The sequence below is a fragment of the Mesocricetus auratus genome, unplaced genomic scaffold (genome assembly GCF_017639785.1).
Source record: "Mesocricetus auratus isolate SY011 unplaced genomic scaffold, BCM_Maur_2.0 Super-Scaffold_4256, whole genome shotgun sequence".
NCBI classification, from domain to species: domain Eukaryota; kingdom Metazoa; phylum Chordata; class Mammalia; order Rodentia; family Cricetidae; genus Mesocricetus; species Mesocricetus auratus.
The window spans coordinates 61,101,653-61,390,010 of record NW_024429182.1 but is presented as its reverse complement, the minus strand read 5'-3'; the positions used below and the strand labels follow the sequence as shown (position 1 = coordinate 61,390,010).

Genomic DNA, 288,358 nt, shown 5'->3' with positions numbered 1-288,358 from the left:
CAGTGGCTTTTGCGAGTTTGTTTGGGTTCTTTTGGCTTGTATACCTGGGTGTCAGAGCCAGGAGATGATGGGTCTCTGATACTGGTCCAACCTCTACCCAGTGGCAGGTGGGCTGGATCAGCAGCTTCACAGGAAGGAGGCTGATTGTATTTTGTCATTTATAGGACACCAGGAGAAAGCATGATCCATACTGGTGCCGAATCAGGCAGGATAAAGCAATCAATTTGTCATCTCAGTCCTTTCTGCTCTGTGGTTTCAACTGTCTTCAGGTCTACCATTGTCTTCCTATGACAGGATATCTGCAAAATGAAGCCTTTCCTTTCTTTCCTCTGGTAAATGGTTGGCAGAGCAGAGCCTAGGGGATGTTGAGTGTATAGCAAAGGCACTCCCAAGTCACTATTGCTTTTAAGTTCCTGCCTGATGCTCACTGCCTAGGAAAGTCTGTTACAGAGGCTCAGGCATAGGCACTGTCTCGCCTGGCTGGGTGAGGGTAGGATGAGTCAGGCCCCTCTCCTCTGGAGTCAAGATCATCAGCCTGTATCTTCTTCCTGCCTGGACTATAAAAAAGAGAAAAATGAGTCTCTGTGTGGTCACTGGAACCCATGATTTAAGCAGGGAGTCCCCATGAATTTCTCAGAACAGGATGGACCAAAGCCTTCACACCCAGAATAAGGATGCCTTTCCCCTTCTGGGATTATCTATGCCAACACACCTAAGGGCCTCTCCCTATTCTGAGAAATGTCTTTCTCATAAGCTACAAAGCACCCTCCCCACCTCTGTGGTGGGCTTGGCTGATCAGCAGAGGGCTGAATGATGCCTTTGTGCATTAGGTGGAATACTTTTTTCTTCAATATTTTTACCTCTAGATAAATGATCAGAAGCCCTGATCTTAGGACTGCTGAAGTGGGGCAGATGCTGGGATTCAGCCTGCAGAGACCACATGTAAGAGAGGTGGAGGGGTGGGAGCGGTGAATGGGTCTGCATAAATCCACACCCCAGCAGCCTCCCCTGTCCCAGGACTGGTCCCTGATACCCTACATTGAATAAGGATGGGGTAGAGTTGACATCTGTGTCCTGTGACCTCTGGGCAACAAGACCTTGTCAAAACAGGACAATACAGGACACAAGCCAGCCTAAGGGATTTCTATGGCTCACTAGCCTAAAGCAACCTCTACATATCCAGGCAACAGATACAGGTCCAGTACACATTACATGACTTTTGGGAGAACATGCAAGGGAAAGCTTCTAAACACTCTTCAGAGGTGCGGTGTGTAGGCACAGCACACCCCTACTCTGTGTGTGTGTGTGTGTGTGTGTGTGTGTGTGTGTGTGTGTGTGTGTGTACAGAATATTACCTACTTTGGGGAAGGTTTATCTTACTGAATAATCTTTATTTTGTATTTCCCTGGCACCTGGCATTTACCTAACATATTTGGAATATTCTTTGAAATCAGAAAATAAATGTCTCACCTGACCCCAACGTAAGATAATAATGGTGAAACCAAGACCCTACCTTCGGTTCTCCAGTCATCCATAGGTCTACAGCCATAGTCATGTACATTGTCTACTCCCAAATGAAAGAATATGGTAGAGAGGGCTACACTGCAAATCATATCCATACCATGCCTAAACTATGCTACTGAGATCTGGCACCAAAGGTTAACAGAGGAATGTTCCAGTATTGGGATAGATGTGACCCTATAGCCCAAGATGATTCACAGACAAGGTGTCCAAGCTGCTTCCTCAGTGTTATATCCAATGATTCATTTGAGACAGGTAAGGAGGCATGAGGGGACTCCTGTCTTGTGAAGTTCCTGCAGAGGGCAGGAGAACATAGCCACGAATCCATGCCATGGCAGCCCAGCACATGCCTGTTTTGCTGTTTTTTTTTTATTTGTTTGTTTTGTTTTGTTTTTTCAGATGCTCTTGACCTGGATCTCCCATCATCTTCATGGTTCTTTTTTCTCTCTTTGAGGCCAGAGAGTGGACCACACTTTAGTATGAACTTAAGTTGAGTCTCCTTGGAAAACCGTCCACTACAGCCATCAGCTTCATCTGAAACACACAGGCATTGCTTCCGTCACCCACTGACTACCCTGGTCTAGAGTCCAGAGCTGAAGAATCCTGGGCAGTCAAGGATCATTAGGCTGGCAGTTAGGGCACACAGTATTCAGCTTATCCACAGATGTGGTCAAGCCAAGAATTGAACTTGATGTCTCTATCAAGACCATGCTCATGGGGCTCTGGAGTGCCCTGATATGCATACAACTTCTGCGTCTAGAGTTTCCTCCCAGGCTGGGATCAGGACCAAACAAAACCAGAGCAAGCTGTTGAGCAGACAGGCAAGCTGCTTGCAGTCACTGTGGCTCCCTCAGTGGACTGGAGAACCATTGGCTTCAAGGTTTTAGACTTGGATGGAACACCAGCTGCCAACTTTCCAGCCAGTGCTAACTGCATCTGCCTGAGCATCGGGAAATGACAGTTTAGAGGCTCCAAGAGATCAGCTCAGACTGGGTCTTCCCACATGCCTGTTACCCTTCTCTGACTCCCCCTTTCTCATTTTCCTTCTCCCCACTCTACCCAGGACAGAACTGATCAACATGTCCCTGGTCCTATGAGACATGTGCAGAAGATTTTCACACGTGGCAAGCTGTTTATCCAAACATCCGAGTCCCAGGGTCTCTCAGCTTTAATTAAAAACATTTGTAAACAACCTGATGTTTGCCACAAATGTCCCATCGACTGAACAATAAGAACAAAGAACAGTCAGCTGAACACATAACTGGGAAATTGTTTTCCTTTGAACTTTCCAGATGGGATTCGAATCCACAGTTTAATAGACAATTACAGACTGTGTTAACAGTTGAACATGAGAATATCTACCTCCTAGATTCTGAAGGCACGATAGGGAGTCATAGTTCAATGCCTCTCATCAGGATCCGGCTCCAGCCAATAGATAAGCTGATTAATGCTGGACACATTTGAAAAGCAAATGCCAGCCAGCCACCTGCTTCCTGGTGACAGCTTTATGCCATCTCTCTGGTTTGTAAGCAGGCCAGCAGAGTGTCCCCATGTCTCTGCACAGGTGGCCTTAAGTACAAGGCCAGCACATTATCCTATTGTCCAGGAGAATTCCCATACCAGCTGCTCATGCACGTCTATTGAGACTCAGCAAGGGCTATCCTGAAACTTCGGCCATTCAGAGAAACTTCCAGAATTGCTCCTGCTGAGTGAGCAGAGAGAGATTTGCAGAAAACAAAAGCAGACTCAAAAGATCCTTAATGTGAAAAAGAAACCCAATATGCCCTGTGGCACCTGCAGTAGAAGCCAGAGTGATGATGAAATTCAAGTCTTTAGAAAAGGCAGGTGATTAATGTATCCCCACTCAGGATGACTCTTGAAGCTTACTGTTCTTTTCAACACTTACCCTAAAGGGTAAAGATTTCTGTCATCTAGATAGAGATGAATACTTGAAACATCGATAGCAGTTGCTACTAAGTCGATTACACATGCCAGAGAAAAAGGGGTGACTTTTACCACAGCCTAGCATGGCCAGGAGAGTCCATCAATGCATGGCTGGGAAAATCTGAGTCTGGACAACAGTAATGTTTCCATCCATGTAAACACAGGGGGGAGTCCAAATCCCAGGATTACCTAGTTCTTAACCATGGGTCTCTCTAAAAGATTATAAGTAAGGATGTGGCAATGCTTTCTCTTCTCTCACATACCTGTTGCTAAATATGGTAAGAGATCAAACTCCAATAGGCTACTTTCTCACATGCAACCTGCCTGAATGTTGCATACAGACCTGGTGCTTTCTCTGTGAAAGACATTCACCAACGTTTCAGTGTGAATTTTGTATGGGGCAATTCCTCTCCATTGTATAATCGGACAAAACATTGTGGTTTCTTGTATGATATTAATGCTTCTTTGGACGCAGAAAGAGTACCATGGTAGATCCAAAGTACCCTGGCATGGAACCTCGGAGCATGACAAAGCCACAGTTGTTACTGCCATCAAAAGAACCCCCAAAAGATGGGACCTGTTGACAGTTTTTCATAGAATGAGGGGGTGGTTGAGGGTTTAGCCACTCTGTCCTACATGTCCTTAGTCATATACAAATGGATCCTCACTACTTGTGATCTTGGAATGTGCTAGAGTACATACATAGCAAGTGGAAAATTAACTGAAGAGGGGACTCTATGCACTTAAGGGAAAGTCCTCACCCATGCTTCGGTAGAACTTTTCAATGGCACATCTTTTGAGGGATAGGAGTCATCCACAGTCCTGTATGATGCCCCCATCTATGCACATGTAAGATCATTGGTTCCCCAAGCTAAACTTAGGTAGAATCATTTCTTCTGTCTCCCATTTGATGGGTAATGTCCTTCTGTATGCTGTATGGACAGGCAGGATATAGCCAGGCAGGAAGTATAGGCAGGGCTACCAGCCTAGGATAATTTGGGGAAGAGGAACACAGAAAGAGAGTCAGAGAGATGCCAGGTAGCTACCAAGAAGGCATGATACCCCAGTCATTCTCCAGTAAGCCAAGACTATGTAGAGAACACAGATTAATAGAAATGGGTTAATAATTAAGACAGAAATAGCCAATAAGAAGCCTGAGCCATCAGCCAAACAGTGTATAATTAATATAAGTCTCTGTGTGTTTATTTGGGAGTAAATGGCAGCTAGAACCAAGTGAGACAGAAACTTCTGTCCACAAATGGCATCCAATTCATTAAACACTCTGTCAGACACTATGGCCTGTGGGCTGAAGATAGATGCCCCAACATTACAGAGAAAATTTGGGTGACTTTCCAGCAGAAAGATGTCTCTGTTAGTTGTAAAATTTATATATTATCCTTCTGGGATCTTTGATGAGTTGAAAACAGATAGCTATGCTTACGGCTTTCCTTAGTTACAATAAAAAATAAGATACACATAAAACTTTAGACTCACAAAGATAGGAGAGATGATAGAATATTTTCTTTAAATTTTGTCAAATGTTAATGGGCTAAATATAGTTAAATAGCATTCTTCCTTTATAACTGTTTTGTTATACATAACTTTGCTATGTTAAAGTTAAGACTTTCTAACCCAGTCACAAAAAGGCAAACATGGTATGTACCCACTCATATATGGATTTTAGACATAGAGCAAAAGATTAACAACCTACAATCCACACTGCCAGAGAAGCTAGGAAACAAGGAGAACCCTAAAAGAGACATACATGGTCCCCCAGAGAAGGGGAAAGGGACAAGATCTCCTGAGCTAATTGGGAGCATGGGGGGAGGGGAAAGGGAGTTAGGAAAAAGAGAAGGGGAGAAGAGGAGAGAGGAGTACATGAAAGAACAGGAAGATCTAGTCAGGGGAAGGATAGAAGGGGGAATAGAGGAGAGCAAGAAAAGAGATACCATAATAGAGGGAGTCATAGGTTTAAAGAGAAATCTGGCACTAGGGAAATGTTCAGAGACCTACAAGGTCGACTTCAACTAACAAACTAAGCAATAGTGGAGAGGCTACCTTAAATGCCCTTCTCTGATAATTATTGATGACTACCTTATATGCCATCCTAGAGCCTTCATTCAGTACCTGATGGAAGCAGAAGCAGACACCCACAGTTAAACACTGAACTGAACTCTGGAATCCAGTTGCAGAGAGGGAGGAGTTATGAATAAAGGAGTCAAGACCATGCTGAGGAAATCCACAGAAACAGCTGATCTGAACAAGGGGGAGCTCATGGACCCCAAACTGATAGCTGGCAAACCAGCATAGGACTGTTCCAGACCCCTTGAATGAGGATGTCAGTTTGGAGGTCTGGTTAATATATGGGGCCTCTGGTAGTATTTATACTAGTATATGAATGGATTTTGGGATCCCTCTTACTCTCTTAACCTAGACACATGGGGGAGGGTCTAGGCCTTGCTCCAAATGATATGACAGACTTTGAAGATCCCTATGGAAGACCTCACCCTCCCTGGGGAGCAGAAAGGGGATGGGATAGGGGGTTTTGGAATCAGGGGTGAAGGAGAGGGAGAGGGAACTGGGATTGACATGTAAAACAAGCTTGCTTCTAATTTAAATTTATAAAAAGAAAAAAAGTTAAGACCTTCATTTTTATTTAGGCAGAAAAGAGGAGATAATGGGGGATATCCTTCTGTATGCTCTGAATATGTTTTTCTTATCAGCTGTGGCTCCCTTGTGGTCACAGCATTCTCTGTGAGAGCTAGTAGGGTTGCCTCAGTTCCAGAAAGTTCCCCTCTCCGCAGTTCTCTCACTCCTAAAGCATGCTATACCATGTGAGTGCAAACAGCCATGGGGTACTCTCACCTCCCACAGCACAGACAGTCATGGGGTGCTGTCATCTCCTAGGAGAGAAGACGCCACATATGGCTGGGCTATGTCTCTGAGATGATTGCCCTTTCTGGAACACTGCTTAGTTTTTGTCATTTCGACCCAAATTTAGACATACTTAGAAAGAGGAACCTCAACTGAGAAAGTATCTTTGGCTGTAGGCAAGTCTGTAATTTGTTTGCTTGTTTAATAATTGATGGGGGAAGGCCCAATGATTGGAGGGTGGTGCCAGCCCTGTGTAGGTGGCCCTGCGTTGTATAAGAAAGCTAGCTGGGCAAGCCACAGGGACAAGGCAATAAAGAGCACTCTTCCACGACCTCTGCTCCAGTTTCTGTCTTAGGTTCCTGCTTGAGGTCGTACCCTGACATCCTTTGATGATGAACTGTGATGTGGAAGTGTGAAAAAAATGAACCCTTCCTTTCCCAAGTTGCTGTTGGTCATGGTGTTTTGTTACAAGAATAGGAACAGTAAAACATCTGGATTCCAACACAGTATCTCAGCAGCCACTGATGATGGACACAGGACATCTACTGCTTATGGTATCCTTGGATTCTCTCTCCTGGTTATCCATGATACATAGCATCTCTGTTCCCCTAAAGCACGGATTTCTACCTCTTCAGAAACAGAATGCTGGAGAAAATTTCAAGCCATGGCATAGCTTTCATACTTTGCATTCTATTGTGCTTTCATACTGGATTAGTAGATCTACAGACACAACTGAAGGATAGTCAAATTACTTTTGGGCTAGAAGACCTGGGTGAGCCTGTAGGATGGAAATGCCTCCAAAAGATAAACATGCAGCCTCAACAACACCAAGCAGGTTAACACTCAGTCAAGACCAACCTCCTGGCCAGAATGCCCTGCCCAATCCTAGGTATGAAGAGCAACCTGGGTATCACAGCTCTTGTGGGTACATAGCAACTGCAATGCCATCCCAGATGGGATGGTGAAGCTGAAGCTTCTGCTTTTAAGACATAGACCAGGCTGCAACTATTAGGGGGCTCCTGTGGCTATCATCAAAGAACACCACCAGCTTGGGAAAACAACAGGCATTCAACATGCAACTTTGGAAGCCAAAAGCTCAAAGCAAGCAGTGTGTGGTGTGTGCTTCCTGATCTGTTCCCTGTCTCTCTCCACCTTTTGGTGGCTCTGGCAATTCTTGGCTGGTAGGCCCATCACTTTAATTCTCTGTCTCTAGAAACCTGTATTCCTGTGTCTGCCTTGAATCTCCCAATCCTATTTCATAAAGATTCTAGCCCTCAGATTTTAGGGTTACTCTGAAATCAGGATGCTTTTGTCTCAAGATCCTCAAATTAATGGCATCTACAGAGAGTTTTTCTCCAAATAATTTAGCTAACCCAAGGTGTGGGTTAGCATTGTGGACACATGGTGTTGGTGGAAACTGTTCTGTGTACATTGGTGCCCATAACTCTAATTCCTGAAATTTTGGGGTGCAATGCAGAGTATCACACTGTGTCCCTAGCCAGGAAAGAGGCATCATTGGCTATGTAGAGATCTCAAAGACCAGAAGAGAGGAGCAATTTTAAGTCACAAGAAACCAGAGTACATGCATAGGTCACCAGGCAAGGTATGGGTGAGGATATAGGAAGTGAGCTCTCCTTGATCACTGATATCTTCCTGACTGCTGGGTGGATGTTACCAGAAATAGGTGAGTTTCCTGTGTCCAGCACCACTGCTGCTGTGGCACTGTGTATTGAAATCCGGGTGTTTTAGGGTTTCTAATGTGATAAAACATCATGACCAACAGCAACTAGGAAAGGAAAGAAAAGGAAGCCCTACTCCCAATGAGGACATTGAGGACATCCTGCATTGAGTCTCACCCTCCTGTCCAACCTTAGATACCACAGCACATTGCCCCAAGGAATGAATGAGGCGAACAACAATGGAACCAAGTGAATAATTTAGATTCTTAGGATTTCAATATTCCTCTCACTATTCTATTGTTCAATTTTAAAATGAGAACAAAACACCAGAAATGAGCCGATTTCCTGATTCAAACCACACATCTGCATTCCTCTGTGTGGCTCCCTATTAATGCAAAATATGCTATTATATTGAAAAATCAAATAATATAGTTCAGGTTACAGGGCTCAGAGTGAAGCATCCAGGGAGGAGAATAAATCCAGAATATTAAAGTCAAGTGTAGAGAGTGTTGGGATTTGGGACTGCATGGAGATTCCCAGGCACTGATTTTCCACAGGCAGACTAAGAGACTTGGGGTAGACACATCTGTCCACAAAGTCTGAACAGTACTGAATCTGCATTCTGTCCCAGTGGGAGCACATGAGGGTTGCAGGGCACTTGCTGGAAACACTTCTCCTATGAGGTGAGAGAGAAGACATAGAAAAAGAATGATGGAGGGCTCCTCGTATAAAGGCATGGATATCTCCTTGGGGATGCTAGTCCATAGCATCACTTCCGTTTGTGGTCTAGCCAACTGCATGCTATGCTGTCTGCTTCTCCCTTTCATTCTTCAGATTTCTGAAGTTGTTTCCTCTTTCCCTTCCTCTCTCTCTCTTTTCTCCTCTCTCGATCTTCTCCCTCCCTCATTCTCTTCCCCTCTCTTACACACACACACACACACACACACACACACACAGTTCTGCTCCCATGTGTGTTCATCTTTTTAACTGTTCTTTTTCCTTTCAGCTGTACTACTTTTTGTGCTAAGGTCTTCTTTGCATGGAGTTAAGTGCAGAATGGTTTTGCTGTGTTGGAACACCTGTGTGCTCTCTTGGTCTTCATGTCATACACATTACTGTCACAGGCATTCACAGTTCACAACACTGTGCTGACTTTTCTTTGCTTGGGTTATATTTATAACAGGTGACTACAGTGTCTGATGCTCTTCAACCTGCTCACTGTTGTAGCAGGAGGCTGACAAACCCTCTTATTGTTTTATTTACATAAAAAGAATGTACTCATCTTCATTTTCAGAAGGACAATTCTCTGAAGGTGAAATCTGCTTCTGACATTTCCCCCTTCTGTCCTGCAAAGGTGCCACTTGACTGCCTTCTGACCATGGTGTTCTTCTCAAGGGGAGCCTGCCTCACATTTGTATATCTGTCCTTATAGTGGATGTGATGCATTTCTCTGGGTGTTTTAGCTTTTCATGTTGTCTTTGGAGGACAGGTGGATTGCAATGTGCCTGTTCCGCTGTCTTTGTATTCACCCTGTGTGTCCTTTGGTGAGCTCTTCGGATCTGTTCAATGTCCTCCCCCACTTTGGAATGTGTGGGCTAGTGTTTCTTCGCCTGTTCTTTCTGGCTCGCTCTTGTTTGACTTCTGTAATTCTAGCAATATAGAAGTGTGCCTGCTTGTTTTTTCCAACATGTTTTACATTTTTAACTTCTTCTTTTCTATTTTTTTTATTGCTCAAACTGGATCACTTCTATTGATCTACCTTCAAGAACTCTGACTCTTCTGTCTCAAGTCTTTTATTAAACTCACCTAGTGAATTTTTCACTTAATTTGTATTTCTCTGACTTTCAAATATTCACCAGCTCATGATAGTACAGTCTACATTTGTGTGGTGAAACCCATTTGTTTAGATGTTGTGTTTATGCTTTCCTTCAAGCTACCACTACTAGAAGGCACTGTGTGGCATCTGCAACACAGTTGTTATATCAGTCTTAATATCTGCCAGCTGAATTCTTTCTTGACTTTGGGTCAGTTTCCTATCTTTATTGTTTTATTTATTTTTTTTTTTTGGTTTTTACGAGACAGGGTTTCTCTGTACTATTTCGGAGGCTATCGGTCCAGCCCGGCCTTGAACTCACAGAGATCCGCCTGCCTCTGCCTCCCGAGTGCTGGGATTAAAGGCGTGCGCCACCAACAACCGGCTGTATTCTTTATTGTTAATTAATTTTAGGGATTCTTTCTGAGACAGGGTCTCATTGTGTAGCCCTGGCTGGTCAAGAACTTGCCTTGGAGCCCAAGCTATCCTTGTACTCACAGAGCTCTTCCTGCCTATGCTTGACAAGTACTTGGACTGAAGGTGCATGCCGCCACACCTGGGTAATTAATTTTTTTTAATCATGAAAAATAAATATTTTAATTTGAGTAAAAGTTTAATTATTTAAGCTTTGTCTATATAGTTTTTTCCAGTTTTCTCTTTATAGTTGTGATGAACCTCAGCAGGCAGGAGGGAAGGGAGGAAGAAGAGAGAAAAAGGAGAAAGGGAGGGGAGGAGAGAAGAGGAGGAGGCTTGCATGTGTGGCTGTGTGCAGCTCACCCTGCAGATCTCCTGGCCTTCCCTATGTTCTACTTTTTATAAGTGATTTCCCTGTAATCAAGCAACAGCCAGTTTCTACCATCAAGAGGAAGATAAAATATCATCCCAGTGATTTCTATTTTCAGTCTGTCTTTTCTCCAGCTCTTATGTGTTGTGATATGGATCAAAATACCACCTACAATCTGAGTTGTAGTCTGGGAAGTGTCCCAAGGTGGGTACTTGGGGAAAAAATGGATCATGAGGGATCTGACCATATTAAAGGGTTAATGTATTGATAGAACTCTAGCTTGGTGGATTATTGGGAGGTTATGGAAATGTTGACAAGTGTGGAGTATGTGGAGGAAGTGAGGCATTGAGGTGTCTGTGGCTGGAACCCCCCTTTTCTCTCTTCATCTTTCAATCCCCCTTCCTTTCCTTTTACCCTTTTTCTGTCTCTTTCTTCCTCTGTCTTTCTCTATTCTCTCAGTCTTTCTTCCCTTTCTCTCCTTTCCATCACCCATAAATCAAGCAACTTGTATGCATCACAAGTTCTCACCATGACCCCTTTTCACATCATAGGCTCAAGAAGAACAGAGCCAACTGACAGAAACGTGAGCCAAATCAAAATTTTCCTTCTTTAAAATGTTGGTCTTAGGCATTTTGTCATCATCAAAAATGGTAACATACTGTTCTTCCCCATGTATGACAGTTCATTGACTAACCTGGGATTTTCCAGATCTTAATGTGGAGTTTGGGCTCACACTATCAGTGACTCCCGCCACCACAGCTCCCATCAGTCCCTTACTTAATCACAAAAGCAAAGCCCTTTCCTCTTCCTGAGGTCACTGCTCTACTGGCTGGAGGTTTACTGCCTTCCACCTGCAGCAGGAGCCCTCAGTTACCTCGGGTGAAAGTCTTAAGCTTTCATTCCTCAGGGTCCTCCTTGCTTTGGATCTTCCTCCAGCAAGAGCCACATTTAAAAACAATTAAATCCATCTTAGAATTTTGACCCATGAGAGTTCATTAGATAAGGCACTCTGTTGATATCCTCAAGCACATTTTTGCCAAGGATCTGAGTAAGCAATGCTGATTCTGGATTCTCTTTTTTTTTAATTATTGTTTTATGGGTATGTATGTGTACCTGGGTGTATTTATGTATAACATGAGAATGGTGACTGTGGAGGTCAAAAAGAGACATTGGATCCTCTTGACCTGGAGTTACAGGTGCTTCTGAATTGATATGTGGGTGCTATGAATTGAACCTGGGTCTCTTTCACAAGTTCAGGCACCCTTAACTGCTGAACCATCTCTCCAACCAGTGGTTCTGGATTTTTAATAAAGAACCTTGAGAGATCATAGCACAGCTATTCAAAGGTTAACAATTCAATGCCATGGTGGCAATAGCCTCCATCATTTACACCACTTGTCACCTTAAACATCATTTTGTGACTAAATTATGAGGTACTAAGATCAGGGTATAATTATTGACTCCACAAAAGATTGCTGTGAGGTTTCTGTACAGTTCCCCGGGGATTTCAATCGAATGGTGTCAGGCACCATCCTGTCAATTACTATGATATTCACACTCCTTAATATCTGTTACCTAATGAGCTGGTAGACGGCTCCTAGGGCCTGCATACTGCCTGACACTCACGAAGCACAGAGCAGTGATAAATTTTGGGGGCCTGTGGCTCCCTCTTGGGAGGGTGCCAGTTTTGACTAAGCAGATAGACAGGTGAATACCAGCCTTTGAGTAGGTATGTGGGCTGCAGTGTGAGACCCTTCCACCATCATCCCACTTTAGCCTGGAGGCCTGGGTGTGCCTTCCCAGAATGATGCTCATGTCCAACTGGGAATGCATCTGCAGTATGAGTGTGGAGAGAACTGGGCTGCTAGCTTCCCCTTTACCTCAAACCCCAGTCCTGCATACCTGAGCATGACAGGCAGGTCCAACCTAATTACCACCCTTTTTTCTCTGTTACTGGTCCTACTCTTGCTCTGTTAGTCACATAGCACTCCTCTGGGACTCCAGAAATCTGAATGTGCCCCTTTCCTGATACTGAGATGTTTTGACTGCCACCCACCACTCAGTGGAGTTGAGATGTCTCTGTCAGTATCCTCAAGTATTGGAGGCATCCATCTACATTCTAGCAAGGCACCACAGTCAGACTCTAGAGATAGACTCCCCAGCTGCCATTCAGTGGTAAATGCAGGTGTATCACAGAGTAAGAGACCTGTGGCACAGGGCAGAGGTCATCCACATGCTCAATGACTTCATACCCAATGGCCTCACAAGACCTTTCTTCACTTCCTAGGAGAAGCCATGCATCACTTAGATCATGACACATCATGAACCAGTTTGATCTGCAAACCAAGGCCTTGCTGAGCATTCAGGCTTTTCCAGAAACATGGGAAACCCAGAGTCCCAGCAGGTGAGACTCACTTATCTGAAGATGCTCTGAAATAGAAGTTGCCAGGTGATTTTATCACGTACTTTATCAAGTTTGACCAACTAAAAACAAAAACAAAAACCACAACAAAAAAGCTGCAACTCCTTTTTCCAGAACATGACCCACTAGAGGATTAACTGGAGTGTGAGGCTGCTCCCATCCCTCCTAATCTAAGAAGTTGGAGCCTGAGCCAATGAGCATGCTATGTGGACCTTACATTAGGATTTGGACCCCGGGGTGGTTTTCCCTACCCCTCTCATGTCTTTCCTTTTGTGCAAAGTAGTCAGTCCCCAGAGCAGAAGTAAAGGTGGAGGACTGGGAAAGGACACTGTGTCTGGAAGATGATGCTGAAAACTCACAGTACTTGGGTGAGGAACAGGGAGTGTCCTGTAAGACTGACTGTACACCGTCTTACGAGGGAAGCTCTGCAAGAACAGGGCCAGGAATCCAGATCCAGGCACAGAGGGACAGCCATGCAACTGTCCTAGGTGAGAATCTGGGAAAACAGGAACTGGGCCTGGCTGAATCAGGCTTCCATGTTACCACCCAGATACCACCTGAAAGAGAAACCGATCTGAGATCCATGGAGCCGAAGGGAAGCAAGATCTCCTTTACTTCTCTCTCCTTTCACACAAATAAAAAAAGTTAAAAAACAAGCAGGAATAGTGAAAGACACAGAGAAAACTTTCCAAAACAGCAAGTGGACTTAACCCAAAGAAACCTGGCTGCCATTTGACCTTATGTTGATGACTGGAAGCAAAGGGAAGAGCTTAAAACCATCTGGTAGCCCCTCCCCCCCACTGCCCCATGAACTTCAGAGAAGCAAGAAGAAATATGAAAAGGGAAATGCAGATCTTTGGAAGGGGGATTTGAAAGAAGAAAAGAAACTGCTTCTAGTGGGAAGAGAGAGGAAGAGAATCTGGATGCATCTGAAAATACAGTGGCACTTTGTAATGTAATGGGATGAAATAGAGGACAGTGTGACACAGCTAAAGAGGAAACCAAGGGGGCCCAGGTCAGATGTAGACAGCTATTTTAGAACACAGAATGAGGCCAGGGGCCTAGCAGACTAAGGTGCAGGGTATCTGTGGGAGCATGTCCCCTCCTGATCCAGGTGTTTGGATGTGGGGTGTCCCCATGAGCATGCTTCATGGTTATCTGACTAGGGCTCCAGGTCTTTAGGTGTGAGGTGTCTGAGTGAGCATGCTCCCATTACCTGATCCATAGGAGATGTGGCAGAGAGCAAGGGGGGGGTCACAGCAAGTGGTCTGTTATAGAGCTGGGTGTGAGACTGGGGGACTGGATATAGAAGAAGATTTTCAATTATTTTAATTCCGTAAAAATGATGTAACTTGTTCGTGCTGCCACTACTGGGCCATACACGGACTGTTTTTTATTTCTGTGAAACATTTGTTTGCAGTGTGCTTGTGCCAGAGTTTATTAATCTGTTCTACTTCTGGTAGACACACAGCTTCCTTCTATTACTGCACATGGTGTTGGAAAGGATGGATATGGGCCTCTGATGCTCACTAGAGAGAATTCCCTTTAGGTATTTATCTGAGAGTAAGATGTTTGTGGAGTGGAACATATGTGTATTTGACTTCAGGAACTGATGTCAAACTGTTTTCCAAGGTGATTATACTAATTACTCCCATGCTAGTAGTGGATTAAGATTCTGTGGAAGAACATTCTTACTAGCACCTGTCCCTATACCCCTTCACCTGTTCACCGTGGGGAGTTTTGCCAGTTAACAAATGAGGAAATACGTGTTCCTGAAGGGAAAATCTGCAGCATGGCTCTGATAGTCTTCAGGACACATGGTAGGACACAAGAACACGGTCTGGGCAGCTCATAAAGTGGATATGTATATAGGATTTTTGGATCAAGCCTGGTGTTGGACCTAGCATTCAGAAATAAACAAAATAGCTCATGTTCCTTGGGGAATCACAATCTAGCTCAGATGCTCATGGTCTGTGTGAGCCATGAAGTCATTTCCAGGATTTGACAAAACTCTACAGGGATTTCTCAAACCATTAACGGAGATGCAGTTTTTGAGAAAGTCTTAGGTCCACCACTGAAACCTTGAGCAGCTCTCTCAACAGTCTCAGCCTCAGTTTCTCTTCTGTGTCTGGACCTGCTCTTCCTGGAGAGCCAGGTGAGATCACAGACAGCAATGCACTTGTGAGACAGCTCTAGAAACAGTCTTCTTGCCTTTGATATCACCTGTGTCAGTGAAGGTTAGGGTAAGTTGCTTCCATCTTCCTGTGAACAAGTCTGATCACTTCCTGCAGGTGTGCATTTCCAAAGACAGTGATGCCTTTGAAGGCAGGGCTCCCGTAACCTCCTTCCCCTGTGCCTGTGCATCTCGATGCACTGAGTACAGAGGTGACTTCATCTAGGCCTCCATGGGGCTCAGCTTCTTTCCTCTGGAACATAAATCTGACCTACCCTTTGGTAACTTGCAGACTCACAATGTTCATAAATATCAAATTAATTTTCCTTTATCCATTTATCACAAAACTTCCGATTTAGAGGTATCACTCCCCGAAGTCTGGTACTTCATTTCACTCCATGTTTTTGTACCTCAAGGTCGACGCACATATAATTTAACATCACAACACAGTGATTAACACAGAGAAAATAATCTTTCTTATTTCACCCTCTTCCAGATGCACAGGCTGTCAGGGAATGGGTTGAGCAGGAACCACACTGTATTAACAGATAACCTTTGACTCACATAATTCACAGGTAGCCACCCTGTCATTCAGGAGCAATGGCAGAAGCTCAGGATCTGGTCAGTGATCTCAGTGACCCAGGCATGCTGGGAACCCTAGAACATCCATTAGAACAGAGGTCCATGGTGTTCCTGATGGCTCTCAGAATCAGGGTGGAACAGATGCAATGAGGACTTTTTAGGATCAAAGATTTTTATACAAATTCCACATTGGCATAAAACTACAATTCTCATCCTTCATTGCTCTGCAATCAAATGAAATGAACAAGATGGGGGAGTTAAGGGTGTTCCTGGACATGCTCTGAATGCTCCCTCTCTTCATTCAGAGTCCTCCCTGGCTCCAGAGTAGCAGCAGGCAGGCCCTGCAAACATCCAGAGCTGGCTTGTGGTACAGGTAGCAGTGGAGGATTACAGACCACTACGGGATTCTTGTGCCTCTTCAGTGATGCCCTAGACAGGTCCACATCTGCTCTTCTGCTCAGTCAGAGAGATTTGCTGAGAATATTTGCAATTCAATACTCTTGCTTGAATCTTCACTGTGACACCAGATTCTATTTGTGCTCAGTCAGGACACAAAGGGCCAGCTGGAGGGCTTCCAAAGGCATTTGGTTGGAAAGCAGAAAAAGTCATTGTTATAAATTCCTTAGACTCCAACAGCTCAACAGGTGGAATCCATGTTTCTTCCAAGTTCTTTCCCAAAATTCACTCCCTGTCAGTATCAATCTGGTGTCTTATAAATAAGAACAAGAATGTGTTTCATGTGCTTTTTTTCCAACAGACCTGATAAAGATAACATTTTATATTCTGTAGCTGAATAATGGCTTCAGGCTAGATACAGGATCCTCCCAGGACAACCCAAAAGATTAGGGCTTCCTCCTACTTTGGGCAGAGTGACTTGCTGTGGACATGAAGAAGGAGGCTGTCTTCAACCCCCTTCCTCCCGCACCAGTGTCCCCAGCTTGTTCTGAGTTGATGGCTCCAGAACTTGCTTCAGGCATCAGATATCACAGACTTGGAGGATGGATGGGTTCATTAAATCACTCTCTGCCCCTGGCCCTACAGGCAAGAAGCTCATCCTGGGGCAGAACACTGTGTGATTGTTTGGGAAATAGGAGTTTCTAAGAAGGGGTCTCTCAACATGTGAAGTGGTACAGATGGACTCTGATCCCTAATCCCTAAAGGCAAAGGATGTGTTAGTGTTGGCAAAGGCACTAACACGGTCCCTTTGATGTTGTTCTGGGAGCTTAGACTAAATTGAGGTTTGCCTGCATCTTTGAACTAGGATTGGAGTCAGGTGAAGGGGGTAGATGACAGATAGCACCTCTGCTAAATTTGGAGTCACCTAGCTGCAGGCCAAACTGATTGCTTCAGAAACTTCGGGGTGGATCCCAGGCAATGATGCTTCTAAGTTCCTAGGTAACTTCTGCCCTCAGGCATTCTGACAGCCACTAGAGCAGGGCTTGGATTTATGTGTCAGACAGTTGGGAATGGGGCCACCTGAATTATGGGTGAGACACCAAAAAAAGCAGATGTCTGAGGTTGAGAGTGAAATGGAAGCAAAGTAGGACTCCCTGGATAGGATGGTGATTTGGTGTCATTTTGGTTTAAGTGATGCTTAGTATTTTAGCTCATGTTGTGTTACTATAGCAATGTATCAGAGACTGGGTGAGAGGTCCTTGCTGTATTACAACATGTTAGAAAGACAGAGGGAAATGACCATGCACACAAGTAGAACCATTTGCAGGTAGCCTTGCTTCCTAGTGATCTGTGCCCACGAGATTACAATCATTCCTGAGACCCAACCTTCTCTGAGAGACTAGCCTTCACTTACGCAGGAGGATCAGGGCTCCATGATGTCATGACTTCTCTCTAGGCCAATGATTTTCAACCTGTGGGTCATGACCCCTTTGGGAGTCAACCAACCCTTTCACAGGGGTCCCCTAAGACCATCATAAATTACATTCTGATTCGTAACAGTAGCAAATTGCTGTTATAAAGTAGCAATGAAAACTTTATGATTGGGGTTCACCATAAGATGAAGAACTGTATCAAAGGGTCACAATATTAGGAAGGTTGAGAACCAGTGCTCTAGGCTAACCTGTAATGGTTTCTACTCCTTAAACCCCACCCCAGTCTTCAGGACATATTCACCCCCACAGAGTTCAGATATCTGATCAGCCATGATTTCCAGGTGTGTCCGCAAGGAACTCTAGAAGTCACTTTAGTTTAATCGCATGGCTGAGTGAAAAGGATTGCCTTTGCCAGTGTGGACAACAGTGTCCCAACCACAGAGGACTTAACAGAGCAAGAAGGAGGAGGGTGACTTCTCCATCTCTCTGCTTGAACTGGGACATCCACCTTCTCCACAGAGGACTTAACAGAGCAAGAAGGAGGAAGGTGACTTCTCCATCTCTCTGCTTGAACTGGGACACCACCTTCTCCACTTTCTCCCATATGCAGACATAGAATTTCTACTCAAAGCTGAGAAAACTCAAAGTGGAACGAATACTCATGCTTCCCTGGTTCTCACATTCCACTACAGTGCCAGTGAATAGCTTGCAGATAGCAAGTATAATGTGGGACTTCTTAGCCTCAGGCCACCACAATTGCATGCAGTGGTTCTCATAATCAATCAACCAGTCTCCTCTTGCATTTTACATACACCTCTGTACTCCTGCTCCCACAGAGAACCTGACTGGCATGCTGATGGTGGAAGGCCAACCAGCCCTGTCACATGTGACTCAAGTGATTTCCAGGGCTGAGAGCAGGCATCCCTGCCTGCCTTCTGGCTCTTTTGTCTGGCGAGGTTCCCAGGGTTTGCTCTTTATGTTTGACTCAATTTCCCTGAGGTGCATCTTTCTTTGGCCATCTGTGATACTGAGAACACTCAGGTAACTTGTACCAGCAGAGCATTTGGAGCAATCTTCTCCAAGCTCACTTTTACATGCATACAAAATACTTTACACAGAAGTTGAGGTTCGGGAACTCAGTGTCTTTTCTTTCTAGATTTGGTGAAAAGTCTGGATTTGTTTCAAGCATAAAATTGAAGTCTGCAGTCTGCTTGTGGCTTGTTCATGAAATAAATATTTCAATTCCTGTCTACTGATTTGGGAAGCTTGCTTTCTCCTTCCTTTCTTCCTTTCCTTCTTTCTGACTTAAAAATTTACCAGAGCATTTTTCTATGTCAAAGTCACTTTTCATGAATCTTCCTTCTACCGTGAAAATTCATCACAAAAACCAGTCTTTCTGCACTATGTTTCTCTCTTACAATATGACAATTTCTTTGGGTTATTGATAACAACAAAATAATAGGAACCAATAAACACTATTCCTTGATAACTAAATATCAATGGTCTCTATTCTCCAATAAAAAGACACAGACTAACAGAATGAATGTAAAAACAGGATCCATCCTTCTGTTGCATCCAAGCAACACATTTTAACATCAAGACAGATATCACCTCAAGGTAAAAGAACAGAAAAGGAGAGTTCAAGAAAATGAACCTAAGAATCACAGTGGTATAGGCCTTGTTTTATCTTATACTGTACCTTATTGTATTGTTATTCCTTAGAAGCCTGCGTTTTCTAATGAGAGATTGGATGAGAGGGTAGGTGGGGAAGAACTGTGAGGAGTAGAGAGGAAAAAAACCATAATCAGGATATATATTATGTGAGAAAAATAACTACCTTCAATAAAAGGGGGAAAATAAAAGTATTTCAATCATTTAGTATTTTAGAAATACTAAAATAGAACATTTTTAGGGAAAATAAATAGTAAAACACAAGCATGGTGAGTTTGGTTAAGCTTTGCATCACCTTGGAAGCAGGACTGAGTCAAGGAGTGTGTGGGCCGTCCACAGAGAGAAATTGATGTTTTGATCAAGCTTCTGACTTTTGTTTTGAATGGCTGATCTCGGGTTGCTAAGAAAGCTTTCTCAGACCATGGTCTAAGGAGTCCGAAGTGTCTCATGATTACAAGGTGAGAACAGAACCTCTGATCAATTGAAACTTCTCTCGGTTCTGAGTCAGCAGGCTGACATGGCACTGACACAGTTCTCAATTCACAGTGCTCCACGCCTCTTCCCAAACCAACTCACAGCCTCTCCAGGTTCCAAGTTACTTGTATTGACAGCTTGATAGATGAAGAAATACATAACATTTCTAGGGAGAAAATTAATTTTGAAAGTAATTAAAGATGATTAGCTTCTGGTTGAATACAAACGAGGCTCACTTTCTGCAGGATGTCATCCTTGGGGTTTGAAACTTTACTTCAAGGTCCAGAAAACTGAAGATGTCTAATTTTAATTATTATTACAGCATGTGCACATCCTTTTTAAAGTCTCTATTGACGATATGTGAGAGATTTTTATTATGTCAACTCTCTTCCTTCCTTTGGCACTGACAACTCTAATAGAGAAGAAAACAAAACGATTTGTCCTTGAAGTTCACCAAGTTTTAGAACACAGAACACCCTCTATTGTCCTAAAGATTAACAAGCGACAGAATTGGAGTGGGAGTTCAGCTTGAGCTCACACTGCAGTGTGAGCAGAAATGAATTCAAAGCACTTTTTTTGTCTAACATCTCGGAGATGCCTGTGGCCTGAAGGATAATCTGTGACCACTGCTGCCACATTTGCAAAGGAAGAGCAGCTGTGTTCTTCAAGTGAAGCAAGGAACTGGGAGAGACACATAGAGGGAATCTAGCTAGAAGTCTCCTGGGCTAGCCTCTGGTCACCTCCTGTGCATATGCCACAGGCCTCTCAACATCAGCAGTGGCTTGTAGGCAAGGCCATTCAAGCATACATACCTCCTCCTTACAGTTCCAATCATCCCGCGCCCGTGCCACCCCCACCCCACCCACCATCCCTATCCTAACCCCCACCCCCCAACCGGCCTCCTGCCACTCTGCCTGCCCCTTTCCCTCCCCTAGATCCCCTGACAACACTATGTAGTTATTCTGGAAATTTCAGCTTGATTCTGAACAATCTTAAGCAAAGAAATGCTTTACTTTCTGCCAGAGACACAGAGTCCTCTGAAAATTCAGGGTACTCACACTTCCCTGGTCCATATTCAAGTTTGAATTCTCTGGCCACCAGAAAGCTTGCACACCTGCTATGGTCTCCTGGTCTACTTCATTTAATTCTAACCATATCTATAACTTTTGTGGCTCAGGTGGTGGCACCATAGCTCTTCTCCGGAGTCTGGCTTCCCACGGTGCACAGTGCAGCCCTTCCCCTAGAATCCCCTCCATGACCCACCCTGGTTCTGTCACTCTATGACCATGCTTTGCTTTAATGTGGCTCTTAGATGCAGTAAAGAGACTCTATTCCATTTTGAGCTAGGTGTTCTTCACTCTTAGTGCTGGGGATACAGTTCTCCACCCCAGGCATCTTCTGGAGTCCGTTTCTAGTACCTTGAATCGTAGCCTGATCTTCTCTTGGCCCCTCCTTCGTACTCAGGTCCCATGGCCACTGTCCTTTTGGCCTGACATGCCATGACTTAGCAGAGCTGTGGCTCAATGGGATCTTTGTTCATTTTATCCTGTTTTAAAAATACTCCCCCAAACTCCTGCTCTCTTAATAATTAGTTATGCTAACCAAACACTTTTCAGAGGATCCAGAGGCATTCCTCAAATTGTACAAAGGGCCTGGTGATTCCTCCTGGCAGATCAGCAACCAGCCAGCCACTGTGCTCTGAGTCTTAGGTCGGACTCAGCCCAACGCCTTAGGGTACAGTGTACAGAGGCCCAGGCAAGTTCATAAGGACAAAACTGACATGATGGCCACTTTTCTCAGCCTCCCTGGTAATGACAGTCACCTAGCATCTAAGGCACTTTCCTGGCAGGACTACCTGGACCACAGGGTTTCAAAGACTACTGGTCTCAGTGAAAGCAGCAGCCAGGTTGGAGAGCCAGGAAGAAAAGAATGAGCAGTCTCAGGGCTGCAGGGTGATCTTCAAGGCTGCAGGTGTTGAGCTAAAAGCCCCCAATTAATAGATGAACTTTGAATTCAATTTCAAGTGAATGTTATAAAAGAAATCACAGACTTAAAGATGGCCCTGGATCCCTCCATAGCACACTTTGTGGTCCTCTTCCAAGAGCATGATGGCACTGATGTCTTTGCTCCTAGCTCATAGAGTCAGACAAAAGGAAAATTGTGGATAGCCCTGTGCTGGCAATTTGGCCCACTCCAAGGCCCTCTCCAGTGTTAGTTATGAAGAAACAAGCTCTTGTACTGAGATGCTTAGTGGAGAGGTCATGCAGTCAGGAGCAAGGACCTCTAGTCCTCATTCAACAAGAAACCCAGATTCCTGTCTGCTCATCATGGAGCCAAAGAGGTCTCTGGGATTCTGCATGCCTGCCACAGATGCTCAGGCCTCTTACGTAGGAGGAGCAGAGGTCAAATGAAATCACCCCCAAACAACACCAGGGAAAGCCATTCAGGAGTGGCTGGAAACCTACTAAGCATATTGGACGTTATGAAATAAAAGCAGCCTGGTGGTTCAAGTGTGGCCTGAGCCACAGCCCTATGTTGCATGCCCAGCGCCATGGTCTCCAGCTCCTTCAGAGATGGACTCTCCATGAAAGAAGCCACTACAGACACAACAGATCCAAAGCCTTCTGCATTAAATGTTTGCCCAGCACCACTTGCTGCAAATTGCTTACATTGTCTAAGTTCTGTGGAATCTCCCTTAAGCCAGTTCACAGTTGATAAATGGATTGTTTTTTCCAATAGAAGAAGAAGAATATGAGAGGGCTTTGAAAATGAATCACAGGACCCTCGGGCAGTTGTCAATAGCTCCATCTGTGTTTCTCCTGCATTCTGCCACCTCTTTGGATCTCAGAGCCTCAGCCCTGGCCCAGTTCACCCTGGCTCAGCTCGCCCTGGCGTGAGGCCCTGGCTGATTCCTGCTCACACTTTCAGTCCCTCCTTCACTGTTTTACTGCCTGGCTTTAACTTCAGCTTTGTCTGAGAGTGCCTTCCCTCTGTGGTGACACTGAAGCACCAGGACCTCCCAGCCCAGCATCGGGCTGGTTGGTGCTAGCACCCCTCCAGGTATTTAGCAATTCCAGGAAGGAGATGGATGGTGAGGACAACACTCACCCAGCCAGGCTGTTTCCTCCCCTCTCTGTGCTGTGAGCTGCACTCCAATGAGGGTTTCAGGCACCTGGTTCGGCACTCCATTATTTCTCAGTGACGGTTCCACCCTGCTTGCTCCACTCACTAAAAGGGCTCCAAAATGTTGCTTTGCCGCTTTTCAAACCGCAGCAGCTTCCCACTTACCATACAGGGGATAATTCACTCTCACCACATCTTCCCTTCCCGGAGCATTGGTGAAAGACTGGGAATTGAGGCTCAGGGGGGAATATTTGGTTTTTATTTAAAGTGACATTGAAGAAGCCAGCCACCTTTCCTTTGTGACAGCAGCCGACACCATCCAGAGAGGCACTGAGGTGATGGGGTTCACATGAAGATAGGTCTAAGATGCTCCCCAGATGTCCACACTGCTCAGAACACAGACCTGTGCCTGGTTACATACACTGAGGGGAGCCTCTTCAGTCAGATCCAAAGCCCAGATATGCAGCTGTTCCCCCATCATCTCCTGTAGTCTCAGACAGGGACACTAGGGCATAAGGAGTGCAGGTCAGCTGCTTTTGTGTGGACTGACACTGTGGATCTCAGATGGTGACCTTGGGACAGACAACCAGGAGAGATGGGAAGAGGCATCTCCATCTCCCTTCTGTCAAGGAATAGTCCAGAGCCAGGAGCCAAGCTGCTTAATGTGTGATTGGCCACTTCCTAAGAGTGGTCCTGGGGAGAGCCAGTTCTCCAGGTAGGTCTGGATCCTTCTTTTTTATGTTGGGAGAATATCCTGCCACCGAACTCAGGCCCATATCTAAGGTGCCTCTGATGCTCACATTGCATTGGATAGGTTCCCTGGTGTGTTAGGCATCTTAACAATAGTGTGGCAAATATCTGAGACAATCAACCTCAAAGAGCAGAGTCTCAGTCCAGGGTTAGTTGGCTTTGGAGAGAATCATCTATGTGTCTTTCTGTTATTCTTATCTGTCTGTCTATCTACCTGTCTACCTGTCTATCTGTCCAGCTACCCATCTATTTAATCTATCTATCTATCTATCCATCCATCCATCCATCCAACCATCCATCCATCCATCCATCCATCCATCCATCCATCCATCCATCCATCCATCCATCCATCCATCCATCTATCTATCTATCTATCTATCTATCTATCTATCTATCTATCTATCTATCTACCTATCTATCTATCTATTCATCCATCTAATCTATCTATCTATCCATCTATCTATATTTCTATCTGTCTAATATATGCTCTAGCTGTTTACTTATTTTTTCAGTTCTAGAGATAGAACCAAGGCCCTCGCACACACTCAGCAACTACTCTGGTGCTGAGCCCCTTCCCCAGCCTGTTGCTTTGGGCCCAAGGCAGGCAGCATGACATGAGTCGTTGTAGAAAAACATTTCCTCTCAGAGTCACCTCTTCTCAACAGTGCCACACTGGGACCAAGTCTTTCCATGTGGACTTGGGAGAGGGGCACTGCAGTTCCAAATTTCATCACTTGCCAGGGTCTGGGTTGAAGCCAGGGGCCTGGCACAGTCTCCAGGGTGAAAAAGAGTAGAACCATAAAGTGTCACCTAAGCCTTAAGAGGTAAATTTGATTAGTTTGGGTCCTTGGTTGAGTTTGGGGAACTACAGAATACCTCACATTCGCTACCATTTGTACATTCCAAGACAACCTCTGACTGATGGCTCCAGTGCCTATGAGCATTGCATTATAAAAAATAGTTTACACATTACAAAACAGTGACTTTTAAAAAGTATCATGACAATCACTTTTGCTCACATGGGGCAGGGAGCAGGGCTTCCCTCCCTGTCCTACCACTGGTACTCTGTTGGCTATAGTGACCACTAGATAAGTTTTCTAGTAGTGGGTTCCCTCCTACCCATTGTGCTATCTTTGTGCCAACCTTCAGTGCTCCTCTGTGATCTGCCCTTTGCTTTGTTGGCCACCACCTAAGGCCACACTTCAGCCCAATGTTCCTTGCTTAGTTCTCACACATCTTAAGGTGAATCTCCGAGTTCTCTTGGTCTCTCAGTTCAGCTCACCTCTCTGATCCTGGAGCCCATGATTTCTGGCTACCTGGCAATGAGACTGTAGTTGGAGTGTGTTCCTAAGGGCTCCTGTGTCAGAGGCTACATGTCAGACTGTAGTTAAGCATGCTACCAAGGGCTCCTGTGTCAGTCTACCTGTCACTTAGACTGTAGTTAGAGTGTGATCCTAAGGGCTCCTGTGTCAGAGGCTACTTGGCAGTTAGACTGTGCTCCTAAGGGCTCCTGTGTCAGAAGCTACCTGTCAGTTAGAATGTAGTTAGAGTGTGTTCCTAAGTGCTCCTGTGTCAGAGGCTTGGCTCTCAACAACAGTGGACCCTTTCAGAGTTGGACAAACTTCCAGAGAAATGAAAATAGTTTTGCTGGCACTTAGTTCTCATGAGATGCAAACAGAAGAAGCCTAGCCCTTGCCTGGTCTCTACCATTTTTGGCCTTATCCAGAGCCAAGCCAAGGCTGGTGCCATGCCTTTTACTGGTCAAGGCTGTCATCTAGAAAAACCCTCTTTTATTTATGAAGTCACTCAGTCTCTGGTATTTCATTATAATTATAGAAAAAATGAACCAATACTTAATACTTCCAGATTTTTTTCTATTATCATCTACTTAGAAACTTTTTAGAAATAAAAATTGCTCTCCATGACATACAATTACAGACAATGCATGTCTTTTATGTACTGAATGTGTCTCTGCTATGTATACAGTGAGTAAGAACTTCAGCCCTCCAAAAGCTTGCCAATTCCTCACCTCCATCAAGATGTACATCTGTAATTGGCCAACACTCTATGGAAGAGTGTGGACAAGACAAACCCGAGAGAAGTCCCAAATGGAGCAGTGGTGTCAGTGTTCTATGAGTTTGCAAAAAGATGATTGGCAGCCCACTGCCTGGATGACTGGCAACTGTGGGGATTGTAGACCAGCAGGATAGCGTAATGACAGTAGTGAGTCCCTGGGTCTCACCTTTCTCTATGGTTCCTTTGGGACCTCTCCCTGGATGAGCTCAGAAAAAGGCAATTGTGTCAGGTGACAATCATCATCTTTCAGGGGTGCAAGGCAGAATGTCACAGCTTTCTCCCAGGGCACAGTGTCAGACAGAGGACAAAAAAATGAATGACAGTGAGATGCAGTGGGTGGTTAACAGGAGTGGCCAGTGGCTGGGACGTCTCGTTGGCCTCCCTTCCTCTGTTGTTCTCTTTATCCTATCTATCCTATCAGTATTATCTGAGTAAGTCCTGAGAGCTTCTCCCTGCCTCCTCATCCCACAGGAAAGTGAGGTTCTTCGTCTCTCAAGACATCCCTGGGCCTTTCTGTTTAGTCATACCACTGTCCCTTGAGACCTGAGTCTCTCACTTCATCACAGCCTACTCTACAAGAAGGAGATGGAGCTCCCCATCATGGTTCTGCTGCCAGGTTCATACACCCCTCTTTAGGAACAGAGGTAATTTCCTACAGAGAATAGCGTGATCCCCCATTCACCCCAGGTACACCAGTGACACCCTGCTCAGGTCTGGGCCTCTGGAAGGTTCTCCTGAGATCTCTGCCCATGCAAGGATGTGAGCTTCTGGGACAGGGAGATGCTTTTCCTCTGCTCACCTATGGTGGGTAGTACTGGGAAGACATAAGGAGGAGAGGCTCTTCAGCATGCTCAGAATAAAGTGTTCCTCCAGGAATCTGGCCACAGGACACATCATACCTAAACATGGCAGAGCATTTCTCCAGGGCTCACCAGTAAGGATGGCCTCTCGCAAACCAGGTGAGTGCTAGGTGCTAGATTGACCTCTACTTGGTGGAAAATACGATGAGTGATGAGTTGTAATTAGTCATCTGTTTTCCTCTGCTGGGTGCCGTTAGATAACTTGTTGGGTGGGTTAGAAAGAGAAAGAACTCATTTCTCATAGTCTGGAGGTAAGATGATTCATTAACAAGGAGCCAGCATCTGGTAGGGACATTTCTTTTGTTTCTTTCCAAGGAGGAAGAAGAGAAAAATGGAGGATGGAGGATCAAATACTATCAATCTTGTGAAAATGAACACACTGGCTAGATAATGGCCTTAATCCTTTCCCAAGTGCAGAGCCCTCGTGAACTGTTCCAGACAGCCACAACTGTCAATTTGGCACAGCTTAGAGTTATGTGAGAAGAGAGTCTCCATTGCCCAGATTAGACTAGCTTGTAGACATGTCTACAGGGGATTGTCTTGATTGTTAACGGATGTGGGAGGGCATAGCCCATTGTGGAGAGCACCATTCCCTAAACAGATGTTATTGGATTGTATAAATAAGCTATCTACATATGAGCCTGTGGCAAGCCAGCAAGCAGCAGTAATCTATGGTTTCTCTTTTAAGTTTCTGCATCAGTTCCTGCCCTGACTTCCTTCAATAATGGACTGTAACCTATACGTTAAACCCTTTTGTGTCCTAAATTGGTTTTGATCAGAGTGTTTTATAACAGCCGCAGAGATCAAAATAAAGCAGCAGCCTCTTACCCAGACTCCACCTTTCCAGACTGTCCCATCAGAGATGAACTTCAGGGGCAATAGCCTTGACCAAAATCACACAAAACAACCACACTTGAATGCTCTCCTGGAGAGACATGTCCTATAAACTGGTTGAGTTGAGTGTGTTAAAATTGGGAATCTCTGTAGGTAAATAGAGAAAATTGTAGCTGTCAATGTTTTTCCTTTTTCACTTTAAAGGCAGTAAACTGTTCAGAAAGTGTTCCCAGGGTAACTGGCCAATTACAGCCCTATATCCATCAGGCCTTAAGGCTGAGACCACCCCTACACACCCAGTGTTATCCACCCTGGGGAGACATGTGAGGTCACCACTAGGTTGACAACAGATTTGTAGGCTGTCTTAGCCACTGTAGAGAGTGATTTTCCTCACAGGCATCTCCAGCAGCTATTTTCTCTCCCAAGGGCCTGACCTGAAAGCCTGAGCTTGGATATCTGGGTTCCACTTTTTCAAGGCATTGGGTCAGGAACAGATGAACACTGTTCATTATGGAGGACCACACCCCAGAGGAGGGGCCTGCTTCCACTGAAGACCACCCCCCACCTGCTCATCTCCCCCTGCTTCCACTGAAGACCACCCCCCACCTGCTCATCTCCCCCTGCTTCCACTGAAGACCACCCCCCACCTGCTCATCTCCCCCTGCTTCCACTGAAGACCACCCCCCACCTGCTCATCTCCCCCTGCTTTGCCATACCTGGCCATGAGATAACTCAGATCAAGTTGAGGACAGAGGCTAAAGTCCCTTCACTATGGTGGTACCCAGAGAGATTTCTTTTGTACCTAGAAAGTCAAACAGATGCCAGACTGGAGGAAGGGAAGCAGTACAGGATGGGAAGACCATCCCAAAAGCAGAGACCTGCTCTGAAGGAGAGGAAGCTTGAGGTTTTACATGGAACCTGTGTTCACCCAACTACACATGAGACCTGGGCACCGAGTCATAAGGGGAGCTTGGGGTGTCAGCAAGAAGCTGTAGCTCAGGGCCAATGGCAGTGTCCAAAGCACTAGGAGTGACTCTGAGTTTGAGACTGAGTTTGGAAGCAGCAGGTCTCTGGAACCAGACACTCACCAGCAGTGCTCCCCTCTTCTCCTATGAGGCACTCGCTCTCCCTGAGTGCAGACAAAGTTCAAGTGATTTAAATCCTAGAGGAAGATAATCTGAATGAATTTCATTAAAGAGAAATATGTACTTTGAAGCCTGTTGAAAGCACAAGTAATAAAATCATGTGTGCTGCAGAAAGGGGATCATTAAAATAAAGGGAAATCTAAGAGTGGGTGGCAAGGACATCTGAGCAGAGACACTGTCCCCAGGTCTTGTGATCTTCAGAGATATGAGGATCAGGAATGACAAAGGAACAGGCTCTCCTGCTGCTGCAGGGGAGATGTTTCTTCAGGAGGATTCATACTGTCAAAGACAACTGTTCTTCCATCATGGGTTGCTAAGAGATGTTTACAAGCATGTGGTTAAGCCATTCACCCAAGTATAACTCCTGAAATATACACACAAGCACACACAACACATGGACTTGTGCACACATAACAACTATCTCCAAATTGACCAAGAAGCAAATACCATCTAGTCATCTGACTGTTTAGGCCACCATGGGAACTCACGATTTGAATTCAGATGAGTCAAGGCTGGCTGGGAGACCCTTCAATGAGTCAGACCATGCCAAGACCTTTGGGTTTTTATGATATTAGTTCTAGTTTGTCACATCTAACATGATAATGGTAAAATAGCAGAAACAACATTTACATAACCCTCTTAGCTACAGATGAGTGAGACCTTGAGACCTAAGTATAATGTAAATTGTCTTCACTCTGCAGAAAACTGCAGTGAGCCTTTGGAGTCATTGCCCTTACTGTGGGAGTCTAGATACTTCTCTGTGTTCTTTGAGCCATAGAGAGCCACTCTGTCTGGACCTGTTTTCAAGTCCATGGCTCACACAGTGAGTAACCAAATGGGCCATCTGAGCACTCCAGAAAAGGTGGACCCGGGATAAACTTCAGGGAAAAGAAGGGATGACACGGAAGGGAAGCATCTGGTCCCAGCTCCTAAGTCTTACTCATAGCTCAAATCTGTTGAACTCAGCAAAAGTGCAGAGAGACGGCCCTTGGGATGTGCTGGGTCAGGCTATAATCAGAACAGGCACCTGGCTGTGGATACATTTCCACATACCTGGTGAGGACTGCCTTTGCCCCTTAAACTCCAATGTCCCCTGATGCCTCTACATCTATTAGAAAACTATGACAGTTCAAGATTGTTTCAATTTTTTGAGCCAGTGAGATGTTTCATCAAGTAAAGGTGCTTGCTGAGCAAATCTGGTAACTTGAACCCACATAAAGGTTCCCATGAATGAATGCCATGTGTTCTCTGACTTCTACCTGCACACTGTGGTACACATGCGCCTGTACACACACACACACACACACACACACACACACACACACACACACATCATGGACATCCACAGAAATAATGAACATAAAATTTAATTTTTCAGCAGGCAAAAGCATATGTTGTTGTCAGTTTCTGTTCCTCTCATCCATTCCCTTACAATTCTCGGGCCTTCTGCTTCCACCCCAAACAGACATCATAACACAGATGGAGTCAGGGAACAGTTCAAGTGGCAAGAGTGAGATGACGTGTGAGAAAACAGGACCTCGGGAACCTGTCCCTGACACTGCTACAGCTCAAGAACAATTTATTTCATGCTCATCTGTCTTCACTGGAACAGCCACAATCAGAAAGCCATCCAAGCCCTGGCCTCACAGGTAGCAACTGCTCTCCACAGGGCAGTGATTTCTCCTCTAAGGTCCCCCAGGATGTGGTCACCGACTACTCTTACACCATCAAGTGGGAAGGAAGAAAATGTTCTAGACTCCACGGTAAGGGCCTTGTCTGTCAGAGTACCTCAGAGGGAGATCCTTCCTCCCTCCCCAAGGGCATGGTGACTTTCTAAGGACACAGCCGGTATATCCAGCTTCAGGTACTGAGCTCGTTCTGTGGAATGACAGACCCATGCCAGTTCCTTTTCTGGGATACAGTTTGGTGGCTTCACCTGATAAGATGTCCCCCACTGAAGCCCAAGGGCATGGATCTGCAGAGATGGAGGCTACTCAGTGGGTGTCCCATTGCTGCCACCAGAGAGGCACCCTGGCCCTGACAAGCCTAAAGAAAAAACCATGGGCTGTCCCATGGACCCTGTGTCTGTGCCTTGGTGTAATGACAGTTCAGGTCAAGCTACTGCGTGGTCAAAGAAAAGGGACAGAGTCTGCTAAAAGATGTCAAGAGGTCATTGGGGAGGCTGAACTAGACAGTAAGAGCTTCATGTGTGCGAAAAGGAAGCCAAAATATATGTGCTAAAACTTCCTAAATCTGAGCAATCACCTGGTCCTGTTGGAAGAGGAAGTCAGTCACATGATCCCACTGAAGAGGGAAGTCATACCATCTCACTGATGACTGGGTGTCCTCACGTATTTTCCTGGGAGTACATGCTCCACATTTATACTTGGTGAGTGTGAGCAGTAAGTGATGGCCTCTGCATGCAGGACATAGGATGGGCTATGGACAGAGAGAACTGGATCTAACGGTCCGGTAGCGGGGGAGGAGTAGAGGCAGAGTCAGGAGCTCTAGCAATGATGGCTAGGGAACTTTCCCCACATTACGAAGGGTTTCATGCACAGAATGGTATGGGGAGGCTGGGCCAGTTTCAAGCAGCAAGCGCCTCTCTGCTTCTAAGGGAGGCAGTCAGGACAACAGTGACAGTGACTCTCACACTACACAACAGGTGTCACTCACTAAGAAGGGGCACAGGCAAGGGGTAGCAGTGATCGTACATGGCCCAAGACACCTGCCCTTCACAATCTCTAGACAAAAGCCCAGTCTAAAGGGAGATGAAGCTCATTGCAGAGGCCTGGTTAGATCCACTCCCTGCAGGAAGAGCCAGTACCCAAGGGAACCTGCGATTGTGCCAAGAGACAGCTGAGAAAGGTGGAAAGAGAATGGGCAGGCACAGTGGGAGACTGGTCTCCAGGGAGATGCTCCCTACTGCTACAGTGGTACTCATGTTTAAAGGTTTATATTGTTGCTACACAATATTTTTAAACACAGAGGCCCAAAAATATCTAACGAAAGCACAGGAACCCATTTGGCAACTTCAACAAAAACTCGACTCTGCTACATTCCTTTCCAATCTTTTTTCCTGAGAAGATGTTACCGTTATTCTTGATAACTGCCTCCATTGTTCTCCAAACCCTAACACAACTTGATGGACACTTTAGGAAAACAACAGGACCTAGAAAGCATAGCATGAAGCTAAAATTCACCAGCTAATTTTCCCGTTTTTTACTTCCTTGACCATTTCATGTAAGTATGTAATGCTTTTCAGTCTTTTTCATTCCCCTATTCCTGCCTCTCATCCCACTCCTTCTCACAGTGAAATCTCCCTTCCAATCTTTAAAGTATGTGACCCTGGGCTTCTCTGCCTCCCTCCTACCCTCTTGAACATGCCTTCTTGTGTTCTGCATAGCCTGGGTGCATGCTGACTCAGGGCTCTGAAGCGGTGTCCCTAAGGAGGAAACCTCAACCTCCTGAACAGGGATCCTACACCAAGGAACTCAGCAGCTAATCCTGTGGGGCCAGAGCAGCTGTCATCCAGGGTATCCCCTCAAGGATCATCCTATCCGTACAGGGTCACTCCACATGCTGGGGATGGTTGTGAGTTACATGAATGTCCATACACAGTGTGTAACTTTGGGCATTTGTATAAGCATCAATCTGCATTCTGTGACTTGCTGTTTTGTGGACACTTGCCCGTGTTGACTTTCTGCCACATATCCATGAGTCCTGTAAGTATGACATGATTTATCTACCCATTTTCTCACCCGCAGGAATTCAGTGACCCTGTTTTCCAGCATCATGGATGGTGCAACAACACATGTTTGAATCCATGTCTTGACACACATTTGGAGACTTCCTTAGAAGTACAGTTTGAGGGTATCTTCACCTTCTCTGGCTTATCCTCAGGAGTGTCTAACCCACACTACAGGGTCTACACGCATGCTAGGATAGCTCTGGCACATGTCAGACTATAATGCTACGGTGCAATGTCAGAAGTTTGGAGGCCCCTGAATACATCAACTTTTGTGTCAACATGAATGCTCTGTTTTCTGGCGAGTGTCCGGAAGGAAGCACAGAGCATACCCACAGTGCATGGCTGTGTGTGGCTTCTCATCCGCTACAATTCACTTTCCTATTGATTGGGTGACCATCACCCACCTCTGGCATTGATTGCACTGTAATATTCCCCCATCTGCACCTTCTGTATTATATTATTTACTGTATTGTCTATTGCTGGAAACACAAAACTCAATGCAACCACATTTGTTGTTTCTTCTGTGATTTTTTTTTTAATTTAAGAAATCTTTCTCTACCCTCAGAGTCAAAGAAATTCTTGTAAAATGTATTTTTAAAACCTTTAAAAGTCTGTTTCTTTTACTCCTTTTTAAAAGTCTATTTTTGGCTTGCAGCAATTTTTTGAGGTTATACTGGAGCCATACTGTCCCCTTGGCTTCCTGGCTCTGTATATTATGCCATTGATTTGCATGGAAAGTGAGAGAGTGGGAGGCCTTGAATTATACCTGGCAGCCACTCTGCTCAGTAGCAGCTCTGATGCTCAGGAACTTGGGGCACAGAGGTAGAGGACTGTCCTTGGCCTCAGGCAGGCTATCACAATGACAAATGTGTACTTCCTGATTTCTGTCCCCATTTCTGCTATCCACAGAGACAGGTAGACTTGCCAAATAGGTCACTTCTCTCCTGTGTGCAAGGGTGCTATCATGAAATGGCCTTTGAGGTCTCTTTCTGGAGAATGGAAGCTCTATCAGGAGACAGAATGCACTGAGATGGTGCCTCTCACTTCTCTGCAGTCAATCTTCAAAAGGAAGTCCAGAGTTCAAATGTAGGTGGGAGACATCCCTGGTGGGGGATAAGGAGATCTCACCCATGTTTGTCCTAATGTCATGTTTACAACCTGAAGTGCTTTCTGGTTTTGATTTGCTGCCTTAAGCACTGGTACCATCAATTACAGAGGAACACCTAAATATAAGCTGAAGACCCCTTTGGGTTTGCACCAGCAGTGGCCTTGATCTGGCTCTGTGCTGTCTCCAGAGATAACCCAAGAACCATATAAGGCTGGTTTACAGGGCACTAGGAATGCTTTGCCCAACATGACACATTTTCTCAAAGCACATCTGCCTCAAATGCATGTGTTCATAAGCCCTGCTTTGTCTCATACAGAAGCTCAAATGACAATGGAGAACAACAGGCAACTTATCTTTGGGCTCCATGGTAGCCTTGTCTCCCTTTGCTAAATTAGAGGCTTCCAAGGCCCCATGCTCTGTACAACTCTGATTATCATCCAACGCAGGCAAGTGTTCCACCTTCTATTTAGAATCCAGAAGCTTCTGTACTGTCATGAGAACACTGCTCTAGTAGCTCTTCCTCCCCTGTGGGCACCCCATTCTTCTTTCTCATAGGCAATCTTTGCCCAGACATGACCATCCCTCCCATCTTCCAACACTTCTGTTCCCATGAAATTCTCTATCTTTTATCTTCATTTCTTCTTGACAATGATTCTTTGTCATACATACATGGTGGTCTTATGCCTTCTTGTGAGCTGTCTGCATACAGGAAGGAAGGCTCTGGAAAGTAGGTCTGGATCCTCATTCCTCTACTCTGCTCACACTTTATCTTCAGTTCTTGTAACTCCACTTGCACTGCTGCTCATAGGAGGCCAGGTACTATTAATGTGGAACACGTGTCAGAGTGTGGTCCAGTTGGCATTGACACGACACTAACTGGCCCCTTCAGAGTTCTTTCTGGAAGATGGAGGGGATAATGCTCAATTTATAAGAATACAGGTATTGACTGCCAGCCATTGTCTTATCTGTGTCATGAGAACTCAGGAGCATCCCAGGAAGAGGTCAACGGCATCATTTCAGCACCTAGATCATGCTTGTCCTGAAGCTGCCACAGATGACAAGGTTTATGAATCAATCAGTTTGCTTCTTGGCTGGAAATTCCATCAGTTACCTCCCTTATTGTACTCAGTAGTATAGAAATCCTTGCTGCGGGCCACTCCTGAAAAGCCAGCAGTGTCTAACCCTTAGCTAGCATTCAACTGTTTTACATTCAAGAAGCACAGGTCTTTTCATGAGGTCTCCACACTGTGCAAAGCACTCCTATGTCTTACTAAAGGGGACCTCTATGTTTCTCAATAACCAGATGGTTAATCACCAGCTTTCCCTTGAAGTCACTGGTGTGTAGATGGGGTATGGCCCTGTCATGAATGTATGTTAAGCCTGTGGCTTCTTGCCACATCCCTTCCTTGATCTTTTTTTCTTGTTAACACACCTGCTGGGTTTAAACAGCAACATGAGCAGCCCCAGAGGAAGGATTAGAATCAACACCAATGACTCACTCTGCTTTCACTGCACCCAATAGATGTCTGAGATGCATGTTGCTCAGGTTTAGCAAATAAGTAGAGAAATCACCTGGGTGCTATTTTATGCTTGAATAGCATATCTTACTATATTATAGTATATATTTACATTACGTATTAATGTGGAAATATTAGTATACTTGCAAATAACTTGAGTCACCACTTTATATCGTGAGTCACCAACTTCCAGCCCCTACAATAGTATCTTATATAGTGAGACAGCAAGTAAGATAGAGGGAACAGAAGAAGGGGATCATCAGGCCAAGTACATCTCTTGTTGAGTAATAACAGATGTTCTCTGTCCTAGTAAACATTGATGGTCAACTTGGCACAACCTAAGTGAAAGGAATTGCCTAGATCAGATTAGACTATGGGTATGTCTTTCAGGGACTGTTGTGATTGTAGGTGTGAGAGATCCCAACTCAAAATTTTTAGACCTCTAGTGACTAGCCCATCACAGAGTGACTTGCCCTTCTGCCCCCTCCTGAGAAACCAGAGACCTCAAGATAAACCTAAAAGATAACACTCCCTTATCCAGGAACTAGCTCAACACATTCCTGCTCAATGTTTAACTGTACAATGCCTAAAGAATGCTTGCTTAAGATAACCTTCCTGTTAAGACATAAGCTATCATTAAACTTTTCATCTTTTATGATGTTTGCTTAACTCCCCGATTTGGTTTCTCCCTTTTAAAAACCCCCAACTGCAGCTACTAGGGGTCAAACTCCTCTGCCCCTGCGAGGGTCATGAGCTCGGCCCCAGTGCACTGGTTCCCCGAATAAACCTCGTGTGCTTGCAGCAAGAACGGTCTCTCTTGAATTATTGGGGTGTCGGCTTATCTCGAGACTTGAGTAAGGTTCTCCCAATCTGGGGGTCTTTCAGGTGGGCCAAGCCCACTGTGGGCAGCACCATTTCCTAGGCATTGGTCCTTGGACTGTATAAAAAAGCTAGATAAGCATGAACCTTTGGGCAATCCAGCAAGCAGCCTTCATCCATGGTTTCTACTTCAAGTTCTTGCTTGAGTTCCTGTTCTGACTTCCCTCTGTGATGGACTATAAATTGTAAGCTGAAATAGAAGATGATTTTGGTAAGACTGTTTAATCAGAGCACCCACTATTGGAGGTTAGCAGCTCCTCCTTTCTATGGCTGAAGTTAGTGAATACTGATGGGTGTCCATCATGGTCAGTGCTTGCTTAGAACATGTCCATCTGAGAATCCACGTTTATAAAAACACATTGGCAAGAGCAAAATGCTCATATTTTTTGCTACAATTTGTGAAGACGCAGCCAGTCCCAGCCACAAGGAAGGAAGAAAATATCCACAGGTCATCAATGGTCACACTCCCACTCTCAGGAGCTCTTCTATGTTCTAGAATGAGGGCATCTGATGCTTAAGGTCAATGCTTAGGGTGGAGTGTGACCACAGAAAAAAAGATGTTAAGAATGGCCTGCTATTACAGAGCAGTGGACTCCACCCAGTATGAGCTTTCCCTGCAAATCAGTCCACAAACCCAAGAGATGTAGATCTTGGCTCCCTGTATGGCAAACTGCAGCTAACAGGTGGGCAGATGCCAATGCTTATGCAAATAGTGAAATCATTGGGGGAATGTGCCCAGGAGGACTTCAGCTTGCCTGGCAATCATCCAAAGACTGTAGGGCCTGTGGTCATGGTACAGTTAAATCTGAAGGGGATAAATTTCTAATATTAATGCTAATAGTGTCAAAGGGTCTCAGTCAGACTCTACACTCCTAATTTAAACCCAGTTGTGTGTCTGAGAGAAGCAGCTTGGGAGAGTCACACAAACCATCTTGGCAGGAGGCTAATGGCTCAGTTATTTATGTCTCCTACATTCAATTATTGTACATTGAAATGGGATTACCTCAGAGGTGTAAGGCACATATAATAAACCCACAAATATGCAGAGCTTCATAGAAACAGGCCTGTGTCCAGTTGTCTTGAAGCAGAGCTGCAAAAATTAAATGTCCATATCCCATTGGTGCATGATGGGGGTCTGTCCATGGAAGGACCAAAGCCAGGAGCAGGCTTGCAATGGAGACTGTATGCTAAGACTGGCTTCATCATAGACCTCTTCAAGGCCAACCACACTAGACCTCAGGCAGCATGCCTGTCTAGCCCTGCATGGCCCATGTCTCCTAGAGTGAGTCCACCAGGCACAGCCAGTGCTCTTAGGAGCGCTAGTGAAGAAGCACAGCTTCTGAGGTTGTGGCTGGCTCTGGACGAGTCCCTCTTCCATCAGCTACTCTAGACAATTCCTCCTTGACTGATACTTTTCCCAGCCTACATGACTTATCTGGTGGGGTCTCCAACTCCATCCATAAGCACCCTCAGACTGGGGTTTCCACATTTCCCATGACACAGACTCTGAGTCTCTCTGTCAGTATGATGTTATAGTAGGGTAGCATTGCCCTGGGGGTTTATCCAGATGCCCTGCTTTCTTCTTGGTTCCTCTGCAGGATCTACATATGCGCCAGGATAAGCAGAACCACTCTCTGCTCAAGGGGATGGGTGGTGCTGCTGTTGTTCCAAGAGCATTGCGGAGGAGGGAGAGGAAACTTGCTTTCAGGGTGGAGGACAAGGGGGTTGCATGTCAAAGAAATCTAGGCACCATCTCCTGACTTTAAATGAAGAGATGAATAGAGACTCAGAGATAGTGTTATATGGGACCTTGGAGGGGCACTGATGGTTCCTATCACAGAAGACATTGGCTCTGAAGAATCCACCATCCTCACTCATGCTGGGCAAACCTCTTTAAAGTCAGTAATCTATTGAGCCTTGGGTAGTATATCAGTATTTATCCCGGGTATACAAATGGACTTTGGGCTCCCATCCAACAATGAGAGGTGCACTCTCACCCTGGACACTTGGGGGAGGGTCTAGGCCCTGCCCTGGATGAAATGAAAGACTATGAACACCCCCATGGAGGGCTTCACCCTCCCTGGAGAAACGAGGGGATATTGGAGGGGTTGGTGGGAGGGCACGGGAGGAGGGGAGGGAAAGGGAGAGGGACCTGGGATTGACATGTGAAGCAACCTTCTTTCTAATTTAAATTTAAAAATAAAAAATTTTTAAAAAGAAAGGAGATGCCTAGATAGAGGGAGCCAGTATAGGGTGGAGAGAGGTCTGACACTGGGGAAAATTGGAACTGGGGAAATGTTTGGGGATCCACAGACATGATCCCAACTAAGAATCTAGGCAGTGGTGGAGAGGCTGCCTTTGATGTTCTTCCCCTATAATGAGACTGAGGACTACGTTGGTTGAAGCAGAAGCAGGCACTCGCAGCTAAATACTGAGCCATACTCCTGAAATCCAGCTGTGGAAAGGGAGGAGGGATGTGCATAGGAGCCAAGACCATGCTGGAGAAACCCACAGAAACAGCTGACCTGACCTAGTGAATGCACAGAGATCCTAGTTACAAAGCTGGGGAACCAGCATTGGACCAAACCGAGCCCTCTGAATGCAGCTGTCAGATAGGAGGCCTGGGCAGTCTATGGGACCTCTAACAGTGCAGCCAGTGTTTATCCCTATTGCACAAATGGACTTTGGGAGCCCATTCCCTATGGAGGGATGCTATTGCAGCCCAGATACAGGAAAGAGGGCATAGGCCCTCCCCCAAATGATGTGATGGACTTTGATGATCCCCCATGGAAAGCCTCACTCTCCTTGGGGAGTGTGAGTAGAGGGTGGGTTGGGGTGATCTGTGGGAGGCATGGGAATGGGGGATTGATATGTAAAATAAGATTGTTTCTAAAATAAAGAGAAAAAAGAAAAAAAATAAAGTCAGAGAATCGTTCAAGGGAGCTTGGTTTCCATTCCTGTCACTCATCTCTGATCTGCATTCAGATGTACTGACATGAGCTGCAGATGGACACGGGGCGGTGGACACAGGGACAGATGGAAGCAGAAGAAACATGAGCCTCAGACTCAATGACAGCACTACCTTATCCATGTGGGGGTCTGGCGGGAACATGGACACCCCAAGTCCAGGCACAGGCACAGACGTAGGCTCATGTCCTAGTGGGTGGGCCCTTCTAGTGTGTAATTACACACCCTCTACAGAGCATCTTTATTATCCTGAGTCCACAGCTTGTTTCCCATCCACAGTCACACTCCAAGAGCTTTCTGGGAAAGCAATGCTGCTACTCTGTTGGACAGGTGGATTAGAGATCATTACCCTGGACTAATCTGGATTCTGCTGCAAAGGGTTGGTAAAGGAGCAGTTGGGGTGATCCTGGAGCTGGCTGAGCAGGCTGAATAAAGAGGAGGGGTAGAAGCAGTATAGCACCTGAGGGATTGATATCAGTCAGTGGTTCTGATGCCTATGAGCACAGCAGAGGAAGTAGGGATGAGCACGGGGGAGAGGACTGCACCTCAGGTTCTTGCCTTTGATGAGCACTGTCAGGTATTTAAATTACAGTTGTCTCTGCCTCGGAAGCAAAGCACCAAGATGTTGAAGCCGAGTGAGATTTCTGGGAGACAAAGCAACTAATGGAAGACAGTCTCCCAAACCACTTCGCCCCTCTTCCTTGACAGTTACGAGATAGATATATAAAAGGGGTTGTGGGGTGTGGGTATCTCTCCCACTGTGATAGAAATGGATGGCATGGGTCTCCATGAAGTCTGGGCTCCATCATAAATCAGACTGTTACCCAGGAAGGAAGGAACTCACTCTGCTATCTTGGCTGGGACTGGTGAAGCTGTGTGAGCAGAGGGAATGGTCTCTTTCTTCCTTAGGAAGTGTGGTGGGTAGGAGGAGTCACCTCAGGTTGCAGGTGGGAGTGAGGTTCACTCTTACCCCACATGCTCAGGGGTCCAATGGGGGTCTGAGTCACAGTTGCTTATCAACTCCCATCCCCAAATCCCAGGTCACCAGCTGAGCAGAATTTGTAGGAAGCATCAGAACAGCACCTCTGGGGATTTTCCACAGCTCCCCTATGTCTCCCTCATACACCTGGCCCCTGTGGTGTTCAGAAAGCTCTGGTAAGGATCTCTGGTGTTCATCTTCTGGAACGAGGACATCTCAAATGGCAAGAAGGGAACTCTGGTGAGGCAATGACTCAGCCTGCTCTGGGTCTTCCATCCTGCAGGCTTCCAAGATTTCCCAAGCCTAGGTGAGAGCCCATGTGGTCTTACACCTGCCCCATCTCTGCATGCCTGGGAGGCACCTACACACCCAGGTTATATGAGACACCAGTGAGGTACATCATGACTCTCTCCTAGCTCTGGCTCTTGGAACCATGACAAAGGACATGCCACTGTCCATCCTTCATTCTGTCAGAGTACCATGTAGGTAAGACTGAACCCTGAGCATCACCAAGCCAGAACATTGTATGAACAGAAGCATAGGAGAAAGGTTCAAAGTCAGAGGAGGACAGCTAGCATCTGTGGGACCCACGATGAACCAGGTCACTGCCAGGACAATGCAGGAGAGCTCACCTGGTGGTGAGGACAAGGGAGAGCTGGTGGACTGACCAACTTTGCAACTACCTAGGCTCAGAAACAGCATTATGTGTTAGCCCACCCCAACATCCAACCCATCCATGATCTGTTGGAGCACTTGAGGGACCAGTCCTGCAGACCAAAAGCTGCAGGATTTCTACAACACAGGGCAACAGCAGGATACCAGTGAAAGTCCAACATCAATAGTACAGCAGAAACCAGAGGCCTAGAACCAGACCACTGACTCTCTGCAATGAGCACTCACAAGTAAAGATGTAATAATAAAGGGCTTACTGCAAGACTCACTGTGTCACACTGCAACTTCCACGGCAAGATTGATTTTTTCTTTTTTCCCTTAAAGTTTATTTTATTTTGTGGGGGAGGTTGCAAGGGCAGAGGGTGGATACAAAGGGACAGAGAAATGAATGGGATGGAGATGAGTGATGTAAAAGACACAAAGAATAAATAAACAGAAGGAAAAAAAGAGCAGGCAGGAGGCCATGTGGTGTGTGGGGGGGCTGAGGAATGAATGAGAGAGAGGGGAGGACATAACATATAGAGGAATAATGGGGGACTTGTTGGAGGGAGGCAGGAGGAAGCAGAGAAAGGATGAATGGAGAGAGAAAGAGTCAGGGTATGGAGAGAGAAGGAGGGAGGCAGAGGAGAGAAGAGAGAGGTGTTTTGCTAGACTTTTTCCTTTGGCTCCCACTTGGGCATTCTGGAGGCATACCTCAGAGATGAAACTTTTCTCTACTAGGAAAATTCTCCAAAGCAACTGGCAAATCAAGAAAAGGGGATAACTCATAATTTCACATTGACCAAGAAACAAAGTGAATTTTTCCCCATCAGACATGCACTAGGTTTGTTCCACCTGGTACATGAACTATAGAGGCAAGAGCTCCACTGAGTTCTACTCACAGCAGGGATTTATCTATCTTCAAGAGACTATCTAATATCAAGCAGAAAAGACAGAACGGGGACATTAGATGCATGGTAAATTGATTAGTAACCTCATGACAATATGCAAATCAAAGCCTCTCTTTTTTCTTTCTTCTTCACTCAGCTTTTTTTCCTTTTAAATACCAGAATCAACCATAGATCAGTCCCAAGTTATTAGGAAGCCCAAATGAACCTTTATGGGTTTTCTACTTTCTTTAAGGCACACTTAAGCCTAGTTACACAGCCAAGAAAAGTAAATTTGACTCCAGAATCCTTCCACTGTAAGATGAATGCTCCTTGATGTCTTTCTTAGGACCTGTGAGACCACCTCCTGTGACACACAAGGAAATTTCCCTAAATTCCCTTTATCATAAATTTGCTGTATCCTCCAAACACAGGCAACTTCCCTGAAGTCCTGTTCACAAAAGTATAGTGAAGCAATTTAAAAAATGCCTCTAGATAATGACCCTCTCCCTGGTTTCTTTTTCATTGTACTAAACCTGTCTGCAGCCACAGAAAACATAGAAGGCAGAATAATTCCCTAGAATGCCTTGAAGAATCTAGGGAAGTACCGCGCCTGTTGCTGCAGTGTCACTGTCAGGGATACAAATCAACAGTAGCCAGGGGAAGAGTGAAAGCAAAGGGGGAGTGTGAAGGTCCTACATCCTCCCCTTACAGAATCAGACTGGGGCACCAGGAAGTGAGCCTCAGTATGCAGAGTTTTCACTGAGATCTGAATACAGGGAAGTGACCAATCAAACCATTCATCAATCAGTAGCCTTGATTGATTGAACTGAATCACCAGTCTCTTTCTCTTTCCAGTCAAGTCGACACCATGAAGCACAGGGCTTATAATCTCACAGTTGGTCCTTTCTGCATTGCCAGCCCTATCCTGAGGATGACTATGGGCTCCCAAAGAATTACTCATTAGCATGATTTTAGAGAGTAAACTCAAAGTCACCCTCAAAACAATGGTGTGGGACTCTACTAAGAATCCAAAAGATTTACATACTCCTTGTAGGAGGTCAGGATAAGGAGCAAGCTATTTACTCATTATGTGACAGTTAATTATTCAGCCCACATAGAGGACTGACTTCATATTCACTGTCATCTCTAGTACATCAAGAATTATTAAGTCTTTGGTTCTCTCTAAAATTAGGAAATAAATGTTGTGTATAAGCATACACAATTTCTTGGTTATCATTAGCAGTGATTTTCCCAAAGTCACTCTGGGAGAATACTGTCCCCTAAGGTCACAGAAGAAAGTGATATCATACCTCTTTATTCAGGGAAGAGTAAGTAAAGAGCTGGGATTTGTTTTTATCTATGTTATGAGCAGAAACCGATCTAATCCAGAGAGATCTGCTAACGGACATAGTTTTGATCCTAAAGACAATAGATCCCAGTTATTTAAGTCAACATCTGGAGAGTGACCACCCCAACCTCACCCGTCCCTGTCACTGCCTCATTTCTCTGTGTCCACGTTACAATGAAGTAAAGAGGACGAGGGTTAGATCTTGAAAAACTTCCACAACTTTCCTTCAAGATTCGTCTTCCTATTAGGTGGAAAGTCTAATAAAAACAAACAAACCCAACTTCTGTAGCTTTCCTTCAAGATCCTTCTTACTGTTAGAGTGTGGAGTCTAATAAAAACAAACAAACAACACTCTGTGAGAGTGTTCTGTCAGGGCGAGCAGCTTCCAACATTCCGACCCTGGATTGCTTAGTCAAGGTTGTTCCAAGTTCCTTCCAAGTGCCTCCAACTCCAGCTTCTTAACACCAGCTTCAAAATGTGTGCCTTTCTCATATGTGTACAACTTCTGCTATCGGAAGAGAGAAAAGAATTCATTTATTGTCTCTATTTTGCTGTTTAGTGTTCTTATCTCTTCTGTATATGTAAACATATACGGGCAAGTGTGCAAACACTGTGTAGGATTTAAGTTCATATCAAGTGTCTTCCTCCGTTGCTTTGTACCCTATTTTTCTCCTCTGATCCTAGACCTCACAGATTTGGATAGACTGATCGTCATTGAGTACCCTAAATCTACTCGTCTCTGTCCCCAGCCATGGAGTTACAGGCACATGCCATCAGGCTCAGTGTGTTTACACAGGCATTGAATATTGGAGGCTCCTCATGCTTGGGTGTCAGGTTGGTCCATTTCCATAGCCACCTATGTTCTATATTAAAGGGTTTTCTTTCACCATGACTATTATTGAAAACCAAGAAGCACAGAACTTCCTTGTGTCTTCTGCATGCATCACAGCACTTGGAATTTATTCATGATGTGAGTTCACATGAGTCATGGACCTTGGAATCATTTCTATGTATGGGATGCTACTGAGTGAACTGTTTCCTGTGCTATTGTCCTGTGGACTCTAGTATCTCCCATGATGAGCAGAGGCAATGAAAGAAAACCACTCTGCCATTGTTGCTGCTTTACACTGGCATTTCTTTTATTATAATTGAGCAAAGGGAAGCCCTTATCCCTCTCCCTGAGTACAGTGGGTGGCCACAGGGCAGCTTGCTTTTCTGTGAAGGTTGCTAGTAACTCCCAGGAAGTATAGCAATTTCCTTCTGTACATCCACAAAAGTACACAGGAGAAAAAAAAAAAACTCAACTTGGCCTCAAGGCAAAAATCTTGTTTTGACAATCCCTGGAAGGCTGTTCATTCCTATTAGTCAAAGAAGCCATGTGAAAGGCAAAGTAGCCCAAAAACAGAGGTCCTAGGAGGATGCTGTGGGGGTGGGGTGCGGGCTTGGGGGGATGGGAGTGTGGCTTGGAGCAGAGAGGGTTAGGGAACAGTCCTGCCAAATGCTGCAGCCTTTCTCAGAGACGCTGGCATTTCCTGTGATATTTTCAGGCAGGTTCGTGCAGTCATGTGACAGATGAGCAGAGCAGTGTCACTTCATGCCACCAGCACCTGGTGCTCATGATGTCAGCATCCCCACCGCAGCAGCCTGTGCTTTCTGCCCTCCTCCTGCTCATGTCCCAAGCTTCAAAGGTTACATGGAGCTTTAATCTGGCAAGTTTCATTTCCAACAGTGTCTGTAACAATGAGCAAACAAAACTTAGTATTCGCTACACAAAAAGAGAGGCTTCTTCCATCTGCTTGGGTGCCTGGCTGTAAAAGGAGTTTGTGAAACCAGCGCCTGGAGGAGTCTTGATCTGGCCCCTGGTTATGCCCGAAGCCTGCTGATAACTTGGAACATGCCTCATCTGCGACTGTGGATCTCATCAAATTCACAAGAGACCTTCTTGAATTACTGCTTTTTCAAAAGATTTTTGTCAAGAAATGGAAGCAGAATGTTGGGTTTTCTCCACAGAAATCCTTTTGCTTCCTAGAGAATAAGTTCTTAAGCTCTTGCTTGCACTTCAAATGTATACTTTGCCTCGGGGAAAGAGGAGGAGAAGGCCCTTGGGAGCAATCTGACAGGGAAGATGTAATTCCTGGCTATGCTCACCTGCAAACTTTGTTGATGCAGGGCAGAGTGGGGAGAGGGGCAGAAGCAGAGAGAGTGAGGCCAGGGGCAGAGACAGAGCTTGCTTTCTGCAGGTGTCAAAGGTGTTCCCTGTGCAGCATGCATCATATGGCAGCAGCTGCACAGAGAACATCTTTCCCTGTTGTTAAAAAGAAATTTGGAGGTTGGAGGCTTGGTTTCTTCCAGGAAGGCATCACAGGGCCACACTTCCCTACTTATCACATCTCATCCTACAGAAAAATCAACAACAGAAAATAGATAGATGATAGATAGATAGATGGATGGATAGATAGATAGATAGATAGACAGACAGACAGACAGAAAGCTAGATGCACTGTGGTGTACAGAATCCAAGGAAGCAACACAAGTGATTCCTTGAGGTTGCTTTAAGGCCCCCTATGTCTTCGACTTGGAACTGAAGAAGAATGGCCCTTGAGAAGCAGGAGTAAAAACTAAACCTGACATGAAAGCCAGCTCCATCTCTTGTACAGACCAAGCAAAAGGCAGCCTCACCATGCACAGAAAGTGCTCAGACCTACCTGGCTTCTCCTGGGCTTCCTCACTAGCACACCATGAATGTCTTTCTTCCTTCACGGGAGGTCTCTGTCAGTTGTTTTCCATGAACTGGGAGTCACTCGATTGCAGGAGAAAATGAGAATTGTGAGGTATTGCATATTAGTCAGCTGTCTTTGCTGAACGCATGCATTGATACTGCAGTTTCAGCCTTGCTTCTTTAAAAAACAGTATTCATTGTTTGAGAACTTCATGCATGGATATAATGTGTTTTAATCAAGCCCTACTCCATTCCCTCCACTGTTCTTTCTATTCCCATCACATTCCTCTCCAAAGTTTGTGTACTCCTTTTAAAAAACAATTGAATCTACTTAATGCCATTAGTATATGTGGGTTTAGGCGGGCATATGAAGAAACTGACTCATCCCCCCCAGTGTTTACCAATTGTCAATAGCTCACCAGCTTGGGGTGACTTCTTGAGCCTCTCCCCAATCCATGCTGTAATGCTGGGTGGTTGATCTTGTGCAGGTCTTGAGCATACTGTCACAGCCACTGTGGGTCCATGTGTGCACCTGTCATTCTGGAAAACACAGTTTCACAGCAATCCTCCTATAACTCTGGCCCTTACAATATTTCTGTCTCCCCTTTCAAAATAATCCCTGAGCCTTGAGAGGCAGACTTTTGATAGAGCAGTCCTATATAGGACTGAGCATTCTGTAGCCTCTTATCCACTGCACTTGGAGGGGTTATGAATCTCTTCATTAATCACCATATCCTTCATAAAGAAGCTTCTCCAATGAAAGAGTTACATTAACCCTTTGGTACAAAGACAAGCATTTGAAGAAGTTTAATACTATGTATACGTAACAGAATAAGAGTAGTAGGTTCTCCCCTAGAGCTTATGATCCATCCAACCGCAGGTTCTTGGTCCAATAAAAAGTATCAAGTATGAGATTCATCTTACAGAACAGGGCTTAAATCTAATCAGAAAACAGCTGGTTACTCTCAAAATCTTCTTGCTACTCTTTTACCAATGGTCATCTCTTGCCAGGTAAGTTATTATTACAGTTCATAAGGCTAACAACTAGGTAAGACTGATGACATTCCTTCCCTGGTAGCATGCATAGCACCACCCAGCACGATAAAAGCTAACAGTAGGGATGGAACTTTCTGGTCAGTAGATGTTTGAGTTCTTCATGTTCTATGATCAAGTATATGGAATCTTAAGCAAGAGAGTCTTACCTTAACATTCTGAAGAGAAACCAAGAGCAATGGCAATAATTCTTATTATTTTGTGTATTTGTAGGACCTCAGAGACTGACAGTTCAAAGGAAGATAACCCACACCAGGTTCTAGGATTCTTGTTCTAACAGCTATGGCTTCTGCAGTGACTCTGTCCCTGGTAGAAAGGTAACTTCATTTAAACAACGTTTTTTTACAACAGTGTGTTTCTAAGTGGCATTCTCATACATATATAGGGTTAGTTAGCACTCTGGCTTCCTGGCTTCTTAAATTGTGGTTCATGATCTCACATAGAATCATACAACTGAATGTGTGTTGTCAAGTTTGGCAGTAATACTGAAAGGGCTCTAACTGCATAATGATCAAAAATAAATTCATAATCAAATAGGCCATGTTTCTCTGTGATATGTCACACAACCTCACTGCAGCCTTGGTTCTACTGAGCACATAGTACGTGCACTTTGCTCTGGGCATGCTGTCACACCACACAACACCAAGAAAAACTGCCCAAAACATCTTGACTCTGATTCAGGACTATTCCCTATTATCAGTTGTGGTGCTTTCCTTTTCAGTACATAAGAATACAATTTTCCTGCTCCTTAAAACATACAATTGTTTAATTATAGAAAGTAAGACAATGTTTTTATATTACCCTTCCTCAGCATGCATCAAATTACCCTATCATCTTTAGATTGCATCAAGTTAGATTTTTTAAAATACTGCTAGAGCCACTGACTGGAATTTATGAGAAATCACTAAATGATTTTTGGCTTGGGATTCAGACAGAATTTCCAACAGTTTCTGAAATGGCCCTAGACATATTTCTGCCATTTGTACTACATATTTATGCTAAGCAGGTTTCTCAGTACTGACAATTATAAAATCAAAATATTGATCAACTCTGAAGAACACTGAAGAAGTTCTGTTTTCTATACCAGATATTCAGCCAGGACTGAATTTTTATGTCAAAATAAACAAACACATTCATCTAGTTAATATATAAATTTACTTTCCTCTTTGATAAATAGTAAAATTGTATGTGTAAAAACTGTTTTAAAATAATTTTATTATTTTAATCAGTGATTATTTAATTTTATCCCCAAAGTCCCATAAAAATTTCTTAGGTAGGAAGCAACTATGAATGGAAAAGGTTTAAAGACAGCCTCAGGGAAGCATAGCCTTACATGGGTGCTGGAAAATGGCCATGTAGATGAAGCCTTTCTCAGAACCTCAGAAGATACTTGTCTTGGTTAGGGTTACTAACTCTGATGAAACACCATGACCAAAAACAAGTTGGGGAGGAAAAGGTTTATTTGGCTTGCTCTTGCACATCTTCTTTGAAGGAAGTCAGGACGGAAACTCAAGTAGGACAGAAACCTGGAGGCAGGAGCTGATACAGAGGCCATAGTGAGTGCTGCTTACTGGCTTGCTCCTTATAGGTTGCTCAGCCAACTCTCTTATAAAACCCAGGACCACCAACCCAAGGATGGCACCACTCACAGTGGGCTGGTCCCTCCCACATCAATCACTAATTAAGAAAATGCCTTACAGTTTTGCCTACAGCCTGATCTTATGGAGGTGTTTTCTCAAATTGAGCTTCTCTTCCTCATAAAACTGAGCAGCACAGAAATGGTTAAAGGGAAGGTGAGGAGCCACTGCAGTTCTAAACTTCAGCATGTTTTTAACTTTTATAGGTGAATTTTCAGAAAGTATTTAGTCAAAGAGCATTTTTACACCATCCAAACATCATGTGCTTATAAAGAAAATGACGACACAGTTGCTGTTATCCTCGGAGGGGAGTCCTTTGTTGGGTTTGTAGCGTGCACCCTCCCAGGGACTAAGTGACCCAGAACCTGTGCTGTTCTCCCCCCAACACACTTCCCAGGAGCACACACAAATGGACAGCGCAAAACTGTCTCTGGCTTCCGAGGGCTGGGCGTCAGCAGGCAGCGTGGGCACTGAGAACTTAGAGCGTGAGAACCAGAGTCCAGAATGCAAAAGCAGAGATCCCAGTTTCCATGTGCTAATGATGCCACCAGCTTACCAACTAGTCATGGTCCACTTGTATGGTCCTGGGGATGAGTTTCAGGGTTCCTCCACACAGAAGCCCATTCTGACCTCACGCCTCAGAATGAGATGAGACTCCCTCATGGCCAGGCCTTGCCTTAAAAAGCTCTTGTCTCAGCCCCCATCTACAAACTACAGAGAACTTAGACAATGCAGGGCTGGGATATAGGGGCCATACAGCAGGAAAACAAACATTACCTAAGACAGGAAAAGAGCCAGAATGTAGGAGTAAAAGCCATAGAGCTCTCGCCCTGCTCCCCATAATGAACCTAGGGCACAGGTGACCTCTCCTCCTTCCATGACCTCTGTCTGACCCCAAGCTAGCCTCTTGTGGCTTTACGAGAGCCTATCGTTTTGTAGGGATGCAACTGGTTTAGTGGTAAAATCTGAGCCTTCGAGTCCTGGCGCCCAGAGTCTTCCCCCGATAGGAGCCCTTCTTGAGTAAGAGGTCCACTCTCCTATGAGGGCAGGGCAGGGTTTCAGAACTGTGCACCACTACCCTCTTGTGGCAGGTGTGACCTGGATGGGAGAGATGCAGTCTCTTTTGGCAGATTCTCTGTGTTAGACACTGTTATCACAAAGCCATCTCCGCTGGTCCAGTGGAAACATCTCCAAGGTTCTCAGAGACTAATCATGCATTAAAGTAATATGCATTACATTCTGCCCATTTTACAGACTATGAGTTGAGATTGCTGAGGGCTGCTGGCCCCAGTGCATCCTCGTCACCTGTAGCCTTCTGCTTCCTTCTGCCCATTTCTGCATCCACAGCGTTCTGGTAAGCCTGCAAGAGGAGGTCTGCTCAGAACAGCCATGGCCACCCTCTTCCTGGTGCTCCCAGGTACTCCCAGGATCTGAAGAACATAGCCCAGACCAGGGGAAGGTCAGGGGGCACATCCTGATTGGAACATAGATACATTCCTTTTCTCTAGAGCCAACAATCAGGCATTTGAAGCCATGGTAGATATACTTCAATTCTAAGAGGAAAAAGAAAATGAAGTTGTGACTCAATGAAAAGAATAAAATAAGTAAAATAAAATAACCATAAAACAAGCAGCAAAAAAAAAGAGCGACTGAAGAATCAAGTTCTAAAACTGTGAGTTTGAGGCCGGGCTGGACCAACAGCCTCCAAAACAATGCAGAGAAACCCTGTCTCGTAAAACCAAAAAAAAAAAAATCTAAAACTGTGTAATAATGTACAATGAGCTGCTTCTTTCATGGATGGAGAGTGGAATTGAAACACTTGATTTTGTAGAAGCTGGTGGAGGCTGGGCCTTTGGCAGGGATAATCCACAGTGTAATGTCAGAATTTTAGAACAGCTCACAAGCCAGCTTGCACCTAGCTCCTTTAGCTATTCATCTTCAAGTACTCCCATTGGTTTCCCTTCTCATTACTATTAGTTTTGGAAGTGATGCACACTCGTGTGAAAGTATAAAGACGAGACATCTTTTAAAGACCACAGTGCCGTAACCCAGGGGTAAGCACTGTGAAATCCATCTGCATTTTCTTCTAGTCTATGCACATATATTTACATAATTGAGATTATACTGAATGTGCGATTTTATAACCTGACTTTTTTTCCCACTTAATACTGCATTGCAAAACTTTCTACAAGTCATTGACGATTTTAGAGAAGCATTTTAATAGCTATGTAATTATCTCTGATGGGATACAACACAATTTAATTATTCCCCTATTGTTGGACATAAGATTTTTGCATTTCTTGTTTCATTACTACGGATAATATTGTTATGAATAGCTTTGCAATAGAATTCTTTGATTGTCAATATGACTGTTTCTTAAGAAAGATACAAATAGAAGACATTTAAATCAAATTATGAATGTCAAAAACATATGAGCAAATTAATAGTCTTTCAGTAGCTGGAACTACTTGCTTCATTGTTCCTTGGTGGAATATGCTTAGTACTATTTAGAAACTTTCTAATTAATAAAAGGATATATAACTTTGCTGTGTATCCTCTCTTTAAATAGAAAATTTGAGTCATTTAATACTAAATTACCAATAAAATCTTAGTAAATCATGTGTTTCCTTTCTGTTTAGGAAAACAAAATACTCTTCATTTATCATTTTCTCTTGAGTATTTTTACCCTTATGAATCACTTCCATAGCCGGGCGTTGGTGGCGCACGCCTTTAATCCCAGCACTCGGGAGGCAGAGGCAGGCGGATCTCTGTGAGTTCGAGACCAGCCTGGACTACCAAGTGAGTTCCAGGACAGCCTCCAAAGCCACAGAGAAACCCTGTCTCGAAAAACCAAAAAAAAAAAGAATCACTTCCATTTGTGCCCAATAATGTGTTTCCTTAAGTATAAGTCCTTCCTAGTGCCTGAGGTGCCAGGGTCACAAGTCAGTTAAACGCTTTGAAAACAGTGTTAAATATACATTAGTTACATCTAGATTGGAATGTGCCTGTTGTTGCTGTTATTGCTGTTGTTATCTTGCTGTATACTTTGAACAAATGCACAACAACCAAAGTACTTCTCCCAGCTAGCTATCAAGCAGCAGGAGTCTGGATCCCTTCATTGTTTTACCTTCTCTCTTCTGTGCTTTGGTAAGTGGCCTCACCAAGCTTCTGGTTTGATTTAATGGTGTGATGTGAGGACCCCAAAGCCTAACCATCTTTTCAAATTAATAAATGTTCCCATTGGTTGGGTTGGCTTCTGCACCTTCCTAGCAGGCTTGCAGTTCCCTGATGGAGTGGTGAGCCCCTGCACGGAGTATGGTTATTTCTAGACTTTCTTTTCTGCTCCACTGATCTTCCATTCTTTCAGTAGTATTATAAGGCTCTGAGTATTATAGGATTATAACATCTTGAGATTTTCTTCATACTGCCTGAGCTGTTCTGACCTCTTCATTATTCAAATGCATATTCTCCGAGTATCCTAGCTCAAGCAATCTGCTTGGAGACCCCAAGAATGAACTGAGCATCACACATGAGTGCACACGCGCGCGCACACGCACGCACACACACACACACACACACACACACACACACCCAGACTCTTTGCTGCAATTGCTGCTTTGCAGTGGACTTCACAACAACATGGAAATATGGAAGTGGAACACAGGCCACAGATGGACTTTCAAGGCTCTCCAGGCTAACTTTTAAATCTCCCCCAATACAGGTCAAATCCCATTTCTAAGTGTACCACAGTCCTCTCCAAGCCCTAGGGGTCGGCTCTGTCATAACAGCTCTCACTATGATGAATCTTCTCTGCTCCCAGCTTTTCCAGCTCCTTACACTGTGCCTTCTGGAGCTATAGGGAGTAGACACCATCTCCATAGGAAAATGTCTATGATCATAGAACCAAATTTGAAAAGCAGCACTTGCAGGACAAGACCCATGCAGATGCGAGAACTGTGTGTGCCAGGGACATCTCTCACTTCCTGGATCACTTTGTAAGTGGGTTAGTGGTACTAGAATCACAGTGACAGCATTTTTCTTCATGAAGAAAGTGTATCATTGTACCAAGAAAAACAACTAGCATGCATGCTATTCCTGATATCAGAAAGTACCAAGTAAACACAGTTCGAATTGAAAGCAACAAAAGTTAACCACAGAGGAAAAATAAAGTAGTTGTTTAAGAAATAAAGAATTGAAGTTTGGGTCTATAGGGAATCAGGGTAGCCATGAATACTATTTGGTAAGGCAAATGCAGAATTTTTGGAATCCATTGATTGAATAGACAGAAATCCAAAGTTATAAATCTTTGCTAAATGATTGTTTAATGAGTTAGGCTATTTCTGCTTTAGAGATATTGAAGACCAGAGTAATGGTTAATATTGGCTGTTTAGTGGACAGCACTGAAAGTTGTTTAATGACATGCCTAAGAAGATGCTTCTCATCGTTATGTGGGGACAGCTGAGTGTAAATACCTGACCTCAACACGGGTGGCACAATCCAATGGCTGGGGGTGAAGTTAGAATAAAAAGTCAAAAAGGATGCTCACACACATGAGAACATGGCTCATCTCGAGTGGCTGCACCCATTGCTGCTGCCATCACCCTAGGAATGAGAACCAGATTCTTTTGCCTTTCAGTGGGAATGCTCTAGGGCCTGTATCTAGCATTCAGCTATTGACTGGGACCGAGTTATTTATCCTTCTTGTTCTGAGGCTTTTGAAGTCTTGAACTCAGTAGTTATTGACTTTCCAGGATGTCTAGCATACACATAGTGGGCCCATCCAGCCTCAAGTCCAGTAATCCTCATCAAATTATGCAAGTATCACTCTGAGTCTGCCCTCTGGAGAATCTCAACTCACACAGTCTGGATGCTGACATCAGGGGTCCATCCATCTGAGTCTGTCCCTGGATTGACCTTCAGCAGGTCCACATGCATCCTACAGCCAGCCTCTCCATGCCAGCCTCTCCTCCCTCAAGAGGCCTTTGCCTTTATCACTTACTCTTCTAAGGAAATGACCTGAGAGGCCTCCAAGCCCTGTTGCTCTCTGAGAAACTTGGGGTACTTCTTTAAGAAGTCACAGCAGAACACATAGTTGATCTGTGTACTGTCTTCTCAATATTAATACAATAGAAATCAGTGACTGATGGAAATGGAAGAAAACGCTTATTTGCAAAGACAACAGTTGGGAGACTACACAGCATGTACAGCTTTAGTTTAGTACAAGAAAGGAAAGCTCAGGACTGATGAAACACCAAGCAATATATTTTGTCAAGAATTTCAAATGCAAACAACCTTAGGAAGGCCCAGAAACAAGGGTGTGATTGCCCCACTTCAGATGTAAGCACAAATCAAAGAAGGCCTGATTTTGCACTTCATCAGGCCAGAACTATGACTGTAATTCAGCTTATAACCCCTGAATCCTGAAGTTCGTGTCTGAAAAATGCTCTGTGGGTGAATGATAAACAGCATTCTTCCTGTAGTGGAGCTTTGCTATCCACAAGTGGTATAGTCACTGCTATGAATACACTTGTGAAAGACCATGTTGCTCACGCACAAATCACACTCTAAGGAAGTCCTGTCACTGGACTCCCATTGGAGTCTGACCAGCAGTCAGGTATAAAGTACTGGCCTCAAAGAAGTGGGGACTAGCAGTCAGAATCAGTAATGATCTTGACACAGAAACACTTCTCAGTTCCAAACATAAAACTTGGTTGTGGAGAAAGCAGGTGAGATGAGGCCACCCCTTGTCTCTATAGCTAGGGGTCAACTATAGACATCGGCCAGGAAAGAAAACTAAAGACAGAGAGAAGGGAAGGGAAGTTCTTTTGGCTGCAGAAGGTAAGAGAATCCTGGAAAAAAAAGCCAGAGGGAAAAACAAGAAGAAAATAAAATGTTAAACCAAAGCTGCCTATATTAGTTACTTTTCTGTTACTGAGCTAAGACACATGTCCAGAGAAAATGTATATAATGAAGGGTTTATTTTGGCTTATAATTGCAGAGGGATAAGAGTCCACTGCAGTGGGGAGGCATGTCAACAAGGAGCAGGCATGGTTGTGGGAACTGAATCCTAAGGGCTCACATCTTCAAATATAAGTATGAAACACACACAGAAAAAAACCAGAAGTGGAGTAAGGTTATAAACCCTCAAATCCTGCCACCAATGCCTACTTCTGTTGCTATAGGTTTTCTCCTGCCAGCCTGGTCCTCTAGCCACCTCAACCCCAAATAAATACAAGGATGCTATATTAATTATAAAACTCTTGGCTGATGATTAGGGCTTCATATTGGCTAGCTCTGTCTTAATTAGTAACCCATTTATATTAGTCTGTGTATTTCCTCATAGTCTTGACAACTGTGTGGTGGGCTCTGTCTGCCTTCATTTCCCAGAACTCTCCTTGTCTCGTAGTCCTGCCTATCTTCCTTCCTTATTGGCCAACAGTGTTTTATTCATTGACCAATAAGAGAAATATATATACAGAAGGACATCCTCATCATACTTCTCCCTGCAAGGATCCACCTCCTAAAAGTTCCACAGCCTTCCCAAACAGCATCACCAGCTAGGGACCACTAAGTGTTCAATATGTGAGCTTGTGGTGCTACTTTCATTCAAACTGCCACACACACTCTGAGTAAGTATGCATGAGCAAAACAAGGAATCCAGACAGGAGCAAGATGCGAGACTAGGATGATAATGAATGCCTACAGCCATACCACCTGAACGCTTCCCATCTCCGAAGCTAAGCAGGGTCTGACCTAGCTAATATTAGTACTTGACGCAAGAGGATAACAGACTGTCTTTATGTGTGCTTAATTATGAGTAAAGCTTGACACCACACATAGTAAGACACCATCAAAATAAAAAAAAATATGGACAAGAAAATTAAAGTACATGAGGAAAACATGTATATCTGTTTGGATTCCTTATTTTCTTTTGTTTCTGCAGTGTTGGTGATGAATTCAGGGCCTAGATTTATCTCAGGGCCTCACGTACCCTAAGCAAGTGCCCTGCCCAGCAAAAATGCAAATGCTCCTTAAAAATATGGTATTTGCCAGGATTAGAGCCAGATCTCCTGTTCCTGGACAGGTCTATTTAAAACTATACATTAGCCTAATGTATAAGTTTCATGGAATATCAATAAAAATGCTAATAAGTTCTTTTTCAGAGTTCAAATAAGTATTTTCTAGATTTTATATTAAAAATAATGGAAATATCTTTAAAATATAAAGAGGGAACAATGAATGGAGACTTACTAGATATTAAGAATATCTAGTAAAAAAATTAAGAATATGATAAAGTCTCTGATTAAAACATTGTATTGTTGGAACATAATTCAGCAAACCAATAGAAGAAATGGAATTCTATAAATAAGCCGAAACACAGGTGGAAACAGAGCATAAAGACAATATCCTTTGGTTCTCAGAGGGAAATAGTAGGAAACACAAAGATTTTGGGGGACCTGAAAGCTCTAGGGTCCCTGAAACTTACAACAGAAGCTCACTGTGTTCACAGATTGGGGTTAAGTAGATCTGAGACCTAAGTGTAAAAAGAGGACAAGTACAAACATCAAGGAAAGGAGTGGGTGAATTTCTCCACAACTTGGATACAGAAAGACAAGATGATGCAGAGGCTCCTCCATCTTGTATTCTTGTTGAAGCCATGTTAGGTTAGGTTTAACTAGAATTCGATCTTGATGAGAAGCCCCATGGAAAATTACCCAACTCTATCCTAAGAACTGAGGTCAAGATAACTCAGCTAACTTAGCTTCTTTACAAAACCTCTCCCTCCAACTAACTGCTTATCTTAGCTTCTGTTAAACTCCTTGCTTGTGTAAAGTCTCCCCTGCAGCCACCAAATGGGATAACAGGATAGGGCTTTTGACCCACAGTTCATTGGGAGGATGTATTTGAGAGGAACAAGGAGACTTCATGGTTCACGTGAGGACAACACTCTTCAGTCACACACTCCTGACCTAGCTATCAGAAAATCCTTTCTGCCCCTGGCTGTGGCTTGTCCACAACCTTATTAGAGGTTCTTCATAATTTTCCAAACCTGAAAGAATTCTTCAATAATATGTTTCCATATTGTTCACACAGCTGTAAACTGCTCATGCCACAGAATAATGTCCACATCACTCAATACTCCTTCCAGTGAATACGGCTCATACAGCTGCACAGTCTCGAGGTTCTGCTTACTATAACATCCCTGAAATGTCTTCTGTTTATGTGCTCATTTAAAAAAGTCTTTATAATAAAATAAGATTAATATTCTTAAAGGGTATTGCATAGTTCAAGTTTCTGAAACCCTGATTATCAAACACCTGCATTTTTCAGAATGGGAAAAAATTTTAGGAAGTTTTCACACTGGGAAGTAGCTGTTACTTGGGAGCCAGTCCTGAACTCAGCTATGGGCAGGTCATCTACTAGACAAACTTGCTCCATCCACTCTAGTGCACACACATGGGAGCACACATGTCTTGCTTGCTAGTTTATGTGCAATGTGTTAACTCATGTCACTCACACACACAACCCTTCCCTGTAGCACACATACTTTGAAATCAGAAGTGCTCCAAGTGCCATGGCATAGGCCCATGCTTCCCCTGGGACAAGACCCTATAGGCCAGAGGCCACACTTGCCTCTCTGCACCAACTCTCTGATCCTACCCAATGCCCTGTATTGTCCAGACTCAGGTTTCCCCCTATGTCCAGGTATCTCTGGTTAGCACTTCCAGATTACAGTTTAAAGCAGAGTCAAGCCCTGGGTTGGCCCCCACAGCAAGGAGCAGATGAGAAGAGTCACTGAGGGGGAGTGTCAAGGCTATCTGACCAGGTCAGACTGTGATGTCTCCCACAGGTGATGCTGAAAAGGCATCAGGTGTTACGAATCTCCTATGGAAGTCCTAGAATGGCATTTTCAGCCTAGTGCTGTAAGCAGAAGACACACTAAGTTGTCACCATCAAAGTAGAAGATGACTTAGAAGTGACATATTCTAAGCCCCCAAACCCAGAGGAAGGATTTGGCTCAGGCTGCCTAAGCTGATGCTGCCTACAAAGGAGCCAGAGCCAAGCACACCAGGAAAGGGAACGGGTCAAGGTCTGGTAGGATGTCGCCTCCCCTCCAGCTCAAGGATGCCTTCCTTGCTCCACAGCCCCTAGACCCCTGCATAGTTCAAGACACTTTAAGGAACTTGCCCTAAACCCAGTCTCCTTACTCAACATGTAACCAAAAAGAGATTTAAATCTTCAGGAGGCTTCCCTGTAAATCTGCCTTTAGACGCATATTAAAAACACAAGCAGGCCTAGAGGTGAACATGGAGCTAAGAGGCTGATGTTTTTTCAGAAGATATTTTCATTATTTGATAAAGATTTAAATGGAGCTTAACTACCTCCCTAGATAGCCCTTTTTAAATGTTTTAATTTTAAGGCCTTGCTGGCTTAATACATTATATGGTGCATAATCAGGTTATATATTCTACATCCTATCTCAGCCTGAAAAATAAGAAGATGGGATTATAGTAATATCTCTGCAGGGGCGATTAAGCTCAGCAATCGCAGAGCAGAGCTGAGATCACCCCAGGTCCCAGCTCATGTTGGTGGATACTAGTCCCCTAGTCTGACTTAGCCTACCTCTAGCTCCATACCCAGAGACTCCTTCCCTGGGTGCAGTTAGCAATGAGGACCTAGGAGGACACTCTCCCTGTGTGATGCCAGTAGCATTAGATGGGATTGAAGCACAATTCTGGTCTGCAGGCTTCATACCTGTAGCCTACCCTACCCTGTAGCCTTTACTGCATGAGAATGTCTACATATTAAGAGAAGAAACCTGGGTCTCCAGTGTTTCATGAGCTTGTCCATATAGCCCTGTACTCTCCAACCCATTGGACCCTGGAGGATGTACAGGTTGGTCCTTACAAGTTGTTTCTTCTGAGCCTCAAAAGAGCATGCACAAAAGGGGGGCTCCCAGGTGCTGAAGACACTGGAAAGCTGATGTCTGTGGATGGGTGGGTGTCCCTCACCACTGTCACACAAAGCTCCCTGGCGGGTCTTCTCTCCCACCAGCAGACCCAGGATGGTGAAGCTGTGCTGGACACACAAGTCTTCAAGCCATCCTGTCGATACTCCAGGACCATCCTAAGGGCTCACTGCATTTCTTTGACTCGATTATAAAATGGGGCTCTCTTTTGGTGCTTCTGTGTCTACGTGAAGTTTATGTGAGCAGCCTTCTTAATACTAAGGGGACAGGAAATACCCGGCATGGACAGAGCTGTTCTTCAGGAACACAGTTCCCACTGGTACATAGCTATGTCCGCAGATAAGACATCTGGTTAGGGTGATTGATGCCCGCTTCTCTTTCCTACCCTGGGAGCTCTCAGAGGGCAGAGAGATACTTGGTCACTTTGCTACCTACAGCTGGAAACAAAGGTGGAAATGTGGAGCTCATACAGCCTCAAAGACCGGCACTCTTCAGATGTCAACCCTAGATTTGCTGTCTTGGCTTTCCAAATAGTTGCCAGATTTCAGCCTGGCCAAGGAGTTCAGACCAAGTGAATCAGCACAAGAAACAATTTACTGCTGATGCCAAGGCTGGTGAGCAAGGGCAAGAGAATTCTATTTGCTTCCATGGGCTCGGTCAGGACATGCAGAACAGAGAAGCAAGGGTTTGTACAAGCCATTTCCACTCTAAAATAGGGGGTAGGCTGCAGGGAGGGTGCAGACCGCAAGAGCTATTTATTATGTGTAGGATGACAATAAATATTTCTTTTATATCCTAAATAAAATCTAAAAATTCAGAGTGTTTCGTGGGTCTCTTTTATGTTTTCCCATTATGGTTGTGGGCCTGTGATTTAGCCAAAATTTAGTAGAGTGAAAATGAGCTACAAAGAGCCCTCTCTGACCCTGAGCTGAGCTGTTTGGGACAACTGTCCCTCCACAGTTCGCAGGACTTGTCCTGAAAGGAGTCACACCTGAGCAGGCAGGAGCCAGATGCCATGGAGAGGAGCATGGCTGGGAGTCCAGCCAGAAGGCTGGTCACACACTGTGCTTATTTCTCACCTGGGTAGTGAGTTACCAAGTTTCTTCCTTTTAGGCACAGGCCTGCCTGCTGGTCGATAAAAGCATGCAGTATTCTTGCAAGTGTATTTGAATCAAGAAAGCATTTCAATGCTGTTAGTCCAAGTGGAGGGGAGGGGAGACAAGGGAAGGGGGTGCAGAGCCCTGACTTTGTTATTAAACGTGAGCACTGGAGAAGTGGAAGACGTCAGAGCGGCAGTAAAAGTGATTCATTCCTCAGCACACTTTGCCAGAGGTGATTTATCGTGAAGAGCATATGGGACGCCCACATTTTGCGACTTCACGACAGAATTAGAGGACTAAAATGGAGAGATTCGTCTCCAATGGACGTGGAGATGAATCAAGAGAAATCCCCACTGGAGCCCACACCACCTCTCAGAAGGTACCAAGGAGTGATCTGTCCTCTCACAGGAGCTATCATCCTATTTCTTTTCATTTGCTTGACTTCCACATACTCCAGTAGACAGTATCTCTCTGAAGGGTAACCACAGGGGGCCAGGTCACTTCCCAAAGGAGTCCTGCACTGAGCAGAGTTAGTTTAAGGACAGAAAAGTCTGGCCCAGGCCTCTTTATAGGACATTTACACGCCACAACTCTCCCATGCTTATATGTCACAGACCTTTCCTGAGTGTTCTGTTTGTTGCTGCCCAGAGAGTAAGGGCTTCCAGTCTTTCTCTGTCCATTCGGTTTCTTTAATGACCCCTCTCTTTTCCCCCCTATTCTCCTGCCACATTGATTTATTAAGGTGAACAGGGAGCAGATAGACAGATGGATGGCAAAGAGACAGGATGTGGCAGCAGGTGGAAGGGACTGTTTAGGGTGACCTTTGAACCTGTGTCCAGTGAACTTCTGAACCTGGGAGGTGCACACACACGTACATGCATGCATGCCCATCTGGCCCTCGTGAAGTTGCCCACAGATGGTACCTGCCCTAGGATGCTGTATGTAGACAGCTCTAGGAGTTCAGGGATTTGAAACTGAGGGTCTGGTTCCATGAAAGCAGATGAAGTAGGTGTAAGGTGCTTGGCAGATGCTAGAAAACTCTGGCTGCATATGCCTGTCTATTTCCTTCCCTCCCCATTCCAACTATGCCAAAAGCAGCAAAAGGCAAGGTTTCCTGTCCCAAGGTCATCTTGCCACCTGTCCCCCAGATGGGCTGGTTTCTGCCAAGTGACTTGCTAAACTCTGTAATTAAGATCCCCCCCTCTAGGTGGGCCACCTCAGTGTGTGAGGACTCTACAAGAACTTCAAGTATTCCCAAGGCAGAGTCCTTTGGGGAGACTACTTGGGTGGAATGACTAACCCTGACAAACTCTAACTTGCCTGTGTGGAAGGCATGTGGGCTGTGTGAGCACAGAACTTCCGACAGGAAGCCTCTGGGGCTCCAGGCTCCAGGAAAAGAGGCTTAGGCTGAAGGGAGGAGCTTAGAATACCGGGTAGTGAGAACTGGAGGCCATTGGGTGGGAAGGAAGGAAACACTGTACTCCACTGGGGGGCAGCAGTGAGGGAGCTGGGCACCAAGGCCTGACCTGGACGCATTTTCCATAATTGCAACCAATTTCCTAAGTCACACAGGCTTCGGGACACAATGAAACCTATAAGAGCTGTGCAGAATATAATATTTTTATTGTTATCCCCAACACACTGATGCAGAAATTCTGGCCCCCTTTCTAACTCACCCAAACCTCCCAGTGTTTCAGTTGGCCTTCAGAGAGTGGTGGCTGGGAGAGTCAGGATGAAGTGCCATGGGTGCCTTGTGGCAGTGTGCCTGAGCAGGTGGCCTGAGGGCTCGGCAGAAGGCAGATGAAGCCGTTATTCGGCTGCTCACTTAGGAGAGCGTTCCATTTCAACACAATCTCTGTCTGTGGGTTATCCCACCAGCGTCTAGAGAAAATTGTCTGCTTGAGGCTTTGACAGCAATGAGTTGGCAAAGCCATTTGATTACAAACTTTTATGTGTAGAGGACCAAAGCCTCTGTAGCAGGACAGCAGCTGTTTTTATTTGTGGCTTGCAAAGAGCGGGGTCATAGCAGGGTGAGAACATTGGACTAGGTGACCAGGCTGGAAGTAATTCATCATTTTAGGAAAGTATCAACAGCATTGTAAATTCACATACAGCCTGAACATGGTGTCTCAGAAAACAAGCTCCCAAGTGCCAAATGAATGGTGGAGTTGGTACCCCACAAACATCTGCACATCTGAGGCATGTCAGAGCAGAAATGGACTTGTGTGCCTATTTCTGGCTTGTGTTTCATGATTTCAGAGGATCCACTCATTCAGTCATTGATATCTCCACACTGGGAAGCTGGTCCTGCAGGATGGAAAGCCAAGTAGAAGCCAGATGTGAAGGTACCACAGGACTGCTCCCCTAATTAGATGTAAAATAAACTTGCAGGTCATGGATCAGGGTTTCAAGGTCACTACTGCTAAGAGTGACTGTCATCCTGCATGATTAAACTGCAATTGGATAGGTATTCACGCTTCCAAAGAGAATGGGCTGGTTGGGCTTGGGAAAATGGGGGAGAAAGGGGTGAATGTCAGCAGAGTGATTCCACTGATGTCTAAATGATGGCAGTAGGTCACAGGGTATGCCAGACCTTAGCTTCTGTCAGCACATCTATAGGATATGTCCTCAGTTCTACTCTACCCTGATTGAGAGACTCTGGGCATCACTTTCTCAGGTGGGCCTTTCACTCCCCTAGCAGGAGAAGAGTGTGTATTCATTGTAAGCTTTCTGGCCCTGGGATGCTTATTCTTCAGAAAGAGAGCTGGAAGGAAGATATGAAGGAAGGAAGAGATGGAAGGAGGGAGGGAGGGGAAGAATGGAGGAGGGAAGGAGGTTGGAGAGAAGAAAGAGAGGCAAGGAGGAAGGGAGCAAGAAATATACATGGTTGTACATCAAGTCTAAGAATGTTGAGCTTATAGAGAGCACAGATCCTGAGAACCAGGAGCAGCAGAGAGTTCAGCATGCCTGTCTGGTTGGCGACCAGACCTTTAGTGGAATGGCTGGTAGTCCTCCAGTGTATACATAGCAGAGGTGACCAGAGGTCTTCCGGGGGCTCACCTCTGCAGGGCAATGAGGAAAATCTCCTTGTAGCTGTTCCTCTCTGTGTGCCTGGAGGATGATTAGCGCTGTAAATGACTGGTGTGGCAGCCAAGTTAGCATTCAGTGCTCACGGTTAGCCCAGGAGCCAAGGCCGGGACACCCACAGACTGAGAGACAGAGGCTTGGACAAGCAGAATCCCTGACCCAGGGGTCCTCATCAGGGAGCAGAAACCTTTGGTTCTTTGCTAGAACTGAAAGACACCCTGGCTAGACAAGAGTCACCTTGGGTCATCTATAAGAGAACTTGACCAAAACACTGTCTGGTTTGAGCCCTGTGGCCTTGGGGGCTGGGAAAGTCCATCTAGCAGTCTGCCTGAGATGCTAGGGTTAACACAGAGATTGTCATAGGGCAGCCACATTGGGCAGTTCAATGTTACTGTCCTCACAAGAAATACTAGGAAAGGACTGTCCTGGGAAAGGGCTATGTTCTCAGCTCTCTGGGTCCAGATTTTCTCCTTGCCTGTGTCCCTGGTGAGCTGTCTCTGTCTTTGTGTTTGTACATACCACGCATGTCTCAACTCCTGTATTCCACCCAGCAAAGTCCTGTGACTCCTGTCACATAGCACAACCTTTTGTGCTACACCCACCTTGGTCTCTCTAGTATACTCAGTGTGAATCAATAATACCATTTGCTTTGGCCTGAATGTCTGCCTCCCCCATAGTTAATACGTGAAATCCAGCCCCAAGGTGATGGGATTGAGGACCCTTGGGAAGGTAGAGCCCTCAGTAGCAGGCTGGTGCCCTGTTCAGAGTGGCCCTAAGAGCTCCTGGGTCCCTTCCACCAGATGAGTTTGCAATAAGGGAGTTTGTTCACAAAAATGGGCTGTGGGGGCTAATCTCCATTAACAATTTGACTGAATTTGGAATCACCATGGAAACACACCTATAAGTGTGTCTATTAGGGTTTTCCAGAAACATTTAAACTGTAACTGAGAAGCCCACCCTGCATGTTATTCTCCATAGGCTGGGGTACCAGACTAAACAAAGAGAAGGTAAGCTGGGCTCCAGTGTTCATCCCTCTCTGCTTCCTGACTGCATATGTAATGTGAGCCCCTGCCAACCATCATGCCTTACCTGCCTGATAAGCTGTACCTTCAAACTGTGAACCCAAGCAACCCCTTCCTCTCTTAGGGAGCTTTCTTGAGGCATTTGATCACAGCATTGAAAATATGCTCCCAGGAATCCCTTCACATGCCCAGCAGCAGCTGCTTGCCCCTGGGACCGACCCTCCCGATAGCCTCTAAGTTACATAGAACTCACAAGGTCATTTCCCTGGTGCCTGTCCAACTGCTGCAGAGAGCTCTAATGGGATAGGTAAAGAACTGAAGGAAAGAAGGGACAGCCAGGAGTCCACAGACACTCAAGGCCCTTGGAGACTCTGGTCCCTTAAAACCTAGGGGTGGGGAAGGTGGTAACATGAAGACTAGTAGTCAAATAGTTTTGTGAAAAAGTGATGTAGGGAGGGCTCTGATTCCCAAGTCTTAGAATCCCATGAGGGGAGCATGGCGTGGAATTCACCATGATGACTTTGGACAGGACTGAGTGAGGCCAGGGGCAGGAGCATTGAGTATGACACCTGCTTGAGGGACAATATGCCAGTCAACTGTCGACTGATATGTGGGTTATTTTTGGATCCAGAGTTACATCATCTGAAGCAGGAAGAGCCAGCCATAGGAATGCCAGTCAAGCACTCCAGAGACATAGCAGCTTACAATAACTGTAGCTTTTGCTCATCTCCAGGGTCTGATCTGGGTAGGCTGAAGTTTACTAACTTGGTATCCTCTATCCCTCTCATAGGCCGGAGAACTGGACCATCTGAAAGTTTGCCTGTCTCTCATCTACTGATGTTGCTCATCTGGGACATGATCCATAAGTAGTCTTCCTTTAGGCTGGAGCTGCCTCTTCACAGACAGTTTTTCAAAGAGCCTAAGAGAGAGATGTCCTCAAGCCAAGAAGACCTGGCCTAGTGGGATCACCCCCAAGTTCTACCGATGGAAGAGGTCAAGACCTGGCCATTCCAGGACAGAAGGATTAGTAACAGGGGACACACCTATCTTTGTATGTATGTATGTTAACCTGGGTGAGAGAAAGGGAGGGGAATTGGCCTAGCTTTCTCGTCGGAAAAGTCCCAGAGCCTCAGGAAGACTGCAGCCCCTTGTCTTTCCTGTATCTTCAGTGAACTCAGATTTCTTCATGATCACAAAGTTATGTCTTACATGTAACCTCAATGCAAAATTTAAATGTTGTGTCTTAGAAAAGAAAATAGCAGCAGCTCAAAGGTAACAGCTTTTGGCATCAATCCTGAGAGCTTGAGTTCATTCCCTGAACCCACATGGTGGAAGGAGAGAATGGACCCCACAAGTTTTCCTTGACAGTCACACATGTGCTGGATTAAATAAGTAAACAGATAAATGACCCACATATCAACCAGCAGTTGACTGGAAAATGTCCTTCACACAGATGCCATGCTCCATGCTCCTGCCTCATGCCTCACACGTTTGGGCCACAGTCCTCAGTGGTGAGTTCCAGGCCATGCTCCCCTCATAGGACTCAAAGGCTTGGTAACCAGAGCCATGGGCATTAATTGCTCATAAATCAATTTGACTGTTACTCTTCAATAAGTTTAAAAAAATAAAATGGAAGTGGAAGAGGCAGTGAAAGGTCTTATCATGTGACACAAACCTATACAATTTCAGCAAGATATTTACCTCCAATTCTGTTCTCCCAAACAGCTTGAACACTCCTCCTTTGACCCCATCCTGACTATTGTCCCCTCCCACATCACCCAGCTCACTCTTACCAGGACGGTTTGTCCCAGATTACCATCTGCAGAGAGGGCCACCAAGGCAGCCCAGCAAGGTATTTGTTCATTTTCCTGGGACATTCTGTGAGCTATCTGGAGTCTCTGACCCAACTCACAGTTTAATGCATGGTAGAAAAAAAATAGAGGCAAAGAAAAGCTTAAAGATTTTGAAATAACACAAATGAGCAATGTTCTCCTCTTAATGCATTTATTAATGGCAGAGCATTTGAGTGAAACAGCAGCATATGCTGAGCGAGGCCAGAGCTCTCGGCAGACTAGTCTTAAGGAATGAGTCATTCCTGCCCACACAGAGGCTGCTCGGACAACAGTCCACCCAGGTTAGTCTGTCCTAGTTATGTCTGCTAATGGCTCCTAAGCTCCCCTTCTGGTTACCGTTACCCAAGGATAGGGAGTTCCCAGGTCCCTCTTCCTAGGTGGTCACATTCAGAATGAGCAGAGAGAGTCAAGGGTTGAGTTCCCTGAGGAACACCTGCTCTAGACAGGATATTCTAGAGTGACAGGGATGAGCTGAGAACTGCTGGATGGGGAAACAGAAAGGGCACTTTGGGTTGGGAACTCATCAGCCTGGGCCAGATCAGTGAGGTGAGGAGTAGGTGCAAATTCCTTGGGAATGCTGCAGGGGGATGGTCAGGGTGCTCAAAGGCACACCCACATGGAGACCAGGGTAGCAGACGTGACACGGACCACAGTTGCTTTCTGAAATTGCACTAGCTGCATCTGGAAGAGAAGGTTTACATGCAGCGTTCAGAAACAGGAGACTGGCCTTCAGACACACGTGTCCTCCGGGAACATCCGGTGTCAGCTGGTGAACTGACTCAGGCAGAGAATGTAATATTTATGATTATTTATTATTTAACAGATAGAGGTGACTGTGGAGCTCACCCCTTGTCACGTTAGTGGCATTTAGAATTATCACGACACCTGGGGAACGTATGTGGGAGTTTGCTATGTTTCTAGAATGCTTTAAATGGACACAGATTACAAAGAGTTAACCACATCTACATCCGGGAAAGGGGCAAGAGGATTTGAGTATCACTGATGTGCATATTCCCATGGATTTATAGAGTGCACCCTTCTCTCCCTGGGTGCACATATGATTACAGCTGAGCTTACCTCCATCATATGCATGCTGAACGACCCACAGATGGGCATGAATACAGAGGAGCTGTTTGGGGAACCTCTCTATAACTTAAAGAGTTTCTTAGGTGCACAGTCATGTTTATGTTCACAAAACTGTTAGCTCCCACACGTTTATAAAAAGAGCACAGGACCCAGTTGCTTTCTCACGGGTCAAGGGTGCCTGTGAGTCATTGCCTTTGGATTGTTCCCTCACTGAGGCTGTGAACACATGATCCTCCCTGTGTCCCTTTGACACTAATTCAAATGCAGCCATGTAGTCGCAAGTGTGTGATGCCCACTACTGTGTGTGACAATAGCAATAGTGGGTGCTGGTGCCAGTGGTGATGGCACATGTCTGGCCTGACAGCAAGCAGACAGTTTCTGAACAAGCACCCTTTAGAAAGCTCAATGGAGCATTGATGACACCAGAAACAGACCTAGACCTGAAAGACAGGGATGGCAAAGTCCTCAGAGGATGAGGTTCTCAACTGGCAGAAATGGTAGGTTTCACCTGGCAGGGTTCTACTCTGTGACAGTTTCCCAAAGAGATTTGAACTTGGACCTTCAAGATGACCAGGGAGAGCGATGTGACCAACCCCAAAGCTTTCTTCTCCTCTCCTTCCACACCCATTCTGCTCCCACAATTGCTAAACCCAGAGGCATTGCGGAGTGAAGGGGCCATAGCTGACTACATGAAAACTCCTCAGCCATGGGCATCAGAGAAGAGGCTAAGAGACTAATCTTTAGGGCAGATCACATGATATGTCTGGCCTACTGCCTTGGGAATTCTCTGTCATTGATGATCACAAATCTGTGGCCCCAGCTCTGGTGAAAAAAATCCAACCAGAGACTGAGTCTCACAGTAAGGCAAGGTCTACTCAGTCACCCACTAAAGTCAGATGGTCAACCTCCATATGATAATAGGAGAAATGGGGGAGAGACGGTTAAGGCAAAGCATCTCACAGGACCCTCTCCTAAAGACAGATGTGAGAACTGCAAAGGTAATCAACACTGTCATCTCAGGCACCTCCGATCTTTGCCATGACTGAGTTTTCAGTGTTAGTTGACTTCCTGCTAGCCATTCAGTGCTGAACACCAAGCACGGTGCTAGTGAATGATCCTGGGACAATCCCATAGGTCTAGACATGTTTTGTCTTCAGTATGCACTAATTGGGATGCACATGTCCCAGAAATTAATGTGGTTCATGCTGCCCCAAAGCCACTACCTTCTCTACATTCTGCCTCAGTTCTAAGAGCTGCTGAGGGGGCCAGGAAACCCCAAGACCATTGTGGCTTCTTCTACTCTGACACAGTATTCTCTTCAAACCCTCCATGTCTAGCAGTGACATTAGAATTCAATAGGCAGGTCAAGGGGTGGTGATGAATGAAGGACCACTTCACTCCAGGCATGGTGGCTGGATCAGCCATTCATAGTGACTCCATCGAAGGCAACTCTGAGTGTGGGCAGCTTGTATGAGCCATGAACCTGTAGGACAACAATGACCTCAGTGTGACCAGTACTCCTGAAGTCCCTTTCAGGCACAGCAGAGCTGCACATGTGGTGGACAGGGCACACAGGAATGTCAGTTAGTTGGGGGACCAGGAGCCATTGAGGTGACTACTTTTCTGTTCAATAAATTCTCCAGGAAACAGGACACTGAGTAGGATGGAGATGTTGTTCCTTCTCCATGGACAGAAGTATATACATAAGGATAATGGTGATGGTGGAGGTGTTCATTATGTGGGAAAAAGTCTGCATTTGAATAAAGTAGAGCTGAAAAGAGAAATTATCTTCGGTAATGTAGGGAAATCCCACTCATAGACTGCTGATTGTACCATCCAACGATGATGGACCATGTGGCCTATGCATGTGACTCCATGGTCAAAGCCTGGCTGTCACAGGACCCTTCACTGTGTGCCCCTGGCATTTGGACCCCTCAAGTTCATAACACAAGCATCTCCACATTGTGTCCCATGCCAATTGAGGTTTGGATGAGTGTGAGTGTGTCCCCCAGGGTTTATGTGTTGAAGCTTGTTTCTTCCATGTGGCAGTGTAGAGGTGCCATGGCTCCTTTAAGAGGAGATTACACCTAATGGGAAGCCATTAGTTAGTCAGAGCCAGGCTTTTGGAATAAATATAGTTAGTTCTTGCTGGAAGATGACTGTTAAACAGTATGGCTGACCTTGGTCCATTCTCTGAACTTTTTGTCTTTCAGTTTAATTCTCTCACTATGCTGACATTGTACTGTTGTCTACACTAAAGCCTACAGAAGGAAGTGTCATTGAACTGTGAGCTAAGTAAACTTCTTTGCTTTACAAATTATTCAGCCTCAGGCATTCTGTGATAGCAATGGAACTCGTGACTGATATATGAACTTTCCCTTGATCTCTTCATCCCTGATCTCCAATCTCATGCTTCTCAAATATTTATTCAGCCTCAATAATCACAGTTCATATTCCAGAGCTCTCTTTCACAGAATAGATTGCACTGTGTGCAAAGTTGACACCTTCAGAAGCCTTAAGGTTCATCCACAGTGGGACTTTCCCTTTACCTCGGCCTCCAAGGCCTCCCCTGGAGAGCTATGATGGAGCCTGCACTATAAGAGGTTTCCCCATCAATCTCAGCTAGTACTTTTCCTGCTGTCAGAAGATGACAAAGAGTCCAACTGAAGTGGAGCTGTGGGTGCAGAGAGAGCGATCCTCTTAAGAAGGGCAAGTCCAGAGGTGGGAGTGGGTGCTTCCAGAGGTGCTCAGACCAGCCCTGTCAAATCTGTTTCCATTTTATACAACCTATTCATGAATTAAGCAAATGCCACACTATGGTGGGTGGATAAGACACAATTAGGAACTCCCTTCTTGCTGTAGATTTGGTGTTCTGTGCTGAGGCTACCAGCCTCAGTAAGCAAATGAGCTCTCAGTGGCTTTTAAGTGAATACCATCACGTGTGGAAAAGAGTGATGCTTTTCCAAAGACAGGGGTCCTGGAAGCTCCCCTGCCTTGAAATGAGTCCCTGAAACATCAACTGCTTCTCCACCCCCTGTCCAAAAATCATAGAAGACAGTATCCCCTGGAAGTTGCAACATCCCCATTGGGATAGTCTACCCAATGAGACAGAGACACGTGAGTGGCTCGCCCTGGTCCTGTGGTAAAATTCCAGCAAGTTCTTACCAGCACGACCACACATGGCTTATCTGCTTGTCACTAAGCCAGGGCGTATACTCTCTCCAGACAGGAAGTACCACAGCCATGGTTGATTGGGAATGGTTGTTCCAGTCACCTGTCAGTCTAACGTTATTCATTATTACCTGGACATAGACCCCATGATGCTATTCACCTGTGCTATTAGCAATTCTTTCTTTCAAAAAGTCCTGTTAAGTCACAGCATGGCTTTAAGTCCTGAATGTTCACTGGTGTGCTGACTTGGCACCAACACCTCCAAAGCCTGCCTTCAGTTAGAGATACCCCACTCCCCTGAACCTCAGGAAGGTCCATGGGTCACACATCAGGGAGGGTTGGATGGTTGAATGGCAAAGGTGTTAAAACCAGAGTTCATCACGTGAGTGTGGTGTGGATGTCGCCACAGTCAAGTACAGTCTAGCATTTGTGAGAACTACAAAGGGAGGTGAGGAGGCTGCCAGTATTCAGTAGGCAACAAAGAATCCTCTTTGAAGAAGGACTCCATAGCCTTGAGATTAATAAGTTGGCATTCAATAATTGAAAGAACTAGTCTGCTGGAGATTTTACCAGAACTTGTCCCAGTCCATAGCAGTACATAGGTGTAGGGAGTCAGTCTGTCCAGGCAGGTGTAGGGAGTCAGTCTTTCCTGGCAGGTGTAAGGGGTCAATCTATCCAGGCTGGCGGAGGGAGTCAGTCTGTTCAGGCAGGTGTGTGGGGTCAGTCTGTCCAGGCAGGTGTGGAGAGTCAGTCTGTCCAGGCAGGTTAAGGGAATCAGTGTGTCCAGGCAGGTGTAGGGAGTCAGTCTGTCCAGGAAGGCATAGGGGTCAGAGTCTGTTCCAGTATCCTGACACAGCCCTACATACACTAACCTCCTTCTGGAATATTTTGACATATTTCTGCCATCTAAGATGATGATGGGAGCCTCAGCCAGAAAGCATGCTGGTTTAAAATATTTATTGGTTAAAAAAAATTTTAAGTTTTATACAAAGATGATGAGAAAAATCTCATGCAAACTCTGGGCATACAATAAAAATAACTCAAATAGTAATATGATGATTTTGTACAAAATAATTCTCTTTAAGAAGGACCTCTGACAGCTGGCATGGTTCCCTTCTTCCGACCTGAACACACTTTCAGAGAAGCCAGCCATCACTCTTAGCCACCTGCAGATGATCACGATCCACAAGGGTGTCACATGTCTGGTTGTCACTGTGATGAATAATGGAACCCATTTCTACTACTCAGGAAACAAGGGGCCTTGATCTAGGAACACCACGGGAGGCCTGCACAAAGGGGATGACTCACGAAAATCTCGGGGAAATTCTAGACAGTCCTTCTGAGTGGAGGCAACACCTCAAGATGACTACGAACATTTCCTGCTTCTGCTTTGCCACAAACCTGTAGTGGGTTTATAATTTGTGTATATTACAAGTAATTTGCATAATTAAAACACTTAAGGACTCAACATCTCATGGCAATTAGAAATGCATCAAACTGGGAACAATGTACAAAAGAGGGAGCTTCAATATGAAACAGTAATTCTCTGAGACCAGCCAGCCCTGGCCACCTGGGCTGTGCAGAGCAGCTGGCCACCGCCATCTCCTGTCCCCTCCTGCGCGCACTCAGCTGCCTGTCGTATTGCGTTGTGCACAGACTCATCTCATTTTCCGGAGCCTGAGTCTGTTTTCCTTGTCCCGTTTCTTTAGGATAAGTATGAACTGGTTGAAAAAGTGCTCCTGATCCTTTCGCTTCTGAACAAGCCGAAACCTCTGATCCCGGCCGTGCTTCTCAGCAAACTCTTTAAATGTGGTCCTGGAAGACAAAGACATTTCTCAGACATCTTCCAGAGAAGGAATCCCGTGATTCCTCAACAAGACAAGCAAGTTTCCGGGGACAGGACTCCTGCAGGCCAACAGGCTGAGAGGTGCTTGGTCCTGCAGGGCTGTAACCTGATTTCACACACACATCTCCGGCCTCAGGAGCGATTTCTCTGATGCTGCTGCAGCCACACATAAAACCACTGCTCTGTCTGCTCTCACTTCACAATACGGGTACTAGGTAGCAAAGCCTCCCTGCTCTTCTGCTCCTAGATGGTACCCACTCTTCCTTGGGAGCCTGTGGATTATTCCTTTACACTGTGTGAATAAGCGTCACAGTGATTGGGTTGGTAAAGAAGCTACACAGATAGAGGTTAGGTGGGACTTGTGGAAAAAAAGATTGCAAAGAGGAGGATGACTCGGAATGTGTGGAGAGAAGGAGATGAGCATGCCCTACTGAAGGTACCAAGCAACATGGCAAAGCACAGATAAGAAATAAGGGTTAAGCTGGGCGGTGGTGGCGCACGCCTTTAATCCCAGCACTGGGGAGGCAGAGGCAGGCGGTTCTCTGTGAGTTCGAGGCCGGGCTGGTCCGACAGCCTCCAAAACAATACAGAGAAACCCTGTCTTGTAAAAACCAAAAAATAAAAAATAAAAAAGAAAGAAATATGGGTTAGTTCAAAATGTAAGAGTTAGCTAGTAACAAGCCTGAGCTATTGACTGAGAATTTATAATTAATAATAAGTCTCTGGGTGGTAATTTGGGAGTGGCTGCTGGGACAGAAAAGAAACAGTTCTGCCTACAGGAACCATGGTCTTCTTTGGGAAGCTATTGTCTGCTAGAGATATAGAGAGTGGTAAAGCACTCTTTTGTGTCCCTTAGCACAGAATTTAACTGAACCTTTTTGCACTGGGATAGAGATACTGTTATCTGCTTGGTTCTCTACTCTGTGCTGATACCACGTGTCTAACCATGGCCAACAGGTAGGGAGTTAATGGTTCTCTGTGTAGCAAACATTCTGCTCCAGATCAGGGATCCTCTGAGGAAACCACAGAGGCCAGCACTACCTGAGCAGTGAAGACAGGCCTACCAACTGTGGAAACTTAAGGAGCAATAGTAGTGCCAGAACTTTGGAGCAACACCAGAACCTGGAAAGGCTGTGGTCCCACCTGCCCAGTTCCAATATGGAGCTCCCAGAAGTGGCAGCTGCAGAGTGACCAAGAGCTCTGGATCTGGCATTAGCCAACCAGACCTCCTCTCAGTCACAGCTCTGTCTGGCACCCAGAGTCCCCACCATGGAGGATGGTTGGCTGTGAGCACCCAATGTGCATAGAAAATCACTCTTTGTTTAGGAAGCTATTGCTGTCTTGCTCAATTATATTTACAGAAAAGTTTACATTTTCTCTGCAAATGTATTTGTGTTAAATTATTGCAGCTTTTATTACAAATCACAAAAGTATAGTGGCATCAATGTTAAAAGGATGGTCTAGGGTTTGGTTCCTAGTTGTCCCTTTTCTTTCATCATCCAGGTGCCAGCTTCCTGCTTTGACTGCAGGGAGCACTTGCTTAATAGGTTCTCTGAAAGGAAAGAGTCTTTCTCTGGTTTCCCTATTCTTCACTTCCTTCTTTTCCTCTCCATTTCCTCATTCCTGAGTCTTCCTCTAGTCATGTAACCGCTGTGATAGCATTATACTTTTGTTACAACCTCTCCAAGGTTGACAGCACTTGCTGCTCCCTTCCAGACCACCCTCGGGGCATCTTTGCAGAGAAGCATCATGGAAGAGGAGGGAAAATGACAGCCCAGTGTGCCTCAGCTCTGTGGAGGGGTGGTTCCGGCTTTCTGCTGGCTCTTGGGCGTTCAGAAAGTCATCGGAGTGACTGCTATGCACCTGTGACCACCCAGGTGGCATAAGCATTCACTGTGCAAATCAGGGAGGAATGTATACTAAGCTGTCCAAGAGCGTGAGATTGGTCCCTTACTATTCTGTTCCACAAGGTTCTCAGGAGAGACTTAAGACAGACCACCAGAGTCAGCTTGGACAGTAGCCAAGACTACTAGAGGCCGTAGCAGCTATTGAGGAAAACACCCAAAGGATCCTGGGCTAAGGCCACCCCAAGACTGAGCTGTCCCCATCTTAGGAGAACAAGGTGACAGTGAAGGAAGAGAAAAGTAGATCCGGCTTCTTTAAAAGTTATAAACAGCTTTCTAACTATGGAAGTAGTATATGCCAAGTGTGTATTAAAACATTTTAATATGTTCTACAGTAGTGAGCATTTTACTGTCTGTGTGTTTCCCACACGTCACTATGTATTCCTTAAACACACAGTAACATTTACCTACAGCACAGTTGAAGAGGAAATCGAGTAATAAATGTGAATTTAAGCCTATTTGATTTCTCTTACTCATGTTCCATGTGTGCATCTGTATGATGTATTGGGGATGTATATGTAATGTGTGTGTAATGGCTTACATGGTGTGTGTGTGTGTGTGTGTGTGTGTGTGTGTGATGAGGAGAAGGTGATGAAATGTATGATGTGTGTATATATTTGTTGTGGGTTGTGTGGGTATGTGATATGTATGGTAGGGTATATGTGACAGGTATACATATGTGTGGTGAGTTGTATGGGTGGTTTGTATAATATGTAAGGCATATGATGAGTGTGGTATGTGTATATATGTATGTTATGTACATTGTGGGGTATGGTGTGTATATGACATGTGAGGTTGTGTGTGTAATGTGTGCAATGGGGGTATATTTGTGAGTTGTGAGATTTTTCTCAAGTAAGTATATCCTATGCCCCCCCCATCTTCATGACACATGTGAAACTTCAGGTGTGTCACTAGCATCTTACCAATGAGGAGCAGGGAATATCAGCTAAAGCCTTCAATAGCAAAGCACTGTTTAGTGCCCTGTGCTGCTCAGGGAGTAAGGATCACACAGCAAGACTTCACGCTATCCCCTCTGTTACTTTTTGAGGTCTGTATAGTTACCTACATTCAGATGAGATCATGAAAACACACAAATGCCCATCATCTTATCCCTGGGTCAGGTCAGGGCAGAACTTAAACAAGGTTCCAGGATGAGCTTCCGAAACCCTCCCTCTGTGTCTGCCTCCCTCTCAGGACCACTCTTGGGTAAACAAGCCAGGCCAGAGTCACCCTTACAGATGACCATGCACACATTCGGTTTTTCCTTGGCATCCCCTGAGATCCAAGCTGCACTCAATTTTTTTTCATTCAGAAGGTCCTGTGAGTAGGCAGAATGATTTTGGGAGCAACATGCAGCCAGTATTAACTATGCACTCAATTACAGATCATACTATAGAAGCCTACGTCTTCACAGAAAGGAACAAGTAATGTGCACTCCAAATATAACATTGCTAGTTACCATTTAAATAAAAATACATAGGCTGGAGAGATGCCTCCACAGTTAGGAGTGCTTCTTAACCAAGCATAAGGACTGGAGTTTGGGTCTCATGTTGTAAGTCAGGAGTGGTCCTGCTCACTCCTATAACCCCATCACTGAGAAGACAGAGACAGAAGGAGCATTAGATAACAAAGTCAAGGCTGCTGACCCTTTGAAGTCTGTACAGAAATTCAGTGACTACGGGGAATTTCCTCAAGCAAATTACACTGTCTGCCAGACTGAGCAGCACCAGGTTCCCAAGGCTCTGTTGCTAACAGGCCTTTCTGGGATGTTTCAATGTCTTTGAAATGTTAGACATAATGAAGCAAACTCTGCAGTGATGATGCATTTCTGGCCCCCAAAAACACTTGGTGCATATCTCTCTCCATACCTGGGTGATACTTTAGATTCTTCTAGAAGTTTCTTGAATTCTTCTTTGGCTAGCAGCAATTTACTTTTCCTTTCCTTGTATTCTTCTTTTATTCTTGTCTTGACAAACTGTTCGAATATCTTAAAACACAAGCATGGAAGAAAATCACCACAAAATTGAATGTAAGAAATTAAATCCTGTATCCCAAAGTCAGCGTAAAAGTCCAGCATCTGAGGAAAGAAGTTCTTTGTCATAGCTACAGGATCTGTAAGCACAGCTCCAGTATTATGCTACTGTCCACAAGACTGAGGCTTCTGAGGAACAAGGTCCGGTTTGCTCCATCCTCAGAGGCAGCACTTCTGGGCCAACTACAAATTGGCAGAGCTCAGGAGTCCTGGAGCAGATTTGGAAAGCTCTGTTGAGCACCAGAAGCTAGGAGCCTCTCCATCTGCACTTCCCTCCTCTTTTTGTGCTCTGAATGATGTTTGCAGGACATATAACCTACCAGCACTCACATCATTGTCAAACTGTCCATAGGTGCTTCATCTACTCTATCACTTCCTGTGAGTCTATAATTGGGCATGGAATATTTGAAAAAGATATGAACTTGTAAGCATAAAGTGAAAGGTTCAGGCATTAAACTGGCCTGCCCTGTTACCTGGCAGAATGCACTCAGGCAGCACTCTGGCCAGCGCAGGGTTCCATGAGTACAGCCTGCACGCAGGTGCAAAGGACCCCTTTAAGGGATGGACCCCCATCCCTCTTACGCTCTCTTACCTCTTGTCACCCTCTACTCTCTTCTCTTACTCCTTCTTCTCTACCCCCCTCTTCTAGTTTCTCATGTCTGTCTCCCCCCTCTTGCTCTCCTGACGCTGAAATAAACAATGGCTTGTGCTCTCTATGGCTCGTGTTCCATCACTCTGGTCCCGGTTCCATCTCGGCCTTTTTTCCTTTTCCTTTTTTTTCTAATTTTTAAACTTTTACAAAAGGACAACATAAAGAACTCCGGTATCTCTGATTCCCACACTTTAGTTTCCAGGAAACCTCACTTCTAGCATGAAGAAGGCTCAGGGTGTACCAGGGTCCTCTCTCAAGGATGTCGAGAAATGTCTAGACAGTGCCAACCATCAGTGTAGAAATTTCCGAGGAGGGAACATGACCAAAAGTGTATTTTGAATAGCCAAACAGGAAGCCCTTTTCCAAGTCTAGGGCATGAGAGTACTGTCTGGTATGCAAACCCTCCAGACTGGTATTCAACACTCCAGACTAGTGTTAGAATAACAGTGTTACACTGTTTTCTGTTGGAAATCAGATGCTTCATAAGACCATGAAACTTCTCTTTGCTACTTCCCATGGATTGTTCTTTCACTGTTGTTGCTTGTCTGCTTCCCTTATTTGACACAGGGTCTCAGTGTATTCTAGGCTGGCTTTGAACTTGCTATGAGTTTCTGTTGTCTCCACCTCCAGAATGCTAGGGTTGCAGGAGTATGCCCCGGCATCTGGCTGAGGCTCTGCTGGGAATGTTACTCAGGACTTCATGCATGCAGGGCCAGCATTCCATCAACTGAGTTACAGGCACTGTCTGATCCCTTTTTCTTTTGTCAGAGGGAGACTATGCATTGCTCTGCCATTAGAAAAATTGCCACTTGCAGACAATAAAGTCAAGGGACAGGAAGGACAAAGCTGTGCTAATCAAAATGCTACGCAAGCATCCAGAACACTAAAAAAGAAACTGAAGATCGTTTAAATATTTATGTAAACACAAATAAAAATACCAATAAAACCCACATGTAATTTCACCATTCCATATCAATCCATGCATGTCTGAGTCATCGACTAGTCCCCAGCCGCCCTGCCAGATAGTGGACGGGGAAGGGAAATGATGGAACACTTAAGCCCATCACTGTCTCTATTCTGATGCTATCTTACTGCTTCATATCTTTCTGTTCTGTCTCTAACATTTTAAAGGCAGAAACATGGTCTTACTGAATAGCCCAGGGTGGCCTGGAACTCTTGGTACCCCTGCCTTAGCTTCTTGATGCCGCAATCATGCCCCTGCCTCAGATCCCTTCTTTACTAATGGTATACAGGAAATACTGCTTGCTTCCCGAGGACTCAGCAGCTCTGGAGTGAAATAATCGCGAATGCAGCTTAAATTTTGAACGTGTGCACACACATTTAAGTAAGACTCTGACTGGCTTATTTTACCTTCAAGGCAAATAGTGAAGTGTGCTCTCCAGCAGTCCTCTAATTTAAACAGATAGAAGAAGCAAATGTGGGACTGTTATCCAAATAAGAGCGTGGGGCTCCATCATCAGCCAAGTTTTGCTCTATTCATTTTAAATGCGGGCAGAAAGGCTGGCTGGCTGTGAGGTCAGAGCATATGAGAAATGCCCATATACCTCCCTGCCTAGAACCGTTTATCCACCTAATCAAATTATTCCCCTTTCCCTCTCCTTTTCCTCTGCTGCTTTATTTAAGCTGCCATAACTCAACAGAGCAGGTATATTTCCCCTCTAACAAATTACACCAGTTTTACCCAAATTGGAGCATGACTTTTTAAAAGAGAGCACTGGCCATTATCTCGTTTTCTGTAGGCCCTGGTGTAATAAAATGAAACACTTCTCGTTACCATGGAAACCCGACTGATTAGCACTCCCCTGGCCTGGTTCTCTGTTTAGGCTCACTCCATCTCCTTTGCAGCCCTGCTAACTTCACACCATGAGCCGCAGCTTTCCCCTGTGAAAACACTGCAATGGGAGGGCTGTGTGTATTCTATTTGCTGCTTGTTCTCCAATCCATTTGTAATCTGGACTGTGCTTTCTGAGAGAGGCCCACACAATGCTCCTTCTCTACATGCAGTGGCTGTGCCACTGATACAACCGCAGAAGGGACATGAGCATTGGACCAGGATGTTCTCTGGAGGGTCCCATCCATGAAGACCGTGAGGCTGGCTTCCTTCCTATTGTAGCACATTAAGACAGTACTGACATCTCCCTTGGTAATGTCACAGGCACTTACAAAATCTTTGGATAAACAATAGATTCTTGGTGTAAGATGATTCAAGGTGCTGAAAACATGCCTAGGCAAGGGTTGACTCCCCAAGCAGGGACAAACACCACAGCCCTTTCAGGCTGGCATCTGTCCCTCTCTCACCAGGTCTATGGAAGCCCAGCGTCTCTGACTTCCTGGGATAATCTGATACAGAAGGTTCTGCCCTTAGACACAGGAAGTGGATGACGGTATTGATGCCCTGTCCACAAACCAACTCCTTCCTGCCTGGGCTCTTACTCTCCTAGACCTCCTAAGGAATGTCACGTAAGCACCAAGCTGAAGTTACTCGAGGGCCTCACACCAAACAGGGCTTTTCTTATAGCTTCTTCTAAAATGATGCTAGCCTCTAAAAAGTACAAATGACACATGGAAAACAACTGGCCACACACCAAAAAGAAAGCAAAGCCACCCCTGCCCCAAACAAAAAGGACTACTTGTAAAAGTACAGCCTATGTATTTATAGGTTGGCTTGACACATTAGCTGTTCACATTGGCTCTTCACACACAAGGCATGCCTGCCTTGGAAGCTCACAGCTTCTTATGGTGCAGATGAGTTTTCTTTCCTACAAAGAGCAATTGAGCTTTTTGCTTTTAAATAATGCAACAAAATGGTGAGATAGTATCAATTATTAAAATCTACAGTTTTCTTTAGCTATAGAAGAAAAACACATGTAGCCAAAACTCAGCTCACTGGATTGTAGACTTAGTGTCCTCACATACTTTAAAGTTTTTTTTGGAAAAACAAAACTCTGTGAGAAGAATCCATTCCATATTTATGAGTGGTGAAAGGTGGAGATGCTAAGTGGCCAGTTCAGGGCCCTCCTGAGCTTCCCAGCCCCACCCAGCCTGTTAGAGGAAGAGTTTTCATTTGTGGGTTAGAAGGGACACAGGATCCCAGGCTGGCTGAGACCACCCAGAAGCGTCAATCACACCATCTCAATGTCTGCTTATAGCTAATATAAACTTGCACTCTCTATGACTTGTCCTGGTCTTGATAGGAATCTGCCAACTCACACATCATTGGACTTCTGGAGATTCTTGGCAATGTCCCCTCCTCTCTGCTAACTCTGGAGCTCCTCCTTTATCTGCAGTTTATTTGAGTCTGGCAATGTACCAGGTTGGTGGTCTCAAGAGGAGTCTAGCTGGATCTGTGTCTTACATCTCTTGTCTCCATCTGCCCCACAGCTTCAGCTATGGTGCGGTGCCCTCAGCCCCTCCCTGGCTATATCATATTCTCCTGTCTCCCATCATTCCCCTGTCTATATAACCTGGAAAGGCAGAGTTGGTCCCTTGAAGTTCTTCCCAAAAAAGCATGATGAGACTTCTGGCAAGTTATTCTCTAAAGAGCCTGGTAATGCCACTCCAGGCCAGCCTTGACCCTTTCTGGAACCTGTTCTCTAGAACAATATCTTTTATTTTCACTGACTCTGCTTCCTGGCCTCTCCTGCTTTCCCTCTAACAGTATTACACCTTGGGTATGTGGTGGTGCCGTCAACAAACTGTGTGCAGTCATTTGGAATGGGGTTGATGCTCCAAGTTTTGCTCCAGGCTTTGCACTTTCATTTTAGACTCTGAGTCATTCCCTGCAGGGGTCACGACCAGACATAGTACAGAATAGTTCCAGGCAAGAGCCTTCCCTGTCCCTCCAGTGTCACTCCCAAGATCCCAGACTGGTTGGGGACCTAGCAACCTTTCAGCCCTGTTTCTAGTTCCCATGCCACCTTGCTCCAGCATTACCTGTTTCCGTTCCTCAGAGTTTAGCAGGAGATATCGTGGGTCAAACACAATTTTATGCAATTCTTTCTCCCAAGTAGAAAATGCTGACACCTGGAGAAAGATATTCAATAGAGCTGCTGTTAGTATCCAATGCTGAGCCTGGAGTGTGCTGTAATGATCAATGGTTTTAAAAAAAAGCAGCATTAAGGTACAATGGATTCAGAGAGGGTGCATTGTACAGAGTGTGGGATACATCAAGCACACCATGAAAATCAATATGAAAAACATTAGAAAATTTAATTTCCAGATGTATGACACAACTACTTCTGTTGTCTTCCAGGACCCTGCCCTGATCCATGAACCTGACTTCCTGCACGATGAGCAGGGGGCATTTCAATGTCATATCTTGAATGATAAGAGGAGGCTCCTGGGAGTTCTAGAAACAACTACAGGCCGTGGCAGCATAGAAAAACTCAAAAACAGGCTGGTCTTAGTGGATGCTCATCTGATCTTTTAAAGTTAACATTTAGCAGTTCTCTTTCTATTCTTTAAGTAGGTTAATTTTTTAACAGCAGTTTTCATATTTATAGAAAATATGGAAGAATTTTACAGGCAGTTCTCCTACCTCCCTCCAGATATCTTTTATCATTGAAATCTTATATCAAGGAGCTAGGTGTGGCACCATAAAAATTAGACCACCATTTTGAACAAAAGCCCGCAGATCATCTGGACTTCTTTAGCAACCTTGATTTTTTTTCTGTCCTAAAATTTCACAGCATAAGGCACCTCATATCTGTTAAGGTTCCCCCACACTGGGCTATGTTCCCAGACTCTCCTGGTTTCTGATGGCCTTGGTCCTCGGCAGCTGTGCTACTCTGGTCTTATCCAGAACTCCTTCAGTCTGGAGGATAACCACAGAGCCAGCATGCTACTTCAGAGTCTACTCCATCCCTGTGACTCACTAATGATAGGACCTAGGCTCCAGGTTGCGGGGTGCGCTCAGTGTCCCCTGGACAGGTAGGTCACTTTTTGGCACTTTGTGTACTACACTTTGGCAGGAGCAAGCAGCATGCAGCTCCCATGTAGCTGGTCATACTCTGCCTTCTGTGAGTGATTTGGAATCCTTCTGATAGGATATCCCTCTATCTCTCTGGTGACGTATTTATTCAACCTTTCTTTATAGCTGTAAGGACACATGGGTGGTGGCTCATTCCCTCAGTCACTGCCATGTCCTGTCTTATTTTTGCTGCTGTTCACCTCCTTCAACACCAGCTGTCTAGAGTTCCATGGCTGTGCCATACTCTCTAGTCTCTGCTGTGATCATATCCCACCTTGAAGGCATTACTTCATTTTCTGGCTTTCCCCAGAGCTCCAGGCCCCTCAGTGCACTGTGTATTTTACTGTTCCAATCAGCCAACTTCTCTAAAGCCCTGGTTTTCTTAATCAGAGAACAGAAATAGAAGCCAACACCTGGATACTGGTACATTGCCACTGAGAGGCTCTTGCCTCCAAACTCTCAGCTGATAAACAAGGGAATGTTTAAGTCATTTAAAAATAATTTGTTCATTTAAAAGCATCGACTTAATATTGACTCTGCCTTGGCGCCTTACTGCGTACTGAGGATGTGGAGAAAATAAATCAAGACCCTGGTATCAGAAAGGCCCTGGTCTTGGGTAACACAGATGAGGGAAATAAGAGGCTCCCAAGGATCATTCTGAAATACAGATACTCATCCAGACCTAGGGAGGGACCTAAGAGGATGACGGTAAGGAGTTACAATGAGTTTACCAAACCAAGATGAATGATAACTAGGTGTTTATTTGGGAATGGACTTACACAGGTAACAGTGAATGACTGTCAGCGTCCCTGCTTAAGGATACAGACACTGCCTCTCTCATGCTCTCCACCACCCAAGAGGATCTCATCCCCCTGAACCTCCCCTGTAATGGGTCAAGTCCTCACCTGTAACCATGCCCAAATTGAGTGGCCACTGTTACAGGTTCTTAGGCAAGATATTGCCACAGGAGGCTGCTCTAGGATGGGTGGCATTCATGAGCTGTAGAGAAGGTGGGAATTCAATGGGCTAGACAGGGTTGGGGGAAAAAGAACTGGGGACAAGTAGATGCACAGAGATTCATGCAGGGACCTCCAAGATGGTTACAGCCTCAATGCTATCCTGGAGACAATGTGGTTAGAAAGATAAGGTCTAAATCACATTTGGAAAAGCCATAGTGATCCGGTAGAGGGTAGGATCCTGGTTAGGAAAGGGATATAAACACCAAAATTAACAAAACGAAATGCATCCATGTTGTTTCAGTTTGAGTCCTGTGATTTGAGCATGTGTTACTCAGTTCACAGAACCATTTGGGGAGGTTGTGGAAGCTTCCAGAGATAGTAGCTAACTGGAAGAAGTAGGTCACCATGGGAGTCCTTTGACTGGCATACCTAGTTCCTACTTCATTTGCTGCTCCACGGTCATTTGAAGAGACACAAAATCCTTTCACTGGATTGAACTGCTCTGTCATGGGTTCCCCACCAGGATGTACTAAAGCCCTCCAAAACCACAAACCAAGAGAAACTGTTCTCCTATAACAACTGCAGTTACAGTGACGCAAAGGTAACTGACTAATTCACATGCTTGAAATATTCCTGGGTGAGGAACCACTTCAACCAACACACACACACACACACACACACACACCACACCACACCACACCACACCAGAGAGGTTTTCTTAATGAATAATTCTATCTTTAGTAATCAAAGTTCTTTCTGTGTATCCCACAAACTCTTTAATTGGTGAGGTGATCCAACTCACTGAGCATTTGGTATAAGATTGATGTCATGGGGAGCAGGGACAGAGTGAGTTGGGGAGTGACTCCCACAAAAAGAACTGGAACAGAGATTTAGCTGTGGCCAGACTCACCCACCTCAGCCAGATGGGCTCATGTTACTGTGGTGACCACCTGGGAAGGGTCCCTCAGAGAGGGCTGAGGATGGCTATCAAGTAGGTCACATACCCAACTGTGACAGGGTGTCTAGCTTTTGGAAAATCTAGAGGTATAAGAAGGGAGTATAAAACGCATGTATAAAGTTTTTCATGGGAGCTTGTCATCCACGAGAAAGGCAAAAAGAGATAAACCAACCCAGTCATCTCACTCATGGCCATGCTGACAGGTCCCATGAAATCAGGGATGTAGGAGCGGGTAGTTGAATGGAGTATGTGAGAGAGGATCATGGAGGAGGACAGAGGCCACAGATAAAAGGAAGGGTGGACAGCTCTGTGTGACTCATTTCTCTACACCATCCTAGTAGACTCAGCCCTCCTATAAGACAGAACTACACCCAAGGAGTCCCAGCAATGTCAATAAGGATGAATCCTGTAATCACCTCTAAAAAAGAGCCCAAATACTGTGGGCACACACACACACCATAATTGGAAACATGCACACATATGTTATTCTTCACACACTAGAGGCATATGAAAAGAAACCCTCATATACATATAACATCACATATGAACACATGTGGACAGGCACACATGAATGTTATGTATCTACAAGCAAGAAAATAGACATGTGTACAAATGTGCATGGGTCCATACAAGAATACATGACAAACAAAACCATACACACATACAAAAACATGCATTCTTACACACAGAAGTGTACACATAGTCCCCCTCTCACCATGCCACTGTGCAAAACATAGATCTACATTCAGAATAATTAGAAGGGCAACTGTCACTCAGGTTGGTACCAAGACTGGTGTCTGTCTTCCTTTTACAAGAAGTAAGACATGGCGGATCTCTAGGAAACTTTGGGGCAGTTCGATTCCTCCATTCTACATTTAGAATAAATTTGTAAGATCAGAGAGTGAGATTATAGCATGCCAAGATGGAGTGTCCAACACAACAGGCTTTGTCTTGGTCCTCACCCCATAAGCAGGATGCCCTTGAAAGCTTTAGTTCAGTATGTTTTAAGTTCAAGACAGAAAGCCCAGGATGAATTCCTTCCTGGGGTCCCTCAGTCACACTGCAAGGAGGCACATACAGATTGGTTCCTTGGAGCAGGTTGTACTGATCTCAGGTTTACACAACCCTAGCTGCCTCTCTGTATGTCATACACCTGTTTCATGGAATGTGTATCATAGGTGCTCTGTCTTACCAGGCTCAGGCAAGCTGGTAACCAGGGTTAGCTTTGCCTCAAAGCTCACAACCTCAGCCAGGAGGTCAAAGTGATAACTATCTATTATCTCAATGCTGACTGGGGCTAAGCTCAGGTCTCAGCTCCAGAGCTCAGATTTGACAGCATGGATGACCCTCCACACACCCCACCTAGAGAGGCGGCTCAGCTGCAGGGCCACATTGGCATGCTGCCCACTCTGTAGGTCCAGAGACCCACACCACTGCTTCTGTTTTTCCTGGCAGGGTCACCAACCTCACCCTGCTACCTTATGCTTTTTTGGTTATCTAACATTTTAGTTGATTTGGTCTCAAATGGTTGAATTCTTCAGTTACATTTGGGCTACCACTGTGGTGTTCCCCTGTGTCTGACTGTGACATGTGTCCTCTCTGCGGCCCTTCTCTATGACCCCTTCTGATATCCTGAGGACCTGAGCATGTCCATCCACTATCTAGATGACCTGCTAGTGCTCATGTCAGTGGGAAAGTCTTAGTGCTTCTAGATCTCCTCATTCTTCAGTTAATCCAATGTTCATTGTCATCTGCTGTCATCAGGAGCCTGAGAACGTAGACAGTGTTCCTCATGAACCAGATGAGTGGTCCTTTCTCTACTTCCAGCATCCATCCCTCCCTAGAGATGGCAGTTGGGTCCCCTGTGCTTTTTCTCTGCTATCTGAGTCACCAGCTGTCTTATCACTTCCATATGGGAGGAAACTAGAGTTATTTGTCATGAAGTCAGGCTCTGAGAGGCAGCCACAGACTAGAGGTGACTGGGAGGGAGTGTCCTTCCCTGACAGTTACTATCATCATGCTGGAACCTGCATTGATGAGTAATCTCCCCAGCAATGACTGGTTAGTATGAAGGTCCTGAGGCTGCAGACTCTGTGTGGCACTGTGTCTTGAGGAGCTAGTACTGAACAGGACATGGGTATAAGGAATTTCCCCTTTCAGGAGAACAGATGGCTTGTTTGCAGGTCCAGGAGCCTAGGTTTTCCTATTATTGAGATCGCTATTTGTTCAGCCTGTAAAACCAGCCTTGCTAGAAAAATTCAGGAGTATTTCCCAGATGAAGTGACAAGATAGCAACCTCAGGTTTCAGCTTCTGGTGATGTTCACCTGGTGTCTGGATGGAGAATGTCATCTCCAAGTAGTTCCCCTCACACAATATCAATTGTTCCACCCATGGCCTAAGCCTTCACCAACAGCTCGATCCTCAGTTCATCACCTCCTCATCTGGGCACCTGACAGCCTCCTGGTCTGATCCTACACCTCTTTAATGTGGCTGCTTCCTAGACAGCCTGGAGGTGACCTGATTCTTTTGTGAGCCTCGTGTACCCCTAAGCGGAATCCACTCTACAGAGTCTACAGAGGACAAGACCCACTCAAAGTATGCCAAATCCTAGCAGCTGCCTAGCTCTCCATTCTGTGGAAGAGTAGGGGAGGCCCCATCAGACCTGCTAGGGAGTGATCAAGGACTTGTGCATGGAAAGACCTACCATCTGGGTGGGGAGCATTTACAAAGCGCAGCCACTCCATCTCCATCCCAGCACTAGCCAAGCTTCTCCAGAAACTGAAGAAATCAGATCTTGTGCTACTCCTGGGAATGATTAAGCTCTGAGACAAACGGATTTCATTTAAACAAAGTGGTCAGGCATGTTCAGAGATGACCAAAAGTGCAAGGATGCAGGTCCTGTCAGACACTGACCGCCTCTGGCCATCTGGGGTTGTTATTGTGGGTCAGACCTGAGCAGGAGCGTGGGAGTGACCAGGGCTGTCATTAACCACTCTGTCATAGCAAGCAGAATATTCCCTTCCTCTTTCCAGCTAAAAAGTCCTGTATTTTCCAATCTTTGAACCACAAAGAATCTGGGGATCCCAGATGCTCATGGAAAAAGTGTTGGCATCAAGGCAGTAGCTGTATAATTCCATGTTCATAAGAGGATCTCGACAGGGTAGAGAATCCAGACACTGGTAGTCATATTGGGGCTCAACTGATGCCTGCCCTGGGGTGCCAATCATTCCTGCAGGAGTGTGTGACCTACAGTGTCTATTCACGTATCTGCACTGCCCCTCTGCCATAGACAGGGCTCAAGCCTGCAATCTTTGGACATTGCTGACAGCTGGCCTGGCCTTCAGGGGCTAGAGCCTCTTCATATAGCTTATTTCCATCTCAGACACAAACCCAGTTACTTTAGACACTAACGTTCACCGCAAAACTTGATTACCAAGCACTGTGTTGTCTCTCTTGACCCCCTGGTACACTGAGATGCCCCCCTTAAACCTGGACTTCAACTATTTAGACAATTACAAAGGGCTTCTCTGCCATTAACTACAAACTGCCCTTCAAGGAAGTGTTCTGACTCCAGGACACTCAACTCCTGACAGCACCATGGACCTCCAAAGCAAGGCCTGCCTCTGTCACAGTCTCCCCAGAGAACTCACCCCTTCCTTCAGTCCCAGGTTCACGAGAAGAGGTAAAAACAAAACAGGATTGGTGATCCAAGCCCCTTCCTAGACTCTAATACAATGAATAAAAAAAGCTTCTATTCACTGTAACAATATGGTCATTGTTTTATGTTGGTTAAAAAAAACAGGAAAAACAGACAGGTATGCGGAATGGCCTGTGGTTTCAGCTGCTGAGAGACTACTGGATCTCTTGGCCATGGATGTGTCACCCAATCCTCAAAGTCTCTTCTCAGTGCACGTGAGCACACTCTGCCCTGCCCATCCTCTCTCTTTCACCCCTGCTGACTCTCAGGCAAAGGTTCAGAAGTTCTCCCTCCCTGAGTGCAGGGGTTAGAGGGGCTCTAAAGTGACATAGAGACCACTGGAAATGGCCACGCCCAAAAAGACCCACAGTCTCTCCCTTTAGCTGTGTTGGAATTTGAATGTGAAATGCAGGCTCATGTGGTTGTGATCCCCAGCTGATAGTGCTATATTGGAAATTTGTGGAGCATGGGTGGGGGGCGGTAGAGCTTTGCTGGGGGCAGTGGGTCATGGGGATAGGGCATGAGGTTTTATAACCCAACTGCTCCTCCCAGTCTACTCTCCACTTCCTGACTGAGAAGACAGTGCAACCAGCTGCCTCAGGCTCCTGCCTCTGTGCCTTCCTGTCATGACAGACTTTCTCCTCAAACTATTTGCTCAAATAAACCTTTTCATCCTTAAGTTGTTTTGCTCAGTATTTTGTTACAGCAATGAGAAAGGCAGTTAATATAAGTCCCAAATGGTCAAATTTCACATAGTGGGCTTCAGTTTTGAGGAGCATTTGCTGTGTACCCTGTGCCTTCCCAGTGTCCTCTCCTGAGGCCTCTCAGGTTCTGTAGGGACAGAGTCTTGCTTCTTTTGAACGTGCTCTCTTTAATGGAGTCCCCTGAGCATGTTTCAAGAACTTCTGTTTCTGGTTCTGATGTCCCTGATAAACACAGGTAGTTGTCAATAGAACCAAGGAATCAAACCTGCTGTGGGAGGCCAGCTTCTCCACCACTGAAGGCGAAGTCATGGTCACTGGTTGAGGTCTCCTAGGCACAGCTCTGGCACAAAGGCTTGGCATAGGTTCTGTGTCTGAGAAGTTAGTACCCAAAGTACAGGTGACACAGAGTGAGGGGGACTCCTGCAGGACCTGTTCAGGTTTTCACAAGATTCCTCTAAGTTTAGGGAATTGGCTTTCTTCTTGGGGGAAGTGGGCCTCAGAGAGTAGAAGCGGGAATGGTCAGATAAGCCCAGGTGAACTTTATTAAAGGTAGAGAAGACCTGGAGCACAGGACAGAGATGTCAGTAGCATTGTCTTCACACTGGAACACGCCACTCAGCCTTGCCTCTGGTGTTCACAGTATTGTATATTATTACTTCTACCTTTATAAATAAGATTTTGCATGGTCATCCTACATGCAGCTGACGTGATTTGATCTGAGGACTGTTTTCATATTAGAGATTGTTATCCTATCTGAAAGTCAGAAGAGGTGGCCACAGCTCCCAGGGATAGAACTTGATGCAATCTCCAGAGAGAAAGCCTTGGTCACACCTGAGGCACTACATAGCCAAATCCCAGGGCAGCCAACCCAGGGAATAGGACTGAGAGCATAGAGGCCAAGAAGAACAAATGGACCAAGAGGGTTTAAAAAAATAGTAAGGAAAAATATTTAACCTTCTTGCTATTCAGTGCTGGTTGAGTGCGATGAAAAACAAACTGTAAGGAGTTCTCATTGCTGGTGGGAGACTATACTGAATCAGAACAGCATCTTCAAAAGCAATGTGGTAACAGAAGACAAATGTTTATATTTGGAAGGAAATCAGTCATGGACACATGCACAGACAGGTACACACATACATATACACACATTTATACATGTGTGGATTAATGAATATTTAAACAGCAACATTGGAAAATACACCAAATGGGTCTAGGCTTTCTAAATTGATAATAAGTGGTATTTCATCAAATATTCCATTATTCATCAAAAGGCTTGGGTATGCAGCTCAAAGGTAGACTGTTTGCTTAGATTCTGTGAAGTTCTAGGACTGATCTCCAACACTCTTCCCCCAACACACACACACACACACACACACACACACACACACACACACACACACATACACACAGGCCATACACAGAGATTTCATAAGTGTTCATGCTAATTTAAATGTGGGCTACTTATGAGAAAATATAATATGTTTATACATTTGTAAGTTAAGTTGAATATTATGGGATTAACCGAGAAAAAGAATTTGTTCAACCGTGTCCAATCACAACTCAATATCAGATGCACTATAAAAGTCTTTAGTCTTGATTTTTTAAAAGTCTCTTGAAATTTAATTTTGTAATTTCATGGTGCTGGGGATGGAACCCAGAGTCATGCACATTCTACACACGTGTCCCATTACTGAGCCTATAAAAACTATTTCTAGGGGGGAAAGCCTGAAATTAGGTATACACTACTTGTGAAGAATTGTTTTTAGGGCAGTATTTGTGCTGCTTTTCTCTTGGTACTTCTTAATAAATTGATTAATTTACTAACAAAGAATTTGGTATATTTACCTCTTATTTTTTGATATGCATGAATTATGTCATTTCATTTTATTAGAAAAATGCTCCATGCCCATGACATTTAAGACCTGCCTCAAGGACACAGAGCAGATATTTCCCCCAAAATTCAAGGACCAGCAACTAGCTCAAGCACCTGCCCACAGGACCAACTATGCTTAACCACTTCTCCTGTGACCATGGCAATAAGCAAATGCTTTCAGCATCATTCTGGTGCTTCCAAATCTCTACAAGGATGATAGTCATGTGCTTATGTACCTTGGAAAGGAAGGGGGAATCAGACATACAATAGGCTGCAGGGTGATCCCAATATTCAGACATTTGGGACAGGGGTCGTGTGTGTTCCCTGCTGTAAGCTGAAGGACTGACCAAGGAGCCTCTGTCTGTTCCATACTGTCCATACTGGCTTCACAAAGACTCCATAGTGATCCTGCTGTTCAATTTGATCAATGACCACTATTTGATGAGTTTCTTGTCAATTGATCCTTTTTTTTTACATAATTTTGAGCTCAAATTCAGGGTCTCTCCTGGAGCTGGCTATGGTGTCAGCCAGTGTTCATGAGGCCCCGCTTCTTCAGACAAATTCTGGTAACAGCCAGAGTCAGCTCTGATCCCTGTATTACTTGGGCCCAGCACACTGAAAAGGATTTCCCTTTGCAGCCCTGGATAGGCAACATTGAGCATCAAGGATGCTATAGAAAGAGACACTCCCAACACCCTGTCTCCCATGGACTCAGCTAAACAGGAAGGGGAAAGCTGGCAAGCTGCTACTCAATTAAGTAGAGCTTTAAAAAAAAGTTCCCTTGTGATTTGAGCTTGTACAAGAACTAAATAAATAAAACAGAAACCTTTATTGAGCCATCTCCTGCCAGCTACAAAAGCATGTAACTAGAGCCCCTCCCTAGCCCATAATCCCCTGGGAAAACCCACGTCCTGTCTTTTGAAGATATTAGAAATCCTCCATGCCTGGCTTCATCACTCCATAAGCACACAGGTTTCTGAACTAAGTACTCAGCAAATGCAATATAAAAAATCTTGTTAATCACTCAGTCCATAAAGCGTGACCTTTCTATGGCTCATTCTTTAAGCAGCTCGAAATCTCCTGAGCTCAACTATCAAATTCTCATGAGCATGAGTGACTTATGAAATTGGATGGCATATTTTATAAAGTCTGAGTATTGCAGGTGGTAGCATTGCTTTATGACAGGGTAGTAAACTTAGATTGGCGTGTTCTATTCCAAAACTGAAGGGACTCTTTTGAAGTCAGCACAGCACTGGTCCATTGCTTCTCATACACCTATTGTTCTAGCTGGCTTTCATATAAGCATGTCAAAATCGAAGTCCAAACTGAATCGTCCACCCTGGTGAGTTAAGCATACACCAAAGTATCATTAGTAAAACCCTCCCAGCAAAGTCCTTTGGAGATATTTAGGGCTCTGTGAGCTTAACCCCACCCACTCTTTTGCTCAGGAAGGCAAGGCCCCTATTCTATCCCTGCAAGTTACCAGAAGACTGCATTAATACATTGAACTCAATGGTTTCCAAAATTCAAAGATAAAAGTTAGTCAAAATGATGGAGTGAAGTTTTTCCCTTGTATATCTCAAAAGTTCATTATCAGAGAGATAGCTTAGTAGATAAGGGTCCTTGCTAAGGTATCACAAGACCTGAGTTTGATCCCTAGGACCCACAAGGCAGAAGGAGAGAACAGACATCCTCACATTGTCCTCTAACTTCAACATGTTTACTATGCCCTGTGTGTGTGTGTGTGTGTGTGTGTGTGTGTGTTACATATACACAAATACACACTATGTAAATAAATGTAAAAGTTTTAGATAATTCATGATGACATATTGGACCAGATGCCTAGAACCCTGCAGAAATGATCCTGTAGTCTTCTCGGCTGGAAGCTGTTCACAGTAAGAGAGGGAGTTGAGATGGTCTAATTGCATGAAAGTATCTTAAGGAGTCTTGGAGACAAACACAGGAACTTAACCCTGGGGGAAATGGATGTGGTATGCCACTCTCCTGATGACCCCCATCCCATCCTACAAGAGTGTAGAGTCAGAAAACAAACCTCAGCCCTTTTAGGGAACACTCCTTCCTCACACACTCCGTGGTCCCCTCTGATGCTTTCATAAGTCAGTTAGGTACACATGAGTAAGATGCCCATCACTGCCTAAACAGTCTCCACAGGACACCCAGGAAATCCCAGGGAAATGCCCCAAAGCATCCTGGGTAGCCTAGGATCCAGTATGGCAAGAGCGGTTGCACCATGGCGGGAACAGGAGCCCACACAGACTGTCCCAGGGCAGACTGAGGAAGAAGTGTGCATGAAGGAACCTGACTGAAGACTTGCACATCAAGTTACCACTCGGCTCCACTCTTAGGCTAGACATGAGTGAGTGACCCGAATCAACTCACTTTTGGCCCTTCCAGTTTCTGAGAAGGTGAACTGAAGTTTGCTTTTAAATGACAGTACATGAATAGGTGTACACATTCACATTCATAAGGCCTAGAAAGAGAATACTGCCAGATAGTCAGGCGGGAGTGGATGCTTTGTGGCCGGAGTCCTGAGGAGCTGTCCCTGCCTCCATTCCTCCTTTCCTTGGCCAGCACCCAGAGTTCAGCTGGGCCTGGCCTGCTGTGAGAGGGATGACCCAGCCCTAGCCCTCCCCCCACATCTCCTGCTCTGCAGCCTGTCTGCATCTGCAGCAGAGAAGGGAAAGGTGTTTCTAGGAAACAACCTGGCAGGGAGAAGCATGCCACTGCAGAGTTTGGGAATTTGCTTTGGATTCACAAGGCCATTACTGCATTCATTACAATTACCCTCACACTGTCTTCATTACCCCCTCCTGTGTTCCACTGCGCTCTGTGAAGAAATCCAACTGGGCTACAATATTGTACTGGCTCATTTTTGTGCCCAAAAGCCAAAGTAAGAAATAGAAGTCCTTGGAAGGAGGTTCACATACAGCTCTCTCCACTCAAAATGAGATTCGGGAATCACTTTATTTAAAAACAATCTAATTAATCCAGAAAAGGGATATTCCCTTTGGGGTTAAGATACCCGTAGGGGCTTATCCCTAAGGTTTGGGCCCTGAAGCCAGGCCTGAGGATGGCAGGAATCTTTCCCACACTGGGTGGTTCATGCTTTGCAGACCCCCCTTTAAGAAAGGAAGCAGAGGCAGCTTCTCCTGCAGTTTGCTCAGGTCTCAAATCCTTGAACTTCTACGTCTGTCAGCCTAAACACAGGTGTGGTGGTGGGCGGGAAGACCAGTCCATTCCCAGGGGCCCCAGGAGCCCACCTCCTCCCTATCTCCTCATGCTTGTTCAGGGCTCTTACCCCTCTCTCCAGCAGCATGTCTCGGAAATGAGTCACACGCTCCTCCAGGGGCAGGAGAATCTGTGGCGGCGGTGTCTGTGGCCCCTTGTCCACTTGCCGGGTCTCCTCTGGTCCAGGGCTTCCACAGCTTTCAGTCCTTTAGGACATAAGATGAAGAGTTAACCATGCCCAAGGAGATCCAACTGGTTCCCACTGAAACCTTAAATCCCCCTGAGAGTACTCTTTACAGACCAAAGAGTCTTGAGTCACATCCAATGGCTTATGCTTATAATCTAGCTTGTGAAAGCCTAGAGCAGCAGGACCTCCGTGGGTTGGAGGCCTAGACTGTAGAGTAAGTCCTTGTCTCAAACAAGTAAACAAAACAAGAAAAGAGAAACAGAGTCTTGAAAAGCTCCTTGGGCTAAGTTGGCAAAAGAGAATTTCCTTGCCTTGAAAGGCAAGTGACTTTGCTGTGTTCTGTGGGGAGACTGAGATTAAAGCCCTGGCCTATAGCCCCAGTCCCAAGACGATGATGGCTGGGGCAGAACCATAGGGCTGTCTCTAAAATGACCATACCCTGGAGAATAGACAGAAGAGGGAAAGGGAGTCCCACCCTTCTGAAGCACACCTGAGCTGTGCTTGTCAAGGTGGCAGGTCTTTTCATAGCTCTGCCTTATTCTATAAGCACCTGGAAGTCTCCTGCATCTGGAAGAAAATAGTTGACCAAAGTTGGTACTGTTATTCCTCATTCTGGCGTCCCCTCTCTAACAGACTGCTGTGACATCCCTGCCATTGAGGATGCAGCTGGCCTTTGCCCTTTCCTGCATTCCAGAGCTCAGACTTACCCTGACCACTCTGATGTCTTCTAGGGTCTGTTGCCCAGCCCAAGTCCCACATCTGTCTATGATCAGGCCCATGACAGTTTCTGTTCAAAATGACAGGCAGAATAGGTACTGCTGGGACTTAGTCACCCCTCTGTAGCACCCTTATCTTTGCTGCTCTCAGTGATGATAAGGTCACATAGATTGCCCATACCAGCAGAAGTCTAGCCATGTGTTGAGAGCATTCAGTATTCTGTGCCTAATAAGGGTTTTTGTTCATAGCACTATAGTACAGACTATTCCAGACCAATGGGGACTATACAAAGGAACAACAAAAGGGTACTGATCCTACAAGGGGATTTTATTTATAGACCAGATATTTCAGGAAAATGTACCATCTTTGCTTCTCCTACAATGAGGAGGAATTTTGAAAATGGAAATTTACCAGTGATCTGTGATCTGTGAGCCAGACTGCAAAGTTATAATTAGGACTTCTTTGTAGTAAGTTAGCTCAGAATAGAAGCACAGAAACAAGGCTTGTATTGTTGTACCTAGAGCACATCATGCCCTCCTGTTACTGCTTATCCAACAAAATATTTCGTTCAGAACCATTGGGTGCCTTCCAGAGTGTGGGGCTCCCTGGCTTGCCTGGATCAGTCAGAGGCAAATGCAAAGATCTTGTCATATTTCTGGGTTCTTGTGTTGAGGTAGGCTTTGTACCTTTAATAAAAGATGAAACTGAGTGTTCCTGTGGGTGTCAAAGCTTGCTCACTCTGCATTGTGCCCAGAGGGAAGGGCATCTGAACACTGGCTTGTCATCATGATGGCATGTCCCTCTGATGTCAGGTATTTGCAGAACCCTCAGTCGTCCCCCACAAAAAACCTCAGTTGCCCCCCTGATTTTGTAAACATCTTAGGTCAAATTGAAGTTTGGAGGGGTTGCTTTTGTCCAACCTGCCACCCACAGAAGATGTTCTCCAACTCTAGGTACCAGCATCTCAGAGTCTCCCAACTCCAGTGGAGAACATGCTGTTTGCCTCCTGTTTCCTCTGCTACTTAGAAAGATGCTGATGTGACCATCTCCATCCCCACAGAGAGGCTCTGATCTCCCGTGAGTGCTCCTCAGCCCAGCTCTCTGTGTATAACAAGATCACCACAGCCTTTCAGATGCCCTCTTTCACCTGGGTCCTCCCTGTGGAGCCATCCTGAGGCTAAACTAGTTGGTCAGGCAACTAAATGGCAATCCTCAAACAGATGTCTGTGGTAATCTAGCAGTCTTAGTCCACTCTGCAAGCCTGAGTCACTAGGCCATCTCATCAATGTCAACTGTCATACTCTCCATGTAGAAGATGTACACCCCTGAGCAAATGCATGGGGCCTATGTTCAAATATGGGGCAACAACAGTACCCCTTTATGAGCTGCTGAAGGGTAGAAGTCATCCCCTCAGAGCTATCTAACCCTGACACCTCTCACATCACATGTTCACAATGGGACCTACATTGTATCAGAAACAGAGAGCTTTAGACCAGCCAGATATTTCACCCACCCAGGCCATGTCATCTGGTGGGCATGGATTGAAGAGTGGCACACACACACACACACATACACACACACACACACACACACACACACACACACACACACACAACCTAGGACAGGTGCTCTTGGGCTGGGCCTCTGGATAGCATTCCTATCATGCCAGCATCTTCTCAGATATAGAACTTTGAGTTGAACATGGGAGAAGAGAAACGAGCGTTACCTCAGGCCACTGCAGCCATGAGGCCACCACCTTTGCAGAGAGAGCTGATGGCTGGGAAGATGCTAGCTCTAGGGGAGAGTCCCATTGATGTGATGGGCTCAAGGGACAAAGCACCAATGTGAACAGGCCATGTGTTCAGTGTCCTCTGCACCCCATGATGAGGCTGCCTTGTGTACACAGCCAAGCTGTGGAAATCTCTGGATCTTAATTTAAGTGAGATATGATGTTTCAACAAGATGCTCTTGGCATGGCTGCAGCACAAGTCTGTGATGTGATGGGTCCTGTTGACTCCACACTACTGAAACAGTGGACATCAGGCCCGCCACTGTCTTGGCAGCACTGCCTCCCCTAGACAAGCAGCTTCTCTCTATATAGGGTGGTAGCCCTTGGCTGTAGTAGCCCAAGGCAACAGCAGTTTCTCTTCTCTAGTGTTCTGTCTTGGACAATGGCCAACCCAAAGGCCTCCTATTCCTGCAAAGCAGCTGGAAGGATGCCGTGAAGGGGAGTGGAAGTCAGAGGCCTAGCTCAAGAACACATCACTACATCCTGTTACACTGGGGTTTCATCTCTGACCCCTCACTGTGGCTGGGACTTGGTCTGTCTGCAGCACTCTTTTGCTGCAGCTCCTACAGATCTGGTAAACAAGACTCTTCTGTTGTCACCCAACTGGTTATCAGTAGGTAATGTCAAAGGCAGTTGTGCCCGCCTCTAGAAGTTCTGAGGGCAAGTTCCTGCAAATGGACAGTGAGCTAGCTTATGTCTGTCAGTGCTGGGCATCGAGGCCAGGCTTGTAGTCTTAGTAGTAGAGATGTCTCCAGCCTGGTAAGTCTTCCATCTGTCTGTCTCAGTTTTCAAGTAGGAAGGCCCTGCTAGAATCATCCTAGAGGCCTTACCAGATACCGGCTGGAGCTCTCAGAGGCTCCTAGTACTTTGATGTACTTTTGTCTTATGGCACATTCACATGGCTCATCAGCTCTTGCAACTGTGACTGTACTGTTTACCTCCTGGGGTCAGTGTACATGGTGGTGATGGGCAGAGCAGGAGGTAGCCTGGACCCTCATGACTTGGGCCTGTGACAGTACTTTTCAGGTCTTTGACAGGATTCCTGACACAGAAGTGAATGTCCTGACAGACCAGAGGGTCTGTATTGTCCACAAGTAGAACCTTTCCAGATCCCAGACAGGACCACACTTGAGGGGCCACCAATGAGGTGATCCAGGCTGTCCTGTGAGATCCATCAGTCATGTGGTTAGTGGTTCAGGACTCAGCCCCAGGCACCACCCTAGTCAGGGAATGGGTAGGGACTTCCCATGGTATCCAGCCTTTCCACTAGTGAATTAGCCAATCACAATGAATGAAACCAAAATAAAGCTCTTGTATAGTGTGTTTTGGTCACTTTCTAGATAGGATCACACCAGCTCCCTGTACAGGCAGTGTACGCCTGCTCTTCAGCGACAAAGCTCCCGCCCTTGGGACCTGTATAGATTTTACCAGTCTCTTACACTGACTGTTGCTGGGTTGTTCCCTTTTGAGGAAACTGAAATCACAAGTATATCATTTTTGGTGAGTCCTGTAAAGTTTTGACAACTTGGCCAACTTAACCTAAAGGAAGGTTAGGGATCCCCCCACCATGTGGGGCCATATGTTGATATGCGGACTGCCTCACCACACTGCTGTGGAAATGTAAACAAACAATAGAACAGGTAGGTCTCTCAGGGTTAGATGAGATCAGGGCAATGGTATTTGTGGCTTCATTACAAAGACTCCTGAGGTAGCAAGTATGCTCTGTGTCCCCCTTTTGATGTTCCCTGACACCACAGGACTCAGTTTTTCAGATCTTGAACCTCAACACGGTAACATAAATTAGCCTCAATTACTTGTAAATGGCCTAGTTTCTGATACTCTCAGTTATAACATCAGATGTGGATGAAGACATCAGAGACCACTAACAATTGGTGTCTGCAGTGGGAACCACTGTACTGGGACAGAATCCCTGACCTGGGGTCTTGTGAAAGTTGGCATGGATATTGGAAAGACACGTAGGACACCCACCCAGTTGGGGTAAGAAAGGTATGGTCATAATTAGGCCCAGTGAGCCCTCTTCTACATGGTAGGCATTTGGGAGGCCTCTCCAGTCCAGGTGGTGTGTGGAGGTTCTCTGAGTGGCAGGATCCAGACACCACCAAGTCTTCTGACACTGTACAGCCATTATGAGGCAGGACTAGAATTGCTTCCTAAAGACAATAGATTTTGCTGTCTTTGGCTTTCCTTCTTGTGGCACCTATAAGACCCAAGTCCTCACAGCCCAACCCGATTCCAGCTGCTGTCTTAGCACTGTAGGCTGGTGACTGCAGGAGCCGTCCAGTGTGCAATCACTCCCACATTGTGTAAAGCTTCTGAATGTGTGGCCATGGGGTTCTACTATCACTGAGGAAAGTAATCAAAAGAATTTATGACAAGAAATTGTCTTTACAAATGTACCCTAGTTCAGATTTTTCATTCTTGCATACAAGTCAGGAGCCGGGAGAGAAACGAAAGGACTCAAATAAGACTGGATGCCCCAGCAGTCCATGAGTTAGCTCTGCATGTGTGCACTAATTTCTCCATTCCTGCTGGCTTTATGCCCACTAGCAATAACATAGGATTCACCTTGTGGGGTGGAGGAAGAATGTTGGGAACTAATTAAGTTTGCTCTCTATGGTCTCACACACCTTAGACCTCACCCTAAAATGTACTGTGATCTGAGGCAACTCTCCTTGAACTCTGTTTCTTTTCTGTACTCTTTCTATCCATAAAGTTTAAAAACTGATAGTATCTGTCATTTGATTTTCTTTTCTTTTTTTGTTGTTGTTTTTTTTTCCAGACACGGTTTCTCTGTATTGTTTTGGAGACTGTCCTGGAACTCGCTCTGTAGACCCAAGCTGGCCTCAAACTCACAGAGATCTGCCTGCCTCTGCCTCCTGAGTGCTGGGATTCAAGGCGTGTGCCACCAATGCCCAGCATCCATTTGATATTTTAAAAAATTAAGTGAGATAAGAATGTCTGGTGTCTGCTTACAATTCTGTGTGTAATATCCCCCTTTAAATTGATATCATGTACTTAAATGGCTTAGTACAGTCAATAATATTGACTTGGGATTTGCTAACAATGGTGATGATGTTAATAATGAGGGTGATGCCATTGGGATTGTGGTAATGATGGTGATGATGGTAGTGATAATAAAGATTGTGATGCTGTTAGTAATGGCGGCAATGATGGTGACCATGATGGGAATGATGACATGAATGATGGTGATGATGACAGTTGAGAAGATGGTGATTATGATGGTAGCACTGGTGATAATTCTTAACCCTCATTGGCTATGGTGGCTTGGACCATCCATAATACTCCTCTCCAACCAGGTTACAGCTTCTGTCTAGCTGGGGATGTATCCGTATCCCCTTTTATTTGATTTAATGGATGAGGAGAACAATTCTGTCTTCCAGCAAAAATGACTGGGAATTTATCATCAAAATATCACCAGCCTGTAACTCTAGTGTTAGACACAATATAAAATTCTGCAGGAATCAAAGTTTCTGTGAATCTTTTTGCCTTATGGGGCCTCCGACATCTTATCGTGCAGTGTTACAAATGATCTTCAGATGTAGCATACTTTGAGCGATCTCTGTGTCTGGCATTTAGCCTACACACTGTGCCGTGCAGGGGTATGCTTCTGGCAGCTGTAAAGCAGGTTGGTTCATCAATCTGGGGCTCTGGGGCTCTGGAAAAGACCAGAGCAAGGGAGCCTGAGCTCAGCCCACACTGTTCAGGTAGAAACTAAGGCTCATGCTGTCATCAGGACAGATGCCTCTCTAAGTTGGATCATGGCCATAGGCAAAATTTGAGCTATGGGGCCTGGGCACAGTTCTAAGCCAGAAACATGCAAGGAGCTGAGCAGAGCTATTGTTCCTCTGCTTGTCTCTTGATGATTTACAAAGAAGGCTCCCAGGTTCACCAAAACCCTTATCTTCTATGCCCCAGGCCAGGAAGGCCTCCAATGGCTGAGTAGCTATCCTGTGTGTCCTCAGTGTAGTCACAGTTATTTGTCTCTCCCAGCATCTGCTGACCTTGTAGTTACGACTGTTAGTATACATCAGGAACCACGCTAGATGTAGAGGACAGAATGAAGAATAATTGGAGTATGAAGTCAGAACACAGCTATTATGGGTCCTACAGCATACTGGTGACCCTGTGGGCAATGAGTCCCTTGATTATATATTATCTGCTGAAAAGTATTTTGCTTACAATTCTCTGTGTATTGAGTCCTCTAAGTTGAGATAATGCATCCAAATAGCTTATTACGATGGCCGATATGCAAAGGTTCTGATTTGATTAATGGTGTTGGTGGCCTCTGCTGACTTGTGGCAGCATCTCAGTGTGCCTTGAGCTCCAACTCCTGGGACCACCAGAAGCAAGACATGCTATAGCTGACCAGGCAGCAGGCACTGTCTGGTATACCTGTTTCACTGGTGGCTCCGTTGAATACTATGTCCCTCTTACATTGCTCCAATGCTTGGATTATCTAAACCTGGAAGGTTCTCTAGCAGTTATAGGTTCTTATTCACTAGCATATATGTGTTTCTGCAATGTGACCCTGCAGCATGTCACTGGGAACACAAGAAGGGGGTGTCTGGGAAGCTGACATTTATTGTGGCCTACACACAGCACATGCTTGTTAAGGGAACTTGTACCCATCTCTAAGGACGACCCCAACCAGATTAGATGTTGGCCAAGGGATAGCAGTGGGTGCTTAGAGCATGACTGACAATGACTGATCAGCCACTTACAGAGCAAACTGTAACAAGAAAAACCCACTTCCCTCCCTCTGCCTACTGCCTCCAGGCAGAATAATAGCAATGGTCATGATGGCAATGATGGTGATAATAATGATGATAATGGTGATGGTGGTCATTTTTGGTGTATACCTTTTGGGGACTCTTGGAGAAAAGAAACAGATCATGGGCCCATGCATCTCAGAACACAGGGCTCTTTGGAAACCTGACTTAAAATGAAAAGAAGCCTCAAGTGCTCAATACAGGAAAGGCAGGGGACACTTTTTAAAACCTTCTTAGATCCATAGCCCAAAGCAGACAGAGTTGCAAGACAAACAAAACAAAAAGCCACAGACTTCTTGACACACTGAATTATGAATGGGTACTGCCTGGTCACAGCCCCACAGATCTTCAGCATCTGAGAAGGCAAATGGAGGCCCCACAGCCTGAGGCCCTGAGCACTAGCAAGTCTAAGACCCCACAGTGAGCAAAGTCCTAGGGTTAGAGATAGCCTGACCTCAGCCTAAGCATCTTTCAAAACTGTAGCTGACATAGCAGTGTCTGAACTGCAGGCAAGTCCATGGGGAGGCTAGAGTAGTGGGGCTGTGAAAAACCCTTTCCTGGGTAAAACCTCCGCTGAAGAAAAATTAGGGCAGACAGAAGCACCAGGGACAACATAGGGATGGCTAGGCAAAGGAAGCCTTGGGGGAGAAGAACAGAGTCCAAACACAGGGCCTCTGTGCTGGAGAGGGTGCTGGGCAGAGCTCAGGAGCACAGCTCCAGTCCTACCCATCACAACATGTCAACATGGACATCCAAACCGAAGCCTAGCCCCACTCAGTACACCGATGAGGACATGGACAAAATAGTGTCTGTCCCCAATGGAGCAAGGTTGGCATACCCAAGAGCCTGAGGAGAGCATTACCTCAGAAACTGAGCTAAAACTTTTAGAAAGGGTATGATAGATGCTACTAAATAACAGCACAAGGACGATCAGGAAACAAGAGGAAGCAGACAATTGGGAAATAAAGGTTTGGAAAAGGAATAAAAGAAAATCCAGGAAATGTTTGAAAACCAAAGGAAAACATTAGAGAGGAAAAACACAGTATCCAGAACACATGTGTGAGCAAGGGTGATGATGTCTTAACAGAAATAGAAAGTGAGGGGCCAGTGAGATAGCCCAGTGGGCAAAGATGCATACTCCCTAATGGTGGAAGCCTCAGTTCAGCATCTAAAGCCCACAGAGAGGTGAAGGAGAGAACCCTCTACAAAGTTATCTCTTTCTGTCTCTCTCCCTCTACACACACACACCACCGCCACCACCACCACCACCACCACCATGCACACACATATGTTCCACAGTAATAAATAAACAGTTGAAAAGAGTTCAAAGTCAAGAAGGGAGAGTACCAGGATGCTAAGAATGTGGTATCAGAAAGGGTGGAGAAGAGCCACAGAGCAGACTTGGGGTTGATGGGGAAGTCCTGTGTATATGTCAATAAAGCACTGTTGACCAATAGGGAAGCAAGATAGGTGGGACTAGGAGTCGAGGAGTATTCTGGGAAGGAGAAACACAGGGAGTCACGATGTAGCCACCATAGGGATAAGAAGTCCGGACCCTTTTCTCCAGTAAGAGAAATAATTAGATTAACAATTATGGAGTAAATATTTAAGTCAGAGATAGCCAGTAAGAAACAAGCATGGCCAGCAGCTTCATAATTAATACAGTGTCTTGCGTGTTATTTGGGGACTATAACGTGGCAGAGCCCAGGCGACTAGTGGGGAGAAACCAAAGCGGTTGGCAAAGAAAAGGCTTGACTCAACATGGGATATCCAGTAAGATGAACAATGGTGCAAGAGAACACAGCAAAACGCAGGCAGAAAATTGTCCAGACGTGGAAAGACACCTCCATATTTTGGTAGCATACACCTCCGACCTGTGACCATTAACCAATAATTAGTAAAGAGCATTTCTTATCATCATTTAAAACACAACACCTATGTCAAAACCTAGTAGTTTGTAATAAGCAGATCATCTGTGAAGGACACCAGGGAACACACAAGCTGTTTTGGAAACTGACTTTGAAAGCAGGACATCAGGCACTTAGTCTGTGAAGCACCTAGAATCGCCTGCGTAGAGAGTCTCAATAAAGGGTTCTCTACATTGAAGTAGCCTGTGTGTGTATCTATAGGGATGGTCTTAATTCATTTAATTGATGCGAGGTAACCCATCCCACTGTGGGTGGCACCATTGCCTAGGCAGAGGACCCTGAAACTGTATGAATGAAGAAATGGAACCCAACACAATAAGCAAGCAGCAGGGCATGCATGTGTTCATCCTTCCTCTGCTCTTACCTTCTCAATAATTATGGGCTGACCCCTGGAATTGTGAGCCAAAGTCAATCCTTTCTCCCCTCAGAGGTTTGTTGTTGGGTGCTTCATTACAGCCACAGAAACCAGGGTGGTGTGTAAAGGCACCTATCCCACAAGTCTGATGATCTGAGATTGATCCATGAAACCAATGGAAAGGCAAAGGAAAGAACTGACTCTACAAAGCTGCCCTTGACATCACATATATGTCATGACATGCATGTGCCCTGCCCCCACATTGCAAGCACATAAAAGAATAGAGAAAATTAAAACAATATTAATGGCAGCAATATTCAAACTATTTAGTGCAAGCAAAATGACAAAATTCAGACACAAGAATTTAACAATCTTGAAGAAAAGAATGAATGTATCAATCACCTGTTACATCCCAGAAAGTTATGGCCAGGTATGGTGCCCTCCTGGTGGATCTCCTCAGTACTACTAGGAGACACCCCTGCCTACCATAAACTAAACCTGAACCTGGACCTGGTATCTGTGTGACTCTAGGTACACAGTATCATGGGCCAAGACTACACAGCACCCATCTCTGTAAAGAAATTTCAATGTCTTCAGTGACAAATGGTGAGTGCATGGGACAAGTCTATACACTAAAAGAAATGTAGAGGAAATTAACAACAGCATGAAGCATCTGAACTTGACTGAGATGTGTTTAAGACGTAAAATTGTGCCTTTAATCCCAGCACTCAGAAGGCAGAGACATGTGAACTTCAGTGAGTTCAAGGCCAGCTTGATCCACAGAGCAAATTCCAGGGCAGGCTCCAAAGCTACACAGAGAAACTCTGTCTCGAATCTCTTCCCCCAAAAGACATAAAATTGCAAAAGAAAACAAATCAAGTAAACACGAACCCTTTAAGCCTGGAGACCATCTAATAATATCAAAAGATGATTAATGGTTTGCTTTTAATGCTTATATTAAGTCATTATCCTAAAATATTTACAAATGAAATGTACACATTACTTGGGGTTTGTTTCAGATTAACTGTGGAGCCATGATCTAGAGCTTCCTCACACCCACACAAGCCTACAGGCCAACCTAATGTAGAGACCCTTGCTGAGATCCCTGGATGATTGGAGGTTGTGGGAGCAGGAAAATCAAAATGTGATGGTGAGGTGTATTTTGTTTATTGTGTTGAATTCTTCTGTACTTAAAGTTAAGATAACCAATGCTTCAAGATGGGAAATGCTCGTTTGTCATCCTCACTAAGGGATCTGCTCCAGCAGTGTTAGTGGGAGAGTGGCTTGTCTTCTCTCTCCCATCAGCTCCAGGGCTGTTTGCTTTGATACAATGACTTTGTCTAACCTGGGTATAACAAATGCACCAGCACACTGCCCCTTCATTGGTGCTATCCTGCCTCCAGGCAAGACCCTCAGGCAGCTTCCCTCTTGAGGAGCACACCCTGGCTTCCTTGTCTTGCTGGCCTTTGATCACCCAGAATTGTTACCACCTTTCTTCCCCAAATTTAGTAGTCTCTATAATAGAGAAGAACCACAAAGATCAGAATTAACCTGTTGTTTATCACATGGAAAACAAGGTGTCTTTCAAAGAAGATGAGATGAAAGGGGCTTACATAGCTATACAGTGCCTCTGCAGGGCTTGAGATGTTCAAAGCTGTTGACAATCTGTTTTATAAAAAAAATTAATGCGGAGATCCTTCCCCCCTTGATAGTGTCCTTCTGTATTCCTGTAGTGACGTGTGTGGAACCTCTGGCAGACAGGTATCACACAATAAACTCTGGCTAGTTGACTTCTGCAAGATTACTGAAGGCAGATGGGCCCCTGGAAAGAAAACATGCCACCTCACAAGCTACCTATTCATGTATGATACTGTCTAACAACTTCAAAAGTTGCAGCTATTTCAAAAATCCTTTTTGGTTTTTTTTTTTTTTTGGTTTTACGAGACAGGGTTTCTCTGTATTGTTTTGGAGGCTGTCGGTAGAGCCTGGCCTCGAGCTCACAGAGATCTGCCTGCCTCTGCCTCCCGAGTGCTGGGATTAAAGGCGTGCGCCACCACCGCCCGGCTTATTTCAGAAATCCTAATTGTCCTTTGGGTCCTGGAGGAGGTTGAGAAATAGCTAGAATTTCTGTCTCAGTGTGGACAGCTACACTGGGCATTGGAGTTTGACAATCAGTGGGAGGGAAGGCATTCTGTTGGTGCCAAGAGCTCTGGATCCCAGTCAAAAGGGAGAGTGCAGTAGACAAGGGCAAAGTAGAGTTGGGCATTAAAACTGGCTGCTGCAAAAAGAGAAACATGGCATGTACTCTCTCATATATGGATTTTAGACATAGATCTGGGGAGCGCCAGCCTACAATCCCATGGCCAGAGAGTCTGGGAAACAGAAACTTCATTCAGTGGCTGATCGAAGAAGAGGCAGACTCCCTTGGTTAAGTACTGAGCTGAACTCAAGAAAGCCAGTAACAGAGAGGGAGGACTGATGATCAAAGGGATTAAGACTGGGCTGGTTTAACCCCCAGAAACAGCTGACCAGACAAAGGTTAACTCTTGAATCCCAGGCATCAGCCTGGGAATCCAGCATGGGACTGATGAAGACCCCCTGAATCTGGGTGTCAGTGAGGAGGCCTAGGGAATCTATTGAGCCTTGGGCAGCAGATCAGTACCCATCCCAAGTATACACACGGACTTTGGACTCCCATAGAACAATGTGAGGTGCACTCTCACCCTTAACTCTTGGGGAAGGGTCTAGGCCCTGCCCTATATGAAATGACAGACTATGGACACCCCCATGGAGGGCCTCACCCTCCCTGGGGGAATGAGGGGATAACGGGGGGGGTTGGGGGGAGGGCATGGGAGGAGGGGAGGGAATGGGAGAGGGACCTGGAACTGACTTGTGAAGCAACCTCGTTTCTTATCTAAATTTAAACTGGAAAAAAAACTGGCTGCTGAAGTGAGGTACTCATAGTCTCAGAACCAGAAACCAGCACATTACCCCAAGGCCCCAGATTATCCTCCTCTGTGCCACTGTCTGTGCAGCCCCAAACCTGTACACACTGAGTGGTGACAAGCATTTGTTCAGTGCATGACAAATGAGGAGGACTAGAGTCACATCATCTGGGAAGGTGTCCAGTCACTTATTCATTCATCCATCCACTTTGCCTGCCTTCCTGAGTCTCAACCTTTCGTAGCAGAAGTGAGACTGTGTGGTCACCGGGCAAGAGACACAAGTCTAGTATTGTCTCAGAAATCTGCATCCCGCTAGCAAGATGGGAATGGGAAGCACACAGACCTGCCTGAAGCATATGGGGGCCCTGTCTGTAGGAGCTTGCACACAGATTGAAGCCAGTCAGATAGAACCTGGGGGTGGAGAAGAAATGCCTTCCTCTCTTCTTTGTGAGAGCAGTTTGCTGATGCGCCCCAGCATGATGAAGGAACTGCACGGACACAGGGCTGTGCTACAGAGCTCAGGAAAGCCCAAGGTTCTTCAGCAATCACCAGACTATAGGGTTCTTGAACAGAATGTATGAACAGATCCTCATTGGAAGATGTTCTGCAAAAGGCCATTCTATTCATGAGATGGGAGTGCAGAAGTGACACACTGATTTTATTTCCAAGTTCTCAGCCAGCCTGGGCCATCCCAAGGATGCCTGCCAGTCAGCACTCCCTCACCAGGATGAAGATCATGAGGCCAATTGGTGCTCACCATGTAATGGGTGTAAGTGATGTGGGTGTCGAACAGTAGTGTACAAATGAGAACCAATAAAGAACAATCAGAGACCAGGCCCTCTGGACCCCATTCTAGATGGGCTTCTTGCCAGCCAGATTTCAGACTTCTCTCAGTATAGTTAACAGCTTGATGGGAAATAAGAACTCCACCTGTCCCCCACACATTAGGAAATCGCCCTGTGTCCAGACATAGCAAAAAAAGGCTTACATAATGGTCTCCTGACTATTGCTCCCTCAACTAAGAGATACACGAGTTTCTTTGTCACTTTCAAAAAAATGAATAAATTTGGAGAACTGTTCACTTTGTGGCTTAAAAAGACAGATTGAAATCCCATGACAAATAGCTGCTTCTGCACTCAATCTTTTCACAGGCAGATGTCAATGAAGGGTCCTGTGTGGAACACCTTAGTGATATGTGGCACAGGTCCAATACATTTTTAAAGACACAGATTTCTACGTAGAGTCAACCGGTCACCAAAAAGAATTAATTAAGTGCAAGGGATTACTTAAAAGGTAAGTGGAGGTGAATTAATTTGTCCATCACTATACATGTCAAAGACTACAAAGACCTCACACTCTCCCTTGTCTCACAAGGTCCCCAGGGAATTGGGCAGACCACTAAGGCTGGCATAGTGAGGCAGAAAAGTCTATTGTCCTCCAGGGACATCTTTAGAAATGTGTTTTCAGAATTGTCTTACAGCATTTTTAAATACTTCCCATTCTCCATAGTTGATTTTTCAAAATGGCCCCCATAGGCTCATCTGTATGAATACTTGGTCTCCAGTTGGCAGAACTGTTTAGAAAGGATTAGGAAATGTGGCCTTGTTGAAGGAGGCATGTTACTTGGGGCTTTGAGGTTTCAAAAGATCCACACCATTCTAAGTGTGTTTTCTCTCTCTGCCTCCTACTTGCAGATGAAGATGTGAGCTCTCAGATGCTCTAGGAACCATGTTTCTGCTCCAGCATCATGGCCTGTAACCATCTGTAACAGTAAGCCCAATTAAACACTTTCTTTCACAGGTTACCATGGTCATGGTGTTTTGTCACTGCATTAGAAAAGTAACTAAGATACTGGGTTAGGAAGGAGAAGCACTTAGCTCACACTGTGAGGACTGGGACTTTGTATGCTGACCTCCTTCCTGCTGATCAGGTAACAACAGCTCCCTGACTACATAGGGACACCTCATTCACCCTCTTACAGAAAGCATTATCCATGGATAAACTTGACTTGAAGACTATCCAAGGATTTGGAGCTTCTAAGCCTCCCATCTTGGCCTTGTTGACCCAGGATTGAAAGTTACTATTAAATTCTTAGGTTTGACTTTTGGATAATGACATTTTAAATTTGTTCTGGAAGGACTCATCTTGATATAGGGTCCTGTCTGGGGTTCATACCTACAAGAAGATGAATCATCGTCATACAGTCCCTGGGAGAGAATCTCAAGAACACAAGGGTGGGGAGTCTCTGTGGGACACACCTCATCCTAAGTGGTCTGAAATTGCTTTACTGTGAAGCTCCATCTGGAGACTCTTGGTTTCTGGGATTAGATCAATAGAAGCAGATTTGAAGAAAGCAACAGGACATAAGGCCTCCTCGTCTTACTCACTCCAGCATCTTGGGTCTTCAGGGAGAACTGTGTATGACCTCAAAAAGTACCTATGGTAGTTACATTCTCATAGCTGACAAAACACCCAACAAAAGCAAGTTAAAGAAGAGTTTATTTTGACCCATAGTTTGGGGGTATAGTCTATCATATCAAGGAAGACATGGTGGCAAAGGAATGTGGCAGCTTGTCACATTGTGTCTATAGTGTGGGATCTCAGACAGTAGATGCTGCTGTCCACATTCAGAGTGTGTGTTAATCCTAAAGCTAAGCCTTTCTGGAAACACTGTCATGGATATGTGCAGAATTATATCTTCCAGGTGATTCTAAATCCTGCCAAGTTGATAATCAAGACTAACCATAGCAACACTTTACTTGAACTGACAGTTTTTTGGCAAGAGATGGTCAGCTTTGTACATCCAAAGCCATCAACTGCATCCCAAAATGTTAGAGGCCAACACAATAAACAACATCCCATCTTTTAGTCAACCTAGTGTAAGGAATCTATACTGGTGACATGGAAATGTCAAAATGTTAACAAAGTCAATGTGCCAATGCTAACTGAGGGGCAAAATTTTATTGACTCAATAGGAACCACCATTTTTGAGTGGGAAAACCTGGCAAGCTGCCATGTATTCCTATGATGACGTCTCTGTAATGTTCCATGGTTATTTCCATTCTGATTTCTAAACCAGATGTTATACTTTTGCTGAGTCCCCCCAAAATAATTCCACTTGAATTTGAAATAAAGTCCCAACTCCCTAAAATAGACAGCATACTCCAAAAGCAGGTCCAAACTATAAAAAGACCCACTCTTCAGAAAGTAGGAACTGGCAGGGCCTCCAAGTACTGCATGAGAAGGGGACATGAAGCATAGTCAATTTTCTGGTCCCAGGGAAGATGGATGAGTTTGCATCAGGAACACATTCCACTAAATAGTAAATAACAAGCTTTCAGGAAATGGCACTCACCAGGTAGTTTAAAATACTTTTGTGTTTTGAAAGCTTGTCATTGTGACATATTTCTCCTCCAAGGGAATTTTAGGGAAAGTATCATTTGCGCCTACATTATCAGCACAATCAATTTAATTCCATCAGCGTCTGAATTCCCCAAGTGGTATCAGCTGTGCCAGGGCTCATCAGAAATTCAGGGGTAGAGAAGAATCTAGAACCACCATTATAATAGTTTGCCCCCCTCTTTTTACATACGACATATCAGGCCAGCAGTCACCCCTTGCAAGAAGGTTCTCAGTGCTTTTTGAAGGGGTAATATTGTTATTTATACTAAAGGGGCAGGTCAAGATGAAGTGACTCCAGAAAGATATGTGGAGGCATATGCCTTACTCCCTACACCAAATTCTATAATATCAAATGCATACAGTGCCCAGACCTGTGAAATGCCATTTGCCAAATGCAGTTGGGGGGTCATTAGCACTGAGCTATATGAGTGTCATGGGCACTGCAAAAAATGTGGGGCTTCAGACATGCCAGGCTTTTCTTCTGCAAGGCACAAGACAGACCTGTCTTCCACACACAGGGCAGGCCCACTTCTGCACATACAGGGGAAAAGTCGATTTCTATGAACACGAGGAGGCCTACCTTCTGCCACACAGGGAAGGCTAACCTTCTGCATGGACAGAGATGACCCACCTTCTGCATACATAGGGCATACCCAGCCTGTCTGGTACGTATACTGGATGAGGAATGAATGAGTTCCAGAGCTCCCTGGGATATTCCTGGTCCTCAGTCTCGCTCTCGGCTTCGGTGTTACTGAATATTTTTCTGCAGCGAAGACTGTCTCACCAAGGCAGCCCTGGGTGAGGACCTGGGGAGCCTGGAGGCACACCAGCATGTGACGGGCACCAGCCCCTCCCACGGCTGCAGTGGATGTAGACATGCACAACTGCAGAAACTGGAACTGCTCTGCAGGAAACATCTGTGCTCATTTCAAAGTCAGTTTTTAATTCTGGAAGACAGTCAGATGATTAGAACCAAAATTAATGTTTTGCTGTTATTTAAATGCCAACTGCTCAGAATCTGAGGCCAGTCCATTTCCTTTGCACCACAGGGAACTTGTCTCGGGTTTCAAACTCAGTGCAATTGGGCACAGACCAGCTGGGACAGCTTGGCTACCAGTCATGCTGTAGACATGAAAGCCAAAAACCTGCACTGCCTCCCATTCCTCGAACCCTTGAACCATCAAAGATCCTGGATAAAAATCTCCTATGGCCATGCAGGTCTTTCTTTGACCCTCCCACAAGGTGACCTTTCAAGGGCAAGAGTTGCGGCAGTCAGAAAGTAGAGGCCCTCGAGACTGGGATGAGAAGCTTGGCCCCAGGGTCACACAGAGTTCTGCTCCGGCTTCATGGTATCCCATCCTTCACACACCCAACACCACCTCCAGAGTGAGGCACAGCAGCAGGAGCCCAGGGATGAGTAAAACCACCCCTTGCTGGACAACAGTATCTGGTCTTACCCTCCATAGTTCTGGAAAGTTCTGTGGGTTTCTTCTCAGTTCTAAATTCAGTTAGGTCTCCTTCCAATCTACCTGGGGCATTCGTTGAAGAGAATAATCCACCCTAAGTTCCAGCTGTCAGGGTCACACTGGCCCAGCATCTAGTTTTCCCATCATCTGTTTATTTACTGAAATATCTCAGGATGAAGAACCAAAGGCATGAAGGTTCTGAAACTAGATTTCATTCTTTTTTTGTTTTGTTTTGTTGGTTTTTCAAGACAGGGTTTGTCTGTATTGCTTTGGAGCCTGTCCTGGAATTTGCTCGGTAGACCAGGCTTGGTCTCGAATTCACAGAGATCTACCTGCCTCTGCCTCCTGAGTGCTGGGATTAAAGGTGTGTGCCACCACTGCCCAGCCTAGATTTCATTCTTTATTATGCCAAGTGTCTGCTGCTTCTTCTAAGGAACACTTTTAAAAGACAAAATGTTGCCAACATGCTTGACCAAAGCCTTTGAATCTCTCCAGGACTGGGGAGATCCTGAAAGGAGCTGATAGAGAAGCCAGACGCAAAGAAGAAGGTACCTGATGGGCCCAAGCAAATCTCAGGTTCCAGTGGGATATTCATCCAGGTCCTACCTAGGCCAAAGACAGCTAAGTTCATGATTTAGCCTGGGAAATACTGCTTGGCATCCAAGACTCACCCCCACTCTTATCAGCCCCCGAAGGGGCCTGAAGCCACATCTGTCCTTCCCCCTGTCCTGTTCTGAGGACTTAGACACCATATTGCCCCAGTAAGTGATGCTCAGTATACAGAGGACAGACCAGTGACTTGGTGAAAGATACTCAAAAGGGGAGGAGAGATGTTCTATCCCACACGTGCAGCCATGCAGTGACAAGTGAGCTTGATGGATACCTTCATGTCACTAAGTACCGCATGGAATTCTGCAGACAGCTCCACAGTTTCACTTCTGGATCAACTTATAATTCAGGGACTGGATGCATTGCAAACAAGATTCAGAGAGGCAATACCCAACCATAACTGCCTGCCTTGACCTAATATTTTACACAATACAGGTCTGCCATGAGTAGTGGGCCACCATGGTCACTTCCACGGGGTTCTGGAAGCTGAGTGTGTGCCCCTGAATTTCAGTGAAGTGCCCAGAGCAGATGCCAAGATAACCCATGCCACCTGCTTCACAGTTAAACTATTTTTTTTGCTCAAATTCAATGTAGTCAAAGTGCTTTCTTTTCACACCACCAAAGCATCATGGGAAGACACAATAGGATAGGACAGTTCCACCTACCTATTCCTCTTAGTTTTCACACTTTGGTCCTCACTGCCATCTTCTGAACCGGATCCATCACTGCTTTCAGCTGAAAGAAACAGCACATTAACACAACTAAAAGGTTAGTCTTAGTGTACTGGAAGCCAGCAGGCAGCTGTGGTACTCAAACCAGCCCATATAAAAATTAGAAAATTGGATTTCTCTTAGGCACTGGCATTACTCTTATGAACTTCCCACATTTCTACTTGGGTCACACTCTCACCTTGACTTTCCTGGAAGGCCTAGTGTTCCTGCTCCTCTCTCTCTCTCTCTCTCTCTCTCTCTCTCTCTCTCTCTCTCTCTCTCTCTCTCTCTCTCTCTCTCTTTCCCTCCCTCCCTCCCTCCACCCCTCTCTCTCTGTCTCTGTGTGTGTGTATGTCTGTCTGTCTGTCTCTGTCTCTTTCATACAGAGATAGGAATTCATGTAGCCAAATGCTGTCTTTGAACTCCTGGTCTTCCTACTTCTACTACATTTACCATTAGGTATTGACCTGGAAGCTTTATCTCTACTAGAGCTAGCTCTTGTAGTGTTGAAGTTGCTATGCATGTAACTAGGGTAGAAAAGTAACCAGTACACTTATCCTGCTGTGAACTCCTCTGTATGCAATAATGACGAGCTTAGCAAGATAGACCCATTGGTGCAAAAATGGCATGAATGTCCTAGAAGTAATCAACCACTTTCAAATTGGATTTAAGGATTACTCCATTTGACAGAACTGGTCCCTAATGCCATTAATGGGGCTAAGAACCCAAGATTAATTAGGTCCTAAGACCTAGGGTAGAATATATTACTATTATTCTGCAAAATTGGCATAATATTAAAATGACTCCTCAAGATTTATTGAGAATAATGCATCTCTCCACACTCATAGAGAAACTTCTTTTCATAATAGATGGTAACTAACACAAAGGGCCACAACTGGCCAAATGCGGAGAATAAGAGATCATGGAGCATTGAGTCCTAAGTGGGACACAATATTAAACACCCACCATTATCAAGTCTCCATGGAAAGCGACTGTATGTGGAAAGATTGCAAAGGCCAGAGGAGTTGGACAACTAAACTATTGTTACAAAACTATTTTATGAACAAAATAGGCCAGTTTCTCAAGTGAACTAACAGGGCTGTGAACATATACACAAGATCTATACAAGATCGAGTCAGACTAGACACAGAGACAGGAAAGAATTTAAAATACTAATCTGAAGGAAGCACACAGACTGACTTCACTCAGATACATCAGACATGGACTAAGAACTGAAAATGCAGAAAATCTTAGCAGCAAAGCAAAGAGAAAGCTTTACACACTAGACCTCACAATAATTTCTTAAATGGGACAACAGAAACATAGCCAATGAGGTGGACTGGGGAGATGGCTTGGTGGTTAAGCATGCATACCACTCTTACACAGCACAGGAGTTTGGTTCCCAGCATCCACATAGGGTGGCTCATGACAGCCTGTACCCTAGCTTCAGAGGATTTGATTTCCTCTTCTGGGCTTTGTGGAAGGGTACCAGAAGCCAAGGGGAGGAGACCAAAGGAAGTTACTGACAAACCCTGATAGAGCTTCTGTTTGGGAAGATGGAAAAGCTCTAGGAGTAGCTAGTGGTGATGGTATACAACATTATAAATAAACTTAATACCACTAAATGTGCATTTTAAGATGGCTAACTGGTAAGCTGCATGCTACATATATTTTCTCAGGATAAAAAAATCATGAGCAAACTGTTTTATGGAAAAGATCAGAGCTTGAGAAAAATACTGGAAAGACATTATAGTCAAACACATTAATCCCTCAATTTACAGGCGTCCCAATAATTCAACAAGAAAGACAAACATGAATATATTCCCTGGAACACAAAACAAACGGCCAACAAACCCCTGAGAATCACTCAAAATTAAAGAAATGCCAGCTGAAATAAAGAATGGCTTTACATTAAGTTCCAGTGATGTACAATGCTGATACAGAGTGCATCAGTGGCAGTGTGTATTGATTGATTGAGCCCTTCAGAGGAAGATGTCACAATATTAGAAATTTAAGATGTATGCACCTGATGATATAGCAATTCCAGTAATATGAAACTACACAATAGACATTCTTGTGAAAATGTGGGCATATATTGGCATAAACAAACACACGTTAAGTTTAGAATTCATAGAATGTTGTTTATTATCTAGCATTAAATGTTTCTTTGTGGGAGTTAAGGGATTACTCTGACTATGCAAGAGTGCATCAGGTACAATCTGTGGTTGAAACTTAATAGGGAATCATGATTTTACTAATGGTAGGTGAGGCAAGTGTGCATTCAAATGAGATCCTTGGGGTGTGATTTCTACCTGAGTTCTAGATAGTCGAATTTTGTAGAGGAAGATGCAGCCACTCCTCCCTATCAACTTTCCAGGCAAGATATGTCCATGAGCACAACAGTGGTGTGACCGTTATGGGAACAACCAACTATTTTCTGGCTGAAGTTGAGGCCTGGGCTACAGAAGGGAACCCATATTTGGTACTGTAATTCAGGAAAAAAATGCTTGAGACTGGGGAAATTGCAGACCTCAGAGAGGAGGCTTCTGTTATTATTATGTTAAATAGATGTGATGTGCCTATCCAATTCCTCCAAAAATCTTTGAGTATGTTGTCAGTTCACAGTCCAAGGAGCCTAATTTTGACAGTGGGCAACAGTTATTGCAGAGGTTTCATTCCTGATGACTGAAAGTGTCTCTTCTGTTGCTGTGGCTTAGTGCTCTAATGCTCAGACCTAAATGTAAGAAAATCTCTCTCTCTCTCTCTCTCTCTCTCTCTCTCTCTCTCTCTCTCTCTCTCTCTCTCTCTCTCTCTCTCTCTCTCTGTGTGTGTGTGTGTGTTTCATCCCTTTCCAAGGCTTCAGAGACATCAGAGAACATAATAGAAGAAGGTGTGGAAAGATATAAAACTAGAGAAAAGGGAGCAGTTTTCATCTTGGACATGCCTACCACTATCTTGAAGCAGAATAGGTGTGAGCATGCTCGTGAGTGTGGGCCTACTCAAATTTCTTTGAGGAGAGAAAAAGCCTTAATACACTCATGGGACCCTCATGAGACATTTATAAGATCTTCATGAATTCACAGCATATGGTTTATTAACCAGCATTAAAGCCTTCCTTCCCGAGATTATATAAGAGATAAGCAACTGACTGGAGTAAATCGCTTCATTAGCACAACTGTGCATATGTTGCCCAGAGGACTGGCTACTGTAAGGCTGCCTTTGAGTTGCCCCTGTAAGCAACCACAGTAAATACATTGGCTCCCCAAGCTGGCTTGGACAGTCCTTTCTCTTTTCTGCTAGTACCTTCTCTGATACAAATACACTTTCCTTATGTCTGTCCAGGAAAAGCAATGGTTCTTTGGTAACAGAAACTATAATGGAGTGAGACAGCTGCCTGCCAGCAGAGTAGGAAGCTAGCCTGAAGCAGAGACAAAAGCCAGGGAGAAGGACACAGTCAGACCAAGCCCACTTCACAGCAGCTCCCTCTACAGGTCCAGCCAGACTCCAGCAGGTACTAACCGCTGTCTTCTCTGCGCTCCCAGGGCACATTTGAATTATGGGACCAATGCAATGACAAAGAAGCTCATGCTAAGAAAGAACATGGACTGAGTGGGAGCTGATGCTGCAGGCTGCCCATCAGGAGATGGATTCCATGGCATGTTTTGTTTGGTTGACCTAGGTTCCCTGCTGAAATTCAAGAAGGAAGCTCGGCATTTTGGTAGAGATCATGGAAGACACATCTCCAAGATCATTGCCAAAGGCATCAATAAGTGTGCTATCCATATCCTATGCTCTAACGCCACAGTGAACTTTCAGCCTTCATCTTCTTAGCCCAGAAATGTGTGGCTAGGCCTCTCAAATTGGCCTGCTCTTCTTACCTTGGGGCCTGCAACATTCTATATGTTTGTACCACATATGTGAAGTCCAGTACCATCAGCCCTGTCTCAGGGGCGATCAAGGCAGGTGGCCTGGAGTTCATTGTTCTTGGTTTGCACACCTTTAGAAGGCACATGGCTTCCTGATCTGCATGTGCTCACTTAGAAGCAATGCCAAATGTCAAGCCTTGGCTTGATTAACCTCAATTAAAAACACCGATTGGTTTAAAGAACTAAGTTCCCTCCTCCTCTTCCTCTCCCTCCCTTCTTATGCTAGGTAAGAAGTGGTGAAAGTTTGGTTCTGGGAAACCACATCAATAGTGGTTGTGCTGTTCCATGTAACAGGCATGAACTGAAGACACAGAAAGTGACACAGGCTCTTGTACTGAGGAATGGGGACTAATGAATATGACTCAGCCCTCAACTGCCCATTAGCCTTGCCTGATGAATGGAGGCCAAATGTAACTGTGAAGAAAGTGTTATGACAGCATCCTAAGACGTCCACCCTGGCATCAGCTTCTCTTGACTTCACTTGCTCCTTTCCTACCCGGAGCACCATATGAATCTCTACCTGCATTCTCCCCTTAGCTTCTTGCTAAAGTCCATGTGGGACTCTTCCAAGAGACCATGGCTTCCTCTCCCTGCTTATATGGTGTCTCATACAGAGATTGACCAATATAGGCATTGGAATGGACCTTAGAAAATAAGGCTCCTGTTGCCTTCGCTGTGCAAATATCAGTCAGAGTCCTCGATGATACAAAGGGTGTATCCTCCAGAACTCAACTCCACTGTAAGCATTAGCCCCTCACACAGAGCTGAGCAGGTGGAGTCTGCAACCAGAATCTCCACAGTTACCCAATTCTTCTTGGGCTAATAAAGCACGCCCTTACACTTTTGGGAGGGTGCCAGCATTTGCCTTTCCATGGCCACCTGGTCCCTTTGTGATGTAGAGACCCAGCACACAGTGTCTTGGTCACACAATGCCTGGGAAGTGGCCCCTTCACCAGCCACAGCTGTGTTTATCCTCAGGATGATTTTATATCCTACTTAGTGAAATGCATGTCACTGTGAATCCACATTTATCCTGAATATAAATGACTAAAATGTTTGCACAGCAATTGAAACTGAGTGAGCTCTTGCTTGTCTCTATTACCCAGCAGGGAACAAGGGATTGTTAGCCAAGGCTACCTGTACCTGATTTTTCCCATGAAACCTGACCAGACAGTTCCTCTTCAGCCACAGGCCAGACCCACCAGCCTTCAATTCCTGATAGATCCATGAGCTCAGGAAATCCCTTTTCTACATTCCTTTTTCTGTAAAGTAGGTGCATTGATCATGGAAAGCAGAGATGCCTCCCAACAATGTTACCCTCATGTAAAGCCTGGGAATTTGTTACGTCACTCTGAGAGAAGACTCCGAGTTTCTATGTAGTTTATCTAGTGATGGGGATTGTTCTATAATATGGAAATAGCCCTGGAAAATGAAAAATGCCTAAAGAAGACAGAAGGCCAGTATCAGAAAGGCTGTAAAAGACTCCCAGTTGCGTTGAAGATGGAGAATGGAGAAATGGACCAAGGAAATCAGAAGGCCACTGAAATTGGAAAGAACAGATACTCCTCAGAGCCTCACAAAGGGCATGCCTTGATAGCACCCAGGATACTCACATTGGACTTCTGCACTCTGGTACTAAAATCTGGTCTTTTGTTTCATTGTAGGACAATCTTTGGCAGCTTGTTACATCAGCAATTCATGCCCAAATCCTGTGGTGCCAGCCTGCAGGGCTGTGAGAATTTCAGTAGCCAGGTATGGAGCTTATTGTTACACATTTCTCTCCATCCTCTGCCAAGAGGCTGCCTGCTGCTTCTGTCCCATCCCTGCCCCCCTGTTCTCTTCAGCCACTGGGAGGAGACAGAATAGGAGGAAGAGTGGAGTGATCACTGTCTGATTCCTGCTCTCCTCTACTCCAGAGGAATCTCTCAATGGCCAGGTATTTAATGCCCTCTGATATTTAATGCTGTACTCTGCTAGACCTCCCAATGTAAGGATCCCCAGTGCAGGAACAGGATGTAATCTGGGGACACACCAGGTGGGCTGCAAGGACATAAAGCTGCCAGTGCACTGGCCAGATGGTAAAGGGATTTCTACCCATTCTCAGTAAGAATGGGCGTTGATGCTGCTGATTAGCACAGAAGAAACTGTACCTCTTTCTCTCTCTGTCTTTCTCACATACACATACACACTGCCTGATGTCAGTTAATGTAGCTGACATTGTACAAAGTTCATTCATTTTATTTGCCTCTTAGAAACCAGAGTGCTAAATTGTTCTATTTAGAATAGAAAGAAACATGTGTCAATACACTCTAATCCAGGCTGGATCACAACTGAAAAAAATACAAAACAAAAGTTGCCCCTGAGAGTCACCTCCCTGGAGCATGTTATACTAAGAAGGCCACATCCTCCATGAAGAACCAGCACCCAGGGAAGGGGCCATGAAGCTGTTGTGGGCTGGAGACCATCAGTTCTTCCCTCTTTCATTAATCAATTCTCCAGAAACACCTTCTCCCCAGATGCTTGACAGGTATCATGGAGTTAGAAGTTCTGGTCTCAAAGTCTAGGTCTACCTGGCAACTAGAAATTGTAAATGGATGACATTTGCATGTCTTTTAGAATCATGTGGAAAATGCCTGCTGTCTTGTTGTCTTCTCTTAAGGGTAAAAGTGTCCTTGTGGTCACACATTTCAAAATTACCTGTCTATCCTTCTCATGGGTGTACTTTCCCCAGGTTAAGCTACTCAGACATTCCTGAGTGTGTCTGTAGACTTGACATTCAACTCCACATTTGTTCCTAGGAACTGTGATTCTTGTTGGTTGGATAAAATGGAGCATAGACCTGTTTGACCTGGATTGCTGGGGTTCCTTTCTTCTGCCCATGGCCCCCTTCCCATATGACCCTGTAGAGGCTCTGGAGACACCTCCCTGTCTCTTCAGATCTGGCCTGATTTGGTTCATTTCTTTCTCATTCCCATCAGTCCTTTGGGCAAAACCAAAAGAGCACGCGCAGGTTTCTGGAAGAGTCACATCTTATATTTTTGGTTGTGAGCCTAGCCCTTAATGGCTGAGCCATCTCTCCAGCCCGAGTCCCATCTTTTAAAAGGTGCAAAGAGCATCATCACCATCCATGGAGCAAATGAAGTCATTGCCAGGGAAAACCGTGCTAACTGCTTTCTCGAAGGATCTAAAATCCTCCCACTCTTTCTGACCCATGCACCTTCTCTTGTCTAAGAGTCAGAAGAGACTGATCTGTAGGACTTGTAAAGACTCTCTAGTGATGAAAATGTTCCCTCTAATTCAGATGCCACTTCATCAAAAGGGAAAAGCACAGTCAGAAGTCCAGTCTCATCGTCCCTGAACACAGGGACATTCTAACATTTTTCTTTTACCTTTTTCCTGGTAAAATATACACCTAGGACACCTTTATTTTCCCATCACCAGCTGGAAAACCTTTCTGGGGAATGTTCCTCTTAAGTGAAATAGACATACTACATTGTTGTTTCTCATTCATTTAAGACCAAATCCAGTTCCTAAAGAGCAACCACTTCCATGCCACTCAGTAATGTGAAGAGAGCTAAGAGGGGCTTAATATGCAGCCTTCTAAATGGCTCTGATTTAACCATCAGTGTAAGCTGATGTGCTCTTTGTCAGGCCCAGATACTGGGAAATAAAAAAATCACAACAAGCCTTATAAAACACCTTCTAAGATTAAACGACGACTTCATTTTAAAAAGTCAAGATCCCATACCCATCATTCTGGCCCTTTAGGCTAAATAACTACTCTCAGCATGGAAGATACGGCCAGTCTGTTTGTGGGCCTGTAATCCCATCCACTTGGACAACTGAAGCAGAAGGATTGAAAGGTCAAAGCATTTGGGGGTACAGTATGAATTCAAGGACACCCCAAGCAACTTAATGAGACCCTGTTTCCAAATAACAAGCAAAAAAGACTGGGGGTACAGTTCAGTGGTCAGTAGAACACTTGTCTAACTTGTGTGAGACATGTGTAGTCTCCAGCACACCCCTGGAATGGTGTTTTGTTAATCCATGTGCCTGGGGGGTACGGCTTCCCTATGCACCACTCATAAAACATGTATCTGCTTCTCTGTAAAGGAGCCTCCGAGAGGACTCTGGTTGCTCTTCTCCCACTCTGGGTGAGACAGGATTCACAGGGTGGTCAGAAGCAGCCACCTCCTCACCCAGCAGTCCCTTCTACAGGACAGAAGGCTCTTTGCCCCACCCCCCATCTGTGGGCTTCCTTTAATACATAGCAATGACTGTGGTCCAGGGGCTAGAATGACCCATGGGATTGAAGGAAACACACTCCCATTTGCCTACCTCTGCTCTCCAGTGCAGATGAGCAGGTATGTGAAGCGAAAGCCAAAGGACAGCTAGTGGCCATCTGCGCTGTCCCTGCACTAATGACCTCATGGGATGCAATGAGAAGCCCAAGCCCACCACTTGAAAGGGTCAAGTCTTCAGCGGGAAGTGTCATGAAAACTTAATTTGTGAGTCTGCAGTCCTCAACACAACTCCATTACAACCACTTTCCAATGTAACCAGGAACACTAGCAGCTCCTGCTCCTGGACCCTGGCAGAGCACAGCCCTTCCACAGTGCCACCAAGAGCCCTGTTAATTACTTGCTGAGGCCTCCAGCTTGCGTTTGTGGGGTGGGTCCTCGATGATCCTCTTGAGGTCCCCACGATTCTTCAGGTCCACTGGTTTCTCCCAGACTGACAGCTGCATGGTCGGGTTGAAGAAGAACACCCGGTCATCACCTGTCCAGACCACACACCTGTGAAAGTGGAAAACTCGCCTCAGTCACGTTCAGAGACACGTGGTGAAGAGCAGTGCCCACGCCCCTCTCTTTGGGTGCCCTTCATGACTGAACTCTACAGGTTGTGAAGACATTCTTATAGATATCAAAAATGATAAGCCCTTCCTTGGGGACACTGTGCTCCTGCTCATACTATTTTGTTTAGTTAAAGGGTTTTATTTTCATCCCCTTTCACCAGCAAGAATTCCAGGTTCAGAGAAACCTTTCAAGACCACAAAAAGCCACACCTTCCCCTGCTCAGAACACTGCCTGACTCGGTTCAATGATATTTTATCTCAGCCCTGGACACCTGTGTCCCCAGATCAGGGTGACTATTTCACGGTCTTCCCCATTCCACTCTGCACAGACATCAAAGAGTACCACTGTGGACCACTTGACTCAGTCACTGAGCCCTTTCTGCTCACCATGCTCACTTTGACAAGAGCCTCACACTTTCATATAATAAACCAAAAATAGAGGGAAGGAATGGCATATTGTTTTGAAATGCTTTGAGAGAATGAGAAACAGAGATAGATACAGAGAAAGAGATCCCTGGCCACTGGCCTTGTGTGTCTCCTGTTCTTAGGCAGCTACAAAGAGTAAGCCTGAACAAGGCCAAGTTCCTATCCAGACTCCCCTTGAAACTTACCTTGGGCAAGGCACCCCTCCCTGGCCTCAGTTTTCCGTAGTAGTGTCTGCGAGGCCTCTAGTCCTTCCCCATCATTCTTTGTGCTACAGGAAAGGGTAGGACAGGCTATGCATACAAAAATTCTGTCCAAGAGAGGACCCCTGGGCATCTGGAAGGTATAGTGAAATACTGCTGGGCCTTCAATATCTTGTTCACGTATCACCCTAGAAGGCTAGACATGGGTGTTTGCATAGAAGGATTTACTCCATGTTATCTTTGTTCCATGAGCTGTGTTAAGTGCTCAGAGCTGGTTCCCATGTGCTAGCAACTGAATGGATTAGGACCCTAATGACCTGAGGCAGCCCATCAGGTATCTTGACCAGGCCAGGTTCCATGGCAGAGCAGATAGAATGAGTTTTCAAAATATCCCCATTCAGATCCCACAAATAAGTTGCCCCACATGACAAAGGGACTTATTTGAAGATCTTGTGATAGGGAGATGTCCTGAGTCATAGATGGACCACAAATGCCTTCATAGAGTCCATATGAGGGAGGAGGAGACTTGTGGATAAAATTAGAGAACATACACAAGTACATGTGCACATACTCACATGTATGTACATGTGCATTCACACACACATGCATACATGCATATACTTTCACACACACATTCACATGCAGAGAATAATGGGGAGGTGCCACATTACTGGCCTTGAAGGTGAAAGAAAAACCATAAGCCCAGAAATCAGGTGACCCTAAGAGCCTGGAATAGACAAGGACAGAAATCTGAGACCTGGTCCTCCAGGCATGCCCACTGTCCTTGTTTCCATGATGTTCCAGACTCTGCTTCTCTAAGGCATCTGTAGCCTGGATCCAGGACAGAGCAGTCTAGAGAGTGGATCCTTGGTGACCTTTGCATGGCTGTCCAGGAATGACTTTGTCCCTAGCTCATTTCTCTCCAGTAGTAAAGGTGTCAAAGGGACCACTTTCTCCAGCAATTACTAGTGAATTGTGAACTTCACAACCATCAGGAGCTGCTCTTTGTAGACCAACTGATGGGGCTTCACCCTTGGGAACCCTCAGGTTGGTGTTAGCATCCATTAAGCAGCACCCAAAATCATCAGCTATGTGTCCAGAAGCTTTGACTATGATGGCTTGGTCAGGATACGGGGAAGAACACTGTGACCTGTCCTCTCAGCCTCCTGTCCTCCAGCTCTGGGATTGTTCAGCCCTTCCAGGGAGCACAAGATGGCCCCAATTTACCATGATTGTCAATAGGAAAGGGCAGAGGAGGCTATTTCATTCTGAGTGTCCACTCTTCTAGGAGAAATGGAAGCACAGAGAAAGAGCATTGGGTCCTATACCCAAGGCCTTGCCTTCATACTACCTTGGTCCATGGCAAGCTCAGTGAGGTAGGTTCCCTGACCTCCTCACAGGGGCTTGGAGGGAGGCTGTATGGTGTACGGTACGGAGGCTAGGGCAGGAGAAGTCCTACTGATGTCTGAATTCTAGCTCCTACTCTTACATAAGTTGGTGCCAGGACTCTGATCATGGTCACTATTGTGACCCCTTCCTATAGATCTATTTTATTGGGTGAGGATGCACAGGAATCTGGGTGCTTTGGCATGGCTTTTTGAAGCCCTTCATTGTCTGTTAAAAAGGGGACAGTACCTGGTCTAGGACACAACTGGGCTCCACAGATACCCTTGTCATCTGAATCCTGGTCTTTTTCTTCTCCCATCCCAGAGACGCATCAGGTAACATGTAGCAGTTACATCTGTGCACTGTGTCTGGGGAGCCCCATGCAAGATAATCCCCATGCTGGGGAAGGACTAAGCTTCCAGGGGTTTGGTGGCAGCAGCTGAGGTGGCAACAGTGAAGGTAAGCCCTTATCTTCCCAATACCTTCTGCTTGGTTTTCAGGTCCAAGGCCCAGGCTCTCCCAGCAGGGCCTGCCATTGAGGTAAATGATGAGAAATGCTCACTAAGAAGTGTCCAGCCAATTACCATCTGCTGATCTGAGGAGGCACTGGCATGTTTAATTTGTGCCACAAATGTTGAGGTATTTGAATGAGATTTACTCAGGAACAGGATTTGGGAGAAGGGGCAGAGGACCCAGGAAGGGGAGGACACACAGGTGAATGTCAACTCTCAGTGACAGAAATCATCGGGGTGGTGGCTGGTTGAGGGGTGCATGTAGCAGCCTCAGCTAATCCCAGCCCCCCACAGGGTTCTAGCAGGCTCTCCTAATGTGGAACAGATGGAGTTCTGCAGGTGGTCAGCAGGAAACCTCTAGCTGTCCAGAAGGCTGATGGGGACACACTGCCTTCTGGAAAGGCTCTGATCAGAGAAGCGGCTTGGGCATAAGAGGAGTGAGAGGCTGAAATCAGATGGATGAAGACAATCCTCTGCCTCTGGGTTGAGATGAGGAGGAATCCTGGCCCAGAGTGCTGGAGTTTATTCACAACAGGCTGCCAGCTGTGAACCCTGGACTGCCACATAGAGATTTCCCATCAACTGGAAACCTGGCTAACAGCAAAGCAATCAATTTGGAAAAGGTGGGCTCCTGGACTTGGACAAGTAGCTTCCACGCTGGGTGTAGACAGGTGCATCTATGCAGGTGGATCTAGGCAGATGGTCCAGGAAGTTATGTCGTCGAGGGTTAGGAGTCTCTACTACTGAAGGCTCCCTAGACCTTAGGCTGAACAGCAGATAGGAGCACAGGGTCTCCAGTGGATCGAGCAAAGGGCAGGGCTGTGCAGGTTAGAGTGGCTTCCAGAAGGGGCCACTTGAGTCTTGCCATGACCAAAGCAATGGGAGGGAGCTGGGCTCATTGCCTTTTGCAACTGCGCTCCTTTCCCTGGAGTCATAGATGCAAGGACACTTGAGAACAAAGAGTCTCAAAGTCTTCCTGCTGGGAGGCCCAGGTCAGCAACACTGGGTTCTCAGTGTCTCCTCTCTATCTCCCAAGCTCTCCTATCCACTAAGGAAACAGATGTCACACCTCAAGATTTACATGTATTTGGCCAAACTGCCTCAGGCCCGTTTTCACAAAGATGAATCTTTGCTGCTTCTGACTTCTGTGGGAGGCAGTGGTGAGACTCAAGTGAAAAGCCACACCGGTGCACCCCACCCCAAGAAGGGCTGGCTCTCTGTGATGCCTCAAGGGGGAGGGAGCATCGCCTGCCTCCAGCCTTGCCACCACCAAACTTCCAAAGCCAGGGAGGAATAGAGCTAATTAGAGACTTAATGGAGCATTAGTGTCTAGGGGGAGGAGTGACAATTAACACAGTACACATTTATATCCAGGCTGCAAAGCACCAGTTCCTGTGCCCGGGGGAAGCATGCAGAATTGAACTGCAGGACCAGTGACAGGTAAATAGATGTGGCTCCCAGGAGGAAATCTGCCCAGCCACTTGTTCCAGTTGGTTTCAACTAGACGGAGCTGACTATGACATGCAAAATTAATTTTATGTTTCATTTTATGCCCATTTTAAGTACATGGATAGCTTCCCTTCTCTAATCATACCACATAATTCCTGGATGGCAGCCATATCCCTCTTTTCAAAAAATGTTCCTAGATCCCGGAGGATGCAATTAGTGAACTGGAGTTATTTAAGTCTGATACAGGATCCCCACACTGAGAAGCCCCTTGTGTAGAGATCTGGTGGTGGTGTTTTGTTCTGGAAAAGGATTTTTAGTAATAAAGTCTCCCTTTGAACAGCAAGTTCTGAGGTGTGGGAGAATCACCACTGTCCAGCCCACCAAAGTGGGAAGTCAAGTCTGGCCTGCTGCCTCCATGAACCCTGGACAAACACACGTGTGGCTTCTTGCTTTATGGACTCTGCCCGCCATGCTCTGCCCATGACTTCTGGATGAAGCTTGGAACTCACTGGCTCTGGTTTGCCATCAAAAGACAAGCAGCTCCCCTGTCCCCTTTGCTGTTTTTCTCTGGGGCTTCGTCTCTACAGGGCACTGACCTGGACAGGGCCTCTGTGGCCCAGCTGCAGAAAAGGACCATGAGGTTCATGGAGGCTGATCAAGGAGGTGAGAAGGACATGCTTTGCAACCCAGACACTCTGGTTCTGCCTCCCCCCCCCCATTTACTTCAGAGTGAGTTCACAGGGACCAGAGGCATTGTATCTGACTCCCAGGACAGGGATAAAGGGCAGCTGACACATGACCGTCAGCAGCACTGTGCTTGAGAATGTATATAGCTATGTAACATGACTGTCATATCCCACACACTAAGGAGGGTGTAACATGGAATTGAGGCCCAGCTCCTGAAGGCAAAGCCTCAGCACCTTTCATGTATTTCTTCTCTGCACCTTACTTTCTGAGGTGAGAGTGGACAGGGTGAGGAGGCAGGGGTGAGGAGAGAGGGCTACGGAAGAGTTGACAAAGCCCTGCCTACCTGCTGCTCACATGCCTTCTTACTGTGGTGCCCAGAGAGGCCACAGGAATGGTTCCTCAAGGTGTGCTAACCTGCATACACAGGGCTTCGCCCTTTTGACTTCTTTGTCCTTGGCATGTTGCAGCTATCTTTAGCTGTTTCCTTTACTTAGCTTTCCTCATTCTAGGAGTGACCAATCAGCAGTAGCAGACCAGTGGTTAGTTTGGGGCCTTTCAGAGTGTGGGTACGGACCCTCATCTCTACACATGACCCAGGCTATCTCCAAGGAACCATGTAGGCCAACCTGGCAGGGGTCCAGAGCTGCCTAAAGGATCTTTCTTGTGAGGGCATAAAACCACCCTCCTTTGCTTTTCTCTACCAGGGTCGAAGCTTTTCCCAAGCTACAGGTGCTTATTATTATTTTTTCAACAGCTACTCTGACCTTTGACCTCCCTACTCAATCAAAATCACAGACGAAGTGCTACATTGGATCCTACAGGCCTAGCACTGTTCCTGAACTCTAGTATTCCTTCATGGAGATTGATGAAGCACCTGGAGCTGGGAGCTGCACATCCTCCCCTCCACCCACCCAGGAGGCCACCTCCAGAGGCCACTTAAGCCTGGGTCTAAGTGGTGGCTTCCTCCTGCCTCCTCCTCCATCTGCTATAACTAAGCACTTTGACATTTAATTCAGCATTCAGCTCCCCTCCCCAGCAGTAACACCTTACCTGTCCCTTCTCTGACATAATAAAAGGCTCAATTATGCAAAGGGGACAAAGTGACATTTGGTTTCCCTTCAGCAGTATGTACTCAAAGAAGAGTGATGCTTGCTCTCAGCTGAGCGAGCGTGATCACATGTCACATGAAAAATTGTCACTGCACTGATCTGACCCAGCCCGCTTCTCCCTTAATAACTGTGATTCCTAATCACCTCCTCCTCTCTAGTCAGACATCTGTATGTGTCTCGCCTGGGGAACCGCTCCCTTCTCTCTGAAGCCGTTCTGCCAACATCATCCAAGAACATGTTTCCACGCAGACCCCTTTAAAGTCAAACAAATGCAACATTTACACACACACCCAGTTATTCTACTTTTTAAAAAAGGTTATGTGCAATTAATTGATAGTTGTGATATTCTTAGACTATCAAAGGAGATCAGAATGAAAGCCATGCCATTAACATGAAACCAGGGATGAAGAATGTGCCTAGGATGGCTAACTCCGCTCTAAGAGCCACACCTGTAGTGGTTCTACCTAAACACATCTCCAACCCAATGTGGACTGCCCACCATTGGCTGTTCAGCAGGACACCTGGCACCAGACTGGCGCCACGCCATGCTCACTGGCCTAGTACTCAGCACTTTAACTGCCTGTGCTTCTCAGGACAAGAACCAGGAATGAGGGAATCGGCCTTGGCAGGAGGTGGTGCCTGTGACAGTACCATGTCCCTTGCCACCATGGCAGCACCATGTCCCTTGCCACCATGGCAGCACACTCCTTTCCCTTCCCTCATCACTTCACGAGGAACTTTGTGGATAAGTTGCTGATATAACTTGAAAAACGTCAACCTGGACTTTCTTATAAAAATGAAATGATGTGAAATGTTCTTGGTACACATGGTTTAAATTTCATGAAAATAGCTAATTATTTATAAATCCATAATCTCTAAAATGACTCTCAGACTCTAATTAATCATTGATGTTGACATTTATTGCCCTTTGAGCTAAAGCCTCATGGATTTTACACTTTGTTTAGCCATTACCTTTGAAATGTCCCAGTGTCATCAATAATTGCAAGAAAAGTATTTCCGTGTTAAACAGAAGATTCAGTTTCCTCAACAACACCAGGGGTACACGCTCAGCCTCCTCATGGGTGAGTCCTCACTTCCTCCTCAGCATCTTAAAAAATCTGTGTCTAGATTCTGGGTTCATTCAAAACACCCAACAGCACTGAGCTGTCTGCCCTTCTGAAATGGAGATTTGGAGGCAGGAAACATCTTCAGTGGTTAAGCGGGCACCCACCTTAGAGGAGAATGGGCAGAACTCTGGATTCACTCTTATTCAGGGATTGACTTTGTGTTTCTAGAGTTACACCAGTGGGTCTGGGGAGACCATTTGTCTGGCCATCTCTTGGTAAGTAGACTACAGAGAGTTATCCTACAGAGTTATGAAGGCCTTGGGGTGTTCTGGCTCACTTTTGGATTACTTAGTTTTTGGCATAGAGTGACCCTGTGGGAAGGGCCCTCTCACACTTTTAAAGCCATTTCTTCAACATGACCTGTCCCTTGGGTGTTTTGCACAGGGTGGATGCAAACAAGAAACAGTGCAAGGTTTAACCTGCAGTCTTTGCTCAAAAGTCCTCCATGCCTGTGCATGATACTTGATATCTTGCTTTCTGGAAGTCCTATCAAACATTGTTTTTCAGCTCAGTTTGCTAAAGTGTGAAGACAGAATGGAACAGCAACAGGTTGTCTAGTATTTTTCAACACCCTGCTCGCTCTGGTTCCAGCCTCCCAGGCAGCTCTGGGGTCCAAGGTGTGTCCATGCCAGCTCTGCCTCTACGGAAACCTCCCAGCCATGGATCCTCAGGGGCTTTTGTTCTGAGATCTGTTTTTCTGGAAATGTGTCTCCTTCCTGGACCAGAGTCATGCTGACTGCCAATATCTTCCCACTGATCCTTCTGGTCAAGTCCTGTACCCAAGTGGCCATCAACCTACCAGGCAGGAGATGCTCCATCATGGGACCAAAATGAACAAGATTCACCTGGACACGGGAAGAGCACTTAGGTGACTGGTTAGAAATAGAGACTTGCTCTGGGAGCCTCTGGAGTTTCTTCTGTCACTCTTCTGTGTGTCATGTCAGCTGACACCCTAGCTGATGCATTGTTACATGCAGTGACTGAAGAACTCTGGGGTTCTGTAATGTGATTCCCAGAGACTTGGCTGCCCACTCACATATGCAACTTCTACAGAGAATGATGTGCACTGACCCCAGATGCAGGACCTTGTCCTTTGACCTGCTTTACTACCTGCCACAGAAATGTCTGTGTCTCAGGGTAACAAATGGACAGTGCCCCCCAGGGGGTGCTAACAGAAAACTGTGGCCTGCACACAGCCAATGAGTGTATCTCCAGGAGATGCCATAGGGGTGACTGTGACCTCAGCCTCCCACTGCTGAGACAGAGATCCCAGAGTTCCCTGGGTTTGGGCAGTGATTGCATCCACATCCATAGAAGCTGGTGATGAGGGTATCACCACCTCCCATGCGGCACTTGTCCTGACCCTGCCTACATCCACCAAAGAGCTTTGGTGATTTGAATGGAGTTAGTTCAAGGTGGGTGCCCCTTTCTGAGGTGAGGGTGCCGTTATACCACTATTGCAAGTGGTACATGTGAACAGAAATAGCTAAAGGAGATGGTCCTGCATCTCTGGGGATTCCCAGAGTACCTGACTGACCAGGGACAAGCTGACATTGGTGAACCCAACAGTGTGGTGGCAGCAATGACTTGAGATAACAGAGATGATTGTCAAGGCTCTCCATGAAGAGGAGCACCATCCCTGGGGCACATGCACACAGCTATACATGCGGAGGAACTCTACTTCTGGGGAAGACAATCATGGCTTCCCACGTGGAGAAGCACCTTTCCTGAGTGGACTGCCATCAGGAAGAATCTGGCCCCTAAGACACCGTACATGTGATGCCAGGATTAACGAGGCTGTCCTCCGGGTACCCACAAAGTCCCTCTCAGTCACACTAATGGTAGAAGTGAGAACTAGAAGCTGCTATTCTCAAAGGCATATCCAGGTTCCTTTATTCTCAGAGCAAGGAAGAATCATGCCTCCAGTCTGGTATGATCTCCCAACACACACACCTGCTTAGCTAAAGGGCCATGATATAAGGCAAGGTACACTAGATTAAGCAGAACTGAATGAAGTTAGGAGTACACAGAGCAAAGGGAGGGAGCACCACCCTCTTCACCCTCTGTAACACTGCACAGATCCCAGTGAGGATGCCTAATTCTGATTGGTCCATGGAATGGAGCCCCGCCACCCATGTATACAAGTTTAGTACTTCTATGGTATCCTGTGCATGGCCCATATGGGCTCTGCTACAGTCCCACTACTATCAGCTTGTCAATCAGAGAGGAGAGGGCCAGGAGCTGCCTTCCACCAGCCCAAGGCAGCACGACTGCAAAGATTTGTATATCCAGTGGGGCCTCTGGCTCTGTCCCTCCTTTTAGGCCTGAACCCTCTCCAGCTGCTCACAACCATGCTCCTACTCAACCCAGCTAGCCAGATGAAGGACCTCCTCCCCACTCACACCACACCCTTGTTCATCCCATCTTCTAGAAGAATCCTGACTCGTGGGCTCCACTCTCAGAAGCCTACAATAGTCTCGTGTGATCCTTTTCCTGGGATAGAATGTTTTATTCCAATGGATTCAACCATGGTCTACTCTGTGATTCCCAAACACGTATGCAGCAAGGATGGGGTTCATTTATACAATGGTCATGTGGTAGTCAAGGGATTCCTGCTTCCCAAGGCAAGAAGGCTCACATTCTGACTTAACAACTCAGAGCCCAAGAATCCTCACTCGGGGAGTGGGAAAGCTACAACCCATGAGCCTTGCTGAATATCAGCCTGGCCCATTTCCCATTCTTCACTGTGTCACTGTATCAAAGGAAGGCAAACCTCAGGGTTCAGTTAGTAGGTTCTAGTGTCCAAGGTCACATACATTAGAGTCTCCCAATGGCAGCTCCATGGATACCATGGCACCAGGTGTGATCAAAGGATGTTTCTGCACATAGTTTTTCCCCTGGGTCCTGGCACAGAACTGCTGAGATTCCTGATATCTAATGAGTGATAGGAGCATGAGGTGCCCCTCTGACCACACCTGAGTTCTTGTTAATGTGTTCAGGATGGGGGCTTGTCTCCATAGATCATGATAACCCACTGTGAGAACTTGCAGCTCTACCATAACCTCCCATAGAAGTAAGACTGACTTCAGTCACTTGGCCAAAGACCTATCCAAATATGTCTTTATAGGGACACTGCCATTGGAATAGAGAAGCAAGTTGGGCATCTTCCAGGTATGAAAATATGTCCAGTTGCCAGGTGCCTAAAAAAGGAACAGAAGCATTAAGCCCTGCCCCACCCCCAGGGCCTTGTGCTTCCCTTCCGTCCCATAGCTCCTGAGTCACATCCTTTATAATAAAACTGCAATCACAGCTAATCACAGTTAAGCACTTTCCTGAATCCTGTGAGTCACTCTGAAGAATTGTCACCAAAATTGAGGGGAGGCAGTGGGAAGCCCTGGATTTGTAGTCAGCTAGACTGAGTGTGAGTAGCCTGCTGAGGCTGCCTGCTGACTAGCATCTAGATGAAACAGTCTCTCGGGACTGAGCCTTTAAGCCCAGAGGTCTGATGTCAACTTGCAATCTAGCATCTTGAGTTAGAATTGAACAATAGACTCTTGAGAGCACTGGGGGCGTGGGCTTGGGGAAGCAGCACCCAATCGCTCCCAGAGACAAAGCAGAAAGCAGGGAACAGGAGGTCACTAATGCTGCAATACAGACACTACCTTGCAAAGAGAGAAAGGATACTCTTTCTCTAAGTAGGGTAGATAGCCAGCTCATGGCTACAAAATTCAATAAACCCTGCACAATGAGCAAGTCACTCTTCCTGACACATGTCATTGCTGTTCTTAGGGATCAGCTATCTCTGGGTGGCTCTACTGCAGCCCCCAGGGGGCACATTACCCTGGAACCCCACTGCAGGCCTCAGAGGGCACATTGCCCCAAAATGCCCCCATTGCTGTTCCTGGAGGGCACATTGCTCTAATGCCATCATTGCTATTTCTCTTAGTTGGATTTAGCATTTCCTCCCAGATGCATATTGCACACCAATTGTCAGGTTTTAAAACTAATTTTTACTATAATAACCTTTTTATCCCAGTTCCAAATTACTCCATTAGAAAAGGGCACTTTTAAAAACCAAAGACTGTGGCTCCCTCGTGGAAGGTGCTTTGGAGGAAGGCATATTCAGAGATCAGGAATCCTCTCAGGGCAGCTGGAGAGAGCTAGGCAGGGCTTTAATTAACAGTTACTTCCCGATGCTCCTCCTTCAGCAGAGGGTAGAGAATCCTTAGCAGCTCTTGGCACGCTACATTTACCTCAAGCCGCTGACTCTCGCTGATCTATATGCAGCAGCATCGCTATTTTAATTCATACAAACACATCAGGACAGAGAAACTCATCACTTAAGCGCCATTTTCCTTCCTGTAGATGTGACAACAGTGGAGAATTATTCCTGCCCTGGGGTGGAAGTTTTGTTTTATTAAGCGTGATACACCTAAGGAACATGCACTTTCTCTCTGGTGACGTTAAGCAGCCTCTGGGATGAGGCGGTGTTTTACAGCTCTTGGCTTTAGAGGTGTCTTACCAGGGGGATCCGGGCACATGCGTGGAGGCCACGGGTCTGTTGCCTTTTGCTGAAGGCTCCTCCCCTCTTCCCAGCACGGGTGGAGGCTCCTTTGAGTAAAAGAGAAGGAGAGAGATGAGTGTTTTAATTCTGAACACTCTCGCAGTTCCAGTAACAAAGTGGAAAGTAACCAAGTCCCCAGACAGACAGGTGAGTCTGCTTCCAGCAATGACTACTGAGTAAAACATCACAGAGAGGAGGCTCGTCGTTTGGGTAGTCACAGACGGTTTGAATAATTGACAATGGACTTCACTGCATATATATGTAGAGCAACCCACAAGAGGCAGTTTCTAGAGTCCCCATTTGTCTGCTCTCAGATCCAGAGACAAAAGGGAATCATGAGAGCACTGCACATCAGTGGGGCAGGGGTAAAAAAATATCATTGAGATAATATTCAGGACTCACAGGCAAAGAGTCACTGTGCCATGAAATCCCTATGTACAGTGACAGAGACCTACCATGCTGCAAGGTATCCTAGACACAGCCAGGGCTGACATTTGGGCCCATTATGGCAGAGGAAGTGACAAGCCTAATCTATCCTAGGCTGGCCTGGAACTCATTATATAGCCTAGGATGGACTCAAACTTGCAGTGATCCTCTTGTCTCAACCTCTTAAGTACTAGCTTTCCAATGTCAGCCATCACACCTATCTCAAGCTGCCACCCTTAAGTGAAAAGAGGCCTAACAGGTTCGGCAGCTCTGGGGTTGGGTGTACCCCCACCTTTCAGGGTCAGTTTGCTTAGACAGCTCCCAAGGGGTCATTTTTCAAGGTACATGTGATTCTGATGCTCAGCTGGGTTTGGAAAGTGTGACTTTCTTTGTCCTCTTCTAGAAAACAAATGCTGTGTCTACCTCGTGGAAGAAAATGAAGATTTATTCTCTCCAGTCCAGAACAGCAGCAAATGGGCCCTTCTATATGTTCATTTTAATGGAACTAGGGCAGGGCAGGCCAATCTTGTTTGAAATTAAAAACTCTGGACCAATAGGGACCCAAAGCCAAGATTTGGGCTGTCATACTTAGCTGTCCTCAAGACAGTCATGAATTCTTAATTCAACAATGGGCTAAAGCCTAATTCCCACCATGGAAGAGCAACATCAAGAGAGGAGGTTTTTCTAAAGTAAACAAGCATTAGTACAATGATGCCATGCTTCTAGGAAAGAAAGGAATGCTGAAAGTATAAATTCTAGGGATAAGGGCTTTTCTAGATGGCACTCCACCCCACCCCACCCCCAGCAGTTTGCATGGCTTCAATATTAAACTCAGACCACAACAAAGATTATGACCTCTCTTTCTATCTGGCTATTCAGGTGAGATAAAAGGCAGGTGTTGTTTCCAATGACAACATGTTCTCAGTTTAGGGTTACAAAACTGAGTGCCACCTTGACATTTTAGAACCTGATTTTACTAGCAATGTACAGGAAAATATGACTGACCACTTGCCCAGCCCAATCTAAATGAAGTCAGTAGTTATCCCAGTGGCAGAAACACCCAATATGAGGTCAGTGTGAGAGAGGCAGAGGCAGCAGAGACCAAAGCCCAGGACAGTGCTGCAGCCACAGCTGGATTTCCTTGTCGCTCTTCTGTGTAGGGAGAAAGGAATGCACTGAGCTATGGACACCCTAGATATAATGTTCTAATGAGTGAGAAAGAACCCTGAGTTACTATAACAGCCAAGAGAAGTGGTGCTCAACCTTCCTGATGCTGCAACCCTTTAACACAGGTCCTCATCTTGTGGTGGCAATAAAATTTACTTTGTTGCTACTTCATAACTGTAATTTTGCTGCAGTTATGAATTATAATGTAAATATCTGATATGAAAATTTCTGATATGTGACCCCCCCCAGGGTCATGACCTACAAGTTGAGGGTTATACCTGGAGCTGGAGCAATGGCCCAGAGGTTTAGATTACACATTTTTCTTGCAAAAGACCTGAATTTGGTTCCCAGTGCTCACTTTGGGCAGCTGACCACTGCCTGTAACCCCAGCCTCAGGGAATCCAACGCCCTCTTCTAGCCTCCTTAGGCAGCCACAGTCCCATGCACATGTCCATACACAGATGCATCATTTAAATTTTTAAAAAATCCTTTTATAAAAAGAAGGAGAAATCCCCAAGAGGTAACTCTGCCAAACGTAGCTCTTTGGTAAAATCTTAATAATACAAAGCTGCTTCATGTTGACAGTGTTATAAAGTGACCAGCCAGTTCCTCCCAGCCAGGAAGAACAACAGACCTGAATGGGGACAGATGACCACAAAAGCACCTGCCCTGTTCTGGTGTGGAGATAAATCTGAGAAGGGGATTGAAGTTCGTACCCATGGTGCATCTGTGTGGGTGTGCATCCTGTGTCTTTCTGGGATCTCTCATAGCCTCACTCTTTGTGGCTGATGCCAGCATTTAATAAATGGTTTTTAATTTATGCAGCTATCTCTTACATTCTTAAGTATAAGAACAAAGCTTTTGTGGAATTTTCTAAAGAACTTTCTGGAAGTAGAACATATCTTTTTTTTTCCTGCGAGAAAATAAGGTCAGGATAAATAATTAGCTTAACAGGGAGTATTAAGAAACACTTGTCTTAACAAATATATATGTGTATATATATTAATACCAGGGTTTATATTGCTAATCCAATTAGGAAAACTGGAGGGGATTTTCATTTGGAAGTTAATTGAACAATAGAACTCAACATGGAAGTTCTGAGTACCAAATTATTCAAGTAAATATGGTAGAGTGTAATTTGTGATGGGACCAACTTCTAAAATTGGCAATGCTAGGATCCTCTCCTGCTAATTACCAAGATCTTCTTCATGAGGCACATGCTGGTTATGATTTCCTGTTGGTGATAAAAATGGCTAATCACGGTGTAAAACTCCTGCTTGACAAGGAAGTAATAAAAGTGAATCAGACTGGCAGAATCCAGTGATAAAGCCAATATTTATGGATGGTACCAGAGAGGCAGGCTGCGTAGCTAATATGTAACTCTGGTAGAGATGTGCTAATTTCTTCTGGAAAACTTACGCACCAGAACATGTTTTAATCTGCACCACACGTGCTTGTGATTAGTGTTCACCACTCAACACTGATGTTAGAGGTGGCTAAGAAGAAGTGGGTGAGCTTCAGGGTGGTTATGTCCAGGGGTAAGGCTAACTGGGGAGCATGGGTCAGGGAGAACAGGGGGCATGAGATAGGGACACTTGAGAAAAGAAAAGAGGAAGACACTTTCTGTTCTGCAACACAGAGGCTCCAGGACAGCCTGATGAGGTCAGGTGCCCTACAATTCGTTATTCTCAAGTGTAGTGACATAGAGAAATACCAGTTTATCCAAAAGCAGGACTGTGTAGCCATTTGACAAATGTGTGAAGAGAATGACCTAAAATGTCAACATTTAAAGAAAAATAGCCCTGACTTGGGATTTCTTTAACAGTAGAACCTAACTTCGAACTGCATGTCAGCAGAAGCCTGCCCCTCACATGTCTTCTCTTCAACCTGAAAACAGATGCAGTGTGAACATCACTGGAGGCCAAGCTCCTTCCCACAGGATCCCATCCATGAACTCTACTTGGGGTTTGCTCTGCCTCTTGGTATGAAGTTGCCAGCCTGGATTCAGCTGTGGTGTAGGGCAGACTGGCCAAGCCATTTCATAAATGCCTCTGAGAAACATGTGAGGGATTCTCAGCCCCAGATCATCCACCTGTAGATTGTGCCTCTATAAAACTCCAAAGGTTGACACTTACCTTATCCTCTTTGTCTCCTGCCAGGCTTTTCCTCTCTGGGGCACGTAGCATCAGAGCAGGAGGACGGGTTGTACGGCTGAGCTCTTTGCTTCTCTCTGTGGGACCAAAACAATGGTCATTAGTACTCCATTTGTCGTGTCAGCATGATTTGAAAAACTGAGCAAAGATAAAATGTGGCTTTGAAAAGCCAAACTGATTACCAGTCTACAGGAAGACTCTGGCATCTGGCCTTCCAGCTGTTGTTTAATGACAATGTTACCCTGACACTGAGCCTCAGAGACATGGGTCTCTCACCTGGTCCCCTTCCTGACCCAATCAAGGACTACCCATAACATCTGTTTCTGTGACTTCCTGAAGCCCTCCTTTTGGCCTTTCCCTGAAGATGCTGGCTAGTCCTACTCTCTCCCCTAGAACCCTTTAGATGAAGAATCCCAGGAAGAATCTCATGAAGTGTGCCCCCAATAAAAAACCACCCAGGATTGGAACAGTCCTGCTGGTGAGTCAGCACATGGTGGGAGAGTCTAAGAACACTACTAGCAAATGGTTAGCTACTGCCATGACTCAGTCCAGATGGCCCATTTGCAAATCTGGATGCTATTGCTTTCCCTTTGCATCCCATGCCTGGGCAGTCAGGAGCTTCCTTGGTGCCATCAAACTTCATGTGGACCTGAATTCAGCATAGTCTGTAGAATGTGTGGCCAGTCTACTTGTGTTAGAAATGTACAGGACCCAGGCCTTGCCCAGAAAGGACAAGGAGCAACGTGTGACATAGAACTAACCTCAATAAATCTTTGACAGCTAATGCCCATCATGGACACCATGGAGCATCCCTGATGGGTATGTAAAGGCCTCCAAGCTTGCCATACCTCTAGCTATCCCTTGTTCATCATCTAATGGGTAAGAGGTTTTCCATGGCCTGGCGTGTATGATATTTTGAACAATAATTGCATGAGCAAAGCAATAGAGAAGAATATTCTCTCTATAATCTGGCAAGCCCTGAATGAAAACCAAGTTAAAGTTTAACGTTTCTTTTTCCAGACTATAGCTTTCCAATGGCTCAAAACCCAGAGAAAATGCTTCCAGTAAAATACAGTGCACCGATGGCTGTTTTAACACCAAGAATAGAAAGAGATGCCAAACTATCCAACCACACACCAGCCCAACAGAAGAGAACCCACCAGAGAAGCAGGAACAGACTTCTCCTGGTTTGAGAGACATGAGTCTGGGAAACTTCTGCTTCTCAAGATATATCTAGAGCATCTGACATCAACCTCTGCTGGGGAAGTCACAGAGGGAAAGGTAGGAGATGGAAGAAATAGCTTCCCATGTGGGTATGCATGCCACATACATAAGCACACATGTGTACATGCCTGCAAACACACACATGCAAAACTGGTGACCATTGGTGCCCTCTGCTAAAACATCTGAGCCTGGAGGATGGGGCAGGTGGGGCAAAGCAGGGAACCATCTTGTCATTTTTACCTGCAATCTTTTTAATCTACCACGACAAATATCTTGTACACTGCCAACACCATGCATACTGACAACACTGCACCCTCTGTAGGTTAGTGGATTGGGCCATGCAGATGAGTAAAGAAAGAGTGAGCACGTGGATGAGAGAAATGACCATTGGCTTTGTAACTCCCAAGGGCAAAAATCGCATTTAAAATGTACAGTAATAGATGAACCTTGATGTCAGCCCTGAGTCTGCCTGTCTACACTCTCCATCCTGTTACCTGTTCTCTCCTGCCCACAGTAGATATTGAATGGTCTTAAGAGTCAAGCTGACAGAACTTTGCTGCTCTGAGGCATAAATAAAGCAGGTACGAGGCTATTCAGTTGTTAGTAGCTGGAATCCTCGCTTTTTCACACCTTCCAGATTCATTGTCATTGACATTGCCCCTTGGATAGAACAAGGCCTGATGCTTCTATGCCTTCTCTGGGCACCTGACAACTGAGTATGTTTTCAATCCAGCAAACTCCCCACTTGCTGTTGAAAAGTGTAGGTCTCACTGTGAGGATGCAGTTGATATTGAACTCAGTCCACCTACCTAAGAGGTCAAGATGGGGCTGCAAACTCCCACAGTGGGATATCATGATCTCTGAAGAGTAGTCACCATCCTAAATATCACTAGCAAGACTCAGGTGTGGTCAGACGGGCAAAGCACATCCCTGTCATTGCTGCACCTTATAAGAGACAGCTATGGGGCCAATCTAGGCATCTGGAGCATAGGAGAGCAAAGCACAGTTTGTTCAGAGACTTATAGACAGGTATGGAAATCTTAGTTTGCTTCACCTGCACCCAAAGAAAGGGTATGAACAAAGATTTGAGCTAAGGTCCTTGCGGGTGTGACTAGACATAGCAGGAGGTCTAGGCTGGTCAGAGAAATACATGGACCTGTGTCCAGAGCACCGTGACAACAAAACTGCAGAGACGTGCAGAGATGGAGCAGCAACAGGTAGCTCTTGTGAGAAAGACACAGTGTCCCAAGAATTCCCCCACCAGAGCTGGCCAGGCAGGGCCTTGGGACGCCTGCTTTTTTACCTTGTCTGCAGCCCTCATATTCAGGGTGAGGAAGAGTGAGGCAAGGACAAGTGGGACTGACTCCTGCCCAGTGACCCAGCCGAAAGCAGACTCAGATATGGGGAGAGAAAAGCCAAACTTCAAGGGAAGTTGGATGCTCTGATTACTGCTATGGACTTCACATATTTAATTACTGAGCTGAGACCTATTTTGTGACTGAAAGTGAGTGGATGAGATTTTACTACCCAAGAATGAGCCACAAGCCATTTGGTTTGGACTTTATCCAACATGTCATAAAGAGCAAGCTGTACAGAACAAGACAGGACAGACTTTGCAAAAAAGGAGCAAGGCTGGGTTTGCCTCTACACTGCATGCTCAATGGTTACAACACAGTGGTCATGGAGAAAGACATCCATGCATCTTCTGAGGATATGCAAATTAATATTCTTGGCCAAATAAGTCAGTGGAATTGGCAGCAAGGCCAGGTGTCTGTAATGTTATTCTTGAACAAAGAAAGCATGGTTTGCATTTATCCCCCCATTATCTTAGGAAGGCATGCTGAAGTCTTTATTTTACGGGAAACAGTTGATCTTTGGAAAGATCAGATTTTAAAGGCTAGCCTTTGAGATTCATGGGTTTATATTGGTCCTCTTGAGTGCTTCTTGGAGAAAATATTTTTGATGATCATTTTAAAGCCCTTCATGGCAGACACATATCCCCTGAATACCGGTGACAAATGTCTTGCCTTTCCCTACATAGTTTTCTTAATTGCCAACTCTTTTTAACAGCCATTGATTTTGCAGACCCTGTGGAGGCTCATGGAGGAAGCTCCTTGGGCCCCCAGACATAATTGGGTCTGCGCTGCAGCCATTCCACTGTGGAAGTGCTTACTCTACAGCTCTCTGTAGGCCACTTGCAGGGTCCACTCTGACATGCTTAAGTACTCTTTGCTTTGGGCCTCTCCACAGACTCCGATGATGCCATCATAAAGGACTCCCTGAAGTGGCAGAAAGAGCTACTTTATGGAGGAAAATCAACAAGTTGTAAGACTTCAGGCCCCCATGTACCTGGGAGAGTGCAGGATACATCTCCACCTAGGAGCAAGGCATGATGGTAATGCCTTCTCTGAAATCTGTCTATTGATCAAGCCCGACACTGATTTGAAGGCTCCCCAGTGGCTTCCAGTTTGATTTTTCTTCTTGGCAGTGTTGAGGGCCAAGAGAAATAGGATGGTGACAAGGTAGCCTGGAGGACAGGAGCCAGAGCTGTGGAAGTCACAGGAGCTGGCACATGTTGGCTTACTGTTTACAGGACTCTGCACAGTGCCCCTTGTTGGTGAAGAGAGGGGTGGGAAGTGATGCTATCAGTTGTCATGGGAGCTTTAACAGCTGGCCGGTGAACAGAAACCTTGGAGGTGCAGCCAAAAATCAAATCTGGAATTTAGGAGCCAGTCGCATGGAGGCAGGGGACAGAACTGTCCTGACGCACACCTCTAAGAACAGGACAAGGAGCTCAGCACCTGACTGGGGAGCCCATCCCAGGATGCACAGGTCAAGCACAAGCTCTGCCAGGAAAGGAAGGCTTGGGTCACAAGGATAGCCACACTAGCACTGTCCTCAGAGACCTCCTCCCAGGAAGGAAATGACAGGATAGCAGCCACCACTCTATGAAGTCACTGCCAAGCTCTGCTCAAGCCCTATAGCCAACTAGAGGACACTCCTGGGCTCCTGGAATCCATTTGTGAGCTGATCCTATAGCTTCTTTATCTCCCGACACTTCAGCTTGACTTCAGGGACCTCACAAAGTTCTACAAAACTGAAGATCATTTTCGTGGCAACACAAATCACTTCTGAGTCCTCCTAAATTTTCACAGGTTGTGATTTCAGAGTTGACAAGTGACAGAGAGAATTGATTTTCCACCCATTTTTATTTTCTTAGAATTTCTTATGCCAATGAGGTGGTAAAACACTCAGACAGGAGGGCAGGGCTGAGCTTCCTCAGGGTGTGGGGATCCAGGACTGTAAGGCCATCCCAACCCTGAAGGGTGACCCAACCTATGACAGACACCAGTTTGTCCATTCCTCCATTGTTCCACTTGCCTTTGGGGGTCTCCTATGTCACAGCTGGACAGACTAGCCTACAAGGTAATGGGTCAGTCTCCCTAGAGCATTCCATAACCTGAAACAGTCTTGCTGTCTGATGCAGGTAAACCACATGAAGTTATGGATGCAGGAATATTACCTACCACCATGCCAGCTATATGAAGGAGACTGTAACTGTGGGACAGCAGGAAGAGAGGAGACCTTGAGACACACTTAGGCTCTTTGATGATACTGTATCCACGTGTCAGTATCCATGAGAGTACTGGATGATGCTACAATTACCCAAAAAGCGGTTCCCAGGCCACCAGGGCACTGTAGCCACCCACCCCAGATGCAGTCTGTGAGCTGCTATGCCCTGAGGCAGTGGACAGTATGTGCATTCTGGATACAGACAGTGACTGCAGAGTCAGATGCAGTCTGTGAGCTGCAGAAGTGGACAGCATGTGCATTCTGGATACAGACACTGACTGCAGAGTCAGCTTCCAGCCTACTTCTCTAGCCTGCACAAGCTTGCGTTCAGAGGTAAATTAATGGACAGTGATTGACCCTGCACAATTCCAAGAGTAACAAAGTTCCAATCTCCCCCATACAGCTGAGATTTTTAAAGGCAGAAACATTAAATTAGACCATTCCTGTAAGAAAGCACACATCTTGTGAGTGCTCTGGGGTCAGCACATGGCAGCATTGAGACCTGGCCACAGTAGGAAAGAGGATGGACAAATGGGTTGAGGATGGAGAAGAGGCAGGCCTAGAGAAGAGACAGAAGCACAGCTTTGGATAGGAAGGGGCAGGAAGAGGGAGATCCATGTGACCCTGAAAAATATAGCAGTTTTCCCAAAAAAGCTTAAGTCCATTACAGTCACAAGCTGGGTTATGCAAGCAATGCCCACCATTCAAGACAGTGCTGCCTCACAGCTGGTGGGAGAAGGAAATCAGAGATGCACTCTGAGTCTGAAGAGGCTGTGCTCCACTCCAGGAAGCTGGTGTTCTGGGAAGCTCAGGATCCTCAAAGCTGTCCCTTAGTACTTGGTCCAGAGAGTGGGAGAAATTCTCCAACTCTCTAAGATGCAGATGCTGTACACAGGTGATGGGCACACATAAATAGATACATACGCATACACACACACCCACAGACATACAGACACAAGCACAGAGACACATGTGTGCACACAAGTTTACACAGAGACAAGGGTCCAGACACAAAGACATATGTGTCTACACACAGGTTCATATGCAGAAACATATATACACACAGAAACAAATATAGATACACAGGTACACAGACACATGTGCACACAGATGTATACACATACAGATGCATGTACATATACACAGACCCATGTGCACACACAGATATACACACATACAGATGCATGTATATATATATACAGATGGACACATACACTCTTATGGACACAATTAATTAGGTTTCAGCTTCATAGGTGAGAGTGTTATACCTTTTCCTTTTAGGATCCACACCAGGATAACAGAGTCCTCCAGCCCCCTGCTCTGATTTAAGGTCAGTTCCTACTTATTTTTCATCTGTAGATGTATCCCCAGAATGGTGACCATTTTTAATTTTGAACTTTCAGCCTCTACATTCTTAGACTGCAGAGGTGAACCCACAATAGTGTCCATACCCCAGAGGCGTGGACGGGTATGTGGGACAGGTGGGATATAAAAGGAAAAGTAAAAGCTCTCTCTCTTGGAAGCTAGCCACGTTCCCAGAGCTCCTATCTCCCTGTAAGTAACTTCTATATTCAATAAGTATCTTGGAACTTTTTCAGATAGCATTATTTCTCATCAGCTGGTGTCAGAAGTGGGATAGCAGTATTTCCTCACCACTAGACAATTGTGAAGTCTCTCCCTTCCTTTTGCTTCCAGGGTGTTTGCAAACTTCCTGTTTGTTCTCCCAGGACCTGTAACACCAGCTGTTTCACAGATCACTAGAGGGTGTTAGCTTAGGTGCCTGAAGGGTGAGTCCCCCACAGCTCATACTCAGCCCACCACACAGCACCACACAGCGCCACACTGCCAGCTCCACAGAACACTGCCAACCTTTCTCCCAGCGCGCTGTTGCCTTCCTCTCTCCTAAGCAGACCACGATGCACTCTCTGCAGACCAGCACATCAACTCCTGTTCCCATAGCACTCTCTCGTCCTCTCCCCTGAGCACACCCAAGTCTGCTGATCTTCCAGCTGTCTGAAAACCACTCAGAGCCAGGCGTGAGATGCCTGCGATCCTACTTATCAAAGCCCAGCTAGGGGGAACGAGAGGCTTTCAAGTAAGAATTTATGCCACCTTTATCTAAACCCATCTCAAGGGCCCCTGGGATCTCCAGGCCCCATCAGAGGTATCCATCACATTACAAATGCTCTGGGGGTGCAGATCCTCACTTGCTATTTCTCTCCTTCATTAAGTCAAATCAGAGTCAACAGATGGGACAATGGCACTATACTCCAGAGAGCCACAGTTAATCGTGTAACTAGAAAACAGAGCAATGCCAGTAGCTCTGTGGTACCCACTTCACAGACATAAGTGTGTGCCACCTCCTACACACTCTCAAGAAGACTGCACCTGGGTGCTACTGTCCCCAAGATTTCCACTCATACGGCTTTAGCTCTGTCTTTCAGTCTGTGCCCTGTCACTGTCATGTCTTACTGCAAATACCTATCCCTGCCTATCTCTATCACAAGTAAAGCAGACGGCCGTATGAGGGCCGTGAGAGGTGGAACTATGAGTCAGGTACTTCCAGAGCATAAGACACAGTGTACTGTATATTACACAGCACATTGCAAATATAATAAAATATAAATAAGCTTTATGGTCATAATGAAGACTTTTTAAAATTTTTTGAGATTATAAAATAATATATAATTTTCCTTTCCCTTTCATCCCCCCAAACATGGCCTCTTTTCATTAATATGTTCACACAGAGAGAGAGAGAGAGAGAGAGAGAGAGAGAGAGAGAGAGAAAGAGAGAGAGAGAGAGAGAGACTCCTAAAGGTACCTAAGAATTGCTGAGAGGGGGAGTAATAATCTCCAAGAAAGAACACATCAACTGGGTGTCTGACACCAAATTGCCAGCCCCTGAAAACACTGAAGACTTTTTAAGTCCCTTGTCTACTGCCCACTACGAGTCTACAGAAGAGATGAGACCTTGCTAGTCTCAAGGAGCATTTTGACAAAGTTAAAACTAAGTGTGGCTGTCCTAACACTCAAATACTGGCATTTGTCACTTCATATTTTAAAACTTCCTCAAAGTATCTTTTTATATAACCTTCAGCTAAATATAGGAGAGAAAGGCATGATTAAATATATTCATTTTCTAAATTGTGTCATTACATTTTATCAAATAGGAACATTTTGCAAAAATAGGATTCAATATTAAAGCAATCGTAACACACGAGAGAGATTTGTTACAGCTGCATCCCTAGAATGAGGTAATTATAACCACAGAGTGGATCCCAGTTTAAGCTATGCGGATACCTCCCAGGATGACAGTGTTGCTGAGTATCTGAGGCGTGTGCTATCTTCACAAAGATACTTCCTGTGATTTGAGACCTCAGATTGGGAAAGGTGTATTCTCCAGCACTGGACCTCAGCCCATAACTCTGAGGCCTTGGCATCTTCAGCTTTCTGGTCACCAAGGGAGAGAATCCTACAGTATTTTTGCCAGGACCTGAAGGAAGAGGGGTGCGAAGACAAGGAGAAAGAAGGAGAGAGCTGCAGCTGGATCAGATAAAAGATGCTGGTCGCCATCTGCCTGATTTGAGAAGTCAGCCGGCAGGCTGGGACAGTAGCTACCATTTCCGGAGAGAGATCTGGGCTCCACTGGAGGCTTCAAGTTGAAGTCAGATGGGCAAAGTGTCAAAGCCCAACTCAGCCACTTGGCAGCCAGGAAGGGTAATTGCTTTTCTCCTTTGAGTTTCCATTTCTCCTACTACAAAACAGGACAATGGCTCTGGGGCAAGAGGCTAAGTCCACAGTGCCATATGACACACAACACAGTTGGTGTCCTTGATACAGGGCTCTAGTGCCTATTGGACCAAAAAATCCATTCAAGCTAGTCTTATGTACCCCAAGGCCAGTATCTTCACGGCCTGGCTTCTCCTGGGGGCCTCATACTGAAAGAACTTCAATGAGCTGATAAAGTAGGAGCAAACATCTAAACACAACTCAGACATAAATCAGGATTTATGATTAATTCATCCTAGGGCACTGCATTTGCATGATTTAAATGAACAGATATTTTGGCGGTCTGAGCCCAGTGCACGAGAGTACTTACTGTGCTGGCAGCCCCACGTGATGGACCCAACGGTGCTTTCAGGAGAACACTGGGTTCTCTGTGCAGGTTCAGTGAGTAGCTTTTGATTTACAGGCCTGCTGCTTGAGCTTGTGCCTGCCACTCTCCTCCAGAGAGCTCAGATTGAGTCGGTGCTGACTTCTGTAGGACTAATCTACATGGAAATGCAATCCTCACCTAACTGATTTATTCTAGCATTTAGATGTAATAAAATTAATAGCGCAGTTCCCGGCTCAGTTGACGAAATTAACTCAGACTTTCTTAACCAACTTCTTCAGTTATTTTCTCCATTTTCAAAAGGCAAGCTATCCCAGTCATTCAATACAAATGGTTTTAATTAGCTTAAGGCAAACATAACCTTTAAAGAATGCAGACTTGGGATCGTGGGTCCTGCACTGAAGGATGGGAATGGTTCTATGCACACAGATTTCATTTGTCACATCAGGCCACGCCATCTGATTTGGGCTGGCACTGAAGCAGACCAACTACCCATCATTTGGAAGAACAATCTTCTGCCAAAGCATCAAGAAGCCACCCTGTCATGAAAGCCAAGAAAAATGCATTTGTATGTCAAGGATGGTACTTTTTGGAGGATGTGGAGAAAGAGGCCCAAAGTGGTTGTGTCCTAACACTATGAACCACAGCAGAGACTTGATCACCTTAGAGGCTATAGAAATTTTTCAGGAAACTTGCAACTTTAATGCTCATTTCATTTAGTGATACTAAAAATTTAAAGTGATCGATTCTAACATACTATGAAGTCTCTGGTAAACAAGACCCTCTGTTTGGAAAACACAGCACTTCTCCAGGATCCATCTTTCCACTATTGCATTGCACTGTGCCCCAGGGATTCCTCACTCCCTGACAAACTAAAATTGAGATTTCTGGCCCACAAACTAACACTTGTGTTTGCAAACCTGACATTGGGCTTCCCCTGCCCTTCTCTGGCTCTCCCTGACCTCTGCAGGTTAGAAGCCAATTCCATTCTGTCCTCACCAGACCTTATTCTCAGGAATTCATCCCTGCCCACAGCCCTCCCTCCTCCATGAGGGTTCAAGATCATGGTTCTCTAGAGTGACACTGCCCCCATCTCTGCCATTATAGCTCCCTGCTCCGCTCCTCAATACGAGCTGGAGACCTGAGCTCCCTAGACCTCTGGACCACATAGAGGACCGTGTGTTGACTACAGAGCAGATTAAAATCATTGGCTACTGTGTTCTTCATTTTTGGGAGACAGAAGTCTTGATCTTAGCATTTCTTTCCACAATTTCATTTTACAGGTGAGGCCCAGTCACCCTTCTTGAGCAGGTTATGCCCCCCATCACTTCTACATCAAGTGGAAGGAAGAGCGAATTGTCCCTGTGATCCACCACACTGCTCCTTTGTGCCTCCATGGCTCAGATTCTGGGGACTTAATTCCCTTTCTGCCTGGCAAAGGCCTCCTCTTCTCAACAGAGGGTCCCATTCTCGCATCCCCTCAAAACCTGACGTCCAAGCTGCCTCACTGACTACAGTCAGTCCTTCCTGCCCGTGCGATTTTAAATACGGTTTGCACATTCTTGTGCATCTCACATAAAGGACCCATCTCATGTCTGTGAGCTCTGGAAGCAGAAGCCATGTCTCTTAATCTTAAATCAATTATAAATCAACTGTGTGATTGACATACATTAATTGCCCAATAAATACTGCGTAGCTGATTAGATGGATACAACAGTGAATGACCTGCTATCCACAGGAAGAGACAAATGGGCTTGTCATCTGCCCTTCCTGCTTCTCATGTGGAGAGCAATCAAATGAAAGAGAAACAAGCTAGAAATTAAACAAGCAGAGGGACACGGTGTCCAGCAAGAGCCAGGACAGCTGGCATGGGAATTCTGCTACTAGAACAAAGCCACAGTCACATAAGGCTCTCAGCAGTGAATGGCAGGCAGAGGGGTTGGGGGAGCACCACCTTCAAATGAGAACTGGCTGCCACAGCCCTCGTTCTGAGAGCACAGCAGGGGAAGGTTGTCACCCATTCTGAGGTGTGAATGGGCAGCCACACCAGCAGCAGAAATAAGGAGAGCTGTAGGAGCCAGATCAACAGGGTCACTGGAGCTCATATAAGAGAGAAGAAATCAGGCTTATTCAGAGCCTGCATATTATCCTCTAAGAGATAATGCTTAGAGAGGATGTTCTTCCCACCAAGTTAGAGTGAATATTAGCATCGAACAACACTGAGGACCGTGGGTTCTCAGATATACATTGTAAAATATATATATTTTACAATAGTCACAATGCCTGTATATCTATATCCCAAGGTTCCATCTAATCTAGAGTCAAGAGGTCTGTCCTACCTCAAGTCTTCCCTTTCTGTTCTATTATCCTGAACCTCAAGATGCATGTCCCTGGACCAGCAGGGAATATTCTGCCTGGTGGTCCTCTCTTGACACCCGCAAGCTGGCCTCACTTAAAACTGAGTCCCTGCCCTGAGCTCAGAGGGGCATTAGCAAAGCCATCCCTGCCGGTCTGTACCACTCTTCATCCTTCCTGACTCCATCATGGGAAATGAAGGCTTAGGACATTGTTGCATCTGAATTAAGGGTCTCCCTGGGGTCTTGAGTTTGCAAAACCTTAATGCCTCCTCCACTATCCTTTAGGCACAGCCTGTCCTAAGTGGAGGGTCAGACCTTTGCATTCTGTGAAGTTCCTGTTCCAGTCCAATGTATCGGTTACCCAGCAAGTTCTGTGCCCAGCAGCTTTGGAAGGACTTAGGGCCATCAAGAGTGGAGAAGTAGGTGTCATCAAAGTTGTGCACTCTGCTGTTCTTCTAGCCCTGACCTTGTGCTGTTGGGCCTGATTCCTGCTGGCAAGGGGTCCCTTTGGACATGAGTGGAATGCATGCTCTCCATCCAAAGTTGCTCCTGCATCCCAAAAAGTAGCCTCCTACTTTGGTCCTCAGCATACTTCCTGGGCGAGGGGTGGCAGCGACCTTACCGTTCCTTGCCTCCTTAGAGGAACGCATGCGCCAGCTTTTGACAAGAAGATGGAGAGCTTCAGCACCACGGTGGCTAATTGGTGGCGTTATTTATGTGTTTCAAATGCTTGTGAAGTTTCCTGGCTGTTTCTGATGCAATTAGTCTCATCGATAGCAAGGTTTATGAGTTGAAATAGCGGGGATTAAAGCACTGCCTAACAGAATGGAACACAATAAACATGAGTGTGCCCTGCTGGTCTACAACTCAAAGCACCTAGGAAATGGGCATCCAAGTTTGACAGGGAGATCATGGGTCCTTCTTTGCAGCAAGTGCCATTAGCAAATCCATGTCAGAAATAGCCAAACACAAGCCCACAGTGGACAGAAAGAAAACACAGAGACACATGGCATGTACCCACATAGGTGACTTTACTTTTTGGCACCCCAACTATTCAATTAGTACCCAGAAACAAAGGAGAAATTCTGAGCTTCATTTGTTCCTTGTTCCAGTAAAGAACAGCAATGTGAATTGCATCAATACAGGACTAATCAAAAGGTGATTTATACTGTAATCCAATAGTTTTGACTTTGGGGGTTTTTTTAACATGTGTAAATAAATAATTTACCTTCATGACAGCATACTGTAAATAAATATAAACAGGTATCATCTTATATTCATGATTTAACATTCAAAAGTGCAGAGATAGATCAGCAAGACCCATTCCCCTCCACTCACAACCAGCCGCACAACTCTCACAGAACAAGGTGAGTTTTGCTGTCCATCATATGGATTTCCAGAGTTTTCATTTATTTACAGCAATACTAAGTTTGTATGTGCCTTTGACTTCTCCTATTCACTAATACACCATGACATACATCTGCTTTGAATATTCTTTTAAAATGCAGTGTCTTTGAGATCTAAAGCCCACAAAGCCCACCTCATTCCCCTTTTTTTTCTTTCTCATCGTGTGTGTGTGTGTGTGTGTTTTGTAGGGGGGGTCAACCTTGTTTTAAACATGGTCTCTTGTTGTTTACCACCGCATAACTAATCTAGCCCTTGAGTCTTCCCATTTCTGCCTATCTCTGCCTCCCTCACAGTAGGAGTTCTGGCATTACCAACCTGTACTATTGCATCTGCATTTTTATGGGTCTGGGAACCTGAGCTCAGGTCCTAAGGTTTATGCAGCAGGTTCTTTACCCCTAGAGCCATCTCTTCAGCCCTGACATTGCCACCCTTAATGACTAATATGCACCGTGTTACATGTTAGTTTGTGCTTCACCATCATGTATGTATGTAGAAATGTATATGGAAGTTGTTTCCAAAACTCACAGAGCTTTTGCAATGAGTAGCTCTGAACAGTGACTGACTAAGCATTCCAGGGAAGTTCTGTGAGGATGAGCTCCCAGAAGAAGTGGGGCAGGTCCAGGTCCACATTGCAACCTGGGCTAGTTCCTAAGATACTTCTCACTGGGGTGCTCTCTCCTTTGTCCCAGAGCTGTCAAGGGATAAACAGTGTGAGTTCTGTCCCTGGAGCCAGACAATAGCATTGAGAGTACCTCTGAGCACTCCCAGGTCAGGACATCTGTATGTGTGCTCCTGTGAGGTCCCTAGTCTCACTTCCTGCCTATCTGTCTCATGGATTCTGGACCTATCTGCCTCACAGATTTTACCCCTCTATGAACACTTTGAGCTCCATTACTGACTGATCTGGCAAGACATGCCTGTTGGTGTAATAGTGGCACAAACTCATGGGAATAACCAAATTCTTTCTAACTAAATTTAATTAGATGACGATTAATTAAATTCTACAGGATGAAACTTACATATGGCACCATTATCAGGCCAAGAAACTGTTGCTAGAGAGGGCATAGGCCCTAGGGGAGAATCTCCTACTATTTTTATGTCAAATACATATAATATTAAACTGACTCTTAATTGATTATCATTCTACCCATAGATGGAGGCATCTCTCAATCCTCACCTGAGAGACTTCTATTTGAAGTAGATGGTGATTAGTGCAGAGACCCACAGTGCAGAGAGTAAAGAGACTGTGGGATACTCTGCTCTATGTGGAACATCTATATCACACCTGCTTCTTACAAGGCTAAAGGATCATTGCATAGGAGAGTATGGAAAGAGTGTAATGGCCTGGAGGCTGTGGTGACTGCAAGGAAACTGTATCTGGATCACAACCGGGCAGTTGCCCATGTGAAGTCACAGCATGTGACAGCATGCACCAGCTTCATGCAAGCTCAAGTGAGACCAAATGAAGAAGGCAGGTGGGTATCAAATTCTACCCCTAGCTAAGCAACTGCTTGCAATGGATGGCTGCTTCAAGAGGGAGAGTCCATTTTCTTTAGGAGTGTGGCCCCTGGTTAAGCTGACCATGCCCCCGTAGAAGGCCACATATCCAAGTATATATGAGAAGCACAGATTGGATTTTATTAGAAAAAAGCAAGGACACACAATTTGGTAGATGTGGAAAGAGGGTGGATCTGGATCTGGGAGGAGGTGGCAGAGGGGTGGATAAGATCAAAACACATCATACAAAATTCTCAGATAATAAAAAAGAAAAATAGTAACTAAATACCATGAATACCAGATACTGCAGAAAATAGCAGACTTATGTTAAAGTAAAGTCACTTTTGCTCCCATTTCTTTTGTGGTGTATACTACTTAAACAGTTGTGTGCTTGAAAACAATTTTGAATGAATGGAGACATAGGCTTCTCCAGAGGCATGGGCAATGAAGTCACCCATCAGGCTCCATAGCCAGTGTAGTGGTGTCCAGCACAGACATACTCAGGGAGCTTTGCTGCAGGTCATAGGGCTCTGTCCATCCTGTATACAGATCACCATGGGACCCACAGCATATGTAAGGCTATGGTTCTGCAGATACTTCACTGCCCAGTGTGTTCCCACAGGTGGAAACTCAAATTTGGACAGTTTGAGTTGTCAACATAAGGGCAAGTTGAGGTATAAGTCTGAGGACAGCTGTTTATCTCAGCCAAAAGTCCAGTTCTGCATGTTCAGGAGAAGCTCTCCTGAAATGACACAGGACCTAAAATCAGAGAGAAAAGAGGGAGGGGAGAAGAGAGGAAGAGAAGCAGAGGGGAAAGAAAAGGGGAAACACAGGAAGAAGAAAGGGGGCATATTGAGTCGTTGCTTAAATACGCTATGTCCAGAGACATGAAGAAGTTCCCATGAGCCGCCTTCCACCTCTGCAAGGTTACCTGGCCCCCACATGGCCCTGCGCCCACCTGCTTCCACAGTGCCAGCTGCTTTAGGGTCTTGGACATCAAAACCCGCAGCCTAGCCCTGCACCTTCCTGTCATGTGTGTGGGGCCTGTGGAAGTCATGGCTCACTTGGTAGACCATGCCTTACTGATAATTGACCATGACTTCCTTACCCCCACACAGCAGCAAAACCGAAAGACTCCCCACTCATGTCCCCTTGGCTAGACGCTGGCATAGCCTCACAGTCTGCCCAGGCAGAATGAGAACAGTGATGAAGGCGGAATGGAAGGGCACGTAGCCTGAGTGGGCAGTAGAGCACCCTAGCTGGTCTCCAGGAGCACACAAGCATGGGAAGAAACACTGGGGCTCTGGCAGAAACTAAAGGGAGAATCTCGGAGCTCATGCCTCATAGCATTCCTGAGAACCCATCCTTGATGACTTAAGACCATTCCCTTTGCTCAGTATTTTAGCACACATATTCTCTGTGTCAGTGGGCTGTTTTACGTGCACAATGCTAATGGTGCCTAATGCTTTAGCAGAGACACATGCTAGGCCTTTGCTGTCAGGCACACACACCTTTTCCATCCTTAGTTCCTTGTTCTAAGCTGTGTCCCCTGAATAACTTCACTAATCATCCTTTGGGGGCCTGTAAGGGTCTTCCACACATCCAGTTGCCATTAAGTCTAAGATGTGTCGGGCATTCCTCCAAGTCTTACTGCCTCACTTGCAGGGTTCACAATGCCTTGGGCTGACAGTGCACCTGCCAGCATTCCCCTAGAGATGAGGAAGGAGCAGATGGAAGACATTAGTAAGGACTCCCAAATGCCAGACCATGTGGAGTGGGCTAGGGGAGACAAGGCTGGTCCACCCCAGGTCTAGTGGGATGGTGTGAAGATGGACCTGCTGACAATGTTTCCAGTACAGACACAGTAATTGGTGCTGCAAGGTTAAGTTGAGAGTCCTGACTCCAAATATGTTATCTAGGGTCCACTCCTGCCAGCTGCACAAAGGAGTTCAAGAAAGTCTCAGTCACTGCCTGTAAGTGTCCACACCGGGAGCAGAATGTCTCCATCACAAATAAAGAATGTGTGTCCCTACATTGAAGTCATCAGAGAGCAGCTGAGGCTGGAGGTGGCAATGTCACCACAGGGTGCACTTCCAGTCCTGTTGTTAAGTAAAAAAGTCATCTAGCAGAAATCAGGGAACTAACAATCTCAAGTTTACAGCTCCCTAGGAGTGCAAGGCCTTGGGTATAATTCAAAGCTCTGCAAAACAAACAACAGCACAAAATCTCCTGGGGAATTGAGGGTGTGTGGTTTCTTAGTTTTCAGGTACAAGGCCAAGGATTCAGTTTCTAACACCCCAAAGAGAGAGAGAGAGACAGAGAGAGAGAGAGAGAGAGAGAGAGAGAGAGAGAGAGAGAGAGAGAGAGAGAGAGAGAGAGAGAGAGGAGTGAGCAAGGGAGGGAGGGAGGAAGGGAGAAAAGGGAGGAAGAACAAGCAGGCAGACAGGGAGAGAGGAATGGGGAGGGAGGGATGGGGGGAGAAGGAGGGAGGAGGAGGGGGATGGAGGGGAAGGAGGAAGGAAGGAAGGGAAGGAAAGGAAGGAAGGAAGGAAGGAAAGGTTAGTGAGTACAAGAGAAGAAAAACAAAAAATTCACTGCTATTGTGGACATTTGAATACACATGCAGGAAGTTCATTGCTGATACTAAACTGTGTCTAAAAGTTTCTTCCACATTAAGAATAGAGAAGGATTCTATTTGCTTCTAAACTGGGAAGGAGAGATGTATTCTGAGTTATAGTTTCCATTTTTAAAAAGAGAATGCTTGCCTTTTTTTTAGCTTAAGTGGAAAAAAATTGAAATAGTTAAGAATTGATAGATATGGAGTGAGCAGGTTGTATTTACATATCTAGGCACATGTATGCCTGAGTTCTTGCATGCATGCTCACATGAGAGAGAGAGAGAGAGAGAGAGACAGACAGACAGACAGACAGAGAGAGAGAGAGAGAGAGAGAGAGAGAGAGAGAGAGAGAGAGAGAGAGAGAGAAATGAGAAAGAGCAAAGGAGGGGTGTCTGTGGGAGGGTTTATGGGGAGGAAATGATGTAACAGTATTAAAATTTCAAAAATAAAAAGAATTAAAAAACAAAACAAAAGCTAGAAACGTGTCAAAATGGTCAGCTGTCTTGAGATTGTCAGGCAAGCATTTCCCATGAGGAAGGCTGAAGTGGAGGGGTTTATTCTAATCCACAGATTTGATGGCAAGAGGACCAAGCTTCAATGAGTCTGGTTCTCTAGATTCATCCCACATTAGCCAGAAGCTCCACTCACAATTCCTGGACCTAGAACCACGCCCTCCAGGCCCTCCTCTTTCTCATAACCATGGCAGGGAGCCAGGGTTCCCTGTGGTCACTTCATACTAAGTGAAACTGCCTGCCTGGGGACTGAGGCTTGGATCCCCTGAGACTGGGGGAGGGAAGGATTGTGCTGCTGTGTTCCAGGCCTCTTTCCAGCTACAGCCCTACATCTCAGGAGGGGTGGGGAGTCTGAGCAGACAGCCAACTGTCTCCACTGCAGCCTGGTGGGGAAAGGGTGTGGTTCACTGAGCAAACAGCAGCATGTTGGCAGAACCAAGGAAGACAGCCAGCATGACTGATGCCACCTGCCAGGCAGTTTTCAACTCATTGGATCCATATTGCAGCAACCCAGCAGCCTTTGCTGGGCTCCTGCACCAGAGTCCAGAGGCCTCTTGGACATCACTGGACTCAACCGATGGACTGACATCTAGGACTGCTCCAGGTCAGCTGGGCAGTGTGATCCTCACACAGCCGTTGATTTTGCTAGTGAATTATAGCTTCTTCGCTTAATTATAGTCAGTTGATTGAATCATGTAGCTCTTGGGATTGCCCACCTAGATTGGGTTCTAGAACACCACAGTGAAAAGTAAAGTGCTGTAGCTAAAGATGCCTTCTCCAAGCCTGGTTTCCCATTAAGCTGTATCAGGTTTAATGTCATTTTTCTCTAAGCTGTCCCCGTCATTGCTCTCCAGGCCCCGCAGTTACAGGGTGCTCAGCTCTGGGCATGCACACTTTATCTTGTGTGCAGGTTGAGGACTGGTATAGTGAGGAGAGCTTAGTCAGAGAAAAGTGCTGACCCTGACCCTGACTCTATCTATTACACGCTCAAAGCTCTGTGTAGACACAATATACAATGAAAGTAAGGATGGTTAGGGGACCCAGGACTCACAAACTTCTAGTAAGGGAAGTGTGTGACTCACATTGCCTAGCAGAGCTGGAAAGCATCTCTCCAGCAGCTCCGGGTAGAGAATAAGATCAGTGTCTTAGTTTGGGTTTCTATTGCTCTGAAGACACCATGACCATGCTAACTCTGTATAAGGGAAAACATTTAATTGGGGCTGGCCTACAGTTCAGAGGTTCAACCAGTTGTTGTCATGATGGGAAGTATGGAGGCATGCCGGCAGACAAGGTGCTGGGGAGGTAGCCAAGAGTTTTATTTCTGGATCAGCAGGCAGCAGGAAGACAGAGTGACACTGGGCCTGGCTTGAGCATCTAAAACCTCAAAGACATTCCTAGTGACAAACTTCTTCCAACAAGGTCAAACCTACTCCAATAAGGCCATACTTCCTAACAGCGTCACTCCCTCTGAGACTATAGGACATTTTTAATCAAACCACTATAGTCAACTTAGATCCCTCAAAGGTCCATGTCCTTGAATCAAAGGGTGTTTGCCTAAGGACCTGCCTCTGTGTCTTTAAATAGCCAGTGAGTTTGTGGTAAGATTTATTCTTCAAGGCACAGAGAGTACATGCTGCTCCATGCCTTGGTAGAGGATACCTTCTACCAGCTGTGTGTGTGTGTACACGAACACACACACCATCAGGTGTGGGAACACCAGACCTTGAGCAGAGACCCACTTCCCCTTCTGCCTGGGAGTAGGCAGCTGTAAGACAATGTTTACTAAAAACATGTTTACTAAAAACAATACAATGCCTGGGGGCATTAAGTTCCTGGAAAAGGCCTGCCCACAGAAACCACCCTGACCTCGACCTTGTCCAAAGACTAACCACCTCTTCTGCCACGCCCAGATCAGTTTCTGGGGTCAGGGCAGAACCAGCCAGGGGGAGAGGAGAGAGCAGAAGCTTCTCTGGTGGGAGCCTTTTCTTAGGAAGTTTTCTTGAACCTTTTTTGGGGCCTGCTTGAAGTTTTCTTTACATCGTTGAACAAGTCTCTGTGTTGTCAATCCCCGACACCCTCCGCACGTTCTCGGACACAGGCCGCGCAGCAGATGCGACAATCAGGTCCCAAAGTGAGCAAGTCAGCAACCAACCTGCAGCTTTATGCACAGAAGCCCCAAAACATAGACACTAGATGTCTGTTCTGTCCCCTGCCTAAGTCACTGGACAGTGGCATTCACTTCCTCAAGCTTCCCAAAATAAACCATGACAAAGCTGAGGTCTTATGACAGTAGAACTCATGTCCCTGTGGCTTGGAGGCCCAAGGTATAACTCCTAGACATGAGCTGGGTAATCTTCCTATGAGGACCTAAGGGTAGGCATTTGCTGCTTCTGCTCTCGGTGCTTCCTGGCTTCTGGGCAGCATGGCTCCAGTCTGTCCCCATCATCACATAGCCATGGTCTGTGTCCTCTCCTCACCAGACATCTAATGACATCTGCAAAGACCCCCATTTCCAATTTGGGTGCAGAGACTTTGGGGACACTTTGTCCCAGGACAATTGTAAAATAGGTCTATATTTGAAAACCGAAAAACTTGACTCTTGCTTCCTGTTTGGTAAATTTGATCCCACCAGGGAGTTGGTATAGAAGTGAAGTCACATAGGGATACGAGTCAGTGTTCTCCATGACCACTCATTCTGTGATGGAACCTGACCTCACCTCCCCATGCTGCCTGCATGTGGAGAGTTTGTCCATTAAAACATGCAGGCTCCCAGAACAGATTCTCCTGCCTGAATTCCAGGGTCCTCCTCAGCAGGGGGTTCTGACTCATTTCCAAAATGGGATTCATTTCTGGCCTCTATTTCTGGGTCCCCAACCCACCTCTATTCATTCTGGCCTGAGAATCTAGCCAAGGCAGACCAAGTGAACCACATCATAAAACCAAGCCATTGGCTCTCCATCCAATTGGAACACACCTGGTTTTACTGTCTTTACTGACTGATAACTGGTTCCCTTTAAAAGGGAGAGAAAATGTTAATCTTAGCAATTTATTCTTTTATCCCAACAGCTCTCCTGTGTGGAATGCCATATAATTAAAATTCGAAGTGAAGGCCCATTGTGAAGCAAGAATTAGACACACCGAGCTATTGGCTATGTCACTTACTTCTGAAATAGGGGTCTATGAAATCTAACCAGGTTTTCAATTTCTCCTAATGTCAAAGAATAATGGCCATAAAATCAAAAAGGGAGAGAAAAAGGAAGGCCCTGGAAACAGCATGCAGAAAACTGCATCAGACATGAGTCATTCCCACAGTGATGTCTCTGGGGAATTGTCTCATTCTAGCCCATGTCTCATACCATACAAGTCACGGATCCACTAACCATTCATTAAGGAGAGAAGTCTTCCTGAGTAGCCTAGAAATCATGATCAGTGCTGAGATGCATGCTACTTTTTGCTGCCTCTCCAGTAGATTGTTGTCACGAGGGCCACTGGTACACCTCGCCCCTCTTCCTAGAAAGGCCTCTGTTCCCCCTCATCCAAATCAACTTGCTGAGGACTACGGCACTGCAGGCTCAGACTCATGGAAATCTTGTCCTCCCCAAGAAGCTGCACACAGGAGACGAGAGGCTATGGGACCCCTGGCAGGGATACAGAGTTCAGGATGTGGTCAGTGACTTAGAACAAAGTAGACAGGTCCCACCCCATCTCTCCACAGTCTCCACAGAATCCTTGTGGACAGTAATGGAGGCTGCAGACACAGCTTTCATGAGCACCAGAGTCTGACTCTGTGGCGGCAGGGGTAAGAGGCACCTCTCAGTTATAAAGCACGCCCCAGGCAACAACTCAACTGTGTATCTAAGGGAGGCTAGCATCAGCAGAGAATCCTCAGAGAAAAGGCATGAGGGGCATGAGGAGTGAACATTCTCTAAACTGGGACATGAAGTTCTAGATGGTCCACACAAATGGACCTGTACAGTGGGGCTGGAGAGAGATATAGGGCTGAGGGGCAACTGTCCAAGGTCCTCCTACCTCAGCTCACCCAAGAAGTTAGCACAAAATCCACATGGAGGATCTGAATTCACCTAGAAATGCAGTAACACACACACACACTCACACGCACACACGTGTGCACAGAGGGAGGGGGAGGGCGATCCTGAGCAGGGTAGTCATGGTAAGGCAGCATCATAGACAGTCCACCGGTTTCCCTGTGTCTTTCCAGCTCAGCCATGGGCCACACCCAGCACAGACCCTAGGTGCTGAACCCACACAGGCAGGGTATCCTGGCTCAACTCAGTGAATGTGAATAAGGACCAGTGGCAGCCACAGCCCCGTAAAGTGACTGCAATGATGAGAGAGGGGTCCAGCAGTCCAAAACAGAGCTGAGTTCAGTGAAGAGCTGGGGACAGTGCAGCCCTGACAAGTCATTGTCCCAGCCTCAAGGCCCAAGATTACTACAGAGATGCCAGTCATTGGGATTGGGTAGAGTTTGCCCAGAGAAGATCAGGAGGTGTCTGAGACCAAGTAAGGGAGACAGCTGACCTTCACATCTTCCCATCTCCATATTCTAAGCAGATCTTTGTACTACCATTTCACAGCTGGTCACTGTCCACAGCATCTGTCCTCAAAACCTATTCAGAAATTGTGCAGAAAGCACACGTGTATGTGCATGCATACACCACACACACACACACACACACACACACCCACTGGTCACAGGAAGAAGCTAAAGTTGTAGAGATAGCCCCAGTCTCAATCCTCTTACCTGCCCCCTTGACCCTCTAGCACCAACACAGTGAGATTTCCTTCCTTCAAGCTAGGGTCCGTTCTTGGAGACATGCTCCTTCACAGCTGCTTTTCAGATTAGCCAAGTGTCTGTGTACTTTTGACTATGTTTACACTCAGACCTGGTGTCTGCTGTGTAGGAGGATGATCCTTCAGGGCAGGCCCAGAGCAGAGATCAAGTCCACTGTCTGCTGGTTCCTCATTTTCAGAATGCATCGCAGTCTACAGCTTAGAGATCCCCATCATCTGCATCTAGCTAGCGTCCAGAGCCAGCTCACCAGGGTCTCTGCCTTGTCTTTGGTCAACTATTCTATTGAAGACAACATCTTGGAGTTTGACATCCTTTCTTAGCCCAGTTTAAGCAAATAAGCTAGACTCCAGAAAGCCATGGATCACTTAGACAGAACTGTGGACTAAGTTTCCGAAAATCTCTAGTTAATATGAAGGAGAAAGTGGATCCTTACCTGCTGTAATTGCGATTTAAAATAGGAGTTTTGTTTCAAACTGCATTAAGAGACCACTATTTGAATGCTAATGAACATTTTCACACACCCATGGCATGAACAGTGAAACAGTTCTATCATTACAAGTGCGAATATTCCAGATAAATGTCCTTATAAATATAGAACGAATCGCCTTTGCCCTCGTGGGGCCAGCCACCTCCTCTGCATAATCACCCGGACTTTCATTCTACAGGACCTGGCAGCTGAGTGCCCATCTGTCTTCCCACCACAGCCACAAACTCCGCCTCAGAGCTGGGCAGCAATTATGCTTCATAGTTATTTAAGGAGCTATTAAAATAAGTTCTGAGATAAACCATTGTGTAATTGTCTAAATGCATATAATTTTTTAAATAACTTTAAGCATAAGGAAGTTTGCATGTCTTTAGTATCAATCTTCAAATATAAACACCTTGAAAATATTGCTTGTTAATATATCGAAATTCTAAATAGGCCACTCTCAGAACAGCAGCATTATAGACATTTTTCACCTGGAAACACAGGACTCCTTGATCAGACCACATCTTGCCCCTGGAAATTCATAAGACCAGCCATTCCAGTGAAAGTGAGAATTAGAAATCTACAGGACACATTTCTGAGTTTGTAAAATAGAGGAAAGAAAAAAGTCATTTTTTTCTACAGAAGGAACATCATGAGAGAACAATTACCTGGAGGAAGCAAAAGCCCTACCCAAGATTCAGAGCCTCTCTCCCTTCTCTTATCATCCCTATAGCACTGGGAAGAGAACTGAGGGATGCCACTGGCTCATTCTGCAGCCTGTAGAGAGAGGGCCATGGCCTGCCCTGCCTGTGGCAGCTCAGAGACCAAACTGGCAGCTCCTGGTTCCTCCTCTCTTGTGCTATCTTCACCTAGGTCACCCTGTATCCCTCCCTGCAGTCCCCTCAGTAGCCAGAGTCACTTGTGATTTACTGCTTTCTCCAAAGTTCCCTCACAGACATTCAAAGGCAACACTTATGGTCAGCTTCCAGGAGGAGCAGGCATGAGGAGTATTTGAGGAAAGTACCAGCAGTGGGACACTGGCCATGTCACTGATGGGCCATGACCCAGCTCTGTTCGAATTTCCCAGCCTTCTAGACTACACAGCAAGGGGCCTAAGGACTATCCACCACTGGAGGTGATACAAGACCATGGAAATGCCAAGAGGTGCCCAGAAATTCTCCCAGTTCTCTCTTACTCTGCCACCCCCTCTTCCCTTCCCTTATCTCCCCTCCTTCATTCTCCTCATCTCCTCACCCTCTTCTCCCCTCCTCCCCATTCTCCTCTCCCTCCTTAGTATTCCTTCTTCCTGCTTTGCTCACTACTCTATCACACCCAGGCTACAGGCGTATTTTGCTTATTAGTAATAAATTATATCTGCAGTCAATAACTCATTTTCCAAAAATTAATTTGGGAGTGACAGCGCACAGCCTCCCACATGAAATTGAGTAGGCCTTGCAAACTGCCAAAGCACCAAGTCGTTATTCCATGACGGGACCATTTTCTCATTTTCCTCCAGTCAAGATTTATGGTTTCCAGGAGGCGCTGCCATGCACCTTCATGTCTGAATCAAAATCAAACCCCTGGGACATTGTTCCATCTCTGCTGCACCTCCACCCACTGGGGAACCGCCTCTGAAGAAGCATCCAGACACTTGCACCCTGCATATTTAGGGGTGTCAGTGGGCCAGGGGAAGGGCAAGAGGACAACAAGCCCTGTACCCAAGGATTCAGTCAAGAGGCAAGAACAGTCTCCTCCTGGTACCAGGAACCACTTTGGGACCTCAGGAAGCCAGAGGTGGAGCTCATGTTGCAGGAGATGCCTCAGATTCGGAAAATGCATGCTGAGCTCAACCCTCCTGACTCTGCTACCATGCCAAAGCTTCCTGTAATGACTCTTTCCTGCTGTCCTGGGCCCAGGCTGTATCAGGAACTAGATTAGCTAGAACGTCTTCTGTTTCATAAGTCCTATGACCCCTGTTCAGGACCTCTTCAGCTGCATCCCACAATGAGTTCAGTGAACACCAAGTCTGAGCTGAGAGAATTACAGATCCAAGCAAAAAGGACGAAGAAGGACAAGAGGCCTGCCTCTGCAGACAGTCATGCCTGCTACCATGCAGAGCACCAAGTGACACAGAGAACAAGAAGCAGATACAACCAGGAGCACGGGAGATGCAAAGTCCATGAATATGATGTTAGAGCTATCAGACAGAGCCATCACCAGATCAGTGGGTCCCCAAATAAAGTCCTTTGTTGCTGAGAAGACCTGTCCCTAGATAGCTGTCTCTACTTCAAATGGTTTGTGTGACACACTTGTGGACACACATTCTCACTGTGGCGTACACAAAGGAGTAAAAGGAGACTTTTCTCCCCCTCCAGCTATGTGGACACTCAGTCTCTGGGTACCTCAGCTGCCCAACCTGGAGAGACCATGACCAGAGTGTCTCAGTCCCTTCCCTACATAGTTGGCCAGGAGCTCAAAATGATCCTGCATCTCCTTAGTTTGCTTCTCTGAGCTTCAGTTATCTACAGTCAACTTGACTCTGAAAATACTCAAAGGAAAATTCTAGCATTAATGGATTCCTATGTTTTCATCTGCATGCTGTTTCTGAGTAGTGTGATGAAGTCCAAGCTTCCAACCTGAGATTCACTGCTTTGTCCAACATAAATGCAAACCTGCTCACTGGGATCTTTGGCCACATGGTAGCTGTCTCAGTTGTCCTTTGGGCCATCAGGACACAGCGGTGCTTATGTTCAGACAAGCCTATTTCACTTAGAACTAGCCCTCCAGATCCATGATGCTGGCAGTTTGGGTGTGGCAAAGAGAATTGTTTCCTTTAAGATAAAAGGAGAACACGCTCTGTTTAAGAAAAGAAATATGTCAAGCTGAGGGTGCTGGGATCAGTGATAAGAACATGATTTCAATTTGCTAAATTCTTGAAAACAGAAAGCGAGGCTGACTTTACTGTCGCACCTCAAGTGCCTTGAGCTTAGTGAAGAAGGAAAAGACTCTTCTGCCTTTCTACCCCTAATATTCCCTTCTCTACTTTCATATCACGTTGGATGAGGGTAGGGGATAGAGGAGAGAGTGCGGGGGATGTTTGTACAAAACTAGGGGTGTATGAAAAAGCCATATGGAAGCCGATTACTTTGTAAGCTAATTAAAAATATAATTAAGGGGCTAGGGAGATGGCTCAGTGGGTAAAGCACCTACCACACAAGCATCAAGACTCCCATCCCTAAAACTCCTGGAAATTCTGGAAGGTGTAGAAGCATGTCTATAATCCCAGTGTACAGGAGACAGAAGTCGGGGCTCTCTGGAACAAGCTGGATAGTTTCTCTAAAAGTTAGGTATTTAAAACTTTAAATTTCATGGAAAATTAGATTTTTGAGTGTACAAGGGGGTGAGTGAAAAGAAGTCATATGGTGGATTAGAAAGAATTGTCTTTCCAGGCTAGACCTTCATCATCACCCCTGCTACAATCTCCAGCTCTGCTGAACTCTTTGTTTCATCTTCAATCTAGCAAAGCTCCAAGATTCAAACTACAGGGACTGTGTGACACACATATCACAATACAGGGACTGTGCCTACACCATCCTAGTCTCTTGGTGGATGAGAATGACTGTCTCATACCTGGGCTCGGGTTTCAGACACCACCTTATAGTAAAGGGGTCAGCTGAGCCTGTGTCTGCTTCTCCTCTCACCATTCATCACTAACTCTGACTTGGACATGATTTGAGGCAGCAGCTCCCAATTGCTCACATGCACATTCAATCTGCAAGAAGGAACAAGAAGGTGATGAAAGAAATGGCCCTTTCCCTCTTCCAAGTCCATCACTGACCCATAGTTAAGAGGATCCCAAATGCATGATAGGAATTTCCATTCATCTAGTCAATAAGAATGGGCTCATATGCATGATGCACACATCCTGATGCACAATCGTCTTGCACACATGCATGGTGGGAAACTTGATATATTTAGTCAACATGTATGGAGGGATGCTTCATTTATCCACCTTATATGTATGATGGGTAACTTCATTCACTTACCCAAATGCATAATGGATATGATTTATTAGTTCACTCATGGTAGGGCACTTCATCTAGTACAAGTGCATGAAGGGAGCCTTCATTCATCTAGCCATCATCACACACTATGAGACATTTCAGGCAGATCTATGTGTTATGCCTTACCATACCAGTCTATAAGTGTGTTCTCCAAAGTAGAACAGATAACTAAATCTACACTCTGAAATTCCCCACTGTACTCTGTACATCCACAAACCTGCTGACCATGCCACTAATCACCTGTGAATGTGAGGAAGAAGCCAAAGATGCACACATGTGTACACTTTATCAGAGATCTGCACATCTCAGACCTGGATGATTACAATGAAACATGAGTGTTGACCTATGGAATGCAGGGTGAGGGGGTGCATCTTACTCTCATGTCCACTCTGACCTGAAGATTTTTTTTATTTTGGGACCTTAATCATTCATCTGGCCAAAACACCCCTGTCCACCCCTAAGAAGCAGACAGCCATGTAAGTTGTACCCTCATCAACTTCAATCAGGCCATAGAGCAGTGAGGACAACATGCTGGTCACGAGTCACACAGGGCTGCAGGGTCTCAGAGTTGAGAGGGGTCCACCTGAAGCCAGTCTGGAGAGCAGAGGAAAGAGACTCTGCCAACTCTCAACTCCTGGAACTAGAGAAAAGCACAGGAAATGGAAGAGAGCCATATGCTATGCCTGTAAAGAGTCACTCTTGAACTTAAAGGGTTTGGCTTCCAAGGGCTGGAAATCTCTGCAGAAATTCTAAATGAAAAGTGAGTATGAGGGGACCATAACTTGCCATACAATTTTTTTCCTCACTGGGACAAGGTATCTGTACATTTAAAGGTAATTCTGGGCAGCTAAGCACTTGAGGTTGGAGAGTTGAAGCCACAGTTGGGTGTATAGCAGAGATGTACCTCAGTGTTCACTACTATGTCCCCAGGAAGATGTGATAAGCTGATTTACATGACAGGTCTGGTTCCAGGGTCCCAAGAACTTCTGTGACTCCTCTCCCAAGCTCCCCATTGTATCTGCTAAAAGGATTCCTGGAATACACCCATGTGAGAATTCCTTTCTACAAAAGCACAGAGTTATGTGCTGATTCTGCTCTGGGAATTCATTTAATAAAGGAAGGGTACAAAGACCCTGTCCTGGGAGACAATTCTCAGCATGAAATCCTGGGGTTTCCCTTTATGGGTTCACTGGTGTTCCTGGTCCTGAAGCAAGGGTATTGCTGATGTAGATAAACTCAGCCAGTGAATCTGGTAAGGTCTTTCCTCAGCTGAGCATGCCGGCATTTCTTCAAAAGAAGCAGATGCAGGATGCTACACTATTGAATGCACAGCTCCTGCAGAAGCTTCCAAGAGGTCCTACCCGGGAAAGCAGCTGTACCAACACACACTACCCCATTAGACCTTCAGACCACAACAGTGAGAGGGCCATTTAGCAGCAGGATCCGGTGAGTGCACGCTGATGCTCAATCAATTTGCTTCCTTAACAGGCAGATTTAAAGCTTAGGCTGGACAAGCATTCCTCTTTGGCCTTTTTACAGGCCACCTTCTTGATTTCCATTGCAGTCTGATGGCAGCCATGAATATCATCCCTTTTAGAGACAGGAAATCTGGAGCTCAAAGCAGGTGTGAACAGGCTGAATAACCTTACAGGGGAAAGAGGTTAGCCAGCATTGACCATTCCATAGTGGGACACACTGAACCTCCTGTATTCCCATACAACACCACTTGATCTAAGGGCACTACTGGTGCTGACCCCTGGATGGATGTACAATCACTGTCTATTATCTGAAACCCCACCTCCAATCATGGATACTTCTAAGCCTCACACCTAGGAGGACACTCATCTCTATCCATATCACCCCATAATGAGCTGGAAATGCACACAGTTAATAAGAGGCGAGAATTTCTAAGTTGAAGGTAACATTTTAAAGTGGGATCACACTGCCAGATAAACATCAACTGCTGAGAGAAAATCACCCCAAAGTGTGATTTCACCGGAAATAGAAGTGCTTGGTTGAAGACTCAATAGCACAGCTGGCAAAAGCCTCACCCCTTGTGGAGACTCACACTGCACAGTCAGTACTGGAAAACCTGGTCTAGCCTTGGGTGACATCTGCCTTCCAGATGGGATGTGGAAACCCGCATTGTGTCCCAGCTCTCAGGTGCTAAGTCACTGGCTTTCCTCATTCCTCTTCCAAAACCCCTGACAAGGCATGAGAGGAAGGATTTGTTCAGGTTGTGATTGGAGAGTGTTCTGGTGAAGACTTGGCAGCAGGACACCTGACCAGAAGCAAGGCATGAGAGGAAGGGTTTGATCTGGCTGATTGGGAGAGTGCTCTGGTGAAGGCAAGGCAGCTGGAGCAGTTTGTGGCTGTGGTCACAGGAGTGTGAGGCTTCCTTTTCACATCTAGGTGGGTTAAGAAGCAGAGAAGGGATGGGAAGGGATAAGTTATGTATGAACCCTGAGGCCTGGCCCCCAGAAGTCTTCCTCCTCCAGCTAAGCCTTACCTCTAAACAACAGCTGCAGCTGGGGACCAAGTTTTTAATCACATGAACCTGTGTAGGGCAATTCACATTCAAGCCACAATTCTCTCCAGTCAGAAAGAATAGCTAAGCAGAGGAACACATGCGCACATGCAGGGAAACACACACACACACACACACACACACACACACACACACACACACACCGACACCAGAATGTGTGTGATCACATGCCTGGAAAGGAGACAATGCCATATATTTCTGGAATGTTCCAAGCAGGAAGAAGAGAAAGTAAGACCAGAACAAGAAGAAGAGGTTGTGTCAGTCCACCAGCTGCCTGTGAGCCTGCAGGGTGCCAGCGGTACAACACAGCAGCTCTTGTGTGTCTGCCCCCACCATCTAGAGACAGATCTACTCCGAGTGGTGCTAAGAATAAGAGGAAGGCCCAAAGGAGCCATCCAAGCTGGGGCTAGGTGATCACTGCAAACTGGGCAAGGTCACTGGTGCAAATGATGTTCCAGAGGGGCCCACACCATTTCTCATTGCACCAGTGGTCCTGATGTGTTCCATTGACATAGAGCACATGCAGTACGACCTAATAGACTGGCATGAAAAATAAAGTCATAAGTATAGAAGACATTGGGCGTAGACACAGAATGTTTACAGTCGTAAGTTGATTGAACAAGCTGACTAAATTGGGAATTCATGAAGGTTGGGAAGAAATGAGTGAACCCACATTTGTGGGTGGGGGAGTGCTGTTTACAACCCGTGACCTCCCGTGTCTCCAGGACACTTGGGAACAGAGGAGGAGTGGGTAGCACAGTCTGACCTTCTCTCAGGGTGCATTCCAGAGCTGGGGAAGACTTAAAAGTATCTATTGGTGTCTCCTGGTGTTAGGAAAGCTTTTAGGCAGGGATTTAATATCTGATTTTTTTCACTGGGGAAAAAAATGACTTCAGAAATGGATCTGAATCAGGCCTTGATGCCAGTGTGTATGGGTGTCTGTGTGTGGTTTATGTGCACCTGTATGAGTGAATGAACACATATACATGCATGTGTTGTATGTGCATTCATGCTTCCATGTGTAAGCTTGGCCTGTAGCTTGTCAGGCCAATTGTAATCATGGTTGTGGGTCCGGGTTCCTAATTGGTTATACAGGGGGGCCTTGGAATTGTGTCCTATGTTACATGTGTCCTGCTGCTTTGTATTCATCCTCGCTGATTCACAGAACTTCAAGGAAGGCCTTACCATCCACCCTTGAGTATGGGGTCGGAGGTTTTAGGAGGCTGAGTAGCCTGAAGTAAGGTGCCCACATGCTGACTGCTAGAGATAAAAATGGAGAATAGGACTTCTAGCTTCCAACCACAAACCCTATGGAGTCTGGGCCTTGTGTGGGTGCAGGAGACATCCAGGCCACCCCAAAGCCTTGCCATGCCATCTTTCCACAGGGCCCCACAACAAACGTGTCAGCATCTACCATAAGCAGTGCTCAGGTGAGGGCTAAAGTAGGGTGGTTTTCAGGAAAAAGTCAAAAGAGACATTTCCCTTAACAGGATCCTCAGCAAAATTGACAATAGAAGACCCCATATTTATCTCCAAATCGGTGGACACAGTCGAGTCACCAGAGGACATAGGCTTACAATGATTCCAGAGGCCCCATAAGATCTTTGTCTCAGGCATCCTCGATACACAGAACCAGGAAGAAAAGACTCATTCTGAAACAGCTGTTCCCTAAATGGATACTGCTGACACAAATGGATGTTTTGGCCAAGGATCAGGTTTGCTACAGGTGTTCTCATAGAAGGGGTAATTCACAGAGCCAGCCTTTCTGCCCGTCACTGCTGTGGCCAGGATCACTGCTATTCCTGAGAGCAAGCATCCAGCTGCCTCTAGGACCCTCCCTTATCCACATCCTATGCCTCCCCTCTTCCAGCTATTTCAAGGGATCCCTCCCTTCACCCATAGCCTCTTTTCCTTCTATTGAACCTGCCCTACCTCGCATCCCCTTCCACTCCTCCAGATGCCTCTAGGACCCTTTCCTTCACCCACATTCCCTCCCCCTCCTTCAGAATCCTTCTCTTTCCCTATATCCCTTTCCCTTTCTTCAGCTTCCTCCATCTTTCCCTCCGCTGCCCCTGTCATGTCCAGCCCAGGCATTATGCTTCATCCTAGCTGTTCCATGGACCCTCTGTTTCCTGCCTTTCCCTCCTGTGTCATCCATCCATATTCTGCAGAAAGTTACACTTGAGACTCAAGGTCTATGGTCACTTTGGTTTCCTCCAGCTCCCTTGTCCATCCTCAGCCTCACCCCTATTTTCTTAGTCTGAGGTTATAGGTGCAGGAGCTTTCCAGACCTGGCAAAAGCAGAAACAATGCTGGTCACAGAATGAGGATCTCAGATCAGGTCATGAGGTCAGATCATGAGGAACCTTCTGCACCATGGACTTTCCAGGCAGCTTGGAGAAAAGACAGTCATATCCTATCCAAAATGCAGCGGTTGCCATCTTTGCTGGTGCTCGAACTCTGAGTGAAGGGTTGATTACCTAAAAGCCTCAGTGGACTGAGAGCTGTGGACAGGAGAGTCATCCGTGCTGAGAACACCTATGGAAGCTCCCAGTAAGGAGATCTCTGTGACAAACCCACTGGCATCTCCCACAAAACCCCACAATCCCCACACAACTCTTCAGTTGTTCTGATTAAAGATGAAGTATGTTCTAGAAAAGTCTGATTTCTTTTATTTCCATGTCTCCTCCATCAACCCCAATCTAACATTTTGGTGCTAAAAACTAGGAGGGTTTTGGGGTTCCTACACTCCAACCTTCCCCTCTGAATGACCTTTCTTCTCTCCCCTTACCTGTCTCCCTCTTTTCTGAGAAATACCATGGCTGTTCACCAAGCTACTAGGGCTTAACAGATACCAGTGGCAACTTGAAACCTCTGGGTTTTTGGTGTTCCATGTAAACCTAGTTTGGGTCTTCTCTCATCTGACCTCCTCTCTCTTTCACTGTCCTCCGTCCTCCACAGCAGAGGGATTTTGCCATTAGACCACAATGCAGTCAGCATCTACACAGCAAGGTAAGGTCAGGTTCACTCTAAGGGCACATTAGACTGACACTTTGACTAGACTCTGAAGCTCCTCTGGCTTTGCCTTTCAGATTATTGGAATTGGGGTCACTAGCTCACGTTCCTGGTCACTTATTTTCAGCCACTTTCTGATTTGTAGGTGACCATTTATCACCAGAAAATAGCCTCACCCTCACCTTGCCTAAGATGACTCCTGTCCTTAATTTTATTCCTTCATTTTTAGGTTTTACCAGCTCCTTCTTCTAAGGCTAATTTCCTAAACTCCATCTATCTATCTATCTATCTGTCTGTCTGTCTGTCTGTCTGTCTGTCTGTCTGTCTATCTATCTATCTATCTCTGATGCTAAACTGAGTGATAAGTCCCCTCCCTTTCAAAAGCAGCCCATGTTAATTAATGTGATGGTAGAACTTGGACCTCACCCATTCTTAAACCCTTTTGGTTTGTTTTGAAAACAAACCTCAAAGTGTTAGTGTGCTTGCCGACTGAGGTCTGAACCCAATATAAATTGGTAATACTTTTGACTTTCTGAGTCTCATCGACTTACATTACTTCATAAGACAGTGTGACAAAAGGTCTGATGCCCCACCTCCAAATATCTTTTCTATCTTCCCTTTTGTCTTTCTATTTATCTGTCCACTATAGGTTTATAAGCTTAACCTTCTAAACCTAACTCCCCACATTCTCTCTCAGATGCTCAATTGGCTGGTAAGTCCCCTCCCTTTCAAAAGCAGCACATATTAAGTAATGTTAGAAAATTTTCAGATGCTGTTTCAGCCAAGATGCTGGCTCTGAAAGGGATCTGACTTCCCATTCCGGACTCACATGTCTGTCCTCCAAATGCCTGTTCTGGGTCAGGCCAGCCCCTGACTCTCATTGAGAAAGGAGAGTAAAATAGCCCAGCTCTTCCCCATGGAAGAGGTAACATGGACTGGTAACATTATTTAGGAAGTCCCTCTTCTGCCACTTAAAGACTCAGTTCCCTTGAGCTGAGACGTGGAATTCCTTCCCCTGTTTCGTTCCTTTGCTATCTTGGACCTACCTGCCCAGGCCATAAGCACCATCTCTTTCTATATCCATACTAACCCACCTAAGTGGCATCTTTTTTTGTATTATATATTTTAAATATATATTCTTTAACTTTGACTTATGTATTTTATTATCACATAAACTAGATTGTATCTTCTTTTTCTGATTGCATTTTGGATTTTTTATTATTTAAATTAGAAACAAGCTTGCTTCACATGTCAATCCCAGATCCCTATCCCTTCCCTCCTCCCCCATCCCCCAAAAACCTCCCAACCTACCACCCAATCCCCACTCTGCTACCCAGGGAGGGTGAGGCCCTCCATGGGAGAATATCTAAAGTCTGTCATATCATCCAGAGCAGGACCTAGGCCCTCCACCATGTGTCCAGGCTGAGAGAGCATATCTCCATCTGGAATGGGCACCCAAAGTTCATTTGTACGCCAGGGATAAATACTGATCTACTACCTGAGGCCCCATCGATTGCCTAGACCTCCTCACTGATACCCAAATTTAGGGGAGTCCCATACTGAACTCTCAGCCATCAGTCTGGGGTCCATAAGCTCCCCTCTTGTTCAGGTCAGCTGTTTCTGTGGGTTTCACCAGCCCAGTCATCCTAAGTGGCATCTTTTCAAGGAGAAGGGTGTAATGATCCATATTTGATCTTCAAAACTGTAGATTCCATAGGGAGTTGTGCCTCTTTGCCATGTGGCTGAATTCATCTTCAGCAGAAAAGAACCCTGTGGTTTGATGCCATGTGGGCTGGTAGACCTCATCAAGATGGAAGCAGCCACATGACTTGGCCACCATCCTACTAACAATATCACAAAGAAGACAAAATGCCATGTGACTTCACTACCATCTTGGGTAATGTCACCACATGCATAGTTAAAAAAATGACACTCATAAGACTTCATGGTTCCACTGAGTCCACTGGGAATTGCCCTTTTTATATTAGACTAAGGAGAAAACATCAGACTTCCAAGGTGTTTTTTTTATTGTTTTTGTTATTTTGACACAGTTTTCTTACATAACACATTAATGCTTCAAAGAAGAACCTAAAAGTTTTCCTGGCCACTTTCCTCCAACACTGGCATAGTAACAAAGGGAGCTAATGCTTTGAGAGTCACAGTTCCCAACAGAGACTCAAAGAATAAATTGCTAGGTTCTAGACAAGCCACTGCCAGTGAGAGTACTGCGGTAGGCAATGCCAGGTCTCAATGCTAACACGTCTGCCTGGTATCTCCAGACCCATCTTTCTCTGAGATAAAATGCCCTCACATCGCCTTCATCCCACATTTCTGCCTTTGTTTCTGCCCACCCTAACAATATGTTTGCTAAAGATCTCTGTGTTTGTTTCCATTTCACAATGAGGATTACAAAACAAAACACAATTCAAAAACAATAATATTCAAAATCTTAGCTTATTAAAATTCTTACGAATGGTTATGTATGTATGTAGGCTGCCCACATCTGATTATGGTTTGCTTTCTACAACATATACTAGTACAAAATTGACTTACACATAAATGCTCATGCAAACTAAAACTAAAGTTGTTAACTTGGCTCAACTTCATTTTATCCACAGTAAAACTAAAATTAAGAGGGAAAGCAAAAAATGATAAAAAACAAAAATACATTTCAATATTTAATTAATATGACCACATAGGTGTTAGGTCCAAATTGGCCCCCAAATTGGCAGTGCTGGTGTCTAAAACAGAGGGACTTTGGTCAAGTGAACTGAACGATCGATATTGAATAATCAAGTCTAAAGGTTGATACCCTTAATCCTCCAGGAATCTCCATTAATCTCCCCAAAAGGGCAACTAGGGCAAGGGCACCTAGTTACCTGTCAATCAGGACAGCCCGTATCATCTCAGGTCCCCTGCCCTCCACGGGCTGTCATAGAAAATCTGCTTGATTTTCCACCATTTTGCTCTTCTCTCTGTCCTGGATGCAGATATGGCCTTGGCAGTTTGATCCCCAATAAACGGTTCTTTCTACCCATGGAGCAATGTAGTTCAGTAGTTTGCACAAGTGCTTACAATAAATGAAATAAATAGAGAAGGCTAAGGGTCCTAAAGCTTTCTTTGGGACAATTAACACAAGGTTTTAATTGCCAATTTCTAAAGTCTGATTTTAAGGACAAGAATACATAATCATACAATTCTTGTCAAGATGTTAGCTACTTGATCCTTATTCCAATTCTAGTTTCTACAACATGCTCCCTGTGACTTAAAGGTATAAATTAGCTTTAAGAGATGATTGTTTCTACTTCAGGGCACATTTTCCTATTAGACAGTTGCCCTTTCTATGTCTTTGCTTGCAAATGTGTTTTATATGTAAATTAGTGATTTGGTTGGTATTTTTTTTTCGAGACAGGGTTCCTCTGCCTGTATTGTTTTGGACTCTGTCCTGGAACTCGCTCGGTAGACCAGGCTGGTCTTGAACTCACAGAGATCCGCGGGCCTCTGCCTCTCGAGTACTGGGATTAAAGGCGTGTGTCACCAACGCCCGGCCATAAATTAGTGATTAATGTATACATAGATATAAACATTTTAAGGAGTTTTTTTTTTACCATTATGGCCTCTTTCAAACAAACAAATGAGGGTTTAGAGACATGGTTCAGTGGTTAAAAGCACTGGCTGCTCTTCCAGAGGGTATGGGTTCAATTCCTAGCATCCACATGGCAGCTCACAACTATCTGTAGCTCCAGTTCCCGGGAGTCTGCCCCCTCACACAGACATTCATGCAGGCAAAACACCAATGTACATAAAATAAATAAATCTTATATAAAATATATACTATATATGTAATAATAAAAACAAGCAAATAAAAAAGGGTTTTTCAAGATCCTTATTTTAGCCAGGCCTGTGTTAAAAACAAAACAAACAAAAAACTAGTACCTATTACTTAGAATGCAGGACTTCTGTTCTATCTTATGAGTTAAACAACTATCATATTCATACTTTCAGCAACGCTTGCCTGAAATGATTTTAGCAGGATTTGTTAGATGTTAATATTCCTCCACAAAAGATGAGTTGAATAACCCATCCCATCTATTTTTATACAGACAAAAGGAAAACACGGGGACTATGATCTATCTATGTGATTGTAAATAATGTCCTCATACACATTGAGTGAAGACTTTTCAGTATGATTCTTTCAGAGTCCCCCACATTCCCATTCACCATACCTTACCAATTTTCTGAAAGTAAAGTCCAATGAGCTCATTGCTTCCCCAGGGTGAACTTTGATAAAATTGAACTTTGCTTTGCCATGGAGATCTGATGAAGATGGGGTGGGAATGGCTCAGATCCTCTTTTCTGCTAGAGAGAAAATTCTTACAACAGATAGTAAGTTCATTTGTTAATGCTACTGTGTCTCAAGGTATGAAGCAATAAAAAAATGAATGTTGTAGGGCTGAAAATGGAAATTATTTTTGTAAAGACAGATTTTTGCATGAAGATTAAAATGGATGGATATTTCCAGAATGAAAAAAATTCTAGAAACCTTTCAAACATTATGAAAGCCCAAGTAAGTTCCTTAGGGTCTACAAAGGATAAGACTTGGAGATGACCTATATGGTATTTAAGTTTCTAAGGTCAAAGGTCAACAGTACCAAGCTGGCTAAAGGCATGTTGAATCAATATTTATTTAGAAGTATCAGGTTATTAAATACTATTCAGTAGTTAAAAGTACCAGTCTGCTGTAACTGGTCCACTGAATGTTCAATAACCATGCCGGGAGATGATACTAATGTAGTTAGAGGATTAACAGGAAGAAAATTTTCTCCCTTTGCTGTGTGGTGATCTTTCTGTACCCTGTGAATATGTATCATTCCCATCGGTTAATAATAAAAGCTGCCTGACCTGTGGGAAGGCAGGATAAGGTTATGCAGAACAATGAAACTGATGACTCAGATAAAGAGGGGTGGCATCAGGGGAGATGCCAACCAGCTGCCAGAGGAACAAGATGTATTAGAGCACAGGAAAAGTCATAATACATGTGGTAAAACACAGATTAATAGGAATGGGTTAATTTAAAGGTAAGAGATAGTTAGTAGTAAGCTGGAGCTGTTTGACCAAGTATTTTGCAATTAATATTAAGCCTTGAGTGAGTATTTAAAAGTAGCTGTGGGACAGAGAAACCTTTATTTACATCCCTTGTCCTCCAATATAAATGAGATCCCAGTGGACTGTGGGCCATCTTCAAATGTTCAATAAGTGTGGAAGTCACCTGTTCTCTTGTTCAGGGAGGCCATGGAGATCCCACTCAATGAATTCTAACCAGCATACAGCCTATAAAGAAGGCCAACACCAAGGAAAGATTTCCTCAGTGCTTCCAAGGGAAACCACAGTCAGGTCAAGCAAGGCCTTCTACACACAGATGGACAATTGGCAAAGTGAGGCTTGTGAGTCAGAGATTCCTGTCCAGCTCAGGAGACCCCCAAAGGCCATATCCTCAATTGATATTAACAACACAAAAACAATTTAATTTAATTCTTGCTACCTGCATGGTCTTAAGCACCCAGCAGGAAAAGTATAACTGAGGTTAAAATGATTCATATGTTTCTTTAACAGGTCAAGGAACTGAAATCTTCAGACATTATGCTTAGCCATATGAAATGTTATTTGGACAACTATTTCTCAGTAATGATCCCAGATATAGTAGAGACCTAGGCTACATCAGCAACTACACTATCTATCAACAGCTGAGAAAAGCAGGCTTATCTTTTTAATATGAGGCCAAATCTAAAGGCTGTATTTACCAACTGTAGAACACTATCTCTTTCTGGAAGAGTAATTCTCACAGGTATAATATATCTTCCCAAACCCTAACCACCCATGTTCCCTCATTAAAGGAGACTGCCAGATACTCTGTCACCAAACCCAGCATGTTTGAGAAATTATTCAGAATATCCAAGTGGTATCCTTGGGATGTTGCCTGACAGTCCTATAAAAGGACTCGGTAGGACTCCATTTCTCTTTTACATTTCTGTTTAGATGCTGACTTTAACTGACTTCCATTAGAAAGCTTCCAGGTGCTTGTTACTTATTCGAGAGTCTGATGTAACAAACAGCTGATTACAGTCACCTCATCCTGCTACAGTCCAGGGTCCAGCCAGTTATACAATCACATTTCACCTCCCTAAACAAAACTTACATTAAAACCCTTTTCTTCATTACCTCTGTGCCTTACTGTTCCCCAGGAGGATAGATGGACACTAACGCCCTCATACAGCACAAACCAAGAATACATGGTATCACCAAATGACCATCCTACGTTCTGAATCTTTGCCATATGTAATGTAGGTATACACTCTAACTGCTGCCCTTTCTACATCATCCCTTCTGTTTGCTCAAAGCAGTTAAGAGTGGGAATAGCAGGCCGGGAGTTGGTGGCGCATGCCTTTAATCCCAGCATTCGGGAGGCAGAGGCAGGTGGATCTCTGTGAGTTCGAGGCCAGCCTGGTCTACAAAGCAAGTTCCAGGACAGCCTCCAAGACAATACAGAGAAACCCTGTCTCGAAAAACGGAAAAACAGAGTGGGACTAGCGATTGTCACCACAAATGACTGGACCTGGAAGGGAAATGTTCTCCTAGCATTTTTAACCTCACTGGTAGGAGGTTAAGTCCTTGGCTTCATACACTGCCACCCGTACTTTACCCTGTTAGGCTGCCCTTCCGTCTCTCACTTCTCAAAGTGAAGTATCCTTTTCATGGGCCACAGACTCGTTGTGTTCTCCTCCCGCTGACCGTCATCTCTCTATGGACTGTACTCTTACCTGTCCCCTTAATCACTGCACAGGAGAGCCTGGATACCCATCTTAACAGAACCCACCAGCTCTTGAAAGCAGCCAATTCCAATTACTCATTCAGCTGCTCAGTTTGCCTATCCTCTAAGGTCTAGCACTCCTTGGGTGCCCTGCCCCCTCCCATGTTCTATGCCCATTACAGACCTCCCATGATGGCCCCACTGACTACACCTCTTACCACCTCCTACTGTTTTCAAGTATCAAATGACACTCAATTAGCATCTTTCCTATTCCAATCCACCTGACTCATCCTTGCCAAATACTCACAACTTTTCAAGACACAGTATGAATCCTTCCCTTGCCCTGTATGGGAGCCCCTATCTATGGACACCAACCCCTCTAGCTCTGTCTCTCTAGATTCTATTCCTCCCCTTCCTTCTTCCTGAGTAATCTCACAATTTCAGTCTATAAACAAATAATCCACTTTCAGCCCTGTAACAATTATTTTTTGATGTTTCTTTAGGAGTGTTTGAGGGCGACCATACACTCCCCTCTAGGTGATCAAGTTAAAACTGTCCTCCTTCTATATGAAATTAATCCAACCTATGTCCCCTTAGGTCCCAGGGAGAGAGTCTATTCCTCCCTCCATTGCCCTCTTCTACAGGAAGTAACCAAAGAGAGAATATGTCACTCCCTTTTTTTTTATCTGTCCTGGGGTCTGAAATGAAGAGTTAACTATCTAAAATACTTCAGGGGACTGAGAGGGTCTGGAAGAAAAGTTGACTTGACTGATAAAACCTGTGGAAGTTTCTGATCAGGTGATGCATTCATCAACCCCACCAGAATCTACAACTTCAGACTGCAGGGGAAGTAGTCTGCAGATAGACTTCCATCCTCAAAGTTCCCCCTTTTCTGTCCCATAATCACTGGGCAGTGGTGGCACGTGACTTTAATCTCAGCACTCCAGAGGCAGAGGCAGGTAGATCTCTGTGAGTCTGAGGATAGCCTGGTCTAAAGTGCAAGTTTCAGGACAGCCAAGGCTACACAGGAACCCTGTCTCAAAAACTCATGAGATGCCACTTCCCATGCCATGCGAATAGAGTGTCACTTCCATGGAGAGAGTGTGGCACTTTACTTGTCCTGATGAAAGAACAATTCTACTTCTGGAGGTTTCTCTCTGTTTTCTTTTATTTCCACATAGCCTCCATCAATCTTGATCTAACACTGAGGACTTAGAAAGGCCCAGGTCACACTTGATTGGGTTACTACCTCTCCCAAGTCCTCTTTCAGGCAATCTTAGAGGCCAAGAGTAAAAAGGAGAAGCAAAATTACCACGCTTGAACAATCAAGTCAAAATCCCAATGTCTCTTGGCACCCTGTACAGACATCTGGAGACTGTTCTTAATGACCCATGGCACCTTATACAAATGACCAATCTCATTACAAACAACTCAACCTGTAAAAAATTCTACTGAACAATATAATGTGTTACCCATCTGCCCCTCAGACATTGGCTCTGCACTCCAATCTCAGGACCTTAGATTAAGAAACTTCTCCATCTCAGGGTTTTGGTTGCCCTGGAAGCTCTCTCTGTTTCCCTTTGTGACTTTCAATTAATGTCTTGTCCAATCCTTCATGCCTTTGGGAAATTCTCTCACCACCAGCATAACTAGCCTCTGAACACCTTCCTAGACAACTCTAGCCACCATCCCAGGAAGAGCCAGCTCCTCTGCCTTCTAATTCCTTACCCTCATGCAGCACAGGGGAAGCTGACCCTGAGCTCCTTACAACTGAAGCTCCCTTGCTGTGTTCCCAAAGTGACTCACTCTGAGCTCATGCGGATGTATCTAAAAGAGGCTACCTTTGGTGTTGCAAATGGAACAGGGCCTGAGAAATCTGACAGAGGTGACTGTCATGTGACTGTCCTGGGAAATGGTAAATAAATGTCACTCATCCTACAAGGGCATCAAAGACCACAAATGGGATTTGATCATGTCCAGCTTGACTCAAAGATAGCTCATCCCTATCACTGGGAAGTCTTACCTTGGTATGAACAGCAAGCAATTCTCTTCATTGTGGCCAATGGTCCTATCATGTTCTGAGGAAGTATTTCCATAACAACAATAGACCAGACCTAAGGCTATGAAATGTGCACATCTTTTAGTGTGCAGGTCCCAGGCAGAAGGCAGAGGTGTGAAAGCCAGCACAGCCATGGATACTTGGGATTGGCTAGGATGGAAGTGACTTAGATACAATCTTTGGTGTGGTAAGCCACAAGAACCATCAACAGAAAAGTAAACAATCATGTCTGTTTCCCAATTTCCCACTTTGAACAGTATAGGCTAAGTGGACATTTCATCACCAGGTGCCTGCATTGCTCTGAGACCAGTGTGAGACAGGACTTCACACTTAACGACAGCAACTAGGAACCAAATGGCATCCTGTATTTTGTGATAACCCCCTCCCAGGCAGGGTCCCCCCACACATGCCACATTTGGTCACCTCTACCTCCTGTCCTCAGAACTATCTACAATCATAGTGGTTACCGGTCACTGTCCTTTCTCTCTGTGAGCAGATATGCCCATTAATACTGTAGGAACCTTGTCTAGGAAGATTCCTTTACTTCCAAGTATCAGAAATCTCTGGGGCTAGAAAGCATTCCCTGTTGGAGAGAGAGCTGAGCACTGTGGATTATGGTCAATGAGGTGGGCACCCTAGGCAAGAGTGTGCACAGAGCACCATGAAATGCCACACTTAGGGTCACAGGCCATAGACTATAGAGTGAATGAATTGATAAGCACAGCAAGTCAAAGGCAGGAGTGAGAAATAGTGAAATGTAACAAAGAGGTGAGTGGATCTGCAAACGCCCGATTCTCCCTCCTCCTTGCTCTCTCCTCCTCCTTCTCCCTCCTCCTCCTCCTCCTCCTCCTCCTCCTCTTCTTCCTCCTTCCCCTCTTCTTCATCTTCCTTCTCCATTTCCTCTCCCTCTCTTTTCTCTCTCCCCCTCTCCCCCTTTCTTTCTCCCCATCCTTCTCTGCCTCTATCCTATGTGACATATCCCTTGCCTTCAGGAAAATAGACATACAAGTGTGTCTAGTGGAATCAATGGAATATTATTAAATTAAACCAAGTACCAACCATCCCTCTGGCCTTTTGCCCTTTGCTTTTATCCCCCCAAACCCAGCTCCCCTTTGACACTTCCTTAACAGTAAAGGGAGTTGGCTCATTCATTACCCAGACAATCCAGATGAAGCTCTTCCACTCCTGAGAAACCACACATCAGTGTACCTGACCAGGATATGTCGTGGCTTCAAAGGGTTTGGGAGGTCCCACTCCTCTGGCTCTGCTATCCACAACATGTACTATTTGTCTCATAGGGTAAAGTCAGATCCATGTCCTGACACTGTCTTTGGTGACCATTTCATTGTCCTGGCATCTTCAATAACTTAGGGTCTGCACTGCAACAAAGGCTTCACCTTTTTCAATGGCCTTTCAGTGGCTCTGTAAACACCCTACCTAGGTGTCAAGCCTAAGACTCTTTCCACAACACTTTCAACATTAATGCTGTCATACCTTCAAAGCCTAACTCTTACACATTTCCAAGTTTGGCTGCCAACTTCAGATGTAGACTTAGTTCTCTTCAGCAACAGATTCTATGTGCTAACCCTGAAGAAACATGTTCCTATTCACAGATTTCACCTCAGGAATGTTGGGGTATCATTAACCACAGCTAATCATTGCATACAGATTCTTACTTCAAAATATCATACAAACAGCCAGCATAGAATCTTGGCTTCCCCCTGAAACTTCACAAATCAGGTCTCGGTTGTCTGAATTTATTCCAGCATTCTTATCTTTCAAGCACCCACAATACAGCCTACTAATTTCTGAGTATTGAACAGCTTCCCAGTTACAAGTTTTCCAGTTCAAAGATCCAAATGCTTCCACAACCCTTCCACAAAGCAGCATGGCCAGGTCCATCACAGGAATATCCCACTCCTGGTACCTATTTATTTTCTTGTTTTCTTTCTGTTACTGTGATAAAAACACTCTGGCCAAAAGAAATTTGGGAGAAAAGGATTTGTGTGTTTTATACATCCAGGTCACAATCATTTGGGGGAGGAGCTGAAGCACCACACACAGCTGACTGGGCATTTCCACGTCAACCATCAATAGAGACAATTCCCCACAGTTCAGTCTGATAGGTACAATTCTTCAGCTGGGACTCCCTATTCCTAGGTGACTCTGGTTTGCATCAAGTTGAAAATATCAGCTAACTATTCCAGAGGGGTTCTGGCATTCAGAGTTGCAGCTTCTACCTCTTTTCTTGTCTATATTCAGGTAACAGATGAGGCTAGACACTGCTCTCCCAGGAGAGAAGGCAATAAGCTAAAAGTGTGTTTTCTCCAATATCTTAGACCTAAATACCCCACCAGATTCCCTAGAGTTTGCAGCTCAAGGAATGTGCAGTTTCTGGTATCTGTTGCTTGAGTTCAAGGAAAGTATATCGTCATTACCAATCCTTGGTGGTTTAGAGACAGTTTGACCAGAATGCCTATGAAATTTTTATCAGAGAAATCATCTCTTTTTCAGAGTCAAATTTCATTGGTGTTACTAACTCTACGTTTATAGGTCTTTAATTTATAAAGATCCCTGAAGGATTTCTTCCCTGCTAATTTTTAAAATTCCACCATAGGTTCACTCTTCTTTGATATTCAGTCAGTGAAGTCATGACTATGAAGAGGCCATTCTCATTCCAACAAAAGTGCATGACTGAATCCAGGCAGAGTCCACTGCAGAGACAACCAGGACAGACAGCACCACCAACCAACAGAACCGAGGGCTATATGACATTAGCTAAAGAATGCTTACGTGGGAGCCCTGAGAGTTGGGGCAGAGAGGAAGAAAGTCAGTGAAGAAAAACCCAACAAACAAGGAGACAGCAGCCTGACTCCTCCAGCAAAGAGAAGGTGAAAGCTAAAGGCAGTCTGGGCTCTGTAACAATGGTGTGCAGCTGTGGGAAGAATTGCCATGGCATGTGTTTAGGGCTGAAGTCGGTATCTTTAAAAGCACTTGAGCTTGTGCTCAAGATTCTATTTGTTACTACAGCTCATTACACACAGACTTCACTTGCTCCCAAATGGTGTGTCAGCTACCATCTCTCACAGGGACACCTCCAGGAAGCCAGTGCTCACTGACCAACTCCTGCACTCATCTAAGACAAATCAAAGAACTGGATTTGCCTTCATGGTGCTCAAAAAAACCTAGAGAAACAGTGGGATCCTGCAAACAACCGCTGTCCTGCTGATTCCACGTGGATGTCCCAGTTAGTGGCCTCACCATTCATGTAGTAGTGACCAAGACCAACTGTGGTCCTAGGGTCCTTCTCACTTTTTCTATTTCCTGTAGTCCTTGGGACTCTCTACTCTGCTCCAATGGAGAAATCTATAAGCTAACTCCACAGCCCACATGGTGAGAGGACCACCTCCCTCCTTTCAGAAAGTAGCCTATGACATATTACACCGTCAATACAGACTGCTTTACAAGTTCCAGGCCATTAGAATGGCTGTGTCACCACAGCGTGCAAGCATTAGCACATCAAGAACTGCCATCTATCACAACAATGAGTCACTGATGCATGCCTGGACATCCTGAGGCCCCAGTGTGACAAATGCCACAAAAATTATTCACCTTTTTTTTCCATTCAGACAGTGACAGCTGCACTTTGAGCCATGTGTGGTTCTAGTGGGCCTAAGTCTGAAAAATGCCATCCTCTTGCACAGCATGGGTTTCCTCAGAATAGTACATCCTTACCTGGCAGATGTGAAGCTCACAAAAGCAACCTTAGTGCTACTGTGGTTCCAAGAATCCAACAGGGCCTTGATTAGGAAGAAGAACTTTCTAGACAGGTCCTCGGCATGCAGAGCCTTCCCCTATGTGAGCCTCACTAAGAGCTGTTTGGGAGGTCACTCAGAGTATCATTGAGTCCCTACAACCATGGACATGTCTATTCCCATAGAATTGTCCTTGATGCCTTCCTTGCCTTTTCTGTAGATAGTTTCAATGTAGAGAAGACCCCCCTTCAATAACAGAACCCTCTGGAGGTCACAGGAGACACCCTAAGGCTCACATCAGCCACAGAGAAGGGCTACCCTCCTATCTCAATACGAAATCCCCAGCCACCAGCTTTACTCTATTAACAGAGGTGACCTGGACTGGGCCCTTGTAGCTGCATGGTCCCTGACAGGTGGTCACCTGTACCCAGGTCTCTCCCTAAACCCAAGATTCTATTTCTCTCTGAATAACCAGGAGGAAGGGAGGGACCACAAAACTGTTATGCCTATAAACAGAACGAAAGACAGACCTGGGATAGCACTGGGATAACTCCCATGTTCTCAGTCAATGAGTCTGACCACAGGGACAACATGAGTCACAGCCATCACAAGCATTGCTCTGTGTCACAGATCTGCCTGGGAGCTGTTTTTTAATGCACAGCACACCCGCTCAGAAAGATCATTGTGCCAGTGGATTCTATGTCCCATGCTATGTAGCCCATGACACAGGACTCATGTAAGTGTGACTCTAACCCTCTCCTATTAGATGATGTTCCATGCCACAGTTTTATTGGCTCTTTGAGGAAAAGGTTTGAGAAGAGAACCAAATAGCTTCAGCCCACTAGATAGGCCTCTACATGGTCCTGTGGGTCATGGCCATAGCAAAGTCCACAGAAGAGGTAGGAAACACTATGTTACTTCTAGAGTCACAAGCTAGGGCTGAAGACCAGAGTCTAGAGAATACAAGGGCATCAATCTCACAAGCATATCATTCCACCATGTGCAGAGAAAGGGTGGGCACAGGCATTCCCCATTTGTCAAAAAGCAATGGTTTCCAGGACACAATCTGAGCACACAGTGCCTCATGACACCACATTTCTGTATTTGCTTCAGACCAAGGGTGCTTTTAGACTCATTACATCACCTAGTCCCCATCTCATTCCAGTAAGCAAAGAAGCACACTAAGGGGTCACTCCCTTCCCCCATGACACAACAGCACAACCGTGTTCGCCTCAATCTCACCATGCTCTGCTGTGCAGGATGTAGACGGAGGAATTCATATCAATACACAGCCATGAACAGTGTTTATTGACCATGCATGGAAAGATGTCCAGGTTAGTCTGAAGATGGACCTAAGTGCCTTGTGCCTGGAGATGCATTTCACCATTTGAGTGTTTGCTTTATATCATCTTAACGAGATGAAGTGTCTTGAAGGATACATGTCTCAGAGAGGTGCACCCTGGACCCCATGGGAAGCTTCTTTTAAGACCCTCTGGCCTCATCATTGCTTCGATCAGTTGTGTCAGACACAGGTGCCCACCTTCCAGAATGATGGCATAGTCCAGAAACTGATGGGGCTTCCAAGCCTTCCTTCAGAACCACTGAAACTGGAATTGCAGCCATGGAAATCAGCATGCAGAAGAAGCGGGCTGTCTGCTTTGCGGAGCACTGAAGCCCGTTCTCATTAGGCCACCAAGTGAAGGGAGTGGAAATAATCAATGCAGCAGCTGGTGTGTGAGCGAGGGTGGGGGCAGCCCACAAATGCAATTCCAAGCTATTCAAGGTAAATTAGCCACATAGTAAATATATGTAATCAAAAATAATTATAGTTTAGAAGTTTAAAAGCCTGGACAACAAAAACTAGGTTCATTTTAAACAAAGAGAAATCCTGAGCTTGCCTGGGGCAGATGGACAGATACAGTGTTGTATTTTCATGTTTGTGTAAAACTTTAGAGGGAACAAAGCCTCCAGCTTCCAAATTGGGACACAGAAGCCAAACAGAAGCAGAGAGAGATGCTGTCATCTGCTGGTGCCCATCAGCAGAAAGGCAGGAGGTCCTGCCACCAGGTTAGGTGTGTTCTGGGCATGGAGGATGGCTCCCTTCCGTACTCACCTGGCCACCCAGGTCTGTCCTACCCCTGGACAAGCTCTGTAGACCTCACTGGCCACAGGCAGGAGTAATACTTCATCCAAAGGTGTTCCTGTTTTCGAAATGGGGGTAGGTGGGTGACTTAATGGTTTCAGGAAGGAAGCTTTCTCTAGCAAAGGGTTAATTGAAGTTACCAGAAGTGACCCAATCCAGTCTAACCCTATCCAAGCACCAGAACCCTGGGACAGCTCTCAGCTCTGAGCCTATGCAGGAGGGGATCTAGTCCTCACTCCCCTGTGAAGCTACACACAAGAAGAACAGAGGACTCTATGAATGTCATAAGGTAAACAGAAGTGGAGGGACTCTCCCACCTTATGCTGTGGGAATGCACCCAACTCCTCACCACAGACAGTGGAACCTCCCAGGAATGTCCTCTCTAGAGCCAGTAGGGGAACCTTGTACACATTGAGGCCTCTTATGGATCCAGGATATGGGCTTAACCAAAGTAAGATGAAGTTAGACAAGCTGCTAGTTGCATGTATTGGCCATTTTAGGCTGAATGAATGACCAAGCTGCAGATGTGAGCACAAAAGTCACATTTGTATGATCACAGAAAATACTACCCACCACGTTCATTAAAATATCCATCACTTGTTAGTTATGTCTTCCTTTTCTTGTTTTGTTTGCTTAACAAAAGAAGATAAAACCTCTCAGTTCCCATCTAATTTTCAATTTTGACTTGAGTGATTATCTTCCCTGTGGATGATCTGACACAGCTGGAAGCAACAGCTGAGGGCTGCTCTTGTTCAAGGCTTCCAGGCTTCCTCTTCCTGGCACCTGACCAGCTCTGTCTCTTTCACCACGTCTACAAGCTGACTCCAAGACAGGTGATACGGGTTTGCTGAGGGTTCCCTTCCTGTGAGTAGAATTTACAAGGACAGAGGAACTGTCACCTGTGGACTTCTGCTGAGCCATTTCTGAGCCCCAAGATTGCTTTGAAGGAAGTAAGGATCATCCAACCATCCTGGGAAGTCCATGAGTTCAGCTTGGGGACAGTCAGCACCCATGCTGAGTAGATTTTTAGCAGTGTTTGCTATGATGATTAATTTGTACTGTCAACTCAACTGATTTGGAATCACCTGGAAGTCACACTCCTGTGCATGTCTGTGAGGGTTTCCCCAGAGAGGTTTAACTGTAGAGGGAAGGCTTATTCTGAATGTGAGCCCCACTCTCTTATGGGCTGGGGAAACGAGATAATAAAAAGGGATAAAAGGAAAAAGCCACCTGAGTATCATATATCACTTGTGTCTGCTTGTTGACTTTGGACTCAATGTGACTGGCTGCCTGATGCTCCCACAAATGCCTCCCCCGTCCCGATGGACTGTACCTTCAAAGTACAAGGCAAGATAAACCTTTCTGTATGGTGCTTTTGTCAGATATTTTGTAAGATAAATGAAGAAAGCAACCAACACGCCTATCTCCTACTGATAACATTCCAGAGGGCCTGGCAAGATCCCAGCCACCTGCCAAACAGCCAGAAAGCAGAGTGAATGGAAACTGTCTCCCAGGAGCAGATGCTCCTAGATTTCTAGATGATTCCTAGATGATAACATAGACTTTGCTGGCCACCATCAGCCCATCCACTGCTTTGAAAGTCTCTTCTTGTTTGCAAGAAGTGCTGATGTCTGCGTTCGGGGCCACACCTTCTGTAACCTATCACAGAGCAGAGCCAAAAAGGCTGGGGACAGTTGGGACCCAGGGAAATGATGTCTCCTTTAATCAGATCATTTGATCCTAAAATACAAGTTCAAATGCTTCAGTTGTGACCTCATTTAACCTGGCTGGGGTTAAATGTGTTTTGCTACTTGAGAACACTTTTATAATTAAGCCATTTTGTAAAGAGGACAAGGCTTTCCCTGCTTAATTAAGCATCTGGCGTGCCGGTTTTGTGATTGTGAACTTGAGTCTGTGCTTGGCTCTGCATATGCAGATGAGGCAGACATATGAGCAGGTGTGTGACCTGGACCACACCTTTAAATATTGCCCTTTGTTGTCATGAGCACTTCTGAAATTGTGATTGTTTATGTTTAAAACACAGTGGAGGAGAATCTCATTCATGAGGCACATTTATAGTTTCAGCCACTAACCCTGAACTAACTCCAGTATGGCCAGTGTGGCCAGAGACCACCAGTACAGACATCCCTGAAAGCAAGCTGGGACATAGCCCAACACTGCATGGAATGATGTACTCTGAGTTGAACAAGATTCCCAAGTGACAAATACATGTGAAAGTTCAAGGCTGTGTGAGCTGGGGCACTGGACTTGGCCAGGAGCCTGCCCTCCTCTGCCTTCCAGCAGGTGTCAGGATATGAACTGCCTGTGACTTCTCGGGAATCTTCAGTCCAGTTGCAGATGACATCCTTCCGCTCTCTCCAAGGGACCTTCCTGAACTTTCCACACTTTCCTGCTTCCAGGCACTGACCCTAACCGTCTCCCACTCCAGTTTAATGCTTTCTGCCCACTGGAAGCTATGAACTATGGCCCACTGGACTGACCACTTAAATTTTAGCAATAAACATTCTAGTAAAATACCAGTCTTGGTCAAATGCACCTAAGTGGCTGTGTGTTTTTACACCCTGTTCTTATGGAGCAATCTGAAGGTCCAGATTGTAGGAAAACTGTCCAGAAGAGCCATGCTCACACCCTATTCTCTGTTGTTCCTGGTACTAACAATCCACTCAATCACTGAGCTCTTCAAAACTCCCAGGTAGCACTGGGGGAGGGGGCAGGTATGTGAGCATCAATGTAGAAGCATGCAGAATGTGCCCTGGAGAAGATGGATGGGGTCTATAAGCACAGGATTGCTGTGGGGACACAAGGTCAGTTCACACCCTGACACCTGCAGCCAGGAGAGCAAGAGAAACAGCAGAAACATCCTAGGGCAGTGATTTCAGCCTGGATCCAAAGACCACCTTCTATGCTTATGGTACCTCTCTGCTGCATGCACTGTTAAAACAACACTTGCTCATTTTGTAACCAGTTATACATGCCCCCACTAAATGCTGGAGACCAGCTGCCACTTCCCTCCTTCCTATTACAGTAGCCAAGTCCAGAACATCTCACCTGTGGTGGACTGAGGGGTTCTGGGTAAAACAAACAAGGCCAGCTGCCTTATCAACCTGGCTGCAACCCAAGGCAAATCAGCCACCAAGTGCCTCCACCCCCAGGGCTGGTGTGAAACTTCATCTTGATTACAGCATGGCATTTTGGACAGTAATGAGCAGCTAGGTCGGGCGAGGAAACAAGGTCACAAAAGATAAGCATAGGAAACCCAGGCAACAGAGAAAGCCTCTCACCCTGCAGAAGAATAGCCAAGATGGGCAGCTGCCCAACAGACACAATAGGATGAACCAGAGCCTACTCCTGGGCATCCCATTTGTGAAGCCATCACAGATAGCCTGTGCATCTGAGACCAATGCCAGCACTTGAGACTCCACCACAGGACAGTCAATCACACGTACTTTGGTCCACAGCCAAAACATTACCAAGAGTTTGGTGGTACAGGCCTGTCACCCCAAGTTCTTGGTATATACGGCCAGAGGATCCTAAGTTTGAAGTCTGTTTGGATTATAGAGTGAGTTTGAAGCCAGCCTGGTCAACAGAGTGAAACCCTGACTGGAAACAAAGGTAAGAAGAGATGGGAGATGTTGCTCAATTGCCTAACGTACACAAGCCCTAGGTTCAATCCTTAGGACAGGAAGAAACAAATCAAAACATACAAAAACCACAACTACTATCACCACCACCAAAGCCATACCAGCCCTGACAAAACCTTTAAAATGCATGCCTTTCATTTTCTTTAAATTGAAGTTTATAGAAGGATCAAATTCCAAATAGAAGCTGTCAAGCTCCCACAGAGCCTGAACTTGGGAGTAAACAACCTCAGAGTCCATTTTCAGGAGCAGTTCCACAGAGTATTATTGTGCAAGATATTCTACTGTCACTGTGAAAAAAATACCACACAAAAAGATCTTAAAATATGAAAGATTTGGTTTGGTTTATAGTTTCATTCCATGGTTTCTTGTGTTAATGGTTTTCAGACCTCTGGTGAGATAGAACAGCAGGCAGAAATCTGTGTTAGACCACTGCTCACCTCATAGTGGCTAAGAAGAGAGAGGTGGTTGGGAGCTGGGAAAAGAGAGGGGGCTGGGAGCTGGGGACCAAGACAAGTTATCCTATTCAAGGACTCACACTCGCTACTCTGCTTTCTCCAACTAGGTCCACTCCTAGTTTCTACCACTTCCCCAAAGAGCATCAGTTGCAATTCTATCATAACATTGTGAATGAAGTGAGAGCCCTTGTGACCCCGAAGGCAACCGGTGAAAACTGATGCACTGGAGACCATGCTTTCACATCAGACTTCCTTAGGACCATTCCAGGTCTAAATCCTAGCAAGCAGAAAAAGCCCCTTACCCTTATCTCGCCTCTCCCTTTTCCCCTCTTCACAAAGACCAGGGCAGGGGAGTACCAGACCCTTATTGCAATATTCCCTCTACATTACACACAAGTTAGGTTCCACCCTATCTCCGTGTGCTAGCCACGTGGCACAGCATGGTACAGCCTGGGAAGCTGCTGTTTCAAAAGCATCACAGGGTTGAGACTTTTAAGAATCTCTGTCTTCCCTAATACTGGAGAAACAAAATTGAAGGTGACTTTCATCTCCACAAACAGCCCAGAAGGAATGTCCTGTGCCTTCAGTTCTGTAAAGGAGAACTACTCTTGGGGACACCAACTGTGAGGCCAGTGATTCTGACTCCTCAAAAGTTTTCAGAGCCTTGTTCTGCTGTCAGCAGTATCTATGACTGTTATGTCACAGCTTTTCCAGCACAGAGTCATGTCATGGTGGGAAAGAGGAGAGGGTTGTATTGGGGGAAGGACCGAAGGAAGGAGAAACTGGAAGGGAGGAAGAGAAATTTTAGAAGATGAGAATGATGTCACTGTTATTGTTTCTGTTGTTTGATTTTACTCTTACTCTGTTTTTAACTCTTGAATTCCCTTTTACTTGACTTGTTTATTCGTAGCCATTACATAAATATATGTATATACATATACCTACACATATCTAATTGCATATAATTGTGTGTGTGTCCATGTGTACATTCTCACATATGTATTTGCATGTGAAAGCCAGAAGTTGGTGTCAGATACCTTTCTCAATCACTTTCTACCTTATTGAGACAGGATTTCTCCCTGAACCTGGAGATTCGACTAGGGCAAGCAAGCTCCAAGAATTCTGCCATCTCTCTGCCTCTCCAGCTCTGGGATTAAAGATGAAGTGCATGCTACCACTTTTCTAGGGTGGGAATCAAAACTCAACTCTTCATGCTTATGTAACAAACTTTTTTTCTGGATAAGTCATCTCCACAACTCCCCACAAGAGTTATATTTTAATAAATAAGATAAATATATATATATGCTCAATTTGATTTTGCATTTCTCATTCCTGACTTGTTTTCTTTCATTTCTGCTTTTCATTTCATCCATTTCCTTAGTTAATTCTGCTTTTTATAGCTAAGTTTATAATCCATTTAATGTTACAGTAAACATAAATTGCAAAACTAACAGCAATATATCAGACAGCATCTGCCATTTTAATTCGCAGTGAACTTTTAGGGACTGCTTCACTGCTTAACTACTCTTGGCCACTGACCATCACGCCCTTTTGTTTGGGTTGTGTTTCCCACTCCCATCAGCCCTGACCTCTGTACCAAGGACTCATGCTGACTGAAGCATACATTTGGAAAGCTTCATAGCTTATTTCACTACATTTGTTCACATAATTTCATGGGTCCTGGCTGTTACAAATAACAATTTTGCAATTCCCTAGGTTTGAGGCACACCAAAGTGTGGAAGCGGGGAACTATTTAAGGGGGCATTGAGAAACCATGGCTTCTGGCTTTCCCCAGTGAAGACAGGACACCAAGACTTGGCCTTGACTGTCAGGATTTATTGTTCAAAAATAAAGGATGACCACAGATTAGGAGGAAGTCATGGAGGCTCCACAGGTCCTCTGACTTGCCACAGTTACACTAAGTAGACAGAAGATGGTCAATAAGAGGGAGGGTTTCCTGTAGACCAGCATGGTTCACCATATCAAAGAACCAGCAAGCCACTAACAGTACCTGCATCTTTTCAGGTCAAACAGGTAGTGGCCATGGACAGTTACACCTAAACCATCTCCAGTGAAACCCTATGCCAACAGAGTTATTTTATATAATAATTACAGTGATGACCACATGACCAAATCATAGACATTAAACCTCACAGAATGTGGCACAGACTATTCTAGAAATACAAACCAGCAGAGAAATAGTCTCCTACAGATAGTGAGGCTGAAAGGCAGAACCTTTTTCATAGGCCCCTTTTAAATGTGTAAATATACAGCACACTTTTCAAAGAGGCTTCACTTTGGACCTAAAGAAACCTATTTTTGCAATGTGTTCTGGAGATCCACAAACAAGAACAAAGTAATTCCTGTAGTATGTGCTCTGCCAATTTTTTTAATTAAATTTTTGTTTATTTTATGTATAAGTGCTTTGCCTACATGTATGTATGTGTCCCACATATGTGCCTAGTGCCCTGAATTCCTTAAAACTGGAGTTGTCAACTACCATGTAGGTACTGGGAATTGAACCCTGGTCCTCTACAAGGGTAACATCTGCTCTTAATCACTGAGTTGTCTCTTCAGCTCTGCCAAATTTTAAAAAGCCTTGCTAGTAGGCAAGGCATTTAGAAATTGACGTTTGAGAATTCTAGACTATTCAGGTGCACTTGAACAGACTTGGGTGTATTTCTCTGCACCAATAAGGGAAATGGTTAAGTTTTAAAAGTCAGCATCTGAGACATGATCCTGTAGAGGCCAGCCAGCTACACATGTGTCTGCAGCACAGAGCGGGTCTTGGCTGACCCTACAGAGGCCCAGCCAGCTGTGTATGTGTCTGTAGTACAGAAGGGGTCTGGCTGGCTGGGTCACCAAAGGCTGCAGGAAGAGGCATGGCTAGCAGGGCTGGATGTGGTCAGCTTGCAAGTCTTTCTCTGGGTCCTCCTGCTGTGTGGGAAACAGCGATTGAAAACACATTCGCCTATCACACGAAGGCAGCAGTGATGAACTGGATAGAAATGGCTCAGTCAGTAAAGCACTTGCTGTGAAAACACGAGGACCTGAGTTTGAGCCGCAAAACGCACAGAAGAAAAGTTTTGTGTGGTGGCACAGGCTTGTGATTCCAGCACCAGGGAGGTGGAGATGGGCAGACCCCTGGGGCTAACTAGCCCAGCCTAACAAGGTCAGGAAGTTCAAGGCCAATGAGAGACCTTGTCCAGAAGGAATGTAGACGGCCTTCTTGAGGAATACCTGAGGTTGACCTCTGACCACTACACACATGCACATAGAACATATGTACCCTACATAAAAACATATGCACACATATACACACACACACAGCTGTAGCAGCAGCAACAGCTAAATGTATACAAAGTACCCTCCTTTAATTAAAGATATGTGCACTGCCTGTACCAACAATACTTCAAAATATGTCTCCAGGTAAGAGGATCTGTAACACAGGGAAGCTCATCTGAACAGCTGTGGCAGGGGACTTCAGAACAAATTCCAATAAGCCTGCCTCCTAAGATACCAATGTCCTGCCTATGGGCAAACTGAGCCTTTTCATTGTGGTATCCCTTCATTGGGCAACAGTCCTCAGTGACTGTGCACATCAGGACAGTATTCCTCCACCCACATACTTGACCTAAGAAATTCAATCAGGACCTCCATTCAATGGTTCTCAATAGATAAGTTACCATGCCACTTTCCAAAACAATTTAATTAAAACAACTATTTGTTTGTTAGTCATAGAACGCAGACTCAGAACAAAAGTGGGGCATGCTATGAGGCCATGTTAGTATAGCAGGACCTTCAGAATCACTCTTGGAAAAGAACTACCATTATCTATTCATCGCTGGACCCTTCTACACATTCTCCTGCTCAACTTGTTCACAGTTACAAATGGCATCTACAGCCTCGGTGACAGCCATCCCACTGTGCGGAAGAGCTGCGAATCTTTTCATCAGCTCTCGCACATTGTGAAGCGCAGCTGCTGACGATCCAGGAGTGGGGCTGCGGAATGGAGGTAATTGTGTCCGTAATGAGACTCCACCAGGCGCTTATACTCGGAGCAGATGAGCATTAAGGTGGATAAGCGAGAGCATATACACATGTCCCTGCAGGCTGGCACAAAGAAAGGGGCTGTCTAATCCACTTGCTTTGTGGGTCTCAGCAATCCGTTGTTTCCACGTTTCATCCTATTAACACTTGTTTGCGTGCCTCGCTACCACTCCCATGATTGTTCTGTGGAAGTCCCCTGCCTTGAGCCCTGCCTGGTCCCGTTTCCCGTGGCCTAAATGGCTATCAGGTAAGTCCTTCTGTAACCCAGCCTTTAAGTCCTCCTGATCCACCTCCTCTGCTTCCTTCCCTAGCATCTCCCTGGTCTGCAGGTGTGCAGTGCTAGCCTAGGTATAGCCATCTCCCTTGCAGGAGCAGATTGCCCAGAGAGACATATGGCAAAATCTAAGCCCTGTCCAAAAGGTCATGCTATCATGAGCCATCTAGACCCCAAGAGCTCAGCCCTGGTAAACCCTCGCTATTCCCGCCTTTCCTACAGAGCCCACTTTCTAGAATATCTGTCACTTTCTTGTATACTGTAGCACACTCTGTCTTCAGTGTCAGCCTCTCCTGCTGGGTTGAGGCCCCATGAGACAGACATCTTTATTTTGCATCTCAGCTTTTTTCAAGGACCAAAAATACTGGTTCACATTTATCATAGGGTTAAGAAGTAATCACTGAAATTAATGGATGAGTAAGTGAGTGAGTGAATGGATGAATCAAGACAGATAAGTATATCTCTAAGTTCAAGAGCTTACTTTCACCACATGTAATCATACAAACTTGTAGAAGGAAGGCTTCAGGGATTCACTGTATATAGTTCGTGGGATGGTACTCATGACTCCCCAATGGGGGGCCATTCCTCCACAGACTGCAGGGAAGGTTGGTCCTTCAAGTCAATGCAGTGTTCTGGGCAGGAACCCCAGTGCACACCCAGGATCCGGCTCCCCACTGTCCACACACTGAGTACAAGATGATGACAGCTTATGTTTTGAGGCAGAGCTCAGCATGACCCTGTAACAAGTGCAGCTGGTCAGTATGCTGTCCTGGTCTAGTTCAAGGCAGAGGGGAGGGAATCCCACAGAGGACGTGCTGTGAGTTGCAACTGACTGAGCCCAAGAGCTTATTGGGTAAGTGCCCACTAGAGACTTTGAAGAATGGCAGGATCACTGAAAACAGCTGACATCTCCCTAACATGTCTTGCAGTCAGAGTGGTTGTGTGGAACTATGGCAGAGACCTGTGTTGAGATATTAAAGAAAACAAAAAATGCAAGCCAGGGTGGAGGTCCTAGTTAGCATGATGGTGTGTGGTTACCATTCTGTAACTCTGAGAGCTTTCCGTTAGGAAGGAAACAAAACAAAATAAGACAAACAAAAGACATCTTTTGCTTGAGTGTTGGTCAAGGGTCATCAGTGTCAGGAGAAATCAATGGGGCTAAGTGTCAGAGGGGTATAAAATGTCAGCTCTGCAGCTGAGGCAACCCAGCTCCTTCTCTAGTCGACACACTAGCTAGCAGAAGGGTCTTCACCCAGTGACCTTCATAGTTTGTGGGTGTCAGTACCCCTTCCTCATGCTCCCTGAGTGCATGATGTTTGCTCAGGATCTATGCTTCACTTGTTTACATAATCTATTGATTTCCCACTGGGCATTTGCTTACCACATTGGCCCCCTCCACTGCCACTACCACATCCTCCCAGAGACTCTCCTCACCAAGCATGCTGCAAGAGATTGTCTTATCTTCACCAAGAATGCCTCTGTTTCAGACAAGTCAAGTGACCATCAAGGACAGAAGCATCTGGTTCTGCTTGATTCTCGGCGCTGCTCATAGCTCAGACATCCTAGCCTGTGATTGCCTTCCATGCCGTCCAGGTCTTCTGGAGCATTCTTTCCTACCAACATGGATTCAGTAGGACAGGGGACAGCAGGTGGTTCCCACAGGTCCTCCACGTAGCAGGTCACTTCATTAAGAAATCCATGCCCAACTAGAGTGCAAGCAAGGACTGTTTTTTTTTTGTTTTGTTTTGTTTTGGTTTTTGTTTTGGTTTGGTTTGGGTTTTTTTTGCTTGAAATGGCATCTCTAAGTGAGTCTGCAGAAAATGCTAGGTCAGGCTTTCCCACAGACTGCAGGGAAGGCTGGTCCTTCAAGTCAATGCAGTGTTCTGGGCAGGAATCCCAGTGCACACCCAGGATCCGGCTCCCTACTGTCCACACACTAAGTACAAGATGATGGCAGCTCAGCAAGGGAGGCCAGCATCCAAGAAGAGACTTTACCATGGTCACAGGAAATTCTCCCCAGTGCAGAGGCTTTGGGAAGATGAACTTGTACCTGTGAGCGGCTCTTCCACATCTCCTATCCCCGTGTATACCCTCTTGTGTCCTGACTCTGGGAAACAGGGCAACTTCCTTTTGCAACTCTTGAAGATCCTTCCAGAAATGCCGAGGATCTTGTGCTAGAAATAGCCTTCACCGCTACCCTAGACATGCAAATCCATCCTCCTGCCTACTGTCCTCACACATCACACAGGCAAGTACACCCTCCAGCTCAGTACAATGATGGCTTCCCCAGAGAGGTTCATCCTCCTGCCTCATACAAGCAATGATATGCTGTGACCCAGCACTGTGGTGTTTGTTCCAGACAAGCTCATCCTCCTGTCCTCACACAGGTTGGCTTGTGCTGACCCAGCACCTTGTTGTCTAGGACCTTTTCCCATCTGGCGTAGAACAGTGTCTGTCATTCTGGTCATCATGCCATTTCCTGTAAAACACAGCTACGTGCTGATGTCCCTGCTCACCTGGAGGCTACCTCACTTCTCTGACTCCCTGTCTGCCACACTTGGACTATGAGAAGCCTACCCACCCAAGGACCAGCATGATGCACACTCTTCCTCTGCTGCCCAGCAACATGCTACTTTTCCAGAGATCCAGACGCACAGCACAGATCTCCCAGAACAGGACGCAGCTCAGAGATCAAACCCTGAAAGGGCCCTTCCTTCTCACTCCGGCAAGAGGGAGGTTAAAGTTGCCTTTATGAAATGTAATTCCACGCCTTCAGCTGGAGGCTGCCTTTATCAGATATTAAAAATAAACAACAGCCTATAAATTGCTTGCTGATGTGGGACCAAAGATATGCACATAGCAAAGAGCATCCTGCAGAAGACGTTTATAGTGATGCCCAGAGTAAAATGAGAATTAAATGTCAGCAAGCATCTTATCTCCTAAAATAAAGGAGTCCTCCCCCTTGCTATCCATTTGTTTGCTTATTGCTTTTAAAGAAAGCTCTTTGCAACTTTGACAAGTGGTCTAATATTGGAGACAAGTGTGGTGCTTACCCAACACCTTTCATGAACATCAAACTCAGCCGCAAATCTGTGGGTTTTGGCTGCCAGGCAGGCGGCCATTTACATCCCAGCACACCAGAGCTGACCCCAGAGATGATAGGTAGAGGACAGGAGAGTCTGTCAGTGAGTTCTGCAGAGGGATTTCTATGGGCTTGACACTGCAGACTGCAAACACTAGGGATGCTGGGCAGGTATTGTTTCCGGGGAAGGTGAAACTTTGTCACCTGAATTCGTGCCCAGGCTCCTGCACACTCAAAATTACCCCCTCTCCCTGGTATTTAGAGGCACCGGCACCAGTCTTGGAACAAAGACAAAATCCTCTCTCTAGGACCCTAAGCCCAGGGTTGGGGGACCTTTCTTAAAGCATTCCAGAAAAAAAACAAAACAAGCAAGAATTCCTCCAGCCAACAGGTGCACTCCAAATGGAGTCAGAAGCAGGGAATGTGAACAGGGTGGACAGCTCTCTTCTCACACTATCATGGATAAACTGGTACCCAGAATGGAACTAAAGCCCACTCATCCCAGGAGCTTGGCAGAGTCATTGGGTTGGCCCTGTGTCGTTAACTCCAGGGAGAATTGCAGTCTTATTTCAAGAACACGTTCCAAGCCTGACGCTTTTCTTGCTGTGCCATTCTAAGCCTGGATGTTGTTGGAAGCAGCACTTGGAATCCCAGCATCAGATTCCAGGAAAAACCTCAGATCACATAGCTATGTCCCATAGCCTCCCTTGGGCGAGTAGAGACAGGCTGGTCCACAGAGGGCAGTCACCTGGAGCTGGTTGATCATCTCTCTTTCTGCTCCCCAAACCTTGAGAGCAGGGACTTGGAGCTTTTATAACAAGTGCCTAGCAGAGCTTCTGGTGCAGACACTCCTTCACCAAGTTCTTGAGAGGTCAGGATAAGTGACTTACCAAGAGAATGGGGGGGGGCAGGGGATCTAGGAAGGACACATTGGTGGACAGATTAAGAAGTGTCTAAAGAACTAAGGCATTGATCTTTTCATAGCCTAGAGGATGTCACATAAGAGATGAGTAGGTGTGTCCATATGGCTTGGCGGTAAACACTGTCACAGGGCTTGTGGCTCCCAGTGTAATGGCATCTACCTAATCATATTATCAAAACGTGCCTATTTGTTAACTTGTGGGATTACTCTGCGAACAAAACCGTAAAACTTGTTGGCATGTCTAAGGCAGAATGTAATTATTAGCACACTTGAAAATATGAAAGCAAAGTGTAGCAGCAGGAATTAGGCCTCAGAAAGCTGGAAATAGTCATAACAGAAAATGCAGATTTATAATAGAAAATAGCAATTTGCAACAGAGCCTCAGGTTATAGGCAAGAGAATCACCACTCTACAGAAGTGCTCATCACTTTATGGATGGAGAATGTGAAGTTTAAGTGTTTTTATTTTCATTACAATTTATTTAAAGGACACTTAGCCATAAATATCTGAAACTAAGGATGATTGTGTGGGGTGGTGTGCAGGGATGCAATCTAGAGACCATTGCTGGTCCCTAAGATGAGCAGAACTCCCTGAACCCACTCCTTCTACATGCCCCTCCCTCTCTGGCCCTGCCGACTTGCACTTGCCAATGGGACAGCAGCTAGTGGAGACTTGAAAGTAGCATGCTGTGTCGGGCTTGCCCTCTCTTGCTGCTCCTCTAACCACTCCTCAACAGAGACAGGTGCCAAGGGAATAATCAATAGGCAAATGAACCCTGGACCCATAACCCGTTACCCATTAAAGGCATGCCATCTATTTCCTTCTGCTCCCATCCTTGCAACCTTCTCAGCTGCTCTGCCATAAAATCCAGGGTTAGGTCACTGGGCCAGAGTATTCACAGATCTTTCACCAAACAAAAACGGGTGAGGTTCTATATAGCTACACAAATGACCTTCAGTAGATCCCAAATCTCTCAGTGTTAGAGAATGAACACAGATAAAGGAGACTGCTGCAGAGGAAGACCCTCATGCCACCAAATGTGTCCCACAGCCCTAAAGTCAGACCAGCTGCCACAACAAAATCACAGCACTTGCCCTGGGTTGACTTAAAAGCCACACAGCCCAGCAATAGGCCATTTCTTCCTGTCATCTATTCTCCAGGGCCCTAACTCTGACGCATGGGCTATGATAACAGCTGTCCAGGTTCATCTAAAACATCTTGAAGCCATGTTTGCCAGGAATGCTGACTCTTTTGTTGGTCCCACAGGTGGACAGGTGACTGGAAAGGGGTGGAAAGGCATCTCCATCTTCACTGTGTCTGTCCCCTTTGTTTCCTTGACCTGTGGGTCAGTGTCTTTTTGGATCTGCATGTGGACATGCTGACCATTTAAAACATGTTTCCCTGAAGATTATGACAAGTTGGCCTGGCTAGCAAATTCATAAGGAAACTTCTGGCAAGACTGAAAGTGAGGAAGGAAAATTCAGAAGCAGGAGAAGAGCACCATGGGAGGTGGCCTCAAAACAGTCAGCCATGCTACTGTTGGAGGACCCAGCATCATGTCTCTGAAGACGTTGGAAGGTAGCTTCCAGGATGTCAGCTGGCTTCTGTAGATTGCCTGCAATAGGATGTAAGATGATAAGCCAAGCAAAGGACTGTTCAGTTTGCTAGTAGAATACAGAGGGACTAAGCCTTGCTGAATTAGAGGGTGAAATGTTTTTTTTGTTCCCTGTCTTCCTGTCTTAGTGAATTCTCCACTAAGTAACAGAATACCCAAGGCTGGGTACCTTATAGTCTGCTAAGTACAAGGGCATTACATAGCCTGTGGTAAGGGTCCCTGGCTGTATCACATCATGGTGAAGGGCAAGATACTAAGAGTGTATAGAAGAGGAAAATCCTACTGAGAGACAGGAAGACAGAAAGAACAGAGCCTTTCTTTGTTTCTTTGTTTTTGCTTGTTTGTTTGTTGTTCTAACTGCCCTCCCATGAGAACTAACCAGAGAAGCACCAATTGCTTCTGAAAGCAGTGCCCCAGAGGCCGAGTTACTTTGCAGTAGGCTCCAACATCTAAGGGTTCCATCACCTCAGCCTGTCACTCTAAGGGCCAAAATTCTCACAGCACCTTTGGGAGACATGCTCAAACAGTCAAGTTACAGAACCCTCATTTGGTGAGTGATTCTCAAAGTGGAATGAGGTCTGAACCAAAGACTAGATACAAGACCTTGTAAAAATAAAAATTGATGCTGGAGTCTATCTAGCAGGCCCTTCAGCTAGAGGCAATGATGACTAAGAGGCCTTGCAACCACAGCCCCACAGATGTCTAAGCCTATGATTGCTGTGTCGCTAGGAGAGGTACATCTAAAACTCACTTGTAGGTTTGCCTTTTGTTGAGTATAATGTGAATCAAACCCAGAAACTTGTGACTGGTATCAGCAAGAGAATCTTCCCCTCTGACAAGCCAACTTCATTTGACCCATAAAGCATGAGTCACACAGCTGACTATTATCACGGGTCATTCTACTTTGGATGCCTTGGTACCAAGTAGAAGATAACTCCTTTATATGGCAATAGTCATGGGAACTTCAACTCTCACTGAGTGCCAGTGGCAAGTGTTCCAAGGTGACAAACCAATTCTCAAACATCTCAACCCGCTAATTAGTATGTAAAGGATGAAGTAAAAGCACCAGCTAAGAGAGGAAGGACTCAGGGACTCCTTGAGGCAGGAAACCCTCAGTCTTCAGTCCCATGAGTATGGTGCTTGTGATTAATATTAGTATGAAAAGCCAAGAAAACGCCAGGGGAAGATCTGAAAGCTTTCTACCATGACAAAGACTCAGGCCTCAGGGACTTCAAGCATTTGAGAAGGAAAAAGGGATGGAGGGAGAAAGAGAGAAAGAGACAGTGATCAGAGACAAAGAGACACAGAGACAGAGAAAGAGACAGACAGAGGTTTCCCTGTGGTGTGGGAACCTAGGTGAGTGGCCATATGTGGTGGACATGAGTGTGGCCTCTGCTCTCTGCAGTATGGAAAGGTGATTAGATTTCAGGTCTTCTGGGCAGACAGCTACAAGAAGTTCAGCAAGCTTACCCAGTATGCTGCAGCCCCCACTGGTCATGGTCAGACTGTGGTCTCAGAGTGTGTGCAATGAACACATTCTAATAGAGGTTAAGATCAGGATAAGGTCATATTAAGTTGCTGGCAGAAGAGACTTCCAAATACTGTTGTCATTGAGGTTACAATACAGCAGGGAAGTGACAAAGTGGCTTGTGTAAGCTAATGATCCAGGGACCCCCAGCCTACAGAGGAGCTTGGGTATAGCCTAGTGCCCTGAATGGATCCTTCTGCATCTATTTCTCAGAGTGGCTCAATATCACCCTGCCCTAGACACTCTGGGGATAGGAACATGACAACAGGAAGAGTGAGGTGCAGAGAAGAATCCAGACAGAGGACAGAACATAATGAAGGAGATAAGCCTGTGGTGCTGTGGCCATGCTAACTAAGACAGGCTTTGAAAGCTCTCACTGCAGACACAAGCTGCACTGTGGGACCATCAATGTCAATTACACCCAACAGGAAGTAATCCTTCTGTCAAAGGACTCAGGGTCTTCTTGGCAATGGACTTGAGCTGATGGAAGCCTGCCAGGCCTGAGTCCTCCTGGAAGGGGCTCATTGGTATGACTGCCACCAGCCTGGGGTGCAGGCACCGTGACTTTGCCATAGGCTGGAAAATGGTCTGCAGAATGTAATTAAAGAGTCCAATGAGAGGAGGCACCGGAGCGATATTAATTACAGTATTTAATCCATTAGGTGGGGTTGCCTGGCCTAACCTCTTTGGAATTCTGAGTTTGTCTATGATTAATTATTTTGGGGAATAACAGCCAACATTATAGCTTGTTAATAGGCTTAAAATAATAAATTAAAAACTAAAACCCAAGAGGTTGAAACCAGCTTTAGTTTCCTAAGTGCCTGGTTATGTCATGACTCGTCCTTCCTCGGTACCCTTTTCTCCATTAAAAGCATCTCACACTATCCATCCATACTGCCATCCATAGCAGGCAGGCATGTGATGTTCAGCAGAGCCATTAACTCACCAGTCAACCACCAGCTACACCACATGGACACCAATCTCCCGCAGAAACCTCCAGCTGAGCAACTAGCACTGTGGGTCCTTCCCAAGCGGCTGGTGTAATAGCTAAATAGCCCCAATCCAGAGGTGTCTGAGGGCAAAGCTGGAAACAAGACATGGAGAGCTGTGAACACTGGGGAGGGGAGTGCTGTGAGACAGTTTTTCAGGGTTGTAGATAGACAGACTTAATCCTTCAAGAGGCCTGAGCAAGAAGTCCCCACTAGGTGGGCAGGTGGATGGCTCTGGACATCATGTTCCCAATGCCTTAGTTAGTCAGCTTCTTCTAAGTATGCAGGCTGCTCCTCTCACTCATCAGGGATGGGGACATGCTGGGTACACAATGTCATCTGTGTCCCTTGCATAAATAAAGAAGGGGGCACACAGGAACAAAGATCATGACCCTGATCCAATAGCAGGAATACTGTCTGATCTGGAAGAAACAATGGACGTTTCCAGTAAATCTAGGCTGTGCCCCAAGTCCTGGAGTCTCCCAAAGAACTGAAGATGAAAAGTGGGCAGACAGTACCCTCCCTCTACTGTTTTTTCCTGTCAAGATGGGTAGAGCACTGCCTCTGTTAGTTTCCAAGATAGCCACAGGCTGGCTATACATCCAAGTGCTGGCTCTACAGGGAATAGAAGTGAAGGAGATCCTACAAGCATTTCTGAAGGCAGACCACTCTTGTCTTTTCTACCCTCAGAAGGGATGTTTAAAATTTGGGATCTGAAGTGTGCACCCCCACCACACACAGTATTTTCTAGAACATTCCAAATATGAAAGATCTCTCTCTCTCTCTCTCTCTCTCTCTCTCTCTCTCTCTCTCTCTCTCTCCCTGTGTGTGTGTCTGTATGTGTACGCGCACGCGCGCACGTGTGTGTGTGTGTGTGTGTGTGTGTGTGTGTGTGTGTGTGTATCTACTCTATAGCATAGCTGTATATGGTCCTGACTGCAGACAGGTAATTAAGGTATAAGTCTCAAACGTTACAACTCACCCATTTGCAGCATAAAATGATTTGTGCTAAAGTCAGGGTAAAACACCTATCACCACAAGCAGGGTCAGAAATTGTGTGCCTGATAAGGAGCTCTGGGTCTTCCTTTGTCCCCTTTCCCCAGTCTCACTAGAAAAGCCCATCTCTGTATGATCTTATCTATTCTAGATGTTTAAGGAAACAATCATAGAATTTGGGGTTTGTGACTGATTTGTTTTACTTCCTTTCATTGCCTATGTTGGAGCTTGCAAAGGCCTCCATTTCTTCTTAGGATGCTGAATAATGCCCCAAGGTGCATACAGATCACATGTAATTTATCCATCCATGAGTTGATGGGCATTGTGTTGTTACTGTGAACGGGTGCTGTTATCCCGTGGGTAAGTCTGAAATGCACATGTGTTTGCATATCTCTTGGGTTTTTACCTAGAAATGGATCTGCTGAATCACAAGGTAGCCCTATGACAGCTATAAAGGATCTTCTTGGCTCCCTCATGAGGGCTCTGCCAGCCTGCAATCCCACTGTGATGTGAGAGCTTGATTTTTCTGTGTTTTCATCAATGATGATGTCACTGTGAATCCTTTTTACTTTGGATGATTACAGGACGGTCATGGTTTGAGAGAGAAGTGCTCCCCATGGTGTTTGGGTGTTTAACTGCTTGATCCCCAGTTGGTGGCACTGTTTGGGGAGGGTTACATGGTGAAGCCTTGCTAAAGAACGTGTGTCACTGGGCACAGACATTGAGATTAAAAGCCTTGTCTCTCTTCTTCGTGGTTGTATTTGAAGATGGACCTCTCAGCCTCCTGCTCCTGCCACCATGCCTACTGCTTGCTGCCTTGGCTCCCAGGCAAGATGGACTCTATCCCTTTGGAACCATAAGTACAAATAAACTCTTCCTTCTATCAGTTGCTTTGGTCATGATGTTTTATCGTAGCATCAGAAAAGTAGCTAATACAAAGGGTGAGGCGGTGTCGTAATGTGGTGTTCGTTGGCACTTTTCTGGTGGCTAATAATGCCAAGCATTCCTTTCTGTGCCCACCTACCATGGTGTTCGTTGGCACTTTTCTGGTGGCTAATAACGCCAAGCATTCCTTTCTGTGCCCACCTACCATTTAAACATCTCTTTAAAGAAATGCCTATTCACATCCTTGGCTACTTTTTAGCTGGTTGCTTATCTTGGGCATGTTTGCAAGTTCACATGAATCTTTCATAAACTTTGTGGCTGTTTACCGATGGTTAACAGCACAGAACTGACACTGCAGACGTCATAGACTTCTACCTGCTTCAAGTAGGCTTCTGTCAGAGCCCTGGCATGAGCTTCCAGGAACCTGTACCCTGCCCTGCCCCACAGCCACTCTGCACAGCTTAATCATCTCCATTCTCCATGCCAGAGAGCCTCTTTCTATTATTTCTTTCCCCAGATGTCACCTGAGAAAAATGAGTACAATAAAAATTATAGCTTACTCAATAAAATTATAAAGATGTTTGAATGCAGTTTGGGATTCATTTGATGCAATGTGGGCATTAAATATGCAAGTGGGAAAGTCACACAGACATCTTGGCATGTGAGTCTGGGGTAGTCAGGGAAGTGGTCAGGCTGAGCAGAATTTGCGGCACAATGACTTAAGCTATGAGACTGGGTAGTTTTGACAGCTGAATTATGGTAGCAGAGTATGGACTAGGAAAGTGGACCCCATGACTGAGCCTGGTGGACTCTTTTAGAGACAAGAGAGGGAGCAGCTCAGCACATGGGCTACTACATACAGCAAAGTGGGCTAACCTGACCAGGCATGGTATGGGGGATGAAGAAAGTGACAAACGCTGACAAAGGTCAGTAATAGTAGCACAGGAAATGTACCTTTCAGAAATGGGAAAACACAAGATGCTGGTGACCTTGACAGGAGCAGTTTCAAGGTCGTGGAAAGGTCAGCGTTTGCCAGAACTGAGTTCAAAAGAGATTAGGATGAGAGAGATTTTGATTGCCAATTATTCACATCTTATTTGGAGGACTCTTGTTTAAGGAAGGGAGAGGGAGTTGGCATCCACAGGAAGGATAAGGGTCAGAAATGCGGCTCTGGTCCATGTGAGCAGAGCCCAGACTCCCCAGGAATCAATGCATTCTTCCTGCTCAGAGTGATGCTATGGAAGTAACCTTTGACTCCATACTGCTCTCACACCCAAACATTCTTTGAACAAGCCTACTGCCTATAGCTTTAAAGGAGGTTGATCCAAATCTGACTTCTCCACCTTCTCCACAGCACCTTCCACCATCTGCTGGGTCCCAGCCTTCAGCACCCCCCTCCCATCTGCAGTCACTGCAGTGCCTCCCTGCTCAAGTGACTGTCCAAGAGCTAATAAATTCACACCCAAATGACTTCATATGACCTGGCCACGTACTGCAAAGTTCTCACAGAGATAATAGAAAATAATAGTCTCTTCCTGGGACCACCCTGCCTCTATTTGATGTCTGACTGGGGAGAAGTTTTGGCCTAGATGTTTTGGACAGGCACAGCAGCTGCCCTTACCAGACACACACAAGAGGAAAGAGTGTCTGCCTGGATCTTAGAGTGAGGCTCTTTCAGACAGACATTAAGACTTGCCCAAGTCCCCAGCAGGATTGAGTGTACTGCCCGAAAGTGCCCTGAAGAGAATTCATTTGCTCTCAGGTCCTAATCACACCCCAGACCATCTCTTGATAGAACTAACTACCTCACAGGGAGGATCAGGGCTAGCAGCCTGGCCCATTGACAGATACTGCATCCTGGGAAGAGGTGGTCTCTCTGCCCTCACTCTAGATTATCCAGACAGTGACCCAGCAAGGGCTCATGAGTGGCGAGTGGCTGGCTGACTTTCAGAGCAGACAAGGAAGGAAAGTGCTTATCAAAGACCGTCGGATTTCTCTATATATACTTTTCTGCAGAAAAGCCCATCATCTTAAACAGATGTAAAAGCACTGTTCTGCCCCATTAGCAGACACAACTCAATCTGAGGAAGGAACAGAGGAAGGCAGGGGCGCTTGAAAGGCATGAGTGGTTTCACCAGAATATGGTCTTTCCAGACTCCAGAAGACAGCTTCCACTCAGGTCCTTGGTGTTGTATTCAGTCACCTAAGGATGACCACTTCCTTCACATACACAAGCACGCTGGGTCCTGGAAGTAGAGTGTATTCTTTCTTTTGGTGTCTGTCATAATCTCGGGTTTTCTGGAAAAGCCTCAGACATCACTTTCCTTATGCCTGTGCACTCTGCCATATGGTTGCAGGGCTGCAGTTGAAGCACAAAATGGTTCCATCCTGCTGCCTCCCCTGCCTCAGCTTGGCTCAGGGCTGCACTCTCCTGCCTGTGTTCACACACTAGCTCTGCACAGGAGAGCCTCTGCTTGTGAATCCAGAGCCTCAAATCCTGGCCTCTCCTTTTCAAACCATCACAGGAAGCAGAAGTGAGAAGCTAGAAAGCAATGCCTGGCGCTGAGTCAAACAGAAGCCTCCCTGCACAAGGACGGCTCTGCTTACACTGACATTCCACACCCAGTGAGCACCCAGAAACAGGGAGTGTATTCCGGTTTCACCTGGTGGAGACTCTGGGAAAGCAACAGGACTGTGGTGGTTTGAATGTGATGCCTCTCACATCTGTGGCTGTTTAGGGAAGAGTAGGAAGTGTGATCTTATTCTCTGGGGACAGGCTTAGAGGTTCAAAAAATGACATTTAGAGGTAATTCTCTCTGTCTTCTGTTTTCAGGTGGAGATGTGAGCTTTCAACTGCTGTTCCTGTCACCTGCTGCCATGTCACCCTGCCATGATGGTGATGAACACTTATACTTCTGGAGTCATAAGCCCAAACAAACCTTCTTTCTATAACCTGCCTTGGTGTGGTAGTTTGAGTAAGAATGCTACCCATGAAAGGTTCAGGCATTACGCTGGCCTGCCCTGTTACCTGGCAGGATGTACTCAGGCAGCACTCTGGCCAGCCCAGAGTTCTGTGAGAACCACACAGGTATAAAAGACCCCTTTAAAGGACTGACCCCTGCCTGCTTACGCTCTCTTTTACTCTCATCCTCTCTCTCTCTCCCTCTCTCTCTCTCTCTCTCTCTCTCCCTCTCCCTCTCCCTCTCCCTCTCTCTCTCTCTCTCTCTCTCTCTCCCTCTCCCTCTCCCTCTCCCTCTCCCTCTCCCTCTCCCTCTCCCTCTCTCTCTCTCTCTCTCTCTCTCTCTCTCTCTCTCTCTCTCTCTCTCTCTCTCTCTCTCTCTCTCTCTCAGCTCTGCACGGGTTGGTTACCTCTCACCCCCCTTTCCTTCCCTGTCCACCAATAAAAGTCCAGGTGGGATCGTTAAGTCATGGTTTGTGTCTCGTTACTGGATAAACCTAGACATTCTAACAACATCCCATAGGCTCACAGATTTGAATGCTTACTCATTAGAAAGTGTGGCCTTGTTGGGTTAGGTGTGACTTTGTTGGAGGAAGTGTTCATTGGGGGTGGGCTTTGAGGTTTCAAATGTTCAAGCCAGGCCCAGTGGCTCTCTCTTTTCCTGCTGCCTGCTGACCCAGATGTAGAACTCTCAGCTACCATGTCTGCCTGAGTGCCACCACGCTTCCTGCCACGATGATAATGGACTAAACCTCTGAAACTGCAAGTCCAATTAAACGTTTTCCTTTATAAGAGGTGCTATGGACATGGTGTTCTTAACAGCAGTAGATCACTGACAGTAGATCACTTGGCCCTGGTGTTTTTATCACAGCAACAGACATACAAGGACATTGTCCACGTTCTTGATAATGGGGCAGATGAGAGATGGGCAAAACTGAGACAGCCCACCAGAGCCCGCCTGTTCCTGTGTGCCACCTTTTCTACAGACATCTAGCAGGACCACAGTGCAGGCTGACTGTGTGGGCTTCTTGCTGAATTCTACAGCACATCATTCTAAAGAGGCTGCCTTAGTTTGTTCTCCTATTGTTGTGATGAAATGCCCTGGCAAAGCGATTCAAGAGAGAAAGGGCTTATTTCCGCTCACAGGTGAAAACAGAATCCACTTTGATGGGGAGGTCAAGGCAGGGGTTGAAGCAGCTGGTCATACTACAGCCACAATCAGGAAGCCGAGGAGCTAAATACCACCCACCTCAATTGACCTAATCAATGTGATCCCTCACAGACAGACAGTGAGGCCAGAGGCTTACTAATCCCTCAAGGTGTGGTAAGGGGCATGCCTCTATGAGAGACGAAAGACCCCATGAAGCTGAAAATAAGCCATTACAAAGATGAAAGATAAAGGCAGTATCTGAGGAGAATACACCCTACCCATCACTCATGTGCTGCCTGTGCTGAAGGGGACACCAGAACCATTTTAATTTTTTGATCTGTGCTTCTTCACTCTTTCCACTATGTCCAAATGAGGACTTATCACATGGATACCCAGGGAATCAATGACAGAATGGAAAGAAAATCATCAGCCAGAAGAGTTGCTGATGGTCCACCAACCACTGACCTGGAGGCAATCCTCACCAGGAGCCCGTCACAGCTGTGACAGGACAGGTGGCCTAAGCTATCTCCAAAGCTAGTCTGACACTCTGCGTGTATTCCTGGCTGTTCTGTCAATCAGAGCCAGGTTTGGGCTTGAGCTGGGGAGAGGCAAAGGTTAGTGTCAAAACTCAAAACTACAGGCAGGTGAGAAGCTAATCCACACCCACTGTCACCACTTCTAATGACAGCAACATGGAGAGGCACCCATGAAGCCCAGAACCTTATTCTCTGAGCTCAGGGCCACAAGGGCACACTGTCCTTACTGAACCACCCCATGTTTTAGAACTAAAAAAAATGAAAATATGTGGTTCTGCCAGCCCAGCAACCTGAGTCCATTTGCTTGCAGAACATTGGAAACTTTTGAGCACACCATCTTCTGCTCTTTCTTACCAGTTTCCACTTATGTCCCAAATGATTTCCAGAGAAATCCAGGCCCTGCTCTGGACAGACTGGAGCCCTGAGGTGAGCTCCATTCATTCCACTGGTTCAGGTACAAAGGTGACCAGAAGTTTAGGAGTCTACGGGAAGGACGGATGCCTGCACAGCTCTACAGATCCTGAGAAAGGATCGAGTCTGGGCTAAGGACCTTATGCTCTCTAAGACTCTGGTTAACACTCTCTAAACCATTTTGTCCTGTGCTCTGGCATCCATCTCTAACACCCACTCACTCTTCAGTTGAGTGATGGTAGAGTCTTCTTTGCTCTTTGGACTGCTTCACTGAGGGCTGCCAGAGCCTCACACTAAAACCCCAATCTTCTCCCTCTTTCTTCCGCTAATATCTACTCTAAAGAAAACAGTCAACAAAATGGAAAACCAGCCTGGAGATTAGGGGAAATTTGTGAAAATTGGATATGCGGTAGGCATTAACATAAAAAATTAAAGTACGAATAAGCTAATTTCAAGAATGCATACATAACAGTTAACAAAAGAATGGGAGAGAATAGGATACTTAACACTGGAGGCCCTTGAATGGCCAGCAGGTAAAGGCGAAGACAGGCAGCATCTCCCAACATCAGGGACTGCAGATCAAGACTACTGAGAGGTAGAGTAGCCTGATAAGGTGGCATTGATGGAGAAGAGGGTACAGTAGCTCCATGTGGGTTGGAGCAAAGGGAATCCTTGCTCATTGATGGCATGAACAGAACGTGTGACCGTCATGCACACGAGCATGTAGAGTTCTGAAGCAGTTAAGAAAGACCTACCACATGACTCAGCTTTTCTGGATGTATGGCTAAGGGAATACAGTGCTTACCTTGTAACGAAACCGGTTCCTTGTAGCATTGTTCCCAACAGTCAAACTGTTGTGACAAGGTGTTAAATGAATGGCTAAAGCTGATGTGTGTGTACAGAGAAGACAGTGTACCAGATAAGATAAACCAGGCCCAGAGAGAAAGGTGTTCTGCGGCATTATCACAGGAGAAATATGGGAAAAATAACCAAATGAGAGAGAGAGGGGGAGGGAGAGAGAGAGAGAGCATTAACAGTGGCTTTATGCAGGATTGAGTTTAAAGATGGAGTGTGGGGCTAAAGAGCTGACTCAGCACTTATGAGTACTTACTGTTCTTGCTGAGGACCTGAACTCGGTTCCCAGCATCCGCAAGTGGCTCACAAATGCTTGTAATTGAGGTTCTGGGGAATCCAATGGCCTCTTCTGGTATCTGAGTGCTCCTGCACACATGTGGTACATATAAGTTTACACAGGCTCATACACATATAGGTAAGTAAAGAAATAAATCTTTTTCTTTTTTGGGGGGGTTTGAGAAAGGGCTTCTCTGCACTGTTTGGAGCCTGTCCTGGATCTCGCTCTTTGACCAGGCTGACCTCCAATTCACAGAGATCAGTCTGCCTCTGCCTGCTGAGTGCTGGGATTAAAGGTGTGTGCCACCAATGCCTGGCTTAAGAAATAAATCTTTAAACAGCAAATGTATAATATGAGTTTATTATTCACATAGATGTTAGCTGGCCTTGAGATGGAGAAATAAGTACCAGAATGAGAGGCAGAAGCCCTGTTGTTTAGCTACAGTAACCTTTCCACTACCTACGTATCCCATAGGAGGTCACATGGTTTAAATACAGACAGTAAAATGTAAGACAGAACCTCTGAATGAGTGAGTCTGTGCTAAGCCTCCGAGATGACGAGAGTGGCAGCCCATACTGTCAAGAATGTGGAGCAAGGGGAACACTCCTCCACTCTTGCTGGAAAGAGTGCTAATGTGTACAGCCACTATGAAAATTAAAATGGTAGTTCTTCAGAAAATTGTGCATTGATCTACTTCAAGACCCAGCTATACCACTCTTGGGCATATACCCAAAGGATGCCCCATCCTACCACAAGGACACTTGATCAACCATGTTCACTACAGCTTTATTCATAAAAAACAGAAACTGGAAAGAGCCTAGAGGTCCTACAACCAAATAAGGGATAAAGAAAATGTGTTATGTTTACACAACAGAGTATTACTTAGCTGATAAAAAATGGCATCATGAAATTTGCAGCCAAATGGATGGAACTGGAAAAGATCATACTGAGTGAGGTAACCCATACCCAGAAAGACAAACATGATATGTAGTCACTTATAAATGGACACTGAAGAATACTAAATGCCAGAACTACACAAAACAAGATGAAAAGTGGCTAATTTTATATTTCAAGATTATTTTCAAAACTCAGATATTGAGTACATTGGTTTTCCTCAGAGAGTAGAACCATTTGGAACATACAAGGGAAGAGCATCTGCATGGTCACAAGACAGAATCCTTCCTTTGTACATCCACCCAAGATCTCATTAAGTGGTCCATCACCAGGCTCCAGGGAGTTTTGACAATTTATAGAATATACGAGCTTTCTCCAAGGCCAGTGTCCCCACATTAAGTCAGCCCAGTCATCATATTGGCACAAATGTCCTGACATTGGGTATGGATTATTGTTGGTGTAGGACATTGCATATCATAGAAAGACCCTAGATATACTTGAAAGGCAGCTGAGTGTTGGTCACCAACCTTCCATGGGCATAGGGCTTAGGGATGGATCTCCACTGGACTGCTTGAGTCCCTTGAATTTTTCAGCTGAACATTTTGGATTATAGTAATTCAGAGCCCATGAGACCAGGGAGCACGCCTTGTTTAGAAGGCCTCACCAACAATTTTGTTCTTCTCCTGACCTAATCAGAACTGTCACTGAGCCCATCACTGTTGTGAGAGCTTGGGCCCTACCATGCCAGGACCACCATGGCTCAAAGCTAGTGCCCCTGATTCTAGCATCATTCATTACAGAAGCAGTCCCAAGTGGGAATAGACATCATCATAGGAGGGTACCCCTCATATGGTGGAAATAGAGCAATGCTAGCCCTCACTCATGGTCTCTCTGCTGAGCACTCAATGTATATACCAGCTACTAGGCAGTGATAAACCTAAACTGTGCCCATTCGGCAGACAGCTAATGACAGCTCTTCAAGCTCGGCTCTACCTAGTGGAAAGTGACATGTGTAAACCTGACATTCCAATGGGGGAAGAAAAAAATAGCAACAGTTAGACACCAAAGATCATTCCAGACCACAATAAACGACCCAGAGTTATCCCACAACAAGACAAAGGCATTATCCCAGAGCATACTACAGAGATAGGGACCTCAGGCCACCTCCCTGTCCACCATTGTCTCAGTGGTGAACAACCGGCCCTGGGAGGTCCTGGGAGGATGACAAAAGAGCATTCACACTGGGAATGGCCAGTGTAAGGGCCCTGAGGCAGCCAGGGGTGTGCTGTGCTGGAGGGCCCAGGCAAGGAGGGAGTAGTATACGAGAGGGCAACATCCCAAGCTGGCCTCAGAGAGGGTACTCTAAGATTGGGGGAAGGGGTCTAGCCTGAGCTATTGAGCCAGTGGCTGAGCATATGGAGGTATTACTGCTCTGAGGCACCCTGTGATCAGATTACTTACTGGAAGACTAGGAAAGATATAGGGCACTGCCTTCTGTATAACACACACAACACATTAAGATCTGTTACAGAAAGCACAGGAACCCATGGAGACACGGGACATAAATCCAGAGGAGCTACTGTCCAGAATGAGGCCATGGGAATACTGAAGGTGAATGGGCCATCACAAGAGACCTGGAAAAGGCCCTTGGGAGGGATACTGGCAGAGTCGGGTGAGAGGCAGGGAAGGAAAGCCCTTCTGGGAAAACAAGGTCAGAGTGTTCCGTGGCATTTTCAGAAGTACCCCACCCCATCCCCCAGTCACAAGCATGGGGCATCTCTGTAACCTGTGTGAACAGGTGGTTTGCCAGCATGAGCCTGAGGGGCACACAGAGGGCTGCATGCAAAAACAGTCACAAAAGAATGTGTAAGTATGACTTGTTTCTGTTGAACGCAGCAGGGCCCCACTAGCAGCATGCGCCTGCACAGCAATGACAATTGCAAGTGGGGAAGGCATTTCACAAGCTGCAGAGGAAAGACAGCCAGGGTTTATTACCTCTGGAGTGGGAGGGGACAGGTCACTAGAGATCCATGGCTGTATCCTGACAGCCCCCTTTAAGGCAGGCAGGTGTCTCCAGCACTAGAGTCCTTTAAGGTGAGGCTAGAGTTCCAGTTTCCATAGAGTGGGCAGGAGAGCATGGTAGAGACTGCAGATGCAGACCCCAAAGTGTGTGCATTCCTGGGGAAGGAAGTAGGAATAGGAGGTTCTGGGGGGTGGTGGTCAAAGGTGGGCGATGTGGCAGGAAGGACTCAGTGTGCAAGCAGTGCTCACTTTGAGGTCCAGGCAACAGGATTCCCCACAGAGGCAGTTTTGCCCCTCCTCCACTGCTTAGTGTAGGAATGCATGCTCAGGGCATTCTTACAGAGCTCCCCATCGAGATATCAAATACATAGCTCCTTCCACTTGGTTGTTTACATCCAATCACGATCCCCTCTAGGCAGGGTGACCTCCAGGTGTTTGGGGAATATCAGCAACTATATTGCTACAAGGTTTCTGAATTTTTTGTCTCTGGAAATATCTAGAACTGCAGTATATGTTATGACACTTTTTATTATAGTAGAGGAAGGAATAACTCGTGTACTTATAAAAAACAATAAAATAAAAGAGGGGCCAACTTTACCCCCAAGCAGTTGGCTCTCTGTAGTCAGAGGTAGCCTAGCAGCTGTGGACTTCCCTAATGAGAGAGCTGCCAGCGTTTGAAAGGCCATGGGCAACACTGATGCCCTGAGATGTCTTGGATTTGGTGTGTGGCCTGGCTGGCAAGTCACTGGGAGACAAAGAAAATCGTCACTGCCCAGCTGTTCTGTGGCAAGACAGCATGCTAAATTTAAGCCCATAAATAGTTGTGGAAGCGAGAGAACAGGTGGCAAATGGTCTCTGAGGCAGATGGTGCTTTTTAATATTTGTATCTGATCGTAATTGGCAATACTAGAGACAGTGTCTCCATGCTCTCATTTCACCTTCCTCACTTGAGAGCCCTGGAAACGGTGGGCCACACTTTAAACTCTATCGTTCTTAGGAGAAAAGTCATTTCAGATCCTTCATCTGATAGGGAGGACATCCGGTACCTGGCTCACTTGTCCTAGCAAAGGTCTGAGCAGAACAGTGACTGCAGGCCAGGACAGTCCATTCTAGAAACACCAGGGAGGCATGCCTGGTCCACATCCTCTACCTCTTCTCCTGGCCTCGACACCCAGACTATTCCTCTAACATTGAGATATAGGCGTGATGCCCAGGAACTCTTCCCCTAGTAGGTTTCTTCTTTAATCTGAAACTCCGAGGAATAGTGAGAAGTGAGCTAAAACCTGTTTGCTCTGTTCTTCTTTCCTTAGTGGTTCCTGCAGCCACCAGCCTGCATGCCTGCACTGTCATCAGAACAGACATGTCTCCAAATGAGCCTGCTGCCCTCTGCTCCAAGTGGGATTCAGGGTCAGGTGGGCAACCAACAGCATTAGATGCCACAAATGGGCAGTGCTTGTCATCTCAACCCAACAAGAACCCAACAGGGTGCTGAATCAGGGATGCTGCTGAGTCCACAGATTCACATCCTATTCTTCATATGGAGGGTTACAGGAAAGAAAGACACAGCTTCTGATGGCAGACACATAGTCCAGAAAAGGGACAAGTTCCACAGGTATCTGGCCTGTGGAGAACAACCACAGGCTTTGGTTGTGCACATTACACATTGAAGAAGACAACCGCATTAGAAATGAGCTTGGAACTAGCCCCTAGCTCTCAGAGTATGGGTTGAGAACTCCACACACCAGGGCTGAAGACTAGTATAAATCCTTTGATTTAGTCCCTTCCACAGAGATATGCCCCTCTGGTGCTTAAGCTAACAGAACACACACACACACACACACACACACACACACACACACACACACACACCACTGTTCTCCCTGCCCAGCTGAGCTTATCCATACTGCCCCAGTACTACAAGGTCTCACAGTTTGTTAAGTAACATTCTAATTTAAACTAGGGGTTTTCTGTGAAGATAGAACTTGGGGCAGATAAGGATCGCAGGACCCAGCTTCTACCCACATGCTGACAAAACCAAAATCCATCTCCAGCGGTTGTGTGCTATCCCCAAGAGGCAAAATTGTCCACAGTTGAGCCTCATTAACCCAAACTGTGTGAGGCCTCTGAGGCATCTGGCTTTTTACATCAAGCAGCAGTCAGGCTCATCATCTGAAATAGGAGTTACCCTTCCATTATGAACAGTTTGCTCTCTGCAGATATATCAAGGGCCACAAGCTTCATATAAGCTTGCATAAGGGATGTGCTGCATCAGACCTGCCTTCTCTGTCCATCTAAGCCTGACTGCTCCAATTCACTCCATGCCAAACCCTTAAGGCCTTTGTCCTCCTACTGAGCCTGGGTCATCATTTGAGGGGTGCCAGGAATTTCTCTGCAAATTGGTCCTCTGAAGAGTTTATTCCTTCACTCATTCCGTAGGCTCCTGTAAGTGGCATAGAATAGGCCTACAGCGTGATGGGTGTCTGAGTTAGGATTTCCATTGCTGTGATAAAAACACTGTGACCAAAACTAACTTGGATAGGAAAAGGTTTGTTCCCAGTTATACTCCCTGCTTACAGCCCATCCCTGAAGGAGTCAGGGCGGGAACTGAGGTAGAGACCATGGAAGGGTGCTGCTTACCAGCTTGCTCAGCTACTCTTCTATGGCACCCAAGAGCAGAAGCCCATGGGTGGCACTGCCCACAGTGATCTGAGACCTCCTACACTAATCATAATCAAGAAAATGAATCGCCCACAGGCCATTCTGGTAGGGACATTTTCTCAACTGAGGTCTCCCTTTTTTTTCAATATATTTTTTATTTAAATTAGAAACATGCTTGCTTCACACATTAATCCAGCTCCTTTTAGAAGCTCACAAGACACTTGATATGACTTTTCACCAGAACTATGCCCATTACCCCTCAATGACCTTCTTCACCCAGCTAGGGAAGAGACCCAGTCCAACACAGCCAGATGGCCACACCTCCCAAAGAAGCGCTGTCTAGGCCATCCCTGGATTTCACTAGACCTGGAAAGGGGAACCAGCAGGCAAAACAGTGTCTGGGTCTAAGATAAATGTTTATAAGCATCAGTGTATCCATGGATTGAGGGGTTTTAGCCAACGGCTTCACACAGCAGGAATGTGGGCTTCAAACATAGATTGCCCAAGGGCTTGCTCCCATCACATCTAAACGAGAGTTCACTAGTGCACTGAAATGGAATGCCAATTTCATTCTGGCTAATACCGTATGCTACGGGTCAGCTAATCCATTAGGTTGGTAGAGGAATACAGAGGTCAAATGTCCAATTGAAAAGGACCACATTAGACTTACCAGAAAGAAAATCTGTAACTGTGTGCACCTTAAAAAAATTGGAACATGGGATATTTACCTTTGCCTTGTATGTATGTGTGTGGCTGTGCATATGCATGAGCATGTGTGTGCATGTATGTATATGCTTGTATATGCACATATGTGCAGTGTATATGCCTATACAAGTACTGTGCATGTGCGTGCATGTGCACATGTCTCATCTAGTGATATGTTTCCTGTTGCTGAGAATGTAGCAATTAATGACATGCTAAACACCCCTTATCCAAAGTGCTTGGGATGCAAACTGTATTGATTCTGGAATATTTCAGGATTTTGAAATATTTACATATACATGAAGACATCAAGTCTAAATATGAATTTATTCATTTTCTATAATATATACACAGGCTTGAGTTTATTTCATATAATGTTTTTAACAATTTCATGCATAAGCAAAGTTTTCCAAAGCAGACTTTTCCCACCTGTGGCATCTAATCAGTGCTGAGAGTTTCTGGTTTTGGATTTGTTGATGCAGGATTTTCAGCACGTAGCAACCTGTCTCCTGCAGACTTTCTGTGAAAGCTCTACCACAGCATATAACCAACTCACTAAAGCAACCAAAACCCAGGGATACAAGATTCCAAATTGGCATTGCTATCACGTTTGAAGAAACCAGCACTGCACAGGGATACAAGGCACCCTGAAACCAGTCAACAATATGACACAGAGAGCAGTTAAGCACATCACGTAGACAACAGATGACCATGTGGCCAGTCCAGAACCCATTCCACAACTCAGGAATAAGCATCTCTGAATCTATGCACCACAGGATGCCGAGAATCCACAAGTTCATCCTCTCCAATTCTTCTAAAAGGCCCAACACCCTGAGCACCAAACATTCAAGGGGTATTATGCCTCTTGTCCCCACCCTTGCCTTGTCGGCAGGATTTTCCTCACGCTCAGAGCAACCATCTCCAATCCCATGCAAGTCTAAAGAGAGCCATGTGAAGCTCAGCAATGGGCCCTGGTGTATCACTAGCTATGTCAGTTGATGCTTCTTGGGTGAGTCACCCTTGCTCTCTGACCTGTGCCACACAAGGTTTTGGGGTCCTTCAGTACCTACATGAGATGTAAAGGGGTCTTGTCTCTTCACATGTACATATCAAAAAGTCACATGGGCACCATCAAGCCTTGCACCATGGAGTCCTCATGTATCAAGCAAACCCCACACAACATTAACTAGATGCCCCTCCTGGATATGACCTGCAGTAATCCACAGTATGTGTCCAGAGATGGGGAACAGTGACCAAGATACTGAGTTCCTGGGCCCAGCTGGCCCTGCTTCCCCAGATGGATTCTTTTTATGACCTTTCTGGATAGTGCGCTATTCCTACCTGAGAAGGGAGCAGTCCGGAGGGGGATTCTGATGGGGGTCAACGTCAGGAAATGGCAGGGCTGCACAATGGAAGGGGACAGGCCCCGTAGTTCCTCGGGGTCCACAGAGACCATGGCAGCAGCTGCAGTGGCAGTAGCTGCAGTAGCAGCAGCAGCAGTGATGGTGATGGTAGGACCACTGCTGATTGGCTTAAGGCTGTTATGGCAACCACCTGTGAAAGAGAGACCAGGGTTAACACATGTGACACACATCCGTTTCAGATAACAATACTCTCAAAATGTAACAGTAGCACTGCCCCCTTTAATGGTATCTTGTACTGGCTAGCAATGTCCCCAGAATGAATCTTGTCACTCAGCACACATATGTCACTGTGTGATGCTTAGAGTGTCACCCTTCTGAAGTCACGAAGAAGGATCCATTGTAGGTCATTTGAAATGACCATGAGGATTGTGCTAAAGCTTAGCGTGGCAGAGGGAGGGCTCTAATAGAATCAGGGTGGGGAGACTCTGCAGAAAGGAATGGGTGTGCTGGGCAGTGATGGTGCTCATCTTTAATCCCAGCACTCGGGCGGCAGAGGCTGGTGGATCTCTGTGAGTTCGAGGCCAGCCTGGTCTATAGAGTTCCAGGACAGACTCCAAAGCTACAGAAAGAAACCTTATCTGGAAAAAAAAACAAAACAAAAAGAGGGGGGGTAGTTATAGGCCAAGGCTGCAGGGGTTCCCAGAACTCTGAGGCTCAGGATACTGACCACCCGTGGAGAAATCAGCATCCACTCTGCTCTCCCAGATGCTCCAAACACAGAATCAAGGAAGGATACCAAGGCTACAGAGAGTAAGTAATTCAGGCTGTAAAATCACTTTTAAACATCTACAGTAGAGCCATAAAGTCAGTTGTCTTTGTGGGCTGAAAGGGTGCTAAGCAATGAGCAGTCAGAAGGCCTGCTTTCAGGGGAACTTTCCAAAAGGAAGTGTATGGCTGACCCACTTCTCATCCATGGATTTTATGGTATAGGTTGATGGGTTTAAGTCAGGGGGGCTGAAGAACTGGTGAGTGTGTCTCAGTTTCCAGCAGGTTGGCCTTTACTGAGATGGGGACACATGGGCCCAATCATTCTAGGATGGGAGAGTGATGCATACTGGCCACTGGGGAGAAGTTCAGGCAAGTCTAAGAGTTCTGGGACAGATGCTTCTCATAGGATATGGGGGCGCTGAGGAAACTGTGAAGCAGAGTGGAGTAGGGCAGTGTGCACAGGGGCGGGATGTGGGGTGCTGAGGGTTGGTTGCAGACACATCAGGCTAGGCAGGTAGACACCAGTGTATGAATAATGAAGTTAGCTGCAGAATGGTGGGCAGGGTCAGATGCTTGCGAGGTCTGCTCAGAGTTCCTGCCACGGTCCCAGGCTGGGTGCCTTTTGTGTATGAGCAATCAGGGGATACGGCTGAGTTCTGCATATGCTCAGAGACAGAGGGTTGAATCTGGACCTCAGGGGAGACATCCAGAAGGGAGAAACAAATCTTAAGGCATCTAGAAAGTACTGGATCTTGTAAGCTCAGATTAAAAAAAAAGTACATAGGGGGAAAAAACACAAAAGAAGGTCTTGGCTGTGAGCGTGTCGAAGTGGCAGAATCATGGTTGATTTTCTCTCCCTGTCTTTCCATATTTACAAATTCCCTAAGAGGGACACACACCGTCTTTTAAAATTACACTTACAGAGCTACTAGGCAGAAGCTACAGTGCTCCCGCACAGCCCATGGCAGCTCCCTTGTCATTACCACCTTCCCCAGGGTGCTGCATGTCACCAAGCATGAGCTCAGATTGACACACTGTTAAACCAAAGGCCCACGCTCCTTCCGTGGGCTCCTGTCTGGTGTATAACCTGTGAATTTTGACAGATGTAGAATGTATCCACAGCATCCCACGTAAGAATTTCCTAACAGTTCCAGCTGCTCCACCCTGCCCAATCTGGTTCCACCACATACATCACAGTTTGGCCTTTTGAAGAGCATCATGTAATTGCAAGCCTCATTTATAACCTGCTCAGTTGTTTTCTTCCACTCAGCAATCTGCTTTGCCGTTTGCTTCCTGTCTTGTTATGACTCAGTAGCACATTTCTTTTTATCATTGAGTAATATTTCATTATAAGGATGTACCACAGTTTGTTTTCCACTCGCCTGCTGAATGACGACATCTTAGTTGCTTCCAGGTTTTGACAATTCTGATCAAAGCTGCTACAAGCATTGGCATGCACTTTCTCATGGACATGTTTTCCATTCCTTTGGGTAAACAACACAATGTAATCGATGTGTCATGTGGCACAAGGAAATTAGCTTTGTTTGTTTTTAATCTTTGCAAGTGTGTGTGATGTGTGTGCAGGATCATGTGTGTAAGCACAGGCAGGCATGTGACATGGCACACACATGGAGGTCAGAAGACAAGCTCAGGTACCAGCCCTTTACTTTCTTATTGTTTTAGATAGAATCTCTGATCTGCTATTGCATACAGCAGATGGCTGATGCCTCCAGAGAGTCTCCCATCTCCCTCTCCTGCCTCACTGTAGGAGTTCTGGGGTTACAGACACATGCCTCCATGTCCATCTTCTGGGGATTCTAAGGAATCAACTCTGGTCCTCAGCTTGGGGGATAAGTCCTTTGTGCACTGAAGCACCTCTCCAGCCTGTGCTCAGCTCTTAAAGAAACCTCCAGGTCGACCACCTGAGACCTGGGGATGCACACTGTGATCCCATCCCAAAGGGATCCAGCCTGCCCAGAGACTGGCAGTATCCTAGTCCCTTTCTCCACCCACAGGACAGGCAAGGTAAGCATGGGCCTGTTTCCGGCCTGCCATCCGGTGCCCTGCAAAGAACTACCTGAGACGTGCAGAATGTGCACTGTGGATCCCATCCCAAAGAGGTCCAGCCCATCCTGAGACTGCCAAGGCCCCAATACTAAGAATGCCTCCATCCATGGGAAGAAGAGTGCCACCAGAGTATTGGACCTCCTTGTATCCATCTGAAAGGAACCCTGGCCCCATATCCACTAGGAGAGGAAAACACTCCTTCTGCACCCACTGGAAGAAGGGATGGGAAGGAGACAATATAAAAACACACTCAGCAACAGAAAAACCAATATGATACCTCCAGAGTCTAGAGACTCTACACCAGCAAGACTTGAACATCCTAATGCAGATGAAGCAGAAGAGAACGACCCTAAAAACAACTTCATGAAAATGATAGAGGCCCTCAAAAAGGATATGAGAAAATCCCTTAAAGAAATGGAAGAAAAAACAAACCAAAAAATTCAAGAAATGGAGGAAAAGACAAAGGAAAAACTGCAAGAAACAATTCAAACACTGCAAGGGTTGAAAGCTGAAAATAGAGACAATAAAATGAGCAATCAATGGTCATTAATTTGGCTCAATAGTAATGGTCTTTAATTAGCCCATAACAAGGCACAGGCTAACAGAATGTATTCTAAGATACAATCCATCCTTCTGCTGAATACAAGAAACACACCTCAGCTTCAAAGACAGATGTTACCTCAGAGTTAAAGATGGGGAAAAGATTTCCCACTCAAATGGACCCAAAAAACAAGCGGGAGTAGCAATCCTAATATCTAACAAATTAAACTTTAAACGAAAATCAATCAAAAGAGATGAAGGAGGTCATTACATACTCATCACAGGCGAAATACACCAAGATGAAATGTCTATCCTGAACATCTATGCCCCAAATACAAAGGCAACCACATTCATAAAAGAAACATTACTAAAACACAAATCACACATTAACCCTCACACACTTACAGTGGGAGAATTCAACATCCCACTCTCACCACTAGACAGGACTACCAGACAGAAACTTAACAAAGGAACTAATAGAAGTTATGACCCAATTGGGTTTAATAGATATCTATAGAATAATCCATCCAAACACAAAAGAATATACCTTCTTCTCAGTGCCACATGGAACATTCTCTAAAATCAACCAAACTTGGCTGCCTAACAAATCTTAACAGGTACAAAAAAAATTGGAATAACTCCATGTATCTTATCAGACCACCAGGCTTTAAAGTTAGAATTCAACAACACAAATTGCAGAAAACCTACAAACTCATGGAAATTGAATAATGCATGATTGTACTATTCCTGGGTCAATGAAGAAATAAAAAACGATATTAAAGACTCCTAGAATTCAATTAGAATGAAGACACAACATACCCAAACTTATAGGACACTTTGAAAGCAGTGCTAAACAGAAAGTTCATAGCACTAAGTGCCCACATGAAGAAACTGGAGAATAGTTACACTAGAGAATTAACAGCACAATTGAAAGCTCTAGAACAAAGAGAAGCAAACTACCCTGGAGAGTAGACACCAGGAAATAATCAAATTGAGGGCTGAAATCAATAAAATAGAAACTAGGAAAACAATACAAAGAATCAATGCAATGCAGAGTTGGTTCTTTGAGAAAATCATCAAGATAGACAAACCTTTATCCAAATTTACCAAAGAGAAGAGTTTGAACATGCAAATTAACAAAATCAGAAATGAAAAGGGGGACATAGCAACAGGCACTGAGGAAATCCAGAGAGTCATCAGCTTATATTTTGAAAACCAGTACTCCACAAAATTCAAAAGTTTAAAGAAAATGGACAATTTTCTGGATAGATATCACTTGAGAAAAATAAATCAAGACCAGGTAAGCAATTTAAATAGACCTATAACTCCTAATGAAATAGAAGCAGTCATCAAAAGTCTCCCAATCAAAAAAAGCCCAGGGCCAGATGACCTCAGTGCATAATTCTACCAGAAATTCAAAGAACAGCTAATACCAATTCTCCTCAAAGTATTCCACACAATAGAAGCAGAAGGGTCATTGACAAACTCTTTTTGCAAGGTTACAATATCCTTGATCCCCAAGCCACACAAATACACAACTAAGAAAGAATATCCCTCATGATCATTGATGCAAAAATACTCAGTAAAATACTGGCAAATCAAATCCAAGAACACATCAGAAAAATCTTACACCATGATCAAGTAGAGTTCATCCCAGGGATGCAGAAATGGGATGGTTCAACATACAAACATCCATCAGTGTAATCCACCGCCGAGAAACAAAAATCACTTGATCATCTCATTAAATGCTGAAAAAGCCTTTGACAAAATCCAACACCCCTTCATGATAAAGGTCTTGAGAGATCAGGGAAAACAAGAATATACCTAAACATAATAAGAGCTATATGCAGCAAACCAATAGCCAACATCAAACTAAATGGAGAGAAACTCAATGCAATTCTTCTAAAATTAAGATCAAGGCAAGGCTGTCTCCATAACTCTTCAATACTGTACTTGAAGTTCTAGCTAGAGCAATAAAACAACAAAAGGAGATCAAGGGGATACAAATTGGAAAAGATTTGCTGATGATATGATAGTTTATATAAGTGACCTGAAAAACTACCAGAGAACTCCTACAGCTGATAAACACCGTTAGCAAAGTGTCAGGATACAAGGTCAACTAAAAAAAATCAGTAGCACTACTATATATAGATGATAAAAGGATGAGAAAGAAATCAGAGAAACATCACCCTTTACAATTGCCACAAGCATCATAAAATACCTTGGGGTAACACTAACCAAACAGGTGAAATACCTATATTGCAAGAACTTTGAGTCTTTACAGAAAGAAATTAAAGAAGACAACAGAAAATGGAAAGATCTTCCAAGCTTTTGGATAGGTAGGATCAACATAGTTAAAATGGCAATCTTGCCAAAAGCAATCTGCAGTTTCAATGCAATTCCCGTCAAAATCCTAGACCTTGAAAGAATAATTCTCAACTTCATATGGAAAAAACAAAAGACCCAGGATAGCCAAGACAACCCTGTACAACAAAGGAACGTCCAGAGGCATCACCATGCCTGACTTCAGGCTCTATTATAGAGCTATAGACCTGAAAACAGCTTGGTATTGGCACAAAAATAGACAGGTAGACCAATGGAATTGAATTGAACACCCTAATATTAACCCACATACCTACAAACACCTGATTTTTGACAAAGATGCTAAAAATTATACAATGGAAAAAAGGAAGCATCTTCAATAAATGGTGCTGGAGCAACTGGATGCTGCCATGTAAAAGACATCAGATAGATCCATGTCTATCGCCATGCACAAAACAAATAGATTAAAGACCTCAACATAAAGCCAGCCACACTAAACTTCTTAGAAGAAAAAGTGGGGGGGTACCCTTGAACTAATTGGTACAGGAGACCGCTTCCTGAACATAACACCAGTAACACAGACACTGAGATCAACAATTAATAAATGGAACCAACTGAAACTGAGAAGCTTCTGTAAGGCAAACAACATAGTCAATGAGACAAAAAAGGCAGCCCGCAGAATGGGAAAAGATATTCACTAACCCCACATCTGACAGAGGGCTGAACTCCAAAATTTATAAAGAACTCAAGAAGCAAGTCTCTGAAACACCAAAAGATCCCATTAAAAAGTGGGGTAAAGAACTAAATAGAGAATTCTCAATAGAGGAGTCTAAAATGACTGATAGAAATTTAAGAAAGTGCTCAACATCCTTAGCTATTAGGGAAATGCAACTCTAAACAACTCTGAGATACCATCTCACTCCTGTCAGAATGGCTAAAATCAAAAACACCAATGACAGTTTATGCTGGAGAGGATGTGGAGAAAAGGCAACACTCCTCCACTGCTGGTTGGAGTGCCAACTTGTACAGCCAGCCACTTTGGAAATCAGTATGGAGGTTCCTCCGGAAAATGGGAATCAGTCTACCACAAGATCCAGCAATTTCACTCTTAGGCATATATCCAAAAGATTCACATTCGTACAGTAAGGTTATCTGTTCAGCTATGTTGCCTCTTATCCCCAGTAGACCCAAGTCATACCCAGCCAGGGACCTGTGGGAACAAGTTGTCCAGGACACCTGACTCAGCCCCACTGCACAGTCCCTTGTGGGCCATAAGATACAGACAAGAAGGTCTAGCCTGCACTCTAGCTTCTCTGCAATCCTTTCAGATTGGAGCCGATTGTGAGAGTTCCAGGACCGATGAGGGAGACCACAAAGTCTGACCAGGCAGACCTAAACTTCCCTTTCTAAACTCTTGCCTCCACCATCCCCTATGTCATGAGCTATAAAACCTTAAATAGCCAAGTTCAGGCGCCCCAGCAAGGCGAAGCCCATGTCTGCAGCTGTGCTTAGCCCCAGCCTAGACTGCATTATTTTGAAGGAGAAAGTGTGGAATGGTCATTCCCTTGATTTCCTGCTCTATCAGGTATGCACTAAAGGCTCAAATGTCGTCCATTGTCTTGTACTATTATTGGTTCTCTGAAGCCAGACAGCCCTGTCAGCTGAGCTTCTGATGGGAGATGCTCCTATTTGGAAGCTCCTCGGATCAGACAGGTGCCCAGGCTGCAGGCCTGCCACAGGAGACAGACTGCAGTGGGACCTATGAGTGGTGCCCTCCCTCCATCTATGGCCGCACACCCTAATGCTAACAATGCAGTCTGACAATTAAAAGACTCTTGCTATTAAAACATACTCCAGCGAGCCAACAGCAGTCATGAACCTCTCAAAGCTGGGGATGCCATGCTAAGGGGACCATGCCTTCATCTCTCTCCTTTATAAGACAGAGCTCACGATCTCAGCCATGCGCTGCTGGATGAAGTTTCTGAAATAAACTGGCTCTGTTATTTAAAATGAAAGTGACCTTGACTGATGGAAGAGAAAGTTACCATTATAAAAGCAACAGATGCTAGGGCAGGTGAAAACATTTGTAGCTAAAAAAATGAAAACGTTTTTAATCACCACGTGATTTTTGTTGCCAAATATCATCTGTCAACTTAAAAGCAAAATAACTGTGACTCATTACTCTTCCCTTTAAAAACTAAAAAGATGGGCTTTTTTGTTGTTTGTTTGTTTTTTACCTACACTGACTTTATTTGGCCTCATACAAAACTGCACCATCACCAATGTGTTCACAAAACCAAACTCCAGGGGTAACAGAAAGTTAACAATCAGCAAAAACTATCTAGTGTTGGTAGACGGCAGGGGGAGAAGAGATCCAGGCTCCCTCAAGCTGGTTGAGTCCAGGCCTCTGTGGCCCTTGTCCTCAAAGTTAAAAGAGCCACTGAGTGACCTGCAGTGGTCACCAAACCCCCTTAACAGGCCACAAATCATGACAGCAAGCAGGAGGACCTTCCGGAGGGGGAGGGCTGCATTCATCTCTTCTGGTTGCTGCGCCACAGTGCCCAGCATAACAGCATAAAGGAGGAAGATTTCTCTTGCTCACAGTCTCAGAGGGTTTGGTCCATCACATCAGGAAGGGAATGGCAGAATGCTTAACATCACTGAAGACAGGATGTGGAAGGAAAGGAAGGAAAGGGCATATAGAACTGTGTTAAGGGCTAACCACTAGACACTTGCCCAGCTCCTCCAAATAGACCATACCTCCTCTCATTTCACTACCTTCCAGTAATGTAGTCCTACTGTGAACCCACTCAGCAGTTCCTCCATGGAGTTATCAGAGTCCTTATGACTTAATCTAGAAGACCTCTCACACATACACACTGTGAGGAATCCTTTCCGGCCCTGCCCACTGCCACAGTTCTCAATCTGAGAACTCATCCTCGCAGTGCTGGGGCACTTTGATAGACAGGTTCATAGTTCACAATGCATGGGAGAAGGGATGAGACTGCCGTTGGCTTCTCCTGCCTCATCTCCCAGCCCCCAGTCACAGCAGAGCGCCTCTGTGCCAAGCTGCACACAGCTATGGGACTGAAAGATGATAGGATAGATAGAAGGCACACACGTCACTGGATGGGAATAGACAAACGCTGCTGGGTACCTGCCGCTTGAGAACACTAGCCAGGAAATGCATGGCGCCGAGAGAACCTGGACTCAGCTGCTCCCCCTGAGATCTGACTCTCAGCTGAGTTTGGACTATAAGCAAGCCAGCAAGCATTCAATAAACTGTGTCAACTGATAAATAATGACAGGAACTTCCTTTCCCCAAAGGACTTCAGAAAATCCCTTAGTTGAGTAAATAAATAGTAAGATAAGATAGGAACAGCCAGAAAAACCTGCTAAGCCAGCGAAGAGATAAGCCAGCAAAGCCATCCCATAAGGATTACTTATAAAAGTCAGTGTTCTAAGGAAACCAGTAATTAACCAGGTGCTTTCTTGAAGGCAGCAAGGGGAGGGGTGAAGAGACAGGGGTTCATGAGACACATCCATGTGGGCTCAGCTGCAGCTGCTTCTACCCCTGTTCTTATGACGCAGGCAAGCATAGGAGACAGTTTAGCTCCTAGGACGCTGCCCTACTTGGTTTGGGGTTTATGCACACCTCCACTCTTTTAACTACGCACCTCTTAGCTGTCTTCCTTCAATTGCATGCATTGTCCACACAACCCACCTCAAAATAAAGCACCTAGAAATCTCAGAATTCCCCCATCCTCCACCTGCCACAGGCTACTTATATTCTCATCTTTAAACAAAAGTGTAAGTTTCCCCACTCCTGGTAGCAATCAATTTAGGCCGTTTCTATTCCCATGTGTTCCCAATGTATTCATGTACAAAGACTAGGAGAGTTAATCTGGCCTGACCTGGTTTTGAGTGCATGTGCAGTAAGGTAAAGTTTGTCCTTTAGCAACCTCTTGGAGAGAACCCTATTTGTCAATGTATGCATATACATAATTGGTATGGATATGATTAAAATCAGATGCATTGAGGGAAGGGGCACAGGTAGTACATATATGATAAAAAAAACCTTAGTCTATTAATTAAAGTAGAAAAGTCCCTTTAGAAACCAGTCTTTCCTTCCCCTTAGACCCATAACAAGGACCCTAGGCTATACCCCAGGGCTCTTGAGTGCTCTCACTTATATGGCCCACTGTCCATCCTAACACTGCATCCTTCTATAATTTGAACTATCATTTCTTTTCTCCAAATAAATTCATCTTTCTTGTTTTGAAAATCTGTATGAACCTTATTTTCAGTTATTTGGCAAAGAGGTTGATCAAACATCTGGCCAGGCCCTGACCACTGGTAACACTCATTGCTGCTGGAGTTGTCAAGGCCAGCCCCCTTATCCTTGCTCTCAAACTACAAAGGAGCTGTTTGCATGTTCTCTTTGAAGGAAGTCCTCAGATAGACACACAGAGGAGATCTTTAAGTGCCCTACTGTGGCAGAGGAAAGCCAGGCTCCACAATGTACCTCCCTCTGAGACTGTGAAGTGCCCAGACTCTACAGGGAACATGTACACTAGAGTTCGGTACATTAACTCTGTATACGTTAGAATCCCTGGCTTCCTAATTCCCCACTGGCCTCAGAAGAGAAGGCAGGCAGTGGGTTCTGCATGTACACTGCAGGACAGCTGAGAAGCCGCCAGACCCTGAACAATTTGTGCTGAGATATGCTTTTCTGGGACAAAGCAGACAGAAGGGAAGAATCTGTGAGGTCTGGAACAGTGGGCAAGTAAGGGCTCCAGAGCCACAGACATTAGTGAGTAAACTGGCACCGCATAAAACCAGGAGTGTCCCACAAGGGGTGAGCAGCCAACCAGACCTTCCCATTATCTCTGGGCATGTTTTATAAGAGGCAAGACCTCAGCCCTTGGTATCTCCTTATGCCCTGAAATGGAGAGTGCAGGCATCCAGGACTCTAGGCTCATCCTTAGTTGTTCTTAAGGATCATAGCTACCAGTGGCTATGGAGTAAGTGGGGTGTTCAATATTTGACATCCATTATAGAAGACAGGGCCTTGACTATGGTGTGCCACAAGTGTCAGAGAGGACAACCATATTGGGGCAAACTTTAGGACTCAAAGTTGTGGAGTGTTGGGTAAACAGCAGAATGGTGAGAGTCTCTGCCGAGCTGAATCTGATGAGCACCAGCTGTCACCCTCTCTGCGAGCAAAGCATTCAAAGAAATAAACAACCATTCGTTAGCAACGTCTGCTTAGCAAATGGTTTCAGCTCTGGTGGAAATCCTTCAGGCACCGCACTACTGACTGGTAATCATTTCTGCAGAAATGATTGAGTGATGAGGATGGTGACTTCGTTTGCATGGAGCACATGCTGTGGGCTCTCAGGGTCTGGTATATGTTTGTGGGGGGGTGCTATCTAGACCATGGGACTCACAGAGGGCCTTGGGGAAGCCAGCAATAGCCTCTTCCTTCGCATTCTGTGAAAGCATTGGTTTCCTGCGTTCCGAGGAATAAGGATATCTGTTAGAATTTAACCATGTTTTTGTGGAAGAGTAGAGATAGGTTTCCTGGGTCTATGAAACAAGCTGAGGCAAATCCAGTCTCCATGTGTTTGAACTGTGGCTTAACAATGCGGCCAATATTTGCTTGTTTAGTTGTTTGTTCTGGTTGTTTTCTGAAAGAGACATCCAATTCCTGGTCTTGTTACGAGTGCTGAAGGTGCCAAAGAAGCAAACCTGCAAGCTGTGCTGGACCATCTGCTGAGCTCTGTAGGCAGTTCTCCTCACAAAATCCCAGTGAGATCTTTCTGACTTTCCCAAGCCTCACTGCTCTGATCTTCCCTGCTCTCCCAGGACTGGGAGCAGAGTAGGACCCTGATACTCAGGGCATCCTTTGCAAAGAACACCCGTGGCTGGTAGGATGGATGACCCTTGGCCACCACTCCTTTTCTTCATCTGGCTCTGTGTCCTAATCACAGATAATGACCTCCAAGAACGAGGGAGATCATACTCTTGAGCAGTCTCCCATCAGTGGAATAACATGGGGAAGCATGGGGATGGTATTGATGTCATTTTGGACATCAGAGGCCTTCTCAGCCTTGCCTGGCTTAGAAGTCTAAATGGTGACCTTGGTGACTTGCCTGACCCACTAAGCGCCAGTGTTCTTTTTTTTCTGAGAGTGCATGCTTGAGCCTCCAAACATGGAGAAGTCTCAAGGGGACTCTGTGCTGGGCAATGTCCTGTCGTGCCAGTTTCTGCACCCCTATGAGACACCACGGCTACAGAGTGCTTCAGTAGTGGCTACTGCCTACTAACAGCTTGTCCAGGAAAGATGCGTACATGCCCAGAAGAAGCACTTTGCTAGCTAGTCATTGAAATTTACACACCAGAAGTCACACTGAACAAGAATTTGTAGTGGGGTGGGGGATGGTGACCTGGAATGACAAGGTGCTGCTGAACATACACAGGTACCTAGAGCCAGATGGATGGGCAGACACCAAGACCACACCCTCTATACCCTTTCTGGGGTCCACTGTACTCCATATCAAGACAGAGCTCAGGTCCAAGAGAAGCTGTGGCCATTCAGACCCCAGGCAGCACCCCAGGCAGAGCCCTTCCAAAGCTACTTAGTTTTCCAGTCTAAGCAGAGAGTTCCTGTCATCCAGGTTCAGGAAGGGACACTTTCAGACAAGAGTGACAATGGGGTTGAGACCAGGGGCTAGCCTGACCTGACTCTCCCAAGGCAGCTCAACCAGCTTTCCCTCCTGCAGCCTCAGCTTAGAAAATCATTGAACTGTTAACAGTGTTGACACTAGACTGCATTCCAAAGAGCCACCACCAGGACCTCCAGCCAGGTCTCCCATGTGTGTCTGCCACCCAGGGCTGTGGCTTGGAGGCTGGTTCTGGGGTGATAGCCTCCTCTTAATAGGATTCCTGCCTGGGCCTTATCCCCTAGGGCCCAGAGAACTCTAGGACTCAATAATGGCTCACAAGGCCAACCAGAAGTAGGCTGGGGTATGGGTGCAATGCCACCCAGAAAACCCTCTGCTCAGGTCACCAGGGAAGAAACAGCGATGTCAGGACTCACCTTCAAGTGAGTCATGATCAGGGAAACTCATTCTCAGGCTTTCCGAACAAACCAAAGGACACTTTGTGGAGAATGTGTGGCAGGAAGAAGCCTTCCTTCTTGAATCTCCTGCTTCCTTTGCTGCTGCTCCCTATGGTGGAAGATGAGCTTGTGTCTAACGTCTATTCAGAGCCTCAGAGAAAGGACATACTGATGAGGGACAGCATCTCAAAACTGGTTTGTCCAGAGACATTGGAAAGATTCTAGTAAATGCCATTTCTAAAACCACCCACATTCCTTACTATGAACGGATCATTCATGGTAATTCAAATGATGTTCACCATGAAGTACAGAAACCCCATCTTCCAGAACCACACTTACCCAGAATAAGAGAGTCAGGCATCTCCCCATTGTTCATGCTCAGTACAGATTAAAGCTGAGGTGGGGAGATCTATGAAGATATGACTTGTGGTTCTTTTTACTACTCTCTCCCTGAAGGTATTCTGAGAGTGACTTCTGTTTCCATCTGCAGGAATAACATACCCACGCACACATGTGAAGAGCTGGGTCAATCCATTTGGATTTCAGTCAAAACCTCTGGACAAAGCAGCTCACCCATTTGTGGTTATTATTGCTGTTACCTTTTAGACAGGGATTCATTATGTTCTTTGGTTGGCCTCAAGCACCTAGTCATGGGTAATTAATCATACTGCCTCGGCATCCTGAGGAGCTGGGGTTGCAGGCCCACTCCATCCACAGCATTTGGCTCATACTGTATTATCTGTGTACATGACCTAAATTGCCAAGTCTCCTCCCAAGCACTAGGATCAGGGCCTGCCTGATCCCAACATATCTCATGTTTTGTTTGCTTTTCCACTGAACCCAAGTATCAGCTAGGTGAGATTTTTGTCCAGTGGTGTCACCACTCAGCCCTAGTGGTAAAAGTGGAAGTGACTGCGGCTGCCATCCCTTTAGTCCACTCTGGATTGCATTCTTGGGTAGCATCTAGTAGGCTCAGAAGTTCAGAGTAGAGCCCAAGGCAATGCGTACTGACCAAGAACACCCCACAGGGACCTATGAAGGATGCTTTCTTCAGGGTCATTGCCTCCCAAACCCCAGCTCAACACTGAAGGGCCAAAGGCAGGACTAATCCTGCCATCCTGCCCCCACCCCCAGGGCATCAAGACCATCTTCCATGGGTCTCCGTCCAGAGTCTACAAGCTGAAAGTCCTAACTTTGATGGGCATGTCTACTGAGGAAGCTGATGGCCTGAGTTCAAAGGGCCCACACGCTCCTGCTTTTACAAATGCTTTTACAAACTATCCCACCACCACAGTCCCCACTGAATAGAAACTATGATGCCTAAACACCAAGTCTCCATACACACACACACACACACACACACACACACACACACACACACACACGGAGGCTGCTCTCACAGCCCCAACAATGCTGACACCAGAAGACAAGTTATTTAATCCCAGGAAGGTGGAGAATTCACTTAGTTCTTTTTGTCACTTTACAAATACTAATTTATTATTATTTTACGATTTCATGTAACTTGGTACACAATAATTTGAATATCCATTTTATTAAAACTAGAGATTAATTACAGTGTTCCAAAGAACAAATTGCTGCTAAGACTCAGTAGTCTGAGCATCCTCAGTGCTATGATGAATTGAGACAGGGGAGGGAGCTGAAGCAGCAAACGCTCTTCATGAGAAATAATGGCGGCTTCAAGGTAGCTTTGCCAAGTGCTGTCCCAGTGTTCACCTGGCTAACACTTGTGGTGGCAACAGCCTTTCTGGGATGTGGAAGGGAACCCCACCACAGGCTAACCCTTGTGGTGGCAACAGCCTTTCTGGGATGTGGAAGGGAACCTCACCACAGGCTAACACTTATGGTGGCAACAGCCTTTCTGGGATGTGAAAGGGAACCCTACCACAGGAAGAACCCTGGAGAGCAGAAACCTAGGCTCAGGTATGCAGCACAATGAGAACAGTGACAGCAGACAGGCACCCTGGCCACACTGGGGTCTAGAGCTGGTTTACAAAGATCCTTTGTCTTCCCCAAATTCACTGTCCATCAGAACCCTAGTCTCACTCACCTCCCTGGGTGGTACCATATTCAAGAGGTCTTAGGCACGTGAAAATGAGTGTTAATAGGAGACATTTGTCTTCTAAACAAGTCATCTGGCAAGTGACTTTAGTAGGTTAAAAGGATCATGCTGTCCCCCCAGCTCCTGAGTTTCCTCCCCCACCCACACCCCAAGAAGGACTTGCCCTTGGAAGGGTATGGCAACACCCACCCTGCTGAATCCCAAGAGAGTACATGTGTGTGTTTTCTATGGAATGCTATGGTACTGACCAAAGATGTATCTGTCACACTAGAGAATGGATGCATTCATACAAGTACAGCAGGCTGACTCTATTCTTAGCACACTCGTGGGTGGGTATGGAGGGCATGGGGGATGGGAGGTCCTGAACTGGGGTGCAAAACAGAACCTTATTTGTTTGCAGAACAAAAGTTTGGTGCAAAGTTCGTTATGGGTTCAGGGATTGGATGTTTATCACCAGGCAGCTGTTTCCTCACATTCCATGTGCATGCAATTGACGCTCACCTCTTACCTGCCTGGTAATACCCCATGGCGGTGATAAAGTACCGGAAATTATTCTCAGCCACAACTTTCTCTTCTGAGACACATTTAGACAGTCATGCAATCAACCAGCTGATGGTTTTTAGGAACTTTCCTGCTTTGCAGTGCTGATCTTCGTTATGAAATTAAGATGATTGAATGCTTCATAATTGAGATACCAAATATGCTCTTCTCTCCAGCACCTGCCTGAGTGGCTCCTGCTACTGAGCTCCCAGGTGAATGTGGGAGGCTGTTTGCATTCAAGACTCGAGGACTCAGACCCAGATGAACATGCCTGTTGTGATGGATGACTGTATACCTATAAACCCCGAACACTTTCACAGGAATCGGCCTCTAGACCAGGACTCTTACACACACACCCTAGTGAATACATGGAAAAATCAAAGACAGAGATCTTCAGAAGAGCTTTCTCATCCTCACAGCCGCTGCGATGGGTCTTACTGGTTTCAGTTGCAGCAGGTGTGAATCGATGTTCTGAGTGAGCAGAAGCTGGTGATACAGGGAGCAGGAGGTGGGACTGAGGACAGCCATGACCTTGTTAAGCCTGTAGCTGTGGGTTTCTAGAGGCTCCACTTCCTGCAGACACATGGCCTAGGTGGGTTGGTTGGATCAGTTGGGTCTTCAGAGAACTGTTAGCTCCTGAATCCAGGAAATGAATTTCAATCAATGAGAATAGGGCTGAACCTCGGCAGACACCTGGAGCCTCTGGAAGGTATGAAGACTTTTAGAGTCCATCCTGGGGACCCCAGTAACGAGTCAGAGGCATTTCTTGGGAAAGTGTGGCACGCCTAGCGCATTAGCAGGTTCTGTTACTTCAATCACATGGACAGACCAGACAGCAGAGAACCTTCTACAGGCCTGAGGCTAGTCCCCAACATGAACCACCCAAGAAGCTCCCTGCCTCCTGCCTGTGTTCACACCAGCCAACTTGGATACACACACACACACACACACACACACACACACACACACACACACAGCTCTTTGTAAGCCTTTCATGTGTACACAGGTTGCCACCTGTGTCATCCCAGCTCTCTACACTTCAACAGCCAGAGGCACTTTGAGTCAGGCCCTTCTGGGAGCCAGGGCCACCAATCTTCTCGTCCTCTGATATAAAGCAAAGATGTTTCACTGGCAAGCCTGCCTCCTGCCTCACCTTCGTCTTCCTGCTCCATATTCATATCTTGACCTTTCAGAAGCAGTCCCCAAATGCCATTTAAAACGTAATCGCTGTGATCCTCTGCAAGAACTTGCTTCTCTTTCCTCCATCAGTGCCTGGATCCTCAACACCCTCTAGCCTTCTCTCTTTTAGTGCACATTAGGAAATCCCAGAATCTATTTCCAAATCAATTCAGCCCTCCTTACAGGAAGCCAACAGACAGGAGTGTCCATTCTGTGAAGATCTCCCAGCAATGAACGGTGGGTACCTGAGGGAACCTGCAGGTACCCATCTGTCTCTGGTGCAATCAATGAAGGTATAGACTCATCCAGAACAAAGGAATATCGAGGTTCGTTTCTGGTTTGAAAAAGTCTGCTGCCCGTGAAAGCAGAGGACTTCTTCCTCGAAGGAGAGAATGCCATGTTGTTTATGTAAAGGCATTGTGTCCACACAGGTGAAACCTAAGGGCACTGAACCATCACTGTAAGAAAGTACTGCAGTTTACCCCCAGGGAAGCACTCTTCCCCCATCTTGCCTGTGAGCATCAAAGGCAGGATGCACCTTGAGGGTAAAGCGTGTAACTGAGCCCCTCCCAATCCTGTGGTTAGGGATCTACAGTATTCTCATTCCTAAAGCCAAGCTGAGGAAATTCACCCACCTCTTTGTCCCTAGAGCACACGGAAGAGCCAGATATTTGGTTTATACGCTTGCTTTGAAATTTCTCAGATTTCTATTTGAAGTCACGTTCCCAGGAATCCAAAGAATATAATTAAGGGAACCAGAACCTTAGCACAAAGGCATTTTAGATTCTAACATTATTTTTGAGGATTTCTGACTCAGTCCTTTCTGAAAATATGCTATGGTTCGTGATGCCCAGCAAGGAGAGGGGAGTGATCTCCCTCCACAGAAGCCAATGGAAGCAGACTGACTGGAACACTATGAAGTCTGCACCTCCCCATCTCCAAAATCTCAGAGAGTTTGTCAGTCCGCGACTACAGGCTAATACCCTGCAATTCTAATTACCATGAACTCAATGGTAAGACACAAGGATGCAGACTTCTGTGTTTGCTTTGTCACCCCCTTCATCCTCAGCTGCCATCCCCAGCCCCACACTGGAGGTGCTCAGCCTGGATCTTGGCTTTGAGTATTGATTGGCTATCTGTCAAGCCCTAAAAACCCCAAGCACTTCCTGGTATCTGAAGAGTCAACATTACATCAGACATTCCTCCAAGGTCTCACTCCCACCCCTCACCAAATGGCACTCAAAGAAGGAAATAGTGGGATAGTAATTCTGTTTTCATGAGGTATCTCTTCTCAGGCCTTTATGCCATGCAGGTCTCAGAACTAACTTTCTAACATATAAAGCTCTGGTGATCGCTGTCATCCAGAGGCATCTATGCACCTGTGTACATGGCTGTGTGCCAGGCTGACGACACCATATAATTTGATGGTATATAATTTGAGACAAAAATGTATTCTCTGTTGGAAGAATATTTCTTACTATACAATTTAGAGATAAGTGCACACAGACCACCAAAATGACTGTTCTTTTCAGGAAAAATAAAAAAAAAATAGCTCAACTAGGATACATTTTCAACAGGGCTCTGAGCTAGACTCCTAGGGTGTCTCTGCAATTGCAGTGGAAAGCTACTCTGGATGGAAGGCAGGGCCAGGGCCACCACAAGTGAGCCTAATTGCAAGGATTTTGCTTCTTTTCATTTCCTATGGGTCCACAGGTGGCAGGTCTACCTTGAGGGCAAAGGCAGTAGAAACCATTAGGGTCTGCAGGAGCTATTGGATCTTAGAAGCAAGCAGGAGCTGTTCCTTGCAGGAGGGCTGTCTGAACCAGGGCTGGAGCCACCCTGCAGTTCTAAGAGTGAAGGTCTTTAGGTGAAGGAATAAGCAATTTTCCAGGCAGAGCTCAATACAAAGAAAAACAAGGAGTAAGTTACAATGAGTCAGCAAAACAATAAGAAAAAATGCATCACCCATCTCTACGGGGATGTCAGAAGTTCACATGCAGAATATAAAATAACTGTGTATGAGTGTTTTTAAGAAAGCAAGGATCAAGACAATGAAGCAATGAATAATGAAGGCTTTTTTTTAAGATCGTGGGATTTCTAGAGATGAAAAATCTAACTGTTGGAATCAAAAGCTTCTCAGGTAATTGAAACAGGAGATTCAATGTAGATGAAGAAAGACTTAGCAACCAGAAAATATACCATAAGAAATTACCTAAATAGGCCAGAGAAGAATGTAAAATATCCCTGTACACTGTGTGAATATATGTCACTTTATTTGTTTAATAAAGAAGCTGACTGGCCAATAACTGAACAGAATAAGGTTAGGCAGGAGAGCCAAACTGAGAATGCTGGGAAGAAGAAAGATGAAGTCAGAGGAATTGCCAGAGAGAAACAAGATGGCACCAAGCCATGTGGCGAAGCATAGATAAAAATATGGGTCAATTTAAAATGTAAGAGTAAGTTAGTAACAAGCCTGAGCTATTGACAAAGCATTTGTAATTAATATAACCCTCAGTGTGTTTATTTGGGAACTGCCAGTGGAACAGAAACTTCTGCCAACAGAAGAAAGGTAAATTACTCAAAAGGAAAATGAAGAGAGGGATAATTCAGAATAACAAAGCTTAAATTCCTTACCAAAATTTTAGAGGACAAATAGGGTGAAAGTAACATTTGGATGGTGGCCCAGGAATGATGAGATAGAAAAAGAAATTACACAAATGAGCCATGTTTAAAACTGGAAGGACCTTTAAAAAGATCACATTCCCATGAAACCGTAAAGTCAGGGGCAAAGTCTTTCAAACACCAGAAAGCATAGATGGACAACCTACACACAGCATCAGTTAGACTGATGGGAACCTCAACAACCTACACACAGCATCAGTTAAACTGATGGGAACCTCAACAACCTACATACAGAATCAATTAGACTGATGGAAATCTCATAAAACATCGGAAAAATAGATTCCCAGAGTAAGGGAAAACACAACCTCCAGCCAGAAAAAAAAATGCTTTGAAAATAAGGGAAAATAAATCCATATTTTTCAGATGAGACAGTATTGACTGATTTTACCACTAGCTGACCTTCATCAAAAGTGTCTTAAGTGCATCTATTAACAAAATACTCATGGAAACATCTGAGAAACCTAAATATAATATTAATTTTTACAAGAAAATGTTAATGATCAACATAACCCTTAAGTTGGTCCTCAATAAAAACGGATATCACAGTCAAATTGTCACAGTGTCCTACTGTTCAATGGGTGATGCAACACAGTCCTTAACACTAAACTTTTTGAGTTATGCATTTATGATAGAAATTTAAAAAAATTTTTAAACAACAGAGATAGCATATAAATTACAAACAACAGAGGCTAATTAAAACATCCAAATGACCACAGAGTTAATTTAACAACAAAATGTAAACTATGAGAAGAGGGTATAGAAAATTGAGACGAAACCTAAGTAAAAATGTAAACTATGAGAAGAGGGTATAGAAAATTGAGACGAAACCTAAGTAAAAATGTAAACTATGAGAAGAGGGTATAGAAAATTGAGACGAAACCTAAGTAAAAATGTAAACTATGAGAAGAGGGTATAGAAAATTGAGACGAAACCTAAGTAAAAATGTAAACTATGAGAAGAGGGTATAGAAAATTGAGACGAAACCTAAGTAAAAATGTAAACTATGAGAAGAGGGTATAGAAAATTGAGACGAAACCTAAGTAAAAATGTAAACTATGAGAAGAGGGTATAGAAAATTGAGACGAAACCTAAGTAAAAATGTAAACTATGAGAAGAGGGTATAGAAAATTGAGACGAAACCTAAGTAAAAATGTAAACTATGAGAAGAGGGTATAGAAAATTGAGACGAAACCTAAGTAAAAAGCAATAAGGTCATAACAACCCCTCAAGGATCAATATTCATTATAAATGTTAAGTGGCTAGCTGACTAGCTAAAAGATAGATGGCTAATTAAGAAAAAAATCAGCTATTTAATGTCAAAAATACTCATTGAAGTTCTGAGGCAGCAATAATAGGAAGAAATACAAGTTTATATAAGAAGAGAAACTGTGAAGGCCCAGAGTCTGTGTAGCCATATTCCTAGTAGCAGAACAAAACAGTATCGCCATATAGAAAGTGACTCCACAATGGAGAGAATAGAAAGGAAATTCAGAATAAAACTCACACACACAGAACACTGTCAAAAAAGATAAGGCAGGAGAAGAGCTTGAGAAATCCCCTGCCATGCCACAACACTTAGCCTGCCTTTCACAAACATTTCCAAAAGGACAAATGTAGTCCAAGCATAAGGATCACGTCTGTCCAAACGGACTGATATAAAACCACTGAGCCCCCAGCACTGACAGATGCCCATGCTAGTTAATTACACAGGAAATGTTGAAAACAAAGAATAACTTCCACATTGCACAAAGGAACACATGAGCAAAGCAAACACAGTTGGGCAAGGTGATTTCCATTTGAAAACACAACTCGCCACGACCCACATTGGGCTAGCAAGCACACCAGGACAGGGACTGAGCTGTTTTTCTCTAAGGCGGTAGGCACTGGACATTTCTCCTAGTGACTGAGCTCAGACCTCATAGTCTTTTACAGTTTTCTAGTTTAAAAAGGACCAGGGCAAAGGAAATAAAACAAAGGTGCCAGGGGTCACTCACTGCTCCAAGCCATCAAGTTCCAGGAATTGTGGGCTGGTGACATATAAACAAAACTTTTAAGAGATGGAGGAGGGAAAACATTTGCACAAAAGTTTTACAAGGTGAAGGAGATCAGAGGTAGAATACTGGCCCTTGGAAAACTAACTGATAAGAAAAAAAAAGTCCTCACTGACAACTTGTACTCCCAGAATATGGAAAATATCCACAGACATTAAAGGAATGTGTGTTGTACAGCATATATACATGACCAGAACCTTTAAAATGATGGATAAGCAAGAACAAAAACTTTTAACGGGTCCCCACAAAAAGAGAAATTACTTCAGTGAAGTTCCCTTGGAAGTCTGATCTTACCACTCTCTGGAGAATGCTTAAATAGAACTTTCTTTAAAAGAAAAAAATCCATAGGAGGCCTGGTAGAATGGTTCAGCAGGTAAAATGCTTGCCATGGAGGCCTGGAGACCTGAATTCAATACCTAAAACCCATGAGTCTTCGGTTTCTATTGCTGGATACCGCGACCAAAAGCAACCTGGACAGGAAATGGTTTATTTCATTTTACAGCTTATGGTCCATCATGAAGGGAGGTCAAGGCAAAAATCTGGCACCAGAAATTGAAGCAGAGGCCATAGAGGAACACTGCTTACAGGCTGGCTCTTCCTGGCTTGTTCAGCCTGCTTTCTTACAGGCTGCAGAACCATCTGCCCAGGGGTGGCATCATGCACAGTGAGCTGGGCCATTCCTATCAATCATCAATCAAGAAAATGCCCTACAGACTTGCCCACAGGCCAATGTGATGACAACATGTTTTCAATTGAGCTTTCCTCTTCCCAGATGAACCAAGATTGTGTCAAATTGACATAAAGCTGACCAACACACACACACACACACACACACACAAGCACACAAAAAGGTAATCTAACTGAATAAAGTTATCTTCTAACCTTCACATGTGTGCTATGGCATGTGAACCCACTACCACATACAACAATAAAAATCAAACAGCTTTTTAATGCATGGGCTATACAATCACAATTTTAAAAAAATCAATATAACTAGGTGATAACAAAAATAGAACATTTTACATTTTCCCACACAGAAACACACAATTAAAAATAAGTTAATATTTTTAAAAGATGTTTATGGAAGTAGTGAGATGATATGTGGAGCTAATGTGCAAATTGGTGTCTTAATAATTTAGGAAAATACCTAAACAAAAGAAGCAAACAAACTAGAATTAACCCTCCCCCTGTTCCCCCCCCCCAAAGACACAGAGAAAAGCACACATTTCAAGGAAGCTGTAAAATGTGTGGGAAAATATTTTAGAATCTGACAGTTGCTTCTTAGAGGAACCAGTAAAATATGCAAATATTAATCATGTTGATTAAGTAATTTCTAAAATAGCAAGGGGCAAACAAATACTACTGCATATGCAAAATGTGACAACCACCAACACAACATATTAGAAAAGGTACTTGATCCAGAATAGCCTTGTCTTCCTTAGGGTTTCTATTGCGGCAACAAAATGCCATAACCATAAAGCAAGTTGGGAGGGGCAGGGTCTATTTACCTTATGCTTTCACTTTGCTGTTCACCACTGAAGGAAGTCAGGACAGGAACATAAACAGGACAGGATCCTGGAGGTAGGAGCTGTTGCAGAGGCCATGGAGGGGAGCTGCTTACTGGATTGTTCCTCATGGCTTGCTCAGCCTGCTTTCTTAATCCAGGACCACCAGTCCAGGGATGGCACTATCCACCATGGGCTAAGCCTTCCCCCATCAACCACTACCTAAGGAAGTGCTGGATCTCACAGAGGCATTCATGGAGGCATTTCCTCAACTGAGGCTCCTTCCTCTCTGATGACTCTGGCTGGTGTCAAGTTGACACACAAAACCAGCCAGTACAAACCTTATGCCAGAGATGACTTTCAAAGTTTGGTGCAAGAATGGATTCCTAAATGCATGTGTAGTCATTGGACAGCCTTACCAGAGTGAGGAATAAGAGTGAATAGTCAAATGAGAAGACATGTTTTAAATCAATAGCTGAAAATCTTGACCACAAAGGATAAGTTCTATTTTGATAGGCAAGTCACACATTTCAACAAATATTCTAATATTGTCATATAAAGCTTCCGAAGAATTAAGGTGAAGTAGCCATTACTCAGTGAGCTTTCACACTAAATAGAAGATCAAAAGACACAGTGCAGTTTCATACACAAAATAGATCAAACACCCTAGACAAAGACACAGTGGTAACTCCAGCAGAGCCCAAAGGATTTGCCAGGAGGATCTTGGGTTCATCGGAGGAATGCATGCCATTTAACAATTCAGCACATAATACAGGAAAAAAATAACCAATTGTTGAAGTTAGCCTCTCTGTTGCTGTGGTAAAATACTATGACCAAAAGTGAATTGGGAAGGAAGAGTTCATTTGCCTTCCAGATCACAGTCCATCACTGACAGAGCCAATGCAGGAGCCCAAGCAAGAACCTAAAGGTAATAACCAAAGAAGAGATCATGGAAGAACCCTACCCTGCTTTCTGGCCTGCTTCCTTTGGCTTGTTCAGCTAGTTTTTATACACAGAAAGGGATGGGTACTCCTACATCAACCATCAATCAAGAATACTCCCTGCAAACATGTCCACAGGCCAATCTGATGGAGACAATTCCTCAACTGAGATGACCTCTTCCCAGCCATGTTTCAACTTGACAACAATTAACCAACACACCAATTAAAAAAGAGAAGAGAAAATTCTGATTGTCATAGTAGAAAAAGAAAATCGTACAAAAGTGTCAACATTACATCATGGAAAAATATTGCACCCTTCCCTCATGGGGGGGGGGTCTGTTGACCTGCTTGTGACTAGGAGCTTCTAGCAAAACACTTCCTCATCCCCTCCTCCCAGTAAGGCCTGAGTGCAAGTTCCTGTTTTCTGTCCATCCTTATTGTCTAAATGCTAATTCCTGGTTTTGGCCACCCTTTGCCGAGGGCCCTGGGAATTTAGGCTCCTGACCTTGGTGATTTTCCACCATGCTCCAGTGGGTGGGGCTTACACCCGTGTGCAAGTGGGCAATACTAACTAGACTCAGTGGGTTAAAAGAAGAGAACATGGTGTTGACAGGGGGCTGTGATGGGGGATTCTGGAAGGGCTTGGAGGAAGAAAGTGGGAGGGTGGATAGGATCAAAAATACATTGCATGTATGTGTGAAATTCTCAAAGAATATGTTAAAATACACATTAAAATGTAAACTGAGGAGACAAGAGAATGGGAAAAGAAGAAAAAACAAGTCATCCCCCGCCCCATGTAAGCATCTCAGTGGCTCCTGTGAGCTGTCCTCTGTTGTCCTTTAAAAGCCTGGGAAGTTATAAAAGGAACTGACAACCTCTAAAGTGTTCCTGTGCACTGCATGTCTGGAAATAGTCTTACTCTGCTGTTATTTATGAATACTCTCTAGTGCTGTTTTTGATCATGTTTTTCTTTTCTTCTACATGTTAATAATTTCCAACTTTTTGTATGGAAAAAGCAAATTCTTCTTATACTGAAAAAACAATAAGTCAAAATAAAAAGTGAGATCTTTGCACAGGTAGTCACCATCCTCCAGACCCTGACTACCGCAGATGCCGTTTAAAACGAATTCTTTATTCCTGTAAGATAATAGGCTGGAGGGGTGGCATCAGGGTCATTTGCTCAAAGAATGCACAGTATGAAAATCCCTTTGAGGAGCATATGTTAAACCTCCTGCAACTCTGTCAAGGTGTACTCGCTGCTAACTCTCTAAGACCATTACAAACAGATGTGGTCCCATGTCTGCCGTGGCCGTGTCTACAAAGCAGTTGATATAAAGGAAATATATCTCTCATCAATCAATTTTTCTGAACTGTCTTTTAAATTAATTTGGAGAGTTTTAAAGCTGACCTTGAGATTTCTGAGTTCCCCAGGTAGTCTCCCATGTTGTTTCATTTCTCGGCTAGAGCTTCCAGGAGACAGTTAAAGTGGCATGCTAATAACTCTCATGGTCAGGGAGCCTTGCCCTTTGCTGAAGGTGGAAGCTTTTAGCTCAGTGTCCTGTATCCGGCTCCACACCATGTTTCAGATTTCAAACTGTTACAGATGGCTGCTGCCTTTGCACATATCCCACAATGCATCTTCATGTAGCTTATTGACATGAATATGTTTTTCCTTATTGAACCAATAGACTTGATGCCATGGTCAATGCCTGGCTTGCTGGTACACAGCTTTTGTAATTGTAAACCATACTCCTCTTGATCCCAGCAGATGTTAGCATGCTGAACCTGATACCTTCAGTGTTTCAGCTTTTTACAGCTTCTAGATAATTGAGATTCATCTACTTCATTAAAGGTTGTAATTTTTTTCATTTTGCAAAAATGCTGCTATTAACAGCCACTTTCATAATAGACACTATAGTTTCATCACTTCCTGTGTTTCAAAACACACATCACAGGAGGTGACACCAATCTCAGGTGTAGAAGAGACTCACAACCAAGGGAAAGAACCAATCTGAGGTCACCTAGCACATGCCCAGTTGGAAAATCTAGAAGCCTACAGGGATGTAAGTAGCTACCCCACTAGTTCAATCTGAATAGCTCCTAAGTCCCAGTGAAGAGTTCATCGAATGATAGAGAGTAAATGATTCTCTTTATCTTGTAACTTGTTTTGTGTCCACAAAGGTGATGGAAACATTTATCAACCTTATTTATTTGTGATTGTTTAAGCTATGAGTCTGCCTTTATTTTTGTCTTTGGCTTTTCCATAATAGGTTTTTCTTCCTCTAACTCCCTGTGCCACCCATGCTGCGCCTGTGTACCGCTTCACCTCTGGATCTATCTCCAAGTGCTGCCCACATGTTTACAACTTACTCCATGTGCATTTCAGGTTTGGCTATCTCACAAAAGCTTGATTTCTATAATTTTGAATTATTTCTTTCATTTTTTTCCTGCGGTCTTCAAGGCTGCTGCACATGTTTTTACTGCTTGTCAATAACTTTCAAGATTTATATTATCTATCTGAGATGTGTTTTTATTTTCATTTCCAGCTGTTCATGGTAACACAGGGACTTGGTCGAATTTGTACATTGACCTTGTGCTCTGCAACCCTGTGAAACCCAGGACTAGCAGCTTCTGGTTGATCTTCTGAGGTGGTCTACACTGGCAGTGCCTCTGTCTGCAAGTATAGATGGCTTTCACTATCGTCTGTATTTTTCTTCCTCAGGTCCTTACTCCCTGTTTCCTTTTTGTCTGCTTGCACCATGTGAAGCTTTTAGAACTGTTTTTCACAGGTGTAATATGAGTACAAGTCTCTGCCTAGTTCTCCATCTTGGAGGAACCCACCATTATCAATGTTTAAATGAAGCTCTGTGGCTCTGTAAATAGTATCTTGTCCATTCAAGCAGGTACTCTTTAATGCTCATTGATTTGCACATGCTTTTTTTTTTCCTTTGTTAATCTGAATATATGTTGAGTTGGATTTGATTGTTATTGTTATATATGATTTTTATTGTTGTTGTTTTACATTCAGATATCACCTTACTTTATGGTCCCAAACTTGAGATTCTTCTGTGCCCACTTCAATGCTTGCTAGGTATGCAGGCATGCACCACCGTGAGCCACTTAAGCATTTTCTAAATCTACTGAAAGTATCTTTCTATTTTTCTCCTTTCATTTTTGATAAGTAACATCAGTTGGTTACCTAAGTTGAATTAGCATTGCATTCCCAGAAAGCAAAACTTAGGCACAAGCTGTTGCATGCTGTATACACTGCTGGACCCGCCAACTTTCCTTAGACACTTTTGGTTCTGTGCTGGCGAAGCCTCTCTTGGCAGTCTTCCTGTAATATCCACGTGACATTTGTAACAGAGAAGGGCTGATCTCAGGGAAAGAAGTTGCAGGGACATTATCCCCTCTCCTGTTGTCTGAACCAGCTTTGGTAAATGTGTCTACCACTCCTGCCAGAAACAGCGGATGGAGCTTACCAGAGAAGTTGTTTGCTCCTGGAGAATTTACCTGTTGACAAAGTCGGTCCCCCACACCGAAGGCTTCTAAACAGACTTGCTGCGTACATGCACTCAGTTCTGTTCACATTCAGTTGCTTCCTTAACTCCCTGGTTCTGTACAAAGAGTTCCTCTGTTCTGTAAAGTCTTGAGAACACTACACAAGGTAGTGACTCACATTTTCTCACTGCATTTCGTATAAGCCTAGACCAGAACTGTTTCTGTTCTTGATATTGCTCATCTGTCACTGGCTTTCTTTTTCCTTAAGCTCCATCCAGGAGATGACCAACTGTTCTGATATTTTGAAAACTTCAGTTTGCTGTCATCAATTTTCTTTATATTTCTCTCTCTCTTGTTTTGATTCTTTGACATCTCTTCTTATCTTTTGTGTTCACTGTCAACTTCACCCAATCTAAAATCACCTAGGAGGGAAGGTGGAACTGTCTAGATCAGGTTGTCTATGGGCAATGCCTGTGGGTCTGGATCAGGTTGTCTATGGGCAATGCCTGTGGGTCTGGATCAGGTTGTCTATGGGCAATGCCTGTGGGGAGTGGTCATGATTATGATAACTGAGTTATGAAGGCCCAGCCAGTGTGGGCAGCACCATTCTCTAGGCTCGGGACCCTGACCTGGACTTAGTCAGGGAAAGTTAATTGAGCCCTAGCATGCATGCATTAATTCATTGCTTTTTGCTCTTAGTTATGGATGTGATAGTTCCCTCATGCTTCTGTCAACATGATTTGTCTGCTATAAATGACTGTAATCTGCAATTGCAAGCTCTTCTTCCCCTGAGTTGGGGCATTTTATCATAGCAACAGGAAACAAAACTGAGTCATTTTTTCTTAAATTCTTTTGGCTTGTTAGAAAGCTCTGTCTCTTTTCTAGTTGCTTAAGGGTAAGCGTTGATTTAAATTTTCCTTTTTAATGCAGACATTTCCATGTTATAAATTTCTGACTGTGTCCTGCTCTGGTTGTGCCCACACAAGATTTCTTCTAATGATTTTCATTTTCGTTTAAATCAAAATATTTTCTGACACTCACTATCTCTCTAATCCAATGTGTTACTTGAGTACATTATTCTATTTTCAGGTATCTAGACATTTTCCAGGATCGGGTTTTTTTTTTTTTCTGTTCCATTACTGGTTTCTAAATTAATACTATTTTGGCCAGAAGGTGACTTGTATAGACTTTAATCTAACTCAGTATCTGTGGGGTCATTTAGCGGCCTAGAATGTGGGCGCGATGAATGCTCTGCACATGCGCATAAACACACACTGGCTGCCATGAGGTGGTCTGTGGCTGTCCCCCTGGCCAGGGTGGAGGGCAAACTCCTGTTAACTTTCCAAAGCTGAAAGCAGCTCACCTTGTTGCTGTTACACAAGGTGCTGCTGAAAGCCCCCAGCTGCACCCGCCACTCGGCTTGCGCCTTCCTTCTCTCTGTCCACGATCTTCCTGCGCGGCTCTTGTTTGGAACCGTTCCGTCCTTTTGGACACACTTTCTGTGTGTTATCATTTATGCAACTCCCTCTTCGTCTCCAAATCCTCACTTGTCTATTAGCTAGCCACCTCCAGGTACTCTAGACTCATTCTGGAGCAGGTATCTTCTCCTCGCCTTAACTTCCATCAAGTTCATGTCGTCATATTAAAAGCAAGTATCTGAATAAACGTCACATATTTGTGCTAAAAAATCTGAAAACTTCTGCCTGTTAACAGGGAGTTAAACTTCACATTTTAGTCTCCCCCTTTATAGTTTGATTTCCATGCTTGTTCCCCTATGTTATGATTCTTCTTTCTCTTTTTATACCTAATTTTGTGTTGAAAAGTTATGTAGGTTTTTTGTTTTGTATTTGTTTTTTGATGGGGACATTAAACCACCAATATAGCTACAGTAGGTTCTTTTGGTTCTTTTATTTGTTCATATGGATTTTTTTTCTTTTTTGCCTCTTATTGAAAATAGCTTTTTTCTCATATAATATATCCCGATTACTCCCTCAACTCTTCCCAGCTCCTCCCCACCCCTCCTCCCATCCTGATCTACCCCCTTTATGTTTCTAATTAGAAAACAGACTTCTAAGGGATCATAATATATCATAATATTATGATAAGATAAAACAAAACCTAGCACATTGGAATGGGACAAACAAACAGAAGGAAAAGAGTCCAAGAAGAGACATAAGAAACTGATACAAATGCAGAGACCCACTCATTCACACACTCAAGAATCCCACAGAAACACAAATCTAGAAACCATAATGTGTATGCAAAGGACCTGTAGAGTAAAAAGGAGAAGATAGATAGATAGATAGATAGATAGATAGATAGATAGATAGATAGATAGAATAAAACTAAAATAAACTCTGACGTGACATTATGAGACAAGGAACCTCCAAAGACATGGTTGAGTTCGTTTTCTGTGGCATCTACTGCTGGGCACTCAACTGGCCTTTAAGAGTAGTTTGTTTCCCCAGTGAGACTCTCTTGGAGAAAACTAAATTTCCATTTGCAAGTGCTTATCAGTTGGAGACAGCTTCTGGGTTTGGTGTAGAGGCAGGTGTCTGCTTCTCTTTCCAGCTCTAGGACCCTTCCTGGTGCAGAGCCATGCTGACTCTGTGATGCTGTCTCAGTCTCTGTGAGTTCCTATGAGCTTTGATCATGTTGATTTAGAGGGTCTTGTTTCCTTGGTATCCTCCATCCCCTCTGACCCTTGTACTCTTTCTGCCTCTGAGCCCTAATGGGAGAGGTTGGATGGTGACATTCCACTAGGGCTGAGTCTTCCAAGGTCTCTCACTCTCTGCATATTGTCTGCCTGTGGGTCTCTGTATTCTTCCCTTCTGCTGCAGGAGGAAGCGTCTCTGATGATGGCTGACAAGGCTCTGATCGTATTTATCTCTCTGGGTCTGGATTACACCACTCAGGAAGATATTTTTTTCTAGTTCCAACCATTTACTTGCTTCTCTGGCAGACTTCGCTGTTGGGTTCCCAGAGAATGCCTGATGGAAGAGGCTGGGATAACAGATAACTAGGGAGTAAGGTTAGAGGAGGAAATCTGTGTGTTCCACTGGAGATGAGGGCAGAGAGAGCTGGGAGCTGGAACAGGTGGTCTGCAGCAGAACTGGGGATGAGACTGGGGAATTGGATTTGGAGGGGGAAAGGTGAAGGTCTGCAGTTAACCTACATGCTTCCATGACTAGGTGGACTTTGAGTTCCCAGGAAATGTCTTGATGTTGTTGTTTGTTTGTCTGTCTGGCAAGAAAAGTTCCCAGTATGTAGCTAGCCTGGAGTTTGCTCTTCAGACCAGGTTGACCAAGAACTGACAAAGATCCACATGCCTCTGTCTCCCCAGTGCTGGGGTTGAAGGTGTATGCCACCACAGTTGGCTTTTGTTTTTGTTTTTTTTTATTTTTTTTAAAGACAGGGTCTCACTATGTATCCCTGGCTGGCTGGATTGAATATCTATTATGAATCTATTATTATTATTATTATTATGTCTATAATTATTTTGTTATCTTTTCTTCACAATTCCAACTGCCTGCTCTACACTCCCCCTCTAATGTGTGTGTATGTGTGTGTATGTGTTTGTATGTAATAAAATGTACACCTTTATATAAATATATATATCATACATGAAGATGCCAGGTCTATCTATCTTTAAGCCTATGGAATCTACTCTCAGATGTTACCATGTGTCATGTAGTAGATTGTGGGAAGGTGTTCTGATTTCACACTTCCAAATTCTCCTCCAAATCCCTGTGGCTGTGCAAGCACTCATTTCACATTTTACAAATGCTGTAGGACTGCACAAACATGACCTGTCACTATTCACTGCTCTTCCCACCTCCATTTATTCTCAGGGCAGTTGAGAGGGAGGACAGTGCAACCTTTGTCATCTCTATCACCTCCTCTCTTGTCTAAAGGAGGAAAATTCCTCTCTGATGTTGCATTATTTCTTCCTGATAAGCTTCCTTGTAATTTCTTGAGCCAATGATCTCCAGACAGTGAATTCTCTCAAGTTCTGATAGTTTTTGATTGGCTTAAGTTGTGGATAAAGAGATTTTTTTATCTCAGCCCTTTAAACATATCACTTTGTTTTGACAATAAAAAGCGTGAGATTTTCACCTTGGTTCCTGTCTGTGTAATGTGTCTTTTCCCTACCTTCAAGATTCGCTTTTCATCTTTGCCTTACACATTTGACTCTGACTTGTTGAGTGCTCAGTTTCTGCTTGCTTTACTCTTTTCCAGTTGAGTTGGCTGAACTTCTTGAGTCTGCAGTTTGACAACACTGTTTATTTTTGTATCACCTTTGATCATTATCTCGCCAAATGCTTTTCATGCCATGTGTTCCTCCAGGACTCCCATCACACATATGCTAACCATCTGATGCTATCTCACAGCTCTGAGGATGCAGACTCCATTTTTCCACTTGCATTCTCTCTGAAATAAAATTTCAAAAGTTCCTACTGTTCAATCTTTAAACTCTTCCCTGGGCTTCATCATCTCTCTCTCTCCTCGTGAGCCCATCAAAGTCACTGTCCATCTTGGAAGTTACATTCTTAATATTTCCACAACTTTAATTCCATTTCGCTGATGAAATCCTGCACATCTTCCCTCCTTCAGGTCATTATTATGCTAATCAGCATTGCAGTGAGAGTTCCCCTGTGCAGGTCTCTGGTTCTGCTGATTGTCTTGTCTCTTGATGGATGAATTTCTTGCTTGGTTTGCACTTCTTATAATGCTCTTAACAAATGCTAGCCCTCATAAGCAGGACAGTAGAAAATGCCATGCATTGGGCTTCCTTCTGGGAAGCATCATAGCCCTTCTTGTGTCAGACTATCAGCATGGGAGGCAGGGTCAGTATATTCAGGAGTTGACCTGGACTTGGCTCCTATTGTCATGTTTGCCTGTATAAGCATCAAATTGCCTTAACAGTGACTTTTCCACAGAGCTTTGAGTTCTGGGGTATGTGACCATCTCTTTCAGTGTATGTGCCCCCACTTCTGGCCATCCTATATTCCTATACCTTAGAAGGGGTGCATCTTGCACCTTTCCTGTATTACCTAGTGGTCCAGCTTCAGTCTTAGGGAACTTTGTAATGAGTTGTGAGTTTGATGGTTTCTGGCAACACAACCAGGGCGTTTGCATTTCATTTACAAGGAAGATTATAGCTTAGAGCTTTTCACTCACTTCAGTGACCAAACTGGAAACCCTATGTATCCACTGTGCTTAACCACCAAATATTCTGAAGTCTGACTTCCTCAGTCTGAGTCGTTGTTATAGATTATTTCTTAGTAGAGGAAGTTAAAAAGAAAATAATAAAACTATGCAATCCAAACTATTCCAAATGTCTCATGTTTCACGGAAGGGTTCTAAGGTAAGTGTGATCTCATAATTTGAAATTGAAAAAACATAAGCTCAAGTCAGATTTCTTAAAAATCTCACTTTGTAATTGCAGGAGAAAACAGGATCCATATGACATACTCCAAGTCATCCTATACTAAAAAGTAAACAAAACGCACCAGACTGGAAACAGCAAAACAGAATGACAAGAAAATACAAATCAAAGTGCCAAAAAACTTAGAAAAACATAAAGCACAAAATATGTTAAGCTTCACTTCAAAAGACAGACATTGTGTCTTTAAACAACTTGAGAGTAAAACACAAAGAAAAAAATGACAAGAAAAATGAAACTAATTGTGAGCAGAGTGTTGATAACAGTAGTGACATAAGTGGCTCCTCTAGGAGGGTCCTTCCTCACCTGTGAAGCAACACGACCTTCTGGTGAGACATAACATTTTCTTTAACTCCTACTCCCTTAACTTTTCCCAGCATGGAGACCAGATCTAACAGTGTGGGATGCTTTGTTCAAGTCTCAGCTCTTTTATACGGTGTCCTCGCTGTGGTTTGTAAGTGAAATGACCCCAAGAGGCTCAGGTGTTCACCTCCATGACAGAATGTACTCCTCCCTGCCCCTGAAACTGTGACCCCAGATTCACACCCTTCCTCCCTGTAAGCTGCTTCTTCTCAGGCAATCAGATCACAACATGAGAAAAGCAATGAATAAACCAGGCTTCGGTGAGCAGAGATGCCCTTCCTCATCACATTGAGCACATACTTCTCCTTTATTTACAGAGTGCAGGGGTGGGGTCAGAGCATCACACCCTGTGGTTCACCCTTTGACATCCTCCGTGCCCATCACTGAATATGGGCTGCTTTACAGAGTCGTCACAGTGGCACACTGTCTTCAGTTGGGTCTTATCCTTGTTGGTTTTAGCCGCTGTTTCAGAATGGCCTTTGTGCTCCTTTCTCGTTTCTCTCAATGGTCTCACCATAGAGGCAGCTCATTTCTTTTATTGCACCCCTTCTTGATTTTCTGTGGTTACTTATTTATTTACACCTGCTAAATGTTATTAAAATTTGCTTTACCCCAAAGGGTGATGAGGTCCTGTGTAAAGCACTTCTTCTGAATCTCTGGGATCAAAGGAATCTGAGCAGAATGCTCTTCGGTGTACACCTGGATTTTATTTTCTTCCTCATCTGTCTCATCGTTGAAGTTAGGATGTCATAACCAGTTTGGGTAGTATGCATTTGTGTTCCCCAACACAAGTTTAGTAGACTCGGGCTTTCTGATCTCAGGCTAATGGCCAATACTATACAGCCGGCTTTTACACAAACCACCAGTTTCCCTCAAGGCACTGTTTATTTTGTGTGTCTCTCCCAGACAGCAAGTGAATTAATGGTCTCTTCCCACTGCTCCATGCTCTTAGTCTCATCTATTTCATTTCTGAATAGTATCCTGAGATGCTGCCACATCCCAGGGACTCATATACTCTGTGGAGGAAGAGATGATTCGTGTGCATCCTGCAGCTGCTGACCAGGAGAATGGTGCTGGCCGCTGACTTGTTTTTGCCTGCCTGTTTCCTACCCTGAATCAGCTTCCGAAGGCTGGGAATGAAGACATCTTGGATTACTTCTCAGTTTGGCCCATTAACACCATCTTCAGGGACAATCTCTTTGTTATCCACTTAGTTATCATCATAGCCCTTGCTTTCCACAGCTGTGAGACCCACTGGCTGATGGAAAGACACCAAGCCTCCTGATGCTCCTCAGCTTCCCATCATGAATCCCTGCTTCCCTAGAGGAGCTGTGGAGCCTTCAGAGTGGGAAGACGATGGAAAATCTCATGACATTTACCAAGTGTGACCTCTCAGGGATGTCTCTGACTGAAGAGTGTCTAAATCTAGTACCCACTATCCCCTCTAGGCTCCCCACAGTCTCTCACAATGGTCAAGCCTCACAATTGTCTATAGTTTCTTGCATATTGTATCTACTGCTTGACTTAGCATTCTATCCCTCCTCCTGCCCTAAGATAGCACTCGAGGTCATGCCCCATCATTTATAACTAGGTCACATGATTGTGAGCTACTGTTTTCCATCTCCCTACTAGACTGCACAGTCAAGCTCTCGTGGTGCTGTGCCTGCAGCCTTCATTGTAGATGGTTTGCCTGGTAAGTGAAGGGAAGGAGACCAGCATCAACCATAAATTCCCATATTTGAGACAGCCAAGACTGCTTCTAGCTCAGTGTAGAACAGCAATTGAGTATGAATCCAGTTTCCCTAAACAATGAAACCCTGTGTAGTGCATCAAACTCTAGATGGCTTTCCCAGCTCAGTCAAGTTGAGCTCACATGACCTGAGCCCCTGAACTTGCAGTCAACTCTCAGCCAGTGTGAGAGAGATGTGACATTACCCCAAACTTTAGAGTTCCTCACCCAGCACTCCATCCATAGTGACCTCTACCAAGACAGCCAATAGCACAGTTATTCAAACTGCTTGCTAGGCATGCATCGCTGGAGTTCACGGTATGCAACCTTCCACTGTCCCTCAAATGTCAATGCATGAGTGAACAGCATTTAGAGAATAATATTATATGAAAACTACTATCCAGCTAAGAAGAGAAAGTCTTAGCTCACTGGCACTGTTTAAAATAAGAGCTTAAGACTCACATGTCCTGGTGTCTGGAAATTTTAATTATGATTCTTTGATAAATTTGAAAGAAATCAATAAAACGTATCTGATTCTAAGGCTACTAAATTCTGAATAGAAAAAATGTATAGCAAAGTTGATCAATATGATATGTCAATCATGCAGTATATTTATATGTTTTATGTTATGTATGTGTATATAAAAGTGTACATGATCATAATCATGTATATTTGTATAAATAAATTATAATGAAAACTAAATATGATATGCAAAATTATCCACCCATAAAATATAATTGTTTTAACAGCATCATATCTGATAATTTGCAGATAATTGTTTTAATAAAGCTGTAATTTCCAGCTTCCTATGGTAAAATTGAAGTGATAATTTTAAATTTTACCTGGTTTGGAGATAAACTCTACTTTTCACCTCTTCTTTCTCCCTTCCCAGTGCTTTGTGAGACAATTAATAACACATGAACAACCCTTTGCATGTGTGTTCATCAGACATTCGATTCATTCTTTTCAGAGATGAATGATTTCTGAGAATTCTGAAACTTATCAAAAAGCCAAATTTTAGTGTCCATTAGAATGTTAGTGTAGCCTTCTGCCAGAAATGAAAAGGAAGAACTCTACCCAAAGGATACATTAAAGAGGCAGCTTATAAACTAAACCTGCAGGCGATCTGGGCAACTTCTCCCATGCACCAAGAAGTATCATTCTTCCAAGAGTCATTGAAAATCATGGCGCCCTCATATAATATGTGTGTTATCAAATTGTGTTTCATGACTATTAATTCAAATAGAAACATGAACATCATGTTGTGTGATGCTATAAACATGTGTACACCTGATGTTCAGTCATATCTCAATCAGCAATTCACAACGACAAGGAATGAAGGCACTTTTCAGCTGAGAATCATAAAAGCCTACAGGACTTGTTGCCTTGTTCTTCCTGAGTTATTGCTAAACAAGAGTCCTTGCAAATTGGAATAAATATGCAGCCAAACAGAGAATAAAGTAAATGCATCCCCTGCCCCAGCGCTGGTATCCACAGGAGCAGCTCCTTATTACTAAATTTTAGAGACACATATTGAGATAAGCTTGGGAGGTAGGAAATTACAGGAAGATAATGTAATTCTGCAGTCATAAAATATTCCATAATGGAAGGGGCTGCAAGACAATTTTGGCACTGGCAACATTTGCTTTTGTAATATGATCATATGTTAAGGTGATTTTAAAAAATCAATTTAAAAATTCATAAGATGATTTTATTCTCCCATTACAATACAGGTCTCTTATGCAATATTTCATCCAGGGATTGTTTGGGGGTGGTTATTTTACAGGAAAAATGTTCTCTTGGGTCACTTGATTCCAATGATAGAACAAAGTCCATCTTCCAAATAGGGTGTTTTATAATCCATCTCCACCATTACCCTCATTGAAAATTCAAAATTCACAAAAACTATTCATGTACGTGTGCCCTGCAGACTCACAAGCATCCTTGCATGCAGCACCCCGGACAAGCAACACTGTTAATAAATGACAGAGTCTCACCCATATTATCCTATACTAATCCCTCTGCTATCTCCTAATCTTCAAAATTGACCCTATTGCTGAAGAATGATAGCAGATGAGTGACCCAACTCTAATTTTTAAAAGGATTCACACTGTACAATATGTCATAAGAGAATTTGCTAAGAGAATTGTGTCATAAAAATGGCACTTTGTTTTCAAGCTGACTTATGACTAACACAGACTGGCACGAAAGTCATTATCACTGTTATTTGGGGACTGACCTGGTACTGGTTGAGCTGCTAATACCACGGTAGGGAGAGGCCTGGAGGCAGGAGCTGGCCTAGACAGAGACGGAGTTACTTGGTTTGCCAGAAAATGAGGTTTTTCATGACTGTGGAAGAGTCCTGATTCCTCGGGATATATCCACGTTGAGTCCAGAGCAAAGGAATTATTTAAAAAGATCTGTCCAAATAAAGGCAAACAAAACATTTAAAACCAAAACACTTGGTGGAAGATACAGGTGCATGCTATTGTCACTGGTCAAATGGTGGGTGTTATACTACTAGGCATGCCATAAAAGTGTGGATCTAAAACTTAAAGAAAGCTTGCTGTAAGAAACCAGAGAAAGACCTCTAGCTGAGACTGGGCTGATCTTTAACTATCCGCCTAGCCAGTTAGTTCAGTGCAACAGCCAGGTGACAAACTGAAGAATCAGCCAATGAGACCGTAACTTTGTGTGGTAGAAAAAGTTAATATGTCACTCCATCTTTCATATTAAAGTAAGGAAAAGATATTCAGGAAACTTGAGTTCATAAACCATCAAAAAGGAGAAAAAAACCTAACTAGGAATCATGAGAAAAAGACTCCTTTTCAAAATGTGAAACTTGCATTATATAATATTTAACAGTGGATTTTGATCAATGGTTATAGATTTTAAAGTTGAAAAAATCTGATTCAGAAATTATTACTTTTTTCAACAGAACCCAAGCATTTGAGTTATGACAAAATTATCCCTATCTGCTGATGTCTCTTAACAGGTCAGTCTGGCTCTGAAATGAGCCTTCTCTCTACTCAAACTGGTCAATCTATTACAACTGGAGAATGCATTATATTTTCTGTTAACATGGTGATACTCAGCAACGTATCGATTAAAAACCCACTTATCCAATTAAATCGCTTGCACTTTTACCTTGTAATTAGGAATCCTCTTATCTATCCAGCTTTTCCCAACAGGAGGTGGCAGAGCAGAAGGACAGACATGTGGGAAAAGGGGTACCAACTCCACAGCAGAGGACGGGGACAGTCCTATGGATGGAGAAGGACCACCGAACAGCCACTGGACCCAAAATTTCAAGAGAGAGAGAGAGAGAGAGAGAGAGAGAGAGGAGAGAAGAAACATTAGCCTGTTTTATATCAAAATATGCTGGAGTAACTGCTATTATAAATGAATTTAAGTGTAGAAACTTAATGAGGAAATTATATCAATCAAGAAAGACTTTGTACATTTATAAATGATAGGGAGACTTGTGAAAGTTTCATATGTGGATCATCATAAAATTATCAATTCAATATCTGTCGATATTGGGGATAAGACAATGAGAGACACAAGGAAATGGGACTTCTACAGCCCGATGGTTACACAGAAGCCTGGCTAAACTAAGTAGGTCAGGGAGCAAAGACTACAGCCAGGAATCCTAGAAAGGAAGTGGAAGGGGGATTGGGAGAGGTGGGAGGGAAACAAAGAGGGTGTGGAGAAGAAACCCTCTATACATGCAGGAAACTAACTCAATACAAAATAAATTAGAAGAAGAAATGAGTTTCTGGCCTGGGCTGATGGGAGGGGCAAAGGCTGGCTTTAAGGCCATTTCTGTTGAATTCCCAGCCTCTCTTCAGGGAGAGCACAGAGATGTGTCTCTGGCATTCCCTTCAGTGTGGCAGTTTGCATCCACTTCGCCTACCATTTTGAAACTGTCTAAAGGATCTAAGATTGTAACTTTCTCAAGGTTCACTAACTCAAACAAATTCTAGAGCCAAGGAAATGTAAGGAGTGCTTTACTGAAGATCTCAGACAGCCAGCACAGGGAAGGGACAGACACTGAGTTTGGGTCACCCACTAACCAGCCCTCCCCCCCAGGCTTCACCACGGTAAGGTAGGAGTGGGTGGTAAAACACTCGAGGCTAATGCTTCAAAGGCACAATGTTTCCTTGTTTTGCTCTATGTAAAAATGGCTTTCTGATTCTGCCTACCCTTATTTAGATAGTGAACAGCAGAAAATAGTCAAAAGACAAATGATAAGTTTTTCCAGATTTTTCTTTTTTAATTTATGGGGAGGGGGGCGATGCAAGGTTGGGGGGGCAGTTTTTTACATTATGTACCTCTAGTGGCAACACTCTGAAATGACAGCCCTCCTAAACATGGCAAAATTTACCAGAGCTTATCCAAGAAAGTCGAATACAACATGCATCAAGATAGTATTCCCTGTACAGCATGTATCATTATCGTTAAGTCTAAGGAACAGCTTAGGGGAGGTTTCATGAAGTCTTCTAGAAAACCTCATAAGGTAACAGAACGCTTTTTTTGAATATGGTAGTAAGGTCAGTCTCCGAATGAAATATATGCTATTCCTGTATTCAAACTCAATTGCACAGATAATGAACAAAGAATTTGGCCAAAGCCAGGTGAGGTTGCACTACCGCACCATCACTCAAAGGTATAGTCACTTTTCTTTGCTGTTCCAGGTTCTGCATGCCAAACTCTTTTAAAGTGGGTTCCGGCGTTAAGGGAATTCAAATGGCAGGAGAGGAAATCCTCCCCACAAAACGCTTTCAAGGCAGGATTTCCAGGCTGCCTTCCGTGGCTGGAATTCTCTTAAGCACTGCCCTGAATCTATGTGACGGAGTAGGGGGACCAGATCAGAATCAGAAATAGCTATTGATCCGCAGCTTTCTTTCAAGTCTGGTGGAGACTGTAAAAGTATTAACTTCGAGGGGATGGCAGCCACGGTAGTTGGTTATCGCGCTGTGCTTGGCGACGGCGACTTCAGCACCGCGTCTGGACAGCGCTCAGAGCCCGGGGAAAGTTGGGTTCAGGCTGTCTGGCTCCGGCCAGGGATGCGGGGTCTAAGCCAGAGAAAAAATATCTAAAAAAGCTGCCAAGGCAAAGCCGGACGTCGAAGCATGAACTTTCTTGCCAATGTATGACTGCGAGGCTGCGTCCCGATGGTGTGGGGAACCGAGAACCACCCGAGAAGGGAGGAGCGCCAACCCGAGGGCCAGGGCCGCCCTGGGGAAGGTGGGAATCCGAGCTTGAGTGAGATCGGGGCCGGGGCCGTTACCTGTCCGTGGAGCAGGGGATAATGGTGCACGGCGAGGTCTGGCGCAGAGGGCAGCGGCAGTAGAGGCAGCAGGGGCTCGCCCGGGGCTGGCCAGCCCGGCAACCGCGCTAACAGCGGGGCGGCGGCGGGCTGCGCCGAAGCCAGCAGCACTGGCGGGGGCGCGACCCCGGCACCGAGCCGGAGCAGCCCGGCGGAGCCGGGGACCATCCAAACCCAGGGCGGTGGCGGAGGGTCTGCATTCATCGGCCACGGGAGAGGCTGCCGCCGCCGGGACTGCTGGGGCTGCTGCAGCTGCCGCCGCCGCCGCTGGAGCCTGGCGCCCGCCAGCATCCTACACCCCCGCGCGGGCGGCGGCGGGGGCGGCGGGCGCCCAAGGTGCGGGCCGGCGGCGGCGCGGGCTTCGGAGCGAACTCACTTGGTTGTGCGGCGCGGCCGCTCGCTCCGCCCCTGCCCCGCACGGGAGTCCCTCCTCCTGCCTGCGCCGCCCCCGGGCCCGAAGGGCCCCCAGTCCCCGCCCCCAGCACCGGACCCCCGAGGCGGGGACACCGCGCGGCACCGAGGGGCGCGCCCAACCCAGCTGGCTGATTCCTCTACTGCAGTCCCCAGCCTACTCCGTAGTCGCTGCTGGTAGCCTTTGGTTCTGGCTGACGGTGCGCACAGCGGGACCAAGGGCTCCAGGCTCCGCGCTGCGATCCTAAAGGCGAGCTGAAGCCGAGTTGGAGGGGCCAGAGCCAGGCAGGTCTCTCCACCCGTGGAACTAGGGACGCTGCGCTATCTACCTGGTTTAAAGTGAGTCTAAGGCGCAGGGCCCAGAGGGACTACTAGACTGAAGACGCTGACGCCAGGTGGGCCAGGGACCCTTCTAGACACGGGTCGATTTCTCTCTTAGATAAATACGGAAAATATTTTCCTAGGTCCCTATGCCCTGAAACGCTGATATCTGCTGCCTTCAGCGCCCTCCTCTGCCTCTGCTTTCACCCTGAGACCCCCAATCTCTCCCTTAGCTCTGGTGCAATACACAAACAAGTAGTCGTAGGGCCATTGCACAAGACGGTCCCTCGTCTAGAGGGCTCGGCCTGGGTAAATCTTTGCTCCCTCCCAACACAAGGACTGAGTTCCTTCATGCCTCGCCACAAGCTTCTCTGCCAATGCAAGCAGAAGTCAGGGAACATCTTGCTCCATTCCCAGCTCCCTCTCAGCCCGTGTCTGCAGAAGGAGCCTGGTTCTGTTCTGGTCATACGCAGTATCCGCCAGGCGGCGCTGGTCCCAGCTCCTTGCTGACCTAGCTTGCACAGAGGACTGGGTGGACTGGTGGCGTGCCAGGTCTCCTCCTTGAGATTCTCTGACTTTAGTTGATAGTGGCTTCCAGACCCAGTCCAGTCCTGGGCAGTTAGTGCCGACAGTAGGGCACAAATTTCCACGTGCTAATGAATCCTAAACCCTAGACATCCAATCGCTAGTTCCAGCCCTGCTTAGAAGCACTTGACCAAGCTTCAGGTACCAAAAAGAAGGACTCATGAGGATAAGAGCTTGCTTGCGAAGCTTGCCTGACCTGGGTGGAGTGCGGCACACCCAGCTACATCCAGAGACACACCTAAATCAAGCACATACGGGTCATTCCCCACCTCTTTAGCAGCCCCTCCTGGAAGAAACAGAAGCACCCAAGTGCTTTCAATCAGTTTCTGGGGTTGCTTCCTCATTCTCTTGGTTTGCCTAACTTCTTCCTGGTCTGGCATGATTTCTTTAGATCTCAGCATATGCTGATTTGCATAGCTGGCACACCACTACTTTTCTTCACCCAAACCACTTACAATTAGCGAGTTTCTCTCTTTCTTTGATGCCAAAGTACTGACAAGATTATTTCCCACGTACAGCCCCAAAGCTTTGCAGATTACAGCACTGGTATCATCCACTGGAGCCCTTATGTACACAAGTGATGCCATGTGACCATTTTGGTCTCCCGGCTCACAGTCAAACTGAGGTGTTGGTTCAGTTGCTGGGCAGACTAACGACCACTGCCCCCCCACAAGTATACTTAGAGAAGCAGAACAGCATTTGCTCACCCCTTGCTGGTGTGACCTGGGAAACAGAAGACCTCTAGTGTCCCTATCTGGGTTGTCTGTATCCACAGCGAAGCAAAGTTTTATACCTGTGACACCTCTAGCTCCTAGAATGAAGAAAGGGAGTCAACCCAAATCTGCATCTACTTCACAGTCTGGGGGAAGCCCACATCCCTTCTCACACAATGCTTATGCTAGTCAACTTGACTAAAGTTGAGTCCCTCTCTGGGCTGTGTGTGCTAAAAAGGCCGAGGCACCGTGGGCACGCCCTGATTCTAAAGAGAAAGCAGCCTCAAGGAACTTCCAAATGACCACACACTTTCACCGTCACCTGTCACACGCTCATCTACACAGAAGCATCTCCGAGCTTTGAGGCATGTTTCTGCACCATGCTCTGTGCTGGATTCGGTGTAAAATAAAAAAGACAGCTCCCACTAGTTAATTGCTATGAGGAGGCTCAAGAGAGCCTAAAACCTCCTTCAGATTCTTGTTTCAGTGGCTCCAGCACAGGCTCTCCTCAGCCCCCATATAATCCAGAAACAGCTTTATATCCCTGAGAATGTGAGAAGAGGTCCTCTTGGGCACCCTGGCTTCCTGGTTAGAGGGATCTCCATCACCGTTCCTGTGAAGGTTACTTATGTGTCCTGAGGACAGCTTAAGGGACAGACATAGAAACTGCAAACGTGGCACAGGAGGACGCTAGCATCAAGCTGAGCATCATTAGCTGAGGGTCAGAGATCAGGGGACCCTCTTTGAGCTGAAGCTGCCCACCAGATGTGGGGTGCAGTGAACATGTCTACTTACTGGTCAGCATTTTAAGGGAATCTACCTACATGGGACAGAAATTGGCACCCCATTAAATGCATACCATTCATCTCCCTACAAAAATCAGTGGGAAGTTCACTTCATAACGGATTTTGTGCAGCCATCCTAAGTACCTTAAGTCAGAAAGGACTGCCACAATCAGCCCTTTATATAAGGCAAAACCAGCAAATAATTCCAGCTAAGGTGAGACAGAACACTGTGTAAGCAGACTATCTGCAGAAGGAAGAAACAGGCTAATTATCCTCAGATACTAATGAGTTCTGAGTTGTATATCATCTTTCAGGAAGAATTAATTTGGGGGGTTCAGGGAAGGTCAGTGGACTGATATTTTTGCAACCTGAAGAAGGTGTTCTTTTAAAGTTTATTTTGTTTTACTAAGTAAGATTGAAGTGAATTTAAAAAGAAGAGGAAAAATGCAAATGTTCCCTTGCAGGCCTGCAGAGTTAAAAATAACTGTCAGGGGAAGCTGGGGGAGGTCCAGGACCCAGGCTTCCCTTAACAATTCCCTGCCCACCCTCCAAGCTGTCTCTCCAAGGGATCCTACCAGGTCCTTCCCCACTAAAAACTTGTTGAGAAACAATGGAGTCCTGGATTAAAGCCAAGCAAGTAAGTTACCTCCTTGGGTGTTGGCAGATGCTGGAAGGCATTGGGTTGACAGTTTGGCACCTGAGTCCCTGAAGCATGAGAGAGGTCTCCCCAGCTTTGTCCTTTCAGAGTCATCTCTGAAAGCTCCTGGGCCACGTAGAAGATCTATCTTTGTCACTGTTGGGAACTTCAAGCTAGAGTTCAGGAGCAAGGTCCTGGATGGAGCTAGAATTGAGAGTGACAGCTGTCAGTACTTGTGGATGTCACAGAAGCCCTCTGATGCACATATCCAGTACAATAGAGAGAGAGCAGCAGTTTTAGGGTTAGGTGGTGGTGTGTGCTGCTCCCCGACACAGAGGGAAACAGGATACATCCTGTACGGGTCAGGCTGTGTTTGGAAAAGGGGTGTCATTGTTGTTGTTTTATGTGTGTCAGTACAGATATCTTAAAAATACAAAAAAACAAAAACAAAAAAAGGCACAGAGTCAACACACTCAGGGAAAAACGGTGCTAACATTTGATGACCTTCCCCCTAAAATGGTGTTTTCCTGTGTTTTATATTTAAAAATATGTTTTAGCGTGTGTGTGTGTGTGTGTGTGTGTGCGTGTGTGTGTGTGTGTAAAGTGGATGCTTGCAGGAGTTGGAGTTGGTTTTCTCCTATCATGTCAGTTCTCTGAATTGAGCTCAGGTTGCCAGGTTTGGTGGCAAATGCCATTGAGTACCTAGACATCTCCCTGACCCAACAACATTCTACTAGCGTCTTTCTATGTACCATGTGAAAACAGACAGATATACAGTGCATATATAGTTTGTTGCATCTTGTCATGTTGCATTTTATATTCAATTGCATTTCTAATAAAAACACATTATCTCATTTTCTACTCTGCATGATTCTAAGTCTTATTGACACACAGCACAGTAGTCTATGAGCTTTGCCCATTACCACAACGTCTGCAGGAGTTTGTCCATCAACATGGAGTACACCTCGGTGAGGACTGGGTACCATGGGTAACACTGCCTACATCTAGCAAAGAGAACAGAGCCACAAACCCCACAGATCTCTACTTACAACACCTCTTGCTTTTCAGGCTGCTGTGTAGGCACAGGCCTGCTCCCCAGGCAGACCTGCCCCCTGCTAGCCTCCAGGGTCCCTGCCTTGAGTGGCAGAAGGAAGAGACCTGACTCTTGAAAGTCCTGAGACATTATATACAGGCTGTGGGATGCATACCTCCTCCCTGCCCTGCACATACACACAAAATAAATAAAAGTTTTTTTTTAATTACAGGAATCATGAAACTGACGCAAAGAAAAAAATCTTCAGTGTGCCCCAGTCTCTAGAGCTGGTTCTTTTCAGGACTAGAATTTAGATCCAGGGACCCAAACACTCAGGGAAGGATGCCCAAGGCTCTGGAACACCTCAGGGTGATAGAAATATCTGGTCACATTATTTCTTGATCTATTATCTTTGGAAGAGTCCCAGCAAGGCAGACACTCTCCCTGTGTCTGATCTCAGAGCAGTGTGCATTCTAGAAAGACATCACCTCTGAATTATCCACTGTAATCCTTCAATCCTCATTCTCAATTCTTTATAGTTCATTATATGTCATCAGACATGAGTGAGGGGAGTAAGTGTTGTCTCTGCACCATTGATAGTCTTAATGTTTTTCATTTGATAAAGTCATCTTTCAAGGGAAGAAAAACCATGGGAAAGTCAGTATTTTCTTCCCTGAGAACTTAAATAGTTCTGTACATTCAGCAACTTCTACTGTTTGGCCCTTTTCTCTGACTCTTCCAACTCATTAGTAAATACATTAATATAGTCCCCCCTCAGCATCAGCTCCTGTGGCACCTGGCTTCCAACCTTCCCCCTTGGTCAGAATTAGACATGGCAAGAATTTCCACTACTGAAGGAGCTATATAGATTCATACATGAAACCATGCATGGTCTTGAGTAGCAAGGCTTTCATAAGGACCTTGTTGGGACAGCTAAGCTAACAATTGAGAACCTGGATGGTGATCAGAGGCAGACTCTCTCCAGGACATTGTCTCAGAATGTTTTCATATGGTTGGGTAATGTTTCATGGCTCACCTCTGAGAATTTCAGCAAGATAGAAGGACCTGCTTCTGTGGGACTCTCTCCCTCCTCCTTCCTCCATCCTCTCCTCTATCCTTCCTGTTCCAGAACCAGGTCTCTGACATTGCAGAGTCTCAGGTGTCTCTCTAGGTGAGAGACCTCATAAGTCATTGATTGTCACATTTACCACAATGTATGAGGATCTTATTCTGGGCTCTGCTTTGCTGTGGGCTGCCTGGTATTTATGGGCAAGTTCTGTGATCTCTGTAGACTCAGCTTTCCCAGATGGAAGCAGGTCTCTAGCATAAGGGAAATGAAGACTGTTTAGAGGAGCTCTCACCAGAGGTTAAGCTTCATGAAATCCTGGGGTGGACCGGAAGACAGCATTTCATTTTGGTAGTCTCCTTGTCCAGCAGAATAGCTCAGCTCTGTGGTTCCTTTGCTCTTGTCTGTGCCCTCAGCCTGGTTCTGACTCCTAGAATGTAGGAGCCTAGAGACTGTTGTGGGCACCACACACAAACACACAAGCATGTCAGGCACACACATGACTTGAGAGGTGTCGGGGCAGACCAGCCAGTGTCTTCCTATATTACTGACCACATCAAGCCCACACAGAATCCCTGTCTCTGCCCACATAAACACTAGCAGTCCTGCCACAAGCCTGGAGCCTATGGCCAGGTAGGTGGCGGTCAACCACGGCCAGCTCTGAGGCCCTCAAAAGGGGCCAGTCTTCCACAAATGAGGGAAAAGTTAATGAATGAATGAATGAATGAATGACTTAACTAAATGTATGCAAAAGTATCTTCTGAAGAAGGCAGGGCCCTCAAAGAAGAGAGAGCAAGGCACGCTGAGAGAGAGGGCCCTCATTTCTAAAGAGAAGTTCCTTTCTCACAGGTGCATACAGATCTATGGTGCAGATCTGAGTCTCTCCTGAGACTCAGGGTCTCCTGCATGCTGCTTTGTGCCTGGCCTAGGGACAGGAAGAACCACACAGGGTCTCCAGTCACCTGAAAGGGGCCTGCAAAAGCTCTGGGGCCTTGCTCTCTTCACTCACTGCACAGTTGCCTTGTAAGGCAGGACTGGGCATGTGGTGTCTCTCCAGGGTCAGGGTTCTATCCACCGCCATCATTTATCAACAAGGCAAAGATGAAGTACAGATGAATAGGCTTGTTTGGGAAATAAAGAACATGGCCCCAGGAAAGGATCCAGCCACCACCGACAGTCAGGGTGCTGAGAGGCAGTCAGTGGAGGGTAGTTTCAAAGCAGAGGCTTCCATCCTCCTTCCCCTCTCTCCAGCCTCTCCACCTTCAGCAGGGATGAATGTGACCCTGAGCTTCTCCTGAAAAAGTGACAGTTTCACCCAGTCAGCAAATCTTGTGACAATGGAGCAGGTGCTCATGGGAGCCCTGGAGTTGCCAGAGCTCTTCAACAGACCTCTGAGCTAAGCACAGGAAATCAACAGAGAAAGACTCTCCAGACCAGCCAGAAGTAGCCTTCTACACCACACAAGGGCAATGGGGTTTCTTGAGTTTTAATAGACATGCAACTCCAGTGTCAGCCATAGTGTCTAATTCATCTAGGACCATCACTGGCTTCTCCCACCAGGTGATGACAGGTCATGGGGAGGTCAGGAGAGTTGGCCAAGGTCTGGAGCTGGGCAGAGATGTGGGACTGTTTTGCTTTGATATGAAGAGTTCCCCGGGAGACTCATGAGTTGAAGGCTTGTTTACAGATGTGATAGGATCACAAAAGTACTAAGGTCACCAGTGGGTTAATGTATTGATGAGTTCACACTGAGTGAACTGGGGGAGGCAGATACAGTCTGGCAAACTGATGCTGGATGGAGTCTAAGGAGTGTGGTGACACTATGAGTGCTTCTGCAAGGTCTTTCTAGTTCCCTGATGCCCCCTTACTTTCGTGTGGAGCCACTCCCCCAGATCCACAGGTCAGAGTGCCTGCATCTCACCTGACCACCTCAGGATGAGGAGGGACCGCCTCAGGAAGAGGGACCACCTCAGGACAATGAGAGGGATAAGGCATTTTAAAAATGTATATTAAGTGCATTGGTGTGAAAGTGTCAGATCCCCTGAAATTGGAGTGACAGTTGTGAGCTTCTAAGTGGGTGCTGGGAATTGAACTTGGGTCCTCTGCAAGAACAGTCAGTGCTCTTAACCACTGACCTATTTCTCCAGCCCTGAGGGATAAAGCCTTATCCAAGGTATTTTCTCCAGCACTTGTCCCCAGGTCCACTTTTCCAGGTGTTTAAGACTCAACCTGGCCACTCCATACCCTTTTTTTTTTTTTGGATGAATTGTCACCCTCTTCATTCCAGTAGTAGGGGGTGCAGGTACCTGCTACAGGGACAGTAGTTCATCTGTGTGATGACTCTGAAGACAAGGGCAGATCAAAGTTGGTGACAAGTCCTCTGGACTGGGAACTGTGCTGAGATGCTTGGTGTGATACCCTGGGTGCTCCTGGGCCCCTTACTGAGGGGGTGTCTTAATGAAGCTGTATTAATATGGAACATACATATATTTGATGACATGGCTACATTTTTTAAAGTTAAAAGGCTGAATTGTCCCCCCAAAATGGGAAAACTCCGTGAGTTTGAAAATGGCAAGGAAACTCCAAATAGAAACAAATGGTTAAGTTGACCTCCTTGTTTTATGAGGACCGCCATTGGTTTATGGAGAACTGACTAAAGCTCTTGTTACCTTGTGGAAGTCAAGAATGAATGGATGCCCAAGAGAATCCCAGGTAGAGTTGGGGGTCCCTAGAAAGTGACAATGCCCTGTCACAGAGGACCACCTGTGACACTTAGCCTGGCACTTAGCTCAGAGGACCCTCAGGAAACCCATCCATGGTACCCTAATGTCTCTTGGGAAGCCTGCTCACTCAGCCCTGAGAGTCCATGGAGAACATGTCTGCTTGCCCCTAAAATGCTGTAGAGAACCCACCCGCTTGGCCCTCCATCTCAGGAAGAGAGAGCCTCTTGCCAAGGATTCAGGCCTGACCATCCACAGAGGCCATGGGTGGGACCCTACTATGGGATAGAAAATACTCTAGGCTGGGCGGTGGTGGCGCACGCCTTTAATCCCAGCACTCGGGAGGCAGAGGCAGGTGGATCTCTGTGAGTTCGAGGCCAGGCTGGACCGACAGCCTCCAAAACAATACAGAGAAACCATGTCTCATAAAACCAAAAAAAAAAAAAAAAAAAAAAAAAGAAAAAAGAAAAAAGAAAAGAAAAGAAAATACTCTAAATCTAGTCCCCAAGGAACTGCCACACAGACAGATCAGAGATGTGCCTCAAAACAAATCGCCTGAGGGAGGAGGCCTTATGACCAAGATATGAGGGAAACATTGAGATAAAGGAACCAAATCCCCTAAAGACAGCTAATATGGGAATTATAGGGCACTGGATATGAAATCTGTGTGTGGGATACATTTAAATAAAATTTGAATGTGTTACAGGGCTCTGCCATGAATGTTTTAAAATATTTTAAACTGGCTTCATAAACTTGAGGCTGAAAATGAAAAATTATTTTAAAAATTTCCAGGTGAATTTGTAAATTAATTTAATAAGCCTTTCACGAATGGAAGTGAGGTTTAAAACTCATTGTGTGTGGATTAAAAGCAAACAAGGGAGCTGGGGAGAACACTCAGCAGGTAAAGTGTCTATTGCGCAAGCATGAAGACCCAAATTCAGATCCCTAGGATCCACGTCAAATATAGGCACAGTGGCACGCATAGATAAACCCAGTTCTGGGAAGGTAGAGATGGGCAGATCATAGAGGCCCACAGGCCAGTCATTCCAGCTGAAACTCTAGGTTCAGTGAGAGAGTCTGTCTCAGAAAAGGAGGTAGAAAACAGTAGAGGAAGATAGTGTTGATCTCTGGCCTGTATTTACACACATGTACACACATGGACATAAAACACACATACATACAAAGTAAAAAGATACAATTAGGAAACAGATATGAATCAAATCAGATATATATGTGTGAAAGCTGTCTTTATAGTTAATTAATATATGCTAAATAAGGAGCTAAACTAAGTTGAAGAGCTGAGGGACTTGAAGAGGGCTAAGAAGTATTTACCCAGAATTCCCTCCTTCCCAGGGAACTCTTACGATCTTGGAAGTGAGAGTGAGAAATTCAGAGGACAAAGCAAGCATCGTGAGCATGGATCCAGGGAGAGCTCCAGAATAATGAGTGATGGAGGAGAGACCAGGAGACAGTGGTCAGCATGTGGATGAAATGAGAGATGCCTTTCCAGACGCAGGTGTGTGAAAACTTGGTCCCTTGCTCTAGTGTTATTTCTTTGGGAGATTACAGAACCTTTAGGAGGCAGGGCCTTATAGTAAGAGGTGAGTCACTGGGGGTGGCCTTAGAGGTTTTGGCCTGGCTGCTGTCTGCTTTCTGTTTCCTGTTCCACCAAGTGGAACACTCCTACCATCACAGAACTGCCAGCTGCTGGACCTTCCCTCCATGAGGGACTGTAGCCTAAAACTGTAAGCCAAAATAAGCCCTTGCTTCCTTGTTCTCCTCCTTGTCCCGTATTTGGTCAAAGCAACAAAAAAGTAACAAACAAAATAAGGGACACATAAAAGTGTGGGGGAAGTAACAGATTCCAGAGTCCAGTCAAAGTGAGGTTCAGAGGGAGGAAGGAGAGACAGAGAGCGCCCCCAGGAGGAAGGTCAGAAATGTGGACACAAAGAGGGAGCAGAGAAAGAATGCCAGTCACTGCATCCAGTCCTGTGAAGCAGCAAGAAGGAAGAAACACTTTGTAGGGTTAAAAAATTAAGCTAAAACCAAAGCACTTGACCAAAATAGCATGTAAATTTGGAGGGAAAGTAAAGATACTTATTAAAATTTAACTCTGCCAAATTAAATATTCATGTTGGGATTTCTACAGTGGATGCTGAAAGAATAAAAATAGGATTTGGCAAGTTTTTTAAAAATCAATATATGAAAGTTATTTGCATTTCTATAATGTATGCAATAAACGGAGGACATAACTTACAAATATGTAGTATTTACAATAGCCACAAAAAGGATGAGATCCCTGAGAGTAAACTAGCAAAAAATTGTGTAATTTCATCATGGAGAAAATTGTAGAACTTTATTGAGACATTTAAAAAGCACTTAGAAATGGAGAAATGGATTGCTTTTATGGATAGAAGTGTAATGTATTAAATTTACCAATTCTTCTAAAATGTATGCAGAATTTTAATGCAATCAAAATAATCAAGAGATTGTTTTTAACAGACCATGATAAGTTAATTATCAAATACATTCTGCAAGGGCAAAGGGCAAGAATAGCTGAGACAGGACTGTCCTGCTGAAAGAGAACACTTTCAAGAAACAGAACAAGCCTTGTTGGATAACAGGGCATGGGGCATCATGCCTGTGATTCCAGCCCTTGGGAAGCAGAGGCGAGACTACAGTAAGATCAAGGCCAGTGTGGGCTAAACAGTATGACATCACTCCGAAACAAGACAAGTACTCACACACACACACACACACACACACACACACACACACACACACACACACGAAATGGACAGGGCTGGAGAGGTGGCTCAGCAGTCAAACACACTTGCTGCTCCTCCAGAAAATCTGAATTCGGTTCCCTGACCAGTTCAGGGAGATTCACAAGCGTCTATAGCTCGAGCCTTAGGAAGAGATCTGATGCCTTTGACACCCAAGAGCACCTGTGCTCATTTGCACATATCCACACAATGTGCCCGAACACACGTTCACACACACACACACACACACACACACACACACACACACACCTTCAAATAATTAAAGTAATAAAAGGAATCTTAAAATAGTATCGAATAAAAGTGTGAAAGAACATGAAAACAGAACAAATCTTGAACCCTTCCCTCATTCAATATGTATCATAGAACTAAAAGTAACAGATAAAATTATTAAGCCTTTGGGTAGATAAAAATTTTATAAGGCATAGAAAGCAAAGTATTTTAAAAGAACAATGAGAATTTGGTGCCCATCAATACTGTATTTGAAATGTTGCCCTTCAGAAAACATCACTGTGAATTTGAAAAAGAATTTTTTTAGCCTGCAAAAAAGTTCATAACGCACACACCACACAAAGATCCACAATCTGTAGAGTGACCAACATATAAAAAGAATGTTTGCACATCAACAACAAGCAGTTAACATCCCAACAGGAAAAGACTAGACTTGAAATTTCATAAAATATATCAACAGAAGGCTGTGGTCTCTGTGAGAACTCCATCTACAGTCTATAGAGTCTCCATTCCAAGCTCAAGTTCAACCTCTGGTCTGCTGATCCCAGGCACCAAGACAGGCTAGTACTGGTGAGCTCTGCATTTGTTTAGCTGCCCCTGCCAGCAGCAAGATTCACCCGGTAGGTAGACTCCAGGGCCTGCATGGTTGCTATGGGACACAGTGTGCTCAGAGTCTGTGACACTGATGAGGCCAGGATAGAGTTCTGGCCAGATGCTGGCACTCGAGAGGTACAGAGAGATCCTGCTTGGAAGGGCTTTGACTCAGGCACTTGAGCTGAGGAGATGTGACCCCATTGCTCCATAACTATATCTAAACATTGCCAGGTGCCTTCTAAGAGAACCACCCCACACTGAGAACAGCATCAGAGCAGAGCAGAGGTTCCTCAGTGACCCTGCCAGTACCTTGGGATCCAGGCTTCTTGGGTCATGTTGGTGCCCTTGTTCTGAACAGATGCTGTCATATGACTCCATCACTCCATCTGCAACTCAATATCCTCCCAGCCGTACATCACCTGGAGCTTAGCAAACAGATCGCTAAGTCCGCTGGTCTCCAGTTTTAACAGTCTGGCCACTTTGTGTTTGCACTGAAGCAGGTGTCTTCCACCTCCATGACCATCTGTCTGCCTTTCCTATCCATTTCACCCAGGAGGGCTTTACAAGGTAAGGACAACCTCCTACCTCAGACAAACCACAAAGTCTGACAGACTCAATTGTGGCTTGGGGGAGTTTCTCCATCTCGAGGGATGCTAAGTGGCATTCTTGCAGCTATAAAAGTATTGGCTAGTGAAGTTTCAAGTTTACTTTTTGCGGTGCTGGAGATCCAACTCAGGGCATCGTGCATGTTAGCCAAACACCTCCCCACTGTTGAGTCCCATGCCCAGCCCTGCAGGGTGTTCAATGAAGAATTCCTTATTGAGCTCTCAACAAAGCCACTCATGTAGTTACCCTCCAGCATGACCTTTGCTCTGGATCCACGAGCCATACTGCAAGAGTAATATCACTCCTGTGATCAAGGGCAAATGCTCTCAGATCACATGGCTCCCCTGGCTGCTGCTATAGCTGCTGCCCATTGAGAGGTGCCTGGCTTAGAAAAGCTAAATGAAAGACGCCAGCCCCACCACAGCTCTGCAAATGCTAGCGAGGGGCTGGTAGAAAGGTGAAAGGTAACACAGGAAGCCTGCATGCCTCATGACACCAGCAATGACCTGGCCAGCACAGAACCAACCTCAGAGATGTGTGGCTGCTGTGAAGGTGACCGAAGCTATTCCTGGCCAGGCAAGGACAAGTTACTTTGATACACATGGTCCTTCACCCCAGACTCTCCTAACTGACTCAGCTGTGGAAACAAGACCATGGAGGTATCAGGAAGATGACGGTAGAGAAGCTAGGGTGGTCCCCATGACTGCAGGTGCACCCTGGGGGTCATGAAGAAGAAAATGAGTTTTCAGGAAGTGCTGGGCCTCTGCTTGGTTCCTGGAGGCCACATTTCTGCCTCTGTTCCTTCCACACAGCTTCATGCAGAGATGCTATTAGTGTTCCTTAATGCTTGGTAAGAATCATCTGTGTGACGGAGTCCGGAGATGAGACCTTTGGTGGGTGTCCCAAGGGTGTACACCTGTGGTAGGATCAGTCTCTTCACTGTAGGAAGAGAGGCGTGTGTTTTTTCTATTTTGGATGGAGAGAAAAGTAAGTGGTCGTCTTCAAGGCAGGAAGGGTGCTCTCATGAGAAGTGTGGGAAATGGATGCCCCCTGTTTAAGCCATATGCCATTGGGGGTACTGTGATATATTTTGTTTATTGTTCAGTACTAAGGAACAGAATGGGTCTTCACCCTGCAAGGAACCACTGGATGGTGAGGAAAGCAGAAAACTCAAAGAAACAGCAAGCAGAGGGTGAGCTTCCATAGAGGAGGTGGCACAGCCCCACCGGCGGTCTAACAGGGGAGAGGAGAATAGCCTTTGCAGCATAGGGACAGGGCGTCCCTGGGTCACCCTCAAACCCAGGGTCATTGAGATAGCCCAGAGGGTAATGCCCCGCCAGTCCACTGGCTGCTGCCCTCCCTGGCCAGGAGGACATCAGGCTGTTTCCTCTTTCCCTGCACAGCATCGCGCTTGTTACAGGCTTGTCACAGGCTTCCTCTGTCACCACCCATGTTTCGCTTCCTCCCAAGTCAAGCCCTGTGCACCTGAGCTTTCCTCACAATGCCGAACACTCTCCTCAGCACAGCAGGAGAGTGCTGCTGATGACTGTGACATCACAGAAACCAGATCTTCAGTTTCCCCATCTCCACATGGTACTGGAATCGCACCCAAGCTGGAGAGCAAAGATAACACCTCCATGTTATCAGTGTGGCCTCTGTGAGCCGCAATGAGCAAGTCAGGTGAGCAGACAGCTCCTCACACATTGCTCTAAAATCAAAGAAATGGGAAAGTTCAGGATAGTTACATGCAATCCTTCAAAAGACAAAGAGCACAAAATGATCCCGGATTTTCTTTTGGTTTTTTGTTTGTTTCTTTTGTTGTTTTGTCTTCTTTTGTTTTTTGTTTGGGCAATTGACCAGTCTATTTGGGAAAACCTTTAGCAAACCTAAGATGGCATCACTGAAACTACAGCCTGGAGTGTCCAGATGTGGGTAACTTCAGAAGCAGAAGTTGCCCCCTTGGGCTTCAAGTATGAAGAGAGGGGATTCTCAACCTTCCAGCCCCACTCACCCTGCCACAGAGTCAGATCCAAGCAAAACATGTGCTCGCTCTGCCGGGAGAAGGGAGTCCTCCTCCGTGCCAAGGACAGACTTCTCCTGAAGCACTAATTACCATCAGCCCCCACGCAGCTCCATCGCTCCACACAGGGCCAGGGAGATTGCTGTGAGGAGCTCTGCATCAAAGGACAGTTGGTACGTGGACCGGGAGAAGTTATTTAGAATGCTGTCCGGGGGTGGAGGTGGGATGGGAGTGGCACTGGGAAGCATTGTGTGCCCCTGTTTTCTGTGTCATTCTGTAGCCACTCTGTGTGGCCACGGAACAGCTTCCCCTCAGCAGAGCGATCACGAGCTCGCCTGCGGCGCAGCAAGGGCTTTGGCCCCTCGTTTGCAAGCGGGAGATCCCCACTGCGAGTTCTTTCCACAGTCTTTCCACAGAGAAAGTGTCAGGCCGTGCCTCCTTCACCTCCATTCATTTTATTTCAAGAAAAGGAAACTGGAGCTATGAGCTCAGAAGTGGGACTTCCGCATCACATGGTCATCCTGTTTTTAGTTTCCGAGAAACAGCCATCCTGTCCTCCTCAGTAGCCATACGGTCTTACATTCCACCCAAAGTGCAGAGTCCTGATTTCTGTACATCCTTCCACTTTTCCTCATTTTCTGTTTGGCTTTGAGGCAACCATTGTCACCAATGTGAGGAGCCACGTAATTCTTTATGGTTTTGATGCCAGTTCCTATTATTAGTCACATCAAGCCTCCTTTATGTGTGTGTTGGTCACCTGCCTTTTGTGTGTGTGTGTGTGTGTGTGCGCACCTATGTCTGTGTAAGTGTGTCCTTGTGTCTGCATGTTTCTGTGTGTAAGTGTGGGTGGAGGTGACAGGATAGTGTCACATGTCAGTCCTTGCTTTTGACCTGGTTGAGGGTAGGTAGGACTTCTTGTCTGTTGCTGTGTATGCCAGACTGAGCTTCCAGGGAGCCCATCTCTGGCTCCCATTTCACTGCAGGAGTGCATAAGGACAGATTGTGCTGGGGTCCTAGCTAAACCCTCACACGTGCCAGCAAGTGCTTTACCCACTGAGTCATCTCTCCAGCCCTTGTACGCCTTCCTTAGAAAATGTCTTTTGCCTATTTTCAAACATGGTTATTTCTCCTGTTACTGGTGGTGGGGGTTCTCTCTATCTCCTAAAACTCACCTCTCACAAGATACAGGATCTGAGGTGTCTCTCGTACTCAGAGGCTTGCCTTCTTCCTCTTCCGGGCATTTCCTCTGGTGCAGTTGCTTCCTGCTGCTGTTGTCCAGTTTGCCCGCACCTGCTGGCTCTGCTCCCTCTAGCTCTTTGAACATCCTTTGTTCCTCTATGCTGCTGTGTTGTCATCAGTGAAGCAGAGGAGATCTGTGTCAGTTTGCTTTCTGTGGCTGTGATAAACACGATCACCAAAAGCAACTTGGGGAGAAAAGAATTGATTTGGCTTATATGTCCCTTTCATTGTCTATCACTGAGGGAAGTCAGGACAGGAACTCAAGCAGGAACCATGGAGGAATCTACTTATTGGCTCGCTTCCCTGGCTCGCTCAGGTACTGTTCTTACACTGCCCAGGCCCGCCTGCTCAAGGACGGGATCACTCACCGCAGTCTGGGCCCTCTCACATCACTTAACAATTAAGAAAATGACCTAGAGACACGCCCACAGACCTAGCTGATTAAAAACATTCCACAATTGACATTTCATCCACCCAGGTATGTCTATGTTTGAGTTAAGTTGATAAAAACTGTGAAAAGCTCCAAGACACATCAAGCTTTGTGAACAATGTGGTTTTAGTCAAGGTTCCATGTAAAATTCTAATTCATCTGCTTTCTCCTCTGGAAAGTAGAGTGGACATCCCAACACTACCTTCAGTGTTTGATAACTGGATTGGAGTTCTCCCAAAGAACAGAAATGATTATATGTGTGGAATAGAACTGAGTGTGTGTGTGTGTGTGTGTGTGTGTGTGTGTGTGTGTGTGTGCGTGTGTGTGTTTAGTAGAATAGTTTATACAGTGGTTGTGCTGGGTAATCCAACAATGGCTCTGAGAGGCTAAGAACACAGTAATTCTTCAGTTCACAAGATGCCTTGGTAGTCTGAAACTGCTGCAGAAGGACAGAGGATTCCTGGAGAGCTGCCATTTGGGGCACACTTGGAGGCCTGGAATATGGGTTCTATGTCAGCAAAGGATGGTAGGGCCAGCACCACCATGTAATAGATGTATTTACCAGCAAGATGTGCAGGCAGGCAGGCAATACAACCTTCTCTCTCAGAGGAGCACACTGACCACTCAGGAGGGACTTCCCCTCTGCTAATCCTTCCTGGAAGTGTCCTCACCTCCTGTTCTCCAGACTTGTCTCTTAGGTGATTCCAGATCCTCATGTTGACATTCAAGGTTACCCATCACAAAGACAGAGGCTGACCCAGGGCAGCACCCGCCCCCCCCAGGAATCCTTTGCACCCTGCTTTTGAAAGCAATGATGGGGACCCTGCTCCATGGATGTGATGCAGAATGAACAGTCTGGGAAACAGAGGTCCCCACTCTGTCCCAGACTCCCTCACAGGTTCTACAGTGCTGCCTTGGGTGCTTTGCTGTCCTCAAATTGCTGCCTGATGTTGGCTGCTTCAAGATTGCCACCTTCTGAAAGAGATCCTCTGCCAGGTGGCTTCTCTGTGTTGTTCACATTGCCGGTTGCTTCTGGGAGCATTCCAGAGACTATCACATGAGACAGCACCACAGAAGAGGCAGGGACTGTGCACTCACCGTTTCTTAGCATTTTGAAATTGTGAGATAGAATTTACTGGAAGGAACATGGTTTTGGGTTTGCCTTTCATTAGTTTAGTCTTTTTAAAAAACATCTTCTTAAGTAAACTTCACTTAAGCATCCATTATCTGCAATAAAATGTGCCCACTTAAAATGTTTTGACAAATGCCAGCACCAGGGTACCTCAGTAGTTAGGATGTAGATATCCCCACCTCCCCTGAGAGAGCTTTGAACACTATTCCATCCTAATGTTGTATAGCTCATGGGGGCTTTAATCTGCCTTTGGACAGTCTCTAAAGATGTTGAGAGACTTTTCATGTTCCTGCGTACTCCCTCACCAAGTGTTGTTTCAAATGTGTTGCTGAGCTTTTAATATTAAAATTTGAAATCACTTGCACTGAGATTTGATTTGCATGGGATAAAATGCATTTATTTAAAATATGTAGTTTGAGTTTGTAGTGTAATACTTTATTGAAGTGCCTATCCAAATATTTTTACCATTTTTATTACATTATTTATCTTCTCAAGTTATATGAGTCATCCGTATATTATGGATACAGTTTCAAGATTCGGCCACTTTTCTTAAACAAGTGCTCCTAAGATTGTTGCAAACTTGTAGTTAATTTTAAGAATTCTGAATTTGACAGTTCTTTACAGTTTTCTCACTGCTTTTCTAGAGTGGCAGATTTCTGGAGGCTGTGGACATTTGCAACTATTCCTCGTGACTATTCATCTCCACTGGTACCCGCATAGTATGTCCAGTCTGTGTGGCACACCTGCTTGTCCCTGTGCAAACAGCACATTGCATTGTGTTGTTTAGTTTATTCTAAGTCTTAATATCAGATGGAATGGCCACATAAAAACTATAAGTACCTGAAAGAACAAAAAAATAGTAATAATCCAACATAAAGGATAGCACTGGAGAATTCACAAGTCCATTCAGAATGTTCCCATCCCATCCTGAGACTTCAATGTCACATCAAGGTTAAGTCCCCTTTGGAGCAGTGCTGAAGCTGAGGTGCCCTTTACTATTTGTAGCTGGCCACAATTTCAGGGTAGACACTGGATACCTGTCAAGGGAATTTTCTGCTCAGATTTAAGCCATGATTTTACCCCTATCATTTCAATATGGTGAAGTAAATTGATTGATTTTTAATGTAAACCATTCTTGTATTCTGGGAACAATCACCTCTTGATACTAATATATTATTCTTTATAGGAAACATGCATAATTAAAATGCCACAACCGACCTTCAGCAGCTGCACCTTAGCTACAGAAATCCACAGCAGCATGCTTCAATCCCCACCCACCACTGTGCCTGTTACCGTCACCTGGTCTCCTTGGGTGCACATTATAAATGCCACCGTGCATTGTTTTTCAAAATTGCATTTTCTTGGGTCTTTGGAGAATGCCCCTGTGCAAAGCCAGGGCCTTGCCCTCATCTGGCTGGTTGGAGCCCAAATGTCCCCAGCACTGTTTACTGCCTGAGCTCTTGGGAGGGTGTAGTTTACAGCCATGAGGAAGGTGTTCTCTGCAAATGTTATCAAGTTCTGTGTTACACAATGCAGTGTACTATCCAGGTAAATATGCTGTAGGGGTCATGGTCCTACCTGGGGTTTTCTCCCATAGCTTCCTCTTTCTGCTGTGCAGTTGCAGCTTCACAAAGGAGAGAATGGAAACTGCAATAAGCAAAGAAGATCACTGTGAAAATCTGGAATTGTTTTCTTAACTTTGGGTCTATTGTAGAAGATTGCTCACTGTCTACACAACAGCAAGTCCCCCTACTTAATTCTTTCTGGCAAACATCTAGTCTCTCCAGAAAAGCGAATTATGTTTCTCTCTGTGTTATGAGTTGGGTCTCTAATTTGTGAGGTTACCACATATGAAAAGGAGGTTCTCAAAGAGGATTTAAAGGTTGTACATGCAGCAGAAGGGTGGGGCCCTAACCCAGTTTGATGGATGCCGTCATTGGCAGGCATTAGGACACACTCAGTGGGTAGAGATCTGCAAGCCTTTGGGGAAGGTAAATGCTTTGAACTTGGACTTTCAGAACTTTGAGACAGTTACTGCCCTTTCTTTAAGCTGCTTGGGATGGTGTTTGCTTATGACAGCACAAGCAGATCAACACATATCCAGAGGATATTCAGAGATGCTGCAATTGTGGAACATGCTGTCTTGGTCCATCTTATGCTGCTATAGCATTGTACTGAAGATCAGGAAGCATACAAAGAATGGAGTTTGATTTGGCGCACAGACTGAGGGCTGGAAGTCCATGTTCATGCCACTAGCATCTGCTTAGGCTTTGGTGGGCATTTTCTTGCAGCACCACAACTTGGCAAGGGGCCTCACAAGTCCTGGTGAACCAAATGTTCTAGAGACATTTTTATAAAACAGAGACACTCCCTCAATAACCCATTAACTCATTGATCCATCTGTTTATCAGCTCTGGAATGGAAAAACTGATTCTCAGGGATAGAGCCTTCCTGATCCCCTAGGTTCATCCCTGTCCACACAGCTGTGATAGAAACTGCTCTTCCAACATGTGAGATTTGAGGGGCATATTTGAACCACAACACACAGCCATGCCCTCCTCAGAAGATAATAGTCCTATCCAGAGGTAGCTTTGCCATGGATGTGTGTCACCACAGCCAATGAGGCATGAGAGGTGAGATTGAACAGCCAGCGAGTTCGTTAAGAGCTTTGTATGTGAGAAGCAGAGACGAGGGGTAACCGTTAACATCTAGGTAACATCTGGATGTTCATGTATGAACTTATCCTGCCAGCAGGAAGGACTATGGCTGGGAATGGTGGCAGAAAGAAGGGAGGGGAGAGCCACATGCCCCTGGGTTGTGTGCCAAATCTAGGGATACTGCTGCACTTGAAACAACTGTGGTTATGGCAGATACCACCTTAGTACTGCATCATCCTTTTTATCTAAAGATGTGCTACCAAGCATGTCACTATTTTGTAGCTACAATGATATTATGCACTTTGTGACATACATATGTATTTATACATCATGATTTTCCATGTCATTAAACATTCCTTATAAATATGATTCTTCACAGCCACATAATGTATGAGTTTTCCATCTTCCTGTGGTGAGGACTTAGGGCTCCCGGCTTTGAAAAATGTGCTTGGCATGGAAAAGCTGTCGAGAGACCTGTGTCTTCCCTTCAGATTACATCAGGACTGGTGGAGCAGGCCCTTCTGCCTCCTGCTGTGTGTGCCTGGTGGGAAGCAGGGGAGCTCCTCTCCCACAGAAAGTCACCATTTTTAAAATCCTTCTGACCTACTTGACAACAAGTGAGGCCTGCTTCCCTGTTGAGGTTTGGTTTATAGGGAGACAGGCTGGAGGGTTGGATCCAGCCTTGTGCATGTTGGACAAGCACTGTATCACTGAGAAGCAACCCCAACTTGGTTCATTTCATTAAAATCTCCCTTAGCTTGCTGTACAAATGTGCATTTCCTACCATGATCCCCTGCTCACTGTCCTGTGACACAGTGCCTCTTCCAGACATCAGCCTTTCCTGGGGTTACTCCACCATTTACTTTCTGCATCCTCATACTTAAAAGCTGAAATCAAATTCCTTCTTCTATGAAGAGCAATTTATTACCCATGGACTTGCCAATCCCACACCCATAGCCACACTCCCATAGCTCAGTGTACATCTTCTTTATACTAAGTAATGTTATTGAGTCCTTGACAAACAGATACTCAGACACTCAGGAAACCTTGGTGTTTGCAGGCCTGTGGCAGGACACGATTAGGAGGTCCTCAGGTGGGGAGATGCCTTATTCAGGACTGAGGCAGAAATCCAGACCAAGCAGAAAACAAACAAACAAACAAAAAACCAAAAACAAACCTCCTATGAGCAGAGTGTGTCGCTGGTTCCTGTCAAGGCTAGTCTGGTGGTCAGCATGTCATTGTCACTAAAGCAAAGTCACTGTGAACACAGTCTAGGGAAATACACTCAGACACATGGGCATGAAGTCCCTTCTTCACCGCCTCACCACGGTCTATCCTGAGGACACCAGAGTCTCCCACAGTCACCCTGCCTTGATTCACCGGGGTGCTCAGTCATATTCAAAGAGGGCAGTGAACATTGTCTGAAAACCCCCACCTCTGAAGCTTTGCTTGTACTTTGCAAGTCTTCACCCATGACCCCAGGTCTATAGAAATTGTGTTTTGTTTTGTTTTTGTTTTAAACTTTATCGGGGAGACACTCACTCTTGCTCATCCTTCCCCCTCCCCTTTGAATCACACCAAAGTGAGACCCATGCAGCCCTTTCCTGATTCTAAGATGTTTTTCCAATTATTATGCAGCTGCTACGTAAGGAAAGCACACCCCAGATGCTGCTGTTGAGGCTGTTCATAGGAAGCAAGCTACTGAAGGACGGCCGTGCAAGTCCGTCTTTCTCATTCTGATGGATTCGTCTTCATGCTTTCAGTTGGCACTGAGCAGCATTTTAACTTTCAAGAGTAATGGAGGTCCTGAAATACTTGGTGAAATATTTTTTAAATATCTCTACAAAAATGAATTTCTCTATGACTGGAATAATGGAAGGTCGGTGTATTGTTTGTTTCCAAGAGTTTACTTACTTCCATCCCACTATCCCCGCTTCTGGGTAGCTCATCACTGTCCGAACGCATGGCTGCATCTCCTCAGTGCTGGCCATTGAAGCTCCATGCCGCCAAGCCACATCAAGCAGCGAAGCTACCTCCCACCAGAAAGCCAGCTCCATTCAGAAAGAAGAATCACACTCACCCTTCCCATCCTCAGAACAATGGTCTGTTCTCTCCCTGAGAGCCCAGGAAGGCACCAAGCTCAGCTCATTTCTTAGGAAAAGATAGGTCGACCTCTCTAGTTACATCCCCCACACCTAACATGCTTGATGCTACTACCACTCAAATCGCAAAAGGGGCAGTAGCTTTCTAACCAGCACTAGACAAGGCTGCTTGTCAGTAGTTCTTTCTGTGTCTCTGATAAGTACTGGTGCTCAGAGTCTAGTCAGGGATGCAATGTTCTTCAAGGACCCAGTCATAGGTTCCTTGACCCACTTGAGTTAATGACCTTTCTCCCTGGTGTGCCACTTACAGAAACAAATAGAGAGGCAGGGTTTTTCTTGACTCTAAATTCTGATTATATATTTCATAATGGTGGGGAGAATGTGACAAACGGGATGGACTCCATTCATGGCCTTGGGAGCTTAAGTGGTCATCTTCTAAATACCCCACAACTTTGCCAAATAGCTCCACCAACTGGGCACCAGGTATTTAAGCACTTGAGCCTGTGGAGGACATTTCACATTCGAATATGGCCCAAGCTGCTCCAGGTTCTGGTCATCAGCCAGTCCCCAAGAAGTGAAGCAGCTGCAGCTGTCTGTTCACGTGACGCCTACAGCAGACACAGGGTGCACCATGCAACAAACATCCCATGGTCGGTGGCTTGAACAGTGGATGTTGGTTTAGCTCATATGCCCCTGGGTTGGCCAAATGCTTCTTTGGTTTAGCTGGGCATTTGATAACTATCCATGAGTCCTAAACATCTGGAGTGACTGGTCTTCTTCCACATTTCTGGTCCCTTACAAGTGTCTGGAAGGTACTAGCCTGTATCATTGGACAAGATGCTGAGTGTGGAAAGAATCAAATCACCACTTTTTGGACCCAGACTTGTTGCAAACACCTTTTTTGTGGCTGAGTCTAGAGTCTGAGGGAGGGAGAGTGAACAAAAGCACTTGGGGATTGAACTTGGATCATCAGATATGGCAGCAAGGGTTGTTAAACACAGTCATCACACCAGACCACTTTTCTCTTCTGAAAGTAACTTTTCTCATTATGACTTCCAACTTGTGAAACACTTCCCAGTCCCATGTCACATGAGGGAAGCACTCCTATAGGACCGAGTTTCTGATTTCTGCAGCTGGTTGAATGTGTGAGTCACTGGAATTGAATATGCTGCGTTGGAAACTCAGAGATGCTCTAGTGAAATGCCCCCTAGGTGGATTCTATGTAGAGATGCTGAGAAGGTGCAGACTGTACATTCTGCATTCTATAATGTGACCCAGCTGTGTCATTATAACAGACAGACTTCTGGGTACCCTTGCCCAGGGGCTATCAGAATGCAGAGCACAGTGACACTGTACACGGGATTTCACCAGCCTTGTATGGCACTGCAGGAGAACTTTAAAAGATCTTCTGTCCACAGATCTGTAGCCACAGCAGCAGGCCACACAGAGTGCAGTGGTCCACAGGATTCCTCCTGCTAGCCACACCTATAGACACATTTAGGATGGAGGCTCTTATTGTGGGCTCTGAGCTCAGCAGCAGCAGCAGCAGCTGTGAAGTCGCTGGAAATGCCTGTTCTCAAGCAGTCCCATATGTTAGTTATCTAGGTCCCTGAAGGCTTACGTAAGTGAGGTCTGAGGCCCATGCCCCAATGCCAGGCCATCCCTGAGGGACCCAGATGGAGAAGTGAGTCTGGATTCTGTGTCGCTTCAGGAGGACACAGGAATTTGTGTTTCTGCCCCTTAGGTTTCCTACAGTTTTGAGATTTTTCCAGCACAATTACTGCCTCCTACAACTTCTCCAAACCACATCATAGGAAGTTGTCCAGGTCCGGCTCACACCAGAAAGCAAGTGGTGGCTACTACCAGGAAAGAGGGGCTACTGATCAACTAGCTGCATTCTAAAAGTGCCAGGGCAAGGAAAAGGCCAGTGTAAGCCTCATGCATAATGTCACTCTGCTATGTTCCCCAGGTCTCAATGAACTTGTGAGAAAATGAACAAGCTTGTTAATATCCGCACAGGTTGATGAAGCTTTTCTCACCCCTGAAATGTGGAGATTTCATTGAGAATAAGGTGTTTGATCCACTGCAGGAAGAAAAATAGCCACTCCATGCAGGGAAGCTATGATTCCACCCTTGAGGTCTGGAATAGGGTATCTGGAGAAAGCTGCACAGACTTGCTGCATCCTGGGCTCCCCAGAACTCTGCAGGTAGCTCCTCAATTCCCTGGAATCTTGGAGGTGGCACTAAGATCATTATACTCAGCTGAGGTTGAAACAGAAACAAAACTCCAAAAAGTTCATGGGGGCCTTCTGGGTTTGTGGGAGGGCTCACAAAGAATGAGTCAGATTTTGGGGGTACCTGCACCTAAAATGTCAGGATACTATAGGCAATCCTCGCTGTGTATGCCTGGGTAGAAAACACATGCTGTTCCCATGTGGCGAGGGGGCACGTCAGCTATGTATCTGCATCACAGCCAAGTCCTCTCCAAAGAAACCCTAATGACATCATGAAGGGCCACTACAGCCATGAGAGATGCCCGATCCACACTGACCACTGTGGCCTCTTCAGGGTGTCCTTCCACTGAGAACTCTTAGACCCACCAGGTGAGCAATGCTCAGGTCACTTTGATAAATGGTGGCTGGCTCAGTCAACAGTCTGAATATGACTGCTGGACATACATTCCAGTGCCAGGCTCCCTTACCAGGTTCAGGAAATGCAAACTTCACAAAGAAAGCCAAGAAGCAGTGGCACGGAGCCCTTGCACCAATACTATATAGGTCACCAAGCTCTCACTGTCCCTCTGCCTCTTCTGCCCTAGAGCCTTTGGACTTGCTTCTCTGAGAAGGTGCACTTGGACTTCAACAGTAAGCACATGGGGAAGCCCCCTAGTACCTGTCTTCTAGGCACCATTTCCCCCAGGATGTCGTTGGCCTCTACACCAGCCCTGGCTACCAGGAAGTTCATAGAAGCTGTGCTGACATGCCAGCCCACCTATTGGGCAAATCTGCAGAAGGCATGCTTTCAGACTAGCCTGGTTCAAAGGCAGAACTAACATTTGGATTCTGGGTATACACTGTGAACGGCTCAGCCTAAGGTGTGTGCTGAGTTTTCATTTATTCTGAGGAGTGAAGGGGCAGTCACTGGGGTATGCTTCCAGCCTGTGGTCACTGTGGACCATCTTCAATACTTTCTCTCCCGGGGACCCATTTCATATGCCATGTATGAGTGAACATGGATGCAGTTATCACAGCCCCTTGCCTGGAGGGGCTTTGCAAAGGGTAATTCTATTTGATGCCAGTGTAAGTTGTTTAGTCAGTTTAAAATGTATTATTTGTGTGGGTATGTACATGTTTATGCAATTGTTTACATGCACGTGGAAGCCAGAGCACAGCTTTGGGTATCATTCACCTTGGTTTAGAGACAGTCTCTCACTGTCTGGGAGCTGACCAGCAAGTTTCAGGAATCCTCATGTCTCTGTCTTCCCAGGGCAGGAATTACATGCATTCATCATCCTGTCTGACATTCTTCATGTGAGTTCTGGGGATTGAACTCAGGTGCTCATGTTTGCAAGCACTTTACCCTCTGAGCTGTCTTCCCAGCTTTAAGTCATTTTTGAGGGAATCATTTGGGCTTAGTCTTTATTACAAAGGATCAGTTGCCTCCTGCTGCTGTTTGCCTTGGTTTTTAGCCACACACTCCCACAGCTATCTCTTTGTCCTGAGGGCTCCTCTCCAGTGTGCTCTGCCTATCCTCCAGCTGGGGTGAACACTGAACCAGGATTCATTGAGATTCTGCACCACTGATGCACACAGCTCTCAGTGGCAGAAGATCCCATCCCGGGAATATCTCCCCTGCTCTGCAGGCTATGCCTGGCCCTTCATGGGGCCATCGTAAGCACTTCTTTCTCTGTGTGAGAGCTTTTATTATCCATAAATCATGAAGAGCCAAACTGCAGTTGTCCTTGCTGGAAGGTGGCAATCTCTCCACGAAATCTTTGGGTCTCGGTTGTGAGAAAGCACAGTGTGGGCAGGATGAGAAATAGCTGGAGGATGTGGGGATCCAGGAGACCCATCTGCTGCTAGAGATACACACACCAGGTAACAAAGATGCTCAAGTCCCTCACCCATGTGCCTGTGGAGGAGGAAGAGTGGAAGAGTCCGGTTGAGCCAACCCTGGCTTCTGCACACAGAGGGTGCAAGCTTTCTAGCAGGACCCCTGAATTCGGGAGCAGAGCCACAGTCATGCTCTCTGCTGCACAGAGCCCTGGCAGCACACTTGTGATGATGCCCAAGTTGGCTTCCATCAGTCTCTAGTCCTCTTCCTAGCCCTCCTTTTTCCTCCTCTCCCTCAGAGCTTTGGGATAGATGAGGATTAGTAACCGACAAGAGCTGAGTTGTAGGTGGCAGGCTTTCTGGGAGATAGTGTCCATGGACAGACATTCCATCACTGTGGTGTGACAGTAGATGACAAGCAACTCTCCTGAAGTACCATGGAATAGGTAATACGCTAGCTCAGTACCCCCTTCTCCCCTCACTCTCAAGTCCCCATCCCGCAGGAAGGAAGAACCCCTCAGGGCCAGCACTCCCTTCTGCTCTTCCTGTGACTGATTTCAGTCCCATTTTTTTGAGGCACCATGTGGGGAGCACAAGTGCTAGCTTGTGCTTGGGTTTCACTGGGGCAAGGGGTACCTACATCAGACCAGAGCCTTGGTTCCCACCTGACCTGCTTCACAATTATCTTCACTTCCTGAGACCTGAGCCACAGGCACCTACTCACCCTCATTTCCAGATGCCTGGGAAAGTGTTGCAGAGGACAAGTTGATCAGAAATGAGCTGTGATGGGTCTCAGAGCAATAAAGCGTCCAGGTGCCCAGCCACCCAGTGCAGTTTCAGCTCTCTTGCATAGCAACTCCTTCAACATATAAGGCTGACCCTGAGGTCAATGCTTCTATTATCATCATCTCCATTTATGGTGAGAGAACCGGAGACACAGGGGGTGAAGTGATTTGTCACATAGCTAGGCGCAGCAGAGCCAGAATGTAGAGCATCTGTGTTGCTAGAGCCAGGCTTATCATCTGTGTTGTTGCCCTTCACCTTACAGCTTCCAGACACCTTAAGGAAAGCACACAAGGCCGACGTGGTAGCTTTGGCGAGGTCACTGCTCAGGGTCTGTGCTTCGAACAGTGAGGCACATTTACTTGTCTCTCTGCGGGTTTTCTTGATTAAAGACATTGAAAGATCCTCTCAGCTCAATGTCCCAGTGGTGGGTCTAATCCAGCTATGGCAGAGACCTACTTTCCTCAAAAATAATAGCCATACTGAACACATGGGAAGTCCATTGTTGAACAAGGATAGCCTAGTTTCAGAACTGCTTCCTTCCCATTAACAGAGCTTGTCCCTAAGGAGGAAGGCATTATTTGAGGCTTGGAATCTATCCAGCTGGGATTCCACAGATCACTGGTTGCCAGCAGCGGTAGACCTATGAGGAACACAATGCAAGGATAAGGATAGGTTTGGGGACAGAATAGAGCAGGACCCTGTACAAGGAGGGCAAAGGACCTAGGCCATAAGGAGTGAGAAGCCTGTGGAGCTGTAGAAACCATCTTTGCTTCATCTCCCCTAGAGGACTGCCTGGCCACAAGGGATTTGCAGCTGGGAAGTCTCTGGAGCTGAGTCCCCTGGCTTAGGAGAATTTGGGTCCTACAGTTGTCCTATCTCCAAAGCAAGCCTCATCTCTCGATTCTTCAACCTCTGTGACTCCCAGGCAGCCAGCCCTACCAATACTGGTGAGGAATGGAGTGAGTGAATAAGTGAGCTCTGTTAGTCTGACCTTCATCACCTCTCACCTCAGCTTCTTAACAGTGTGCTCATTGGTACTGACTTCCTCACTGGGGTGCAGGGTCGCGGGGGGCCGGGGGGAGCGGTGACACAAAACAAAATAAGAAAAATAGAAATAAAAATCAGCCTGTAGCAGAGAGTGCAAGAACTCAGGTGGCCTGATTTTATCTTGTTATGTCTTTTCTTTCCTTGTTATTTTTCTCAGACACAAGGTGTGCATCTCTGGATTCCATAAGCTCAGCTTGATGTTTCTAGAAGAAACACTGTTTCCACCTGAGGAGGGGATGCCCCTGATCTTGGCCTGGCTGGGTGAGCACACAAGGCTGACATCATGTACACCAAATGCTCCTGAGTCCATTTGAGAACACACACATCTGTATTTCCGTCTATGCATAGGTAGAGACATAGAGACTCCCCTTGCCAAGTGCCAGGTCACCTAGGAGACCCCAAGGGGAACTGTGGCAGGTAAACTCTGACCCCCACATCCTGTTTTCCCCAGGAACGTGGGCAGGAAGAGGTCAGCAGAGAGATGCCCTGGTTTTATTTCAGAGTTCTGTTCTTTTCCCTTCTGAGACAGCCCAAAGTCCTCTGGAGGTGTGGACTTAATGAAAGGGAGCAGAGGAACAGTGACTCTGGACATGTGCCAACAGGGGTAAGTGAGCATATAGCTCAGACATGACCCAGGTATACTGTCAGACAGACCCTCATTCTGTGTCCCTGATAACCCACAGCTCTGGCTTGTCATAGGACTATGGTTAAGGACACCTCTCTCAACACACTACCTTACCCACACTGCCCAGGCCTCTTCTTAAACTCCCCAGCTACCCTCAGAGGCTATTGTTCCCCATGTAATCCCTTGTCACTATGTTGGAAAGAACACAGTGTGGAAGGAAAACACCGCAACTGGAATGCTAGATCTTCCATACAGAGGCTGCCTGTCAATGTTCTGAACTTCAGTCTCTTTATTTGAAAACAGAACCAAGATTGGTGAGATCTGCCAGACAGCAAGGGCTGGATGCAAAACACCAGCCAGCTGCTGACTCTGAACCTGATAGATAGAATATATGAACAGATGCCTGACACCCCTGTCCCCTTCCTTTCCACACATCAGCATCCAGTATATGATGCCCAAGCCATGCTCGATTCCAGCAGTCACAGAGCCTGAGGGCAGCTGGAACAGGATGCATAGAAGGCTCTTCATCTGCCATGGCTCAGTGACACTTCAGACCTGACTCACAAAACATTCACTCACTACCAGACACAACCCTAAACTCTTTGATTCCATACTGAACATTTCCCTGACCCTCATCCCAAGACCCGATGGAAAATGGACATCTATGTTTGGCTTTCTGATTTCTCATTTCAGACTGGACTTGTTAAGGCATGTCCAGATACCTCATATGTATCATCAAGACTGTTTCTGGATGGGGGCTATGTCTCACTCACTCTCTTGGGTGTCACCTCCACCCATGTCTGTGATTGCTTCAAGTTCTACCTAACTAAATTCCTCACTACACAGAGTTTTGACCCTTCCTCTGGACCCTTCTGTCCTATCCTGCCTACTCCACTCCCTTCCATGATCATGATCAAAAGCTGCAGTGCTCTTAAGATTCCCCATCAAATGTCTTGGTCCCCAGTGCCACCTGCTGTCTGGGCAGGTTACTATTCTGACAACAATTTCACAAGCCATCACTGATCCTCCAGGGTTCCCTAGTCTCCAATGTCATCCCTGCATGCTGTGAATCAGTCTTACAATTGTTCTTTTACCTGTAGCTTCTTCTCTGACCATCTCTTTGATAAAAGCATTAACTGGCTAATGTTTGTGTTGCCCACTCCCCTGTGATCATCCCTGGCTGTGTCCTCCATCCAGAGAAGTCTTCTCTCCAGCTGACCCCATGGTTTATGCCTTCTTCAAACCTTCTCAGTTTCTCCTGAAGTGTCTATCACCTAATTTACCATTTCATTTCATTTTTAATTTACTGATTGAACCTTTGCACTAGAGGGCAAGTTATGAACTCTAAGGAGACAGACATTTTCACTGCCTTTTTTGTTTTTATGGCATTCTGTGTTTGCTACTGTCTGTGAGCTCACAGTTTGGCAAGAGCTTTGCAGCTGGACAAGGATCTATTGGTTTCTGTCAACGCGTAAGTCACCTTTGCATTGCTGTGACTGAAATACATGTTGAAAGCAACCTAAAATAAGGAAGACTTATTTAGTCTCATAGTCTTGGGAAGCTCAGTTTGTGTACTTAGGCACAACATCTAGGTGGCAGCCGTGTATGGAGGAAAGCTGCTCATTCCACAGTGGAAGAGAGTCAAGGAGAAAACACGAAGGGGCCACAGCAAGATACAGCCCCAAATACATCTTCCAGTGATCCACTTCATCTAACTAGTCCCTTCATCCTGCTTTCACCACCTCCCCAAATGCCATCATGTGTTGAACCCATCAAGGGATTAATCTTTTGATTAGGTCAGAGTCTTTATGATCCAATCCCTAGAAACAGCCTCACAGACACACCCAGAGGCATGCCCTGCTAATCCCCTAGGCACTTGTCCATCAAATTCAGCTGACAGTCAATGCTAATCACCACAGCTGAATTCCTCCATGTGTCCAGATTGGAGGAGGGTCCTGCTTGAGGCCCTCCAAGCCTGTGTTTTCAGCACCCTGGACAGCACCAGACCTCTTTGTTCTGTGACCCTCACCCATGAAAGACATTTCCTAACTGAGAGGTGAGCTTTCCTTTCCTTTAGCCTACTTTTGGGGCATCCCTGAAGTTTGGGTCGGTAGCTTCTATTTTTCCTACTTACCATTTGATGATACAGAAATCAAAGGAACATGCCGTACGTGAGCCATTTCTCTGCACTTCCCTCCTGTGCTTGGCAGAAAATAATGACCATGTTCACTACATCAATTTGGGGTTTAAAGTCATGGGGCAGCCCAAAGAGCACCTGGTTTATAATTTAGCTTTCCCTCACCTAACATTTGGACTTAGTTTTATGGCAGGGAATATCTGAAGAGATTTTTCATTTTTTCTCCAGTTTAAAAGAAATTTAGGGTCATTTCCAATGTCACCTTATTAAAATAGAAGCTGAAGAGGCTTTGAAGCAATACCAGATGCAGTGAGTTCCCCAAGTAGTGAGACTTTTTTCCAGCAGGAACCAAGCAGCATGAAAGCTTTCCTTCTCCTCTGTCTTATCTCAGAGCCCAAGAGCTCGTAGCACAGGACCAGACAGGAACTCTCAGGTCAGCAGTGAGTCTTTGCTTCCCTTTCCATCCCAGATATCTGAGTAGAAATAGGGAAAGGGTGAGAAGGACATGAGAGTCACAACCCTCATCTCCCCCGCCCCCTCCACAGGCCCAGCTTCAACATGATGTCCACAGCCAGATCTCTTTTCCTTCCTGTCATCTGGACTCATAGTTGTCCTAGGACTATGAACTGTCACAAACAAGAATGTTTCAAAGGTAAGTGTGCGGTACCACTGAGCTCCCCATCTCTGTAACCTGCCACTCTGCTTCCTTTTAACACTGAGGTTCTGATCATCCAGAAGTTGATAAAAGTCAGGAGGGAAGATGTGGGACCAAGGAGCTCAGGGAAGACTCATCAACTGGAGAAGACTGTAATTGGCCCAGAATTCTATCAATGCTAAGGTTGCTGGCACTATGACAGGAGTTAAACACAAAGGGTTTAAGCCCAGCGTGAGGCCATATTACCTCTGTGGAGATGGCTACTGGAGTCACTAAAGCTCTGTCATTGTGAAGAATCTGTTTGGTTTTCATATCCTGAGTCAAAGAGGGTCACTCTACAGCCTCACTTCTTATGATATTGGCCCAGTATGATGCTCTTTGTGAGGGACACACACATTCAGCAGGCACCTAGTGGGTTTCCATGTGGGTGCTAGCCTGATGCTGGATCCAGAACTCACCATGACTATTAAAGCAGACAGTGCTGTCACTGCTGCTGTATTCATGAATTTAGAGAAATCATGCCTGCTCATATCTTGATAACAAAAAACCACAGCATCACCCTATCACACACATAGCTCATTAAAATCACAAGGGTTTAATGTGGAGTCTTGATACCTCTTGGGACTAACCAGACCCTCAGGAGTTCAAGTTGCCAAGTAGACTGTTGTGGCTTTTGCGATCTGGCCTCTTCTGCTTTGTAAAGATACTGAGCAAACAGGAGCTGCTCCCCTTATTAATTATGTGTCAGTCATTTGAAAACCAGCCAACCATTCACATAGTTTCTCTGTGATATTGCAAGAACAGCCTCTGGCTTCCTCCTGCCAACCCTCCAGGTGGCCCAGGCTGCTTTCAAATGACAGGGGAGAAGGAACGTGAAAGTCAACCCTGGCAAAGGAACCTGAAATAATTGTTAGTTATTGCATAAAAACATATAGGGTGTTAGAATGTGCTCACACAAAATGACTTTAACAACAGAGAGGCTGAGTGGGGAAGATGATATTTTCTATAGTGGTGTTCAGGAAATGTGTCCAGTCAGCACTACTCTCATAATCTTCCATATTAATAAGTAAGACTTTCTGGAATCCAGTTGCCGAGAGAGAGGAGTGGTGAGCAAAGGGGTCAAGACAGGGCTAGAGAACCCCACAGAAACAGCTGACCCGAACAAAAGGAAGCTCACAGACCCCAGACTGATAGCTGGGAAACCATCATAGGACTGTTCCAGAACCCCTGAATGTGGATGTCAGTTTGTAGGTTTGGTAGTGGATCAGTATTTATCCCTAGTACAAGAATGGACTTTGGGAACCCACTCCACATAGAGGGATACTCTCTCTCTCTCTCTCTCTCTCTCTCTCTCTCTCTCTCTCTCTCTCTCTCTCTCTCTCTCTCTCTCTCTCTCTCTCAGCCTAGACACATGGAGGAGAGTCTAGGCCCTGCTCCAAATGATATGACAGACTTTGACAATTCCCCATGGAAGGCTTTACCCTCCCTGGGGAGCAGAAAGGGAATGGGATAGGGGGTTGGTGAGGTGTAGGGGAGAAGGAGAAGGAGAAGGAACTGGGATTGACATGTAAAACTTGAATTTTAAAAAATGAAAAAAGAAAAGATTTTCCTCATTTTTCTGACTGAGCATCTCACAGCCAAATGTGCCTGGATCTGAGGACAGTTTGCTTGTCCCCAAGAAGGAAGAAGATGGAGGTGGGCTCTGTATTGGATGCTGTTGGCTCTAGGCTGATTATGCCTGCCACTTTGTTTCTACAAGATAAAATGTTCCATTGCTGAGGGTGCTACGCAGAGACAGAACTAGGCAGATGCTCCTAATGCCTTTGCTTGTGTTCCTTTCCTCATCAAGTTTCCTGTGGTGTAGAGAGGAACAGGGGCTTTCCCCTTCCCCTGGGGCCTGCCTGCAGTCCTTGGGCCTGAGCAAGCATGGAGCTGGTGCATGGCTCATCCTGCCCCAAAGGAGGGCCCCAATATGAGATGAAAACATTTGGTAAATGTGCCTTGGACCACAAGGGGGCCCCAAATTTGAGGGTTCTTTTCCTTTGTGTTCTCTGTCACATGATGTTTTCTCGTCTCATAGCAGAATTGATTGAGACAGTTCTCACTGGAAAATTTCAAACAAAACAACTTCCTTCATTTCCAAAGTATTTTCTGCACAGTGTGAACAGGAAGCCACCGGGCTTTAGCTACCTGTCACCCAAGTGGTCTCCACAGCACAGGATCCTCTGGCAGGCAGGCTGGGCACACTGGTGCTTCTGGCTTGGCCTGATGCACATCCTTCTTCTCTGAGGGAAGCTTTCTCTGCCTCAGCAGTTTCACTTCCTCAGGGTACCTAATTGTCTCTTCACAAGGTTTGCACACAGAGAGGGTTTCCTTTTGAATCTGAAATGAAAAAAAAAACACTTAAAGAAATTTCCCAAAGGAGATAAAGTTCCTTTTGTTAAGTGG

General features: G+C 45.4%; 1 protein-coding gene across 1 annotated transcript; it reads right to left on the bottom strand.

The window, feature by feature from the left end:
- Window positions 1-70,282: 70,282 nt before the first annotated feature.
- Window positions 70,283-254,866, bottom strand: Tcerg1l (transcription elongation regulator 1 like). Its single transcript, XM_005064264.4, has 12 exons — window positions 254,505-254,866; window positions 252,359-252,505; window positions 251,451-251,631; window positions 214,352-214,564; window positions 135,096-135,190; window positions 131,326-131,414; window positions 119,694-119,848; window positions 111,082-111,151; window positions 92,278-92,413; window positions 79,731-79,820; window positions 74,961-75,079; window positions 70,283-71,157 (listed from the first exon to the last, which is right to left on the bottom strand). The coding sequence occupies exons 1-12, from the start codon at window positions 254,832-254,834 to the stop codon at window positions 71,001-71,003; spliced, it is 1,782 nt and encodes a 593-aa protein (XP_005064321.1). The 5' UTR covers window positions 254,835-254,866; the 3' UTR covers window positions 70,283-71,000.
- Between the last annotated feature and the right edge of the window lie 33,492 nt (window positions 254,867-288,358).

Excerpts from the sequence above, each read along its gene's own strand:
- Tcerg1l (XM_005064264.4), bottom strand. The coding sequence starts at position 254,834 with ATGCTGGCGGGCGCCAGGCTCCAGCGGCGGCGGCGGCAGCTGCAGCAG. Across the intron at positions 251,632-252,358 it reads AGAGGATTCCTAATTACAAG|ATCTTTTTAAATAATTCCTT; the intron begins GTAAAAGTGCAA and ends TTATTTGGACAG. Across the intron at positions 131,415-135,095 it reads CAGGAGACAAAGAGGATAAG|GAGCCTCCACCCGTGCTGGG; the intron begins GTAAGTGTCAAC and ends TTTTACTCAAAG.